General features: G+C 40.5%; 1 protein-coding gene across 2 annotated transcripts; it reads right to left on the reverse strand.

Moving 5' to 3' along the window:
• Positions 1–2,332: 2,332 nt before the first annotated feature.
• Positions 2,333–242,970, reverse strand: Cers6 (ceramide synthase 6). Of its 2 annotated transcripts, XM_051184540.1 has the most exons (11): positions 242,663–242,970; positions 178,433–178,538; positions 170,985–171,115; positions 104,931–104,988; positions 60,848–60,898; positions 56,396–56,488; positions 41,282–41,410; positions 38,839–38,945; positions 6,221–6,377; positions 5,638–5,661; positions 2,333–3,006 (listed from the first exon to the last, which is right to left on the reverse strand). In XM_051184540.1, the coding sequence occupies exons 1-11, from the start codon at positions 242,830–242,832 to the stop codon at positions 2,854–2,856; spliced, it is 1,179 nt and encodes a 392-aa protein (XP_051040497.1). In that variant the 5' UTR covers positions 242,833–242,970; the 3' UTR covers positions 2,333–2,853. The 2 variants fall into 2 exon arrangements, with proteins under 2 accessions (XP_051040497.1, XP_051040498.1); XM_051184541.1 differs by lacking the exon at positions 5,638–5,661 and having other exon boundaries at positions 242,663–242,969.
• Positions 242,971–264,847: the final 21,877 nt, after the last annotated feature.

Genomic DNA, 264,847 nt, shown 5'->3' on the forward strand with positions numbered 1-264,847 from the left:
GTTTATGTGTGACAGCAGGTGTTCCACGACCTGGGTTCTGTCTCAGGGACCTCTGTGGATAAGAGGCCCACAGGGTTTCTGCTACTCTCAGCAGGTGGGAAGCAAAATAGAGGAGGAGGGAAGTTTCTATAGTACATGTGAATATATTTTTTATGAGAAGAATATGGATGAAGATGAATCAGTAATGATTTGGTTTTACTTGTTTTTGGAGAACATACATATACACACATAAGCCACACATATTATTTATTGACTCAAGGCCAAATTCTACTTGATTTCCTACTTTCCCCTCACTAAATCTAGGTAAGCTATAACATTGGAGATCAAAAGTTACTTTTTCTAGAGTCCTTTCTACACACACCTTGGTACCCTAGGAAATTTGAATGCAACCAGGAAGGGGACATCACCACAGGCTAAGCTAATTAATGAGAACACCACTCAGAACTAACCTACAGCTGGATTTACAAGTCACACTTCTGAAAGCTATGGCCTAGCACAGGTGGACAAGATTCCTCACACAGTGCCTGTTCTTATAGCCTTATCTAGTAACTGTGGGAGAACAGTAGACAGAGATATTAATATTCTGTTCCAGAACAAGCCTACAAACTCATTTCAATTCGACAAACAGAATTATTTTCTCTAGACTGTGTAATGAAACAACAACAAAAAAAATCTATAGACATGTAAAAGACCCAGTCAAGCTAATGGTGTCAGTCAGAAAGCCTGTCCCTAGTCTAGAAGGTTTAGAATTGCCTTTGAGACAGACAGAATCAACTTACTTCATTTTACGTACTTCTTCTGAATTTACAAATTGATCTTAAAATTATTCTGTGCTAAAACGGGTCACCTGGTTCAAATTCCAACATACTGTGGGTCTCAAGTCTATTTCATCCCTGGGAGGATGTGCCCAGACACTAACACAAGCTGGACATGCTCCTTGGCTTAGCTGATGATAAGGGTTCATCTTCTCAACACTGTTATTGTTTTTCATCTGTTTGCATTTGAGCGAATGCTCTGATTACTAACAATACCATTGGTGTCATATAACTGGTCTCATAAAACTCAAACACTTGCAAGTTTCACTCTTAGACATAACTGTTTTGGTTAATAAACCAGCAAGGCTCAATACACAATCAGTTGCACTGTCTTCTACAGTAACAAGTAGGCAAGTTTCCAAGTTTTAACAATCTTTATCTGGACCATACCCCCCCCCCCCCAAAAAAAATACTGTTTTGCAATTGGGTGGAGAAAGATCTAACATTGCAGCAAGAGTTCTTTGGGAGTTTTCTCGTAACTTTTCACTCACAGGCTTCAAAGCATGGCTATGAAGATTTAATTAAAAAAAAATATCAAATGAAGTGTGGATGGCTCTGGGCAGAACAGACACTCATTGTAGCATTTTGCTATTGGCTACTTGGTACCCTGAATGTTTTGTATTCCTGTTTTAGGTGGTGTTGTATCACCATTTAATTCTCTTTTTGACTAAAGATGAGATTAAATCCTTGGCTTATCTGTGTGGTTTCTGCAGCCCATGCCAGTGACAATTTGGGTGGGCAGGGAGTGGGGGGCACTCATGAACTTACTCTTTGGTAATTTTTCTCATGGTTGCCACTGCCATTGTTCAGTAAGTTTTGCTGTTTTTCTGGAAATAGCTCCACTTGAATACAAGTTCTTAGGAGCCCCCATGAGTCTTCAAAGCAGTAAATAAAAGAGACTTGCAGTGCAGGCCTGATGCTTCTAGCAACGAGAAAGGCATTGTGGGACACACTTAAGGAGAAAGGCAAAGGGTAAATGGTCATTCTCCCATTGGATTTATTTTGCTCAGCAAAATAAAAACAAGTCTATTGCTAGGTAGGGCCTTCTCTTGAGAGCTGGTGGTAGTAGAATGCTTTGCATGGAAGGTAGTCTTTGCCAATCTTTAAAAGACTCACTCTGTTTTTCTGCTTCAAAACATTCTCAGCTTCTTTTTCCCATGGCAGGACAAAAGACTGGGCTAATACAATAAGAATTATGGCAATACTGGTTGAAATCAGCTGTTATCCTTATGTGATTCCCAGAACACAGAGCAAGTCCTCAGTATGTAGGTCCCTTTGTGTCTGTGAGCTTAAGCAAGTGACACTGTTTAAGAATCAGAACACTGGCCTCATTGGAGGGCAAAATAACTGTTACCAAAAAAGGTCAACTCCTAATTATCTACCACACGACAAGCAAACTATTCCAAAGCAATTTTCATATAAAATTCCAAAGTCCCCTAACAGCTATCCTCTTTCTCAACTGCTACTTGACCACAAAGAGGAGTGGCAACTAAAACACCTGGTTCATCCTGTTTAGACTCACATGGGGCAACAGTCACCGGCAATATGGGCAATTATAAAATGGGTGCAGAACAGAAAGAAAGCCAACCTATTGGGAACTGTATCAGGGTATTGCATGGGGTTTTACTTGCTCTAACATAAGCTGATGCTCACAGCACACTGGACTACAGCATGAGAGAGGGGTAGAAACAGATGGAGTATCTCCTTCGCAGTGAGTCGCGAGCCCAGAGGAAAAGGAGTGAGGGAATCCTCGCTTGTCCACAGATTTACAAACAAATAAAAAAATAAATAATATTCTAAGACAAATGCAAATACTGTTCCCTCGTGTCAGTTACACATAGCATGCCTACACATAGATAATGGGATTTCTTCTTCATTCACAAACAGGACACATGGTAGCACACTATTTAGAATGCTTTGAGAATCCTAATTTTTGTCTCTGGTGATGAAATATCATGAAAGGAACTGCATTTGCAACTTATTAAATACTTCCAGGAACAAACAGTTCACTTGGTTGTGAATTTGTAGTCTGGGGTAATCAATCCTCCACGGAACATGGACCAGTTAGGAGATATCCATTGGTACCGCTGGTTCCATTGGTGGTTGTTGAAGTGTGTGGTTTCTTCCCTGGAGGTTCTGAGTCCTCATCTTCTGAGCTAGATTCAATATCACTCCGGTCATCCTTGGATACCTGCAGAATACAACAATGGGAGTGTAACCAGCTCCTAGGAACAGCAGGGTTCAGCATGCCCAGCAGCACATGCAACCTCACATGAAGATGAACTTATGCAGATGTTACAAAAAACTAAGAGGAGAATGACCAAGGAGGTCATCCGTTCTCTTCACTGGGAGGATATAATGTGTGCAACGAAGTAGGCTATGGGCAATGTAAGTGAATTTAGAAAGCACAGAGCCTGAAGGCCATCCCTCACCATGGAGAATGTCTAGACCATGATTTCCATCCTTTTCCCATAGTAATGGTGGCATCTATGCTACTTGGCGTCACTTTAGGAACTGGGGGCAAATGAGTCAATTTATTCACTAATAACCACATTCTCCTTGATAATTACTTAAAGTTAACTCTCAATTACCATGGTAATAGAGATATTCACACACTAGCTCAAATCATTAAAGCAAATCATTGCTATTTGGCATTGTAATTCATTGTTTTATATTTAATTTCCCTTTCTTTCTTTCTTTCTTTCTTTCTTTCTTTCTTTCTTTCTTTCTTTTCTTTTCTTTTGCTAAAATTACTTTGAGATTTTATTTTAGAAGTGGCCTAATAACAAATAGCACCATATGGCATTCTAAAGATCCTCTAGATGAGACAGGGTTTCAGTTTTTGTCATGGAAGAAATCTAGTGGTCAGATCCTTAAAAATGCTTTATCATGTGCCAATTTCTTCAATCTTCCATTCAGTTTCATTTAAGTAATGATGAGAGCAAAGTAATATACTTCTATATGTTAACATGAAATGTGAAAGAAATACTACTGTCTAGCAAGGAAACTATATTGATTCACAGCAAAGTAAGGCACTAGGATACATGTCTAAATGCTAACATGAGATCCTACTATGTAGCAAGGAAACACTATGTTTTCACAATAAAAAACACAATCATTTGAATCCCCTTCTCTGTGAGTCTAAATTATGGCCAGCATTTTAACATGGAGGGCTTAGAAACTTCAAGTAAGTACATTCTTACTTAAACAATCAATTTTTATTCTGATACCATGCCTCACTGTGTAGCCCAGACTTGCTTTAGCCTCCTAAGTGCTACAATTCTAGGGATCCACCAACATGCTCAGTTTCATTCACATAACTATTAAGTTGTATGGCCAGAGGATCTTGTTGGCCTGACTTCATGGGGATCATCAGTCTGGTCTTCAGTGATTTCCTAGGGGTTGGACGGAGAGGCTGGTTGGGTTCTCTGGAAGGTGTTTCAGAACTACTGGGGGCCTTACATATCAGATCCTCTCCTCACCACCTTCACATCAACACAAGACTTGTAGAATCTATTACCCAGAAGCCATTAGGGAGTGAGGATGTCATTATTTGCAGGTGGGTGGAGATGGGAGAAAGTAAATGTGTTCCAGGCTAACCAGCAATGAGCTAAATATCATATACAGATGATCCTCAATTCAAAGCCCTCTGAGGTGAGACTGAGCTCACATAGACTATCTCACTCAAAAACAAAACCCAACAACAAACTTAGATACCAAGGCAACAAATGACTGATGGGATAAGAATATTTCAACTAAGAAGGTACGAGTCATAAAAATAGTATTACTGTAAAGCTTCACTATATCTATAAGTCTATTAGTCACAAATTAAGGTACTAATACAGTACTGGAGATGCAGAGAATAATTTGCACGCCTCATAAGATTTCTTTAAATTACATTTGGAAAAATCCATAGTTATGATACTATCAAGGAAAAATGGCAACTTAGAATGTCTAAAAATGACTCACAGGAAGAGCCTATGGACAAGAGTAATCTTACTGTGTTAGGTGGGAGCGGCAATGGCAGATGAGGAACCCTGTACTGAACCAAAGCTGTGGAATGTAATTAGTGTTCATTGTTTCACAGACATGAAGGAATATCAGTTAGAGGGAAGATGACAGGTCTGGTGGAAATAGCAATGCTATAAGGATACAAGTAATCTAATCTACCACAGCCTTCATCTTTAGATATTATCATATTCTCAGTACTACGCATGTTGATTTAATTTGTGTCCAAATGAAGACAAGAACAATTTCTAAAAAAAAATGAGTTCATTTTAAAGAATAATTAAGTCACAAGAAAAATTAACTTTATCTCCTATGAAAATTAGTTGATCAAAATATTTTGGATTTATATAGGTGGTGGAGCTGAGGACTGGCTTCATAGATGATGACAAACTTCCCAGATGTTTCCTGAGGAAGGGGCCGAGTCTGTGGGCCTCCTTCTGTCTGAGGACAGAGGGTCAAGTGTTGCACTCTGTTTTCTGAAGATCAGGACATCGGTAGCCCAGGTCTCCTTTCTGTACCACATGGACCAACTAGTTTTGTTTTCCTCACTTCACAATGACCTGTTTCAGCCTCTTAGATGACATGTTAGGTACCAATAGGAAGAATGTCTCCCTCCCTGTCAGACCAGCAAGATCTACATGCTCCTATAAAGGGGCAATGGCGGAACTTCTCCAGTTATGGAAACTACAATGCCACGAAGCTTCCAGCAGCACCAACAGGTTAGAGGAAAGAAAACACATGGAACAAAGCCCTTACGCGCCCCTCCAGCAGGCAAATGGACCCAGGACAGGAAGAGAGAAGACAAGAAACTTACATGTAAAGGGTTCCACTTCCCAGCCTTCCAGGATGGCAGAAGGAAGAGAACAAAAAATGAAATAAGAAAACATCATGGAGAAAGATCTGGAAATGTCACTGCTGTAGGGAAAGGGGACTGGGGCTCAGGAAGATTTATTTAAGTCAGGACTACGATCCCATGTTAAAACAGACAAGTCAATTTTGCTGGAGAAGTCATGAATGTACTTATTCTCCCATCTGAGAGAAAGGCCCGCTTAAACATGTGCACATGCCACCGAGCAATCCTTTTCATTAAGTTAAATTTCTGCTCACTATAAACAACTAGAGAAAGTCCAAGGGAGAGAGAGGGAAAGAATAATCCACAGCAAATAGCATGGCATCATTAAATCTAAAATTGTAAATGCTGGGTGTCAGCGTCCCCAAAGCAACAGAGAAAACTTTAAAAATGAACTGATGGGAAGAAAATAATTTGGTTATGTTTCAAAGTGGTTTTGGAAGGAATAACACTTGATTTTGATGGAATCAGAAATAATTGATTTCAAAGGATCCAAAAATACCTTGACATTTCTGGGACATATTGGAGAGAGTGAGTTTTAGCTTACCTTGCCTTTTGAAACAGCTTTGCAAGCTATTTTTACAATCAAGTACGACCAGAAGCAGTTCAACCCTTGTAGTAGCAACAGCAGCAGGTTAAAAACCCACCAGGAAGGGTAAGGTCCCACGATCTCCCAACTTTCAAACAATGTGGTATTTAACACCCTGAGGAGGAGAAGAAAGCCATTACTGAACACAGCATTTCATTCCATTAGTGATTTCCAGGGAGCACAGGTCAACAGTCTACCCCACTGGCCCACCCTTCCTGAGGAGACAGCTGGAAGTTAAGCAGGCTCTAAGGAGCCATGTCTTGCAATAGTGCCCTGATGGTGTGAGCTGCAGCCATTCTATCTTGAGCAGCGTACTTTAAACTATTCGCTCTTTGAAATACTGTGCACTTCACTGGCATTGTGAAAATCCACATTACCATGTAACAACCCCCATCACCCACCCTCAGAACTCTTGAAAAACGGAGACTCTGGGCCCACTAAACAGTATCCCTCTATGCTCTGTCCCAGGAAATGTCTACTCTAGTTTCTGCCTCTGTGAGTTGAGCCATTGCGTTTTTTTTTTGAAATCATGAAGAAGTGGTTATTGGCTCCTTCTCTCAACACAATACCCTCAGGGTTTATCCATTTTGCACCAAGTATCAGGATTTCTTTCCTTTTGAAGTATATGCACATACCACACGTTGTTTATATGTTTGTCCACCAGCAGACACCTGGCTTTGCTTCCATGCTTGGCTACTGTAAATATTGCTTTGAAGAGTTTGGGCATACAAGCATCTGTCCTAGCACACATCTTTTGGTGCTACACATAGAAGTGGAATTCCTGAATCTAATTTCTCCTTCATTCTCAACATTCACCGCTTCCTCTATGACTTTCATCTCTCTTTTGGATGTGATTACCTAGCAACTAATTTAAAAGGACTGTACTGTCTTCAAAGTTGAGTTTTGGCTTTCTGTAGTGTGAAGAACACTACCTAAGATTATACAGCAAGGAAAAAAAAAAAATAAGGTGCAGACCACATGCCGCACCCAGCAGCAATTAGAACACGCATGAGAGGCAGCCAGAATTGCATCTGCTTGGGGCTCCATTGGAGAAGGGCTGTCAATTTTCTAATTCTTCCCCTGGGAAAGAACTGACAATTGAAAGACACCACTTGGAAGTGATGCTTTGATATGAGCACGTGAAAGGCTTGTTTTTAACAACATTATCAAAGTATAATGAATGTATTTATTTTAAAAGTGTGTTGGAATCATACTTGAGTTAGGAAAAAAATAAAAGAGTAATTGAAGTTATAATATTCCACAAGACCCAGCAGAGGGCAGCCAAGAGGAACAGATTTGTGACGCCTGGTTATAAGGCTCTGCTGTGGTTGGCCCGTGCTACTCTCAAGGCCTTGGAGATTGACATGCCATCTGGATACCTGTCGCTGTCAGAGTCACCCTGTTTCCCCACATGACTTTGGGGTCACTCCTACTTCCCTTCTCTCAGTTGTCATTGGGTTGCATTTTCATCACTCATAACTGTAGCCCTTTGCCTGGGATCAACCCGACTGCACAGGTGGGGCTATGTGGGCAGGCATCAAATGGCTAAGGAAGCGGGCTGCACTTGGATTTAAAGTAGGAGCTGCTCACACAAGGCCAGAGGGAAAATATACAGGGAATTTAAATAGCATGATGATTGTTTTTAGAGAGGTAAAAAAGAAACAAAAACAAAACAAAAAAAAAAAAACACCTCTTTACAAAATGGAATTTACTGTCACGAGTGGCATAAGAGTTCAAGGGGAAAGAATGCAAAATAGACTCAAGGGTGTTCCCCACTTCCAGTTTCAACAACCCATTCTGGACTACAATTTGTCTAGCGTTCCATCTTTAATCTTGTCACACTGATTATCTCCAAAGAAAAATTCAGAACTTCCCCGACCCTGAGACATATTTCAAAAATTTCTAATGATGGAGGAAAAAGTCATGGGGGTGGGGGGTGGGAGGGAAGGAGGGAGGGCGGGACAGAGGGAGAGACAGACGGAAGGAAGACTATTAAAGCTTGTGATCACTCCCTTTGGTGGATCACAGAATTTTATTCTTCTATTTTTCCAAATTTATGACAAATAATTTTTAAAAATGCTGGCTATTTCTGAGAAAGAGTACATTGAGATAAATAATCGCTATATTGCTGCCTTGTTTGTACTAAGTGGCTCTGGTCTCTTGAAGTGTCACTATGCAGACCTGGGACCATCAGGTCTACACAAGGCTCAGTGCCACAGCGCGGGGGAGGGATCCACACAGCTTGCGTTTTTTATTTCCAGCTACATTCAGAACTCTTGGCAGTAACACATTTGCTGAACGACTCTTGAGTTGGTTTATAATCTGGCAATCAAGTAAACAAGCACAAGAAATGCCTGGGATAACAACAACACTTTGGCTACAAAGCTAGCTCTGCTTCTTGACACACAGAGCTCTACACCCCAACACTAAGTTTCATTGAGTTTCAACAAAAAGAGGGGTCTGCATAAACAGCCACATGAACTGCATCATTTTGTGCAGCGTGAAGCAACATCCAGCAAGATGGGAGCCTGTCTCACCAATTGTCACACATGGCTTAATTTGAGCAGTGGCTGGTGACATGACACTCATTAATTTTAGAAAAGCTACATTAGAATGCATCAGCTTTGCTGTGACAGCCATTGGTGTCTCAGAGATGCCACTCAAAAATAATGTGATTTCTTTGAAAATTGACTTGGCAGCTTGTAGAGACACTTGGGAAAATACAATCACTACATAGATCCATGGGAACTTGGTAAGGAAAGCCACCAGAGACAGCTAATGTGTGACACCTGTACAAAAAACAGCAAACCTAGACTGTTCTGAGCATACAGCCCCTTTTTTGGACAAGCTATTAAAATGGTGATGACAGGGTCTTATTCTTTCTGAAAGGTTAGGCCTATAAATATATACTGTGATGGCGCCATTATAAACCCATGGTGACAGATTCTAGAAGAGTAGCCATCTCTCCTGTCAGTGAGGACTGGACAGGGCAGGGGAAGACGGAGGTTGATGGGATCCTGGAAACTTTCATGTCCTCATTTGGGCAGCAACTGCATGGGTGATGAATACATACAATGTACAAATGTGTACACGCAACAAGCTGTATCCTGGAAGGCTGTGCACTATACTATAGATGTGAATCCTATGCCTACAAAATGGAATGGAGAGAGTTCTCTGTGTCAAACAAAACACATATGAACACCATCAACTTGCAATTTCTTGTCTGTGTAATTACTGAAGTGGTATCAGGGTGTGGGCCCCCCCTTCCCGCAGTCTCTGTTCAATGTATTAATTCTGGGAAAATTATATTTTTCTTACCCAAATAACAGCAAACCTCTACTGCTGTCTAACAGGATGAGAGTATGGGGAAACAAGGGTCAGGTGGGCACAGACCTTCCTATTTTATTTATTTAAATTTTCAATATGATTAGGTTCCCTTAACCACTAGGTGGCAGACACAACATGCTCCCATGAATTATTCCATTCAACCCAGCACTGACAACACTTGATCTCTAGGTGACACCCTTCCTTCTAAAAGTCTCATCAATCAATGGGATGAAGGAGTTCTTGTGTAAGTCTCTTCCTTGCTACATAGGTCTGCCTGAACAGGTGCCTGCGGGGAGCCCACGCAATTCCCTAGAGATAAGCAGATGCATTGTTGACCACATAGAGCTTGGCTGGGATTTGTTATTTTAATGAATCATAAGAATATAATTCCCTTTGCCCTACAGTGATTTCTACTCTAGTTTTACCTCTTATGGGCACTTTATCTTAAAATTGACTTTGAAATAAACATATAGAATGTGGTGGCAGAATGCATATATTCCTGGAGAAAAGTTTACAATGTTTTTGTTGTTGTTGAGCAAAGAATCCACAGAGCAATCTTATTTTAATAAAACATTTACTGCTGTTTTCATTAGCATCTAGAAAACCAATATTCTGTGTGGGCCTTGTGCTTTCTGGAATGATCTCTACTGAGAACCATAACAGTAATTAGGCCCTCATTGAAGTTCCAAAGACAGCCAAGATTTATTCTCTAGGAGACAGAGGCAGAGGGTCATCCCAAAGAATGCCACATGCCAGAGAAGACACTCTGAAAGGCGGAATGTCCCCATGGTCAACATTAGGTTTCTGTACTTCAGTTTTGTATGATCTTGACATCAGATTTCTAGAGTGAACTCAGTTTGTATTGTGCTATTTTATCTCTGACATGAATGTGCATTTGATCATAAAAAACAACTTAAATGAGAATTAGATCCTACCAAAAATTTGCCAATTACCTAACTAGCTACCAGATTTGCTGTGTAAAGTGGGTGCTAACAAGCATGCATTTAAAATTATATTGAACAAAAACTACAGGTGCTGAAAATCTGAAGGCCAGATACTTAAATGTCTCTGTCTCTCTGCCGTCTCTCAACCCCTTCCTCCATCACCCCCTCCCACCCATAATGACTCCAGGCCTCAACTATAACTTAGTTGAATGCTGAACATTCACAACTTCAACAGGACTGAAAGGTGTGATTACTTCCTTTTAACAGGACACCCCATTCATAGCTTGGACTTATCCATGTGACTGGTGCAGTCAGCAAGGGTTTTGTCTTGGGAGGGCAGCTTGGGGGTTGGATGCCGATCACCTTGACTGACTGTTCCCCTTGCTTGTCAGTCTGTGGTAAACATGGATATGACTTCTTTATCCCTGGCAGGAATCCAAACTTGAACCTCGGCCAGCCACTTCTCTTTCATTTAGAGATGGATGTGTTGATTATATCCCCACCTCTTTACAAATAAGACATTTCAATCAAATAGTCTTACTTTATTCAGACCCTGGCTGGACTGAAGAATTAGTAAGTTTGTGAGTGGTGACTTCCTGGCTAGAGCAGGGGGTTTTCTCAACTCCCTCTTCCTTCCTGTGTTCCTCATCTCCTAATGTGAGCCTCCCTAGTCATGCTGGGTCTTTCAGCATGACTGTAGCAGGCCTGATTTATCCCTGTGTAGTTTGTTGACGCTTTCCTGATAGTAAAGCAGACTTTCACTCCTTCTCTTATTAACAGTTCTTGATGGAGTAATTAATATTGCTAAGTAGTCAAATATGCTATGTACATACAATATTGGATTTTACCCTTTCAAAACCCCCAGAGAAGTCTATATAGTTTGAATCCTTATAGGTATAAGAGTCAACATTTATCAAAAATTGTACATTAGAAACCAGGCTCAGGCGTCACACAGGAACTCATTTAATTCTCATGAAAGGTTTTAGGGTAAATCCTCATGTTCCTCTCACAGTAGGTACTGCTATTTCTATTTTCCCAGACGTGACATTGAAGTCCAGAGGGTGTAACTAGCATGCCCAAGGTTGGGTTTGGGAGGTGAAGAGAGCCGAGATCTGAACTGCCATTGTACTACGCTACGTCCCCAGGCCCCTTTTGCTCACTCATGTCCCCAGCTCACCTCTGCTTCTAGTTCCTTACCCTTTGATCATGCTCAGAGCCAAGCCACCACCATCTCATATGGCAGAGGTGGCACACACAGGGAGCAGTTGCATGGCATGTGGGCAGAACATCTTTGCCTGTTATTGCTCTGGCTTTCAGAGACAGTCCTTGGTCTCATACTCTAGTTTCTAACAGTTATATTCTAGTTTGTTTCTGCCTAAATGACCAAAGTGGGCTTAATTTAATTGGCTCCCCCACCTTGACCCATCCATTTAACCTTTAAATCCCAATGTAATTACCTTTACTACTGAAAATCAAGTAATGCCTTTCACTACTACCTTGACATAGATGAAATATTAATGACATAAAAATCAAAGACCTCCTTCTAAGTTCAGCTCAGAAAACAGGCATGTCAGCCCTCTGTTGGTTACTTTGGTTTTCTCTTGGGAAAGGTGGAGGCCTATGTATACTGCCAATATCCTTGACTTCAGGGGGTGGTGGAGGGAAGCATATAAGGCTGACTCCTGTAGCCACAGGGAAAGCTAGGAGAGAGTAAATGTTGGGGACTCATTCTTTCGGAGACAGGGTCTTGCAACATAGTCCAAGAAGGTCTTAAATGTATGATCTTTTTGTGTCAGCATGCTGGAATTACAGGGATATACCCAAATCCCAAGTTCTCCTGCAGGGTCTTGTCTCTGTACTAATTGTTCAGGGATCAAATCCTACCTAGTTTTTTGTTTTATTTGGTTTTTATATGCCTGAAGAGAATTAGCATTCCTTTACGGACTGTGTGAGTGTTGCAGGTTATCATGTTGGCCCAAGCATAGGGCCTCACAGAGAGCTGGAGGTGAGATGTCTTGACCCTCTCAGGAGGGAAATCATATCCTAAAACAGTGTATTAGCTACATGCAGAGCACCCCGTTTTGAATTATCAGGAATCCAAAATGCCCAGAAATCAAAACTTTTTGACCGCTAACATTACATACAAAAAGTTTCAGGTTTTGAGCATTCTGATTTTTGAGATTAGAGAGGTTCACTATGAAGTTTATGTAAGTTTAGACATCGGAAACATCTGGTTACTAACATTTTGGATAAGGGCTACTACACCATTAGGAGACGAATGTGAAATCACTAAAAATTCCAAAAAAACCTGGATATATATCACTTAAGAAGTATATAATAAATGTAGCATGTATATCCTCTAGTGTACATGACATAGGACCCTCAAGAAGCCCAAGTTCACTCAGCTAGCATGCTAAAAGCTAGGATCATGTGCTGCTCCTAGCCTCTTCCTGTCTTGTGCCATGTCTTCTTGGCTCTGAGACTCTGATCCTTGGTACTTCCAGTTTCTGTCTCCATATCTCACACAGTATCTCCACACCAAAAAACTGACCTGTTTTATAAGCCCTTGCTCTAGGGCCATCCTGTTATGGCCTAACTCCCCAAACCACACCCAACCCACCTCCTTACATCTATGTGCAGGTAGTGTGGGCAGGAAAGAGGGAGCCTTTAATCTAGGCACCTAGGCTATAAAAAATCTTGTAGGCAGTGTTCTCCCCCCAATATGTATATCCCTGTCCCTCTCTGTGACATTCCCTCCATTTTTAAAGATTTCTAGGAAAGAAATGTATGTTTTATCTTAGAGAAACATCTCTAAAAATCTTGGACGTGCTGCTACAGTGAGCAGTTGTGTTATTGGCCTCTATCTTGAGGCATATTTTCTATACCTTATTTTCTATTGCTTGCTGCTTGGTAAGAGAGATATGATAAACTTTTTTGTTTTTTTTTTTAAACAAAGACTTAACTCCTCAATAAGTCAGAATTGTGAGATGCTACAAAACCAAGAGGAAAACAAACCAAACCCAAAACTCTAGAATAAACAAAGCGATTTTGATATGAAAATTGCCCTTATAGAGTTTACAACTTTGAAAGAAAAATAAGACAAGAAAAACTGCATTGAATAATAATGAGGCAACTGACAAGCAAAGACAGTATTCTGGAAAAAATAACTGAAGTGGCGTTAACTATTGGAATAATTGCTGTAGAGTACAATAGGCATGTTTGGGAGTGTGGGCAGATGTGGGCTTCCTCAGAAAAGAGCTGACAGTTTGCACATTACGTTTCGACTAGAAGTCAAAACACTGTGTTCTAGGCTCAGATCTTGCATTTGCCAATTGGTTGCCTTACTATTCTTTTACAAACCTGAGTTCTCTTATCTGCAAGGCAATGGCCTAAGACAATGTGATTACTAAAGATGTCTTAGGCAACAACATAAAAAGCTTCGTGACATCTGGTTCCAGGCATACTGATTGTTTTCTTCATGCAAAAATTCCCCAAATGGACAAATGCCTCATCCTTAGGTGACTCATTGGTACTTTGAATTCAGCCTAAGCAGGCCAAGAAGAAAGGACAGGCTTTGTTTTGTGTGAGTCAAGTAAGAAAGCAAACAAAGAAGGCAAGGATAAAGGCACACTTCTAGGAGGAACTCATGAAATACTCACGGACTTGAGCAAATGTTCTACTTACAAGAACAAAGCTTTTCATACCTCTGTCTCCAGCACTCTGGTGTGGGGCAGCTAGCTTTCAGCAGACCACAACAGCTTCAGGGATTCCTAGCAAACACTCTGCTTAACCATGGTGCAGTTGCCCCACCAAGTGCCTTGTCAAAGCTTCTGCAGCTTCCACATCGATAAGGTGACAAGGAACGCAAAGGGTGGCCAGGCATGACTTAGCCCCAGAACTTAGAACCCACAGTCCTCTGCCATTAGCCACAGATTTTTATTATGTTACTGTATCTAATTTTAAGTCGGTGTGCAAGACTGTTGCATGGAGTTTGTAACTTGATACCATGGGGCACACCCTGTCATAATTCAGTCCACCTACACACTCACTTCCAAGCCTATGAGTTCAAACTTCTCACAAGGAAAACTTTCCATAAAGTGATGCCAAGCATTCTGCTTTGAATACAGGCTTGGGGTCCCTGTTGATCAGAAATCCTTGTGGATACTCTTTGTTCTCCTAGCCAGCACATGCCCTTGCTTATACTTAAGTCATTCTACATCAATATCATTGTGCTTGTCTGGTTGTATTACATGCCTTTGTAAGCTCTTGAGTATAGCACTGTGTCTTAATCCATCCTAAAGTCCTTCTCAGTTGTGCAGCTGCACTGTGTGGGCAAGGGGTGAGGCAAGGGTTGCACTAATTTGAAGAAGATTGTTTAATATTTTGCATGATGGGAAATGTACAAGAGGATAGTGTCTTCTTTTCCTCTAGAGGATGTACTTGGTATCGAAAAGAAAAGATCTTACGAAACCATTTGATAGTATTTGACAGTCTGATTTATAGACAAGCATTGAGTCATACGGTACATGTTTCCATTGTGCTCTTGTCCCAGATCCTCCACTGTCCACACTAAGAACCTGCGCTTAGCCACACAACAATGCTCTATAGCTCTTTTCTTAAAACCAAAACCAAACTTCCTGATTAGTTGATAAATATACATGAGATTTTTGAAGTCTGTATAATATATCACAGCTTCCCAAATTGTGGGTCATCATGACACCATGTGAGGACTGGTAACTGACTGTGAAAAGACCCCCAAAACAAAACATAACAACAAACAAAATGTGTAATGAACACGAGCTGTTTCTGTCTGCATTTGGCTGTGTTTCATGACATGACTTTACTACAGCCACATGTCACCACACGCACAGTGTTACAGAACACTGTTGTATTCCGTCATCTCAGACTGGAGAATACCATACACTATCAGCTGCAGGGATTTTATTATACAACAAAAGCTCTCTGCTTATATAATGATTCAATTACAGAAAACAGGGTCTTTCAATATTTGACTACTATCATTCTTCAGTGTGCAAATATCAAGTTTACAATGGATTGTATTGCATTAGAATATTTCATTTTATAGTATTATTTAACATTTTGAAGATTTATTTGATGTACGTGAGTATTTTGCCTGTATGTGTGCCACAGTGTCCATGGAGGTTAGAAAAGGGTCCTGCGAATTGAACCTGAGTCCTTGCAAGAGTAATATGTGCTCTTAACTGCTGAACCAACCTTATAGCCCCCATATAGGTTTGATTTTAAAAGGTTCTGTCTCACTTGTTGACTTGAGCTTCATTGAAAACAAACAAAAAAATTAAATGAGTTTGACTTGGGATCAGAACAGAACTTTTAACAATTTCTAGAATGGCCCTAAACATACTTCTGCTGCTTTGTTCTACACATTGTTATGAAATTGACAATATAAAACCAAAGCATCCATAAACTCTGGGACACATGGAGGATGATCTAGCCTGCAATACTGTGTTCAGCCAAGACTTGATTCTGTACACAAAAACATACAAATATATGCATTCCATTAGTATGCAAATTTGTTCTGATCTTTCTTTAATAGATCACAAAATTACATATATTTCAAAGAACTGCTTTAAAATAAATTTCCTTATGCTTTATCATGAGTAAATATTGGAGATACACCTTTAGTCACATAAAAATTCCTGGGTTATAATGGGTTGCTAGTGGAAAAAGTTTAAGATGCCCAATAGTACACAACATGTCTACTGAGACCATAAAATCAGCTTTTAATTGTAACAGTGCTTTTCTCTGTAACATTTAACTTTCCTTTCTCTGAATAAGACAGAAATCTGGCAATGTGCCTTATTTTTCAAAATGCCTGCTATACAGGACGGACAGTCCCCCCTTTCTCCCCGTCATTTGAACCACCTAGCAGCATCGAACCCATGATGTCTGACCTGTTTCCAGAGAGTACATTTTCATAATCTGGAGGATAGCCTCGGCGTTGGAACTTTAAAACAATTCCCAGACAATATCAATACATAAACGAGTTTGGGAATCACTCTATTAAGCAACACCTTCTTCCCTTTGCTTTCTATTTCCCCTTCACACTTTAAAATCTAAAATCTTAGTGTATTTAGTACAGTATGTGTTTGTGTGTGGGTGCATGCACTGGCATGCACACATGCATGCAACAGAACACGTGTAGAAGTTAGAGGATAACCTTGTGAAGTTGGTTATATTTTTCTGCCATTAATTGTCATAGGCGATTGAACCCGGGTTGTCAGACAAGTGCTATTTACCGGCTGAGCCAGCTCTCTGGTCCTTAAAACCTGAAAGTTTGAATAATAGTTCCGAGTAACGTTCTATTCATCTACCCCTGCTCTCTCAGTAGAGATATGGGTCTTCTAATGTCTGTGTGTGTTGAAGACCATAGTGTCCCCACTGCCCCAGCCCTGCCCGTGCTCACAGATCGCTTGGAGCACTTGGACTCCCACTCTTTCCAGTTCCTCCCTGGAGGGACATTCCAGGCTCTTGTTGAAACTTCCCGGGTCTTAAAGCAAAGGTCAGAAACACGAGTCTCTAAGCTCAATCAGAGAAGTAAAGCCTGGAGAGAGACGCCAAAGCAGCAGGTCAAGAGACCCCCCAAGGAAGAGGGGACAGTGGGGTCTTCATCTCTGCCCGCAGGCAGCTATAGTAAGAGGGATTTTTAAGCAAGCACCTGGCAACCCCTACAAGGTTCTGTTTTTCATGCAACAAAGTCCATCTCCAGGCAGACACAAGGCATTGTAAAGGTATCCCTGGTATACTCTGGGTCCTGGAGTGCTCACTTAGCCTGTGTTAAATACCTAATGAGTAGGTGTTTATGATTCAAAATTCCTATTTTAAAGACTTGGGCTACTTACCGTTCATGCTGCTAAAGAGAGATCAACGTTCTGTGTACAGTACTTTCCTGTACCAGAAGGCAAATGCCGTGTGCCAGCCATATTCTAACCACACCCATCCCTTTGCTCTTTAAGGTGACCCATTTAACTCAACAGCCAGCTGTTGGCACTGTAACAAATAATTCATAAAAATATAGGTTTTCCAGTTATATAGATTACCTATTTAGGTCTCTTCAATACTATCAATTTTTCTAAACTATAGCATAGGGCATAGGCTCACTATTTCCAATTCATCAGAGAAGGTTATATAAGAATAGATTGCATTTTTTTTTATTCCTTTCTTTTGAAATACGGTTTCCAAGGTGGCCCAGGCTAGCCTTGAACTCAGGATCCTCTGGCCTCTGTCTCAATTGCTGAGAATACAGTTTTTGCCACCATTCCTTACTCATGATTTTTTATATTCAGAATTCCTAAAAGGTTCCTAACTCACAATTTATTGTTGCATCTTGCATTAAAAAATGAAAAATATAACAGTGTAAATTAAGGCCCCCGATGTTCCATATAAATTCCTCTCCTTCTCCTGGGAAAGTCAGAACAGGCTCTAGATAGTGTAAGACTCTGCACCAAACTATACCTTCATTATCTAAAACATTTTCATTCCAGAGAATGTCAACCAAGGTGTCAAAGGACAATCATGGTGGCTAGAACTAAATTTGCTAATGACTGACAACTGAAATTAAAATGAACCTCAAACACTTCACACAAGGTCCCTCGTCTGTTGTTCTGCATCTGGACACTGGCGCCTCTCTTCTTCCTGGGTATCCACCTTCTTTCTTTCTATAGCAAGGACAGGTGAGGCCATTCCCATTGGTGGGGCTAGGAACAACTTCACAACCCCAGGTATAGTCTGGGCACTGGGACTTTGGAACAATTCCCACACGGGTTCATTGCTCTTCTGCTTGCCCTCTTCCTGTGACCTGGCTCTTCATGAATGCCTATTTCACATTAGGTACTCATTGCTAGTGCCGTGAAGCATAAACTCTAAGACAGAAGTGACTGTATGCGCTGGGAAGTCTGCCAAGGCTCTTAAAATGCTAGGAGCCGATAATGGGGAGATTTGTGGTTAGTTTTCATTATAAGAAAATGGACAGAGGAGGTAGACCCTCACAGTGGCTCACAGAACATCCTTGCTGGACACTCAGAAGGTTAAATACAGAACTAAACAGGGCTACTCCTTACACTTCTATTCAGTGTTTCTACCTCAGGCATGATTTTCCAGTGCACTGTGCTGTGACAACTGCCATACGCCTATTTACCACAACAACTAGTTTTAGGGAGAACATTAGACATCCAACAGAAAAAAAAAAATAGGATGAGAAAATTTGGATCCTGGAAACAGTTATTAGAATGGTAGGTAGTAACGGTGGAATTTCATGTTGAGGCCAATACAAAGTGATGCTGCTGGAAGCTGCTTAAAGTGAACAGCGCAACAGGCAGCAAAGTACATTGCTACACCAACAAAATCCTAATGCAGTGCATTTTTATCATTACCCACCATGGTTGCTCTTCCTCTTCAGGGTAAGACAAATGACAGTCAAATCAAAGCTCACTTGCCCCTTTTCTGACCGAAGTTGAGCCCCTGAGAAGCACAGAGCAGCTGCTTCTTGGAAATGAAACCTATGTTGATAGTATTTACAGAGGCCAATGTCACACCCTAGGTGGGGGCTTCTGGATTATTTACATGCCCCTTGCAGCAAGGGCCAGTACTTACAATGCTACTGCTGTATTTCAAATGCAGCACAGATGGGCACGTGAGTGGCAGAGCCTTGAAGCATGCCTGCCTGTGGCGCAGAACAACATTCCCTTTATTTATAGTCTACTGCCTTGTTACCTCCACACTCAATCCCATAGTCAAGACTGTTGGATGATTCTCCACATTGGTTTCCATTTTCTTAAAGCTGCAAATTCACATATAAACTGCTAACTCTGTATTCCTCCTGGCATTTACGAGGCACCTCCATATTTAGCCTTGGTCCTTATATCCCCAGCTCCTCCACCACTGCTTCCGGCAGCTGTGTCATTAACCACGGGGACTTCAGAGATACGCTACTTTCACCCCCCAGTTCTGCAGATTAATAAGGCAAATCTAGAGTGAGACAGTGACCCTAGTGCAAAAGGGGACGACGGAGCCAGGACTCAAACACACACAGGGCTTACCCAAAGTCTACTTTCCCAATCACCGCCTCCTCTACATCCACTAATGGCTTCATTCCTCATAAATCACTTAAGTCATCATCACCCTTTATGTCTCAGTCTCTTTTCCACAGCCCCCTCTGTTACTGTATCTACATGCATTATCAACTTTCCAAAAGCCACCGGTCCATGTACTGTCTAGTACCACTCTGCCCTAATCCATCAACTCCACTCAAGACAGGCCCTGCATGTAATATACACCAAGTCTCCTATGAGACACTGTTCCTAATGATTGGAAATAAGAGGACAACATTAGCAGTGAAAGCTTGTGGCTGTCACGAGGCTGGTCAGATAATCCACACTGTGTTTAAAATTATGACTATGGCCATGAACAATCTCAGAGTTGTTGCTTAACTCCAAGAAGACCCCTAAGTACCCAGTAGGCAAACAGGCCCCTGACTTCAGACGGCAGCTTCAAGGACACTCCTCAGGCAAGCAGCAGCTGGGGCTTGGCACAAGCTAGATGGATGGCCCTCTACAGAACCCACTGCACTGTAGCAGAGAGACACATGCCCACATTCCAAAATAGTAAACTTATAAATATTCTTAGGATAAAGAAAAATTTTTTCCATAATTAGAATGGTGTTAATATTTTCTGATTCTGCAGACAATGCAGAATTTCAAGGGCTACAGAAAATAATAAAACAGCAAAAGCTTCTTCCTAGTTTTTCTTCAAATTGTGTTTGATGAAGGCTTCCTTTTTTTTTATCTGCTGAGAGCCAACGCTGGGTGAAGAGTTTTGAATAGCACGCACATTGTGAAAAACCTGAGGAATTTTCTCTCATTGTGTTCCCAATGCGTCTAACTTCTGGAAAAGGGCAGGACTCATTTCCCCTTGCTCCTCTTCTGACGATAGTCAACTTTTCAAACTCAGCCAACTTGGACCGGGAGCTGAATGAAGGCACAGCCCCCACAGTCACCTTCAACACCCTTTTCATACCACGCTGGACAGTGGCACATTTGCATCATGTAACATTTAATAGAGGATGTAATGATTTATGCTTAGCAAGAATAAAATTTAACAACAGTATAAAATGATAGCAAAAATAAGGTGGGGAGACCTATCTGCCCACTCTGCTAACTCCTTTAAGCTGGGGAACATGGAATTGTGCTTTCCTAGCCCTCACCTCACCTGTCTTTCAAAGTCAGAGCATCCTGTCACATGGATGGCGATGAAGGCCCTGGCACTATAGTGTTTAATCTATAAATAGCAGGCTCTTCTGGACTACCTCCCTTCACATGTGAAGACACTAACAATAGCTCACACTCACACAGTTGCCCCATTTTGGATGGTGCTGTCAAGATGGCACTTGCTCAACATCTCCTTGTAAACAGCTCAGAGACCACGCATGTAGTGTGTTCGTACTGACCTGCTATCAAAATAGCACTTTAAGGACAAAGAAAAAAGCCAGTTCTTTCAATGATGCCTGATACTGAATTGTTGGAGTATGGGGCTAAATATTACAGTCCCTCATTCACTACAAGATAAAGGGCAGAGTCTTTTGTACTATTACATCACACTTACCTGCCACTCATTTTGTCATTGGTCACAAGTGCAGATAATTTCATGCAGAATTTTAACTGTAGATCTGAAAAACTCATTGGTTTTACACATTGTAAGAACTTACTATAATCTCCTTAATTTATTAATGAATTTGAGAGAGGTGTATATTTTTATTGCAAAAAATATTGACATATTTTCCAAAAGGTTGCTGCAGAATATTTCCCTTTATACATGATGGGGGTGGGGGACAGGTACTTGGGAGATGTAGTGTCTTTCAGTAAGCCAATATTGAATCTTCCATGGTTGGCACTCAGCCACTCTCTCGGGAGGCACTTAATTGAATCGGTCTTGAAAGGTTTCCATTGTGTTTTTCCTCAGACCCTCTTAAGGATTGCAGACACATTCCCAGTACACATGGCTCTAGTGGAAGATGCTGGCATCCTACTCCTCAGTCTGGTCTCTGTCACAATTGTTCATGCCTCTGAAGAGGCTGCATGCTCTCAGGTCAAGAGGAGGTTAAGGCAGACAGGCATGAGAAGCAATGGCTGCTCACACAACAAAAGCGCTGGGGAGAAAGACGCCATGAAGTCTTCAAGCTGCAGCAAAGCTGCAGGCAAATTGCAGAGCCACACCTCTCCCTGACCAGGACCAGGGGCCAGGCTGTGAAACAGACTTCTCTGGAAGTTACTGAGGGCAAAGAAAAACTGGGATAATGGGGACTGATGGGAAAGGGCAGGCGGCAGGGGCACTGTTACCAGAGTGCTGACACCTTCCTGCTGGCTGGGCTCTGTTGTCTTTACATATGTATCATTTTGATATAAGACCACATGAGAAAATGCTAGCTATCGAGAAAATTCTCAACACAATGCCGTGTCTGAATTATTCTTAATGCTTCCCATTCTAATTCAAATACTCTTTGTAGCCCCATCCTCTATCCCACTCTACAGCTCTCATCTAAAGCCTATAGGTGTTGACAGGGTCTGCACTCAACCATTAGACACAGTGCTCAAGACTCTCTCGAGGTACTATCAATGTGTATTCTTAATACACACAAAATCCTTTGGAGAGAAGGACTTTATTTAATAACTTGCTTATAGTGGAAATCACAAAAGTAGGGAGAAAGACTTACAAGCTAAGTGCACTGAATAATTAGTAACAAAAGTAAAACTTGGATAGGACTTTTAATTCCTAGTCTAACATCATTTCCTTATTATTTCAACTAAGAGACTTAAAAAAAATTCAATCACCCATAAGTTATGGGGAAATAGTTATCAAATATCCTTAGCTAGTATGCTGCAACCTATAGCAAAGACACACACACACACACACACACACACACACACACACACACACACACACTGATTCATCACTATTTGATTCACTTGACAGTGGTAGTTTTAGTGACTGGACAATAATTAGGATAAATGTACATATATCTTCTTTAATTTTTTAAAAACCAGTTACATCTAATTCAGTTTAAGTAATGCATTTGCAAGCAAGCTGGGTTTCTGCTCTCCTTCCTGTCCTCTTTCCCTCCATCACCCTGCCCTACCCCCTTTCTTCAGCAGCTTCCTTCTGCTCTTCTTGGTACCTGCTGCTATTTATGACTTACTTCACTGTCTGGATGTGGGGCCCAAGGTTTCCCCTTTTGCCAGCCTTCCTTGCAATACACTCAACTGCAAGTTCTACAAATGTGACTGGGTTTCTCTGAGTGGAAAACAGGTAATTCTGAAGAAATCTAAGTGGAGAAGTTCCCATTTTTATGACTTTCCCTTGGGTCTTTGTGAATAATCTCACCTACATTTCATTCAACGTTAATGCTTTCTTGTTATTGTTTTTGAGACAGGACTTACTCTGTAGCTCAGGTTGGCTTAGAACTCACCACGTTGCTTAGGTTGGCCTTAAACTCACAACAATCCTCCTGCCTCTGGCTCCCTGGTGCTGGAATTATAGGTATGAGCCACCATAGCTCCTCAAGGATACGGTTGCAAGACACTTGATTGTTCTGTTTTCACAAACCTCTGAACATTGTGTTTATAAGTTACTTTCTTTTATCATTTTTTTCTTTCTTTCTGAGCTGTCGGCCTAGAAAAGTATTTCTCAAGTGGTGTGGTGATAAAATCTCACCAGCACTTGATGCGCTGCACCCAGAAATGGCTTTAGTCTGATGCTCACACTCTTGGAGCCTGAAGTGGTTTGATTATAAATATTTTTCACAAGCTAACTGGAAGAAAAAGAATTAGGGTGTCAGCCACCCCGTACCAAGAGAGAACTGTTCCGTACAGACTTTGACTAAGGTGGTTGCTACAGTGCATATATCTAAATCTACCACACCATTAACTGAATGAGTTTTACATGTGCACACGTGTGTAACACACACACACACACACACACACACACACACACACACACCCCTACAGACCTTTTGGGGATAAGGGTGTGGGAAAGAAGTCTATTAAATGCATTATTTTACATTAATTTGCACCAGTATTGATAGCGTCTACAAAGGCCCAGTAAAACCACAAAGTCCAGTGTTGAATGAATAACCAACAGGCTACACTGTTAAGGAAGACACATTGGTCTTGGCAAGCAACAGCACACATACACTGTAAGGAACTGGTTTATAGGAGAAGGCGTGTGCATAAGTGCTTTGATTTGGGGGTAACTGACTCTTCACTTTTATCTTCTAAGGCCTAAGTTTTGTTTTATTTTTAAAGGACTGCTTTGCCTTATGCTTAAGAAGCTGAAATTACAGTGTCATTTGCTAGGATAGTAATTACATGTAAGTGGGAGAACTTTTTAAAGTCAACAATAAATGTCTTATGCCGTGAAAGCCGCAGCTTGACACCCACACTCCCAATTTTGTAGCAGGAGGCACCAAATGAATCGACCCTTTTGAATTCATCCCCAAATGTGCTCCAGATGTATATAGATAGATCACTAAATATAAACTTAATTGCTTTTTTTCATTTCTGTCCTACTGCTAAGCAACTTTAATACCAAAGTGCTTGATATAGGATGAGTCCTTTACCATCAACTCTTTTCAGAATAAAATCAACTGGGTTTCTCAGAGCGAAAACTTAAGGGTATTTAGAAGAAACCTAAGCAAATATGTTCCCAAATATAGTCTGACTAACCCTGCTGACAATGACAGATGGGCTCTCACTGCCAAACTGATGTGTTTGTTTCATTCATGACCAAGTCACACACTTTAAAAGCGGCACAGGGTATACCAAGAGTATAAGCCACTGAGAACTCTCCTCATAACACAGCTCTCCATTTGGCAGGGAGGAATACGGGTGGCTGGCAGCCTCCAGCCACAGAACCTAGGACAAACCCAGTGTCTGAGTTGAAGCATGGTCTCCTTGACTGTTGGTTACCATCTTTCTTTGCTTCCACAGGCCACCAACTTTTAAAGCCAGTAGGGCCATGTTTACTACCTCTCCTTAACTACCAAGGACTCTTTGCTGCCCAAGCCCCTTGTAGCCATCACTTCATACATACTTCTTACTAGAAGTTCATGACCCCTTCTAATTGCCAAATTGTAGGATCCAGAAGCTTTGAACTACAAGGATTCTGATATCTCTTCTGATCCCCCCCTTTTATACACGAAGAAGAGCACACACATTGGTTCAACATCAGCAGGGACTGTGTCGATTTGCCTCGGTTTCCCCTAAAGTATTTAAGTTTTCAGTTTGACTGTATGAATGATATGTATTTGATCTCTCTATATATATATCAGGGATACATGTATTACATGCACCTATCTGTCCATATCCTATACAAACAATGCAAACAACAAATTACTTCATTTGAACTCGTTGTGGGGAAATGTAGGTCATAGACAAAATAAACAATGATCCCAGCTGTGAGGGGAATTACTTTTAGAATAAAGCAAACTTTCAGGACCTTGAACAAACCTTTGAAGTATGGGTAGGAAAAAAGTAAAACAAAACAAAGAGACACAGACACCTTAGTTGTCTGATATAGGCAACCCCAATTCCAGATCCCTACACACTACACCTGATACAGAGTTCAATACAACCCATCAGGGGACAACATGTGGGGAGGGCCAATCGATTAGGTAGAAGGCACAGCCTTAGGAGAGAAGGGAATTTCTGCTGTCTTCGCAATGTTTCTACCTATCATGTTGAAATGGGAAGACAACCTTTATTACAGTAACTCCTAAATCAAGGCACAGAATTAATATAAGAGCTCTCTGGCAAGATAAATCAGCACCAGCCACTACTCATGGTACTGGGCATATATGGAGAAAGAGACAGGGTTCCTGCCTTGCTGGAATTTATTCTTAAGTGTCAAAGGGTGAAAAAAAGAGCTAATGACTATTAAATACCACAAGAACAGTGCTTCAGGCAGATGCCATGTGGCTGCCACAGAGAGCATGGGACTTCTCTAAATTTAAATTAGGAGAAATGCAATTAATCACATAGCTAGCAGAGTAAAGGTGGTGAAGGTCCATGAGTAACTCACTACTTAGCTATCCAAGCTGTTTTCTCTGTTCCCTTTCTGCACAGCTTTAACCTATGTCTGGGATTGACTATAAGCTTAATGCAAAGAGAAGGGTGCTGACCCTTGTTTGCAAAGTGCTGACTTTGCAAATTGTGCTCTTAATGTAATGTACTTTCTGGGAACAATGGTAATTTCAAGGCATCCACACAGAGAACTGATGGAGTAGGATACATTCGGGTGCTACCTTCGTGTCAACTTAAAATGTCCTTTGCTTTTTTTTACAGGGTTTGACGATAGTAGCAGACAAGATACAAAACACCCTTCAGTTTCTACCCAAAACGAGGAAAATCTGGTGAGCCCAAATCTCAACTAGTTATGTTAATTAATTAATGTAGAAATTAACTGTATCTTTGTATTGTTTGGTTAAATGCTTAATAATAAAATTTAAAATATTTTATTATTTGATGTTTAACAACCTTAACATCAGTTGTGATTATTATTATTATTATTATTATTATTATTATTATTATTATTATTTGTGTGTGTGATGTTAGTGTGCCAAGGCATGTGTGTGAAGGCCAGAGAACAAATTTGTGGAGTCTAGTCTCTCCTTAAACCAGTGGTTCTGAACATTCCTAAAGCTGTGACCTCATGTTGTGGTGACTCCCAACTACAAAATTATTTTCATTGTTACTTCATAACTGTAATTTTGCTACTATTATAAATAATTACATAAATACCTGTGTTTTTTGGTGGTCTTAGGCAATCCATGTGAAAGGGTTGTTTGACCCCAAGGGATCACAGCCCACAGGTTGCAAACCATTGCCTTAAATATTTATGTGAGTTGTTCTAGGGCTCAAACAATGGTGACTCAGTTTACATAGTCCAGCCCTTTCCTGAGTCATCTTATCAGCCCCCTTAACACCAGTCTGACTGTGGATTTCAACAGGTGTGGTAGGTAGGAGACTGCACTGGAATAGAAGTGACTCAGCACTTCCTAGATGTTATACTGATAAACATTCCCACATATTTCTGATGTGATTAATACCCATTGGTATGCAGTAAAATAAAGTTAATAGAAATTCTATTTCATTAGTTATCTTCCACTGAATTTATACTTCAATTAAAAAGATAATCTAAAACTCTTAAATAAGACAGTACTCCTTAACTGCTCAGAATTTTAAAACATTTGGGACTATTTCATAAGATGATTACATGGACACTAACAAATACCAGTTCTCTGGACTTGTTTTCAGTATTTTTGGACAATTTTTTTTTAGTTTAGTTTATTTAATGTGCATTGATGTTTTGCCTGCATGTTTGTCTGTATGAGAGTGTCAGGTCCCCTGGAACTGGAGCTGTTGGAACTGGTCCCCTGGAACAGTTGTGAGCTGCCATGTGGGTTCTGGGAACTGAACACCTGGTTCTCTGGTAGAGCATTAACTGCTGAGCCCCTTGGACATGTTTTAATAAATATTTCAGTGAGTTCTACCAAAAATATTTCCTCATAACTATCAAATACATAACTCAAACACAGCACAATGTGTTGGCCACCAACAAATCATATTAAACATCCATTTACTTCACCACAATTCATTTTAAGGTATTAGTTAGGACTATACAGGACACAAAGCCCTGGAAGACACAAGGATGTGTGAGAATTAAGTGTGAGTTTATAGTCTGTAAACTTGAAAGAAGAATCAGGACAATTAAGCTGGATTGACATGAGTTTTGCTCATGAAGGTAGGTGACTGGGAAGGATGGAGGATGGAAATACTTACATCATTAATTCTGTGTTTGGAGTGTTGCAAAATATACTGCGTTTTCTTGTTGATGAAAAGACTGGGAAATATCCCTCCCTCCTGCCACAGAATTATTAACACCCACACATGTTTTTGCTGAAAGCAGATAAAACTCTCTAGAGAACTTCTCAAGGCTAAATGCATTTAGCGTGTCACTCCCCTCCCCTCCGCCCCCCGCCATTTTATCTTACTCGACTTCTGAATTGTTACTCTCATTCCAAGTCAAATTCTTAATGATTTAGTCAAAGATTTGGCAAAAATTCATCCTTAGTGGACCATATAATAAGTATATCATGCTGCGTTGCTGAACACTGACATAACTACTCAATAGTGACTCAGCAGAGAGCAGCCACAGACAACGCAGGACAGACGGGCAAGGCTGTGTGCCAACAAAACTTTATTTATAAAAATGGGCTATGTGCTGACTTGTCCTACAAGGTGTAGTTTGTGAATTCTTGGTGTAGCCTGTCAATTGTGGAATTCAGCTAAAATCACCATGTTTACAAGAAGAGAGACAGTCTTTCAGTACACAGGTTTTGCATACATCTGGCTCACCTCAGAGGTGCTATCATACATGAATGTTATAAAAAACATGCCAAGTTACCTATCTACTGAAGCATTTCTAGGTTTCACCCTCACCTTTCTGGTCCACTGAACACAGAAGAACACCAATACAAGTTTGAGAGTACAGTCACTGAGAGTTTTCAGGAGCAAGAGGGTAAGCTTTTCCAGACTTGTGAACTGAGACTAATCTCTTTCTTATCAGCTACTCAGAAAAGCATGTAAGCCTTGTTACTTTGAAAGATATATTTGCAGAAAGGAATCAAAGGCGGATATGCCACTATGCATTTGGATGAGTTTCAAAGCTTGTAAAAGGAAACAGTGGGTCCTCAACAGGAAGTAGCAGTTTGTGCAGGTAAACATTTCTGCTAACATTGATACTGAGGGAGCAGGATGATGGGGAATTTCTCAGAAGGATTTGATATTTGGGGTGTATATGGAGATATAAAATCCACTTGCAGAGTTCCTGGCAACATGTCCATCCTTGGCTGGATAATGAACATGAACCTGAGACTTAACAAGGAAAGAAGTAGCCTAACACACAGCTGCTGACTGTGAGCTTCTGTGATGGGGGTGTCCTTCTGTATATAGGATGAATAAAACACTGTTTGGCTTATGAGGCAGGAAGATAGGCAGGAGTAGGCGACAAGGAGAATTCTGGGAAAGGTAGGCAGAAGAGGCCGCTAGGGGGAGAAGACATGTAGCCACCGAAGTAGTAAGAGGTTCAGAACCTTCTCAGGTAAGATAAGACCACATGGAAAAACAAAGATTAATAGAAATAGGTTAATCATTAAGGCAGAGTTAGCCAATAAGAAGCCCTAGCCTTTGGCCCATAGTTTAATAATGAATATAACCTCTGTGTGTTCATTTGGTGCTGGAAGCGGCAGCGGCACTTGTCAGGACAAGAAAAAAATCACCAATACTTCTGTGAACTCTGGTCTCTTTCAGTTAGGTCTCCTGGGATCTGGGAGAAGGATGCAAAGGGTTGCATGCTCAATACCACAAGCCCACTGAGTACTGAGAGAAGATGTAACTGACACAGGACCAAAGAAAGTGTTTCAGATGTTTATTTCAAGGTCACTTATGCTTCATTAGATATAAATAAAATCAAATACTATTAAAAACACACCAGCTTGGCATATAGATAGCCAATAATGGGACTTTCTATTCTAATAGTAATAGTATTTGAAACAATATTTAGTTGGTACCCCTATAAAATACCACCACAAACAATATTTCATTTACTCTTTAGCTTCTCTGGTAAGATGGGCTCTTAATTATTTACTGGAGAATCTATATGCAGTAATCAAACACAAAATGGGGAGGAATACAATTCAAGGTGAATCATTTCTTTCTTAGTTGTACCATGGTACTTCTCTCTCAGAGTCTTTCTGGATTTCCTCCTTTTCTTTACTAGATTCTAATTCATGGGTGGGTGGTGAAAATTGTTTACAAAATGATTTGACTGGGGAGGCAGAATGATAGGAAATGATTTTTAAATGACAGCTTATTTAACAACTATTCAAAAGGTACGCCTTCTTGGGTGGCCTTAAAGAAGATAGTATTCTACTGTAGAAAGACAAAATGGAAATAGTAAGAGCTGGCTGAACTGACATTAGGAGATCAGAATCAGAGAGCTGTGAATGACAATACAATAATTCACGCTTCCCTGTATGAGAAGGGAGAAACTGTACTCAATGAACTCTGCAAAGATTTAAGGAGATCACTAAGGAAAAAGATTTGAAATCATTTGGAATTAAGGTGTCATTTTGAGCAAGGCATTATGAAAGGTGCTGTCATGAGACCGAGCACAGTCTACTCTAGGCCAAATTGAAATTACAGCTTCACAAAACATGGGGAAGTGCAGGAACTTGAGGACTTAAACATAAATGGAGTACAGGAAAAAAAAAAAAAAAGAAAGAAAAAGAGGGACCAATGACAAGGGTCATTGCTTTCAACAACGGGTGGGCTTAGTCTGAAAAGATCAAATCATTGAGTGTTCAACTGCACGGATTTTTGTATCAAGGGAAACCAAGCAGATATACTTTACTAAAGTTTAAATGAAAGAGGAGCTATTAAGTGAATATTTGTTTTGGATGATGGCCCTATCTATCATAATGAACATTTGTATCTGGGCCACCAGTAATTGCAGGTTTGATGGTAAAAGTGTAGCAAGGATTTGACATGTATTCTTCAGGTTTTGGAATACTGATTGCAATACCAAATCTTTTAAAGCAAATAATTACTACGCTTTGTTTAAATTTGGTCCTGATTATGCATAAAGTCATATGTATTTAGAAGAGGTATACATATGGAAGGAAGTCTTTCTAACTGTAGCAATCTTTGGGGTTCCTAAATTTGTAGATGCCATTTGATAAATAACTAATCAAATTATACATGGATGTATTAGAAAGTAAAACCTATATAGTAAGTCCTGAGCCATTCCATAAATGATTTGATAAAACCAGCGAAGCAATAAAATACTTAGTATAGCTCTCCTATCTTTATTCTTACACACAACCACAAATCCATTACAGAACAAAGTTATTGCTGAGAACAGAAAATGAAAGCCAATTCTTCTGGCTTCCTGAATGCTTGTATTATGAATTCCAGGGTTTTATGTTTGTAAAATTGCAAGATGGTGTATTAGTAGAGTACACAATCATATAATTGAAAGAATACAGGATAGAGTTAACAAGGCCATTTCAGTGTCATCCTATGCTGTCATCCCAAAGACTATTACTTTGAAATAACAATGTATCACTCATTTGATTAGTATGGGAATCTATGTTCTGAAGAGCTGACATAACATCCTTTGAGTTGACATAGTAAAGTTCAGAATCATACAAGACAAGCTTGAAAAAGGGGACTGAAAGAATTTATAATATTTATCTTGATTACACTAGGAAACAGGGGTGTAAGGTTTTTCCTTTTTTGGTTGTTATGAGATACTTGTTGATCTGTGGTGTGGAACAGGAGTCAGGGTTAGGACCAGGACTGAAGCACAGAAAATCTGGGCAGTAAACACTGCTATGTAAATATGGCAGACACTGCCTTTAGAGGGCCTTCTTTTATTGGAATTATCTATGCAGTGGCTAAATTACTGACAGCTATAGGCTCTTGTTAAATTAGATTTTTCTCATTTCTCCATCCTGCAGTAGAGTGGGACTGTGTACTCTGTGAAGACAGTTAAGAAGGACAGAGCCACTTTAATACCCTCCTTCCAAAATAGAATGGCAGGTAGGCAGGTCCAAGGGCTGCACAGTGGATATAAATGTTTTACTTTTGGGAGTGAGTCAATGTTCAGGGGACAACAAAAGAAGGGCCAGACAATGACGTCATCAGGAAGGTTATCATGTGGAGAGAACTCTTCTCCTGACCTGTGTGTGGTGGGGCTGGAATGTAGCCCAGATATCCCTTGAATAGAAATCATCACCAGTTCTTTGGCTAGTATCTCAGCTTTCAGAGAGGGGGATAGGGTGGTGTAAATGCATCCATAGTTCATGGCTCATTAGGCTAAAGAGGTCTCCCATAGGACAGATGAGTCAGTCTGGCTAAAATAGAATGATTCCAAGAGGCAGAAATGAAGTCAAGCCAGTAAGTATAAGGGCAAGAAATGAGGACAGTGACAAAAAATATTTTGTTCCAATGACATGACATGACATGACATTACATGATGGAGACAAGCATAGTAAAAGCAACAGTGTGGCTGGTGTAACATAACCAACTCCCATAATGATAGAAAGACAATCCAACTAAAAGTGAATAAAATATGTGGAATGAAATCAAAGCCATAATAAATAGTATAACACTTTATTACCTTCAGAGTTACTATAATAAAATGGACAACAAATATTGGTAAAGGTGGTGGAGAGGGTAGAAACTTCGTACATTGTAGAGTGAATGTAAAATGGTGCTGTATATCCAGTAAGAAATCACAAAATGTAGTGCTGGAGGCAGAACTAAAGAGCAAGCACAGTGAAGAGACTCTAAGGAAACAAAGTGACTCGTAATGACATATTGCTGTACCCAAAGTTCAGTGCATTGCTCAATCCTCAACAGAGGAGTTTCTTCTTGTAACACAGAGACCCACAAGTAGACAATGTTCATGACTTTGTGAGAGACTCTGGAACACTCATCCTAAATAGGATGTCTTTATCAAACCCCTCCCCTCAAGGCTTAAGGAGGTGAACATATTCTGAGTCAGAGGTGGTGGATGACTTCATCCAGACCCCATAGGATACACATATGAACTCACAAAGACCATGACAGCATGTATAGAACCTGTATAGGTTCAAATAAGACAAAATACCAGAACAGAGAAAGGGAGATAGATACCAAGTCCCATCCCTAACCAAAAATCAAAACTGTTTGCAACTGATACCTGCTGGGAAAGCGAAAATCAGTTGTCTTCAATGGAGTGTCACTAAGTATATCAACCACATCTGGGGAAGGTCATAATAAAAATAACTCAGTGATGTTTCCCCATATTTTATGTTGTTTTTCTTTGTTTTGATTTTTTTTCAGAGAGAGAGAGAGACAGAGAAAGAGAGAGAGAGAGAGAAAACTCATTAAGATGGGTGGGAGGGAAGTGGGGAGGGTATGGGAGGATTTGGGGGGAGAAGGAATATGAGAAAATATATTGTATGAAAACTTTTAAAAAATAAAATAAATTAAAAATAGAAACTCAGCTTTAAAGGTAGACACAATCTTAAAATGAAATGATGAAGACAACAACAAAACAACCCCCCAAACAAGTAGGATCAAGAAGCAAGCAGGCATTTCATAGTAACATCTGACATAATAGAATCTGAACTAATTAGAGGAGCAAAGAAGAGTACTTCATTCTAATCAAGGGATCAATTAATGATCAATTTATCAGGTATATGTCACGCAAAATTGTGCTGTACACAATTTCATAAATAGCATACTAATGGAAGTAAAGACAGAAATGAACATAAACCCAATAATGTAGATTTCAGCACCCCACATTCTTCAAAAGATAGGTCTGTGCACAAAAAGTAAGCAGAGGACCCTCAGAATTAAATGGTGTTTTACAATGGATCTAACAGGTATTTTCAGAATATACATTCTACTTGGCAGCACATAGAAGCTTCTCTAAAACAGACCACATGCTGGAGTGCTTGTGTGTGTGTGCACTTGTGTGTGCACACACAAAACAACCTTATAAAAACAGAAACACTGAAGTAATCTCATGTATTCTGACTACTGGGTAATAAAACTTTAAACTGACAGCAAACAAGTTTCTAGTAAAAAGTATAACTCATGAAGATGAAAGACCTCGTTACTGAATGATGAATGGGTCAAAGAAGGAATCAAAATGTTCTGGGAGCAAAATGTAAAATAAAAACATAAAACAATGAAACATGAGACACATTAAGAGAGTACTAAAAGGGAAGTGTACAGCCCTAAGTACAATACCAGAAATCACACAAATGAAGGATGGAATGATGCAACTCAAGGATGTAGAGGAAAAAAGGAACAGACCAAAACCAAATGCAGTAGATAGCAAGATAACAACAACAACAACAACAACAACAACAACAAAGCTGTTAATGGAACAGAAATAATTGAAATATAAAGAATCAATAATTCTAAGAGCTGGTTCTTTGAGACTATAAACAAGATCAAAAGACCCTCAGCCCAACTAACTAAAGGAAAGAGAAACAGGGAATCATAGTCAGAGATGAACAGGGTTTCATTACAATAGATGCCAAAGACACAAATATTATGAGAACACTTTAAAAATGTATACTCCATTAATAGGGAAGAGCTAAAGAATGGATGAACTTTTTGACTCATCCAAATTACCAAAGTTAAACCAAGATACCAACAGCCTAAACATATCCATAACAGAGAGGAGACTGAATCTGCAATGAAAAGCCCTCCAACAAAGAAAGCCCAGGCCTGGATGGATTCACACCAGAATCCTAGCAGACTTCCAGAGAAGAACCAGATGTCGTTTTATACTTTACTCATTTATAATTTCCTGAACTCTTTTCATTAGAGGCACCCCCAATATTGCCAGTGAGCAATGGAGCTTTTTTTTTTTACTTCTAAAAGGTTTCTCTTTTCATATCAAACAAATCATGTCACTCAAAAAAAATCTAAGACTTCAAAGCAATGGCTAGCAGTCTGACATTTGTCCTAACTCTGTAGGTAAATTAACTCATTTAGTGCAGCAATATGATGAAACAGGGATCTTCCTTTGTGTTAAGATGTGAGTGCTCAACACACTTAAGTAAATTAGGCAGTGGAATCAAGACTGGAGACCACACTCTGATTTCAATGTCCCTACTAACTGCAATATTAAGTGGCTCACATGAGTAGTAGCAACCAGCAGGCTTACAAACATAAACAGACACCAGACATCAGGAAACGTGTAGCACATGGTCCCCACCAAAAGCTGTGGTAGAAATCTTTTCTATAATGGTACTATCCAGTATTCTAGCTGAATGTTGAGAGTGAGTACTCTGAATGCAGCTAAACACAAAACAAATGGCAATGTAAATATAGCTGTCAAAGATGTAGTGTAAAAGAATTCAAATGGCTCAATATTTTCAGCATTGACCAGTTTAACATACTGGTGCATGAAATGATTTATTTTGAATATGCTCGTTAAACAAACGAGCTACCTGAATGGCTATCACTTATGAATGTGGCCACTAGGAAATAAAAGATTCCTATGAAGACCATACTGTGGTGTTCTGGAAGGGTGCTGGACAGATGAGTGAGGAGCAGAGGAATTCTAGCAATGTGACACACCCTGGCACACTATATTATTTAGCCGGCAGAATCCTTCGGTATATGCAACACTTGGTATATTAAATACCAAGTGGCAATCCGAAAGTCACAGATGTTACCAGCTAGCCATCTGATGCTTGTAACACAAATGCCTGCTGTAACCTACTTGCCAGATATCTCTACTCATGTAATTTATAATTTTCCTAGTTCTGTTACAATAAAAACTTTCATGAAAGGATTACCATGTTAGAATACAGTTTGCGGATAACCTGGGTCTGTTCCTGGCCCATGGCAACTTATATTTGGCTTCAGAATATACTGTCTCTTACTCTCTTTAAAAAGAAAACCTAGTATTTTTCCTGATATATCCTGTCTGATATATAATTTAGCCAACAGAGCTCTTCAGTATGTGCAGCAAGGCAATTTAACATTTATATTACGATGTACCCTAAATGCTTATGAAAACATCTCATAACTTGTATGCAGCTTTCTCTTTCAAACTATAAACCAGAGTCCTGACAGGACCTGAAGGAATTCAAACTGGGAAGTGCTCAGAGGACAACCCCATATCTGACTGAAAGTTCAGTACATTTGCTCATCCCGCTTGCCTAATAAATGCCCTTATAACTCCTCACCAAATACATGAAAATGGAAGGACTTCTGAGTTAAAAGTTTACGCCGATACAATAAAAAGAGGCAAATAACACACATATGAGATTGGTAAGGTCCTTAAAAAATCTATCTTTGGAGTTTCACTTTATCCCTCTTTTTTAAGTATTGGGTATTGAACTTTGGGCCTCACATATGTTCTGCAAGCACACTCTACCACTAAGCTATATTCCTAGCTTATTCTGATTTCTCCTCTGTTTCTCTTCTCTTTTTCTTTTGATATCAAGGTTTGGTGTTACTTAGGTTGGCTCTGAACATGGTAGTCAGTCCTATCTCAGTAGCTCTAGTGACTGGGATTAAAGGAGTTCATAACCACTCCCATTTTCCTGTCCTCAATAGTCTAGTCTCTACATGCACAAAAGGTGCCTAAAACAAGAGTCCTCCTGATTTACACAGGACTTTGAGCACAGTCTTTTGTATACAGTAGAGAAGTATGAGGAAGCAAGAGGCTGCAATAATGGAGCTCAGAAGTCTTCATAGTGAGTAGGGAAAAAAAATCACATAAGCTTGGTTGTTGGTTCTTAAAGAAATCCTTCCATAGTCAATATTTGTCTTTGGTGTCTCTTCCAACTCACCAATCTGGAAGGGTAGGCACTGTATGGTTTGTAGCATGGTATCTGAAAACAGCAGGGCAAACTCTGAGAGGAACAAATGTAGGCTGTGTAATGGAGTATGTAAATTCACCACATTGAAAAGAAAAATGTATAAAGTGATTTGACCTTAGGACAGGGAGTCGTAAAACAGCTCCCATGTGTACTGGTCACCACAGGGCAAAGTGGAAGCCACTCTTAAAGCTCATGCTATGGCATGAGGTGGGTGAGTGCCAAATCATATGTGCTGTTCTCTCTCATGATGAGGTTGGAAGATCATGTTGGGAGGAATTCAGGGAAACAAGTATAGGGAAACAACACCTAGGAATAGCTGAAGGACTTACAAACACTTTCTGCAGAAGATGTACTAGAAACCTGCACACCCTGGAGAGCTTTCTACTCTGGGTGAATGGACACTTATTCTGTTTTCCACAAGGCACTTCTCTGAGCAAAGAAGAAGTCACAGCTGTCAAACTGATGGAACCACTGGTCCTCCACCCTGGAAGTATGTGCAAGCAATGCTCACAATATTTCACACTGAGCTTAGAAGTCCGTGGCTTAGAAGTTATAAAGACCCAGATGTCACTTGATAGAAGAAAGTAAGTTTTCCCCCTGGATGTCAAAAGGAATATTCTTGTCCTGGAAAAGTGACTCTACTTATCACAAGCAGAGGGATCAGGGAGGAGTCTGCAGTCGATAAGGTCTTTTCCCAAAGTGTGATTTAATTCCAAAGAAGTTTCAAAGTAATTTCACAATATCAAGTATTTAAAACACACATTGCTATTGCTCTCTTTGTGAAAGGGTGAAATAGTAGTGATGCCCATGACACTGTGGGTAGTTATCAGTATCAAACGGATCACCAAGGTGCCAACCTGACTTCCTGGATGTATCTAAGAAGATTTCTTGTCACTAACTATACAACTGTTATGGTAGTGAATTTAAGATTATTTCTTACAAGAAACAGAAATTTTTCTATTCAAAAGCTTGGCTACAGCCTTGGTCCCAGGTGCAGCAGCTCCCCAATATTTGCAAGACATTTATATTAGGTTTCAGAGATTTTTCTAAGGAGCTAGCAGGCCTTTGTTATCTGCGAGTACCCTCACTGACATTGAGGTAGGATTCCTTTGTTCTGTGGGCCTATGTTGTAGGTCTCACCAGTGCTTAAACCCCAAGAGCATTAACATGTTTTCTGTAGGGAAAACATGTAAATCTTAGCTCTCTCTCTAAAAGGGAAGCAGTAAATCAAATCACGAGTGGTGCCTGCTTCAAGAGTGAGATTCTCACTCATCTGAAAATGTTTTCCATCATTTTGAGAAATCATCCCTTCAATGCTGTATTTCTACTTTGAGTTTTTATGACTAGTTATGGTAATAATTTTGAAAGTCACCCCCCCACAACCCTGAAATAATTATAGATGCATCATATTTAAAATTATTCCAGTGTTTCCAACCTACATTCATGTTCAACTATAGCAAGGTTAATAAATGTCTGTTGCCAAACAAGGCTGTCAATCTCAAGGAGAAGTCATATTGTCTGCCTTGTGGCTGAAAAGGTGTGGCTGTGCCAACAATTCATTATTACAGTCCTAATGAAAGACCTACCCAATAAAGGCCCCAGCTCTATGGCTGTTAGTCTTCTATAGACACTACTGCATCCTCAAGTATTATTACATCTTCATTTTCCTACTTTACTCACATCCCACAGTTCAAATTTCCCACTCAAACTGATCTTTCAAAATGGAAGGGGAAAAAAAAATCTACCATCAATGGTAGATTTAAAGTGGCTTAGAGGGTTCATTCTCCCCACTCCCAGATCAATACATCTCCAGAAACTTCTGTCAAATGCCAGCATTCTGTTACACCTTCTCCTTAGTTCTTAGCAAAACAAAAGCCACCTAGACATTAAGGAGCCACAAAGAATTTCAGGGTTATTTTAAAATACTTTCCATTTCTTGCTAGCTATAAGCATAAGCTGATGAAGAGACTTATTTGGAACAGTGTTTTTCAAACTCTAAAGTAGCACAATCATCCTGAAGAGTTAAGATGGCACAGATAGGTAGGCTTACCGGGCTGAGGCAAAGCCCAGGAATCTGTGCACCCGATGAGTTCTGCTGCTTCTGGCCTATGGCTGCAAGGCCTTTAACTCAGACCGTCCGTGGATGAGGTCCTTAAGTCATATTCTAGACTAGTGTCTGAAAGAATAGTGGGCTTCTGAAGCTTTAGAAGCCACATCCCGTTCTAACTATGCTGTACAGAGTATTAGTAAAGTTGTCCATGGTCATGCCACCTTAAACACACCTGATATCATCAAAGTATTAGTAAAGTATACAGCTCTCCTGAAACATGATATCAAGTGCTGTGTGTGTGTGTGTGTGTGTGTGTGTGTGTGTGTGTGTGTGTGTGTGTGTGGTGTGTTCATGTGTCTGTGGTGCACATATGTGTATGCATGTGTAAGCCATATGACAACTTTGAATGTCATTTCAAAAAATGCCATCTACAACCTCTGAGACAGGGTCTCTGTTGTGGAGCTCATCGATTAGGCTAGACAGGCTGGCTAGGGAACCCCAGGGATACTTCTGTTTCCACTTCCTCGGTGCTATAATTACAAGCGTGTTACCATGGGTGCTGAGGAATAAACTCTGGTTCTCATGCATGCAAAGCAAACACTGTCCCAGCAGGACTATTTCCCCAGCACCATCGAGCTGCTTCTTCAGTTGCCTCTCTATGGGCTGTGCATCTCTTAAGAAGGACTTGAGAGTATAATTCAGGAGAAGAATGTTTGAAAAGTTTCCGTGGAGGGGTTGCCTTTATCAGAAAGATTGACATACTCACCAGAGAGGAAATATGCCCAGCCGTGTGGTGATAAAAACCATGGCAAACATGACAAACAGAAGATCACACATTTTCTGAAATTTGGCATAATTTGCCATTTTGGCAGCCTATAAGAGGAAGGAATGCAACTTATCAATTAAAATGATAAAAGAAAAGTTTCCTTCACATGCATGGGCCCCCAATGAGGTTTATCAATGAGGTATAGCTTACCACACGCATAAGAATGTCTGCTGCTTAAAAATGGCACATGCCACACACCAGCATTTACAAATTACTCAAAAGTTGAGTGAAATGCACATTAACTATATGTAGAACTACGACTTTCACAAATTTAATAACATATTTAGTAACCTGAAAAATTCAATTATATGGCTAATTTCAGGAAAACAGAGAGGACAAATAACAAACTTTTGCATTATGTGATGTTAGCAAGCCAGAGATGTCAAGACAGAAATCACATTACAGGTCAATGTGGGAAGTCTTCACTGCACCCTAAATGCAAGGCCACAGACTACACAGAGTCCCCAGAGCTTTTCTGTGTTTGCCTTCCATCTGCTTTGAGGTTTGTGCTCACTTTAACAATCACAGAGGTGTTGTGGGGAAACGTGTTCCAAGCTTATTCTTACAAACACTGAGATGAGGAAAGTGTCATGATTATCATGTCAATGAATCTATTTCAGGAGAATTTCAAACCATATTACAGGCTCATTTTCTAGGTAAAATTTATTAATGTTTCAATGCCTGCAGGAAATACTTCTATGACTGATGCTGATGCCAGCAGTTTCAGTGACTATATATGTACATACATACATGCACGCACACATCATAAATTAGTCCAGGGAGGCAACCACACTCCTTTCTCCTCTCCACTACCACTTTGAAACGACTGGAAGACAGACCAAGACCAGGTGGGCCTGGAAATGGATTTTTTTTCCTTCCTCACTTCTTGCAGGTTTGCAGAGTCCACAACATCTAAGCACTCTTAGAAACTATAGATCTCTTCTGCACACACAATATTACTTTCTATGACTTGGAAGATTAATTACTGGAAAAGACTGTTGGTAGCATCCTTGGAGAGAGTCATTTAATGGTGCTAAGCAGTGCACAAAGTGATGAGAGAAATGTGTCTTAGGAGAAAATATCCATCACCTGAATGGAAGTTAAAATTATAAGATTTTAATTTCCCAAATACTTGAAGTATAACACCATGAATTACATTAAATGAAAAGTACTTTCAGCCTTCTTCTGTAGCGACAAATAAGCAACAGCACCAACTTGACAGAGATGTGTATGCTGTAAACACTATTTTTCAATTTCATTAATTGGACATTTCCGAGCGTTATCTATGATGTCAAAAAACAATCCAGGTTATAAAATCCCTTTGCTTTTAAGCCACATACTTGGATTCTTGGATTTATTATCTTTTTTGAATGAAAGTAGTGGATTCAACTAATATCTCCTGTACTACAGCTCTAACCAAGATGCATGCCAGAGATTTCTACAGGAATTAACATTGGCGACTGGTTCAGGATTGATTTCTACGTGTAGGCTGTGGCATAAATGTCCACTTCTAAGCGCACACAGGATAATTCAATCTATAATAGAATTTCAGAAGACTTCCTTTTTATTGCATCTATTTCACCTTTTAAAAACACCTTGAAGTTTAGTTTGAGTCACTTAATCATAGCCACAAGCTATCTTCTAACTTATGCAGTGCAGAGAAACTATCTTTGTTTTATAACCTTCAGGGGCCAGAATTCTTGATGAGGTTTTACACCCGGTTTAAAACCTTAACTCACTGCCTCTATGAAAGATTAAATGTATACATTTGTGGCTCCTATTGCAATAACAGATCATCAAGGAAACCTTTGTCTTTGCAGCAATAGAATGATGGTCCAGCAGGGGAAAAATGACTCCAAGAATCACTTCTACATGAACTCTGTAATCTTTTAAGTTAATTTTGACCAGCTATATAATTTCTTAGCATAAAGTGATAAGACTTACATAACATTATTGAGCACAATTCTTAAGTGATAAATTCTTACAAATCTTTGGCATAAAATTTAGGGTTCATATACCCTTTGCATTGTTAAAACCACTAGTATAATATGTATAATGGTAACAAAAAAAAATCAAACTGCTTAATTGTATTATGACTACTACACTAGGTTATATACAGTTTTCAAATAGATAAGTGTGACTTTTAGAAAAGAAAATCTATTAAAACAATGATTTTTCTGTTATAAAATCAACCATTCAAGGGCTTCTAGCTTCCCATTACCGGAGGATGCTGACAAAGCTTACTCTGTTTTCATGCCATTGTAACCCACTAAGAACATCCAGCAGTTTCAAAGCATCTTCCACCACACTATAGGATTGCTGGTATGGGGACTTTGGTGACTTCTGGATGTTGTCTTTGCCAGGATAAAGGAAAAATTTTTACCTCTAGCAGAGCATCAGCTGAGTCGTGAAGACAGAGGACCAGGGTCCCTACTCGGGCCATGTTGTTGACATATGAAAAGGTTATCAAAAAAATAGTTGCAAGGTGGTGCAGGAACATAACGCCAAAGTCCTCAAGGAAGGAAAAACAAAATAAAGTCAGTGTTCAGCAACATCATGGTATTTCCACCAATCCATTTAATCTCTAAGCAACACATGCAGAGAACCTCTACAGCTGTAGCACTGGGGTATTTAAGTGGTTAAGATGTAGCTCCTGTCCTTTTAAGATTTCCCAAGTGAGACACACAAGTGACCAGACCACAGAGATAGGATTTAGCTCTGTGATGAAAGTCAGATCACAATGGGAAGAATTGTCACAGGATTTCAAGCAAAGAAAAATATTACTTAGACTTGGTTTTCACTCTGTCATGTTTAAATGTCCAACAAAGGCCCATGCTTAAAGGCTTAGACCCAGTGCAAGGTGCAACCAGGAGATGAGCCTAGTGGGATGAAGTCAGGGTATTGAATGCTCTTGAGGATGCGGGAACCTGGGTCACGTCCAGTTTCTCTTATTTTCTGGCTGCCACAAGGTGAACAGCTTATACCACTATCCACTCCTTCCTCAATATAGTGCATTGCTACAGACCCCAAGACATGTCAATCATCCACTGACTAGAAAGAACCTCTGAAAATTGGACCTAAACCAACTGTTTTTTTTTTCTTGCAAATTGATTAGTCTTAGGTATTTTGTTACAGTAACAGAAAACTAGGTAACAAATATCTTTGGTATAATAGTACATGTGTATTTCTTTGATATTCAGTCATTGCAGTTTTGGAAGACACACAAACACTAACACAAAGAGACAGACAGACATAGACACACACACACACACACACACACACACACACACACACACACACACAGAGGGAAATGAATACAGAGCTTAGCACATGCTAGAGAAACACTCTTAACATTCTATATTTCCATATCTTCATTCCATTTCTTTTTTTAAATATAGTTCTTATTAGTTGTCCAATCTGGCTTTGAACTTGCAATTTTCCAGTGTTGGCTACTTCAGTAGTTGGGATTACATGTCTGTACCACCAGGCTCAGATATACACAATATTATTTTTAAGCATGTGGTATATTTGAAGAAATATCCAATTAAAGTAAGGAGACAAAGAGACCTGACTCCTAGGATGGATCTGATGGTTACATGAAACCCAATAAACAACATATTCAGGCTTATAGTAATGCAATGTTCTAAGTGCTTATGTCTTCTTTGCCCCCAAATTCATGTTAAAATCCTAATGACATAGATGAAGGTGTTAGGGGGTGGGAATTGATTAGGTCATGCCAAGTATTAGTGTCTCTAAAATTAGAGGCCCAAAACAGCAACATTGCCCATCCATTACATGAGGACATAGCTAGAGACTATGAACCAGGAAAGAAGCCCTCACAGGATGCCAAGCCTGTTTGTGTTTTGAGCTAAGACTTATAAGCCTCTAGAATTGGAAGGAATAAATTTTCCTTGTTTTATGAACTGCCTGGCATAGGTGCTGGGAACCAAACTTAGCAGTAAGGTAGCTCTTTTAATCACTGAGCCAATTCTCCAGCCCCCAACTACCACCACTTCAAAAAAAAAAAAAAAAATAACCATTCTATTGTTTAATCACTGGTATGAAACTATCCTAGGTGACCAATATCTGTGCTGATAAACCAATGACAATGATAAAATTCTTTCTGGGGCTTCAAAGGTGATTTTATTTATGGCACTAGAGTAGTTATCGAGTACCTGCAGGTACTCCTTTCCAATACTCCCAGTCTGCACTGTAAGTTCGCAAGGCTGTTTGCATTTTACCCATGCCTTCACCTCCCCCCTTGTACCCTCTATTGGGACTACTCTAGCTGAGAAGGAGTGTGGGCAAGAGTCCTCAGGCTGCCACTCCTCATTCAGCCAAATTACACTGACTTTTTCTGACACAGAGGAATGAACAACTAGCTTAGATACCACCCTCAATTCTCTGCTGATTTAAACTCATCATTTGCTCCAGTGGAACATAGCAGCCGTAGGTTCTTCCCGAGTCATCTTGTTCTTTCCGCTCTATAAATACTTTGCATACAGGGCCTCTGTTACTGGTCTCCTACTTAACTGTTCTGGTCCCACACTCACCCTTTCTATAACTCAGAAAAGTATCTATTCCTAAATTCTAGTCTCTAGTTTAACTCAATTAAACAATTTCTTTTTAGACATTTCCACCACTGTGGTTCAATCATGAACATTCAAGAGAATTATGATGGGGGGAATCTATGCCAGGGTGACTCCTAAAGACCTCAGGAATCTTACTCAGCTTAGTGGACACTTACGAAGCACACACTGTATGAGGGACAGCTTTGGATCTACCTAGGTTCCAAAGCACCAACTTTGTAATTTCTGGTAAAGGCACCAACTCCCTTACTTTACAATGAGGATGTTAGATCAGATTTTTTTAGCTGTCAATTCGATAACTCTCAGCTCAGAAGCTCCAGTGATTGACCCTTGAAGTCTTCAATCTACTAACTTCAGACCTGTCTAACTTATAAAGAGCCTGAGAAAGTATACCCACTCTCATGTGGGAAGAGCATGCACAAGCCCATTAAATACCCCGCCCTTCCTCTATCTTATATACAGTCAGTAGCTGTTGATATCACTACACTGCATTTTGAAGAGCCTCCCTCTACACCTTTAGTAGTTTTAGGTTTGCGTTCACTTTGGTGAAGATTGCTTAAGGTACTTTGGTTTCCAGGAAACTGCCTTGCGTGGGTAACCACACTTAGGACTTACCACTAAGATCTAAACCATGTGCCAGCTCCCTCAATGAGGTTAGATAATCAATAACTAAAACATGTGGATTTATTTTCAATTAACTCCGTCTCTAAATTAGTGTGGTATGGCATTGACAGTGGCCACCAGTGGCAGGAAAATAATCTGTTTTGCCTCTGTTAACACTCTGGCCCACAACAGAACAAATCCATGTCACCTGCTAACACACAGCCACTCTCCCTCCTTGGATACAGGGAGACTTTTTATTATTTCTTAGCTCAGAGACAGATGAGAAACAATGGGCACATTGAGTTGAATGAGTAACTGCACACAGGTGCAACTTAGCTGTTTCTGAAGCTACGGAAATTCCTCCATTCTTTGAAGTATCCAGAGCTTCCCTATGTTATTAAAGGCAGATGATGCCAAAGACCTTGGGAAGACATCACTAACTGCCCTGGTGATGTCTTTCAATGGAAGATGCAATCTGTTCCTCACCACTTAGAGAATGGTGTTTTACTAGACAAAACACTTGCGTTAGCTTAACTAAAGCAGAGTTAGCCCATCAACCGGTATGTTAAACTACTTGTTATACAGGAATAAATTAAAACACAACAGTGTTTGGTTCATGAGCCCAGTGAGTTTATATTTGCCTATGCTTAACAGACAGCGTTGGACATTCAAGGAGCCTCACAATAGTAATCTCACCTTCTCAGCTGTTCAGCCCCGAATGGCTGCTCTCAGTTTACGGAAAGAGAAAAAAAGGTTTTACTTCTTGTTAATTAAAAAAAAAATATGAATACATGTAAACTGATTAGAGCACTTATGGAAGATTAGGTCCACTTGCTAATTAAATTTCCTAATTAATATCTGATATAAATGTCAATAACAATGCAATGCCCGTCAATATAACAAGGCACCTTCAAAAATAAAAGCCCCGTTTTTCAGATAAAATTTCCTTTGTGAAGATGATTTCTGATATAAATCCCCTTGTTCTAAAAAATGAAAAAAAAAAAAAAAAAAAAAAGAAAAAGTTTGTTTTACTATCATACTTGCAGCCATAGCAGAGAACCAATTTCCATTATATTCATATCTACATAAATAGTAAAAAAGCAGGAATAATGGTCTTGTCTTACATTTCTGCTTCAGAAAGTCTTAGGCACAGCAAATTTCTCTAAGAAAAGCCACACATTCCCGACGCCATGTCTCTCACATCCTGTCATCCCAACACATTTCTTTGATCCAAAAAGCTGTCTTTAAACAAGCTGTCAATTTGGAGGAGAATTTCCATTCTCCTACTCATTACTGTTGGAAATGATAGTGTCTGTAGACACAAGCTTGGCTCCAAGAATATTAGGCTTTAGGTTGACAGTATTTTCCAAAGCATCTTCTCCAGGATGAATTCAGAGACTGAGATTCATTGTTGGCCTTCAGGTCCATGATTGATTCCTAAGAGATCAGTGCCACCCCTTTCCTCAACAAAGATCCAAACTACTTGTTTTGTTATCATTGTTGTTTGTTGTTTGTTGACATTGTTGTGTCCTCCTCAAGAGTTCCCTCTGTGCTCCCTGACATTTCCCAGAGTCTCAGCCATTCTGTCAGTAGCTCCTCACACATTAGTTATCAGAGACAAGAAGAAAGGAATAGGTTGCGGTTTTGATCCAAATTCCATTGGAAGGACTCTGATATAAAAGAATTCAAGAAAGTCATCCATCTTATGCCAAACTTTAGTAAGACAGGCCAAGTTCTCCCTGCCCCCACCATTATATTTCCAAACAGTAAATAAATACATAGGCAAAAAGACAGTGTCTCAGTGGGACTCTGTCAGAGACACCTGGACACACAGAATGCAGCCACCTGGGTTCAGTCTCCAACTGGTAAAAGAAGTGGCAGCATCTTCACTCCTCGAGGGAAATTATAGACCCCAAAAAAGCATTAGCACAACAAAGCCTAAGTGCCAGATTCTAGATGACACAGCTCCTTCCATGTTTGCCATGCTGCAGAGTCTTTGAAATAATATCCTATCTTATAAAAGGACCAACGAATTCATCTGAATGCACCCATCTTTATTAAGACAAGTTACATCATAAAAAGCTACATCATAGGTACTGTCTCTGTGTAAGAAATTTTTCCTTAAATTTTCATTTGGGCCTAATTAAATGAGAAAAAAATCATTATTGAGCTGTCTCATAAAAGGAGTGAGACCTCTGAGATTTTACCTGGGAGCTGCTTTAGACTTGTACAGACAGTGACGACTGTAAAATACTTCTAAAGAGCAAGACAAAGGAAAAGCCTTCCGCTCAGGTGCGAAGAAAATACTTAGTTTTCTTAAATTGAATAAAGTTAATACATACAATTAACAATTTGTAATTTTGTTCAGAGAATAGAAATTGGGTATTTAAGACCAGTTACCCACTCAACAGATTGCAAAGGCTCCAGAAGATAGGATGACAACAACATAGTTTGCAACTGACATCATTTTATGATTTGGCCCTGTCTCTGTATCGCTCTTCCTCCCTCTCCTCTCCCTCTTCTCCTTATTCAAGGCTCACAAGGTATTTCACTTCAGAGCAGAAACAGGAAAACTGCAGAACTGTGCTTATAAATAAAGTTTTACTAGAACACCCATAGACCCACTTGTTTCCTTTTTGTCTTAGGTGGCTTTCTTACTCCAGTAGCACAGTTAAACAACTGCAACAGAGACTACTCACATTTACTGTACTACCCCATCCTCATAAAAACATTTTTTTTGATTACTACTGTTTTAGATTCATATTAAAGGACATCATATGAGAAACTCAGGTATGTTATGCGTTGTAGCAACTGCATAGTCTCTGCCTCCCATTCTTCTGGAAAACAATTTGTAAGATATCCATTTTCATAGCTATTCTGAAGCAATCCAAACCCACTTAATATTACCCTTGAAATTCACATAGAACTATAAGGAGTTCTGGGAGGATCCTCATCAAAGTCTCATGATATTATAACTACAACTTCAAGACAATGCAAAAGGTCAGCAGTGGATTCACCAGCGTCTAAAAGCAGCAGCTGTGTGTCTAGATTCAGGAGCAGGTTCTTTGCTGCTAGAAGCACCATTATTTTATGGCTTCTGGAAACAGATACGAAAGAAACAGGGAATTGCTGTCTAAGTGCCATTCACTCCATCTTTCTCCTATACAACATTTATGGTGCCCTTTCAAGACTGAGAACTCCTAATTTTGTCCACTGTGAATTAGTTAATATTTAATCTTTAATTGATTTTATTATAACAGAAAGGATCACAATGTTATTTGCACAACAGAAACAATATGATAGTGCTACCAGTCACTTCTGGTGGGGTTAGCCAGAGCGCAGTGCTAGATTTGCAGTGCCCTGAGCTCTTCATGGTCTCCCACTGCTTTTCATCCAAGCAGACTCCTGAACCTATTCTGACTGCAAATGGCGTCAATGTGTTTGATCGAATACACATGCTATTTTTCTCATAAGCTGTCAATATGCAAGCACCTGGAATCAAAGGTCATTATAATGTATCCTCTGGATTTTGTTTAAACTACCCTTGACCAGGCCATATTAGCTTGGATGAATCTTAATGAGGAAAAGGTCATTCTGAGATATTAAAAACACAGTTTATGCAAGTCTGAAGAACTCCATTAGTTCACAGATGAGTCTCTCCATTTTCTGCATGGATCCCCAGGAACAAAGGAAACCTTACCATGGGAGCTCAATCAATAAAACCCGCCTGATTTGAAAGCGTCCAACACTATCAGTAGGGGGCAGCCTGTGCTCAACTGAAATCAGAGCTACTATAATGGGACTCCAGCCAAAATCGTCATGTGTACTGCCAAGGTCTTGAGGTCCAAACGACAATGAGCAATCAGCCACTGAATTTTGTGCTTTGTGTAGAGGGTGAAAAACATCTCCAGGCTAAGGTAGAGTTCAGGGGAGCTCTTTCTGTCAGCAACTCTATCTTCTCCTTCCTCTTCGTCTTTCAGCTGTGCCCACTCCCACATCCTGAATCCCAGCTGAGGGATTTTTCTCCAAGCTTCTTTTACCTCTACGTAGATCTCCTAGAGTAGAATGCTTGTGTTTCTCCTCTTTCCAAACCCCACTTTCCCACCAACTACCTAGTATAAATGTCTACATTCCTTCTAATTTGCCTACTAACTTTCATGCGTAGAGGTGATTTCCTTGTGATGGAAGTTCCATAAGGCAAGCATTACTGTGAGTATTATTTCAGAAGGGAACTGAGGCACAGAGGTGCCACCGTCTCCAGTCACATTGTGACAAAGTGCTAGGGCTGGATCTAAACCCAGTGTGCGCACTCTAGAGCTCAGGCAAATGAGCGCCATATCTGCAGCTGGGAACAAATGAGCATGGGAAGTTGGTGGTGAGAAGGAGGCAGCAGAATCCATCTAAGTGAGAGGCAAACACACAGAACAAGGATTGCTCCTGGGAGATGACAAGGATATCATGAGAACCAGGCTGCCAGGAATAGCCTTGGGTGGGAGGCACAATGCTTACAGGGAGGACAAAGTCTCCAAGATGTACTTCTTGGTACTTAATGAGACTGGGGGGGTTGAAAGGGGTCATGACTCCAGGAGGATAGTTAGAGTCACAATGAGCCAAAATGGAGGTGTTTCCAGACTTCTCCAGAATGACTTGAGAGGAACTGCCCCAGAGGAGGCTGAGTAACAATTTCCCTATTGAAAGGGGAATACCCCAAGAGAGGCAGAACTCTTGAGGCCCTGGACTTGAGACACACAACCCTGAATTAGCAAGCGGCACTGCATTGGATACTGAGGTGTGGGTCCTTGTGTAACACTAGCTGCCCTACAGACCATAAGTTCCTGTCACCCTCTATACCATATGCGTATGAGTCTGTGACAACCCCAGGGCTGTCCAGTGCCAGTCATCTGACCGAAAGACGCAAAGATAATTCATCTTTGCAAAGGCATGCAGACGCTGAGTCTGCTCCACATCCTACAAACGTAGCAAGAAAACAATCCCTTTGCAGCTTATAGGGCTGTGTCTAGAGCAGCAAGGCTCATGCGTCAGGGTTTCAGGACACTTTTTATATTCCTAAGAAGCTTTGGAGAGGTAATACTCAGCCTGGCAGAAATGAAGACATTTAGGAAAAGACACTTGTCCCTTCCTTTGCCTACTAACCATGGAAAACAATGGTTTCTAGAAACTGAAAATTTCCAGGAATCTCATGCTAGGAGAAAAAGGAGGCCGAAGCCCAGTACCAGTAAGGAAGGGACTAGTCTCCCGGGAAGAGATTTCATACAGTCGATGAGAGACTGGAGCTAAGACAATGGTGGATCAATCGTGTGTAGACTACACCTTGACCAGAATTGCTTAGCTGTGCATACTCTGGCTCTCTGTTTAAACCTTAAAGATACGTGTGTGTTATACACGTGCATTTGTGTGATATCACTAGGACCTCTCTGGCCACACTGAATGCCTATCTTTGCACTGTCACATCCAGCTTTCCCATGCGTGCTGGGAATCCAGACTCAGGTCCTCACGCTTATGCAGCAAAGTGTGTTATCAACTGAGCCATCTCCCTGACACTCTGCTTCTCTATCCATTTGTCTCTGTACGTGGCTCCCTGAAGATAGCTGGCCAAGTTTGGCTCATTAGTGCTGCCGTGGTGCAAGCTCTAACCCTACCACTTGTGGTAGCAAAGGGTTCCCAGGGGAGATTTGTTAATGTAGCTAGGATCAGTATTCACACCATTAGAGGTTAAAACTGAGAATCTTAGAAGTCAAATAATCCCTCCACCCCCCCACAACACACTATACATCAACAAATGTTTTTATGAAAGATAACTGCAGTTCCTAAAATAAAAGTGGAAACAACTGACAAGTGGCAACTGTTTCACATTATGACAGATCTCTTTAGTGTCTGGCTTAACTCAAGAGAGCTGGAGTCCCACAAATACATGCACTTTCCATCCCAAGTGAGATACTTTGGTTGAAGTAACTGAAAAAAATCTACTGTCATACGCTCTTAATAGTCTTTTTGGAAAGTTACAGATATATTTGATACAATACCACAATTTGGCAGGTCAGATATTCTTAGCGTGTCTGTGTGACACTTGATAGTCAGCTACACTAATTGGTCTGTCTTTTACTTTAAATGCTTGTTTCACTCACAGGTGATTTGTCAGACAGCATGCACAAGACATTTGGAAAACACTGGTTCACCTTGTTAATGAGATTTTGTCCCGTAACATTTTTAAGTCACATTTGTTTGATATTTTAAATGATTTTTATGTTAGCACACAAAGTGATAGCAGTGTTCTGGGATTTTCATACACCTACAAATGACGTCTCTAGGGACTGAGAGGGTATCAGGCTCTCACCGGTAGACACTTCTTTTAGACATGTAAGTTTTGCCCCAAACCTTAAGTTAAGTTTTTTTATCATTAATGAATGGTGCCAGTTGCTTTACATAACCAACTGGGCTAGCTTACTCTGTGCACTGTCAGAAAAATGCCTGCTGACCACACAAGGTGGAACCACATTGCTTCTTATAGTTTTTAAAATTAAAAATAGTATTCTATGGGAGGGGAACAGCCAGTTTCATTTACAGTGCAAAGAGCTAACTGCTTATCATTTTTCTTGATACACCTTTGTATACTGTGATATTCTCCATGTCTACTTCCTGCTTCATCACACATACACACACAAAGTTTTAATGCATATTTGAGAACACAGATTTAACAGAACATTTGTAGTGCCTTATCCATAGTTTTCTCAAGTTAAATATCATTTCCCTCTTACGCCGGTGTGTAGTACTGGAGAATACAGTGACCACAGGACCATCCTGGTGCTGCACCCAGCAGCTTTGCCCACTGCTACATTGGCAAATTTCTGTTCATGGAGAAAGGCAAATGGGATCTCAGTGGCCCATGAGAAAATGGCTTTGCTTTTGTGACCTCCAGAAAAGATCTTAGTGACTGCCAAGGTCCAAGATGTGCCAACCAGATCTTGAGAATTGCTGATTTGGATAACCATTCTCAAACACAGTTCTCAGAAATTGTAATTCACCATATTTTTAACAGCTGCTCCATCAGGATAAAGTAGGTTAGAGGGTAAAACCAAAGCCCCCCAAACCTCAGCCGTTTAGACAAAAGGTTTCTTACTAATGACAAGCTTCCAATGGAAGATGGAAGAAAGGAAGGAGAAGAAGGGTCTACTTGCCAGTCATTCAGGGGCTTCGGCTCATGGAACAGACCCATCTCAAACTGCACCAATCACCACTCAAGAAGGAAAGCAAACCCTCTTGAGGGTCTCAGCACAGCAATTAAATAGCATAGGAGCAATAGAAATTATGTTCACTCTCTACCAGTGGAGGCTGTGTGTGTGGTGGAGGTATGATTCTAGACATGCCCAAGGGGATGCAACTGGCAACACAGGTGGCTGCAGGAAGCTAATGTGAACTGAGCATTTGTGGTGTGCCAGAAACCAGCCCGGTTTTAGGTATTGCTTATTTACGCTTACGACATTCCCCTGGGGCAGGTTCTAGGACCTCCCTTCTTTGCTCAGAAAAGCAAGACACAGGCAAAGCAGTGTCAAGGTTACATTGGGAACAGTGCTGGTCAGGTAAGGGGCTCCAGAGTCCTTGCCTCTCGTTCTAAGTTATACTGCCCTTAATGTTTTCTTAGTCCAGACACATGAGAAAATTAAGACTTTCTCATGATGGTGAATTTGAAGGATCACCCTTTACTGTAAAATGGCCTTTTTTTTTTTTTTTTAAATTATGTTAGCATAGTCTCTCCCTATGAATTAATGGCAGCTGCTTTTCAAACTTTCTTATTTGGAAAAAGAAAGAACTGTTTATGATATGTTCCTCCATTTTTTATGATTCGCTGTGTTGATTTTGACCGACTGAACAATTAACTCTATGAACACTAGTTTGTTTGGGTTGTTTCAGTTTTTGCCTTAGAGTCAGCCAAATTCTGGTTATTATATTCCAGATACTGTTGTTACTTTTAATCGGTCAAACACAGTGTTAATTGAGTGTGTATTGCTTCAATTCCATCTATGGCACAGTGGGTCCCTGTAGGAAGATTAAATCATGCATTTCCTTTTAGTCTCAAGGAAAGATCTGGGATGTAGGTAACCTCTATAAGAGGGTTAAAGCGCCACAGCAGTGGACAAAAGTTTGTTTCTGTAAAAAGTTATAAGAGAACCAACTGAATAAGCCAGTCATTAATTTTTTTCTTTTGCTATATTTCATCAACAAATCTCTCTCCGTCAAGGTTGTTTGACAAGATGTAGTGTTCCCCCCCAGAATAAGAGAAAGTTGCAGGCTGATTATCGCCAGCCAGGATATGGAGATGTGTGCCTGAACACGACCAGGGCCCGCTGGCTAAAGGCCCAGGTCTCCAAGCCACAGAACAGCTCCATTAAAAGGGACACACGGTTTAGTCATTAGCAAGCTGTTCTGAAGTGAACAGAGTATTTATTAGCTCCCCTTGGAAAATGCTCACTGAGAACAGGTGCCGCAGCACAGAATTAGAACAGATAGCAAGCCTCGAGGAAAGTAAGGTCTTCTAGTGTTGTGAACCAAGAAAATGCTTGGAGTTTTTGATGGTATCTTAACAATTTTCTGACAAAAGAAAAATATGAGGAAAACAAACAAACAAAAAAAAAGCAAACAAAAAATAGGAAAAAAATTTCAAGGTTTACACTGTTTTTTTTTTGTTTGTTTTGTTTGTGTTTTTGTAGCACATATTTACATTCCAAGTCCATTATATGTTTGCCAGAGCCTTCCTTCTGGTAAGATTAATAGTTTTCCTGACTGACCAAGTAAGAACTAACTTTGGAAATGATCAAAATGTCATATTCTTTCTCAACACACAGAAGGGATGAAAGATTCTCCCTTCATTTTTAACCTCTAGATTCTTGTTGGAAAAAAAAATGGTGAAAAAGAATTTGACCATTTGAAAATCCAGATCATTTTAGAAAGATTCATAAAACGACTCAGTAAAAAATTGATTTCTACATCTGAACATGATGTTTCAAGCCTGTAATCTTGGCACTTTTGGGGGGGGGGGTTCAGGCAAGAAGTCTGAGTCCAATTTGGGCTACATAATAAAACTTTCCCTGTCTCAAAATAAACAAAAGGAGAGAGAGAGAGAGAGAGAGAGAGAGAGAGAGAGAGAGACTGAGAGATTATTTATAAACTGTGTTTAAGATACTGATTTAAAGAGCCTGAGTCACAACTCTTGTTTAGCATTTGTAAGCCCTGGTCTTTGAAATGACTGGCTTGTTATGACTTACCAGGAGGGTCAGAGTGTTGCTAATCACTTTTGAGGACCTCCCACACCACAGCTGGCTTCCCAAAGCTGCTTTCACCCTCCACTGTCTGCAGGGCTTCAACAGGTCCATTCTCAGATTAGGAAGACAGGGTGATTTCAGACAGCCAAGTTGATGCCTCCACATAGAAGGGGGAGGGTGTGTCTGGCAGCCAGTAGGAACCATAAATCACCAATGGTGGGAGTGTGATGATGGCAGAGCTGTTGACCCACAGGGGCAGTCAGGGAGGTGAAGGGGCAGATGGGACCTACACGTGTCCAATGGCAGACAACAGCAGAGGGAAACAGTTTCCATATTAGCACCTGTGCCAACTAATAAACAGGTCTGGCAGTGGCCAAATGCCCATTTTCTGTAGAACCAGAGTACGCCAGCTGTGCCAGGAATATACAAAACTACTCTGCCCAAACAAGGAGAGAGATGCCAAGCATTTTAATAGCTTAGGGGAAAAACCCAACATAAAATCAAGTTCTAAACAATGACAATTCTCAGGACTAGGTTCAATTCCTCAGACCTCATGATCAAATTATCGCTTTCTTAAGTGTTTCTCACCTAATGTTTTAAATAAACACACACACACACACACACACACACACACACACACACACACACACACACACACAAGAAAGAAAGGAAGAAAGAAAGAAAGCTATACACTTCAATGTTTGAAAGTAATTTGCCTATGAAAATGGTTGAGATAATGCCTATCTGGCTTACAACAGAGTTTGCCTGAATATACCTGTGCATTGAAAAGACAGGTCCCATAAACAATGAAATGCTCAAGCAAGTGGAAGGTGCTCAGTGACCTTCTGGAACAGGAATGTCTCCGGACTTGGAAACAAAAGACAGCTACCACTCTCCAATGAATATGAATGTAGCCAACTGTAGATGGCAGCCCTAAATCTCATTAGGCAAAGGGAGATTCAATAAAACATGGGAGCACTACAAGAGGCTGTAAGCAGCTTACACCAAGAGCACAGCAGGGCAAGGCGGGCACTGGGAATGTGTCTAATCTAAGAGTCAATCTCAAGACCTTGCTTGGCAAGCCCAGGCTCTAATTCACTCCCACATTGCATGTCCTTGGGAGATTTATGCTGATTCGCTCGGCATTAATGTTCTCACGTTGAAAAATAAATAACAGAAAGAATGTTCTGCATCTCCATGCTATGTAAGTGTGACTTATGTGACTTCCAGGACAAATGAGCTACTGGAAAGGCAAACACAAAGTAAGCTTAATCTGGAACCTGGCTCAGAGCAGATCATCCATCAGTCTGCATACTCTGACTACCAGAGGAAGCACTGCTCTTCACAGGGCCGAGGAGATCCAGGTGGCATGCAATCACTGGAGACTCTTTAAATGTTTCCAGAGTGCTTAGTAAAATGAATAAGGGAAGCACAGTGTGGGTGCTAATGAGTCATCCACTATGCCTACCTAAACTGAGTTTTGATGGGACCATACGTTTCTGATGATCAGAGGATATGTACTGATAAAAATCATGGGAGATGGGTTCTGTTTTCTTCTAGCCAAGCGTATGGCTGCTGCTGGAAAGAGAGAGTCCCACCCTTGAGGGCACCTGCACCTATGTTCGTACACACACAAACACACACACACACACACACACACACACACACACACACACACAAAGATAAATGTTTAAAGTGTAATAACCTGTCTTTCTCCTATCCATTTAAATGGATGCCAGCAAGACAACTTTAAGGAATTGATAGAAGTATGGGAATTTTGAGAAAATGACATCACAGAGGAAGTGAACAGTGTACAGCGTAAGTATCCAGGGACTGGAAGGATGGGACCAGAATGAATGGATGCAATGCTCAGAATTTCATGGGGACAGTCTATCAGTAAAAGCAACTCCAGTGGAGCAGAGGGGCAAAAGCAAGTTAGGAAGGGTGTTTCTGTGCTATAGATCACTGGTTAAAACAAGCTTTTTTTTTTTAATTTTACATACCAATTCCAGGATCCCCCTCCCTCCTCTTTTCCTGCCCCCACCCCATCCATTCCTCAGAGAGGGCAAGGTCTCCTCCCATGGGAGTCAACAAAGTCTGTCATATCACTTGAAGCAGGTAACCCTCCATAGGGAATGGGCTTCAAAAACCCAGTCCATGCACTAGGGATAAATCCTGGTCCCACTAACAGTGATCCCATAAACTGCCCAAGACACGTAACTGTCACCCACATGCAGAGGGCCTAGTTAGGTCCTACACAGGCTCTCCAGCTGTCAGTCTGGAGTCAGTGAGCTCTCACTAGCTCAGGTCATCTGTCTCTGTGGGTTTCCCTATCATGATCTTGACCCCTTTGCTTATATTATAGCTCCCTCATTTTTGACTGGTCTTTGGGAAGTTGAGCCACAACCCTTTGGTAAACTTCCTGCTTCAAGAATATTTATATTATGATTCACCACAGTAGCAAAGTTACAGTGATAAAGTTGCAACAAAAATAATTTTATGGTTGTGGTCATCACAACATGAGGAACAGTATTAATGGGTCGCAGTATTAGGAAGGTTGAGAACCACTGCACTTAATAATTCTTTAACTGGAGGTTTCATTCTGCATGTGGGAATACTGAGACTTCACACTCTCTCTGAAGCAATACATAAAAATTTTCTTTTTATTTAATTTGGAAAAGATAAGGGCTTTGTTGGTATTTCTACACATACATTGTAGTCACACATACATGTTTGTATGTCTAGGAACATATATGCATATGCATGTGTGTGTATTCAGGTGTTTGAGATAACACATTCTGTAGCCCAGGCTGGCCTCAGACTCTCACCCCCCCCCCCCCACTATACAGCCAAGGTTCACCTTACACTTGTAGTTTTCCTATACCCACCTTACAGATACGAAGTCCTGTAACGATGCAGGAACTCGTGCTAATCGAGAGCTCCTAGGACTCGGTGATGCCTTCAAGACTCTTCACCCACATGGTGAGGACCGTTAAGTCAAGCCCCATGTGACATCACAACTCTTACCTTCCTTTTGATATCAGTGAACTGGGAAACCATTAAAGACCAGTAAAATGACAGCTCCAGGATGTAGTAGTAGTGAAGGTCAGCAGTGAGCGGCTGAGGGGAGAAGAAGAAAAGGGGAATATGGACAGTTACTAGGAAACACACTTTGTATCCCTAATGCCACAAGCTCACCGCTGACTGGCAGCCCAGTCTCAGGCTGAACACATGCAATTCCCATCCTTTTCTTGGCAGACAATGGCACTCTCTTGGTTGCCCATAGAGCACAGCTTCATTGCCATTAATTTCAGTTCATCTCAAACCTAGGAAGCATTGGCCAGCATGACAGTTTGGGATCCTATTCATTATTGAGTGTAACAATAGCACCTATGGTCCTTTCACATTCAGCAGCTGCAAGATTCCTTAGGCAATGCAGCACATGTCCTAAAGCACACACACAGAGCTGTGAGCGTCCAAAGCACAGAGCAAGGAGTGCAGGTAGTAGGGGTGTGCTCCATAATGGTCAACGGAACATAGGCTCGAGGTCTGCACTAATCACAAAGTTATGTATTTCAGGAAATGGTCACTTTACTGCAATATTCAAAGCAAGTGATTCAAACATACTTAAATTATCAGAGGGACAAGAAGACTACAAAATATACATGACTAGGCAGACACTCAGCCAGGAAGTCTGAGACCTAGGTCCAGCTATATAACTTGGTAGTAAAATTACTTATAAAATGGTGGGGTTGGGGGCAGGGGATAATGCCTGTTCTGACTGCTTCAGAGAGATAGTAGGGCAGGCAAAGTGTATTTTACACACAACACACACACACTCCATAAAAATAAAAAGTTTTTTTTTCAACAACATGCTGATGAGCTAGCTATTTTTAGCTTTTGAATTTTTTTCTTTTTTATTGAGCTGTAATGAACTGTCTTGGTTTATTGGAAAGAAAAAAAAATAACCTCTGAAATTCTTCAAACATATTCACGCCAATGTTCAAAAGGCAATAACCTGTATTGCAAAGGAAATTAATGTTATATCTACCATATGCCAATCATGGCATAATGGATGGTTGTCACAAGATGGCCCTTATTCACTCAGTACAGGCATCAAGGAAAACTATGTCTCTCTCATATTTCTGATGAGGTACACTGTAAGATATTAGATCAGCAGTTCTGAACTCTTAAATAACAAAGAAAATCAGTATAGACTGAATGCTGGTGTCTCTACAATCCCACGTGTTGAAGCCTGATATTCAATGTAATGGAATTTGCAGGATGGACTGTTGGGCAGTACTTAGGTCGAGAGGGGAACTCTCATGAATGGAGCAGTTTCTCCTTGAGGGATGAAAGAAGCATCAGCGCTCAGGGGTACCTTGAAAGAAATCTATTGCCCACTGACATGCTTTTCAGATGCTGTCAGTAATGCAGTCTGGGAAAACAGGGCTCTGGCTGCAGCCTCTGGGTCAAGGTAAGATTCTGGTGTTGATGAGATTCCCTGCCTCCTGGCATCATTATCTGGAATAATACCTCAGAGGCATCACAGGACACGTTAGATCACATCTAGAAGTGCCAAGTCCACGTGAGAGCACCACAGTCATCGGCTCTCAGCAACCACTCTACAGCTGGTGAAACACACGCGTGACTCCCTCTGAGCATCCTGAAATCTATAAAATCACTCCTCTCATTCTGCATGCAGATTACAGAGCCAGCAGAAAACTGCTATCAATTAACTCAGAGGCCACATCCAGGTCTCATAGCCAGTGAGGCCCCTGACCTCTATACTGAGGCTTCTCCTGCCCAGTGTGTGCTCCTGGTAACGAGATGTACAAGGGCCAACTGCATATAAACCTCATCTTACGTTAAGCTTTAAAATACACACCCATATAAAAGTATTATATGTGTAGCAAATAAGCATGCTCATATAAAAGAGGAAATGTGTGTTCAAAATTGAAGCAGACTACTACCTTTCACCTAAAAATCTATTCAGCTACTTATGTAATATATGTGTTAAAGACATAATAAATAAATCATGAGCATGTTCAATCTTTTAAAGTGCACTAAAGACTTGAGATAGACTCTGAACTGTAATCTGCTATATATATTTATATACATATGACTGCGAAGCATTATACTTGCATACACACTATTTAATTTCCTATACCCCCTACACAAAGAAAGTCATTAATTTTATTAGCATAGGGCACTTGTCAAAGATAGCCATTGTTTCCATAAGAGATCATGAAAACATCTAAGATTTGGGGAGCACTCAGTATTAGCTTAACCAGTAGAAGACAACTCTTGACCCAAATCCTCACAGATGGGTTATCTTTCTTCTAATACTAATGATATTTTCTACTTTTAAATAGAACCTTCTCTCCTAGCCACTCAGCCTTTCATGCTAAATCTATGGTGCAGTCTGGGAGACAACCCACAGCTACAATCTGGGCCACAGTCCTACACATTCACCTCAAACCAAGCAATCTCAAAGCTACAGTTAGAATGTGAAAGTTATTTTGGGCTACATTAGTGAAAAACAAGGTTAAGTGTTACATTTTATATGACATTTGTCTCAATGCCTTTCATGTTGCAGAATTTACCTTTTAAGTGTAGGGCATTGTAGCAGCTGCCATGCCAACTCTCCAATTAAGATCTCCAGGAGCCTTTAATCCCAAGGATGTGTGTGGAGAGTAAAGTGCTGCTGGGTCTGAGACAACCATGCTAGGTAAAGGGACTCTTTCCCACCTTTGCCCAGTCTCTGTCAGTTATCTCAGGAACTCTAAGCTTTCTCTAACTACATCATGCTGCTTACATAAATTCTTTCCTAATCTAAATAAAGGAACTCAAATGCAAACTAGGATTCCATTTCAATGTGTCTTTAGCCTTGAAGGAGTGTGCAGTGTCAGCCTCTACCGGTGGTGGCTCTGTAGACAACACTGAGGAAGTGGACAGAGTTTCCCATTAACCCTATGCACACAGGAAGTCCTAGTCTCTAAAATGCAATCCCAAACTTAAAAACCAAAGGCGCTCATTACAGTTCCTAGTTCTAGTTGCTTCCCTTCTAGAACATACCTTGACAAAATAGAAAATTTCTAGTTCCATCTTTGATAGTTTTTATTTTTTATTTATTTTCCCTTTTTAATTTAAATTAGAAACAATCTTATTTCATGTATCAATCCCAGTTCCTTCTCCCTCTCCTTCTCCCATGCCCCTCACCTAACCCCTCTTCTGCTCCATAGAAAGGGTGAGGCCTTCCATGCAGGATCATCAAAGTTTGTCACGTCATTTGGAGCAGGGCCTAGGCCCTCCCCCATATGTCTAGGTTGAGAGAGTATCCCTCTATGTGGAATGGGCTCCCAATATTCATTTGTACACTAGGGATAAAAGCTGCTTCATTACCAGAGGCCCTGTAGACTGCCCACGCCTCCTAACTGACACCCACATGCAAGGGGCCTAGTAACATCCTATGCTGGTTTCCAAGTATGGGTCCATGAGCTCCCTCTTGTTCAGGTCAGCTGTTTCTGTGGGTTTCCCCAGCATGGTCTTGACCCCTTTGCTCATCACTCCTCCCTCTCTACAACTGGATGCCAAGAATTCGGCTCAGGGTCTCCTGAGCTGTGGGTCTCCAATTCTGCTTCCATCAGCTACTGGAAGGCTCTAGGATGGCATATAAGGTAGTCATCAATCTCATTATAAGGGAAAGACATTTAAGGTAATATCTCCACTATTGCTTAGATTGTCAGTTGGGGTTATCCTTGCCGATTTCTGGACCATTTCCCTAGTGCCAGATTTCTCTTTAAACCTATGCATGTTTTTGATTTAATCAAAATTAATTGATCTAGGGGTGAGAAGGGCTTGTGCTAATGTTACTGAATTCACGGGGAGATGCGAATGCACAGCAGTGGGCAGACATGGAAACACCCCCTTTCAGGGCTATGGTTTAATTTCAGTCGTCAAAGATGGTGTCTCGTTTTTAGTTACAGAAACAGTTCATCCAGGTGTAATGTCATTAGTGTGTTTTTCTGCATTTGGAGAAATGGTGCTTGGTTTGTGTATTTAGAGGCCATTTCTATCTAAGGTACAAAGTTCACAGAACTCGGCAGGCCTGCTCCAGTGCCACACTCAACCATTCATGTCTGCTGTGGAGGCAAGTCTGCACTGTCAGCAGGTCTCTAGACTTTCTTCTGTCCTGAGAAACAGGAACCCACCACCCACTGAAGAGACTACATCCCGTTCTCCAACAAAAGAGCCTGCCGTATTTACTCCACTTGCTAAAGCAAGCAGACTTGGATTCTGCACCTCATTGAGAACACACAAAGCCTTGTCTTTACTAGGCTGTGGCTGACATTAACGAGCAGGTGCAATTCGAAAGTGTGAGTAGCAACTCAACCTGTTGCAGCCTGCCTGATACCAGGAAGTTGACCTAAGTAAAATCCCTTACAGCTGTAAACTCCAGAAGTCAGATCTCCTTACCTGGTAGGGGTAGTTATACCAGCAGTGTCTTGTATTCCACAACCAAGGGGTCTGGAAAAAGAAAACCAAAGAAACACATTTGACATACTTTAGAATTGTTAAAACAATAGGCATCCCACTACACATGCTCTCTGGAAGGGAGCTCTCTTTTACACCCGGAGATTTATATATCCTGCTGGTCACTCGGCTATATCCTTGCAACCTCAACAGCTGTGCCTCCAGAGCCATATGCAAATTATCCATCCCACTTATGGAAAAACATTGCTAACAGCTCAACCTACTCTGGAATTCCTAGGCCTCAATATATACAAAGCCATTTTCCTTATTCCTTGACCATGGTTCACTGACACCCTTCACTTGAGCAGGATGGTTACCTTCTGCCTCCCAACTTGTTTAATTTCTAGGACAAATCATTCTTTTTTGATGGCAACTATTTGTCTTATAAAAACATATAATTTAAAAAATGAGTATACACACAAATCCCAAACCCACAGTAACCAATGATGGATTGATTTGAATAGAGACAGAGAGCTGAACCACCCAACAATATCAGAATCAATACCCTCACATTTTTCTATTGACTTTATCCCTGGTTTGCTGTCCTCTTCCATTGTCAGCCATCAATTCTGTAGAACACATCTCTATACCTTTGATACATCTGTACTGTTATTATTCATCTCCTTGATTGTCACTCCGGAGCCACAAGGATGAAAGTGGTTAGTTTCTGGCAGCTAATATTTATTAGGCCCATCTATATCTAACACTTTGTGGTGGTACTTATGCCTACTAACTCATTTAATCCTTAAAGCAGCTACTGCTATTTGTCCTTTTCTTTTCTTTTCTGTAGGTAAATGCAGGCCCCGAGTCAGGAAAAACTTCCTAGGTCATATAGCTCAGCAGTGCCTAAACTGCAATCAAATAGAGACTGCATGGTCCCCTGGGACACTATATCCCATCTGTGTCTGATAAAACTGAATGGAAGAAAAGGATCACCCCATGGAGTAAAATTTAAAAGTCTGGGAGTCTATGCACTTTCTCTTCATTTAAGCATTGTCCACCTTCTTTCTTTCTGTTTATTTATGTATTTATGTATTTATTTATTTATTTTCTTATTTTACATAGATCCCAGTTCCTTCTCCCTCCATCAGATTTTGTTGATCCCTCCTGGAAGGCATTACCACCTTCTTTCTTTTGAGACTTTTACTCTGTTTTGGGTTTTCATTTGTTATGGATCTAACACTATCCCTATTCTCCTTGATTTCTTGGGGGCTCTGAGCTGTCTCCATCTATTTCATTCATTTCTCTTATCAATACCATTGATGTTTACTATTATGGGGTGTGTGGTGCTTTGAATGAGAATGTCTTCTGTAAGCACACATATTTGAGTATTTGGTCCCTAGTTGGTGAAACTGTTTGGGAAAGGGTGAGGAGGTAGGTGTGGCTTGGTTGGAGAAGGTATGTCACTGGATATTTGAGGTTTCAGAAGCTCACACAGTACTTTTTCTAGACCTCACATTATGTCCCCAAACACTGTGTGACAGATAGATCAAATGTCTTTCCCTATGTATAGATAAAAGACAAAACAGAAATCCACAGCAAAAGGTGATTCTCTTGTGTTCAGAATTGGTTATAAAATTTAAATAAGAAATGCTCCAAAATCCAAAACCTTAAAAATTTAACAACTATGCAAACATTACAAAATTTAAAACAAAACAAAACAAAAACAAAAAAAAAAACAACTAAAATCTGAGTAATTCTGGATTCCATGTTTTGAGAATGAATATTCAGCCTATGGATACATACTGGCATATGAATCTACAATTTGTAATAAGATTACTTTACACATAACTTTTAAAAATGTTTTATTTTTATTTTAGGGTATATGTGCACCACATACATACAGTGCTCTTACAGACCAGAAAAAAGGGTGTTGGATCCTCTGAACTGTAGTCACAGACCACTGTTTGCTGCCAAATGGGTGGTATGGGACTTGATGGGGTCCTCTGCAAGAGCAGCAAGTGGTCTTAACCATTGAGCCACCTCTCCAACCCCACATATAAACTGTTTTTGTTAAATTTATCTTATGAAACTTTTAAAAATCTATTTCTGTAATCAATTTCTCCATTGATCAAAGTTTAATGCCACTCCCAGGAGCCACAAAAATCTGGACCCAGGCTTGTGGTATGTCCTTAATGAATTGTTAGAGTCTTCTGAAGCCCACAGAACAGTCCAGTGTCTGACCATCTATTGCTCTTGGTTGCCCACCAGAATTTGATGGTAAGATCCTGTAGCTGAAGATACCACTCATCTTGGTTACAAGGTAGAGAGAAACCAAGATGAAAGCTTTCTCTCTACAGGGGCCTTCTTCACCTTCAAAGGTGCTTTGCAGGCTTCTTGGAAGAAAGGGCATCAGTATTTTCACCCATCTATGCGCCTTATGAGCTACAAAAACCACCTATCAGACAAGATACGCCCACTGCTGCAATTTGGTTCAACTGTTGTGGTGACAACTCACAGCTCTCTGATTGGATCTGAAGCCTGTTCCATAGGAAGGAATTAATTTCAGGTTCTGTAAACCTCATCAAAAACTCCAAACCACAACATCACTAGAACAGCAATATATCCTGAAACATGTAACTGTGGTACTTAAATCCAGGGGGTAGCCAACAGCCATCATATTTGATGTTAAGGCCTACTCAGTAGGAGAGAACTCATGCCTAGTATTACAAACCTGGCTTACTACCCATGACTGATGAGGCCATGGACCCTAGAAAACCAATTAATGTGTATAATTTCTAAATGCACTATTATAGCCACAGATAAGTATGGCTCTTATCCCTCATCAAAAAAGCTTTATTTTGCATCAGATAGAGCATTACAGAAATCCACAACTGGTCAAATGCAAAGATCAATTAATCATGGGGTGCTCAGCCCCAAATGATACATCTACAACACAATCTCTACACCTAAGTTCAGGGAACGTCACAGAAGAAGGCCTAGAAAGGCTGTATGAGGTAAGGGGCCAGGACATCTCCTGAGAGTGTCTTTATATATGACAAGGAGGCTGCATCCTTGAAATCTCAACAATATGCTTGCCTAGACAAGACTTGTACAATGAGAATACCAGTCAACATCCCAGCATGGATGGGGAAAATTGCAAAAGACCCCCACACCTAGATAGAGAGCTACAAGCAATCAATGGCTGAAGAGAGAGGGAGAAATCTACCTTCTCCAGGGACAAGTGCCAACTGATCAGCTCTAAACACACATATATGGGAACCACATTAAGAGGACTCATCAGCTGTGTTTATAAACAAACAAACAGGTATATGTGTATAACAAGAATAAGGAGCAATGAGAATGGGGGGCACGGGATGAGTTAGATGAAGGGCAAGGAGGGAAAATGAATGAAGTACAATACTCATATAAGAAATTATCAATAAACACATTTTTAAAAAGACATGAAGTTAGAAGACTGGGTGGGAGAAAAGGGGACATTTGGGGGAGGTGATGATGAAAGGATATGATCAAAATAGACTATATTAATGTATGAAGTTTTAAAAGATTAAGAAATTTGAGAACTCTAATAATTCTCAATTTTTATTGTTTTCGTAGGTCAGAAGCAGCCTCTTCCTGCTTCTCACCTGTACATGTAAATAACATCATGAAGCACTGTACAGACTTAGGGTAACTTATACATATTATCTCACTTAATCCACATACAACCTGTCAGGTATCAAAGTAATACAGTCAGCAGGTGTCTGCCTTAAAAGATTTACAAAGAACATGGCAGCTCAGCGCTCAACACATTGCTAAAATAGTACAACAAAGCAAATTCAGTACATCTGGCTGAGGGCGTGAGATTCCACACTTCTGAGGCTCCCAAGTGATGCTGGAATTGTTAGATCACCGACCAGGCTTAGTAGTACAGGATGTTAAAAGGGCTGATTCTAAACAACTCATTGTTATTCTACAATTCAGGGCAGATGAACTGAATTAGTTCTAACAACTATTTGCACTAGGGAATCTCTGTTAGTAAATGATAGCTAGAGGAAGCAATTTTCACCCAACCTCCCTTACAATAGCCATGTATCTAACGTCCAGCAGAAGGGCTGTGAGCAGAACTTCTGAGATACTTCCTGGTGCTGCTCCTTACTGGGAATAAGTTTGTCACACTCCTTCATGGCCACTGGAGGGAGATAATGAAAACTGGGTTCTGAGATGGATGCTCTACTGAGATTGGTGTCAGGGACTCTCCACCAGTCATTGTTTTTTTTTTTTTTTTTTTTTTTTTTTTTAACTTTTGTACTATCTGTGTAAGATGCCTAGGCTTGCTATCTCCATATTTGCTTGCTATCTCCATATTTGAATTGGTCAACGGATATTGAATTAACTATTTTTATTTATTTATTTAAAATCTACCACAGACTGATTTGTGCTTTTACCCTGAATTGATGTGGGGACTTTTTTTTTTTTTAATGTCCTCCATATTTGAGGCATCTCCTTTACATATTTTTCTTTCTCTTCTCACACATGCTCGGAAGAGAGCATACAGCCAAAGGTGGCCATCTGCACACCGGGCAGTAGGCCCTAACCAGACAGAAGTGCCTGCCAGACATTCATTTGGAGTTTCCTGCTTCTGGAACTGTGAGGAATACATTTCAGCCAGCCAGTGTATTTTGTTACATCAGTCTAAGCTAACACAGCATTGTAAGACCATGCCTCCCAAATGATTCTCACCAGCTACTGAATTACAAACCAACTGATTTCATTTTAAGCTAATTTACAAAGTATCTTATTAAGACTAAGGTCACATTATAGTGTGTGAAAAATTACCTTTAACACCCTCAGTATAAACCACAATGTACGAAGGGATTTTTCATTATATTATGCACATCTGCTCACAGACACCAACTCAAAAGCATGCACACTCATCAATAATACAGAGCCCCAGGGGACACATATGTGGCTCCTTTTCACCCCTAACAAACCAAATCCCAGCAGCAGGAGGGAGGCCTAGTACTGCTGGGGCTAACCTTGGAGTCTTTATTTACACATATAAGTACATGAATGATATTTACTCTTTTACTCTTTATCTAAAGAACAAGTAAGTCTAAGTTACCTGGTTTCTTTTTATTTCCTGTGCTATAGAGATCCCATCATGAATCTAATATAAAAATAGATAGATAAGGTCTGTTCACTTTACCATCTGAAATAATTATGTCAGTTTAAGTTAAAGAGAAAAAAAGATAGTAAACAACCAGAGAAAAGAATATGCAGTTTACCAGGCAAGGGTTCAATGATTAAATAAAAAATATAAAACACACATACAGGTACATATAAACATACATGCATACAATCATTCATATATAGACACCTTTATGCATTTTAGAGAAGTAGTGATTGCTTGAAACTCAGAGCAATAGCAGTTTCATTCAAAGTAATTATTTTGATTGAAAAAGAGAACATGAATTATAAAATGTTTCTTTGAATATGCTGAATATGAATTATATGTGTTTCTTTATCAAAGATGTAAAAGATATGTGGTCTGTATTCAAGGTTAGCATCTTAGAGGCAAAATATCAGTTTCCTGTTTTCACCCAAACTCCCTTCTGGCTGGGTGCATGCAGTGGTGCATGCCTTTGATCCCAGCACTTCAGAGGCAGAGGCTTCTCTTTGAGTCTGAGGTTAGCCTGGTCTACATAACGAGTTCCAGGACAGCGAGAGCGACATAGTGAGACCCTGTGTCAAAAACACAAACAAAAAACCCAAACAAACAAAACTTCCTTTTCGTTTTCTCATGACCAAAGGAAGACAGCTAAAATACATTGCTCTGTGTAGCTTACGCAATAAATGTATAGATCTTTGGATTATACATGGAAATGCTAGACTCATACTCCCTGAATTAAGGAGATATGAATTAATAACGTATAAATACTACAAATCCTTTTACAAAACTGCTTTTTTTTTCTACCTTGAAAACATCCCAACCAAGCAATATTGCAATATTTCAACATTATACTTTCTGGTTTTATCCAGGCCTTACTTGTCAAAAACAGACATACGGAAAATGCTTCCGTGTTGGCAGTAAACTTATCATTCTTTGTTCATGCTGAGTTCAATCTAAAGTCCTGCATGATATCTTTCCTTTTAAAGTTAGTCCCAGTGAAGAATTTTCTTTTTAGTTCAAGGGAAAAATATTGTGTTTTTCTTTCCCTGAAAGCTTAGCATGTCTCTTTGACACATGAGAATAAGGTCACCTCTTGTGACATTGCATCTTGGCTTTGGGAAGTTGACATCTAAACCTGAAGCTCAGCTACACTCACTGTGCCATCTTTCAACATCTCTGCATCTCTCCTTTCAGTGTATTTTTAATAATGTTTAATATCTATACTATATAAACATTGACAGTCCGTGTATGCTCAACTGTATACTTTGTTATAAATCATATCAAATTAGTATATAATCTAGATATTATAATTTAAAATGGAATAAAAAGATACACTTCGCATTCTGTGATCTTAAAACGATGCCAAAGCAACTGTATTTAACTGTCTTTCATCCTAAAGACTATGCTGTAGGTACTGAGTAGCCTGGAATGCTCAGCAGTAAGTAACAGGCCTTTTCGCGACCAGGAAACATATGACTATAAATCTACAAAGCAAAGTGGTAACTTCTCCCTGGAGGCTCATGGCATCTGTGTTAGCTTTGAAATTCTTGAGACGTGAAGATGTGATTTGGAACTGACCCGGTGACAGCAGCCTTTTACACTGATCAGGCTTTAACAGGGATGCTGCTCTTGCAGAGCTGCTCTCGCATGGGTCTTCAGGACATTTTGCAATCAATTTTGAAAGTAATCTGCATATCTGCCTAGCACACATAATTAAAAGATCCCTAAATGGTCCTTGGCCCTGAGGCCACAGGGCTTCTATGAAGGTTTTACCAGAAAAACAAAGATGAGGGAATGTGAATGGTGTTCCTTCTAGTCAATAGACCTCAACTTTTCTGACCTTGTTCAACTGAAGGTTCCCAGCACACCTAAGAGTCACAAGGTATGCTGTCCGTGGTTCTCAAGAATCAACATATCAGGCTACCCCAGTCAGTGCTGATGTGGACACTTCTCCATGCAACCACCAGTAAAAAAACCAGATGAACTTGGTTAATTCCATGTTTAGAAGAAGCTGGGTTAAAAAGGCCAGACAAAGCAGAAAGAATATGAAAGATTTACATAGAGGAGAAAATGGTGACGATGTTAACACCAGGGATGGCAGATGTTCAGGCTAATAAAGAATTTGGGCACAAAGCCAATGAGTGGCTATTAAGAAGCACAAATTAGTCAAAGACATCTTCAGAACAATTTACAACATGTAACAAATGACTGATAGCCCTAATATGCAAAGGAATCAAATGCCAAATAAGAGACTTAAACATATAATGGAAAAATGGAGCAAAGATACAAATAGGCAACATTTAAATAAAACATGTTTATGCTTTAATATTAAAAAGTTATAGAACAAACTTGCACAGACTTTTTTATTTCATTGCAGGGCGTTACATGTATTTAATACTGATGATCATGGGATCATCAGTGCAAACAGAAACCAATGCTTTGCAAATTAACATATATCAAGAGCCTCTAAAACCTGCATGCCCTTGACCGAGCATTTACTCTGTGTGTGTGTGTGTGTGTGTGTGTGTGTGTGTGTGTGTGTGTGTGTGTGTGTGTAACCCACAAAACATCAGGCCTCTTTGTAAAGACCTCTGGTACATAAATTCTATTACAGGTTTTTTCCAACAACCTAAGATTGAAACAAATATAATTATCAATAATATGAGGTTGGAAATTTTCTGAGTCTGACCTCCTTTAAAAGCAGATCCCAGATACAGGCTGGTGAGGAGAAAGCAAGACAGATGAGGAGGAAATGTGATATGGTTTGTAGAAATGAGCTGGTTCCTGCTGCCAGTAGCACTATCTGACTGACTCCCATTGGAAAGCCCCTGTAGTTCTTCCTCCCTGGCGTCCAGTGACAGTCCCAACTCAGAGCAGGGACACTTGCGATGTGCCCACTCCTCCCTTCCCCTACTGGCTGAAAGCTACAGTGTTACTTTCTCCATTTTTCCAGCTTGTCCCTTCCTGAGCCTAACCGATCTCCACAGCTCTGGAAGAAGTAGAGTGTTGGAGGTGACAACAGCTGGAATGTCATGGGGGATGCTGTCAAAGATGCACAGAACTGTTTATCCAAGCTGTGCTAGCGTCATGTGGGCCAAGGAGGATTGGCATAACAGACATATTTTATGTGAAAACCAGATTACAAGGAGAGTCTACAACACACTTAAAGTACAGAGCAGACCCTGTGTTTGCTCAATATTCACAAAGGATTGATTCCATGACCTCTCAAAGACACTGACGTCTGTAGATGCTCAGACCTTTGTATAAACTGGGGTATCATTTGCTTATATATTGCTGTGTATATTCCTCACACAGTGTAAAGCCTCTCTAGACTAAGCCTAATATCTAATCCAGTGAAGTGTTTAGAAGACCATAGATGTTCAATACATGTGCCATTCTTCTGCATTATTTTTATTAATAATTGGTTGAATCTTTGACTATAGTTAACAATGGATATGGAAAAGGAACTATTATTTTACACACATACACAATCTCTGAGTAGTGATTTTCTCACGTGATTTCCTTTGTATGTCAATATTAAATTATACAAGTTGTCACATCTATCCATTTTCTGCAGTGACTAAGTTTTATTCAAATATGGTAAGTCCAGCCTATGAAGCTTCAATGATCCTATAAAAGACATTTGTTCTATATGTATATGTAGCATTAAGAGATTAGTAATACATTGCCACCCTCAAATTATCTAACAATCATAATTAGGTTTAAACGTGAAGCTAGCACAGGAAATAGCTGCCTTCAGGGTTCTTCTTATTTATAGGTTTATTCAAAGTATAAACATACTATTAATACTTTAATCCTAAATTCTCAATCTAAAGTAGAATGGGAGACTAATATGAGCAAATAATATAACACAAAGCATTTATTCTTGTGCCCAAAAGATTCCTCACCAACTGTACTTCCTCTTGAACCACCAACTGGAACCTGGCATCTCTGTGCTGTCGTCTGTATTTATGCAGTCTTTCATGTGTTTGTTGAGTGGCTTACATGAATTAGTCACCTTCAAGCTCTCTATCTTTGGGCAATCTTGCCATCTCCAAGGTAACCAAAACAAGTACATTATGAACTATAGCAGCTATAACTACAATATGGAAAAAAAATAGTACACATGAGGGCACTATACTCAGCCTTGGAGGCTGTAATGAGAGGGAGGACTCTACTGGAAAGTGTCATATGGTTGGAACAGAAAGCACATAGAAGACAGTCAGTAGATAGAAGGGTGAAAATAAAAATATATCCTTGTCTTTTGAAGGTGGAGTCATAGCTCCAACATTTATTCTATTTATCCATTCCTGTACTTTATTCTCCAGAGAGGAAAAAACTTAGCTCACTGTCCTCATTTTTGATTGAGCAGGTAGAACCCACCTCTTGCCATTCTAGACTCTTGATGGCTTGGTTGTCCACTGCAACCATACAAGAAAAGTCTATTCCTCACTTGTCTACTGGTCTCTCCAGGCCATGTTCCTTGCTGTGAGCAGCCTACCTAACACTTACCTCTGTGTCTTACCCACAGAGCTCCTTGCCTGGCGCCCTGTAGCTTTTGCCCAGTTTTCTGAGCTCCAGTGTATTGCCCCTCTGCCTCCAGAAATCATTTCCTGTGGCCCCTTGGAGCTCGTACTCTCTATTAAAGGTCAACCGTGAGGAGTTTAGTACACACACTATGCTTCAGTTTTGAAAAGTGCCTCTAATATAGGTTTAGCATGTCAGGTTCTCTGGGACTGTTTGCCTCATTGGCAGTTGTTGAGGAGACTTCTAAGCATATAAAAGCAGCAGGCTAGGAACCATTTCTCCTAAGAGAGAAATGGAACCATTCCAATGAGCAGAAAGAGGCAGGTGAAAAATAAACTTATATTGGGAGACCCCATCTAAGCTGTGCTGTGTGAGATGTTCATAGGAACCATCACAAAAGCTATAAAGAAAACAGGCCCAAGCAACAGGACCCAAATTCAAGCATCCCTCAACTGTGTCCTAGCTGTGGGAGTAAGACTCCCTGCATAATACTTTCAAATCAAATAAATACTTCATGGGAAGAGGAAAAATTCTATTTTGGATCCCCTGATAGGCACCATCAACACATTTCTGCTTGAGTAAATTATGCATCACGGGAGTCTAGATTTCATTTAAATTTCTTCTACTAAGACAATATATCACAACTGACTGTAAGAACAGGAATACAAATCTAGTTGATTGGAACTAAAGAAGAATACCGCAAAACCATCCATTTTTTTTTAATTTTAGAAAACAGTTGTTTTTCTTTAAATGTCATCTGTGTTAAATGTAAAGAATTTATTTACGTTAATTTAAAAGACTTTTAATTTAAAGATTTTTTTTCAAAAGAAAAGTCTAAAGTCCTTCAGTTTTAATTTCCAATAAATAAATATCAATAGACATTACAGTGTCTAAGGTCAATAATATAAACAGGGCTCTTTAAGAGTTTATGTAATCCTGATGTTGTTAAATACAAAGGATTCAAACCTGGAAGTTTGTGAACTACTTGCTCAGAAGCTGGCAAATCAACAAATAGAAAAGGACTCAAGTCTCTGACAACCACAGTGACCAGACATGTCCCAGGCTACTCCTAACAGTTTTTACACATGGTATAGATACATTTCTTAGTCTTTTATGCCACCGTGCTGTTGGCTTTCTTTGCTACCCTTACCTGAGCATGCAAAGCACATGCAAGAGCTCTTGTTTGCAACAAGAGACACTTGAGCTATTCAAATAAATGTCATTCATCATATATAAGATCACCGTCAATAAACATCATCTGGTACTCAGCTTGATGCATCTCTTCCCCCAAACTTCTCCAACAAAAGTCAGAGTCAAACCAATCAGAGTGGATAGAAGAGGACTCTTTGTGACCATCTTTAATTGTAAGAGAGAACGAGAATTGGCCTTTGAGGCTGTTCAGCCTAAATGATCCTCAGGATTTTCCACAGGTATCCTTGTTTTCCTTTACCTTTAGCTATGCCCTACATACATAAAAATCATCTTCCTAAGAACACTTCAAAGTGATTGCATCAAAAGGCAACGAAAAGCTCCCCTTTTCGACTTTCTTCAAAATACAGAGTATGCTAAGCTTGACTTTTTGTGCATATGACAATTAACTTGCTTCAAAAAATGTTAATTTATCATCATATCTGGAAACCTACAAATAACATGTCACATTAGATGAATCATAGATTCCAACCTATTAACAGTAAACAGGTCTATGTTCCTTATCCTAGAAGAAGCTATCAATGATTTTCTCCCTAGAAATGGTCACAATAGCTACAGAGGGAGAGTATTTTATATGAATGGACATTAATGTATCATGACATCATTATTTGAGAATGCTACAAGGAAATATAAAGTCCAATGACCAGCACTTACAGTGTTATATATGAGCAAGAATATGATGACGGTAGAAAACTGTAAAAGTAGAGGATGGAGGCTCCCTTCTCTGTAATCACAGAAAGAACACATAACAAAGAAGAGGGGCAGAAAGAGTATAAAAAGCCTTCTCTCAGGGTTCAACTGCCCTTAGCGAGCAGATGACACTGCCAATAAATTCACCCATCAGGCTGCTCATGTGTGAAACAAGGAGTTGGCCCTAGTCATTTCTAAGATCTTATCCAACCCCGTATTTCACTGCTCCCCCCACCCATTTACTGCTCTAGCTGGCGCCATGAACCTGGGGAGTGGGGCTTAAAAATGAAACGGGACTAAAGTCTCATGTAGTAGCCAACTTTATTCAGAGGTTCGGACAATATAATCTCAGGTTGAGTCACCCGAGTAAAGTGTACAATCACAACTGGCAAAAACATGTTTCTCCACAAATGCAGATATGAATAACAATAGCTGAAGTAAACTCGCTCTGATCCACTACACCTGGGAGAAGCACACAACCACATTCCAAGAACAATTTTGTGTTATGAAGAAACTGAGGTCACAAGACTCTTGTCACAAGCACTCGGAATTCTCTCAGGACTTCATTTCTTGGGCTGTGTCCTGAGACATCTCCATTTTTCTTCCAAAAGACAAACCTGTTTTGCCACACTATGGCCACAGCGCCAACTCTGTCCCCATACAAAGCAAATGTTACATATAGGAAGATCTCTGGGTTCTTATTTAGGGACCCTGTTCATGTACTGTAATGGAGAGGCCTGAAGTACAAAGCTGTCTCCTTTATTAAAGACAACAGAGAATTATTAGCAAACAAGATAATAAAAAGCCCATTCGGTCTTATTTTGTGATTTTGAAAAAAAAAAAAAAAAACTCATCAAGTTTGTAATTGTTTCTTAGTATGTCTTCTGTGAGGGTCCTATTCTGTATTATGCTTATTATTAAAGATTTAAAAATTTTAAATTAAATTGTGATTAAAATTTGCAATTTTAATTTAGGAAAGTAATTGCCTCCCTTTCCTTACAGGCACTTTCATATATTAAAATTCATCAAAGGATTGAAACTTTTTTTTTAAACCATTACTCAATACTAGTAAGACAACTGATCAAACCATGCCCATTAGGTGAATGGTAAGTCCTCATATTCTAATTATCTCCTAATTAGTATAGAGAAATTATCTCATGAGTTGCCAAGTTAATTACAAAGAATTGATCTCCAAGCAGTTAAATTTTGCTCATCACTTTTGGATTTTAATCACACATGTCTTCCTCTTTTCACAGCTTCTGATCTACCCCAAATGTGTAATCAGCTTTTAGAGGGAGGTGACGCAAGATACAAGTAGGACAGACTGATGCCACTGAGCCATATCAAGGGGGCTGAACTGGCAATACAGTAGAGTTTTTCTGAATGCAAGATAAGGCATCAATCAGTGGAGAGAGTTATTAAAGTCAATGAGACAGAAGGGATGGGTGATTAATGAAACTGGCATGATATTAAAATGTGATCTCTCAAATTATCACTCTATTTACTGGGAAACAAAACACGGGGGCGAACTAGTCACTCTGTCTCACTGACAAGTCTAGATCCATGTAGGCAGAATATTTTCCCTTGTGTTTTTTGAACGCTTCTTTGTTATGTTTACACCTAGGGTGTTTCTGAGCTATAATATGAACCTATCAATGTTTGCTTTCTTGTCATTTGGCTCACACACTCTCTTGGGGTTGCACTTACTGCTGTGTCAGATGTCTGATTCTCCAGGCATACACACTATCAATTACCAAACTTCCTTGTGCAAACAACTGAAAGGGAAGGCTATTATTGCAGTAAAAATTGGCAACGCTTAGAGAGTCCATTAAATTGAACCAAATTGGAGCCATTGGGCACCAGGCTAAAGTATACAGATGGCTTCATGGCTTCAGTCTACACTCAAAGGGCCATGCATGGCTCACTGCATGCATGGAGTAACCTTTAAAAGAGAAATGACTATGAGACAATGACATTTTACAGGCTCCAATGTAAACAGTTTTAGCAAATGACCTGAGAAGACACATTATTTTGTTATCATTGGGAACTATTATCTAGAAAATTCATATCAGGCTAACATGCAATTACTACTTTAGAAATGCATCACTGAGTCAAATGACAATGCTATCCTTGATTTTCAATTGGTTTCTAAAATTTCATAATTAGAGGTTTTTTAAATGACATGACAATATTTTTTATTTAATTTTTTCATTTTACACACCAACTCCAGTTTCCTCTCCCTCCTCTTCTCCCTCCCTAAAGATCCTCCCATCTACTCCTCGGAGGAGATAAGTCTGGCATACCAAGTTGAGGCAGGACAAGGCCCCTCCCTGTTGTATCAAGGCTGAGCAAAGTATCCCACCATAGGGAATGGGCTCCAAAAAGCCAGTTCATACACCGGGGATAAGTCCTGGTCACACTGCCAGGGAACTCCCAACAGATTGATCAAGACACATAACTGTCATTCACATTCAGAGGATCTAGTTTGGTCCTATGCAGGTTCCCCAGCTGGACATGATAATATTTTTTATCTCTATGAGGACAACTCAGTTTATAATATTTAATTATTTTATTTATTTTTTTTACTGAAAATAGATTTTTTTCATATAATTTATCCTGATTATGTTTTCCTTTCCTTCTACTCCTCCCAAGTCTTCCCGACTTCCCCTCCCATCCATCCACTTTTTGTCTCTCATTAAAAATCAAACAAGCTTCTAAGAAATTATAATTAATATACTATATTATCATATAGTATAACATGATTACAAAACACACACACACACACACACACACACACACACACACACACACACACACACCAGAATAAGACAAAACAAACAACCAGAGGGAAAAGAGCCCAAGAAAAGGCATAAGACAAATATAGATGTCAATACCCACTCATTCACACAATCAGGAATCTCATAAAACCAGGGGCAAGGAACCTGTAGTGAAGAGAGAGACAAGAGCGATGAGAAAGGAGAGAGGTAGGAATATAACATTTTTTTATAAGATTAAGTTAAAAAGACAAAGCTCTGGCACAGTGTTATGAGAAAACAAGCCCCCAAAGCTTCCAGTGAGTTAATTTTTTGTTGGCCATCTACTGGTGGGCATGTGGTATACCCTTAACAGTAACCTGTTCAGCGAGAGACTGTCTTGGTGAAAACTAAATTTTCACTTGCAAATGGTTATCAATTGGATATAACTTCTAGGTTAGAGATGAGGGCTTGTGTCTACTTCTCCTTTCAGCTTTAGGACCCCATCTGGTGCATGCATGCTGCCTCAGTCCCTGTGAGTCCGTATGCATATCAGTCCTGCTGCGTCTAGAAGGCCTTGTTTCACTGGTACCTACCATTCCCTGTGACTCTTACGCTCTTTTCATTTCTTCTTCTGCAGAGTTCTCTCAGCCCTGAAGGGAGGCATTTGATGGAGACATCCCTTTTAGGGATGAGTCTTCCAAGGTCCCTCACTCTGTGCATATTGTCTGGCTGTGAGCTCTATATTTGTTCCCATCTCTGAAGGAGGAGGTGTCTCTGGTGATGGTTGAGCAAAGCACTGATCTATAAATATAGCAGTCATTTTACTGCTATGTTCCTTTAGTAGAACAGTAGTATTTGGTTTTACTTTTGTCCTTGGTCTATCTATTCTCAGGTCCTTGAACAACCAAGCATCATCAGGTATGGGTTCCATCTGGTGGAGAGGGCCTTCAGTCAAATCAGATATCAGTTGGTTACTCCCACAAGCTTTTTGCCACCATTGCACTAGCATGCAAGCAGGCCACCGATGTAGACCAGTAGCTGGATTGGTGTTAACATTTCTCCTTTGGTAGCATGCAGAGTATTTTCTGGTACCAAGAATATTAGCCCATGGGGGGGGGGCTGAAGATTCTATGTAGGCAACAGCTCTACTTCTTTGTGTTCAATGAGTTGTGTAGATGTTGTCTTCAGCAACACAGCCTTACCACTAGTATGGAGAGCAACTTGTAGTTTTGGCAACTGTCTCGCCCCTTTGGTAAAATCGTCAATTATGTGTTACCCCTTTCTGGTACTGGAGATTTCATTTAGTGACAAGAGATGTCCAGTTGGGGCTCTGTCTCCCCCGTTATTTCATTTATATCACCTTCATATATGTATATATATATTTAAGGAAGTTTCTACTGTATTAAGTTTCTGTACTACCCCTCAAAATTCCTTAATTTTACCTATCTCCTACCCGTATCTCCCTTCCTTTTCCATCTTCCATGCTTGATACTTCTGTTCCTGTCCCCCCCACCCTTGTCCACCCATAACTATGTATTCTATTTCCCTTTCCTAGGAAGATCTATTGTCCCCAACCTAGTACCTTACTCTGTACCCAACCTCTGTGTTCTACAGACTGTAGCTTGCTTATCACTGACTTAGTGTCAGTAGTTAGAAATGTAGAAAAATACACATTTTTAAATATACACTGAGTGATAGGTCACCCAGTTTATCTTCATCCTGGAAGAATGACTCTCAGTTTTCAAATACTATTGGCTACAGACACAAAAAAACATCCAGCTTTTAACTAACAACAATAACAAGAACAAACATATGTAGGTCCTGTTCCAATGAACAGAACTTAATCCAAGACGGAAGTGAATATAATCATTGTGAATCAATTGGTTTTATAATGGGGCTCATTGTAATTTTGTCCTTGGAAAAACAAAGAAGACGCCCAAGGAGAGGAAAATTACAGTTAGTCTAAACAGGAAGAAATAAAACAAGCATCTAAATATAGGAAAATCTGGCAGCTGTGACAAGTGCCAACACTAACAAGATGGAGCTAGCAGGCCAGCTGTACCGTGGGTTTTCTTCAGTTTGCTCTCATCTGTTTAAGTGGTGGTACTTTAACAAACTGCACAAGAAATAATCAGTCTGAATCATGGGATGATTACATTTCCAAAGACTTCCCAGGTATTCACCCAATCAAATTCCCTCTTCCAGCATCTGTTCTGTGCTGTGCAGGGTTCCAGGTGCTGAGGATACAGGGATCAACACAATAGCAATGATGATGTTCCGGTGGGGAGAGTCAGCAGGCAAAACATGCACAGTTCCATAGGTTATCACATGGCATCCGAAGACAGCAAACAAGGAAAGGGGTGCATGGGAGGTGCTGCCATCTGAGTGGCCAGCAAGGCTTTGGGAATGACAGCTTCAGAGTCATGAAGGGACTCACTGACATGGAGATTTTACTTTTATGCATTTTTTTTTTAAAAAGTCTGTACCTTTATTTGTGTGATGGTTAATACTGATGGGATCTAGAATCACTTAGGAGATAACATTCTGGGCATACCTTTGAGGGTTACCTAGGTCAGTTTAGCTGAGTTGGGAAGATGCATCTCACTGTAGCCAGATCCATTTTACTGGCTGGAGTGCTGGACTGAACAAAAGGGAGAAAGCTAACTGACACTTGCATTCATCCCTCCCCTTTTTTCTTCCCCCAGGCAGTGTTTCTCTGTGTAGCTTTGTAGACCAAGCTGGCTTCAAACTCAGAGATTCACCTGCCTCTGCTGGGATTAAAGGCTTGTGCCACCACCACCCAGCAACGCCTCAAGTTTCTTTCTTTTTAGCAAGGTCTCTGAGGCCAGCAACCATGCCAGCTTGTCCATGTTTTCCTTTTTTTTTTTAATTTAAATTTGAAACAAGTTTGTTTTACATATCAATCCCAGTTCCCTCTCCCTCCTCTCCTTCCCTGCTCCCTCCCAATCCCCTATCTCATATCCTTTCTGCTCCCCAGAGAGGGTGAGGTCTTCCATGTGGGATCTTCAAAATGTGTCATATCATTTGGAGCAGGGCCCAGGCCCTCCCCAATGAGTCTAGGCTAAGAGAGTATCCCTCTACGTGGAACAGGCTCCCAAAGTCCATTTATACACTAGGGATAAATAGTGATCCACTACCAGAGGCTCCATGGACTTCCCAGCCCTCCTAACTAACACCCATATTCAGGGGATCTGGGAGTCCTATGCTGGTTTCCCAGCTATCGGTCCATGGGGTCCATGAGCTCCTTGTTCAGGTCAGTTGTTTTTTGTGAGTTTCCCCAGCATGGTCTTGACCACTTTGCTCATCCCTCCTTCCTCTCTGCAACTGGATTTCAGGAGTTCGGCTCAGCTGTTTAGCTGCCTTTGCTTCTATCAGCTACTAGATGAAGGCTCTAAGATGGTATATAAGGTAGTCATCAATCTCATTATCAGGGAAGGGCATTTAAGGTAGTCTCTCCACTATTGCTTAGATTGTTAGTTGGGGTTATCATCGTAGATCTCTGGACATTACCCTAGTGCCAGATTTTTCTTTAAACCTATAATGGCTCCCTCTATTATGGTATCTCTTTTCTTGCTCTCCTCTATTCTTCCCCTGACTCAATCTTCCTGCTTCCTCATGGCCTCCTCTCCCCTCCTCTTCTCCCCTTCTAATTCCCTCTCCCCTCCCACAATGCTCCCAATTTGCTCAGGATATCTTGTCCTTTTCCCCTTCTCTGGGGGACCATGTATGTCTCTCTTAGGGTCCTCCTTGTTTGCTAGCTTCTCTCTGTCTCAAGTGTCTAATGCCACACTTTCCCCGTCATGATGGACTACACTACAAAACTGTGAGAGAAAGCAGATCCTTTCTCCTTTAAGCTGCTTTTGTCAAAGCAGTTTATCACACCAACTAGACAAGAAAGAAGGACAATAGGCAAATAAAGTAAGCAGAGGAGGCAGCAGCAGGAAAAAGGATACCAAGACAAAATTTCTGTTTTCATTTTGTGTGTGTGTGTGTGTGCGTGTGTGTGTGTGTGTGTGTACATGTAGCAGTCAGAGCTTAAAATTGTTGCCTTCATCTGTTGTCCTACACCTTAGTGTTTGGAGATCAATTTCTCTGATGAACTTGGATAGGCTCACTGACCAGTGAGCCCAGGGATCTGCCTTTCTTTGTCCCCCAGTAATAGGATTGTAGGCATGAGCATCACGTCCAGCTTTTATATGGGGGTTGGGGATCTGAACTCAGGTTCTTATCCTGGTGCAAGAAATGCTTTATTGACTGAGCTATTTCTCCATGCTTAAATTCTAATTTTAATTAGCATAGACTTGAATTAACACAAACAACTTTGTGTGCATTTTGTGACCATGAAGTGTGATCATTTTGACTGTAGTTCCTGGAAAGAACATTTAGATGGGGGCAAGGAGACTTAAGAGGTAGTAGGAACTGGCATTCAGGCTTTTCTCAAGGGCTGACATTCTCTGGGAAAGTAGGAGAATAAAAGGGAAAAACAAAAATGACAAACTAAAACACTGTAGACCATTTGGCAACAAGTCAGCCTAAGAAGGCAGTGATCTTCTTATTTCAATTTCCTATTCTATAAAGTGGCCATGCTGATTATCCTGAAAGGGTTTCTGAGTATGTCAAGGGAGTTTTCAAAGCAAAAACAGTCTAGGAATACAAGTCATCCATCGACTGTGTTCCTTGTATGACTCTAGTCACAACACTCTGTGATAATAGAAGACAGTAATGAAGTGAGTGATGTGAAAATGAATTCAGTGGAGAAATTATGTTGACAGCATAGCCAGAAGCCATAGTCACAGCTTTACGTTCAAAGTACTATAAGAGGAATACCTGATTTCCCAATATATTCAGCTGTGTGTCTAGTCCTTCTCATGTCTGACTTTGAAAAAAGAAAAACAACAACAAAAAAACCTCTGCTCTTTCTATAATACTTTCTTCTGGTACAATCAGACATGCTGAGTTAGACTTGTTATGGCAAGCTCTCTAGTTATGTTTCATTGTAACCCAGGAGCACAGGAGTACAGAGGCTGTCATTCCTGAGAAACAGGTCACCAAATGCTGTTCATGAGAACCATGATTTCAACTAAGGCTGAGCATCATTTTAGCAACTGACAATGCTAGAGGGACTGTAGGTAGCCCTATTACAGGACCGTTGGGAACTAAAAACATGGAGAATAGAGGAATTAGATTCTCATTCACAGGAGGAGTTGGTGGATATGCTGTCTTGTTAGGAAACTGGGAGGATGTGAAGGTGACACCAAAAATCTTTGAATTTCCAATATGGTGGCACACAAATGTAACCTTAACACCAGCCAGGAGGACAACTTGGGACTTTGAGTTAGAGGCACAGAGGCAACCTTTTGTTTCATTTCTTTTTAAAATCTCTGACTTGGCCAAATGCTGCAGATAATGAGGACCAAAACTAAGACAGGGAAGGCAAATAAGGGGAAGAGTGATTTGTTTATGAACTTGATATACTCTTGTAACGCCTCATAGTTTCAGTGCAAATTCTAAATGAAAACTGGAAAACAGGCTGGGAATACAGGCTCACCTCCCATTTCTTTTCCTTCTTTCTTTTCTTCTCTCTCTCTCTCTTTTCAAAAAACACATTTCATGATTTCAACATGAATTACAATAAAGCTCAGATTTCTTATGTGTTCAAGGCAATTGCTAACCTGTTTTTAATCTCCTTCTGGATTCTCTCTGTGTATCCTTCTTGGCTAACATGCCACTGCTAAATACAAATATGCAGAACTGTTCCCAGTTCCCCAAAATAAGTTTCAAAGTCATGTGCCCTGTGTATATTTCATTCCCATTCTCACTGTGGTGCAAATACCTGATGGCTAGCCGCCTCCTATGCTACAGAGAACTCTCTAAAGCCTTATCTATCATTGTGGAGCTAATGCAGCAAAACTGATCTGTACTCTCATACTCGGTTCATTAGTGGAGGCTTACGCTCCCTGCCTCTGTGTTTGTTTCCTCTGTGCTCTCATCTCTTACCTGGAACACAGAAAAGAGTGAATAGCAATCCTGAGTTCTCAAGGTGGGTGGATAATATAGTGGTAGCTTTTACCTAGAGAAAGTAGATAACAAAATGACAGGAGAGAAAAAGAAAGAAGGAAGGAAGGAGGGAGGGAAGGAAGGAAGATAAACCATCTTACAAACAGCTAATTAACCAGAAGACTTTTATATAAGGAAAAAGGGAAACCGACTTGCTCCTGTCTCTGAAAACCTGTATGCAAAACACATGGAGAATGCAGAATCAACAGCCCAGCTCAGTATAGGCAAACAAGAGAGAGGCAGGGCTTAGCTCTTGGTGCTCAGGAGGCAGAGCTGGCCTGGATGAAAAGAAGCATCATGGGAGAACCCTCACATGGCCAGGTGCAAGCTGAATTTCTGAATATCTGTCAGGACAGGTGCTAAGTATACTACTCACTTACCCCGAGCTTTGTGCTATGACATGACCAAGACATCAACAGATGCGATCAGAGTCCTCCTTAAAAGGTTTTTCTAAATTCCATAAGGATATCAGGGACCACATACTTGCTAAATACAGCAAACCCCAAGCCAGAAACACCACTTAACTAAAACTCTTTCTAAAAGGACAAAATAAAGTAACAGCAAACCAGAGTTCAGTAAACATGCCTTCCTCATGACATGTGTGAACACACTTTTTTTTTTTGTAAAGTGTTTGTGACATGGTCTCTTATTGCTGAGAATTTGCAGAGATTATTGGTTTGTGTAAACTACCTTTTAATTAGTATGACATGTACAATATAAGCACATGCAATGTGTTATTAATACTGTCAAGTTCTGACAACATGAGAATTACTTCATGCCCCTTTGAAAAAATGCCCGCAAGCTCCATGCACATGCTCAGGCCACTATGTGTAGTTGCAGGAGACTCTAGGAGAACCGAACCCAAGAAAGGAAACTTTCAGCACCATTTCTGTCTTGCTCCAATGTCAAATGCTTCCCAGTGTTGCTCCCCAAAGAAGGCCATTGAAAAGACACAGTAAGAACTGCATTACATGGCCCAGCACCCATGCTCCTTGGTATTGGTCCAAATGGAGCAGAGTTATATTTACACAAGCACCGGTACACAAGTTTTTAGCAGCTTTGGGTATTATTGCAGCGGTGACAACATGCCATTAACTATTTGCAAAGGCCCATAGACAAGAGCAACATAAGCTATAAGCTTTAGTTAATGATAGATTTTCAACACTGGCTTGACAATTTTAACAAGACTACTACAGTAGTAAGACCAAAATGTGAGTAATGGGAAACTGGGCATGGGAGGGAGGGGCACATGAGAATCCTCTGTTCTTCCTGTTCAATTTTCCTCTGATGTACACACATACAATCTCAGAGAATAATATTTACTTCCACATCATTCGATAACTAATTTAACTCAATTCTTTGTCAGAAGAAATGAAAACCAATTTGAAAAATGGTATACTATAGGAATTCAGAGTGCATTACTTTTCTCAGTGCTGGGGTTGTGACACAGGACCTCCAGCATGCTAGGCAAGTGCTTTGCCACAGGACATACTTTCTGAGTTAGATTGTCTAGTCACAACTCACAGAACTTCAAGTTACTGGCTATACAACCTTGAGCAAGTGACATAATTTATAAGAATTTAAGTGACCCTATCAGTCACTATTGTAGGTATGTGGATGGCAGCCAACAAAGATACTTGCCTCACCAGAGCAATTAAAAATAGACATAAATAAAATAAACTCCCAAATAAAGTAAATTACATGATGTGAGAAAGCAATGAGTGCTCAGAGAATGAATGAGAGAGCACGTTAAGGGCCATCGGGGCTATTATGTGTAGCTAGGGAACAATTTCACCCGCTAGCAGAGGATATAATATTTCCCACCATCTAAGTGTACTGTGTATCCCATTCAATCTCTCATAGAAGGAACTTTGTGCCCAGCACAAAGGCAATGAATACCTTCTATGTCAGAGTGGCCTCTTCTAAGTAAATGACAGTGTTTGGATAACTTTTATGTTAACAATACCTGCCTTATTTTATTTCCTTATTTTTTTTTTCATGAAATGCTAGAGCATGAGGAAATCTAAAATTTCAATACCTTAAGTAAAAGACTCATATTTTAAGGATAACAAACACTTGTGGAATTTATGGTGGCTCAGTAACAAAAACCATCTTTTAATTTACCTTTCATTTCACTTCTGCCAAGGACTCTCACGTGTTGATGGATTCTAGAAAACATTAGTTTGGCAACTGTGTGGAGATTAAACATGAAGAACAGAAAAAGCTCAAAGAAATTGGCTTACAATGAAGGAGGTATGCCTCAGGCTACTCAAGGCTGCTGTGAGGGTCACAGCAACCATCAGGGGCCCATGTTTCTCTCTGCTCACAGCCTCAGCATTCCTAGGATGGACTTAGATTCTGAAGTCCAGCATTGCCCTTGGGGCCAGAGAAAGAGGAAGGAGACACCTTCATAGAGATTTTCCAATAGCCCCCTCTCTACACTTCTTCTCTTGAATATTACTACCATCAACACACTGTGTAGGCTCATGCCTGTAGACAAAACAGGGCTCGTTGAGCTGGGACTCTCTGTCCACTAAGAGCCAGGGAGAATGAGCCCTGAGAGGCAACAGTACACTATTCAGAGGATGAACAAAATGGCTGCCCTGCTCATCTGGTAGCCGAGTGGGATGTCAGGAAATCAGGTTGGAATGGAAAATTGCTCACTTGTTCTGGAAAGTAGCACTCTCCCACTTTAAAAGTGGGCCCAAAGTCTATCGGAGATAAATAAAACCAGCACATTTTAAGATACAGACTTTCTTTTGTTGAGTTTGCATTATATAATACTGAAAGAATACTGAAGTCAGTTATGATGAATCCACATAATATTAATGGAATTACTGAAATAATACTTTGAAATATTATTTAGAGTCAGGAGATATATTTACCATGTGAGTGAAAAAGATGCAGTGAATTGTGAACAAGGCAACATGGCAACACACGTATATTAATAGTAGTAATGAAAATAGACTAATTTGATACAGATTCCAAAATATATACATAGAAAATACAATGAATTTTAAATTAAACATACATTAAAATCCTGCTTTCTAGTAACTGTTGGACTATTCTTGTCTTTTCCTGTGATGTTTTGCATTACTTTAAAAATACTTCTAATCCTTAATCATACCCAATTGCAAGGGTATAAAAGCTGGGAATCACTCATTAATCATTTTAAAAGTACTACCACTTTTACCTGGGGGGGATTGTAAGTATGTCACTGAAGGGTTGTGTGGAAGCATTCGTAGAAACCTGCCTCTCCAAGCCATCAGTGTTCAAAGGAAGAAAACACGGTGCTAACCAGATGGAAACAGTATTAGTCTTCTATGGGTCAGAACTGAAGCAGGTACCAGGAAACCAAACCACTAACAGGTTCATCAGATGCTAAGCTCTCGCCATCACTGCAACAGATGAAACTCACACTCTTTCAGCACTACTGGGATATTGCTAGCTCAGCCTGACCACTCTCTACAGCACATATGAGTATTTCGGCAGCCTATGTTCCTACTCTATGGCCACAGAATGCTTGAGAGGCTGCTCCAAAGGCTTCACAATTCGGTCTGTCACCCCACCACGCAGGGATTGTTTGTAATCATTGCTTCTCTTGTAGAATTATGTCTTCTCACCAATCTTTCTCCTTTCTCAGTGCGCGCTCTCTCTCTCCTGAACACTTTCTTCTACTTTTTTTCATTTAAGTGTGTAACTCTATCAGTTAATAGAAACCATAATGTGAAATTTAGATATCCCTTTGTATCATTGGACCCAACAACACAGCAAAGTATGGAATTTGTATGGTCTCCCTGACAATGTTTAAAATTACCAAGAGAGAGTATAGCCAATTAGTAAAACCAAAATCCATGTTTATAGGAATGAAAAATGGCACATGATTTTTAGAAATGGAGACAGCCATAAATGATACATTGGGACCCCAGGATCACAGCTGCAAATAATTATAACCAGGAATTCAGGTATTGGAATAGTTTTGATATCTTGCCAACTGTTTTTGTTAGAGCATAGAATATTCTTATTTAAAGAAAACAGTTGCATCTGTAAGCCAATCCATTTTCATAAAGCCTTAGGTAGAAATGCTCTTTAGATTACCTCTGGTTCTTAGCAAGATAAAGCCCCAATGGGAATGGAGGTTGCCTGGACATCGCACTGTGCCAACACGCCAAGCTGCACCAGTACAGCTCTCACAGACTTTATATGTCACCCCTGTAGGTGGCTGGCAGGGTTAGAGCTGATGCTGTCTTTTGCTGCTCTGTGTGTCTGGCTCACTGAGAGACTATAGTTTTCAATGGTGCTGATGATTCGTAGCTTAGTACTCCTGACAACTTTATACTGCCTGCCTCGAATTCATGAAACAAAGACAAAACCCAATACTAACCCCAAGGAGTGAAAAATGCCATGATTAAATAAATGTGCTCCAGGAAAACAATAACCCTCTGTGCTACTGATGAATAATGGGAGGAAATACAAGCAGAAGATAAGAGATATGAAGTGTCTTTGGCAACCCTAAGAGGGGAGGAAGGTCTTGCCACTTAGAGCTGGAAAGTGTGAGCAGATGGGCGCTTTCCACGGCTGCCCGTGAGTGGTAACAGCTGGTCTACAAACAGGACACTTTCTACATGGGGAGACACTTATGATTGCCTCCTTACGTTTACCTCATCAATCTCTAGTTGCTAGGCTAGCAGACTGTGCTATCCTCTAATGGAAATGATTTCCTGATCTTCACTGCATTAAAAATGTAATGAAGGACATAAACAGCGGGGGTCTGAAAAAAAAAGGCTTTTTCCCAGCAGTTCTTTGTCAGGTTATAACTATACTGCATGTGGTTGTTTTGTGTCTATGCTTTATTTTCCCTGAGTCACCTAGTGGCCTTCTAGGACACAGGTGCTGCAGAACTATGGAGGATGGAAGTACCCCAGGTTGACCCTCACCACCATCCAGAGAGGAACCCCGCCGACTCAAGAAATGCAGCCTACCAGCTGTTCCCACGATCATGCCTCCTGGTCCCAACATCAAACCTCAAAGTCTCTAAAGCTCATATCCCGCCAGAGAGATGGACAATTGCGAAACTGCTTCCATCTCAAATTATTTTCTTTCCATAGTGTAACAAACTATTTTCCCCCCAAATGACACAGATAACATGTTCTTCTAAAAAGATCCAGGACCAAACAGAAGAAGAAAGGGAATAATGTAAAAATACAACATAGCAACAGACGGACCCCTCTGGAGGAGATGGACACCAGGCTAAGATTGCCAACATTATGATTGCCACACCTCCTGCCATGTGCTTCTCAAAGGTTTCCCTGTGAATCCCCATGAACATATTTGGTAAGTTACAATGGCCAATTACAACTAGGGAAGGTTATGACATTAGAAAATGGCCAATTTATTTAGGGAATGGACCCAATCAGACTGCTAGGAATTAGGAGAAGATTCCCCTAGGAGTTCTCATGGTCCAGATATGATATGAAATACCCTGATATTATTTTTGTGATATTTAGGGAAATGTTTCACAAGATTCATCTGCATAATGGTCCCTAGCAGAAACGGATGGCTCCATGCCTCAGGTAATTTGTAAAAGCATTTCTGATAGGGTCAGTTCTATGTAAAAATCTGGGGCACGCTGGTTAAAAGCAAGGTTCAGAGACCAGATGCCATGAATTCAAATGATGGTACGACCACAAATTTGCTGTAATAATTTGGATAAATTATCTGACTTTTTGAACTTTAAGTCTTTAATCTGCCACCTTGAATTTGTGGGAAAAAAGTAATTGAAAAAAATAAATAAATTTTGGCTTGGCCCTAGGCCATTTAGCCTGCAATCTTCAGTAGCTATTTACACAATGATCCTTGAATTGTCTCTCACCTGCGACTCCACTAGTGAACTGAGCATGCTCACAGAGTCTCTGCTGAGTAAGCAGTCTCCTGGCCCCCAGCAGAGGTTTCCTCTTCTATGGAGGAAACTTGCTCTGGCATAATCTAGAGAGGGCTGCCTATAATCTGAAATGAATAATGGAGCATTCAGAAACAAAGCCAAGATATTTCTTTAAAAATTGCTGTGAGTACAGTCCATCATGCCAACACAGGGGCAAAAGAGTCCTGAGAGTTCTACACAGCACCATTCCAGTCTACACCATTTATCCCCCAAGAACCCAGTAAGGAAAAACCAACTGTCCAGTTATATGTGAACTATTATACTGAGTCTTAACTATAGGCCATTTAGTTCTTGCAATGACTTTAAGTGGGCCTTATTACCATCTCATTTTATAGATAAGGAAACTGAGGCACTGGAATGTTAAACAACTTTTCATACATCATACTATCATATACTTAAGCATAGCTTAATTATAAATCCAGGAGACAAATGTGGCTGACTCTGTTATGCACAATACCACACACTACACCATCAGTTACAAGTTACACAACCTGCACCAAAAGAGATGTGTTGGGGTTTTTTATAAGGCAGAGCTGTTCTTTTTGGAAAGTCTTATGCTTCTTCTGATAACATAGCAATTCCTCAGGTAAAGCAGCGCTTGCTTCATGCCTTTAGACTTTGGAGTAAGAGGCTTTCTCTACCAGCACTGAATCCTTTGTAACCCCTGAAACCAACCAAGGGATAAATGTCCATCTTCCTCTATGACAGGGAAACTTGACAAGAAACTCAGAAGCAAAGATGGTACTCTCCTCCTGAAGATCTCAGTACACACTAGCTTAATGAATACACATACTCATTAAGCATGGCTGTCCTTAACTAAGTTGAGTAGGCTTCGCTTAAAGTCTTGTGTGTGTCTGAAGGGGCCTTGGGTAAATAAAATTTCCTAGCCTACAGACACTTGGTCTAACATAGGATTCCTGAGATAGTAAGAATGTTATTTGTGCTTTCTAAAGTAAAACATCCTATATAAATTTTAGTATTGGTTACTTATCTTTAAGTAACAGGACATGAGCCTTGTTGTAAAACAAACCAAAAAAAAAAAAAAAAAAAAAAACTTTTCCATGAGACTCTCTTAGTACCTGAGAGCTAAAGCTTGTGTTTTAAGTGAGTGATCCCCAACAACTGTCTAGATGCTTCGAGATTAGAGCAATGCACCCCTAAAATGGAATGTCAACTCATAGACTTTATGACAGACAGTATTTATAACCTTGAATTTGACCACACCTTAATCCATTAACTCAAAACAAACTCTAAATTATTTTACATAATATCCTATATCAGTAGTATAACCAGGACACTGATATCTCTGGGTACTTGAAATAAGGGTGTGTGTGTTAAGTTTCAAAGTAGGAGTGTTTTGAATTTTAAAAGCAAAAGTTTCAACTTTAAGATTCGTTAGTAAGATGACACAGTGAGCGATACTCTATAATCAGCATCAACTTATTCCAGGAACCTTTCTTTCAAACAGTAATATGGTGCCAGGAGCAATCTGACAGCCACTTACAAGCCAATGATTTCTAACTACTGAAGAGAAATATTTTCCATGTCCCAGGGCTAAGACCGGGATTTGTAAGTCCTAGCTCATTATTAACTTTGGCAGAAATCTAGTGTCACAGTTGTTAGCACTGCTGGCACAAGACACCGTGTTTTTGCAGCCACAGTGCACTGAAGAGATATCCAGCTATAATCCTGTGCTACAAGGAGAAAAAAGTTCTACCTGCACACCAATGTCCTTGTTTTACGAACAGTCCCCTGATCCCCTGTGGTAACACACTATTTGTGTCAGAGCTATCACCCATCAAGAAATTAGAGGCTGCCACTGGAAATAGTAAGCCCACCAGGGCCCATTCTGGGCTTACAGCTCTTCCTTTTAAGGTTTCATTTGAAAAAAAAAAAAAAAAGTCATTCACAAATATCACCAGGGTGTTTCTTTTCCTCAAAGGAACTTGAAATCTTCAAAAGATTATCTTTGTCCTAATGATAGTTCATTGTTTAAAACACAGAACAAATATTCACCACCAACCAACCCTTTCCTTCATACTCACTTATTTCCAACAGCCTGCTAACACTATACCAGCTACTTTCAGAGAGCTATACACCATCAAAACAGGCAGACTGAGGAGCAGAGGTATCTGTGGGGAGAAGGACTGTCAGCAGTCTGTCCCGAATGGAACAAGCTTCTAGGTTTTCTTCTCAGCATGGCCCTTCATCACCTTTATATGACAAAACTGCACATGTGCAAGAGTGTCTGCTGGTCTTCGAGACTCAGGCAGGAGCAGGAGGAAGAACACCATTCCTCTAAGATATGTAAAAGGCTCCACACAGACTGGCAGCAGAGGAGGAAAAGCCAGATTTCCCAGAATCAATAATAGACTTTGTTGTTCCCATTATTTTGCCTGTTTGCAAACGTTCAGATTTCATTAAACTTAATGTGCAACTAATGGAAAGAAAGCTTTAAAAAATTAGCAATTCACAAACCTTTCCCTTTCTAATGCCTCAATCAACCTGATTTATTTAGCAGGCAAGGTCTAGGAATTTAGAGACCATTAACTAAATATGTGGTTCATTAAATTTTTTTTTTTTTTTAGTATCTGGATTAAAAAGAAAACATCTAAGCTCACATAGTGACTACATGTTTTCATTCCCATGTTCAAACCGTAAGTAACCAAACTGGCATTGAGCTTGTGACGATAAATGTACCAGTCGGCCATAAATGTGCTCCCATTTTTAGCTTTGATCCCTAAGCCGAACAGAAGTAAAACTCTAAGAGGCCAGCTGGCAAAGAGAGCGAGAGTCACCAAGTCCACGAGGCTGCCAGCCACAGACGCACTGAAGACCCCAATGACTGGTTCCCTAGAACTGAGGTCCCTCATTAGATCACGCTCACCAGTTTCCTGTTAGCACATGTGCGTGCAATTCACAAAGTTAAAATCAAATCACTTCTTATAAAATCTGAATTATATGACAGTAGTTATGAATAAGGGAAAGGCAGAGAGGGAGGAACGAGGAAGGAAGGAAGGAAGGAAGGAAGGAAGGAAGGAAGGAAGGAAAGAAGGAGGAAGCCAGGTTGCCTATGTGGGAATGATACATGTGAGCAACAAGAGGCCATGACTGCAGCAGGGACTTATTCTACAGTGCACCTGATAACACGGGTATCAGTCACTATTTTGAAAGACGTATGCTTGGGAAAGGGGTTGGGTTACATATACGTACAAAGATTAAAGTCATAGGAGATTTCTTCTTGCCTCAAAGTCGTAAAATGAATATGTAATTTCCCCAAAGGTTGTAGAAGGGATAGTTAATGTAAATATAGTGACCACTTTGGATAAGAAACATACAGCTTACGTTGTTTAGAGTTTTGCTTGGTGATGAACAAGAGGAGGAGGAGAAAGCCACTCCCTGGAGAAGACACAAAGATTGGACTGCTATGCAAAAGTGCATGACTAAAACACACCGCACCGTAAGTTATCACAAGTCTAACTACATCTCTGTAGCCTTGGAATTGCTATATATGGATCCCTAGCAAATGTTACTGTTTAATAAAAGTCTCAACATATATTGAACACTTGCCCCCAAGAGGAAGTTCTCATTCAGCTCCAATAGAACTCCCTCCTCTACCTCTATACATCCATTCTTTTTATCTTCCCACCCACTTTCCGAGGCTCCCATACACTTTTATCCCCTAACACCACCCCACAAACGATGATTCCCACAATTCTGAAAGCAGAAGAAAAAATTACTTTTATATTAATTGTGGTTATCAACTCAAATGGTATTTGAGACAATGAATATATGTCATAATGAATACCATTTGCTTATACACACACACACACACACAGAGAGAGAGAGAGAGAGAGAGAGAGAGAGAGAGAGAGATCCATTTGGCAGTAAGAGAAAATGGAAATCATATTTTAAACTATAGGGCTCCTGTGAGGAGTTTTCAAGGAATAACTCAGGGCCTACATGTGTGTGTGTGATGTAAGTGCCATCAGCACAGACCCAAGAGACTTCTGGGAATCTCACTCCAAAGGCAATTCAGATGCTCCAGCCAGAGCAATGTGTTGAGAGTACAGTAGTGGGGGATCTCTTTAACCTGACCCAGGGAACTCTCTGAATTAGCCTGGGGACTATAAGTAGGCTTCAGTAGTGGCTACTGTGTTTGAAGAACTGATTTTTATTGGTCATGCAAAACAAACAAACAAACAAACAAAAACCCAAAATAGAAAGGTGAGGAGCCACGCGATATGTTGGGAGCAGGCAGGAGGGCTGGGGCAAAGAAATGAAAGCTCTGCCAATGATCTGGGTGTAGAGAAAGATGTAGAGATGAGTGGAAGGCACTTTACACTCTGGACCTCTACCAGGATGACACATGTCCCATAACATTTGTGTCTCCTGCTTTCCCTTCCCCTCCAGAGACACTGAAAAGAAATCAGGAAATCAGAATATACAGTCTCCCTCAAATGGTCTACCTACTTTTACTACCTGCTCTCCAATGTCAGCCTTGACACAGAAGCAAGGTATTATGTGGGGTATCAGCTTCATTTTGAAAAGGAATTCCAAAATGTTTCATTTCCCACTTCTTCCTTCTCTCCTCTATCTTTCAAATTGGCTCAGTTTGTAATATGTATTCCATGAGTCTAAGCAAGCTGCCATTCAGAGAAGGAGCAGATCTGGTATGCATCAGAGGAGCTGTGCTTGCAATACTGACAGTGTTTGCTACAGGTGCACAGGGAGGCAAGCAGCAAGCTCACAGGGATCTCTGTAGTGTCCTCTGTGTCACACAGAGCGGTGATGAGCGGAGGTCACAGCATGGAAGACATCCATCATCCAGGTTACCACAGGTCAAACAGGTTTGCTAAAGTGTGTGTCCAGGAGGGATGGGGCAGTTGCAGACCTTCCCCATTAAAAGTATTATGTTCCACATTCTAGTACAGTAAGAAAAGCTTTCCTTAGTTGAAAAGTATGAAAGAATTTCTGGAAACCGTATGCAATGCAATTTTGGTAGACACTTAGCATGTTTAAAGCTAAAAATGGTACCCCCCCCACTACAACCGAAGGCAAAGTATAATATCATAGAGTAGGCTGGCATGGCAGGATTTGACACAATGCTGAGCAGCAGTCTTCTTCCCCAGAGAGGCTGTATGACAACGGTGAAGGTGGATAAGGATCGGGAACACAGCCTGGGACTGAATGCCAGCCCTGACTCTTGAAGTTCCTTAACCTCTCTGTTAGAGGTGGGGTAACACAAACCCCTGCCCAAGGAGATCTCTGAACTATGACATTACAGGTCTCAGCAGGCATAGCTTAAGGCACGAGGAAGCTAGCACTCATCATGTTCCAGCACACACCATCTCACACTTTCTGCCTTCCCTGAACCAGCTGCCTGCTCTCCTACAAATAACACAGAGCCCATTGAAAAGTTATTTGTATTTTCTAAGCATAAGCTTTTTGAAAAAAGCAAGCCAGGGGGTTAGAGATACAGCCCACATGGATGAGGCTTGGGGTTCCACCTTCAGCGTTGAGCACAGGGAGCACACCTTCACTATGCTATCTGACATCTCAGATGAAATGTGCATGACCCTTAGATGAAAAATTGGCTCCTTACCCTAGTGGGTAAAGATCATTAAGTGAAACAGCAACGCATTTCTTTAAACTAAGCAACAAACAGTCATTCTCTGAAAAAAGGAAAGAAAGTCGGAAGGTGGGGAGGAAGGAAAGGGGAGGAAGGAAGACGGGAAGGAAAAGGGAAGGAAAAGGAGGCAGAGCTCTCGCTGGGATTTATTTCCTGACTTGTTCACTCAGATTTTGCTGAGTTGGCGAATGAGCTCACAGCCTTGCATGGGACAGGTAAGAGCTCTCCCACTGAACTGTAAGCCCAGGTGAGGAGTCCTACCTTCTAAACTCTCTCTCCCTTCCTCCCTCTCTTCCCTCCCTCCCTCCCCTCCCTTCCTTTGTTTTGGTTTTTTGAAACAGGGTTTCTCTTTGGCTTTGGAAGCAGTCCTGGAACTCACTCTGTAGACCAGGCTGGTCTTGAACTCACAGAGATCCACCTACCTCTGCCTCCTGAGTGCTAGGATTAAAGTCGTGCGCCACCGCCTCCTGGCATACTTTTCACTTTTTTCTCCTTTCAGAACTTAATAAACTACCAATAGTCTGCATGTCCCCTTTCCTCTCTTCTAGTGTTCAGCCTTTCCATGCCCAAGTGCTCAAAGTTGGCCCTGCTGTTGATCATCCTTGAGCGTCCCTAGGGAGACAAAACTGACTCTGAGGAAGCAGCTACTCTGGAGCTGAGCCGAAAGCCACAGACAGTACAGCGGCTGCAGGGCTCCTACACTTCCAGCATTTGTTGCTTCCCATTCCTTCCTCACAATGAAACCAGTGGCCCTTCCCCTGCTCTGGTACAAAGGTCTGTTACTTGTTTTTGTTCTCAATGGAAGTTGGAGTCCTGACCTGTCCATCACGGACATGGGTGCTGCCTGGCACCCTTCTTGCCTGAAACCTGTCTTCCCTTGACCCTAGATACAATCCTTTCCAAGTTCAGCCTTCTCTTTTGACTCTTCCCGAGCACCATTTTTTTTCCCGGTTGCTTGTTCATCTTCACAGTCGAAGTCTCCCTTTATCATTCCAACTTTCGCCCGCTCCTCAGCTCCCACTTGGCTGAGCTTCCTGAATATGCACCCCCTTCGCTGCTCGAATCCTAGAGGTCTGCCTGCAGCGCCACTGCTGTCCTTATCATGTGGTACCAGCAAATCTAACTGTTCGCGCATCACATGTTTTATTAGCTAGCGTGGAAGGAATGCGTGAAATTTTAATAAAAAAAATTTACAGCAGCTCTTAACTTTATTAAAATTGTTATAAATATGTTTTCCCATGGTGGTTCAAGGTAATAGAATAATATGATCCTTTATTGCAGATACTTGTATGTTGCCATCTGGAAATTCTTGTCAGTTTCAAATGAGAATGTTGTAATGTTCTAAATGACATTTCCTTCTTCACATTCCAGTGCATGACTGCTACAGGATCAGCAGAGACGAGTATGAAATTTTCCTATCATTGTATGTTCTACACCAGCTTGCAAAGACACAAGGGTTGGCTAATGTCCAGAAGGTGGGAATACCACTTTACCTGGCACAGAGAAGCTCACAGAAGTGACTCGGGTAAGGACCTTTACATAATGAAGTCACTTGGCTTGTAAGAGGCAGATTTGGCAAAAAGGAAACTGATATGCTGATAGGAGAGACCACAGTGATGCACTGTGAAGATGGCAGCAGGGCCCACCAGCCAAGGGACAGGCCACTGGGAGCCAGCAGTTACCTTGGGGTCTCCTAAAGGACAGAGCCCTAACAGACCCTTAGCTATTTACTCACAGCAATGGAAATCATACCACTGACTCCAGAACCTGAAGAAAACAAGTTCTGTTGTTTGAAGCCCCTACACGTGTTGTGTTTCAGCCACCATAGTAAAGAAATGCCTAAGGTAAGTACTAAATAAATACCAGGACAGAACATAGCAGCACTGGGTGTGAAGCTCCCAACCCACCATCCACCTGCCAGCTACCATCACAACACTGTGGCTGCTCTTTGAAATGTCTTCCTCCAGTCAGAATCAGAAACTGAAAAAAGGACACAGAAATCCATGGGCTCACAAGCACTCCAATGACTCCAGGCCTGTTCCAGCTTGAGAGCCAGTGAATCCACACTCTCCCTTTGAACTTGGTTACAAACAGCACGTCAGGCATTTTAAAGGATGAAATAAGCTAAACTAATGGAATACCACCCCTTTGAAACAAATGCTATGAGAACATGATGTGAAAAATAAGCCCACCCCAAATATATGAAGGCACAGATAGCAAAACACCTTCAAAATAACATGAAAGAGCCCTTACTAATTCAAAGTCTGTCTCATTTGTGGATAAATGTTTGAACTGAAAAAGTCAAATATGAATCAATTCATTCCGAGTCAGCTACTCAGAAAAGTAGGGTATTTTTCCCCTGGCTGCCAAAAATAGCTTTCATAAACTAAGCCATAAATTAGTGCCCCTTTTTCCCACAGCATCAAAAGGAAGAAGTGCACTCTACACTCCTATCAACTTCTTGGCCAAAAATTTCCATGATGAACATGTAAGGATAAAAGTTTCAATGGCTGCTTTGAGACACAGGGTTTCCCTATGTAGCCCAGGCTGGCCCTGAACTTGGGAGCTTTCTGGATCCACTTCTTGGTAGCATGAACTATGTACAGCTCTCAATGGTATACTAAAAATGTGCTCCTAGGCCCTCAATATGTGGGAAACAGCTGTGGAACTTAGACTACCTGAGGGGCCCCTGGTAGTAGGACCATGATACAAACTAGCTTATTGGAGCCCATTCCTTAGGGTGGGATGCCATGCTCAGTGGCAGTAGGACCATGATACAAACCTGGTACATGAGCTAGCTTATTGGAGCCCATTCCCTGTGTTGGGAAGCCACGGTCAGCCTTAATGCATGAGAGAGGGGCCCTGCCCCAACTATTGTGTCAGACTATGTTGACTCCTCATGGGAGCCCTTACCTGTGAGGAAGAGTAGGCTGTGGGTGGGCTGGGGGTGGGGGTGAGGGGAGGTAGGAGGAGGGGTGGGAAGAAGAACTGTGGTTGTAATATAAAACGAAACTTAAAAGAATTAAAAAAAACTTTGAAAATAAATGAAATATATGTCAAAAGGAAAACAAAAGGGGAAAGAATATCATTTCCAATATAATTCTGAAAAACATATTACCCAAAATGCAACTTTGTCAAAGTCAGGTTTCATGCCAAAATTATTGAATGAATTGATATCGTGAGAAGAAATGAGCCTAATGAACCAAGGTCAAGGCTTAAATTCTGTTTTCAATTTCAGAATTCTTATCTTAAAGGGCTATACTAAATCAAGGCAAGTAATCTGTAGTTCTGTAATGTTCTCTCTCCTCTGTGTGTGTGTGTGTGTGTGTGTGTGTGTGTGTGTGTGTGTGTGTGTGTGCATGTAGGCAAGGAGTCAACTTGTTGCATTCCATAAGAGCTGTGCATCTTATTTTTTAAGACAGTCTCACTTGACCTAGAACTCACTGAACTGCTAGCTAAGGGGATCTGCCTGTTTCTGCCTCCCCAACAGGAGAATTAAAAGCATGCAACATCACACTGGGCTTTCTCACATGGTTTCTGGGCAATGAACTTAGGTCCTCTTGCTTGCATTTTACTGACAGTTATCTCTCTACACCAAGTTGTTTTTCTGAATGCTTGTTTGTTGTGGTATGAGGCCAGATTTGGTCCCCAACCTGGGTATGAAGCTTCTACTGAAGGTTCTTCAAGGTATGGAGCTTTTCCACATGCTTGTAAGCCTAATCCACAGGCAGATCTGGCTTTTCCTGTGTCTGCTGCTGCTCTATGTGGCATTTCCCCCACCTGTGTGGCCATAAACACAGTCTAATCATCTTTATAGACAAACCTTAACCTTTCATTGGATCTAAGAACCCCAAAGGCCACACCTTTCCTCTCCTGCACCTTGCACTCTGCCTTCTGAATGAACACGGAATCATCAAGATGAATATAATCAACCTACCAGGACCACACCTCTAAAAATATCTGACTCTTCCTCTCCGAGCAGCCATCCACTGTTCATAGCTCCTCAGTTAGGGGTGGGGGCCCACAGGCTCCTCTCTTTCCATGGGAGCATATTAACTTGCTTGTTCTTGGGTGGGTCTTGCATAGGAAAACACAGCTGCTGTGAATTCCTGAGGGTAGTAATCCTGTTGTGTCATAAGACACTGTTTCATCTAAGTCCTCACAACCCTTGGCTCCTGCAATCTTTCTATCCTTTTCCCCAATGTTTCCTGAACCCTGTGGAAGCTGGGATGTGGTGTGCATTGGTGTAATTCTTAGGCATAAATAAGACAGCCATAAACACAACTTTTGACCATCAAATACCCGTGGCTACATTTCTATGTAGCAACTTTCAAGGTCTACTTTATATGGCGGCTAGGAAATTATCAGATGTTTAATTTTATTGAAGCATAACTTAGATAAGCAAAGTACATGGACCTAAGGGCTGAGAAATTGGATGCCCATCTACATATGTTTACAAATACATTATGCCACCACAGCCCTTAGTAAGAATGTTTCCAGGCTGGGGGTACAGGTCCTGAGCTTGATCTCCACTATCAAGAGCAACACAAAATCCACTGCCAAACTTACTCTAGCAAGTTCTCCAATGCCTCCCTCCCTCTTTACAGTGCGCCTGTATTGATTAACTTTGCTAACTTTTGTTCTCCACTTACTCATGGATATCTAAATTCCTTCAACATAAGGAATGTTGGACTTGGAATAGTCTTAAAATAGTCAACCTAATGAAGGTAACAACAGCAATGTGAGTCCCAGTCAGGCATGCATATTCCTTTTTGTGTTAATGAAGAGGGGGAGTTTAAAAAACAAAGCATAAGCAGCTATTTGTCCCACTCTTATGGGGACAGTAGTAGACCCAGGGCCTGATGATCTGGAACAATGCACAGGTCTTTTATGGCAGCACAGGTTGGTTGGCCAGGAATGTCAGATGCTCCAACCCACCCCTATGCTTTGTCCTAAGCACCTTTCACTCCCAGACAAGACCATGAAAACTAGCACGCTGTCACAAGCAGAAGGGCTCCATGTCCTTATTTCTCCCAGAAAGATGACTTTTAAGGGGAAAAAATCTGGTGGTTTCATTATCATTGTTGAATATGTTTCATGATGATTATTGTATGTGAAAGCCATTAGCTCTCAAATTTTAGTACAACATACTTGAATTTAAAAAAAGCTTTGTGTGGAACGCAGCGTGTGATTTGCCTGTGTGGCAGAGAGGTCCCTGATGATGACTCACTAATGCAGGTGCGGGCTCTGATTCACAGATCGATACTTCATCTCTAATTACCCGAACCCTCCTGCGCACTACTACTTTTCTAGTCCCCATGGAAACGGGACATGAATACTAATGCAATCCAGTCATCAAGTACTGCCTGTAGCCAGCTCAAGTCTGCAAAGACAACTCCGTCACAGCATACAAATGAGGAGTAATATTTTCACAATCAAGCTCTGCTCTAGACTCACAAGGAGTCTATGCCTTCAGGGGACTCATAATGAATAGATTTCAATGAGTGTTATTTTGGTAACTTCTGAAACACCCTTCAGTCCTGGAGTTTCTACAAGTTGGTAGGACATTGAGTGAACTAGGAAAAGACTTAGCAGAGTTAGAAGTGATTGGAACAATTACAGAAAAGTGTCCATCACATTGTAAGGTCAGAGTGACCATTTGTACTTGGGGATCAAGCAGTACATGGATGTCATTCTCTCCAGATGTGTGTGTGTATGTGTGTTTGTGTGAGTGTGTGTGTGTGTGTGTGTGTGTGTGGCGGGTGCTTTCCCAAGTTCTTTAGAGGACACTTCACTAAACCAAAGGGCAAGTATTACTGTAACTGAGTCACTATGAGCCATCACCTCAGGTGACACCTGTGCCATCTGAACAACTGAAGCAATGGGCAAACTCACCCCAAACAGATTCCCCAAATGTACAAAATACTTTTCTCTAACCAGCTGCAAACTGCAAATAGTATATTAATGATTTGCCAGCCATATCACAGAAAGCAAATATATGTATGCTACAGGAGAGAAAGTGTGCTTCATAATTGTTTCATAAGGAGAATTTCTATATACAGTCTATAGACATTTGAATGATACAAAAATATTAAGACTGCAGTAGCTGGATTCATTTTCAAAGAACTACCTGCTACTCTATTCACTTGATAATAATGTAGTGAAACAATTCTGTTGATATCAAATATTAAGAATGTTTTAAATGGTTTGTGGTTCTTATTACATACATATAGACACATAATATGATTAATAACTTTACATATTCGTACTTGAGACTTTTAAATTCTTGTAATTCTTCCTTCAGCATGAATTTATAGGAAGTAAGCTTCCAGGTCGTAAATTATGAGCATATTTTTAAGTATTCTGTATCACCCATGTTGCTTTTCAAGCAGATTGTATCAATTTCTCATAATTGTCCCAATTTCCGATTCTCCACGGAATTATCAGATACAAGCTGATGGTGCTGCTTTAGACCACATGACTGAGTTCAAAGTCAGAACAACGAAATGCCAGGGAGATTGGGTGACTTGCCTAAAGCCACGCAGCTGACTGGAGGGAGAAGTAGTTATGGGAGAGCAATGGTACTTTGGGGACAGTATGGCTTCAGCACCTTCTCTGTGCCACACTCCCCTGAGGTTCTCACTCCTCAGAAGGCTCTCCTTGTTAGGAATGCTAGCTGCAGCTGCTTAAGATGGAAAGCAGACTGAGACAAATAGAAGAAACAAGCTGAATAAAGGGGTCTATGAGAGAGTGATGGGGCACAAGGGGAGAGGGAACACTTTGGAAGCGGCTCTGAAGTGTGACCTGAACTTTTTGTTCCAGAAAGTATATCAGGTACAGTTACAGCAAGGTGTCACTGACTAACTAGGGGGCCCCAGCGGTACATACATCAATTCTCCTATGTAGAGGTTACAGTAGACTCAGAATTCATAATTCCCTGAAGAACCCAACTGTTAATCAGCAATAATTAGTGTATGCAGGTGTGTCCGGCCCACGGGCCCATGCAATCAAGGAGAGCTATGAACGAGACCTAACAAAATCACTGAGTTACTGAGCACACTGTGGGGGTTTTGAGTGTGTATATGTTGGGGGTTATTATTTTTTCTCATCACTTGATTCCATGGTTCTGGAGCAAGAAGTTTGCGCATGGCAATGTTGGGTTGTAATGTCAAAAGGCTGAATAGGTCCAGAAGAGCCTTCCAAAGCTTCATACATAACTTAAAACAGGGATCTCAGAGAAAGTATCATTTTCCCATTTTCCAGGAAGTTCCATGTATCCTACTGGCTCTGCTTCTGTAATGCTGGGATAGCAAGGGTATCCCATCATGCATGTTTGGATATTCATATGGGTGTAGAATATGCAAACTCAGGTCCTCATACTTATGTGGCAAGCATTTTATTAACTGAGACATCTCCCCAGCACCTACAACAGTGTATTTTAAAAAATACAGTGTATTACTGGAGCTCATCACAGAAAGTGGCAACATGGGGAGGTTAGACTAGTTACCCAGATACTGTTCTCAGCTCAGAGCTGGATTCTGCAATTCACACTCCTGCTGGCTCCACAGTACCAGTGTCTTGCCAGTGATATCTCAGAAACACTATGGGGCTGGGAAGCTGCAGGGGAAGGACAGAGTTTCGTCTATTCTGTTTTGTTTTCCAGTTTTTATCTTGCCGGTGACTTATCTTTACCCCATGGCAAAAACAGGGCCAGCTTTCCTCTCAGGGACACTGGCTGGCCAGCACATCCCTTCTTCAGAAAGTTTACTTGGCTCCTTGTGCTTTTCAGTTTCTTTCTGAAATCCCTTACCCTGAGTGTTAGTGTTTTCTTGCCATCACTACCTTTAAGGGAGGACTAAGGAAAGGACCAGTCCCTGAGATGTTTGCTACTGATTCACAATGGCAGTGTAAACACTGATTTATAAGCTAATTAACATCACTGCGTACACTGCTTGGTTCAAAGGCAGACTTTGTCTTAACCACTGAGCCATCTCTCCAGCCCCAGCAGACCATCTCAAAAAGGAGCAGTCAGCTGACAGGTATTCAGGGTGCAGGCCTCTCGTTGCAGGGTAGTGACGGGTAGCTAGCCGTTCGGTTGGTTTGACCTTGTCAACAGTCTCAGTGGTTCCCCATGACCAATCATTTTGTTGTTGTTGTCGTTTTGAATATTAAAGTAACTCCTAACATGCTTCTTGTGGGTTCTGCCTTTTATCAGGCTTTGATACAGAAATTAGAGAAAAGTTTTATGTTGAAGTTTTTCTTTTAGTTATAGGCATGCTTGATTACAAAGTGGATTACAAAATGGTCAACTACAAACATACTAGCCTAACATGTAGATTCTATGAGGAATTCAATTTTTTTATATTTTTATTTTATTTTTTATTCATTTTATGTACCAATCACCATTACTCCTTTCTCCCCTTCTACCCCCAACCCACCCTCATCCACTCCTCAGGAAATGTAAGGTCTCCCATGAGGAGTCAACAAAGCCTGGCATATTCAGATGAGGTAGAACCAAGCGCCCTCCCCCTGCCTGCCCCATCAAGGCAGAACAAGGCACCCCACCATAGGGAATTGGCTTTAAAAAGCTAGCTTATGCACAAGGGATACTGCCAGGGGTCCCACAAACAGGCCAGGCTACAAACTGTCACCCACATGCAGAGAACCTGGTTCAGCCCCATGCAGGCTCCCCAGCTGTTAGTATAGAGTTCATGAGTTCCCACATGTTTGGGTTAACTGTCTCTTCCCCTTCATGATCTTTTAATACTCTGCTAAACAGAAATTTCCATCTAAAAGTGACCAAATCCAAACTAACCAAACAAAAAACAATAGCCCAGACTGGCCCTTAGCTCTCCATCCTCTTGCTGCAGCCTCCTCAGTGATGGGATTACAAATGTATACTTGGGCTGGGAAGATGGCTCCCCTATTAAAGGCTAGGCTCACAACAAATGTATACCCATGCAGAACAATGGATTGGTTTATTTAAGGACCCAAGAAAGCTTGTCAATTTGTGTGAGTTGGCTGCAGAACTTCAGAACAACTCCTTCTACAAAAGCATTTATTTGTCCCTGTCAATCACATGTGTGGGCAGAGAGCTACCCATGGATAACACTGACAGAACAAGAAATATCGACCTGGGCTTACTTCAAATTTAATTTAAGCATTTCTCATCCTAGAAATAACCTAATAGTTTATTTAGCTGTCTGTACGATAAATGTCACATAGTCCTGTCTTGTCTTTTAGGACAGAGAGGACACTCAGTGGCCCTAGAAGATGAACTACAGCTGACTTGTCTTACTTAAGTAAGGGTGGAGGGAAACTGGACATCGTAGATTGCCAAGCATTTTCCCACAAGCCAGGAAATAACCCACACTTTTGACACTAGAATAAAAATGAGTTTATTACTTAGTAATTATGAGAATATTCCTACTACAGTACTTGCAAAAAATCTAAACACAAAGGTGAACTTGGACCATTTTGGTAAGATGTATTGACTCCATATTAAAATATTTATAATATTTTGAAATTTTCATTTTAATTTTGAGGCTGCATCCACATTTTCTTTTTCTCTTTTGGTTTGAGACAAGTAAATAACACTGTATTTTACAATACAAATATTTATATACAATACAATACAAATATTACAATACAAATATTTAAAATATTTAAGTTTTTAAGGTACTTAAACTGGAGTAAGGACTTAATTTGGTCACGTTCTTAACCAAAGAAGTCATGTGGGAACCGTACAGCCTGGGAAAGTGAGAAGGCTAAGAGTATGGCACAGTCGTGGGTACTTAAGTTGAGGTTCACCATTAGTGAACTTCAGTGTGACCTCCAGAATGGTAACTGAATTTCTACTCACTTAACCATGAAACAGGGTTGACAAGATGGTTGCAACATCGTGCACAGTTGTTTTGACACACCACTCTGTTTTAGGTGATTGAAGCTAAGCCGAGGAGTTATCCAAATAAATGCTGTTCAGTCAGCACTAGAGAAAGAAACCTCAGTACAAGTTTATTCAACCAGAACATGTGTAGGTCCTTTACTCTTTTAAAAGCAATTGTTATGTCCTAAAAGGAAACTAGTATAAAACTGGTGAAATTTAAGGGAGAAAAAATTTCCAAGCAAACACTCTATTGACAAGTTTCTTTACGGCCCTGCGCAGTCCACTAGCCTTCCACTCTTGATCCGTTCAGTCTGGACAAAAGGTATTTTCATGCCATTCAGTTTGTGTAGGGGCAGAATGAACTAGATCTATGTCAAAGTGATTCCTGTTCTGATGTCAGATGGCCACACTTAACATGCCAGGGACAATGGAACTATCCAACGAAAGGAAGGTACAGGACCAAAGAGTGGTCCCAGCTTCCACTGTCCTCCCCTTATTCCTCCCCCCAAAACCTCTTACAAGCAGAAGCCAGTGTAGACCCCCCAAACCATGGTACTGTTAGCAATTTCACATTCCATGAAGGGCAAATCTGTCACATCAGCTCAAATTCAATCTACAGGTATCTTCTCCAATAAGCACAAAATGCCTTATGCTCAATTTTTCTAAGTCTGAAAACACAAATGTAAGGGTTCAAATTAAGCATATTTTTGCCAAGTTTGTTTACTCCAGTTGCAAACATCTCCATTGAGAGAGTGAAGTTCATCCATTAAATTTACTCAAAGGGCCCTGGACCATACACTCTTACTAGTAGAAAACAAACAGACAGCTAGCACAGATACCCAAGGAAGTGGAAAGCAGTGAAAAGTTTTTCAAGGAGTTTTAACAGTGGAAAGTGACCACTTTTTACACAACCACTTCTACAGGCAGAGAGTAGCTAATGATTCAACTTTAAAAACAAAACCTATCTGAAAATTTCACATCAGTGTTTTTAAGATTTGCTAGTAGCTTATGCTATTTGACCTATATCCTATTTTAGAGATAGTTTGTTGTAATAATAAAAATAATAATAATAATAATAATAACAATAATAATAATAAAATAATAGCAAACCATTGATACTACTTTGGAGGGTAACAGTATAAGGTACTTTTTAAATACAACTTTCCATTTTACACCAAGCTACCATTGTTAATACAAGCAAGAATATGAGAAGATAAATCTCCATGAGTCTTGAATTTAAGCACTCAGATATAGCACGATAAATAAAAGACCCAGAGACTGATACTGGAGTTCAAGCTTTAAGCTGAAGATCAGAAAAGCAAAGCAGCTAGCCACAAACTCAGCTCAGACCAAAGGAGGGATCCTCAGACTGCTCCTGACTCCACTGCTCCTCAGCTTCACTCAGACTGCTCTGCTCTCCTCAGCGTGGCTAGAGACTAATACTCAGGCTGAATGCTTCTACCTTCTCTACCTCTCAAATCCTGAGATTAAAGGCGTGAGCTCCTATTCACTCTCCGGTAGCCCAGGGTGGTCTTGAACTCAAGAGATTGATCTACCTCTTAATCCTGAGTCCTGGGATTAAAGGTGTGCCTGGCTTCTATGGCTGCTGGAATTAAAAGTGTATATGGCCACTGCCTATAGCTTGAGGCTGGCTTTACTTTCTGAATCCTTGGCAATTTTAATAAATCATAAATGACATATCACAACACACTCTGATTTATCAGTAACACCAGTATGGATGGCAACCACCAGGTGGAAGGAGACTACACCTGATAAAGGAGGATCTTCATACATTAACGGGGCCTAGTTCAAGTAGCAGTCAGAGAGCCAGGAGCAAAGACAAAACAGGCATAGAAAACCATAGAAACCAGCTAACCTTATTCACAGTATCACAGTATCAACTAGACATGACAAAATAAATAAATAAATATATAAATAAACAAATAAAAGCAGTAACCACAGAGAACACAGTGAAGACTTCACATTCTCAAAACAGAAACAAACTGCTTGCTTTTTCTAAACATTTTAGAGATACACCTCAGTGAATTTTATGTGTATTTATAAATCAAATTTAAAATGTACTAGGAATTCTTAGGAAGGCTGTTACTTATTTAAAGTATTGTTACATATTGAAAATTAGACACTTAGGCCTATAGACACTAAGAATTTTATGAAGTAATTTGGCAGTGCCTACCTGTTTTAAGAACCGGACTCCGTAGCTAAATACATAGAGGTAAAAGGAAAATCGCCACCTGTAGAAGATTGAAGAAATTAAGACAGTCAGTTTTATATATTTCACAGTATCTCTGAAATATGTGAGGAAAAGGTTAATTACGTTTCTGTTCCTTTAACCAAGGGATGAACTTGGTAAACATAAGCATTCCTATGTATGACTTTAAGGAAAAAATATTAATCATTATTCACAACTTTTCTTTCTCTAAGTTAGCAAATGTGCCCATCTGACTTTCTTCTTTCCCAACTTGTCAATTATCTCTGATTGAACACATATGGAAGGGTGAGGCTCATCAAATGAAAATATTTAATTTTTATTTACAAAAAGCATCTTGTCCTAGTCCTCAAAACCAAATTTATTTCTTGTATGCCATGAAAACTTACTTAAAAGTGTGTGTGTGCAGGTGTAGGCACCTGCCCACACGGGCACAAGTGTGTACACGTTTGTATCTGTGGTCATGAGTTTCACTCTGTGTGTGTGTGTATGGTTCCAGTGATGAAACTCAGCCAACTAAGTTTGTGCAGTAAGCACCTTTACCCTGAACCGTCTCTCTGGCCTTCCACTTACTTTCTGAACATGAATATCATGCTTTTAAAAACTGGCCAGGATCCATTCAACTGTATTTAGAAGGTCACTAGGTTGGTGGAACCTTGGATTTATAGACTGAAGATGAACATCAGAGAATAGACTTCATACCATCAGAAGACAAACTGCTTGCAAAGAACCTAAAATTCTTAAGTAAAGTGACAGGCTTTAGATGATTAAAATGATACATAAAATTATCTGAAGGAAATGAGAATTGCATTCAGTAGAGAAAGTGTTGGTAGTAGGAAACCTCTAACCACTGGCTTTGACTCACCAGTATACACAAGCATCCCTCAGATGCACTCTTCAACATTCTAAACTCTAAGGCAGAACTAATTAAGAGAAGAGCTCTGAACTTCGTAGTTGAAAGTCTTCAACAAATAACTCATAAAAGTCTGAATTTAAGAAGGAACAACAAAACCTGACAGAAGTAGGAGTGATTCAATAAGACCCAACAAAACTGAAAAGCGCTGACTCCACCCTCACGTGAAAGCCCCTTCTGTAATGGCTGCTTACACAGAGTGAACAGCCACCATGGGCTTCACCCACACATCCACGACTGGCTTTCTGGAGGTGAATGTGTGTTTCCTTCCATCTTGTGTACAAATTCTAGGTCAGAACTAAAACCAGGGCTGACATGGGCCATGTTCAATTACACAGGGTTCAGGCCAATAGGATGCTTTCCGGTCACCATATTGAATTCCAAGTAAGTGTTAAACAGTCCCTGGTTTTATCTCCAATGGGCCCTGCAGATTATTTAGCTCTGATGAGTAACAAAAAAAATCTTTTAATTTTAGGCAAATCTGTTAATATCCCTTTATTTCAGTTTTATCTCAGGGAGAGTGAGTTTATTCCATAATGGTAATTCAAGGATTTGGTCATCTTTAGAGTAACCTTTATTTCAGTCCCTTTCTCTCCCTATTACACTGAAAGAGTGTACTTCAAGAATTTGCTTTGCTTTCCTGGCCTCTGGAGACAACTGAATTTGCAATAGCTCTAGTAAATGATTTATAACAGCTGTTTCAATTCTGACTATTGTTAGTAGGCAATGATCAAACATCTTTTATGTATAATAAAAATTTTATAGAAGTCATTGGAATTCTTACCATCATTTATATGTCTGCATTTTATTCTATCACTAACATGACCCAGTTTTCATAAGACACTGGTTCTAGTACAGGAACACTGATGCCTACCTTATTTGAATAACAAGTTGCAATGAATATTTACAAGGCAGACTTTTTATTTCCACAAAATATATGTAGGAAGCAAAATTTGCAAACATTCTGCAACATGAAAAAATACTTTATTTACAGAGTTTCATATCAGTTACAGTTTTAAATGATGGCTTCCAGCTTGTTTAGTGTCCCCCAGACTTTCACTAAAATTTCTCTAGGAAGAGATAAGGAAAGCTGCATATAATCACAAACAGGAATACATGGCATTTAGTCTTCTGCTAGGAGCAGGGAAGGCTTCTTGCTATAACAGTAAGAGAATAAAATTAGATTTTAAAAAACGTTGTAGAGGGCTTAAGGTTACACCTCAGTAAAGTACTAGCCTAAAATCACAAGGATCTGTGTTTAACCCCAGAACCCATGAAAAACTTTGGGTAAGGTGTCCCCTGTTTATAATTCCAGTGCTGGGAAAGCAAAAACAATCAAATAAACCTCAACAAGGTTGAAAATCTTGATAGTGTAGTCTGATTGGTCAGCTCCAAGCAAAGGAGAAACACTGTTTCAAAGACACTTCATTCCTGAGTTTGTCTTCTGCCCCCTAAATATGAGCTCACACATGCTTCTGCACACACACACACACACACACACACACACACACACACACTTACTCATGCATACACAATACACACATACATTTTTTAAAAAAGTGGATAGAGAAGCAGGAAAGCATAAATCAATTTTTAAAACTATCGGAGTAAAACTGAGATTATAGATGAAGAAAACTAAAGAATAGTTGTACAGACTCAGAAAAATGAAGCCTAGAATTACTACCCACATTAGGATGAGGATAGAGAGAAAGAACACGAAATCTTATAGGTGGGGAGGACCTGGGAGGAGTCGGGGGAAAGGAAAGAACATGATCAAAATAGAATGTATAAAAAAAGTTAAATTTAAAAATTAATTAATTAAAAAAAGATATCCGCAGAAGAAATTCAATCACTGAAACAGATGGTGAACAATCCCAAGAGATCAACAGAGAAAATAAAGGGCTATAGATCTTGGGGCCAGAAAAAATAACCTAATTATAATGATTTCTTAGAAACTACAGTAAAAACTGACAGAAATAATCACCAATGACACATTTGAAAATAAAGAACTTTAAAAAAAAGAATCAAATTATGTTCTAAATAAGACCAATTTAAAGCCACATTCAGAAAAAAAAAATTGAGTCTTAATGTAAAAATGAAATGAAGAATCCTTCTGTATTCAGGCAAGAAAACATAGCAACATACAAACAAATAAAAACAAGTCACTATCAGGGACACAAATGTCCTCATGGTCTTTAATTTCTCCTGTATACCAGCAAACGCTGAAAATGGGAATCGCTCATTGAAGAAAGCCACAGCCAGCCCAGGAGACTTTTGTTGTTGTTGGTTTGTTTTTTGGTTTTTGAAGACAGGATTTCAGAGTTTCTTTAGAGCTTTGGAGCCTGTCCTGGAACTCTCTATGTAGACAAAGCTGAACTTGAACTCACAAAGATCTGCCTGCCTCTGCCTCTGCCTCTGCCTCCCGAGTGTAGGATTAAAGGTATGCATCACCACTGCCCAGCCAAAGGAATTTAAGAAGTACTCTCTTAATCAAAGGTTGTGAAACTGTGCTATTCTGTAAACCTTCATTAAACGGTAAGTGTCCTGTTCTGTGTGTAAAATAAACACACATGCATTTGTATATTTACAAATGTAAGATTTTTATAAATCTGTAGCTAAATAAAATAATTATTGAAATTTAAAAAAAGTAACTCAGGTCAATTTCTACACACCAAAATATACAATATAAATTAAGAACTCAAAGAACATAATTTTAGAATAAAATAAGCTGTGTAAACTTAGAAATATACATAATTTCTAAATTTAAGCATCCAATTAAAGCTATTGTTCTTAAGGGACAACATAAAATATTTAACAATAACCAAGGGATGAATTCTGAGATTGTATTAGTAAAAACAAGGGATAAAGATGCGAAACATTAAATCATTGTTATACACAATACTGCTTTGATAAAAAGAGATATGCAACTAATAATATTTTTATAAAATTTTAACAGATGAGTCCTCATTAAAAATGGTTATGCCAAAAATTACCTGTGCCTTTACTTATATAGTGCTAAACTAGCAGAAGTTGGATTTCTTATTTATTGGTTTTAGGAAAGCAAGAACTCCCAGAGACAAGGAAGCAGGATTGAGGCCAGACATCTCATTGTGAAGCCGGAGAAGAGAAGGGCACTAGTGTAGCTGGCAGAACCACAACCCGAATCCTACACTTTGATGGGACACAGACACTTGGACAGACCCCATTATTAACTCTCTACTGGGACCCTCTGTTGGCAACAGAGCCTTTGGCACCAGCCACACAGTTGGTTAGTGACAAAAACGAGGACACAAACCCAGCATTGCCTCCGAAGGCTTCTCTCAAATTCTGCAGAATTAGCACACACTCCAGCACCCAGGGAAGGCACAAAGTGGTTTGACAAGGTCATGCAATCAGAAAGGAGGGAGTTAGGATTAGCACTACCCTGTGATTGCTCCTTTGGTGTGACCACACAAATTTCACTCTATTTACTGAACATGTTGATGCCTATTTTTCTCCCTTCTTTAAGCCACAACCATGTCTTCTCCTTTATCCAAGCTGACTATTCATAATCTTTCTGGACTTCCTTCTTATTTCTACCTATCAAGGCTCTTGTCCCCATATGATGCTGGCTTAACACTAATAGATCCTTTAAGTGTCTGATGACGAACTGGATCATTGGATCTTTCAGTCCCTAGTAAGAATCTTAAATCATAAATCTTCTGGCCAGGACTAGCTCTTGGGTAGCTGTGTTCAGACACATGGATGGGGCACAGTTTCCATAATTCTCACAGTCTGGAATCAGTGGCATTGCAAATGTACCTGCTGACCTGAAAATGAAGACAGTAACAACTACTTCTATGGGCTTGAATGAGGAGAAAATGAAGCAACCATCAGAAATAGATGGACATACAAGTGACACATGGCACACACTAAAGAATAACTTGTCATGCTCACTGTTTTTAGCAGATGGCATGTGGAATGCATCCAATAAATAATTTCTAACTCACTTTTATTACTAACTATGTCTCAGTGCCAATGGCGACATAACACTACCTCATCAGAATATGGTTCTCCGCCCAGGGATGTGGCACATCACCTGTGAAGAAGACATGGGTAACAGAGGAAGTTTGCATTCTTCTCACGTGGCTGACTGGTAGGTCATGTGAATGAGAGACTCCATTGCCTTTTTATTGACTTTATGTAGGTTTTAAAGGCACTTACTATTCAGTGTTAAAAATCCACTTGCAATTGTGACTACATTATATCCATACATTTTACAAATAGCTCCAGGATTACTCAGAATAGAATCCAGTGAGACAGTGAGTTTCCATGGCCAGTGGTGATCTACGCATGAATGTGCTTCTGAGATGAACAGATGAACATAAGTTGGTAATGCAAAGATTTTCTGTGGGAAACAACTCACTCTTGTCTTCTAATAAATACTACTCGGTTCTCAGAACAATGATCATGCAACACACTTGGGAAGATTAAATCAAAGAAATTTTACCTGTGATTGTACAATTGACCAGGTAGATATTCCTTAAATACCTACTAAATGGCAAGAATATCTCATGTGAGTATGAATATTTGCAGTCCCTCCTTTAGGGGACTGACAGTTTACAAAGGTCTTGACAGACTTTGGCTCTAAATCTAGGTTCATCTATTCACATCTTATGTCTTCACTTCTAGTTTATATCAAAAAGTGATTTTTATTTCAAGGTCATCCTGCCATAATGTCTCTGAGAACTAGAGCAGTCTTTCCATCTAGGAAATCTTATGAAGGTGGAGATAGCATCACACTGTGTCCCCTCTGTAGATGAGCTAGGCAAGGGACTAGGTAAGAAGGCAGAAGAGGGGCAGCTGGGTATGAAACTCAGAAGGCTCCAATGGGCTATGAGCTTCCAGGGTCTAGATCTTTTCAAGATGCTGGCAGTAACACAGAGCAGGACTACAGGCATAATATAACCCCTCCCAACACAGGGGAAAGGGCTGTTAGTAACAGCGTAAAGGTACCTGCTCCAAATAAATCATTCAGCAGTGAAGAAAGAATTAATGCAGATGGGAGCTGAGGGTGGCAGGGCCCTTCCTAGTATCATCTGAAACTTGATAAGAATGTAAGGCTACGGGAGTTGTTAAATAATCGTATATATGTATGACATATGATCTGTAAGTATATACACATACATGCCCATATTGTCATACATTTCCTTTCAAATATAAAGGACAAAGGGTGTATCAATGAATAATAAAAAGAGAGAATTATTGCAAAATACCTATCATATTGCCAAAGTTTTGATAATAAATTTCGTTTGCAGGCATGCTCAAGTTTAAACCTATATTAAAAACCTTTTTTATTGTTGCTTTTAAAAATTAGATAAAATATCATTACTTCATTTTCTCCCTCCCTCTGCCCCTTCCCCACGTCCCTCCCAAATTCACAGCTTCCTCTTCTGCAACCACTGTTGTTACACATACTTATAAATACAACCCAATGAGCCTGCTCAGTGTTGCCTGCATGTATGTTTCTAGGGCTGACCATTCGGTACTGGATGGGTCCTAGTTCTCCATTTCTTAGCAGTGGTCAATTGCTTGTAGCTCTTTATCTAGGGATGGGTTTCTCCTATCTACCTTAGGGTATCAATTGGTGGTAGAATTGTTCAAGTCTTGATTATGCATCTAGGCTGTTGAGATTTCATGGATGTAGCTTCCTGGCTGAAAATATATGTGTGTGTGTGTGTGTGTGTGTGTGTGTGTGTGTGTGTGTGTGTGTGTGTGTGCGTGCGTGCATGCGTGTGTGTGTATCTGTATCTGTATATGTGTTTTTTTTTAATCTGAAGATGTACAAAGGGAGCAATGATAAAGGAAATAGGTGTATGAGTACAGTCAGGAATTACAACTAGAATTCTAGCAGATCAGATACAGCAGAGCATTTCAAATGATGCTATATTAAAGTGAAAACAAATAACCAAAGCATTCACTATTTCCCTATAACATGCATGCTATGGACTTCAAACAAGCAGAATTCTATAGGAAATTGAATCTCACATGGTTCCTTGTTCACACATATTTGGAACATAGTGGGTAGCATAGTAACATGCACTCTTTCACCTATGATTGAACATAGAGCAGTTTCTTGCTGTTCTAAAAGCTTTCTGATGTGGAAGCTCGGGTTAGTCAGGGCAGAGTAGATGTTTCTAAAACCAACCCCAGAGAGGAGGACTTCTTTATAAAGGGGTAAATAATGAAAGCCTGCAGTGCTCTGGGAAGTGGCTTGTAACTCTAAAATCTGCCCTGCATATAGCCAGACAGAGTCCTGGAAAAGGACTAGGAAGACAACTAAAGGGTCATTTCTGGCCTTCAGGGCTTCCAAGAAGCAAATGGCACCTTTAAGCTCCTAAATTTGGTTTCTAAGAGCCCGCCCTGTACTCCTTTTGGGATAGCCCTGGGCTAATCGCTCCCTGGAGGGAGGGCCACTACAGGACTTTCCTGCTCTCCCAGGCCTATGCCTGACCTTCAACTCTGAGGAAGCTTTGCAGGATTTTATTTCCTTTGCTAAACATGCAACATATTTATTTTAATATCTTTTTATTTTTTAGATTAAAATGTAATTACATCTTCCTTTCCCTCCAAAACCTCCTAGACAACCCTCCTTACTCTCTCAAATTAATGGCTTCTTTTTCTTTAATTGCTGATATTCCTAAGTATGTAAAGTCAACCTGCTTGGTCTGTACAATATTATTTGTATGTATATGTTATACATATGTACATGATTTCAGAGCTGACCACCTGGTACTGAATAAACAATCAGGGGGCACATCTCTGAGGAAGACTATTTCTCCACATTTAGCCTTCCTTAGTTGACTGTAGTTTTGGTTTTGTTTTTGCTTGGAGTTGTGGCCCCATGAGATCCTTTCCATTTTAGTATGTCTGTTGGTGTTGTCTTGTTCAGGTCTTTAGACATGCATTCTTAACACCAAAAATCAAACAAGAACAGACAGAGCCACTTCTGAGTGTATTCTCATATATAATTCTACTTATCCATACAGAACAATCTAAGTTTGTTCCAACCACAGCAAGACTAAAGTAACATGGGAGCTGGAAGCCAAACTCAAGATGTGGTCTTCGAGGTCTGTGTGTGTGTGTGTGTGTGTGTGTGTGTGTGTGTGTGTGAGCGTGCACACACGCACAGTATTATTCAACCACCAAAATAAAAGCATCCAATGAAAAATGGATACACAAAGGAGGTGTGGCCTTGTAAACAAGTACTGATAGATGCTACAAGATACATGATGAATTCAAAAGCATCATGGTGAGTGAAAGGAGTCAGCACATAAAGCCACATACTGCATACTGGATAAATCTGCTTATATGCAATGCTCAGGAAAGAAAAATCTACAGAGAGAATAAGATAGGTTAGTGGTTCCCTGGAACTAGGAGTCAATGTTGACATGTAGTGACAGCAAATGAGGGCAATTTATATTTTCCGGGTAGTGTTCCAAAACTGGTATAACACTGACAATTTGCCAAAAATCACTAAATTGTACTTTCAAGACAGATGGATTTCATGCTATGTAAATTATGTCTTAACAAACAGGTTACAACAAACAAGCAAGCAGGCAATCCGAGCTGCCTCTGCTCCTGGCTCTGTGCCCATTCTGCTATTCTTTCTGGATGTAGGTCTCCTATTCTGGCTGCCTACAGCTGCTCTACTTGCTTCACTGGGGAGTCAGCTTATGACTCAGGCTCTCACTTGGATACCTTCCATATTATCCAGGGTTCTTTAGAGGAACAGAACTAATAGAATGAATCTATGTATATATCAAAAGCGTGATTTTTTTTTTCTTTTAAAGTGGCTGAAGTCCAGCTAGTCCAACAATGTCTGATGAGAAATCCAAGATTCTGAGTACTTTAGTTCAGGAGTCTGGATGCCTCAGCCAGTCTTCAATCTACATAGGAATCACAAGGAAATAGGTTCTAATACCACTGAAATAATCCCTCAGCTGTAGGACAGATGGATGAACTCGCCAAGGACGGTGAGGGCAAATAAACAAAACACAAAAGCTTCCTTCTGTCTTGCAGGTGGGCTGCCACCACAGGTGACTCTTCCGACTTCAAATGATCCAACCAAGAAAAACCACTCCAGGAAGATCACCATATTTGATGTTGAACATAGTAAGGCCACTGGATGGGCATAGCTCACTACAGCCCAGAACTCCTGGACTCAAGCCATTCTAAGATATGGTGAAAGGGGAACACTCCTCCATTGCTGGTGGGAATGCAAACTTGTGCAGCCACTTTAGAAATCAGGATGGTGGTTTCTCTAGAAAAAGGTAATCGATCTACCTCAAAACCCAGCAATTCCAATCTTAGACATACCCAAACGATGCACATTCATACAACAAGCCTATCTGTTCAACTATGTTCATAGCAGATTTATCTGTAATAGGCAGAACCTGGAAGCAATATAGATGCCCCTCAACTGAAGAATGGATAAAGAAAATGTGGTTCATTTACACAATGGCATATTACTCAGCAATTAAAACAATGACATCTTGAAATTCGCAGGCAAATGGATGGAACTAGAAGAAACCATCCTGAGTAAGGTGACCCAGACACAAAAAAACAAACATGAGCCTTCATCCAGTAGCTGATGGAAACAGAAGCAGAGATTCACAGCTAAGCACTGAGCCGAATTCCTGGAATCCAGTTGTAGACAGGGAGGAGTTATGAGCAAAGGGGTCAAGTCCATGCTGGAAAAACTCACAGAAAAAGCTGACCTGAACAAGGGGGAGCTCATGGACTCCAGTCTGCCAGCTGGAGAACCTGAGTAAGACCAAATCAGGGCCCCTGAATGTGAGTGTAGAATATATGCACTGCTAGCTATGGAACCAGTATTTATCCCTAGGGTATGAACAGGCTTTTGGAGCCCATTGCCTATGGAGAGATAATCTCTTAGCCTAGAAACAGGTCCTGCCCCAAATGAAGTGACAGACTTTGATGATTCCCCATGGGTGTCCTTACCCTCCCTAAGGAGTGGGTAGGGGTGAGATGAGGGGTTTGTGGGGAGAGTGGGGGGACAGGAGAGAGAGGGAACTGGATTTGGTATGAAAAGAGATATAATTTAAAACATGCAAAAGAAGAAGAAAAAAAGAAAAAAGAAAACCCCTCACAGGTACCCACATGCTTGAATTTTAGTTGCTTCTAGATGTAGTCAGTCTGACAACCAAGATGAACAATCATACATTCAAAATCCAAAGCAAACACCTAGAGCAAACTGGTGACCAATGTGTTTCATGATAGAAGCAAAGAATTAGGAAATGTTCTATTTGGCATAATCTCAGGATGGACTCCTTCAAGGTGGGAGCAGTTTGGTGCTTTCTTCTCCTTTACATCTAAAATATATTGCAAGGACAATTGTTTAACTTTTTAAAAAACATTTAGCATTAAATCCTTTATTTTACCTCCAAAAAATGACCTATGTTTGTACTGAAAAAAAAATACCAGCATTGTTATTATTATTATTACTAGAAAAAGAGTTGAACAAAAGAGTAAGACTAACTCTTAAAGTCAAGAGATTGCCTGGCAGACTTAGCTGGAAAGGTCAGTTAGTAAATATTTTAAGATCAGTGGATCAAGAAGGGAGGGAAAAGGTATTATGTAATATATACCCATAATCACTTAAAATGCAAGCATTAAAAAAAAAAACCCAATTGTATCTCATAGGCTACGTAACAGTTTGCAGTGAGCCAGGTTTGACTGATTGGCCAGTTTGTCAGCTAGTATCATAGGCCCTATTCAAGCATACAGCCAGAGCCGCAGCATGACCCATAACTTGCAAAAACAAACTTTGTTGCAGCAATGCAGAATTAGACCTTTGTAATGTTATTCCTGAAATATGCACCCTTTTTAAGTAACTACAACTTACAGCAGAAAGTGCTTCCAACTTTCCATTTGGAAGACAAAGTTAATAAAGAAGAATAAACTCAGAAGAACCGTATTAAGACCGGTTCCCATAATGTAAAAATACACAAACCACTGTTTTGCTTTCTTAGAGAGCGATGACTCCCTTACAGAATATTTGTTTCTAACAGCTTTTTCTTTTTTTATGTTATTTATTTCTTTTTGTTTGTTTTGAGACAGGGTGTCTAGGTTATTTCTAAAGGAGTTAAAACACTAAAACATTAGGCAGATATTTAAGGTTTACATATTTAGAGGCATTTGTTATTTGTAGCAAGGGGAAACAACTCAGTATGGGAGTAGAGCATGACATGTTTTATGAAGATAATTATAAAATAGAAAAATGTGTTGAGAGGAAGGCAGGAGGTACTGGTATTTTCCCTCTAAAGATGACTGTGATCCCAAATTAGGAGAGGCAAGACCAAGGATGAAGACAAAGTTTAGGGTAGTTGTGAATGGTTTAAGAATGTTATATAAGAATTTCAGAGAGGCTCATAATTCCTTCCTTCCTTCCTTCCTTCCTGCCTTCCTTCCTTCCTTCCTTCAGTGTGTGTGTGTGTGTGTGTGTGTGTGTGTGTGTGTAGCTCTGGCTGTCCTTGAACTCATTCTACAGACCAGGCTGGCTTTGAACACAGAGACCCTCCTGCTCTGTCACCCAGGTGCTGGGATTAAAGGCCTGTGCCACCACTAGCCAGCAGTACACAGAGGCCCTTGTGCTCATAGATAAGCACTAGGGGAACCTGGTATGTTAGCACACAAGGTTTTCCATCAAGAGAAGGAATGTATAACCTGTTATCTGCCAAGAAGGCTGAGAGTGGACATGCATCCTAGCCTGGTGACCTTTGCTATCTGTGTGGTTGGAGTCCACACCAGACCCTTCCCCAGGCCCTTATCATAAGCTTGTTTTTCTCAGTCAGTCTAAAGCACCCATCTTTATAGAAAGTGTCACATGTACTATACAGAGTTTTGATGCATCACATCTGACATTTATTTAGCTTGCTTTGTTTTTCAAGGTGCATGTTTTACTGTGTACCTGGGAATGAGTTAATTAGCAGCAGTAAAGTTTTCTCCAAATTGTGTTGTTCTTAAATATGCCTAAAATAAACTAGTCAGGGTCAGGCTCCAGAAGTTTGAACCAGTACTGGTAACTAATTGTGCTGCTTCCCACAGGTTGTTACAGTACTAGCCTTGGTGGTCAAAGAGACACACAATTTCTGGTACAGTTACACATGAAAACAAACAATTCAGGTTTATGTAGACAGTGAACAGATATCAGGGAACACTGGACCCTGAATAAAATTTGATTTTCCACATTCAAATTGGAAAGTTTTCCAATAAACAAAAAGGTTTAAGGGGTCTCAATTCCCAGAATTAGGAAAAAAGGTAAAACTTTGGTTCTCTTGTTCAAATTGGGAAATTTTTCAACACATATAAAGTCTTTGAATTCAGACCTTAGTACTAGGGAAATAAAAGTCAATAAATAAGTAGGCAAATAAATAAATATAGAGGTTTCCTGGGTCTGACCTTATGGAGAACTGTGATCTATCCGCCCACACATCTTTCTGTCCCAGGTGGATGATCTAGTGTATTTTGTGTCTTTAATTTCTTTGTGATTTCTTTTGTGTTATTTTGAGAAGATTCTAATTCTATTTTGCCAAGTGCTTTTACCTTTTATATGTTTTTCAAACTAAAAATGAAAATTCTTTTGATTTACTATAGCTTTGGGATTTCAAAGGGTCCTGGAAGTCAAAGAGGCACATATATTAGGCCTGTATTTTTGAGTATGAATTTGTTGTATATGTTCCAAGGTTACATTAAGATCTCTAGAAATCTGATGTATTTGAATATATGTTATCAGTTGGAACTCTACTAGAATATTACCATATCCTTAAAAAAATAAGCAAATTAAATTTTCTGATTCCCTTACAGAAAAAAATAGAATTACATAAAATGTATTTATTATTTTTTGTGTGTGTCAAAACTACTATGTGAAATGAAATCTTGCTTTGTTCTTACTAATTTGTACGTGTGTGTGTGTGTTTTACTTTTAAGATCTAACATTTTCTTTGTAATTTTGTTTCACATCTTTATATAGAAACAGCTCATCATGTTTCTACTATACTGATACATGAAAAGCCTTTAGTTTCACTTCTGATCTCAGACCCTCAATCAATAAAATTCTGATATTTATGACCTGTAGACTGATTTGGATATAGCCTATGGACCAAAGCAAACAAAACCAACCCAGTGACTTGCACATTTGTCTATTCTCTGTTTCTTAATCTTGCCTGGAATTCTGACACCAAGAGTCCTTGCTCTCAGCTCTAGCGGGTTCCAAGTCCTCATGACTATAACTTGGCTCAACAACCGCAGCCTAGCTTAGTTTTTAGAGATGTTTCTTTATAAAGCTAAAATTACAATCAGGTCTGTAATAAGCAGCTGTGATAGAATAGAAACATTCCAAAATGGCAATGTAGAGCTAGGGCCCATGTCATGGGTAGATGTTACAAAAGGCATGGAATGGCTGCTGAGAAGGTGGCTTTGCAGATAGGGCTAAAGAGCTATTCAAAGGAGCTGATTTTCTCCTCTTCCTTCCCTCCCTCCTTCCCTCCCTTCCTTTCTTTTTTCAGATCAAGAGACACAGAAAAGTTTAGTAATATTAAACAGAATTATTTGAAAATATACCTCCACCCCACAAAGAGCTCTCTCCATTCTCAGTACACCCTTTAAACACATTTCACTTCCTACTTTTCAGAATGAACCGTAATTAGCCAAAATATCCTGGTATTACAAATATCACCTAGACATTCATAGGTGAAGTCCAAGGAGCAACAGCTAAGAGAGAAGGAACCAGAGAACTCAGACTTTCTTTTTCCTTCAATAGAATGAAAGGTCACAGACATGGTTTACTACCAAGGACACTAAAGGGGGATATGATAATATCCAGTTCCTGTATATATTCAAGGAAAATGATGCATTCACAAAACAGCACTTTATAGACTGACATACATGCAATGTGTTGCGATATGATTTATAGACTTGATCATGTCAAAAAAATCGTAAAACATGGATGGGTATGCAAAAAAAAAAAAAAAAAAAAAAGTTAATGGAAACCTATTCAAACCAGAGAGGTTGGGACTGCAAGTGTTGTCTGTGTCCTAAACGGTAATCACAAAGGTCAAATCCCAAGCTCCATTGCTCTCTGCAAGCAGAACTAGCATCCCTCAGAACTGCACCACATCAGCTTCCATGTCCTTGATGTCAGCTGCAAGTGAATGATATCCATCAACCACAAGGCTGCAGATGCTTATTTTTCTCTCTTTCTCAGCAGCATAAAACATGTGTGAATTATTAGCTTAAGCCCTGAATAATAGCACTGAATAATACTGAATGCTTTACATCGACATTTGATGATCCTTATAAAAAGTCTATCCACTTGAGTAAGTTATTTACTAAAATTACAAACACTGAATACAAGTTATTCCTTCTAGCAACTGGGTAATACAACTTCCACACTTGGAAATCTTGTGATGGTACTGAAGTTCTTCTTCTGTTTTTATTTTTATTTTTTTAAATAATTTCTTAATTTAAATCTGATACAAGCTTGTTTTACATGTCAATCCCAGTTCCCTCACCTCTCCTCCTGCCCTGTCTCCCCACCAACTCCTATCCCATCCCCTCTCTGTTCCCCAAAAAGGGTGAGGCCTTCCATGGGGGATCTTCAAAGTCTGTCATATCATTTGGAGCAGGGCCTAGGCCTGTTGGATTTTGTCAAAGGCTTTTTCAGCATCTACTGAGATGATCATGTGGTTTTCCTTTTTCAGTTTGTTTATGGTGGATTACATTGATGGATTTTCAAATGTTGAACCATCCCTGCATCCCTGGCATGAAGCCTACTTGGGTCATGATGGATGATTTCTCTGATGTGTTCTTTGAATTGATTTGCCAGTATTTTATTGAGTAATTTTGCATCAATGTTCCTGGGGGAGATTGGTATGCAGTTCTCTTTATTAGCTATGTCTTTGTATGGCTTGGGTACCAAGGTAATTGCAATCTCATAAAAAAAGAGTTTTTTAATGACCCTTCTGCTTCTATTGAGTGGAACACTTTGAGGAGTATTGGTATTAGCTCTTCTTTTTTTTTTTTTTGGTTGAGAGACTTTTGATGATGGCTTCTATTTCATTAGGGGCTATAAGATCTATTTAAATTGCTTATCCGTTCTTGACTTAACTTTGGTGATATTTATCCAGAAAATTGTCCATTTCTGTATAATTTTGCAATTTTGTGGAGTACAGGTTTTTAAAGTATGACCTGCAGATTCTCTGGATTTCCTCAGTGCCCGTTGTTATATGCCCTTTTTCATTTCTGATTTTGTATATTTGCATGTTGTTTCTCTGCGGTTTAGTTAGTTTGGATAAAAGTTTGTCTATCTTGCTGATTTTCTCTCAGAACCAACTCTTTGTTACATTGATTCTTTGTATTGTTTTCTTTGATTCTGCTGTATTGATTTCAGCCCTCAATTTGATTATTTCCTAGGATCTACTCCTCCTGAGTGAATTTGCTTCTTTTTGTTCTAGCGCTTTCAGTTGTGCTGTTAATTTTCTAGTGTGTCTATTCTCCAGCTTCTCCATGTGGGCACTTAGTGCTATGAATTTTCCCCTTAGCACTGCTTTCAAGGTGTCTCATAAGTTTGGGTATGTTGTCTTCATTCTCATTGAATTCTAGGAAGTCTTTAATTTCTGTATTTCCTGTATGTAGCAGAAGGATAGATTTTGTCTTCATATGTATTCTGCTAGCCTGTGTATTTTTATAGGTGAGTTAAGACTATTAACATTAAGGGATATTAATGACCATTGATTGTTAATTCTTGTTTGTTTTGGATTTGTTTTTGTTGGTGTTATTATGTGTGGATTTCCTTTTGGCTGTTGGTAAAGTGGGATTATCTATTACCTATGTTTTTGTGGGTATAGCTAACTTCCTTGGGTTGGAGTTTTCCTTCAGAACTTTCTGTGGGGTTGGAATAGTTGATATTTATTATTTAAATCTGGTTTTGTCATGGAATATCTTGGTTTCTCCATCTATAGTGATTGAAAGCTTTGCTGAGTATTTTCCTCTGGGCTGGGATCCGAAGTCTCTTAATGTTGGTAGAATATCATCTATCCAGGACGTTCTGGCCTTCATAATTTCCATGGAGAAGTCAGGTGTAATTCTGATAGGTTTGCCTTTATATGTTACTTGGCCTTTTTTCCTTTGTTGCTCTTAATATTCTTCCTTTATTCTGTATGTTTTGTGTTTTGGTTATTATGTGGTGAGGGGACTTTTTCTGTAGTCCTCTCTATTTGGTGTTCTGTGAGCTTCTTGTACTTTAATTGGCATGTCTTTCTTTAGGTTGGGAAAGTCTTCTATGATTTTGTTGAATGTATTTTCTGCACCTTTGAGTTGGGTTTCTTCACCTTCTTCTATGCGTCTTATTATTAGGTTTGGCCTTTTCTCTGCCAGATTTTCTGGATATTTTGTGTTAGTGATTTGTTGGACTTGATTTTCTTTGTTCGATAAATCTATTTCTCCTAGTGTGTCTTCAATGCCTGAGATTCTCTCTTCCATCTCATGTATTCTGTTGGTTATGCTTGCATCTGTAGTTCCTGATCATTTGCCCAGTTTTTCTATTTCCAGCATTCCCTCAGACTGTTGTTTTTTATTGTATCTATTTCAGCTTTCAAGCCTTGCACTAATTGAATTGTTTTTACAATTTTTGGTTTGTCTTTCCCTCCATTTCTCGAATTTGTTTTTGTTTTTTCTTCCATTTCCTTAAGGCATTTTTTAATTACCTTTTTGAGTGTCTCTATCATTGTCATAAAGTTGTTTAATCTGTTTCATCTGTGTTGGGATTTTCAGTTCTTGCTGGTGTGGAGTGCCTAAACTCTGGTGGTGTCATAGTTCTTATACTGTCGTCTACCCATGCCTTATTCCAGTGTGTACTGGAGGGGGTCTCTCCCTCTCCTGGTGGGTACAGGAACAAGGTTCTCTTCTAGTGGGTACAAACAAGTCCAACCCTCCAATCCTTCTACTGTTCCAGTGGCTAGTGGCTGAACTAGTGTGCAGACAGACTCTGGATGGGCCAGTCGGCTGGGACAGGTTACCCTGTGTGTGTGCAGGCTCCAGGCCTTAGGAGGTTCCAAGCAGGGCCTGGGAAGGCAGACCAGAAACAGGCCCATGCTTAGCCCCTCCTGTGGGTGGAGGTGAGACTAGGATGCAGGCAGACTCCAGATGGGCTGTTCCACCGAGATGGGCTCTGTGTATGCAGTCCCCAGTCCCCAGGAGGTTCTGAGCAGTGCACTGGAAGTCAGGCTCCTGCAGTGGGTGGAGGAGGAACCAGGATGCTGTCTGGCTCTGGACTGGCCAGTCTGTCCGGACTGCCCCCCCCCCCCCCCCGTGCATGCACAGGCCCCAGGCCTCAGGAGGCCCTGAAAATACTGAAGTTCTAAGTTCAATAACTCATGTATGTTTTAGCTGCACTTAGAGACACATTCTTAAGTAATTCTGTTTAATATTACTCAACTTTTCTGTGTCACTTAATCTGAAAAAGAATGAAAATCAGTAGCCTTGAAAAGGAGAGGGAAAATGGTCTTTAGTGTACATGTTGTACAATATTTGGCAAATACCACCTTCTTTTTTTTTTTTTTTTTTTTTTTTTTGTATCATCGATATCAGTTTTAAAACCTATACACAGTGTACTCTACACCCCCAGAACCCTGTGTAAATTCTCTGACTTGGAATTTCTTTTAAACTGTTTGTCATTTTGTGGTTTAGAATGATAGTAAGTTTCACTTCATTTGTGTTTCCTTCTCTGGAAATCATTTGAAATGTTCTGTTTCTAAATTTTCAAGCTCAAATTTATATGCAAATATAAATCTGTGAACTAAATTTGGTTTTTAAATGTAGGAAGTTAAGGCCAAGAAATTGGTGACTACTTGAGAAGTGTCAATTTCTTACTCTATAAACATGAGAGAGTGGGCCTGTGGGGATGGCTTGTCTTACGAAACTAACCAGAATCCACCATGGGTGCCTGTCTTTAGAAAGAAGAGGTCCACAGGCGAGCAGCATATGAATATACAGACTATCAGTAAATATAAATGAAAGCATGATTTAGCATCACTGAAAGAAACAGGTCTTTGCACTGAGAGGCAAAATTACACTGTGCTGGTTCAAAATCATTTCCCACAGTAGGCTGTAAGTTTCTGTGGAAGATTCCGGAGGCTTGCTATTGTTTCCTCTTGCCATTCTGGCTGGTAAGAGAAAGCCAATGGTTCTGTCAGCTGATGTGGATATTTTTAGGCAACTTTGTGAAGGAAAGTGCATCTAGCCAATTTGCCTAGTTGAGTCACAGGATGTAGGCTGATGTGTAACTAGTGCTGGGTTGTGGATACTGTGAGGATCTGACAACAGATCATTCTGTGTTTTCTCTGGAAATTAGTAAGAATTAACCTGTGGAGTCTGTTTGGAGATGATGCTAACAGATACACTGAAGGTATTTTGTAGAGTATTGGCAGAGATGGGTGGTAGTTAACCCTTGCATAACAAGGATACCAGATCAAAATTTAATACAAAGAGTTAGTGAGAACAAAACATTCTGCTAGATACCAAAACAAAACAAAAACCTTGACAAAGGTTTAATAACTTCCAGTTAATAGGTCAGATGAAATAAATATACAGATAACCATAGCTCTAGATGACATGTGGCATAGATGCCATCAAGCTGCCTCTGGGCTCCAGAGAATGTGATGTCAGGTAGTAGAACAAAGTTCTCCCTAGTTCTTTAGAGGTACGCAAAGATTCCAGAGCAACTCTGAAGGTTTTCCTTTGCTCTAAGACAATTATAACAATTTCGTAATTCTAATTCAGAATGAGAAGTTGGGTGGGTTAAGCCAGGGCTAGGCAGGCACAGACTTTATGGTGTTTACAATGAGATGGCAAAGAGAGTGTCTTGATTAAGGTTTCTATTGGTGTGATAAAACACCATGACCAAAATCAACTTGGGGAGGAAAGGGTTTATTTCACCTCACAGCTTATAAATTCATTATCCAGAGAAGTAAAGGCAGGAACCTGGAGGCAGAAACTGATGCAAACGCCATGAAGGAGTACTGCTTATACGTCTGTTCTCTGTGGTTTTCCCAGCTCATTTTCTTACACATGACCCCGGGAAGAAACCACTCACAATGGGCTGGGACCTCCTACATCAATCACTGATTTGAAAAATGGACTACAGACTTGCCTACAGGCAAATGTTAGAGAGGCATTTTCTCTATTGTGAATCTCTCTTCCCAAATTACTCTAGCTTGTGTCAAACTGACATAAAACTAGTCAAGACAGAGAAGATACTCAAGTGTGCAGTCTCCTATGGGTACATTATATCAGATATAGTATCTCAAAGATATAAAGCATCTATACAATCAGGCAAGTGAATCTTGGGCTCTTCCAGGTACAACCTGGCTTTATCCCAGGTGAAGCTGAGTACAAGGCTTATTCTAGCCCCACATTTTTATAAGTATCTGAAAAATCTTATTAAAGCGACAAAAAAAAAAAAAAAAAACCTTTGGAAAGTAAATTATTAACTATAAAAATGCAAACATCTTGAGCCAGATCACATATTAAAACATTAGTAACAATTAAACTCTTGTTAAATTAATTTATAAGGAAGCTAAAAGTATGTCTTTGAAGATAATAGACAGCTGGAGGGGAAGAGGGAAAAAGGTGTGTCCCTTCTCAATGCCAGGTTCTCAATAGCAAAAGGGTTCTAAGGGGAACTGGCTTATCTCTATGTCAAATCAAATTTGACACTGTAGATTAGACACAGATTAGAGAGCTTCCTGTTGGGGCCCACAGAGATGGCTCCACTTCATCTTGGCTTAAGGTCAGAGAGTTCAAAACTACCCTTACTCTTCCAAGTTTAAAGTCATAAGGCCTAAAGATCTAAGGTGTGGCTACTGTAGGCTGTTTGGTCTTAGGCATGGATCTCTTTTCTTAATAACAAGAGACTTAGTCTGTGGTGTAGTTACTCTTAATCCTCAAGGCCAAATAACAAGAGATTTAGTCTAAGGTGTGACTACCAAATGCTTGGAAAATCAATGAAGAAAGTCTGTTTCTTCCTTGTATATTGACAAAAAAGTCTTTTGCCATTTCCCCTTTTTTGGTTGGCATATTTAAGAATGTTGAAGAATAATCTTGGGGCATTCAGTACTCACTGGATTGCCCTCCTGACTCTATTCTGTGCCTCCCTTTCCTTTAGTCTTTACCTGCTGTTTCTCAATCCACACTCCCCCACTCAGGTACAAACCGGGCAAGTCAGCTGGATCCTACTGAAGCCCTACAATGACCGGTTACTACAGATGGCTACTACAGTTTCCTTTTTTCAAAACTCCCTTAAAGGAAATAACCTTCTTTTTATTTCCCAAGAGAATAAAAGCTTATATCAAGTCCACAAATACAGTTGCTGTTCTTTGGAAAGTGCTAGGTTTAGGGCTGGTGTGATGTTTGCCTATGATGCCTGAGGTTCTAGGTTCAAATCCCCACACCCTCAAAAGTGCCACCAGTGTCTTAACCTGGAAAGTTAATATCTATATATCACCAGCTCTACTTCCTGATGTACAGGGGATCCAACAGCTATTATCGATGATGCTTAATTAATTCACCTAAGTCCTGTAAATCGGGTACCAGACATGAAAGTTGAGACAACTGCTAACAGAGTAGTAGTCTGTGTTCCGGAAAGCTACAGAGGGTTCTAAACACAAGTCTTCAAGCACACAGAACCCTTTCTATAGGTCTCAAACAAATGATGAACCACTATCAAATGAATGTCAAGAAGCTATCTCTTTCCAGAATTGTCTTCTGATGACAATGTTGTTTAATCTAAAAAAGATACTTTTTAGGGGAGGGACAGTCACTAACCTGAGTACTGTCAGAAATCTTTCAGGACAAGATAATAAACTCCAGAAGCTCACAGTTGGATTTACTCTGGCAATGATTATTTTTAAATATAGTGTTATTTTCTTCGTTCTTAACTGTTCCCAACTACATTCTCATTTTGGGGAAAATAGAGAAAGGTCAAGAATTTATTGCCCTTCTTTATAAAGCAATGACTCATAGGAAGCATCCCTAGGCTACCACTTCTAAATTACATTTGTAACTATCCTCCATGTTTGGGGGGGGGGATTGGGATGAAAGAAAAATGAGCGACAAGCTGTGTGAACAGGAAATGAGAACAGTGGGGGCAGACCCACTCGGACTTTTCTCTGCAAAGTGACTACTCAGTCAATTTGCTTACTTTCTCAGAGCCTGCGTTTCCCTAAGTGTTAAAAGGGGGAAGGGGAAACACAGAGGGACTAAGAGGGAAACCTCTCTACTACCCAATTCTGTACCAGAAAGGTGCTATGGTTTCAGATTTAGTAACACTTACAAAGAAGCCTTGGGAATTACAGAGCTTTGCAAATGTCAAGTGCTGCTATTACAAGCTGCTCACTTCACTTTCCATGGCTCTTTAGGCACATGTTTCTCTTGTTCTGGAGGCAGCAAAAGATATTAAGAGAGAGATTATCACAACCTGGTCCCAGGAAAATTCTTTTCCCCTACATACCTCCTTTCCCAAAATCTACCAGATCCTCCCCACAAAAAAAGTTCAAATTCTTATTAATTGTTCAGTTATGACACAATGATTAAAGGATATTGCTCTATTGGAGAACATCAGATTAATACAAATCTTGCAGAGAGGGTCCTGAGTTCTTCGTTCTCTAGAAATTAAGATCTGATTTTCATTAACCCTATAGCTGAATTCCCTATGGTTCCCAGTATGCCATGCATTATCTATAAATGGCATTATCTATAAAGGGTTTGCATGTATGAAGAGGCATCATTAGTCTACTAAAACTCCTCATTCTTTTAATGAGCCAGTTGATTATGCCAGGTATCCTCTACAAAAAGTATGAATGGCTTGTAAGAAAATAAACATTGTGCAGGACATGGAGAGAGAAAGAAAACCCTTTGTGAATTACTGCAGTATGAGTAATGGGGATTTTCTTTCTTCCTTTCCAAAAGGATGAGGTTGTCACACACTTAAGTTCTTACACAGTCTCTTATTTACAATGTTCTCTTTTGGGTACTTTATTTTGAACAAAGAAGCATTCTTTCAATGAAGCCACTCACTCTCCTCAATCAATGCTAGTTTGTGATGCTTAGGAAGGTCAGCTGACATAATCAGCTATTTTAAGAAAGCAAAGGCATTTTAACAACAACAACAAAAAAGAGCTTGGCTATTCTAGGGTCATGACCATGTAATTGTCCATACTGAACATGATTATAACAGCCTTTTAAGAAACCTTTTAATAAGAAATGCATTAAGGAAAAGAGTTACAGTTTAGAGATTGCTAGTATAGGTCTATAGGAAGAATAAGAAATAAAATGCGTAAGAGAAGTAAAGCAGTGCTGGGCATGACATAAAACTTGGAGGAACAACTTCAAAACTGGATACGAAACACAACTTCAATGGGAGTAAAAAGTACCAAGTCTGCCGCTTTCCTCCTGGATTCCAAAGTTTCTCCACTGATGTTAAAGACTGAATGTGATTGTAGAATTCATGACAGTAAAATGACTCAACATTCCCATATACGCATACGATTAGTGTAATTAACATACAATTGATGTTATTTCATCTTCCAAAGTGGACACATAAGGGCTGGGGATATAGCTCAGTTCACAGAATGCTTGCTTGGCATGAACAAGGCCCTCGGACCAACCCTAAGTACTGAACAAAGCAGCCACGGTGGTCTGAGGCCATGGTCCTAGCCCTTAGGTAGCAGATGAAGAAGGTTAAGATGTTCAAAATCATACTCAGCTACACAGCAAGTTTGAAGTCAGCCTGGACTCCATGCAACCTTGTCTCTAAAGGGGTGGGCCCCAGAATGTTTTTCCTTGGGAAGGAGAGGACTTGCTTTATATAGGAAAATACCCACCTTCACCTATCTTTGTATGAAGCAGTTGAGAAAGCTTTGCTAGCAATATGTGAGAGTGAGTCAGATAGGTCAGAATGCGGCCTCAAGGCTCAGTTCCTAGAGTTCTAGAATTAGGAAGGACACACGGAATAAACTTGCATTTCAAATCTATTTACAAGCGTTGCTGTGATTAGAGAGTTTTCACGTTGGCTTCAGAGCAAACAGACAGTTGTACTAACTTCAGAATCTATGCTCTTAACTTTAAATTGTGTGTGCTAACAAAGAGGTGGGTCCCCTAATACCTCAGTGCTTGCAGGCAAGGAATCAAGCCACTGGAGTGAATGAGGAGTCTCTCCTGCACCACTGTCCTTCCAAAGCTGTCCTGCCATGCCGTCCTTTCGAATTCACTTGAACAGAACATTCTGTAAATAGGCCAGGAAGTCAAATAAAAATGAAATGACCCATGACAAAAAACTGCTCCTACTTAACCTAGTTTCTACCATTTAAGGTACCACTACATACACTCCATATTCTCCTGTGATCACCAATGACCATAGTGCCCTCGATGAGGACCTAAGGCAGGCCCACATTTTACAGTCCACCTAACATTTTTCCTTTGTGGCTCAAAAGTAGAACCCAAGTCTCTGTCAGAGGCCTGAACAGGGGTCAATAGTGAGTGTTGACAGCAGCTCTTGTTAATAATTTAAGTCTTTACTTACATTAGAAAAGAAAATATGAAGTTCACTTAACTCTACTCATGCAATTAAGTCTGCTATACATACTAAGCTCATCAAATCTTCTTTTATACATTTACATACACATATATACATATATACAACAGAGTGTACACACACATACACACTATGTCAACACTAGAGCCTATTTGTTTGTTTAAGAAAATATGGAGATAGTATCCATTTAAACCGTTTAAGTTCTCTTGCTGCAATATATCTGAACATATAATGATGTCAAATGATAGGTGAAACTCATTTTAATTACTATCAGCCTCATATTAAATTAAAGTTAACATTATAATGTTGGGACTCAAACATGTCAATGAAAATTGATATTAGGCATAATCCAAAGAGCTGGAGGATAGGGAGGTGCGCTGCAAAAGGATGTCTTCTGGTTATGATATTGCACTCATAAATTCACTGCAGTTGACGGACATGGATGGGGGAGAGTTTCATGAGGACATCCCCCCCCCCTCCGTCTCCCTGAGTGACTACTGGAAGTTAATGGTTATTGGGGAAGGAAATGCCACTTTCGACAGTAGTGTGGCTTCTGATCAGTTGTTCATGCTTTGGGAAATTCTAATTAAACTCAGTGGATCACAGACCAAAAGCAACAAGAAATCAGAGGAGGGACTCCCTGGGACGAATAATGGTTTCAGCAGAAGGGGGAATGAGAGAGGTGAATAGGAGGGGACAAAATGACTAAATTCATTTTTTTATACACATGTATGAGACTGTCAACACATTTGGAAAAGTAAACTTTTTTTTTTTTTAAAGAAATACTTCAATGTAAAGTGACACAATCTCATAAAAGAGGGAAAGAAAAACGTTGGCATTTATATGTTCAGCGTCAATTTATTGACTTTTATGTTTCCCAAAGCACTCAGCCTAGTTCCCTAGCAGAAACAACATGAAAAGAAAGCACAGGCCAACATCTTAGATGATACAATAGCCCCTCCCTGTACATGGCACATACTCTCCCAAATATCTCAGCATCTGCCAGTCAGCAGCTGGGTATGGAAGTACCAAAGCACTGAATGAAAATAAACATCCACCCGTTGTCTCCTGTGAGGCTGTCGCTGGCATGAGCCTGAGCTCAGGTTTTGCAGACCTCCGGAAAAGCAGTGGTGGATTGGCTCAGTAGTAACAGCACTTCCAGCTCTAAAGGCAGCCCTTTAAGTTTCAGCAGAGGCAGCAGCAACCTTCACTAATCGGCCTCACTGAACCTGAGAATCAGCTGCAAGTTACACAAGCATCCCCACAGCCCCCAGACAGCACCAGGCAACTCTCTTGGTCTCACAGGAAGGGGGCGTATTCTTTAGGCCCACTGTTCATCAGTTGGCAAAATCTCATATAATGTACTGAGCACAGCAGTGTAGCTGGTGAAAAGACAAATATTTTAACGTGTAAAACAAAGTAAGAGAAAACTGTAAATAGTGGGCAGCAGCTAAAATAAACACTGCTAGTTGGGAGCCCTACAGGAGTTCACAGAGGAACTTTGGGAGAGATTTGTGTGAGAAAGGATAGCAGTGTAACCATGGTGATACCAGGACATGGGTTGGGCTTTGAAGCAGAGACACAGGACGGACATGAAGGAGGAAAAGAGAACAGCAGGTTCATGGGCTGAAGCAGAAACAGGCAGGGGTTATGCAGAGAAGGGCAAGCACCTGCCCACCTTGTACTGCGAGGGCGTAGACCACAGAGCACATGGAGCCAGACTGAGATGGTTGTGGGGAGCACAGGAGACACATCAGAGGAGGACACAGACTGGCATGGGTAGGAAAGGGTTAAGTAGGAAATTAAACAGAGGATATAAGGAAAGGGGATATGCTTTTTATAATGTCTCAACTTTCCACATGAAAACATTAGCACGGTTCCTCCATTGTATTTTCAGGATGTAGCATTTTGTCAAAGAATGATAAAAATAACCACAACCAGCACAGCTTACTCCATGCCACATTCTGTAGGGGCATGGCTTATATCTATGAGCTATTTAACTCTGAGTGTGTATTGTTCCCCCTGTTTACGGGGAAAAAAAAACCCACTGTGGATCAGATATGTGAAAAGCCTTGCTCAGCCTCACCTCACTGAGGAGCTGTGAATGGCATCTGGGTTCACACCCTTGTCTTTCTGCCTCAGTGTGAGGTCTGAGAACATAAAATCCAACAAGGTAGGACATGTGCTCAGTCCACTGCTGCATCCACAGAAACAAGATGATGCTTGGGGCAGCCCAGACTGTAGTCTTCTTTTAAATGAATGAATGAATGAACGAACCTTACCTATTATTCATCTTGTCTTGCTACCTAGTGAGTATCATTTGATGAGTGAGTCACTAAATACAGCAAGCAAGCATCAAATGATTTACATAAGATATTAACAATAAAAAAAAATCAGGAAACTTTTAGAAGCACTGACTTAAAATAACTCTTCTAAACACAAGGAGTGAATTTGCGCAAAGCGTACTTTTTTCTTTCTTAAGGGGAAATTATTGAGGATATTGTCTGTAGACAAAATGAAATAATCAAATGCATTAACACAAGCCCAAGGGCATGAAATCTAACATGATTTTAAAAGCCCTGAAACAAAATGAAAGTAACAGGTAGCTGGTAGAAGTCGTGTACAAGGAAAAGCAGTGTGTCACGGCACTCCACATACTTGCTGACATATGAAGCAGATTAACATGGATTGATGGTAATGATGAGTGCTAAGGAAGAGGTTACACGAGAATTCAACGAGCCAGTGGATAGTTTGAGCAAATTTTGTATACACACATACATACACACACACACACACACACACACACACACACACACACACACGCATATGCACACACTCTAAGATATGTATATATGGGAGGGTGGACAGACAGAGAGGGAGGGTGGGAGAGAGTATATCACTGTGGGAAAACCTTCATGAGGGTCTAAAAGAGAACTCTGAAAGAAATTACATTATTCTATAAAGTTTTAGAGAACAAAATACTTGCAGAATCCTTTGATCTGTGTAAGAGTACGGGTTTTTCCGCCTGCTGCCCGGTCTTGTCCTGCTACCACGCCACCAGCCCCAAATAACACACAGAGACTCTGTATTTGATACAATACTGTTGGCCCGGTTACTTGTTACTTATCGGCTAGCTCTGCCTTTAATTATTAACCCATTTCTATGTATCTTCACATGGCCTTCTCTTACCGGGGAGGCGGCTGGCGTCCAGCTCTCTCCAGACTCTCCATCTTGACTCCTCCTTCCTACTTCCAATTTCCTCCTTGTCTCCTAGTCCCTCCTATCTTCCTTTCCTATTGGCCAACAGTTCTTTATTATTAACTAGTATGAGAAACATATATACATAATGGCATCTCCCAACATCTCCTCTTTTCTGTTTAAATAAAAAGAAGTATTTTAACCTTAACATAGCAAAATATATAACACATCAGTTATCAAATAAGAATCACAGCTAACAATATTTATTCCATTAACATTTAGCAAGACTAAAAGAAACTATTCTATCATCTATCCTAAATTTGTGAATCTAAAGTCCTATATGTAACTTATCTTTAACCCTGACTAAGGAAAACTATAACCATAACTATCTGTCTTCAACTCCTTCAAAGACCACAGAAGGATAATATATAAGCTCTAGAAATGACAGAGACAACTCACTGCCTGGTCACCCAAGGTTCTTTTGTAATCTTCCATCTTCAGCCCATAGGCCATAGTGTGTCTAGCAGACTCTTCAGCAACACAGGAAACTTTAAACTGTCTTCTTGTATTGGCAGTTTATCAGTCACTTTTCTCTGTGTCCTGCATACTGTCTCGCAGACTCTTCCATGAAGCAGGAACTCTGTAGCAATGTCCATCTTGAATCAGCAGTCACTTTTCTGTGGGTCCTGCATGTCCAGTTTATATAGCATAAAGTCAAACAGTCCAGACAAGAGCAGTATCTTGTCCAAATGGCTAGTCTTGCCATATTGGAAGCAAACTTCATAATGCATTTCTTCGATGTCCATCTTCCTTTCTGGTGCAGGTAGTATTGCCAAGAGCAATTATGTCTCACTGTCACGAAAACCCTAAACCACTTTAAATGCCATATTCTGTAGGTCTTTGAAAGGTTTGAAGAATGCCTATTTATCTCAAATACATCTCTGTGTATCTTGAAAACCTAACTAACTTAACTCTAAGCTTTGACTATCATAGGTAATTATCTATAATCTGTACTACATTATACAATATGTTTCTGAATGAACTCTATAAACACAATACCTAAACAAAAGGAGAAATATATACATCACAAAATTGACCTTAAATTGTATCAATAAATGAAAATCCATTCCAAAACAAAGTATTCATATCTATACCATAATCCCCTTTTTACCTTTAAAAAGAACTGGCTGTGATCATTAACCATTTATAACCAAGTCCATTTAAATGAAAACAAACATTTATAAACAATATTTGGGAATTTGGGCGTCGTTCTTTCCAAACTACTTCCTGCTGATAGGGGGCGCTGTTATGGGGGATCCTGAGAAGATGGCAGTAGTCTGCAAGGCTGCCTTGTTCAAGCTGTTTTGAACATTGTATCACCAGCAACTCTGTTTCAGGGGGTCTGGCTTGATCAAACCACATTAGTCTGGAAGGAATCCACAGCTTTTCATTTTCTGTGGAAACAAAAATAGAAATCCTTTTCCCCAGTAACTTGTCCTTGAACTTAAATGTTGGAGTCAAAGCATTTTTAAAATATATAAATTGAATTAATGCAGCAGCATTTCCTTTATCAGTTGTTGTTATTTTCTCAGCAGTCAAACAATGTAGAGACAACACAATAGCATACAGTAACCAGATTCTCTCTGAGCTTTTCATCTTTACGTGGCTTTATTATTACTCCGTTTCTTTTATTTTTTATTTTTTGAGACAGGTTTCTCTGTGTAACTCTTATCTGTCCAGGAATTCACTCTGCATACCAGATTTACTTTGAAATCACAAGAGATCTGCTTGCCTCTGTCTCCTGAGCACTGGGATTAAAGGCGTGTGCTACAACACCCAGTTCCTCTTTGTCTCTTTGAAACCATTTTTCTTTTCATGTCTACGTATATTTTAAAACACACTGTAAACCTTTAGAGGTTTTTCTTAATATGAATCTGTCTTTACTGTAAATCTTTATCTTCGTCTGGCCACAAGTCTTTTATCTGGTAAACAACAACATTGCTAAAATGAAAGTCATAGCTGTGTCAGCCGCGGTTTACCAAAGATGGTGGCAGGTACTTTTACCGCCAGAACGGAAAGCTGTGCTCAACGCCTTGGTCTGCGCTGCCACCCAGAAAGCATGCTGCCGGCTTGGAGATGTGGTCACTGCCATTGCCATCTCTCATACACACCAATAAACTGTTAGCAGAGTTATTTAAAAGCTGTGCGGTTTTTTGCTGCTTATGGTGAGTCAGGAATCTTCCCTTAAAGGAGCCGCGCGAATATCTGCTTGTCTCTAGCAAAGCAGAGTTCAACTGAGAAAAATGTTGCTACCAAGAAACCTTGCTTGTCTCTGTTATTTTGTTTCTAAAACCCTTTTTTAAGCTTTTGTTAAATTTTAAGTGGAAGTTCTTAGTAGCCACGTGGGCGCCATCTGTAAGGAGTACAGTTTTTTCCGCCTGCCGCCACCTGGTCTTGTCCTGCCACTGCGCCAGCCCCAAATAACACACAGAGACTCTGTATTTGATATTATACTGTTGGCCAGGTACTTGTTTCTTATCGGCTAGCTCTGCCTAAATTATTAACCCATTTCCGCTGATCTACATATTTCTCTTACCGGGGAGCAGGCGGCATACTGCTTTCTTCAGACTCTCCATCTTGACTCCTCCTTCCTACTTCCAATTTCCTCCTTGTCTCCTAGTCCCTCCTATCTTCCTTTCCTATTGGCCAACAGTTCTTTATTATTAACTAGTATGAGAAACATATATACATAATGGCATCTCCCAACAGATCTGCTTGTAACTTTTATTTTCATCTAAAAAGCTTCTAATCAACTTCAAAGAGGTTAATATATCCATATGTGAAGAAACTTCGAGTACTATCCCAATGAACAGAATAAAAGTACTCCAAAAGATGAAGTACATGTATGAGTCAGGTAAGAATCCAGTTAATTTAGTAGCAATTGACCAAATAACAATCCCCTCTGCATGTCACATATATTTTTTTTAACTTTCAAAATACAAACTGTTGAGAAAAGGACAGAAAAAAGTAGTACTGACATGTCTTGCTTATTGGTAAAAATATACAGAAGAAACACATTTCCCCTAAATCCAAAAATGTTAGTCACCTCCAGCTGCCCTTTAAATATCCTGTGTCTTTTACTCTTATTATACCTTTAGCGTCAAATTTCTTCATCCTCATGTTGAATAGACATGTCTGAACCTAATCCAGTGAGTTTTGTCTGGATGCAATTAGATGATGATAGGACTCAATACACTGTGAGAAACAGTCAGTTTGTAAAGTGCTTGCCTTGTGCCAGGAGGCTGTGAGCTGGATCTCTAGAACTCACATAACAAAAGCTGGACATGGTGGCATGTACTTAAAATGCTAGAACTAGAGACACAGACAGATCCCTGAGGTTCACTGGCCAGCCCACCTAGCCTCCTTGGTGAGTACTATGTCAACTGGAGACCCTATTTTAAAAGGGAGGGTAGCTGATGGCACCGTAGGCATACCACCTTAAAGCTGTCCTCTGTTACACACACACATGCGCGCGCGCGCGCGCACACACACACACACACACACACACACACACACACACACGAACTGAGTGTAATTCCTGGAAATTTTGAACTAAGCGAAACTGACAAACTCATGTACTTCTGCACCTGCTCCTGGACAAAAGACCCTCATGCACACATGGATGCGGACAAACCATTGATTAAATAAATTCTACCAATAAGCACCATTCCCACAATAAAAACCTTCAAAACCTGGAGAGGCAAGCAGCATTCATGAGAAAAGGTGAACAAAAAAATCCATTTTTTTCCCTCCAAACTTATGCACTTCAACACTGCAATTTGGACAGTGGGGAGTTCCAAGGGAAAGTACTTCTGGTCTGGGCATTGTAATTCCCACAGGGACTCAGGGACTCAGACTCTCAGATACATTCATAGCTTGTTCTTCAGAACCTGTGACCCTTACATGATTGATAAGACTAAACACCTTTGGGTGGGCCCAATATAATTATAGGGATCCCTAAAAAAAAAAAAAAAGGCAGGAAAGAAAGATAATCAGAGTCAAGGGGGAAGATGAGAAGTAGACCCCAAATTTTGGAGATATATGAAGATGCCTTCTGTGGAGCAAGGAATGCAGGCAGCTTCCAACAGCTGGAAAGAGAATTGGAAAGACTTTTCCCTGTAGCCTACAGAAGCAATGCAACCTGCCTGATACCCTGTGTGTATGCCAATGAAACCAGACCTTTTGGCTTTCAAACTATAACATAATGAATGGGTATTGACTTCAGCTACTATCTTCATTTACTAAAGCCTCAATAGGAACTAAAGTTCACAATGACATTCCAAGTTGGTCAATTTCCTGAAACTGTTGATGAATAGGTACTTTTATCAAAATGCCCTATCTACTCTCAGTAGCACAAAGCTAAGGAAAATCTATCCCACTCTGCTAAAAAGAAAAAAAAAAAAAAAAAAAAAAAAAAAAGAAAAGAAAAGAAAAAGAAAAAATGGTCGGGGGAGGTACAGCCATTGAATTACTGGTCACAGACCATCTTGGGTTTGGCTGAAATGTCTTCTTCCCACTGTACCCAACCTTTCAGCCCCAACAGTTCTGCAGAAAACCAGCCTCAAACCCCACTTTTACACTGCATTCTGTGGTCAGGATGATAGCTAAGTACCACACCATCAAACCCTGCTCCAAAGCTCAGCACAAACACTGTGTCCTGATGAGGCTTCTGTTGCAGGATTCAGGGCTCCACCCAGCTTGGTCTGCTCTTCAACTCCCAACCCCTTCCCCAGGTCTAAGCTCTACCCAACAGGTTTTCCTTCACTGTCCTGGGGTGAGCCTCCCTACTCATGTTCCAACCTGGGCTGTGAGGTATTTTCTACCTATGCTCCATGTTCCGTTGGTTAGAATTCAATGCATTCGCTCCTGGTCTGTCTGAAATAACATTTTGTCCACTGTATCCTCCTCTTTAACAACATTGCTCTCTTGAGGGCAATGGCCTTTTAAATCTAGAACCCAACAAAGCATACACGGTTAACTTGGATCATCTATTTTATTATCATATCTTCCCCCTCCTAAATCAAAAGTTACCAGAACTCTCTTATATGTTGTGTGACACCCTGTTAAAAACTGGTGGCTTTTCTCATGTAAGTTTTAATATCTTAATCTTGATATTTTCTCATCTGATTGATTACCCCTATTTTGTTTTAATTAAATCCCAGCCTTAGGGCCTCTGTGTGGAAAACTTGTTTGTTCACAAAGTGCACTTATTTCTGGGCCCACATTACCTTCATCTAAAAGCTCTAGGTTGCCATTCCTTTGTTATAGCTATTAGTATTCAAGCAATCCAAACATAAAAAACTCCTCTAGAATCTGTTCTCATCCATGTTTGTGATGATGAAATTAAACCAAGGAACATGTTATAAGGAGGAACTTTTTTTTTTCTGCTAAGAGCACACTAAGAGCTTGTAGTTAAAATGATACAATCTAAATGTCAGTGGGAAAAGGTCTACTGGTTATAATACATTTTCCTCAATGAAGGTTTTGGTGAATTAACAATACTGCATGTGATATGTTAGAACTCCTGGCTGCACAGGCCTCATCAGAGCCTGCCAAAGGTAAGCTGCTTGGGTGCAAGATTGCATCACTAAAATACAAAACACTGTGTATAGGGCCAGCAGCATACTGTGGCCCTGTCCATGAAGCAACAAGAGGCATCGATTGGGGAGAATGAAGGCAAGTCATTTGATTCACTCTTGGTTGTCTTACACAGAAAAATGTTTTTACTACACTAGAATATTCTTTCCTTTTCTACTTTATATTCCAAAAGTCTACAGTTTTGTACTTTATTAAAATTTTACTTTAAAACATCACTACCAAGTGGCTTGCATTAAAAGGTACAATGTATTTCTAACATATACTGGAATTATATACATGGATAATATGTCTGTGTATTAATACATAGCTCTATTTTTATGTATATTATGTCTGCTAGTTTAAATAGAATACCTTCTTAGTAATTTTTCTTTAACAGTATTACGTATATAACAGTCTATTAAAATTATTTATTGAACCAAGTTAACAATACCAAAATAAAAAAAAAAAAAACAAATAAGCACAGCCTTCATGGGAAAAGGGCTACCCTCTTCTACTTCCATTGTTATGACTTCCTCTGATTGATCGGGGCGGGAATCTCCCAACAGTCATACTCTTGCCCATTTGGACAGATGTAGTGGGCCAAACATCTGGCTGGTAATTTACACTCCTGAAGCCAGCCACGGCCAGCTGAAACCTCTCTAGGGATGGGTTCTAATTCTCTGAACCCTGGAAGCTTCTCCAGAACCATGCTTGCTTCAGTCAGGGTTTCTCTTACCAAGGTATTTGGCAAGGTCTGCGTGTCAGTGTTCAATTCCAAGACCAAACATGAAATGTGTACTTTTTAACTAGAAATTCCATTAAAAAAATTATTCTGGAAAAAAATAGCGTAAAATGTACACATACAAAAATGTTCCTCGAATCTTTCTTTGTTTGTTAGAAAAGCTTTGTTAACAAATTAAATCTCCACAACATTCAGTCGTTAATCAGAGCGAGGTACATCTTCCTATATGTTGTGACCTAGAAAGATGGCTAATAAATTAAGTGGGGTGGAGGAAGTGTTAGAACAAACCAGAAGGCATGAGCCCTTTTAAAATTACATTCCAGTTTGCCTGTGGCCATAAGCATCTCTTTCACTGTTTGTTTGCTGCAGCGACTGTATAATGAGAAGCAGAAACAGCACAGTGGTTGGAGCCCAGGACCAGACCTGTGCTGCTGGATGCAAAGCTCAGCAGCTTCACTACCAACCAGCACTCCTGCCTCTGTTTCCTATGCTCTCCTCCTTCAGATGGAGATAACCCTGCCCCCTCTAATGCATTAACAAATTAAGTAAACTGGTCCATCTAGAATAAAGTCTTTGACCACATACTTATTAGGAAGAGAGGAACATGGAGAGGAAAGGGTATAACACACAGCAGGCACAAAATGCAACATTATACATAAACTGGAAAATTATCCAGGTTTGGACACACACCACACAGGTGACCCCTTGAGCGCATGATGCTACGTGAAAAGAGCCAGCCACGGAACAGGCAAATACTTTGTGCTTCTGCTTTTATAGGAGGCACCAAGAAGAGCCTAAAACCCACAGAGACAGAGGGCAGAGGGTGGCACTGAGGACAGGAAACCAAGAGTCAGTGCTCAGGGGTGCGGAGTTTGAGTTTTACAAGGTGAAGTGTTCTGGAGATGGATCATGTGGCTAATTACACAACCCTGTGAACACACTGTGCAGTCTGTGAAGATGGTTATCTTTGTGCTGTATGCTTTACTATGATTAAAACTAAAGCAAGTCCCTTAGAGCAGGGCTTTGCTCAAACTGAGGGCGGGTAACTTTTAGTAAGAACGACGACGAGTCCTAATGGTATCCTCTTATCGCCATGCTATGCTTCTTTAAATGGAAGTTTAAAATACGCTGGAACGGAAAGGTCTCAGTTCAAATTCCTTAAATTATGTTATATTGATCATTCTAAGACATACACCACATGTCTTCACTGAAGCTTAACCTTTTCCAAATTGCTTCCAGAAAAGCAAAAGTTGGTTTGGGTTTGTTTGGCTTTTTCCATAGTCACAGTTGATAACAGATAACTATCCCTGTCAAAAGGCAACATGAAAGCCATAGCTTTGAACGCAACAGCCATCCCTTAATGTGCAAGCAGTGGCCAGCAAAACCTTCCTCATGCAGATGGTCCTAGCAATTTTCCCTATGAGCTTACTGTGTGAGAGGGATGCCCAATAAGAGATATCTTCTACAACAAACCACTTCTGTTTCTCCCTCATGATGACCCAGCCCAGGCTCAACTGTGATAAATATGACTAAAGTCAACATAAATCACACTTTGCTTCTTTCCCTAAATGCCCCAAATATGAATCTTTAAAAATTAAATAGCACCTAGAAAAAGAACAGTTACCCAGAGAGCCCTGCAGCTCAGGATTTCAGAGGATGGGGCCTACTGATTTCCCTGTGGGCTGGCAGTGCACCTTTTATGAGCTGAATCAGCCCTCTGGCAGACCCAGGAGCCACATTCCTCCCATGTATTTCAAACACTTTCCCTCTTTCCTCACACCCTGAGGCCAGCCTATAATCATACCAATTACTGAAACTACAGCAGTGATAGTTAAAATCCACACAGACTTGCTAAGCCCCAGGCGCAGTGAATAGCTTGTTCCCTGAATGGCTGGCCTTCTACTGCCCAACATGTACTTGGAGTAATGCAGTTTTCCTGAGGCAAATTTGGCTTGGAAGTCAAGCCAATCTGGGAAGCACAGCCCTGTGGTCCAAGTCTACCAGGCCTCATTGTCTGAGTGCTTAAGCATTAGTTCATGATTTTAGGGGAAAGACAGTAAGCAGAGAAGAAGCCAGGACACCAGTCACATGGGGTGGACATAGTGCTTCCCGCCACTACCTTCTGTACTCATTGCTCAATATACAACGGTCACTGAACGAAGTCACACCACAACAAACAGAAGGGCCTCAACTTCACCTGGACTCCACTGAGTATGTTTAGCATCCTGCAAGCTCTTAACTCCGCTGCTATTGATAGATGTGTGATGGGGGATAAGAGTATCGGTGTGGTTACATTTTTAAAAACTACTTTGTCATTGAGTTAAAAACAAGTGCATATTAAAAATCCAGAATAACAGCAGGGCAGTGGTGGCACACGCCTTTAACCCCAGCACTCAGGAGGCAGAGGCAGGCGGATCTCTGTGAGTTTGAAGCCAGCCTGGTCTACAGAGTGAGTTCCAGGACAGCCTCCAAAGCAATATAGAGAAACAAAAAACAAACAAATAAACAAAATATCCAGAATAACTGGGGTTCATTGTGGCATTTTCACACACACACATTAACATACCCTGGACCTCTGTGTCTTCCTGTCCTTTGCTATCCCCCTTCTCCTTTCAGAGCCAGGCGTTTTCTGCCATGGGTCAAATAACGCATGCCACATGCACAGTCATTTGCACTTCAAGTGGGAGAACCAATGGCTTCTTAGTCTGGGATAGACAGCTGCGTCTAGGACAGGCAGTGCGTCCTGCTAGCTCTTGCTGCCAGTCTTTCTACCGAAAAAAAAAAAAATATCAAAATTGGCAGAGGGAAGAGCCACAAACCCACTGATAATACGTACTTACATATTTTCTATTTCTTTTGACCATTTCACAGAAAAACTGAATTACGACTTTTAACATTTATTTTATTTCATAAAACCAAATTCAAACAACCCCACCACCACAAAGAATGTCTAGTGGGCCTGTCTACTAACATCTAAGGTTAGCAGAAGAGAGAGAGAGAAATGGGTCTCAAATACTTCATGTCAAAGAAAGATAACAAGAGCATCCCACTTTCAACGACAGGGTGGCTCGCTCCTACTATATTAGCTAGCTTTGCTGTTGTTGCGAATGAAATACCATGATCACAAGCTACTTAAGGAAGAAAGGGGTGTTTTCACTCATGGTTCCAGAAGCACAGAGTGCATAAGGGCAGGGAAAGGCCTGGTGGCAGGAGAAGGCACGGGGATATTATATTACATCCACATAGAGGATGTAGACAGAGAGAAAAAGAGAGGGGGTGGAGGTGAGGGAGAGGGAGGGTGGAGAGGGAGGGAGGAGATCAGTAAGTGGGGCTACAAACTCTCAGAGCCAGCAGCCTAACATTCTTCCTTCTGTAAGGCTCCACCTCCCCAAATTGTACCACAAACCGGGAACCAGGTGCTCAAATGCACGAGCCTATATGGAACATTCCCCATTCAAACACTGCGGCAGGACTAAGGAAGTCCATGAACGCCTGTGTGTGTGTGTGTGTGTGTGTGTGTGTATTGTGTGTATATGTTGTGTGTGTGTGTATTGTGTGTATATATATGTATGTATGTGTGTGTGTGTATATATATATATTGTGTGTATGTATGTATGTATGTATGTATGTATTTATTTATTTGAGGAACATTCACACAAGGAGGGTAAAAAGCCAAGGTCTTCTTTCCTAGAGCCGCAGGGTGCTGCAATCAGGTCTCAGGCCACCACCCAAAGAGAGAGAGGGTGAGAGCCCCCTTGTCTTCCTTATAAGGGATCACATCTGCACAGTGAAGCCATGCCATAAAACTGGTACCAAACTATTGGCGGAGTGAATTTTCACTACACTTCCGCCTTTTGTCTAAATAAGAGGGTTCTTCTAAACCTCATACAAAAACTATGTACAGTAGTAACAGATACCGAGTATTGTCCAGGAGAAAGAAAGATAAAAGCATATACAAATTTAGCCCTACAATCAGCAAGAGCAACATCGGGCAAGAAACACATACTAAATGTCCAGGCCATGGGTAAATGGCATTAACAGAGATTTGTCTCATAGCTGTCCTATCCTAGAAAGTCTAAGTCTTGTACCTAATATGCCCTAAGATATTTGGGGATAATAGCTGTGACTATCTTGTCTTAACACAAGATTTCACAATAACGTCAGGGCAGCCAACACTGGCTAAAGCCTAGAATGTCTGTCTGACAGACCATCTTTATAACTGTGGTGATAAACTGGGTACACAATAAAAGCATCAAGAAATGATTATGTGATTATGATGAGATGGTACCATCAAGTAAACATTAAAACAATTACCACCACCCAAGAGAGAGTGAGCGAGACCCCTCCTCTTCCAACACCCTAAGACTGGCACTGCAAAACTACTGGCAGAAGAATTCCCACTACAAACCACCACATGCCACTGTTCTGATGAAGCCTTGGGGCAGAGTCGAGTGGAAAGACTAGGAGAGCGGTCTCTAGTGAAATGGGAAATTTGGAGACTGGGACTCGGTGAGACCACAAAATCATGTATACATGCACCTGCACCCACTCTTGGATATACTGCTTAGCAAAGAGCATCATCTCCCCTCCCACAGCAACATCCTCTCCTGGAAAATCTGACTACATAGACAGATAATCTGAAAACTACCAAAGGGCCTGTTGTTTTCTACATATAAACAACAAACATCAAAAATACAGGACTCAAAAAACCTAAGAAAATGTTTTCTTTAAAAGATCCAGTCTTGGGCTGTAAAGATGGATTGAAGACCTGCCATACAAGCATGAGTTCAAATCCGTAGAACCTAGGTAATACAAGTGAGGCATTGCAGTGTGCACCTATAACTCCAGTGTTAGGTATATAACCCCAGTGTGCTCGTGGTGAGGAGGAGAAACAGGTGGATCCCTGAAGCCCATTGGCGAGCAAGTCTAGCTGAATTTATTAGTGTCTGGTTCAGTAAGTAACAGATCCAGTCATTAAAAAAAAAAAAAAAAAAAGGTGGGGACTAGTAGAGGAAGACACCAAAATTCATAGCTGGTCTCCACATGCATGTGCATATACCCATCTACACACATTATACACACTGCACACACACAGACACATACACAGACAGACAGACACACACACACACACACACACACACACACACCTTCAGCTTCACTGCAGCTCAGTGGCTATATCCATCATACCTATGATTCAGACATACATACACACAGAGCCACACATACACACACCTCCTCACGCTAGCTCACTAGTTGTATCCGTTATACTTATGATTTAACAACAAAAGAATGACCAGCAACCTTGTTTCTGTAGAGAATGTCAGCTTAGAAGTCCCATGCAATTCCAATCTACTTTTAAAGTTGCACAATCTGTAGTTATGTATAGAAAGAGGCAAGGATAAAGAATCAATTACACACAGAGTCTGACTCTCATTTCAGAACTTACACAAAATGTGTAGCTTTTCTGAACTACGGTTTAACTGGTCACCCAGTGTGATGCAGTGAGATGTAAGCAACATCACTGTGGTGATGAACTGGGTACACAATACCCATCAAGAAATGTTTGTGATTAGGATGGCAGGGAACCATCAAGTAAACATTAAAACAATTACCAAACAGAATATTCCTAAGACCAGGGAAAGCATCCGTCACAGATCAGTACTCATTTTCCTGAAAGACAGTCAATTCTATACCATGGATGATAGCAACGACTCATTAGGATGGGGGAACAGATTAAAGGATACAGATAAAACAATGCTGATGCTTTTAACCAACTGCAGTGTCCTGGTCCTTCAGCTCTCCACAGGCCCTGTTTCACAAAGCCCATGCTTCTCCAAAGTTTAAAATGCTGGTAATATGAAGGCCTGGTATGTTGGAAGTCTTTCCAAGGTACATGGCTGAACTTCATAAAAGACCCTGGGAGGCCACCCACTTTGTGTCTCCTAAGAGTCTGGAAGGAGAAAAAGCAAGGGGCGGTGACAAGCGAGACCAGCTGCAGTCAAGCTCTGTCCCCTTCATGTTCAGGCTGTTCTGGAATATCAGCAAGGAATATTTTCCTCTTCCATGGCTTTCTTTACTAGTTCACTTCCTAGGCACTTTCCTGGTGGCTATGCTATGTGTCAGCCCTTATTGCCTATCTGGACACCCTCTGTGTATCGCCTGTTCTGTCACAGATGCATGCTCTTCTATTCAAAATCCTACTGAAGATTCCTGTCATTTTCAACAGATCTTATTCTCAGCATAAAGCTGCCAAAGACATCAATCTTGCATACACACAACCAGCATCCCCAGAGCTAGCCAAATCTGATTAAATTACATCTGTTGTTGTGTGGAGCAAGTCTTGCCAGCATTGTTTTCTGGTACATGTAAAGCAACAACCTCGCTGTCATTTACTTCCTAATATGCATCAGACAACAATGTAGAGAAATCTGCACGTTTGCTGCCTTAAAGAGACCACGGCCATCAAGGACTCTGTCTACTGTGACCACCCAATAAGTGCTGAGCAAAGATGGTTGCCTCACCATGAATCCAAGAACCTAAGGCTGTGGGGTGCAGTATTTTTAAATCACTGCTATTAAACGTAGTCGATCCAAGACCAAACTGACCTTGTTTAACTTTACAACAATATTTAAAGGACGTACAAAACTGGAGTTTATAAAAACCCTGGCTTTCCAAGTCTGTATCATTAAAGCGTTGGAAGCCTGTCTGCATACTCCACATGGTGTTTTTGTTTTTCCTCCAATAGACAATACTCAACTAGATTTCAACTCTTCTTTTACTACTTTATTTTTTGACAGAGCCAATGGGGATTATTTAGATCAAGTTTTGCTAACCTCAGATTTTTTAAAATTCTAAAAAGAGAAGTCCTGGTCTCTGAGGACAGATCAGTTGATAAAACAACTGCCTTGCAAGCTTGAAGACCTAAACTTGATCCCCAGAATCCAGTTTAAAAATGCCAAATGAGGTGGTGCATGCTTAAAAATCCTAGAGCTCTGGCGGCAGAGCGTTCCTGCTAGTGTAGCTTAATTGGAGAGCCACAAGCCAATGACAGACCGTTTTTCAAAGGAAGTGGGTGGCAAAAATCAGGATAACAACTGAGATTATGCTCTGGTCTACACACATACATGCACACACACATGTACACATGAAAACACACACTCACAACCCCTTAAAGAATCAGGGATAGTAAGACAGTAAGAAGTTCAGAGGTTATTAATCTAAGGAATACTGGCACCCAGACCCTAAGTGGAGGGCCATGTTTCTCCCTTAGCAGCCACTGGAGAGAAGGAGAAGAATCTGCAGAAGGTATTACAGGAGACAGTCTCCATCTCATGATGGAACCCTAAAGGATTACATCCGCAGGATGAATATAAATCATACATAAACACCTAGCTGAAGAATCTCTAAAGTCACTTGGGGTATAAGCAGAATGTAAGAAAAAAGGAAGGTACTGTATTCTGAATGTGAAGCGTCTCCAATAGGCTCATGTGCTCAAACAATTGGTGCCCGGCTCAGTAGGGCTGTGGAACCATGAGGACCAGCAGAAATGGTGGGCCTTATGCAGCTTGCGCCACACCCTAGCCTCTGCTTCCCGACTATAGCCATAGTGTGACTTGATGGCTTCCTGCTCCTGCTTCCCCTCCTGCTGCCATCCCTTCCCAGCCTTGACGGAAATGCTCCTGCTAACTGTAAGCCAGAATGAGCCCTTCCTCTCCTCAACTGTTTCTTGCCAGGTATTCTGTCTCACTCATGGGGAAGGCGACAATAGAGAGGATTGGCATGAAGAAGTTAGACCACTGCTGTGACAGACTTGACCGTGCAGTTCCTAAGCCTCTGGAACTGGTTTACAGAAGGAATACAGAAAAGTCTGGAATTTGGTCATGAAAAATCCTAGAATTCTGTAAGCAGAACTTGGCAAGCTATTCCGGTGGGAGTTGGGAAGGAAGACCATAATAGCAATAGGTGCAGTGGTAGTGAAGGCCATCTCCATGCATGAGGTACCAAGAGGGCAATGGTTCCTTCTGCAACTTGATCCTAGGCCATTTTTGCTATATCTTGGCAAGGAACATGTCCTGAGAACTTACATGAGGCTGAGTTTTAAAGCAATGGATTAATTCATTTGGCATAGGAAACACAAGACAATATGACATTCAGCCTGTGGCATGGCTGCCGCACACTGCTCTGACTGTGACATACAGGGAGGGAGAGCAAAAAGGAATGTGAAAAGAAAAGAACTATACACTGTAATTAGAGTCCCACTGCTGTGGTTGCAATTGAAGCTCCTTTACTTGGTCTGGAAGCAGAAGGCCATGGATTTGGTTTGAGATGGTCCTAGACTGGCAGTGTCATGATATGCTGAATAAAACATTTCATCAATCTACGACAATATCACCTTCCCCTTCAGCCTCAATGCCTCAGTGCATAAATATAAACTATATGCTATATTTATTATATATAATACATATTAAAAACAATGAGTACCACAACTTTAAACACTAAAGGGGAAAAGGGCCTATGAGCTACAATCAGAAAAACTCCCATAAACACATATTATATCAGATTATAAAACAACTATTCTTATTCTTGTTATGAAAGAAACAAAGGATAGAGAAAAAGGAATCCTCAGAGAATAGGGAGTGATTTTATTTTTAAAGCAGGATTTTTAAAAGAGCAAATAAGAAAACTGTAACAGCCAAGTTAAGAACCAGCAAAAGAAGAGATAAAAACAGAAACATTTAAAAGACAATTCATGATTCTAAAATATGCCAGAGGTCAGGTAACATGGAATCACAGAAACAGGCAGATCTGACAGTATGAAAAGGAAATTTAGATACACGAGGACAGAGAGCTGATATAAAATATACTTAACTGTGGTGATATATGTTCATAACCTAATAAAGCTTGCCTGAAGATCAGAGTGCAAAGCTAGCCACAGATAGCTTTGGTGAGGTGAGGCAGTGATGGCACACACATTTAATCCCCATAGTCACACTAGTTAGCCAGAGACATTTTGGCAGTGGTGGTGTATGCCTTTAATCCCAGCACTAGAGAGGAATATAAGACAGGAGCTCAGGGTCTCATGGGGCATTCAGTCTCCAGACACTCTGAGGACAGGATTCACCCCAGCTTTGGTAGAGGTAAGAACTCACTAGTGACTGGCTGCTTTGGTTTTCTGATCTTCAGCTTGAACGCCGATATCTGTCTCTAGGATTTTATTATTCATACTACACTTAACAGTGACTACAGAAGAAGCGAACGTGCAGGAAAAAGACAGGATTTCAAAGGGTAAGGGCTTACATTTTTCAAAAATTGATAAAAAAGTAGCAATCTACAGATTTCAGAATTCTAGAGACTCTTGGGAAGAATATATTCATAAAATATTTATATCCAAATGTAGCATACTGGAAATACAGAAAGCCAAAGACTGAATGAAGACTCATGCAACCCACAGAAGGTAAAATGGCATTATGCTCCAAGGACTGACAAGACTGGCCATCAACTTCTCCCTAGCAACCACATAAGCAAGGCAACAGTGGAATGGTGCCTATGTCTGCTAATAGCTAACACAGCCTGTATTTTTTCTGTACTCAGAAGAAAAAAAAAAAAACATCTGAGGGATAAGAAGGAAAATTCATTTTAGACAACAAAGGCTAGGATATTTCATCTCTAGTAAACCTCAAGTATCTTCAGACAAAAACCACGTGATTTTAGATGGAAAGTCTAGCCACTACAAAAGAGAGAGACAAACCAATCAGAGAATGTGCATACACACACACACACACACACACACACACACACACACACACACACACACGTGAATGATAATATTGGGTCCCTGTGCTTTTCAGGTTAATACCTTCAAGTTAAAAACAAAACAAAAAAACACACAGAATGAAAGGTAAAAATAGCATAAATCCCCAGCAGTAGTAGTGCATTCCTTTAACCTCAGCACTTGGGATGTAGAAACAGGTGGATCTCTGTGAGTTCGAGGCCAGCCTGGTCTACAAAGCTGTACAGAGAAACCCTGACTCAAAAGAAAAAAAAAAAAAAAACAAATAGCATAAATCAGTAGATCTGAAACATTTGAAATATTTCAGACTTTATAAACCAACTATGTAATATCAAAACTAAGAAAGAAAAGAAGTAGAAGCACAGATCACCAAACAAGACAGATATAGCAGAAGGGTTCTATGTCATTATGGGTGAAGATCTGGTAGAAAAACAGAAAACACATTTTCAGGCTGAAACAAAATCCCACTATGCTCTTATCAGATATATCTGGAATCAGACACACATCTGAAGCCAGCCCTGATGGTGCACAACTGTAAATTGTGGTTACCCAGAAGGCAGAGGCAGGGGAACCGCAGGCTCAAGACCCACCAGACTGAGGTAAGTTCAGTGCTAGTCTCAGCAACTTGGTGGACCCTACTTCAAAATAGAGAGTGAAAAGAGGGCTTGGGCTACAGCTCATCAGTGGAGCTTTTGCCTGGCATGCAGAAAGTTCTACTTTGCACGAGTATCACAAAAATAAAACATACCCAAAGCTATCCATACCGTGCTTCCACATAGTGAGAGCTACACTATTTAGAGTACATATGTAAGAGTTAAGAGCTTGAGGAACATTAAGAAGGTGGTTATCCAAAAATTGTTACGACTTTATGTCTGAGGACAAAGTGGTGTTGGATTTGAAAGGCATGCATAAGGGGCTTTGGCGGAAAATTAGACAGTCGATGATGTGGAACAGATTCTTGGAAGAGAGTGAGTTCAAACAAAAGCCATTATACAGGAACAAGTTCACCACACGGGCACCTTATGTCAGTAGAGCACAACGAATCGGAATGGATGACGTCAAGGAGCTTGATGGTCAAGATCTGGACCCTGCTGAGCCCCACAGGCAGGTGATGCCAGTTTATAAGTTACTCCAGGGCAGAGATACAAGAGGTAAGAGCTTGCATGGGAGCTCAAGGTGGCATACCTGTGCCAGGAGGGGGGAGGGGTTGGTGGAACTTCAAAACAAAAGCAACCTTTCAAATGCAAGAGTGCATAGAGAACTGTGACCAGCCATTCATTACCAGGAAGGGTGGATCCAGATAGGTGGTCAGAAGGACCAATGGGCAGGGCCACTGAAAATCCTCTAGAACAAGTCCTGTATTTCATTTCAAATACACAGCCCATAATCCCCTTTTGGGAATATGCGGGGAGGGTCTTCCGGATGTCAAGGCACAAGTGCGGAAGTCAGAAGATAACATCTTTCTGGAGTGAGTTGTCACCTTCCACAATGTGGCTTCCTGAGACTGAACTGAGTTTGCCTTTGCTAGCTGGGCTATCCTATCTCCCAGAACTATTTACCCAAGAAGAGAGCAGAATATTTCTCATTGCCACAGTTGTATGGCAACTTCAAAATGTATCAAACTATTCCCCACTCAAAGGAACACAAAATTTTCGTCATAGATAACGAAAAGTAATTATTAACTATTTCTCCTTATTATAAAAAACTAAAAATAACAGAACTGGTACTTTCATTCAAGATGAATATTTTATTACATATAAATCTATAGCTTGAGCTAAGACACCAAATAACTTACTGTTAAGTGTAGACAATTAACATTCAATAATCTCAGGCTAATTTTTATTTTCATTACTGATCAGAAAGGTAAAATTAATTTCCCAGTAACAAAAATGCCAATCTCGTAGGATTTTATATATATATATATATATATATATATATATATATATATATATATCCCTTACAGTTTCTCCATTTACCTTTTAATTTTTGTTTTATTTTTCATCTTAATGGAAATTGTATCTTCAAAGTGTGAGTTTTGGATCTAAAATAACTAATAAGGATACAATGTGTGAAGGATAAGCCAAAAGAATTTGCAAAGATTAAAAAAAAAATGGGCCCTTTGCTGTTTTTGACTTTTCTCCTCTCTTATTTATATGTCATCTGGAAGCCACCTGGTTTACAGGATGTGTCTTTTAGATTTAAAAGCATAAGTTAAATAAAAATGTCTAACACATCACATCAGCCAGAGCTCATGAGAAATCGTAAAGGCTTGAGAATTGTCAGCATATGTGAAAGGAACAGCCTCCAATTCAGCCATGATTTCCGACATCAGCAGCTTTTCAACAGTGAACAAAAAGACGCTTTGGTAAAATGACAATGTTTTCTTAAAGGAATCACGTGCAAAATTATTTTGGCCTTGGTATCTTTCAAAGGTACAGGATTACTGAAGCACCTCCCACCCAACTCCCACATAATGACTCTGGAAATGACAACGATGGCCTATGGATAGTGTCAGTTCCAAACTGATCTTATAAAATGTCTACCCCAAAGCTGTGTCTGTATCCATTTGGCCTATTACAGAATCCCATAGAAATTATAGTGCAAAGGTCCATATAAAACCCCTGTCTTTTCTGTTGTCATGATTTTTTTAATTAGTGTCTCATTGGCTTCTCTGGGCTAAAAGTTACTGAGCAGAAAAGTTTCAACTCTTGGTCCTTTTGGACTGAGAAAAGGTAACCCGGAAGTAACCATCTCCCTTATCCCACAGAAGGCAATTTACTATTGTTCCTTGCCTGCTTTACCCAGACATCTCCACAGGGACACATACACTCCATACAAAGAAACTGCAGAGAATTCCATTTTCCAAATCATCCTCAAAATTCTTGCTCCCTTTCAGTCTCCATTGATGAGCCTCTCGGTCATCTCCCTGGGACAAAAGAAGCAATCAGGAGAATCTGAAGTAACTGCCTACCTTCCTGACAACCCATCCTCCTGTTACCATGGATGCACTGCCTGGCTTGCCTAGCTAACAATTCAGACCTCTTACTTTTCTCTTCAGGTTTTTTTTTTTTTTCTCTTTGCTAGATTATTCTCATCAGCACACAAACATGTCATCATTTTCCCTTTGTTACACTATTCTGCTTAACTAGGCATGGTTACTTTCAACACTAGAGAGACAGCTGCAAGAGGACAAGCAGAATCCGGTCCAGTCTAGCATTGGCAAGGTAGGTTAGACTCTATCTCACAGAATGAATGCATGCTTAGCTCCACATCCCCCTATAATTGTCATCCACTTTTTCAGTATTTACCCTGTAATGAAGTTTTTGGGGACTCGCTGTTATAATTTTTTCCTCTCATAAACCCTGTAGGAGGAGTTTGTTTCTCCATTCCCTTGCCTTCTGAACTGCTCTCAACAGACACCATAGACATCTGGGTGTGACAAACCATCAGTACTGTTGCCCACAGCTGGTCTCTCACACCCTTTCTCCAATCACAGGTTCTCTTCTAGTCTCTGTGTTGGTTTTTTGACTATCCCAGACAAGGTCTCAGGGCTAGTCCTGGGGGTGTAAAAATGCTACACAGTCACTGAAGATTGCCAGATTTCTTTTTGTAGGCCAAACTTCCCCAATCTTCGATTCATTTATCCAGCTGCAGCTGGCACTCCTCCACATAAAATCTCCCAAATATTCCTCAAGCTTAGTATGAGGAAAATGAAAATCCAATCTTCTGTCCCTCTCTGACTCTCCCACAGCTCAGTACTTGACAATTCCCTTAATCTGTTACAACTAAACCCAACAGCCATCTTAAAGTCCTTCCTGCTCCTCACAGCAAACAAGCGAGGTGGTCAGGACTATCTCTGACAAACAATTTTGGGATCATATCTCTAGAAATGATGTAAATATAAAGGACATGGAGGGGACATAACAGATCTGAAAGGAGCAATACACGAGATTCCAATGATGCTGGCACTCTGCTCACACAGCATCATGTTCATGTTTCCTAAGGCCAACACTCTGCTCATGTAGCACTATATTCATGTTTTTTAAGAGTCATACTGAAGCATAGTCTAACAATGTATGTAAGTGGCTATGAAGGAACTCAACAAGCTAAAGGTAAAACAAACATGCAAAGGTGGCTCTGGGTGATAAAGACTTGATATTGACAATAGTCTTCCTTCCTTTTATTATACTTGAAAGTTTCAGAAACCAAAACATTAGAAAGTATTTTTTAATACAATCTCTTTGAATTACTTCCACTACTATGACCTTAGCTGGCCCCTTCACCTGACCTCTGTCATTGCCCTCTTACCTCCAGCTAAAGGTGAACACAGCCTGCATGAACCTGTTAGAATGTTCATCGCACCACACCTTTCCTTGGTTCAACAGTAGTACCTAAGCTATGGGCAAACATCGAAGTCTTCACAGCGGTGCACAAGGCTGTGTACAACCTGACCACCTTGCCTCAGCTCGGCTGAGTGCTTACCGACCTCAAGTTGGCTGGTACACTCCTCAATGAGCATTTGCAATGAATGGTTCTTCTACCCTGAAAGGAGTTCCCTAACCTCCCCTTCAGGGCCAGGCCCAATTTCACTTTCTCTGGAAATAATCCCCCACTGTCCCTGAATGCTCATATCCATCCCCGATCCACAAATGCCCCATCTTCAACTTTGTTTTTCTTCCAAAACAGTTTGAGCCTGTATGTTTTACTTATTTGTTAAAACCTCCTTTGCCACTGAAATGTGAACCATATCCCAAGCACTGTTTAGGGTTGCTCATCATGTGGTAGGCATTCAGAATAAATGAACAATGTGATACATATCTGGATGGCTAGCAACCCAAACACCCATGTTGACTCATATGTGCTCTGGAAACATTTGCTGTGCACCAGTTATGTGCAAGCATGGCCAGGTATTCAATGAGGGTGATGTGAGGTAATTCCCTGAAGGAATTTTCAAGATTGGAAGACAAAGAAGAAATGTTAAGGAAGAGCAGTGAGCTGATGTTATTGTTTCTAAGCTACACGAAGGGGAGAAGAAGAATGAGGGCATCCTGCCTCCTTCATGGGCTAGGTGAGGTCATATATGCCCCCATGATCTGCTTCCAGGTCCTCTCGGGACACCCACAACTACATGCAGCAGAAAGAAGCTGTGGTTTGTAAAATGAGGCTGGCCTGAGTCTTGATGTGGATGTTTGTTAAGCAGGGAAGGCAGGAGGAGGGGCACACTAGGCTGGGAAACAGCATGAGGACAAGGCCAAGGGGCAAGGATGAGCACACGGTCTTCCGTGGCAGCACAAGCCGCACGAAGGCAAGTGACAAGAGCGGGTCAGCGGACTCAATGCTTCTCTTCCCACCTAGAGCATTTTGGTTTTGTTTGTTTATATTGTATATACATTTTTAACTTTTAAATTAAAAATAATCTCGTTTCACATGTCAATCCCAGTTCCCTCTTCCTCCCTCCCCTTCTCTCCTGCCTTGTACCATTCCCCTATCTCATCCCCCTTATGCTCCCCAGGGAGGGTGAGACCGTCCATGGAAGATCTTCAAAGTCTGTCATATCATTTGGAGCAGGGTCTGGGCCCTCCACATTGTGTCTAGGATAAGAGAGTATCCCTCTATGTGGAATGGGCTCCCATAGTCCATTTGTACACTAGGGATAAATACTGATCCACTACCAGAGGCCCCATAGACTGCCCAGTTCTCCGAACTGACACCCACGTTCAGGGGGTTTGAGTTGATCCTATGCTGGTTTTCCAGCTGTCAGACTGGGGTTCATGAGCTCCCCCTTGTTCAGGTCAGCTGTTTCTGTGGGCTTCTTCAGCCCTTTGTTCATCACTCCTCCCTCTCTGCAACTGGATTCCAGGAGTTTGGCTCAGTGTTTAGCTGAGGGTATCTGCTTCTGCTTCCATCACTACTAGATGAAGGCTCTAGGATAGCATATATGATAGTCATCAATCCCATTATTGAGGAAAAGCATTTAAGGTAGCCTCTCCACTATTGCTCAGATTCTTAGTTAGGGTCATCCTTGCAGATCTCTGGACATTTCCCTAGTGTGACAGCTGTATTATTAGGGAGCCTCATAAAATCCTTAACAAAAGCTAAAACTTGTTCAAGAAAAGGGTCTACCTAGTGAGCCCCCACCCTTTTTGTTTCAGGTGATGATTCTAGTACTACTACCACTGACTCTTAATGGAATAAGAGCTGACATTTATTAATTACTGGCAAAACAAGTGCTCAGACTAACTGTACAGCTCCATTTTAATTCAAGGAACCATTTCAATCCATATTAAGTTTGAAGACGCTAATAATGAACAGGTACATAAATGGTAGAAACAGAGAAGGAGTGAAGACAACCTGTTCCTTCCACATACTGACCATATGTGCTCTGACATTTTGGCTGAAGACACAAACCTCCCACTGTGAGCACAAGGATCACACCTTGCTGTTTAGACAAATAAAGAATCATGGCTTCAAATAACATACTACTTAAGAAGTCAGTAAACTAGGAAAACCATGGTCTTAACCTCAACAATGAAGCTTTTTTTTTTTTTTTTTTTTTTTTTTTTTTTAAGAACGGGAAGAATAAGGGAAAATGGGGAGGAAGGGAGGGATAAGAAAGAAGGAGGAGAAAGACAAGAAGAGGAGGAGGAGGAAGAAGAAATAGAACTGTATGTTTCACCTCTTCTGACAGAAGTTATCACATCAAACCTACCAAACCTGGTGGGTTTTAAAAATAAAGAAAGGGTACATGAATTTGGGAAGGGTAGGGAGACATGGAATGAATCTATGAGGAGTTAGGGAGATGAATGGGGGCTGAATATGATCAAAATTAAAACACACTGTATGCTAGTATGGAATTCTCAAAGAGTAACTATAACTATATTTTAAAACTAAATGGGATTTGACAGAAATAAAGTCCAGATAAAACACATGGTACTACTATTTTTCTTGGCTTCTTGCAAGGGTTTTGGCTAGGTGCTATGAATTATTTTACCCAATCGTTACAGTACTTCTTTTCAGTGTCTGAGATTATTAGTCCCATGGTACAGATGAGGAACTTACATCCTGGGGTGAACTAAGGAGACAGCATCGTTGTCTATCAAGGGAACACATCCTGTTTTTCTGCCTAGCAACTGACACAGAACCCAACATGAAACAAGTTCTCAAAAGGTGCTCACTGACCCTGTAAGTACTGAAGAAAGAACACTTAAAACCAGCGTGCTTTCTGATTTGGTATATCAAGTATTTAGTCAGAATTCATGTACATGTTTCATAATTGTTGAGGGGACAGTGTTTTCACGTCGAGTCAATCAAATGGAAATAATGCATCTAACTTCATATCCTATTTTAGAACTGGGATAAAAAAGAACTGAAAATTGTTCAAGTTGGACATATTTCCATGATTAAAATTGTAACAAAAGAGAAAAGCACAGATAAGAACAGCCTCTTTGGGGGTTTATGTAGCCTAAGCTGGCCTTGAACTTGTTGTGTAGAGATGACTTTGATTTTCAATGGCTCTACTTCTGGAGCACTGGAGTTATAGACATGTATCCCTACATCCAGTTTACTAGGTACTTGGAGTAAACATCTAGGCTAGTACTATAACAGCTGAACTACATCCCCAGCCTGAAAAGCATTATCTCAATGAACAAAGGAAGAAAAGACTGTTGAATGAAAAGGACAAGTAGATAACAGCCTTAGAAAGATTCTGCATTTAGTCATTAACATATGCCACCTGCAGCTTTCAGCCCCTCATCTCTTAATCCATAAAATATAGCCCAGTCCCCCTTCTTCATACACTGAAGATTTCTCACGTGGTTTCCATTTTTTCTGCAGATGTGCACCAATCTCCAGGCCACTGTACTGAGCTTGATACAAACTGAAAAGTATTTCCACTACCCCTTCCCCACCGGCCATCCACCTAGTCCTAGCCTTACCTTTACCCAGTCACTGAGAACAGACAAGAAGGCAGCTCAGTGAGGGCTCCTGGGTGAATACAGTAGCCCAGACTCACTGGGTCTCCAAGTAGCTGGAACAATAATGAGTACAGACATCATAGGAAGATCTGGATGAATCCTACTACACAATGGTCACTTGTATGGCAACAAGCTCCCTGGATACAAACTGGTCCTTCTAATGACGAAAACTGGGTAAGTAAAACAGATGTATCTCAAGCTGTATGCTTCAAAACAGATTCTGCCCCCACAAAGCCATTAAAATAGACATATAGAGAAATCTATCCTCACTGACTTTTAGATATGGATACTTTTAAATATCATTTGCTAGTTCACTCAGTACATCAGGCCTCAGACATGAACAAGAGAAGCTGGATGCTTGTGTGACTCTGAACTAAACTGCCATGCTCCATGTCCCTCCTCAACTCTGTGCACTAGGAAATAGGGATTAATGTCAAGCATCAATCCCCATTCTGTGTAACTAGTCCTCCATAACCAACAGGAAAATGAAGTGGAGAGATTCTGAGGGTAGATGATTTGTTCTGGAATTCCTGGAACATCCCTAGCCTCAAGTCTTCAGTAGGCCACCGATGCTTGCAAACTCAATCATGCTTTCCTGCAAATCTTCTTGGGTTCGTTGCTGTTGACTTGAATATTTTAAACTAATTTTGTTTGACTTTATTGCACAGGACAGAGTTAACAGTGCAATACCCATCATCATTGGTCCCGTATCTGGTAATTTTTTGTTTTTTTGCTTTTTTTTTCTGTAAAACATGACACAATTAACTTGCCTATCTCGTCTAATGGATAGAGCACTAGACTTCTAGATAAGCAAGACAAAATAGGCATAGGTAAGAGAAAGATGATAATTTAATTTAGGGTTTTTCCAATGTTCAATTTTCAGTGTCTATAGCATAAATTCCAGGGTGTGGCAGAATATCATGTCAAATCTATGTATTGTAAATAGCTCTGTCTTACGTCAGAAGAGGCTGGAAGACACAAAACCACCTCTGCCCTGAGGTGAGCTCCTCAGCAACCATGACCTTTCTGTGAAAGCAGGCCCAAATGCCATACTGGAGCAGAAGGGCAGGCAAGCCTCAGTATTGAGAGGACACAGTGTGAGGTTGTCAAGCAGGCCTTATCTGCTTTTTGTCTGCCCTTGCTCATCCTTCTCCATGCTTATTAGAGTTGCACAAATAAACACACCAAGATTTCCACCCTCTGCAACAGCCTTTGCACCTTCCAGGGCATTCTCTACCCTCTACCTACCACTCTCATCATCCTCAAATTTACTGCTCAGCCCTCCCCACTTGCTGTCCCCTCCCTATCAGCCTTCCCTTCTCCAGTTAAAGTCAATTTGTTAGTCCCCAAAGTGTCAAATAACTGTTTCATGCTACAGATATTTACTAGAATCTTCCTAAGTGCCAGGCATAATGCTGAGCCATGGGGATGAAAAGGCAAGTAAGGCACAGCCTCAGGACCCAGGTCTCCAGCAGTTAAATAGCAGGGACAGATGTAAAGAATGAGGAGGACATCAGCCATCACTCCTGTAGAGAAAACATCCAATGGGTATGGTAAGGGGAAAGCTTAATATTCTCTCTATAGCCTGTATTACTGGATTTATGTTCAGGAAGCGGTCTCCTATACCAATTTGTTCAATGGTACCTCCTACTTTCTCTTCTAAGAGGGTCAGTGTGGCTGGATTTATGTTCAGGTCTTTAATCCATTTGGACTTGAATTTTGTGCATGGTGATAGACATGGGTCTATCTGCAGTCTTCTATACACCTTCATTCAATTATGTCAGTACCATTTGTTGAGGATACTGTCCTTGCCCCACTGTAGAATTTTAGCTGTTTTGAACATAACTCCAGGGGCACAGACACTGAGAGAAACAATTAATAAATGGGACCTCCTCAAACTTAGAAGCTCAAATAAGGCAAAGGACACAGTTGACAAGACCAATCTACAGCCCACAGACTGTGAAAAGATGTTCACCAATCCTACATCTGACAAAGGGCTGATCTCCAAAATAAACAAAGAACTCAAGAAACTAGTCAACAAAACACCAAATAACCCAATTGAAAAATGGGGTACAGAACTGAAGAGAGAATTCTCAATACAGAAAATCAAAAAGGCTGAAAGACACTTAAGAAAGTGTTCAACATCCTTACCTATCAGGGAACTCCTGTCAGAATGACTAAAATTAGAAACACCAATGACAACTTATGCTGGAGAGGATGTGGAGAAAGGGGAACACTCCTTCACTGCTGGTGGGAGTGCAAACTTGTACAGCCATTTTGGAGATCAGTATGGCAGTTCCTCAGGAAAATGGGAATCAGTTTACCACAGGACCGGGCAAACCCCCCCTTTTAGGTATACATCCAAATGATCCACATCCATGCAACAAAGACATGTGCTCAACTATGTTCATAGCTGCAGTATTTGTAATAGCAAGAACCTGGAAGCAACCTAAATGCCCCTCAACTGAAGAATAGATAAAGAAGATGTGTTACATCTACACAATGGAATACTACTCTGCAGGGGAGGGGGGACGACAATGGAATCTTGAAATTCGCAGGCAAGTGAATGGAACTTGAAGAAACCACGCTGAATGAGGTAACCCAGTCACAAAAAGAGGAACATGGTATGTACGTGCTCATATATGGATTTTAGACCTAGAGCAAAGGATCATCATCCGCCTATAATTCACACCGCCAGAGGAACTAGGATACAATGAGTATTCTGAGAGGTTCATATAAGGTTCCTCACAGAAGGGGGAAGGGACAAGTTCTCCAGAGCACATGGGGAGGGGAGAGGGAACTAGGAGAAAGAGAAGAGGAGGAGAGGAAAGCACATGGGACTAGGAAGATTGAGTCAGGGGAGGAATAAAAGACAGGAGAGAGGGAGAGAGAGAGAGAGAGAGAGAATAAAAGAGGGAGTCATTATAGATGATTTGAAGAGAAAACTGAACGTAAAGAAATGTCTAGAGACCTACAAAACTGCTGCCAACTAACAATTTGAGCAACAGTTGAAAGGCTACCATAAATGCCCTTCCCTGATAACGAGATCAACGACTAACTTATCCACTATCATGGAGCCCTCATCTAGTACCTGTTGGAAACAGAAGCAAACACCCACAACTAAACACTGAGTCGAACTAGAATCCAGATGCAGAGAGAGAGAGAGAGAGAGAGAGAGAGAGAGAGAGAGAGAGAGAGAGAGGACAAGACCAGGTTGCAGAAATACATAGAGACAGCTGACCTGAACAAGGAGGAGCTAACGGGCCCCCAAACTGATAGCTGCGAATCCGGCATGGGACTGACTCAGACCCCCTGAACATGGGTCTCAGCTAGAAGGCCTGAACAGTCTAAGGGACCTCAGAGAGTGGAACCAGAATGTATTCCTGGTGCACAAAAGGACCTTGGGGGCCCATCTCCCATGGAGGGATACTCCCTTAATCTAGAGAGAGGAGAGGAGTCGTAGTCCCTACTCCAAACAACTTGACAGACTTAAATGACCCCGCCTGGATGGCATCACCATACATGTGGAGTGGGGGGGGGAATGGGAGGGGATGGTGGTTGGGGTGCATGTGAAGGGGGAGAGAGGGAAAGAGGCTAAGAGAGAGGGGGGAGGGAGGGACAGGGAGGGAGGGGAAGGGAACTGGGATAGATATGTAAAAAAAAAAAAAAAGATTCTCTCCATAGGGTTGCATCACCTTGATCATGGGAGGAAGGAATCTTCTGTGGGCTAATAAGCCTTGTCCCACCCCCTCCTCTGTATCTGTTCTAATCACAATTCCATATAGTACTATGGAGCCATCCCTGACCCTCCACAGTAGAAATAATTCAGGAAGAGCTGGATACAATAAGCTATGGCACTTGGGGGTTAGTTGTCATTATACCACTTCCTTCCCAGATTCTCCATGGGGAAGAGGGGCTTTGGACACCTAACACCTTACACTGAGGTGCTGTTTAGATTTAGAAACCTCATCACATCTTCACTTAGCTTCAGTAAGTACCCCTTTCTCTCCTATTTCCAAGATGTAAAACTCAGACAACCATTAAGTGCCCACTATATCTATAAGAAATTGCCAGATGACAGTAAAGCCAAAGGCATGTTATTTCATTATCCCTGACTGAATAGAGGAGTTGATTATCAGAACCTTCATGAATTAGGCAGCATGGCTGAGATATGGGCCTTTAATGTCAATTCTGTTAACCCTAACCAGATTACAGGATGTAAGGGAGCATGCATGCACCTCCACCAATAGCCTCAGGCACAGTAGATCTGTGCAGAACAGTCCCCCTAATCTTCCATCAAACACTTGCTAAGATACCATATACAGACAAGCAACAGTAGACCACTTTAAAATAATTCTTCTAACATATTTACTGCTTTCAAATCCCAATTGCTGTGTAGATGCTTCCAATAGTTCATTTTGAATTTAAAATGAAGGTGGTTCACCTGATTCTCTTTTAGTTAAATTTCTTACCACATAGAAGGCTTGTTATGAACTTAAATTTGGAGCGGTCCATGAATAATCTAACCCTGACCCTATAATCATCTGGAATCTGCCCAAATCCTCCCACTTGAGAACTAGCCCTGTGTCCTGCTTCTTAGTCAAAACGCCCATGCCCCACCTCCCATCTTACACAGCCCTACATTTGCTCCTTACTCAGTCACAAGAGTATGCACTCAAACCTCAGGAGTAAAGTTCTACTGCCAACTTTGAAGACTATCAGTCACATCAGCAATGGCTGGGGAGTCTTTCAGGACTCTAGGCTGGTCCTCTGAGATGGGAATATGAATACCATGAGTGAATCACAGAGGGCAATGAACAGCCAGAAAGAAACCAAAGGCAAACACAAATTTGCCCCTGGGGAAAGCTGAGAAGGAGCCACAAGGACCCTCTTTCCCACAACACAAAATGCAACTCTCCCTCTCTCTTTCTTGTTTTGATATTTGGTTTGTTGTTTTTGTTGAGATGGGGTCTTGCCTTGTATCCCAGGCTTTTTTCAAATTCACTGTGTAGGCAGGCTGACCTTAAAGTCACTGACTTTTTCAAATTCACTGTATAGCCAGTGACCTTAAAGTCACTGTCCTCCTGACTCAGTCTCCTAAACATGGGGATTAAAATTAAGTGCTACAGGACTGGAGAAGTGGCTCTGAACTTAAGAGTGCTGGCTGATCTTTCAGTGAACAGAGGTTCGATTCCCAACCCCCACACTGCAGCTGGCAGCCCTCTGTAACTCCAGTTCCAGGGGGATTCAGTACCTTCCTCTGGCCTTCCTGGGCACAGGTACACACAGGTGTACAGATATACATGTAGGCAAAACACCCATACAAGCAAAATAAATATTTGAAAAGTAGCGTAGTCTACATTTTTAAAGAGAAACGCCATCAAGTCTGGCTTAAAACAGTTTTCTTGATGGCAAATTAGGATACAAAATTCAGAATAATTAAGAAGGCAGCAACAATGAGGTACTGGAGGAGAAGGGCACTACTCACCCCAGGAAATGGTAGCCTAGCTCAGATGTTGGACAGCTTTGCTATAAGTAGAATTGATTGTCCCTGTGAGTCCCAGAAATGTTTGCTTACTCGGCTTTGTGAGCTCAGTGGAAAGGGAAGCAGACACAGCAATGTGCACATTACACATACACTATCTCATTTGCTCCCAGGATCATTCTCTAATTAGGAGTTTATTATTTCCCTTTTGTAGCAGCAGCATCTGGCGGGGTGAATTTATTCACCAAGGTAACACAACTTGAGCAAGAACGTGAACCAGTTGCACGAGACGCCTACCCTCAAATTTGTTCAAGAGCATTGCTACCTCAGTCTGCAGAACTAATAGTGATCAGGTTAAACAGCGGGCACATGTCTCCAGGAGCCAGGCTGACCTACTAAGACTAAGGCTGATCACACTGTCCTGCCATAGCAGATGAGGCTTTACTGAGGCCAGAGGCATTGGGCACCAGGCTTTGACCCCCCCCTTCCCCAAGGGAGAGTCAAACTGTGTCCTCTTGGGATCACTTGGGCAGATTTTAAACCTCTGTGGTTCAAAGATATTCACTGCATGTTCTGACATTTCTCATGTGGTGCTTCAAAAGCCTTGGCTTCTGCACACACAGCAGGCATTGCTCCCTGCTGAAGTAGGACACCTTTTCTCATCCATTTCTGTCAAATTCTTGCACAGCAGCAAGCCAATGGTGCCTAGGCTCTGGTCTCATGTTGGTTTGTATCTTTTTTTCTCATGTGGGTGTAATGCTCCAATCAATAGCTCTGCAGATTCATGCAGATTCTGCCTCCTTGGGTTCCAAAGAATATAAGAACTTCTTTGTAAATTGAAAGCCTCTTCACAAAAACAGTAACACCAAAGCTACTCCTTTTAAGCGGGGTAGCTATGGCTCTGAAGGAGCTCTGGCAAGAGTAGGCTGTGGAAGCATAATAGCTATTTGCTACTTCACACATTTCCTCAACTTCACTAATGACAGAAAACATGTAACATTAAAAGTAATTCACACTCACTACAATCTTACTAGGTACAATACACCTCTGTATATGAAGTCAACATCCATATGGGGTAACCACGATTAATATGCATTTTATAAATAAATAGGTTCAGGGTTGCCAAACTATTTTTCCAAGATCTTATGGGGTTTTATTTAAAAGAAGGTATGGATTCAGACTGCCTGGGCTCCATAACTCACCTCATTACCACTATACTTACTGTTCTATCAGTTTCTCTGGGATGACTGTGAGAATATAATGTCTGCCCATGTGAGCACTAACATGAACTTCATATTTGCTTATGTATGACTTCCTCTGCCAAAACCACTAGCAGAGTGAAGCAATTTGCACTGTGCAGAACAGAGTGGCTTAGGAATGCACACACATGCATACACCCATGAACAGAGCTACACAGGCACATCATACCCACTGAATGTGTTAATTTGCCCCTTGAGTTCAGATAACCTCCTTCAATCATCTCCCAGTAACTCAGAGTCTGAGATGCTTTCCTATACTCTTCCTGTCTGACCAGTGCACCTCCTAAATTTGTTTACTGAAGCTCGAGCTCTTAGAGTGAATACCTTTGTAGATAGCATTTTAGATAGCTAAGGCTAAATGGAGCCATGCAGACAGGACACTGCTTGGTATGATTGTTGATATGATTGGTCTTTATGAAAAGAGAGGGAAATTCCTCAAAGTAATGGCCCAGGAAAATTTGGGGAGACACCAAATTCAATGAAATCTTGACCTCAGACTTCCTGCCTCCATAACTATGACAAAATAATTTCTGTTCAATCCATCCAATTATGGTATTTCCTTATGGCACCCTGGGCAGACCAAAATGCCAACATCAACAAGCAAATTGAAATTTTCCAAGAAAAATTATTATTGTTATTACAGTAGTTGAGTATTTCTTAATCAGTTAACATGTGAGAAACTAGGCTGCTATTTTTATTAGGTGTCTACATTTTTCAGCATACATTGATGAAATTTAGTATGCCTTATGTTATTTTGCTGTCATGCAACCTTACATTATGGAGCCATTTGTAAGGATGGGTATGCCACATCAACACACAAATGACTGTGCCATCACTCGCAGATCCTGAAGATAAAAAATAGGAATGTAGGGTAGACGGCCATCCAAAGAAATAATCCTGACCCTGAAACCAGAGCCAGCCTTGACCCTGAAACAAGAGTCAGTCAAAGGAATATATCCTGGCCTTGAAACTAGAGCCAAAATGTTAAAAAGGGCCAGTAAAAGAAACACACTGTGGTCCTGAAACCAGAGCCAACAAAACGCACTCTGCCCCTAACCAACTGAGCACAAAATCAACCAATCCCTGAGCAGAAAATCCTGCCAATCTTAGAGCTTATCCAAGCGTGGGGATTGAAATCTGACCAATTCCAAGCCTGGAAACCTCCCTGGAAAAAAACTCTGCCCTAAGAAGCCCTATATAATAAGCCTTGTGCATGTTCAGTTGGCAGGTGCCTTTTACATGCCTGCAGAGGCAGCCATTCTCCTGGATTCCTCCCTCCAGAATGAATCTCTTGAATGAGTTTTGGGTGAAAAACTTCTTTTGTAAGAGTAGCAGTGTCTGCTGGGAAACTCTCCAGTGAAGCAGAGCAGAGAAGCAATGGGCACCTCTGCAGGGAAAATCTTTTAGCTGAATGGAGCAGAACTCAGCTGTAAGGCTCTCTCTCAGGATTGCCATATCCTGTGGGGAGACCATCCCCCACAGAAACACTGATATAGCCTGACTTCCTGACAGTCAGGATACTTTCTCCTCAAAGCTGTATGTATCCAGGATACTTTCCTTTCAGGGCTGTAGGTATAGCCTGACTTCTAACAGTCAGGGTACCTTTCCCTCCAGAGCAGTAACACTTGCAAGGATATAATGCTTCCACAGCCTTCTTTGGGTAGTCTGACAGGGTAGGTTCTATAAAAAACTAAGTCACGCACAGTTCTTGAAACACAATTACAGCATGGACATGCCCAGGTAGAGCTGAAGATCAATGAACTGGCCTATGAACAGCCCTCTTTCCTTCCCAGATCTACCAATCTACTAAACACACATTCACAGCGCTGCTAATCTGTGTATATTTGTGTGGACACATGAATGAACTATGATACTATGGAAATATTAAATGATAAATACTTATTTCTGGGCAATAGGCTTTTGAGTGATTTCCCCTAATTTTTAATGAACATTATACTTTTATAACCCGTCATAACCAAAACTGGCTATACCAAGTTCAGGAATATTCTACATCAGAAATAAATATGTTTTATATATTTTAAAATAGATAAAATAGAAGGAGAAATGGTTTATAGGTTTAAAAACTGGCAGGCAAACATTCATTATGAATATTAGCCTTAGTAAATCTGAATAATCCTCTTTCTTGTCTTCATCCAGCTCCATGTTGGATAAGATTATTTGAATATTAGCATCAAAAAAAACCATTATAAATACAGAATCTAAAGTGAAACTAATGGACCAAATGTAACCAGAGCACAAATGTACTAAATACACAGCCAACTGACCAAGATAAGTCTTGTCTGGCATTTTTAGCAGAAGTCTGTTTTTTGTAATTAGCCAGTACACATGAGTGAGATGCCTAGCCATATGGTATGGGGAATGTGAGGGACTGGATCCAAACGGAAAACCTGAGCTGGCTTTGCTACAGACTGAAGGTCTAGACTAGAAAGAAGGAGTAAGACTTGAAACCCAAGTCTAAGTAGAATGGTATACTACCTAGAAGCCACTTCATCAGTCTTCAGATCTTCCACCCTGGGAGTGACATCACAGTGAGACGAGACACTAACTGCTTCAGCGAGTGCCAGGTGGGATAAATACAGCTATGTTCTCTCAAGACACCATGTTCCAGGAATATTGGTAACGACATCCAATTCCAGATGTGTCCTAATGTTCCTACGGTATGGGTTCTCTGGGAAGTGACTATGCCAGACATTGGGGGATCACACTGTCTGTCTTGGAATGCAAAAAGAAACACCAGTATAGCTTTATGATCCCCAAGGCAGAGTGTAGCAAAAAAATAAGCCACTGGGCTGAATCTGTTTCAGTATGGCCCATGGCCTTATAAGAGTTTTATATATTCTAATGGTTGAAAGGGTTTTTATAACCTAATACTTCATAATATGAAAATGATATGTTCAAATTTCAATCTCAACTAAAGTAAGTTCTCTTGGAAGCCAGCTATTCCCATTTGTATTGTTTCCAGCTACTTTTGAACCATAATGGCAGAGTTGTAATTACAACAATGTCCACCCTGGTTTACTTTCCAATGATTTACATGAAAGTTCGCTGACTTCTAGTCCCAACCTTGTCTTATAGGCTCTGGCTGGTTCATTCCACACTACTGTTATCCTTGGCAATCATCTCACCATCCCAGAGTCTCCAAAACACTAGAGTCTCCGCTGAAGCTGAGGCTACACCTCCTTCAGTGGTTTCCAAGCTCCTTAGGGTACCAATCCTCAGCCTTTCTCTATTACCCTTTCAATCCCTGGGGCTTCCCTGCATCTGCAGCTGTACATTCACCAATGGCCACCTGGCCTCTCCACAGAGATTCCAACTCTGCATGATGCCAAGTCTCAGCTACTCTCTCTGACTTCTTTACTCCTTCAAAAGCAGTGCCATGTGGGCAACTGTTACACATTACCAAGTTCTAATACCAGCTTGAGATAAAGCCTCAGCTCCCCACTGGATCACAGCTTGTGTGTGCTGCTTCTGAGGAAATACTTCCCAAATTTCTCCTCAGTGGTGTTGGTGCCTTATTCACCATGGATGATTTCTCAATCCCAGCTAACCAATATTGAATGTTTCACTAAAGCCAAAGTTTCACTTTCACTGATGCTGGTCTCCTGTTAATCAAAGTTGATTTTTTAATATTAGCTGACCAGAAACCAGATTCTTAATTTAAACATATCCCACAAACAGCATGATGAGTCTTTTCAGGGACTGACTCTCAAACTCCCCTCTGAAACAAGCCATATCTTCATCTTCGGAATTTCTCTTGGCATTATCTTCCAAGCTCCCACAAAATAGCCCACTAAGCTTCCTCCCAACAAAATGGGCAAGTCTATTATAGCAATACCCCATGTTCACAATACCAATCTGTTGTAGTTTGCTTTCTGTTGCTGAGATAAAATACTGGCCAAAAGCAACTTGTACAGGAAATGGATTATTTTGACTTACCCTTCCCAATCACAATTCATCATTGAGGAAAGTCAAGGCAGAAACCTGAAAGCAGAGACTGTCTTAGAGTTACTATTGTTGTGATGAAACACCATGACCAAAGCAACTTGGAGAGGAAAAGGTTTATTTGGCTTACACTTCCACATAACAGTACATCATCAATGGAAATCAAGACAGGAACTCCAGCAGGGCAGGAACCTAGAGGTAGGAGCTGATACAGGGGCCACAGAAGAGTGCTCCCTGCTGGCTTGCTTCTCATGGTTTACTTAGTCAACTTTCTTATAGAATCCAGGACCACCAGGCTAGGGATGGCACCACCCACAGTGGGCTGGACCCTCCCCCATCAGTCACTAATATAGGCTTGCCTACAGCCAGATATTATGGAGACATTTTCTCAGTTTAGGTTCCCTCATCTCAGATGACTTTAGCTTGTGCCAGCACAGAGACCATGAAGGAATTCTGCTTACTTGTTTGCTCACTCTCTAGTGACAGTACTACCCACAGTGGGATGAACCTTCCCACATCAACCATTAACCAAATGAAATGTCCCACAGACATGCCCACGGGTCAGTCTGATTGAAGCAATTCCTTGACATTTCCACTTCCCAGGTGATGGTAGGTTGTGTTGTGTTGACATAAATCAACCAGCACAGCTTCTCTGGTTGACAACTATTCTTCTATATCAATGTTTACAGGTTAAAAGAAAGGGGAAAAAAAAACATCACACACAAGATCAATGTAATTCTACATTATCCTGTTAAGAATAGGTTTTCCCCGCCAGCCTGACCCAGAGCTGCGCCAGGCACAAATAACACACAGAAACGCTCTATTTGATATAAAGCTGTTAGCCTGTTACTAGCATTTCTTATTGGCTAGCTCTGTCTTAAATATTAACCCATTTCTATTAATCTACATATTTCCATGTGGTCTTATCTTACCAGAGGGAGGGCTCAGCATCCTTCTTTCTAGGTCCTACATCCTGAATCTCCTCCCTACTTCTTCCTCTCTCTTCCTACTCTCCTAGTCCCACCTATCTTGCTTTCCTATTGGCCAACAGTGCTTTATTCATTAACCAATAAGAGAAACATATTTACAGAATGACATCTAAGATCATTATTCCTCATAGTATTATCTCCACATTCTCCTTCACCATTTTTGGTTTGTTCTGTTTGAGATAAAAATCTCACTGTGTTTCACAGAACCCTCTCACACCAAGTTCCTGACTAATTGGATCTATAAGCTTGTACCATGCATCCAGATATTAGAATTTCTGACTTTGAAATTTCCATCCAGTTTTCCAGTATTGGAAAATTCACCTACAAATATTTATATTAGGCTAGTATGTAGCAAGAACTCTTCTGCTGTGGGGCCACATGGAAACTGAGCTCAGTGACTCCTTCCAGAATAATGCCATTTTAAACCATCATCAGTTAATATTTGGTAGAGTCTTTGTGTTATAAGAAAGGCTAAGAAGAACGTGTGTGGTCCTTGTGCTTTTTAACTGTCAGTTATGATACAACAGATGAAGAACAGTTAAGTCATCCCACAAAGCAGGAGGAGAATTCCAGTTTTAAACATCAATAATTGCAGTAAGTGCTCAAGAATTTAAAAAAGACACTGTGCTCAGTCCAGACTCATGAGTCAGACCATACTTTGGTTTCTGCCTAGGATTTAAGGAATTGGTAGGAGACAGAAGGGCAACCAGAAGTAGCAGGTATCTGAGGCTAGGAGTATTGCATTAGGGATGTTGAGTAAGGCATGGGCAATGAAAGCTCATCCGTATGGAAGAAATAGGTCATTTGGACTGACCTCCAACAGGTTAAGGCCTGAATCTGGTTATCAGAATAAGAAGCCTAGTACTGAACCTTCAGCTGTTAAAAAAAAAAAAAAATCAAAGTTTAAATTGACTGTGCAGAGGGATATTTTAGAATAATGTTTTGGGAATTATCATAGTAGCAAACAAGATGCTGTGGAGAACAGGTTGATACCTTGGTAGAAATATCTGCACTGGGCACACATGGCTTAGGAAGCAGATGTTGAGAGGAAATAACTTCTGGAGAGAATAAGGTACAATAAGAAAAGAAAAAAGTTGGAGATTAGGTCTGGAAAGGAAATGCATTTAGAATCCACAGGAAGAATGCGAACAATAGTTCTTGGCAAGACAGAACTACCGCCAATCTAGAAGTCAGTAAGTCAGTAACAGTGTCCAGCAAAGTTCATCATCACCAGGTTAAGCACATGGACCAAGAAGCATTGACCCATCTGGGCTCATCCCAGAAAGGCCCACATGACTCCAACAGCTAACCTTTCTGTTTGGATCTTAGTCCCTGACTATTCATATAAATCAGTAAACACACATATCTCACTATTGCTCAATGTGCATACTCAGGTCTTATCTGTCTGACACGGGTTTGATAAGATACTTGTGGGTAGAGATAATAACATGTGTATTACATGTTGCCTTCCCTCCCCATTGTGCCTGTACACTGCCACACCTCTGGAGCTCATTTAGAAGGATTTTTAACTAAAGGTAACATGAAAATTCACTCAGTGAATCTAAGGAAAGACACAGACATGAATCCAGTGGTGATTGCTAGAGTGTGGTTGCACAAGCCAGTGGCATCAACAGCAGCTACAGACCTGTTAGAGATCAGAATCTCAGCTCTCCATCCACATGCAAGGAAACAGACTCTGTACCTTAACAAGACTCCTGGCTTATTGTCTATATGCACTGTGTTTAAAAAGAAAACTATAATAAGATTAGTTATAGAAGAGGCCACACTGCTACCAAAGAAGTTAGTTGGATCAGGGACAGTGAGCCTGAGCACATGCTGCAGTTCAACCTGGCTTGTGCTCAAACTCACAGTCAATGATGGAGCCCAGGCCCTTTGGAGATGGGGCATAATAACAATTCAGGGGGCAAATCCAGCTGCTGATCACAGCCTAGATGCACAATCCTGCTAAGAACAGCCACTAAATTTATGTATGAGAAGCAGTTCATAGATTATATCTACTTAGCTGTTTTTTTTTTTCCTGAGATTTTATAAATATTCTACCCTCCTGATGATCCCATTTAGTTTCTTTGTATCTATCCAGCTGCAGGGGCTTATGGTACAAATCTGTATCTCTCTCTTTCTCCCTCCCTCCCTCTCTCTCTCATTCATTCATTCAATGGCAGGAGATTATGATAAGAATCTGCATCTGTTTCATGTTCTCAGTCTCCACTGTGCAACATCAAAATACTTTTTGGCCAATTGAAAGACAAACCTGAAAAATGCAAATGCAACTTAGAAAGGGTTGTGACTAAGTGCTGATCCAATAGCACCACTGTTGAAATAACATCATCAGGCCAAAGTTCCCCAGAGAAAGGACTGGACATACAGCAATGGCTACTAAGACGAAGTCCACACAGGACCTGTTCTCTTGGGCGAGTCTCATCTTGGCTGGGAATATGCTCAATATTTAGATCTTCCTTTGATTTTAAGTGTACCCAGTATCACCATCTGAAGATATCATGGTGTGTGTGTGTGTGTGTGTGTGTGTGCACGTGAGTGCATGGACGTGCGCTGGTATTCGTGTGTTGAAGTATGTGTATGGGTTATGTACTTGTGCAAGCATGTGAAGGCAAGAAATAGATGTCGGCAGGTGACCTCCTCAATCACTTTTCACCTTATATTTTTGTAACAAGGTCATTCATTCAGTTTGGAACTCATCCACCCACTCATCTAGGTTGGCTTGCCTAGAGGCTCCAGGATCTGCCTCCCCTGAGCTAGGATTGCACATGCATGCTGCCATATCCATCTTTTCCATTAATTCTGAGTATTACCCACTGAGTCTTCTGCCAAGCCCTTCTTTATTATTTTTAACAGCTTTATTATCACGTGGTATACATGCCATGAAATTTGTATTTTACAAACAGAAGAGACTTCCATTATATTTCCTGCCATCAAGCAATGCCTCATTAAAATGTATACATTAATAGAATACAGTTATTCCTTACATCTCTAGGAATGTAGGACTTTGTTATTTTCCCTTGAATAACATATCTGAAAAATCTCATTTTTTTTATTAGTGGAAAACATATATTGATAAAATTGTCTATTCAATTAAAAATGTAGGAGTAATACCTTTCAGTTTCAGAGATGACTAGCTGAAAACATCATGGCAGGCCTTCAAATCTATTTCCTTGAAGGAATTGCATCAGGAAGAAAAGTTCATTTATTGATCCACACTGGAAATCCCAAATCCTTACAAACTATTCTTCCCTCAGATTTTCCTGATCCATTTTTCCACCAGGTATTAATTCTTTATGAAGGCTGCTGGAGCCTGCCAACATCTGTTGTTTTTCATATCTGAGTTGACACGAAGACTGAGACAGGTTTTTCTCTTTTAAAACTTAGGAAGAAAGGAACTTACATGCTCTCGCAGAACCTGGTCAGGGTGCTGGGTTTTTCCTGGTTGCGTCTCTGTCGAAACCAGCGTTGAATGCTCCTAACATCCCAGTCCAGCTGCTTGGAGAGCCCTTCCAATCGCTTCTCATCAGGATGCTATGAAACAGGGCACCAGGACAACCATTCTCATCCATTTTTTACTTATACCGTTTACAAATTTTATGTCACACATGCCTGGATTTTCCCTCTATTTTCTACTGTCTGCATTTCAGTATTTATGACTGATGTTCCAGCCCACCCATTCGAGGTATGAACTAAGATAATACCTAGATTACTCATTATGAAACAGGACAGAAAAATAAGAATCTTGCATATTTCCTTATCAATGAATACTTCTTATGAAACAACCAAGAGAGGATGAACCAGCCAGCTGGCTGAGTTAGTTCCATCAGCCTTCAAGGGAAGAATTTACAGACATCAACAAATAGTTCACCTTCTCAGAGGGGAAAAAAAGTACATTAACATATCTTACAAACAGATAATGTAGAAAGAACAAAAAAGCACAGGAAATCCTAAAATGTATCACATTCATTACTTTCCTCTCTCGTCTTCTTTCCCTATTCTTCAAGTTTCTCACCTTTTCTTCCTGTCACCCCACACACCTAGTCTCACTAACACTACATATTACCTAAGGGATTTGTGTGGTGACAGGCATAGACTCTATTCCTCACGCCACTGGCCTTTCCAAGCATTGCTCTCTCTATCAATACAAACATGGGTGGTTTATCAACTCACAGGTAACTGTGACAAGGACTCTGAAAATATATACTAAACTGAGTACCGGTCAGCTGTCTTCTTTCTCTCCTCTCCTCAACATGTTGAAGGGCTTCTTGCCGACAGTCACAAGAGGGGACCTACTGTAAATGAAACTGGCCAAGAGAGCTCCATTCCATTATTTATTGTTTACTTTAGTCCTGATGGTCAGAGGAAATAACCAAAGGAAGGAGGGAGATGACACACCAGCCAGGCCATAACGGAATGTACACACAGGATCTAAAAGCATTTCAGCAACTCAAGGGGTCTGTGTCCCCGACAATTCACATTAAAAACTCTCATTTGAGTGAGGAGGTGAGGCCCCTGGGGAGAGGCTAGGTCACAAGGCTGGAGCTCTCACAGTGAGATTTAGTAGCTGCTACTGCAGCCACCACTGCCTCCTTCCACCCCCCCCCCCCACATCTCTCTCCCCCATTCTTCACTCCTTTTCTCTGCTCCCAAACCCTAAGAAATGGACACGATAGACACCTAGATCTCATACTTCCAGACTGTACAGGACTTTACAAATGTGAAAGCTAAATATCTATTGCTTAAGTCCCTGACCTACAGCATTCTATCATGGTGGCCTGAATCAACTAAGACAGACACATACCCCAAGAGCACAGCAAATGCCATCTAGTTACAAAGTGTTCTGGTCTTGCCCCTGTAAATGCAACTTGCCAACTTTCAGCTGGGCATGTGCCTGAGTTCCTTTCAGTGGGAATAAGAGAATCCACAATCTCCTTTTATGTCTTTCTTAATTGAAATATGAGAGGCAGGGGGGAGTCACTGCTTATAATGGCTTGATTACTATCTTATAAAAATGAATATTTGGCAGTTTTATTATATATACTATGTTGTGACTATATTCACTGCCACTACCCTCTATTGTCTTCCTTACTCTGCCTCTGAATTTCTTGTTCCTAACTAGTTCCCCAATAGCCACATCATTGAAGAAAATGACACCGTCTCCAGCAGAGACCACAAACAGGCAAGAACCACTCAGGAAGAAGGTGTGACCTTAGAGACAACAACAAAAATCATTTTTTATTTCTGAGTTTACTAGTAGTGGGAGAAAAAAAAATCTAGGATTCACAAATCACAAATTAAATGCCATCTAATTCCAACTGTCCCTGTTGTCTCAGTCCCCTTTCTTCCTTTGATAGAAAACCACAGCCAGTCATTTTTTTTTGGGGGGGCAGGGTTATTTTGCATAAACAAAACCGAATACATATTTATATAACCCACCAAATCACACAAATTATTGCAGACTGTGGACTTAGTCTGGACTTAGTGTCTTTCTCTTTATAATGTATCTTGGATGGATTCCAAATCAGTTGAGAGAACAATGAAATGTAAGACTAAACTCCAACTTCCTAATCTGTTCTGCTAAGGGACACTTTGGTAGCACCCTAGCATCTAAAAGTGCCGCAACAATAAGCTTGATGTGTCGCAGCAAATGGTGCATTTCATTCCTGGAACTAAAAAGTGTAGGTCCAAAGGTTCTGTGTTCTTATAGCCTTTTTATTTTGAAGATTTACTAACTTATTCATTTAAATGCTCAAAAGAAAGAACAGTTGTGTCCCAAAGCCTCCTCACATCTTCATCTTTTCCAGTCTGATACATGAAAACCAGATTCTCTTACCTTTGTATTGAGACAAGTATCTTGTTCCTATGTTGAGAACCATACAGACTTTACTTTCAGATGAAGAATAAGCTCTAGTACTGCCTAGTATCCTCTTTAACTTATTAACATTTTCTACATTTATTCATAGGACTTCTCCATTTGTTATAGTGATTAAATATTTTCCTCTATTGTAAAGGGTTTTTTGACACTATAGAATTTGTTTTAGAAGTATTCTTTGCTTTAAAAAAAAAAAAAAAAAAAAACTCTGCAACTATTTACTAAAACTACATTTGAATTCAACAATCTCTTCTGTAATCACTACTAGAAATTATTATTCGAACTACCTTTTAATAGTTTCAGGGTGCATTTTGAATACAGATTGGAATTCTGTGGGTACAGGGCTGTAACCTTCCACATGGCTACCCAGTGTCCTGAGAGCACTCTTCCCCTTTCCACACTGTAACCTCACCCAGCTTTTCCCCTGGTCTATTATCCATGTCTCAATAACATGTGCTAAACTTTACTCAGGTATTTATATTTCTATGTGACAAGAACTTATATGGCAAGCATCAGGTTCTTTATATCTAAAATTGAGAAAAGGCCAAATAAACTTTTTTGGTATTTGTAATAAGATCACACGAATTTCACCATGTGGTGGTGGCACACGCCTTTATTCCCAGCAGAGGCAGGCAGATCTCTGTGAGTTCGAGGCCAGCCTGGTCTACAGAGTGAGTTCCTGAAAGGCTCCAAAGCTACATGAAAATCCCTATCTCACAAAACAAAAGATCACACCAATTTCTTAATGTAAAAGTTAATTAACATCTTTGTTTGACTTGTCTTTAATGCCTTCCAAGAATACTAAATGTTTCCTTCAAGTACTACTTACTCAAGGTTGTAATGTCCTGGGATACTATTCTTCTTGGGTTTTATTATAAATAATGACATCTTTTCTTACAACCTTTTAACTGTTTAATCATTTGCATATAAAAAGCCACTCATTTCTGGTAATTTTGCTCTGTAATTCTTTGTTTTTGTGTGGTCTTAATTGTCTCAATTTAAAGGTATACAATAATAGTCTATTACTAGATTACAAACTCCATAAACATATAAAACTTTTAATATCTTTTTCACTGACACCTATCTTGTAAAGACTTATAAACACTTTTTAAATGAATGAATAATTAAATGGAAAATTTTGCTTTCTCCTTTTCTAATTTTAATGACTTTTTCTCTTATCTAATTGCTAATTTAAATCCACATGAACAATAAGTAAAATTACCATTATTTCCCCCCTCTCCTTTCCTTGTCCTCCCCGCCCAACACTTGTCAACAATATTATTTTTCTTAGAGTTTACTTCTGTACTGTTAAATATCCCTCTACTGCTATTGAATTTGCCAGCATTGCTGATCAGCTGCCTCCCAACTATTAAGTGATTCTGCAATAAGTAAAGTTCCCACCATCTTCTCCTGCTCAATTCAAGTTAGTTGTATCCTTTTTATACTGTAGGAACATACACTCTTAACATTATGTTCTGACACCATCCCTCACATTTCTTCTTCTCTTGGTTTTACAGTTTAAATATATTCAAAACTCACAAAGTTTCCCAGTAATCTTGTATAATCTTCTGGTTAGCTAAAATTAATGACAACAATCTCCTTAACAAAGAAGAAAATAGGACAAATTATAGACAACATGTCTACAATTTTATATAAGAATTACTTATTATGTATGTGATGTGAGAGAGCACTCACACATGCATGTTTTCATGTACACGGGCAAGTGCCTGCAGATGCCCACAGAGAACAGAGGATGCTGGAATCCCCTAGAACTGGAGTTCCAGATGTTTATGAGCCACTTGACATGAGTCTGGGAACTGAACTCTGGTCCTCAGGAAGAGCAGCAAGCACTCTAAACCCCTGAGCTACATCCACAGGCCATGCCTCCCCTTTGTAACTAGACAGAGGAAATGAAAATGAGTATATCTTCACTTGAGATTACAGCCAGCATTCCCTTCCATTTGCAAGGGATCTTGCAAGGTACTAGAGTATATAGGAAGTAAAAGGTTAACTGAAACTGGGACTCCATTATGCAGTTTCCATGCAGCTGTCATATGGATCTGGTGGGACCATGTGGTGAGTGCAGCTGTTGGTCTGTCACACACACTCATGAAGAGTGCCTCTCCTGTGCTCTCTGTAGATGTCCCATAAGACCACTGGTCTCACCAAACTGAACTTCCATGAAATTGTACTTTCGTTGGATAGTGGTGCTCGTCTGAGGTCCACAGTTGTTTTCATGTCTTCCAAGGAAAAAGCAATTCAACACTATGACACACTGCTTCATAAGTGCTCTATACTTTTACCCTTATAGCTTGAGAACCGACTTGATTAGGAAGGTGAGGTAGCTGGTTTCTTAGCTATGACAAGAAAGTCTCCCCAAGTTAAACATGTATTCAAATAACAGAATTAAACCAGTCAAAAGACAGGCACTCCAAAATATTCATCTGTGAGAAACAATCATTCTGTGTATTTGGTGTATTTAAAAGTGCTCAGCAATCAAGAACTGGTTCTTTGGCCCACCCCAAACTCAGGAGTCGGAAGCTCTCAAAACTTGGCACAGCAGCAGCAGCACTTTACCCCTCACATGAGCGAGGCAATGAAAATGTGGAAACACTGTCTGAAACAGATTCTGTGCAATTTACTAAGCAATGTGCTGTGCGCATGTGTGCATGCATGTGTGTGTTGTTTTAGCCTACCCTCATGAAAGCCTGGGAGTATGTTATGTGGAGATTTCTAAGGTCCCCCCAAAAGTTAAGAAACTTGCTGAAGGCCAAACTCTAGTAAGAAAACAGGCAAATACCAAGGGTCCTAATTATTTCCTGATGGTGATAGGCTCTTAACAGTGTTTAGAATGAGATAGTTTTCCCCATAGGGCAGGGGAAGGAGGGCCAGAAAAACAGACAGACATTACCCCAAGAGAAGAAACTGATGAAGGATGTAATGACTTTTACCATCTACATCCACCTGGTGATGTCAGAGGATAGAGTCCTAGGAGATGACCAGAGCAGTCCCAATGAGCAGGACCCACATTCAGAAGGGAGTTTAGTATTATACTCTTTAATGTAATGTAATGTGTTCTCGCAAGTAAAATCTAATGGGGCAAAGGAGCATGTTCCAGACACATAAGAGTCTGACCTCATAGAGAGGCTTACTCTCAAATAGGCACTCATTGCCCCTTTCCCATCTCCTGTCTCCCTACTTCCTCTCCTCTGTTCCCTGTCTACCTATAGCTACTGTCTTCGGTCCCCCCAGAAGGGTTTCAAACAAGCCAGGGCAACAAGGAGATGTGAGATAGGGTTTGTTTCTCTCTGGGTTTTCTTGCTATGGGGTAGAGCAGCCACCTCTGTGCTTCATGGGTGACTCAGCTAAGGTGAACCTCTTGCCTACTTGCAATCTTGTAGCATGGGTTGTGATGCCCTTGGAGGTCACCTATCCATCATGGGTTGGGGCAATGGGCCTGTAGATAGGAGGACTGTCTGAATTTGCTCCAGTGCAATGCCCAGTGTAGCTGGAGGAAAGGTGAATATGGCAGTCGGCATGTTTGTATGTACTTAGTGATACAGTATCCCCAGGCATTTCTGAGGTTCTGTACTTGTTCTATCAATATTCCCCAACCTACAGACATTACAGAACAAACCAAACACAGCTTGACAGGGCTGGGAATGGGGCTCTTGCCTAGCATTTATAATGGCCTGGATTTGATCTTCAGTGTCATAAGAAAAAAATAAAGAGACTAATGAGAGAGATATTTCACTTTAGTAAGGTAAACTACATGGGAATGTGAGGTTCTTTTCTAAATATTTACTTCCTCTAACACAGAGTATGTGTCCCACGAGGTTGAACTTTGCAGTCCAATGTCACTCCTCTAAACTACAAAAAGAGCTTTCCCTAAAATTCCCTTCATTCTTTTCCTACTCTTTACAGAGATGTTTAAAAGAATACCTAATCTTTCCTCGTATTTTTCTAGCAAAAAAAAAAAATGTCATTTTTCAGAGGACATAGAAAATTCCTGTAGATTTTGGCAGTCATGAAGGCGGCAAGACAAACCAAAGTGTTTGGATATCTGAATTAACAGCGGCAAGACATGAGACTGAGTACTAATGGCTACCACCACAGACCATAAAAGGACAGCATTTGCTTAAAACTGTCAAATCTCACCTTACACGCCTGTCTCACTCTTCCAGAAAACTGAAAAGGGTCAAAGGAACCATTTGATGCACACACCCACAGAAAGCTACATACCTGCTGTCTTACACTTTCTTGTCCAGACAAGGGTGAGGATAAGGAGGGATCTTAGGGGCTGAGAGCAAGATGTGTGGGCTCCATGTTAGTTTGTTTCTTTTTGAGAAGCCTTCAGATTGAGTGTCCCTCTGCTTTCTCTTCCTCTTTGTGCTTAAATATGTACCAGTCACTCACCTTTCCCCTCCCTCTGGTTCTCCCTTGATACTGAATGTTTTAATCTCTTCATTTCTTCTGCCCTGTCAGCCTGTCTCTCCCGTTCCACCTCTGCCAACCAAGTTTCCCCATCCCTTCCCACAGCAAGTCTTCTTCACTGTTGCTCATGTTTGTCTCTCACAAGCCCTGAATGTATGAGTGGTACTTGCTATAAGCCAAGTGGTTCCATTTCTCACACAGGTACACACCACACTAAGCTTTGCCTGGTCACTCCCTTCCAGCTCTTATCTGTATGCTTCATGTCACCTGAGACTGAAAAAGACACTGGATTGGACTAACCTCTATCTTATCAAGACCTTTGCACACAAAGCTTGTAAAATCAGCTGGAGTCAACCAAGAGGCCACAATGTCCTTTATCTACTGTTTACAGTTTGGATCCAATCGTAATACCTTCCTTCTCTCTTAGCACCCACTGTCTGATAGGAGGAAAAGTTAATTGTCAGAACCTAAGAGAGAAGGGTTGGAATAACCGAAGGTTGTGTGGTAGTAGAGAAAATCAACTCCCTAGAGGACACTCCTACCTTTGTTATAGCAGTGAAGACCTTTTCCAGAATGGCGTTTGGCTGGGCAATTTGTGGTCCATTGGCCTGGATGTTGAGGGCTATGGCACATGGTTTGGCTATGAACCTAAAGGTTTAAAAAAAAAAAAGAATTCAGAAATTATACTTTTTAAAGCAGCTCTTAGTAGCATCATTTATATGTGACTAGGTTTTCCTAATAAGATGCTTGTAGAGTTTTATGGCAACATTTCCATGGGAAAACTATAAGGCAGACCTCAGTTGAGGCCCCCAGCAATCACACTGAAAAGAGAAATTCTTTAAAAACGTTTAAATGTCTTGACTGAGTATGGTGGCACATGCCTTTAATCGCAATATTCAAGAGGCAGGAAGATCTCTTCAGGCATGAGGCCAACCTAGTCTATGCAGTGAGTTTCAGGACACCAACAGCTATGTGGAGAGACCCTATCTCAAAACAAAGTAAACCAAAAACAACAATAACAACAAAACAAAAGAATATTTAAACTCTAATGAGACTGCACATATCAATATATGATTCTTTACACCATAAGAAAGAAAAGGAAGACAGAAGCATTGGATGGAATCGCAAGTGAGATATATACATACATGGCAACAGGTGCCGTCATGTTAGTATGTTCACATGGAGGGTGTGTGTTTTTCATCGCTCTGGTGATAAATACAGCCGTTTTCTCCCATAATCAATGTATGTAGTACTGAACCCCAATCTCATTCAGTTTTGTAATTTCTGCTTTGTGGGCCACCACCCCACCCCACTTTTTTCTCCCAGGACGCATTGAAGAATGTTAAATGGCATAGCATCACAGACAAGTTAAAGGCTGAAGTGTTTAAAAGCACGAGCCTGACTGTGGCCTATGCCAACGTGAACAGGAAGGATGAACCTCTTTTCCCACATCTGACGTCTGAGAGGAATGTGTAGTGCACAGGGCTCAGGCAGGATGGTGACATGTCTAGAAAAACTGCATAAAACAAAAGATTTTTACACTTTCAAGATGTTTTAACTAACTATTCAAGAAATAAGTTTCTATAATACGTCAGTGGTGATGCTGAGAGTCTAGCCCTAGTTTAATATAATACAAGACTATTACTAAGATAATTCAAAAGTTGCCAAGGACAACAACCACTAAATGCATAAAACTGGTCAGTAGTGAACCTTAGATGAGGTTTATTTAGCAAAACTTCACAAGACGAAAGAACAGTAAACACAGAAGGAACAGTAGTATGTATGACAAAATGGTGACCTGGGACCTATTTTATGAAGAAATTCAAACTGGAAAACAAGAGCCCTGCATGTTGCCAGCCTGAGCCAGGAGAGACACACACAAAAGGTGCACCATCATGCTCGCCACACTAGGGTCTCTCGGAACAAAGTGGAAGCAGGGATTACTATCTTTTCTTAATCTGTAAGCCCTTGAGAAACAGCCCTGCACTCTTGGTTCCTTCCAGTGTGCACCTTTCTGAGACACCTCAGTAATGCCTTTCCCTTTTCCTAATAATTCAGGGTCTTCTCGGTAACCACACAGTAGCATCTGAAGCTCCAATTGGAAAAGACACATACATCACTTAGTGAGCAGTGGCCACAGCCGAGTCCACAACTTATTTCCCCAACCACAAGTTTCCCACTTGTTGGCCACTCTCACAATGCTTAGCAGAAGATATAAAAAGACATTCATGCTGCAGGGGAAAAATTGGGCTAAAAGGGCCGACCTAACATGTCAGGCTAAAGGGGCTGAACTTCACTCTTCTGTGGTTGGCTTCCACTCTTCCTCAATGGATTTCTTCTCTGTCCTCATTTCCCCGATTTCCACACTGTTTAAAGTCCCTTGGGATTCTGCCCCTACCATCTCTGTAACAAACTGGCAGGTAAATAACAAGGCACTATCACTTGTTCTTTGTATATCTCAAGCATGGGATGATTCCTTCCAAGGCCAATATAATAACTAGCTGGCCACACTGACCCTAGCCAAAGTAAACTCCAAATTCTAAGTAAGGATTCAGGGAAAGTACATTAGAGGAATGGAACATTAGTTAAGAGAATTTAACACACTGGAAAGTGTGAAGCCATTTAAAATATAAACGGCCCATGGAGAGTATGCATACACAATAAATCAAACTGCATGAATTTTTTTTCAAGATGCTACTGTGTCATAGGATGTTCTTATTTATATGAGCGCTTAGTGAATATTTGATGTATAAATGGATGTGTGACCAAGCCCAAAGGGCTGCATATTTTAATTTCCTTGAATATCACATCATTTCAGGGTTATCCCATACTCCAATACTGGAAGCCATTTCTCAATTCTCAATGTTTTTATGAAATCAACATTTCTCTCAAAAAGCATTTGTTTGTCTTGTTTTTTGGTTTTTATGTTTGTTTTGTTTTTTTCTTACCAACAACTTGACCAGTACAGAAAATCAAATACTTAAATTTCAAGATAGATCACTGCAAGAAGAGTTAATCCCAAATCCTCAACACAAGGAAGAAGTGCAGTTAACTTTATTCCTCATAGGTATCCCTGGCGACAGGATGATATAGAAATTTCATTTGTGTTTATTCGCTGAAGAATTTGTGAATCATCTCTAGTACTTTTTTTCAGAGAACATATTAAATTTCAAATAAAGCCCACGTCACAGCTACTACAATTTTATTACTTTCTGCCACAGTCCATTAGAAACAAAACGCTGTTTCTAATGACAGACCACAGAAAAGTAAGTGCACGAACACTTTCACAGCGGTGGCTGGGATGGAAGGTGAAGGAAATGGAGAGGGAAGAAAGAGGAAAAGGAGGGAGAAAGGGAGGGGGGAGGGACGGAAGAGAAACACATGTGATAGCAATGGGCTAGCACAGCTGCAATTATAGCAGCAGAAGCAGCATGTGCTCTCCAGGCCTGACAAGTCCTCCACCAGTAAGTGCTCACCCAACTCTTTTATCGACAGCTGAAACACCACCTTCAAAAGATCAAACATCTATAAAACATTTCCATGTACCAAAGATGAAAGTAAATATAATAAGGATGTAAGCTTTGGAAAATACTGGTCTTGGCCAAAAAGCTGGGAAAATATTTTTCAATGCATTTAAACAACATGTACTTGTATTTTAAGCATGAATTAATCATGCCAGCACACTAGTGAAGGAAGCACAAGCAGGACCTTGGTGAAACATAAACTACGAAAGTGAGTGCTGCATACAAAGATATTTATGATTACATACAGTATATGTGACACTGTTCTAATTACTTAAAATACTTAATCATTCTCAGTTGGTTGCATAGCCAGAAACTACAAACTGTTAGTCCTTTACAACAGAAGCATTCCCTACCCTTTTAAAGGTACTTGGGAACCTGTGATGGTAAATATGTATCTACATGTTGATAAAAACATATGGAAATCTCTCTCTCTCTCTCTTTCTCTCTCTCTCTCTCTCTCTCTCTCACACACACACACACACCCCACTGGAGAATTCTCAATGAGACCATTCAATTGTCCTGGTTATTTGCTATCCTGGTTGTGACACTGTATACTGTGACACTGTTTTATCACATGTTATCAGTATGTCAAAGTGTGTGTTTGTGAGACCTGGCTATACTAATGGTCTTAGTTATGATTTCTATGATGAAGCTTGGGGAGGAAAGGGTCTTCAGCTTACAAATCTCAGGTCCTACTCCAGCTGAGGGAAGTCAACTCAGGAACCTGGAGACAGGAACTGCTGCAGAGGCTGTGGAAGAACAGTGCTCAGTGGCTTGCTCCTCAAGGCCTGATTAGCCTACTTTCCTATATACCCCATGAGCGACACTGGGCCCCCTCTCCCATCAACCATTAATCAAGTAAATCACTAAAGGCTTGTCTACAGGCCAACCATATTGAAGAATTTTCTCAATTAATTAATTTCCTGTTCCCCAGCTATGTCGTGGTTTACGTTAAGTTGATGAAAACCAATCCGCACACTAATATTGCAAGTAGATATGAATATATGACCTTCTGGATGAAGATTTTAATATAGAAAGAAAAGCATTGGAAGGGGCATTTCTGTCTTTAACTGTGAGGAACAAGAGCCTGACAGACCTTCTGTCTTTTGTCTCTGTATAACACAACAACCCTTTCCAGTCCTCTCCCCCCAAAGTCCAAACAGAAGCCAAACCAATACCCAAAGGCTCTAGAGAGAGAGGACGAAAGCAAATAGGCTTGGGACATGAGTCAAGTGATGAAACAAGCCACGTGACATGGGAATAAAGGGGATTTGTGATATCCAAACCCCACTTCAAGTTCTTCAGGTTGTTGAACAGAGAGAAACAGATTTTCAGAATTAATGCTGAATCCAAAATAGCAAATATATTTGAAAGTAGGGAAGTACCTGGAAGGCCTTTGAAATAAATCACAATCCCTTAGTAATAAACAAAATAAGCAAACCAAAGTATGAAAAAGAACATATATCACCCCAGACTATGTTAGACCGAAATCCAACTATGAACAAGTAAAGGCCACTCACCCAAAAATGTGCATACAGCCTGGATAACATCCCAGTAATTATTCAGATTTTAAAGCATAACTAGAACAGCACTTTGCAAAGCAATCTGGAGGTGCATGTTTAGACAACTGTGTGTAGGTGACTGAGTCAGTAGGGGTGTGTGTGTGTGTGTGTGTGTGTGTGTGTGTGTGTGTGTGTGTGTGTGTGTGCTTCATCTCGAATGAGTGCATGTGCTACAATCTTACGAATACAATACTGCTTCAAGAAGGAAAATAATTACTGGAAAGTCATATGGAAAAGGAGAACCAATCATTATAGACAGTTACCATGGGCTAATAAATACTTTTAAAAAACTGTGTTATACAGTTACCGTGGGTTAATTAGCACTGTGTGGCATTTTATTCTTTTAAAAAACAAACCCAGCAATTCTTTGAAGTAAATAACAGTTCTGTTTTACAGAAGTACAACATATAGCTCAATGAGGCTAAAATGTGTATCTGAGGTTTTTCAGCTACAGAGCTGAGGTAAAAGTTAGACACCCTTGCTATAATCTGATGTAAATGGCTACACTCTGGGCTTGGCATGTTGAGAAGCTGTTTAATATTTATAAATCCTGGTTACTATGTTCATAAAGTGGGAAGAAAAAATATACATGGCAAATTCTGGTAAACACCTAGATAATACACGCAGACTTCACATCAGAACCATAATGTTTGGCAACTAATCCATACATTCACACTGTTGACATATTCTTTTTTATGAAAGAAAGCACATGGTCACATGTCAGCAGGCATTTCTGTAACAAAAAAACACAGGGCTGGCACAGGCTTATGAGTGAGCAGAGATCTAATGAGCTCATAATATCATTTAACACAACCTCTTTCTTCCAAAGCAGATTTTCCTTTGAGAAATCATTCAGAAACTTCCTATGAAGGGTCAGGCAACCTCTCTGTTGTTTTTTTCAATTTTCTGTGAATCTGAAATTATTTAAAAACTAAAGGGGTTTAGGTGTTGATTTCTTTTTAAGACTTTTCCTTGGTGAGAAAGCAAGTAATGGTGTCTACTGCCAGGGCTGACAACCCAAGTTCAGTCCCGAAGACCCACATGATGGAAGGAGAGAACCAGCAAGGTGTCCTCTGACCTCCACATGCAAATTGTGGCACCTGTGTCAATACACACACACACACACACACACACACACACACACACACACACACACCCCTTTTCCCCTTGGGATCCTATTTTAATTCTTCATCATGCCTTAATCCTACATCTTCCTACATTATCCTTTCTTACTGAAGTGTAAATTCTCTCCACTTTTGTTGGCTTCTACAGACACACACAGCCAATACGCTCCTCAAATATTGAACAACACATTCTTCTCCTTATTAGAAATAGAAGGTCTGATAACTAGACGTTTTCATGCATCTTTTTATTTTCTAACTTTTTAAAAAACACTCTAATGGTTTTATTTTTGAAACACAGCCTTGTTCTGTTCTTTAAGGAAATGGAAGAAGCCCCTGGGCGATGGCTAGTCCTTGCAGCACGTAACCACTGACATGGACTGTTTGTGTTAACAGTGGGTGCTTTTTAAAGTTCCCCAGAAGATTAATGAAGATTGTCTAAACAGCAATAATAAAAGGATCTGTCAACCATTCCACCATCCCCTCCCTCACTGAAAGGCCATATCAGAGATAGAAAGGCCACCAAATTCATCAGCTAGGAACAGCAATCTTTGGAAATCCCATTGACCTAAGAAATGTCAACTACGTCCCTTGTAACTACACACTGACAGCATCTAAATATTTTACATTACTTCATCATGAGTTCCACTATTAAAGACAGAATCTATAAAGTTTGTGAAATTCAAAAACTGTGTCTTTATCTGAATAAGACCTATACTCTTACATTTTATACACACACAAAACAAGAAATGTGTTAATATTAATTTGTAGCAGATACACGAGACCTGCATTGGATATGGAACTCAAGCAAAATCAGATCTTAGCTGCGCAGGTCAATGACAGGAAACCAAAGGTAACTGCATTGGGTGATGGGTGTTCATTTGTTTCACTTTTGGAACCTTTTAACTCTCCATATGGACCCTATACAATCATGTTTCAAGAAGAAGAAAAAAATGTCTGATATATATTTATGTCCACAAATACCTTCGTAATCAGGAAAATGCAAGATTCTACTGCTGTGAGCCAGGTGATATTTGCCAAGCATGACAGTGCTTGTGAATTCATTGTAACTGTCAATGAACCATTGGAGACTAGCATACCTGTATGAGTAAGGATTCATTTTCAAACTGTTCATCCTTGTGTATGAGGATGAGACTACAGAGACCACTTATGAAATGACACAGGTACATCTGTGCAGCATTTGTCAGTGTCAGCCTTGCCTTTTTACCTCACGGACTAAATCTGACAAATCTATCTCTAACTCCACAGTCTTGGATTGCTGCCAGAGTTTCAGAATTCTCTGTAACTGAGCGCCTCTGCACTTTTAGAGACACCTTTCACTGGATGGTGCCTCTGCCAGAACTCAGTCTGTAATGGGGTCTAGACATCTCCAGTCACTCGAATTCCCCAATTAGCTAACAAAAGCGGAGCTGTGGAAAGCAGGCCTTTGACCTCCACCCTGTGGACAGGTTGTCTTACCAAGCCTGCAACTGGTAGACTTACCTTAAATTTCCAAAATTGGCCCTTAATAAAAAGTGAGGTACCTGGAGCCCATGGCCTCTCCACAATGTGCTAATCCTTTAATTCTACCACAGTCACCAAGTGCTTTGATGCTTTATCTCAGTCGACCCTCCAAAGGCCCCCAAATTGTGTCAGTTCTTTTATAAGTGGAGAAAATGTCCCAAAGCATCAGTAAGCTGAACTAGAAATAACAGATCCACCACTCTTTCCAAGCACTGAGCTTGTCAACACTTTTGGCTTGGGAGTTGGTGACACATGCTCACAGTCTGTGCACATTTGTTTTTTCTGGTGCCCCACAGTCACAAATAGGTCCATCAATGAATCATGCTTGTTTTCCTTTTGGGCTATCACTGAAGAGGTATGGTTGTGTACATTTTAGCTAATAACAACCTTATTTGTATGGTGGCTTACAGAAAACACAAAGCAGCCAGGTGATGGTGGTGCACGCCTTTAACCCCAGCACTCAGGAGGCAGAGACAGGTGGATCTCTGTGAGTTCGAGGCCAGCCTGGTCTATAGAGTGAGTTCCAGGACAGGCTCCAAAGCTATACAGAGAAACCCTGTCTCAAAAATCCAAGCCCCACACAACCAAAAACAAACAAACAAACAAATAAACAAAACGCAATGCTTCCACAGAACATTGCAAAACAATGTCAGCAATTCTTTGACTAGGTTATTGCAAAGTTGTATATTAAAATTCATCAACCACATGAGCTGAAATACCCCAGAATCATCCGCCACATAATAGGCTAAGCACACCATGTACCTGTTTTACAATACAGGATGACTAGCAACAATAACCAGTAAGAAACACAATGATGGAATAGGGAATGGGAAACCAGATATGCGGCATCAGCAAAATCACTGTCTACTAGAAAGCTGCACTACTATGAGTCAGCACACTTGTTGCACAATACCAAGACAGAGAGGGCTCTCTGACCCTCAGGGTATTAACATTCCCATAGTCCTTCCCATACCAGCATTTGGGACAGGGCCAGCACAGAAGAAAAAACAATTGTAGAGTCTCAGCTCTAACACCTCAATATGATCTGAAGTGTATGTCTGAAACTCAGAAATTATGGCTTATGAACCAGGATGGTGTCCTTTGCAAGTCTACAATATAAGTCTGGGATGCTATCACCAACTGGGCTCTCCTCTTGACTACATTTATATGACACAGGCTCACAGAGTTCTTGCCAGCTGCTGGACCAGGAACTAAAGAGATGTGCGTGACCATGGAATTTCTTTCTTCCTTTTCCCACTTAAAGCCTCCTCTAGTTGGGTCTGGTGTCCATGGTTTAAGTACGCTATTCCAAAGAAGATGCTATGTGAATCAGGACAATTCTAAGCATAAAAGGAAGCTGAGAGCTTTGGAGACAAGCTTCCCTACATGTGTTCAAATACCAATTTGACCATTTGGGACCCGTGGAACAGTGAGTTACTTATTTCCCTCCTGGAGACAGTTTCTCTGCAGTGCAACTGTACCACCTGGCTGAATGACATGTACAGTGACAGGCATATAGGCAGGCATGTGCAGGCTTTCTTCCATGTACATGAAAAACACATACAAACACACACTCTAGATAAAAAGCACTATTAATACTCTGATTTTCTGGTTTGAGATCTTCATCTCCTAGTACAGGAACTACTTTTGATCCTATGTGGCCATTTCTTTTATGGAAGAAAACCTGAACCAGTGAAGCAATGGAATCTGGGAAGATGAAAATTTAACAGAGAGCAAACTGGAAGCCAATCCTAGCAAAAACAGTTCTGAGTCAACGGGAAAAAACAATAAAATATTTACTTCACTGTTAATGAGGAAAACAGAATTTTCTCATAAAAGGCAATTCATTTTCTTAATGCAATCCTGAATTGCTGCAGGCAAAGGATATAAATCTGTTACTTTTTAAAAATATTAATATTGCCCTATTTATTATATAATTCCTAGGGTACAACTCCAGTGACATAACCAGTATTATACCCTCAAACTCTTTGTTGGGACCATTTATGAGAAATAGCCCGATTTGGAAGAAAGCATTCAAGCTTAACCAAATAAAAGAATGGGAAGGTTTTCTCATTGAAAGCACAGTAGTAGACTGAACCAAGCAGGCATTTTCTGAAGGGGAAAAATCTTACTGAGTGAGCAAAAGTGCTCTATCTCCAGAAATGCTGAGGAGAGTCATAGAATGTTCTGAATGATGGTGAGATACATATGAAAAATGAAATTTTACTCTAAAAAAAATCCTCTTTGAAAAGCCAAAGTCAATTTTTAAATTTTCCCTTGTATGCTTTACCAAAATAAAACTGCTTTCAGGACATCTGAACTCAAATATCTGCATGTTTCAATTTCTCAGGCCTCATCATTCCTAATAAGGGGTTGGCCAATGGACCCAAGGGCACTGATATCACCTGGAAGACATTTTTAAAAATGCAAATTCTCACGCTCAGAACCAGACTGAGTCAGAGTCAGATTTAAGCAAGTCCTCAAAGGGCCCCTAAGCACAGCACTGTTTGAGCCAAGAGCTTCATTCAGTCTAATGCTTCTCAGAGTGCAAGCTTCCTACAAGCTGCATCAACTTCACCAGAAAATTTGTTACAGTGCAAATCCTCCAGTCAACAGCTCTGGGGTGGGGCCCACTAACACGGCTTCTCACAACACCTCCAACAATGCTGGTGCATGCTGGAGCTTGAAAATACAGCACCAGCCTAGGCATGGGCAAACTGGTCTAGTGGAGCGAGAGGAATCCCTAAGGCACTTGATCTTACCTGTATGTAAAGTGCCAACAAAGTTCTTCCTGCTTAGAACTGAGCCAAAACCCCCAGCACAACTGTCAACCAAGCAAGAAATCTCAAACATTTCCTCACAGTTCATACACAGCTACGGTTATCTCAATCTTTTTGAGTCCAGATAAAATTTCTACAGAGATGGAGACATAGTCAGAAATACAGCTATACAGTTTGGATATGTGAGAATAAATAACACAGTAAGATAACTCTATTACATTTTATTACCTCACTATATATTAATATACATACTACAAATATAATTAACTATATGGGATATAATCATGGAATAACAAATTTAAAATAAATCATATTTATGGAACTATATGCATATACACATATGCTATCATAAAATCCTACACTAACCCAAAGGAGAAATGAACTATCATCTTTTTCATCCTGCAGGCCAAATGTCAACAATCAGAAGCAAAACAAAAACTACACTTTCGGTGAACCCATCATTCACTGAGGTCATTGGTCTAGCCCTTGAAATGCTGTATCAAATATATGTATGTATACTTACTGTATGGACATAGAAGTATAACCACAGACACACTTTACATCTCTCAATTCTTTTTTCCATACGAAGCCTTGAATTTAACTTCCTTGTGTTTACAGCACAGAGCAACATGAAACAACTCAAACAGAATCTTAGTGAAGACTAAAACCTAGCTCCATAATTCCCATTTCTTTTCATTAAATGCTTTTCATCCTGAAAATATGAGCTCCCTGACTGTTCTAACTGTGCCAAAAATAACTCGGTGCAGTTTAGTAAATAGCATTCACAACAAAGCAAATATAAATCATCAGCTTTCTCTGCCAATCACTGCTCATTAAACAGCATGATATCAGCACATCGCATCAAGGAACTAAAGGTGAGACTCTGGGTCCTTGGAGACTCTCTTTCACTTAAAAAAACAAAACAAAACAAAACAAAAAAACTACCTGAGTCTATGAAAAGAAACAACAAACTTCAAAAACATGCATGAACTCAAAGTTCAACTTAAAATGCAGTTCAGAGTGGCCTTCAAAGGGGCAGAACATGAAGAGAAAAGCACCAGCTCATCCACAGAGGGAGGCAAGTCCTCTTGCAGGCACTCGGCCCTTGTTCTAGCACAGATGGCTGGCCTTCTGAAGATACTAAATCACACTCATGGCCTGGCTGCTGTCCAATGACACATCAGGCTTGCATTTCAGATACTTCCCTGTATTCTCACTGAGCACTCTCCCAGGACACCCTACAGATCCCCCAGGCCTTTCATGCTGCAGATATCTGAAGGCCACCCACCTGATGATCCCTGGCTGATGTCAAGCTCATCTCAAGAGCTATCATCCCCAAGATTCTCCTGACCCTCTGAACCTCTTTCCAGAACCTCTTTCCAAACCTTCCGATAACTCCCTGCTGCATTTGTACCTATGGACACAGCTCTTATTCTACAGGACACAATAACCATTTGGTTACTTGTCTTCTGCACACCCTCATGTTGCATTTTTTTCCCCTCTTGGCTTCATGCCTCCTCCTGACCTTGTATTAAAGAAAACAGTGTTGTTTGGAGCAGCAGCATGACTGATACATAATGAGATCAAGGAAAAGCAAGTTCAGCAGCAAAACCCAACATCCTGCAGTCAGCAGAGCAGAAGTATAGAAACAGCCTTCACAGATGCACTGCATCCGAGCAGAGAACACTGACCTGAATGCTTCTTATTTGGCTAATGATCACTTTGTATCCAACCAGTGTCAAGTGGACTCAGTCACTTTCATCCCACAGGACGTAGGGCTTTGACGTAACCATCATTCCTGACATACATCTGAACTCCTGTTAAATTCATTGAGTGTGGTCTATTTGGTTAGATGGGAAACACACCTAAGCACTTGGTATGCCCCTGCAACATTTCTCCTTCTTTATTCAAAATGTTACAGAGAGAACCACTTCCTAGTCACCAGGGAAGGCTAACATCAATTAGTTTACTACAAAAAAAAAATCAATTTTAAAAATGATAACAAGAAAGTTTTCAGAGGGCCTTAGACTCACCATAAGAGAGAAGAAACAACGTGGTAATGAATCCTTAGAAGTTTAAAACAGGGAGCAGTTTACATTAAGCAAAGTCGCTGGGCTGTATTGGGAACCCCACAAAAACTTGCTGATTCATCTTGATCTCTGCTATTGGAAAGACTACAACTAAGTCAGCCAGCTTAATTGCCAGATGTGTGCCTTCCTCTTTGGTGTCCCAAACCAGTACTTTGCTGGCATTGTGTCAAGAATGGAGAGTGGCAAAATTCTGCAAGGATCAAAACCAGAAACAGTACCAAAGAAATCTCATTCTCACAATAAACCTTCTGACTGTACTCTCAAATAAATCGCCTCCCAGCAGAGGGACTGGAGAGAACACATTTATCATCACATGCTTTTGCTGAAGGAGCTAGAACAGCAGTAAAGCCCTATCCATGCTTGTTTGCCTCTTTGGAAATACAGCTTCTAAGAAATCATAAACTTGTAGTTCTATTTGACAAAAATCATGCCCAAGCCTGCCTGAAGGTTATTCCCGGTTTTAATTTGGATCTTCCTATAGGGTTGTCAGAAATAAGGGATCACAGGGCTCCTGGGCCTCGGGAAGTTTGAAGGGGGCCTCCCAAACATCAGGCTGAAATGTTTTCAATGTCTAGCCTTGGGATGTCGCTTCATAGTTTAACACAACAGCATGCATGCTGTCATTCATCTCTGACATTTGTCCAGGAACGCCTCATCCCAAATGCACCAGACAAGTTCTATTAACTTTCTGGAACCTTCTGATGCTCTGAGCATCTTCCCTTCCCCTCCCTTTTCCCCTCCCTTTTCCCCTCCACTCGCTTAGCTTACACCTTCTCTACTTCCTGGACTACCAGGTACTTGCTGGTTTTTCAGTCATATCATGTTTATCTCCTGGCACTTTACAAACTTTCAAGCCTACAGAGTAAGCATTCTCTTATGGGAGAGAAAACTGCAGTGCAAATATAAACAGCCTAATGAACAGAAAATAAAACAAGAGATTTGGTTCATCACTGCCTAACACTGTCCAATACACTTGGATGTCTCCTTCCTATAGATGACAACTTGGGAAGCCACCCAGAGTCTCCTAACTTACCTCAGTGTCACCATGGCTCAGCATCCTCAGTTTCAAATTCTGTCACCACATCACATATAGTCCCTAAAGACCTGAGCCTAAGCCAATTCTGTCACATTTGATTTAGTAATTATAAAAACAAAAATTGACCAATCTGCGCGCAATAGAAAACTATGCCTTTTGATCTTCACAAACACAGGTGCACAGGTGAACAAAGCCTGTGAATACATCAGGGAGAAAGAGTCTAGAAGCCCTTCTGAATGTACTTAGAATACTAATAAAATATATATTATAAATGCCTGATACTTAATGATAGTCTCCTGTGGCAAACTATATTCCCCAGCTTCCCTTGTGCACAACGGGAGGAGTCATTTTCACCCCTATAAGGGGCCGCATCCCATCTTCTTCTGTAGCATTTTGGTCATCCACACACCTAGATGACCAAAGTGCCCCCTCACTGTGAATAAACATGGTCCCACCTAAGGTCAGACTAAGCCTCCCTTTCTCTGGGCCTTCTGTCTCTCTACAGCTGCTCCTTGATAATCTAACCCCTTTAAAATGCTAAAGCCATGTCCCTTTACAAAGAGAGCTCTTCCCTACTCCCCAAAACATTATCCCTGCATAGAGTACTGTCCCAGTCTAAGATGTATTATACAAAGCAAAGATTATTTGAAAAACACTACTACCAAAGCCAACTGTAACCAAAAGGTTCACTCATACTTGGAGTGTGCACAGAGTTCTTGCCTCATCAGTACAGTGTCATCACACGCTGACTGGTGGCCATCAATGTTACCTCACTAAACAGTCTCCTAGGACAATGCCAGACATGAGATGGTGGAGTGGAACTAGGGCACAGATACAGGCAAAGGCTCCTCATAGCACTCCAATTGCCAGCCAGTTGGGAAATACTGAGTGTGTGCAAGATAATAAAGAGTAAGAATGGTGAAGGTCTTCAGGGAGAGAAATGACACATCTCAAACATGATGGTGGGTGACAACAGCAACCACGGAGCTTTCAAGGACACTAAGTGGCTAGAAGCCTTGCATATGAATAGGACAAAGGATTACTGGCTAAAACCAAAGGATGACATTGTACAGCTATGTATGGAGACCAGTACTGAATCCCAGGAACACATCAAAGTGGGGATCGGATCAGAGAAGGGAGGCAGGAAGACATGTCTATGTACACACACATACATACAGATATCCATCCACATACACAAATTTCCAGCAAAGCGTTTGATAAGTCATTTGTATGTGAGCTAATGAAGTGTTGAGAAATTCCACAGGCCTCAAAACTCATTTCTCACATATAAGCAAAGCTACTTTCTTTGCTGGAGTCTTGAGGGAAGTGTTTCAATAATGATTTTACTGTATAACCGGTCCAAAGATAATTTCAAAAGTAAGCATGAGTTCTATGGTGCTGTTGAGATCGTTCTGCAAAGCAAGGATGCATCCCTCCCATCCAGTGTCCTGCAGGTCCAAATGGACAAAGGTGTGACAATTTACAGTCAAGCTTGTTTTCTTTCTATTCAAAAGTAATTTTATTCAGATCATACAACAATTTATAGTCTAAGGATTTAGCAGGGTCGTATGAGCACAGTTCATATAGGTTCAAACTGTATACAGTCACAAGGACAACCCATGCTTGTATACATTTTTTTTTTTCCTGTACAATCAAGCTTTAAGTGCAATGGTAAAAAAAAACTACACTGCTTTGCAGCACTAGGAAGGAAAAACGAAGATCAATTTTCAGACTCAGGTTCCCAACCAGATTCTTGTGGAGAGTCCAGGAAAGATAACAACATGAACAACGACTAAGTTAGGACACATCCTACAAGGTTTTATAAAGTTACCATGTGACTTGAGAGCTCAGATGTCATTCACTGAGAAAGTATTCATAAGAACAACCTCCCCACTGTGCTGCCATCGAACACTCTGGTGACACTTCAAGGCATCAAAGCATGCATCTTCATTTTGTTTTCCTTCAGATTAACAGGAATTTGTGGCTAACTTTGGGTGCAATAACTAACTGATATGTATCTGCTGAATAAATACTAGAAGGAACACTTTCCTAAATTTTAGGGTCTGACTTCCAACCAAGTGTCAATACAGGAATATGCTATTTACTTCAACAGTGCTACCACAAATTAGTATGGATTTTAAACAAAATACGAGATCCAGGAGCATATTTTTTCAAGATGTTTAACTTTTTTTTAAAAAATTAAGTTTTGTGGGGATATTTTTAAGATGGAGTCTCACTGTGTAGACTGGGCTGTCCTCAAAATCACAGAGATCTGTTTGCCTCTGCCTCAAGACTACTGGGAGTTGAGAGAATTTGCTTCTTTGTTGTTTTTAAAGCTTGTGCTTCTTGCTTTCCAAGGATGGTGAGACAACTTTTACCCCAGTATCCCTAAACAAGAGGGATTGCTGATCTCAATGTTGCCTTTAACACACAGTTGAAACTTGACTTTGTAAACACTTAGTCCTAACCACTGTGTTTATAATCCTGACCCCAGCAGTCATTCCTCCCAGGACATGACCTGCACTGGGAGAGTTCTTAAAAGAAATCTTTTGATCTGGTTCATCTGGACTCATATGAGAGCCTTTCCAACAGCTACTCCTTTCTTTCTCCAAATTGCCATATTTCCAGAGTATAAATAGCTCCTCTCAAACACTCCTCATGTGAGGAGGGTAGAGGAAATCTCAGTACATACTAGCTCTCTTCATTTTTTTTTCAGGAAATGTACTATATTTTGATACACCTGAAGCCAAGAATATAATACTACCAGGAATTGTTGGTAGGTAAGGTTCCATAAACCCCTAAACACTATAAGTTGATACCACTGCTCTGGGTTACCCTTCAGAACTTGATTGCATGAAGCTGCTGCCAAAAACACCATATATTTGAGTCACAGAACATGAGAGACATCAAGTAGGCACCAATCTGGAATCTACATCACTACTACTGTGGGTTTCAGCCCAGAACAATATGCCCAATGCTATATAGCAATGGCACAAAGGTTACAGAAGTCACCATCCACTCTGTGATTAGATTTAAGACCTGGTCCTTAAGGTAAAATCTTGTCTAATACTATCAATGGGGTCAAGAACCTGTTGTAGTAGGTCATAGGCCATAGAGGAAACCTATAACTATTATTTTGATAAATAAATGGACATCATCTTAAATTAACTCCTAGAATCTCTCAGCCCTTATCAGAGAAACTTCTTTTTGCAGGACATGGTGACTGACACAGAGACCCACAGCTGGTCAATGCACAGAGGGTAGAGAGTAGGAGATTGCAGAATGCTCAGCTACTGAATAAAACATCTAGACCACACCCTCTTCTCCCAGCCATCCAAGTCCATCAGGAGAAAGGGAACAGAAATACTGTAAAAGCCAGGGGTAGTAGATGACATCAGAAAAAAAAATGTTTTCCAGACACAACAGGGAGATTGTGCCTATGAACTGTGACTAATATGCATAAAGCCAAGCAGTCAAAATCCCATGTGGAGTGTGGAGGTAATCAGTAAGCCCCGCCCTTAGAAGCTATGGCAACTGATGGCTGCTGGAGGAGGAAGAGTCAGTTTTGTTTAGGGATACAGCTCCTGAGACACTCACTACTCGGTTTCCAGTATACAGTACTACACCCATGCACATACTGGCAGCACTAAGTGGACCCAATGGGTTTAAGAGAGAAAGAGAGAGAGAGAGACAGAGAGAGAGAGAGAGAGAGACAGAGAGACAGAGAGAGAGAGAGAGAGAGAGAGAGAGAATGAAATTGGGAGGGAATAGTGAGGGGTGGGATAGGAAGGAACTGGAGGAAAGAAAACTATATGAACTTGACGAAACATACACACAAATGAGATTCTCCCACAATAAACAAAAGATGGAGGGGGGGATTAAATACTTGGCTGTCAACAGAAACCCTTGTGGAATTTGGATGCTCCCATTGCATTTGGCAAATTGACAGCAAAAGGGTCTAAGTCACTTTCTCAGTTCTGAGAGACCGAGAGAGGCAGAGAGACACCTCCACGGGCTGGTGCTTCTCTGAAAAGGTCATACAAAAAGTCAGCAGAGAAGTGCGGCCACAGTGCTGACTATTTCTCCAACAAAAGTGTCTCATTCCAGAAGCTTTTCTGGGCACAACTCGTACTTTTAAAAATAGTAGCCCAATTTCACAAGCAAGTTGGAACCCACTGATCCCAACTTCTAAAATACTGTATTCCTTCTGTTCCTGGTAGTGTTCAAAGCATATCTCTTAGAGTCACTTGTCAGACTACTTTCTCAGAGCCCATTGCTTTCTCCTGAGACAAAAAACTGGGAGCCAGAGGCCCTGGAAAGGGAGAGAATTGTCCACTGTTTTACTGACATGTCTTTTCCTTCTTGACAATCAGAATTCTAATTCTGATTTTTTTTTTTTTTTTTTAAGACAGGGTTTCTCTGTGTAGTCCTAGCTGTCCTGGAACTCACTGTGTAGACCAGGCTGGCCTCGAACTCACAGAGATCCTCCCACCTCTGCCTCCCAAATGTTAGTATTAAAGGCATAGGCTATTACCACCCTCCAGGAATATCTTTAAATTTAAAATAATTTTCACAGTATAAAGTTTTCTTGCACACTGACCAATGGTTAAGTTGTAAGAAGTTATATCTAAAGAGATAATTCCCATTATTTTTAAGTAATAATTATGTTTCTTGTATGTCAAATGTAACCAGGAAAAAGAAAAAGGTTGTTTCTGTTACAAAACTGTAGAATTATGCCCTCTGAAAATGTTTAAATATAGACAATTGAACTTTTTGGTAGAATAAGCAAACTAATTTGCATTAGAGGCAGTAGTAATTTTGAAGATTATTCAAAAACAAAGTGTAAAGTGCTACAGTTAATTTTATTTCTTCTCTGCCAAATTCAGTCTTGACATTTTGGTCAAGCCATTTGCCTCACTATGACTCAAAAGTGAAATTAAGGTACAGAATGATCTCATCGACCCATTTTTATTTTATAACCACTCCCAATAAATTAATTTTATACTAGACCCTGACTCATCTTCACTCTCTACTGTCTATTGTCTCTCTATATTTGAGGAATTACTTCCTGAAAGAAAATCACAGCCCAAAGTAAAACTATGACTAATTAATTCTTCTCTATGTTCTGATAGTTTTGGTGAGATTATCTGGCAAATAATCTGGTACAATAAATAAATCACCTATCCACAGGACTGGGGTGTAATTTAGGGGCTGTGTGCTTTCCTAACACATGAAAACAGTGGTTTTAATCCCCCAAACCACAAAGTAACTAAATAATCAAAAATACAAAATAAATAACTAAACCTTCTCCATAGCATTTGCATTTATAACTGTATCACATATCCAATGTGCTAAAACAAACCAACAAACCTTCAGTGGGTCTGGGAAGATGGTTCCGTGGTTAAGACCCCTGCTTCAGTAAGTTCTCAAAAGGCTGCAACTCTTAACTGCTAGGATTCAAACAAGCTCTTCTTGCCTTTGTGGACGCCTCCATACACATGAACTTCATGAACTACTTGTAGTGAAAATGGAGAGATCTTTATTGTAAATGAGCTATTCTGAATGTGTCTAAGAAGGAGCTGAGCAGAGGAGACGCTTGACAGCAAAAGAGTGACACCGCAGTAAGGAGGCGGGCCAACACAAGGATGGTCTACTTCCAGTAACAATTAATAACATTTCTTTAGAGAAGACTTAAAGCTTGAGGCAGATAGAATATAACTTCCAGGAGCTAAAATGGCAAAAAAAAAAAAAAAAAAAGTTAGAAAAATATTTTCATATTTTCCAAACTCCTCAAAGGATGCAATCAAAACTGAAAATTACAAATATTGATACTCTCAAGTTGTTACCCTTTCCTTGTTTATTCCCAGCAGGCACTGTGCATAGTAACAATGTAGTACCGTGTAGGCTTTTCCTGCAAGGTTGTGTGACAAGCACAGGGGATCCTGGGTGAGAATGGAGGAAAGGAGACGCTTCCCAGCTGCTGCAGCACGAATCTCTTCCCTTCCCATCCCCAGCATTTTTCTAGTTCTACCTCAAACCTTATCTCCAAAAACACCAGGAATAGTGTTAATAGGGGACTGGGGGGGGGGGCAACATAAAGACAAAACCGAGACTGTGCTTACTCATGCAGACCTCCTCCCAAAGAAAACACAGTAGAGGGAAAATCCTGGCAAAGGTTACTTCAGCCAGGAGAGGGAGTTCAGGGGCAATAGGCTTGTCCTTGACATGACAGGATGATCATAGACAGTGCCTTCCCTCTATGGTCTTTCTTCCCACAGCCGTGGTTCCAGCCCACCCAGAAGAAAAGCATCCACAGGATGCTAACTCAGGCGTGTTCTATGAAATGCCTGGCCACTTCTCTTTAGAACTTTTAAGATCATGAAAAAGAAGTTATGGAACTGTCACAACCCCCAGATGCCTAAAAAATTAGCAGTTGCATAGAGGTTTCTCCTGAAATGAAACACTTTCTGCAGGTGTGTGTGTGTGTCCTAAGAATGACCAGTCTAGGTGCCTACAGAAGATTCTGGGACCTGTTCAGCTGCCCGGCAGCTGTGCTGAAGCCCAAGGGCTGCAGCTATTTTGAGTTGTCACCATGTTGAGGTAGGCTTTTCAGTGATGCAGCTGCTTCTGAATAGTCGTTGCCCCTTTAAGTAGTCCCTCCACTATACTCCTATGCAGCAACCTCAACTGGAACTCATTCACAGAAGCTGGGCTTTCAAGCAATCATTAGATTCCCATGGCTTCCCTTTCCAGAGTGAGCAAGCATTTGTAGGGCGCAACACCCCAGCAGAAACTTCTCACACAACACCATAAAAAAAGCAAATATTAACTGATTTCTAAAATATGAGAAAGAAGAATCAGAGGGAAGGGTGATCTATAATTGGACTTGCACCTTTCTGAAATAGAGGTAAAATGCATTGAGCAAAAATACTGTCATTTTAATCATTTCTCATCTTATAGTTAAGTGATGTTGAAGGACACTCACACTTTCAAGCTGCCATCACCACCAACCATCTCCAGAATGCTAGATCTTACAAAACTGCAATTTCCCCACCCATTAACGCAGAGCATCTGATCACACCCCTATGCCCCTGAGCACTGCCCATGTCTATGAAACTGATCATGTGAGTACCTTACAGAAGTAAAACCACAGAACAGTTGTCTTTCTGTGACTGGTTCATTTCACAATGACCTCAAATTTCAGTCATGTTGAAGCATGTGTCAACATCATTCCCTTTCAAAATGTACACGCGTGCACACCTGTGTGTGTGTATGTGTGTGTGTGTGTGTGTGACAGAGAGAGAGAGAGAGACAGAAAGAGAGAGACTTTGTTTATCCATTCATCCCATGATGGACAGCTGAGTTTCTTCTACTTTTTAATTTTTTTTAAATATTTATTTTACACCCCAAGTTTCCCCTCACTCCTCTTCTCCTAGTCCCCCCCACTCCCAACCTAACCCCTGAGCTCTCAATCCACTCCTGTTTCTGTTCAGGAAAGGGCAGGTAAATATCAACAAACCATGTCATATCAAGTTGCAGTAATGAGTCCCTTTATATCTGATAGTTACGTTAACAAATCATATTTGGCAAAACTTGGTGAAGCCATAAATTAAAGTGTGCAGTCCAATTTTTGAAAGAAGATATTTTAAAAAATTAAACTAAAGATCAAGAAGCTGCATCAAACTACCAAGGGCTCTATTTTCAGACATAAGAAAAGAGATGCTATTGAAGGAGGCACTGTCTAAGAAATTAACAGCAGAACCTTGCCCACACTGAAGCTTCCAAGACCTTATACCAAAAAAAGCCAACAGATACCCAGCACAGTGGAAACGCAAGCATTGCTGGGAAAGAGTTCCTGCCTGGAATAACAGAGGATGTAATCTTCATCACTCTTCCCCAACACCATGGAGGTTCAGACACCAAAAAGAGACGTACACAGGTAGGTGAGTAATTTCCCACGAGGCTTATGTTGGTGAAGAGGGAAACAAAAAGCTAACAAAGGGTGCAAAGTGGAAATGATTGTTGGCCCAGAACCTTCCAAGTAACAAAACGACCAGTTAATGGGAAATGATGGGAAAAAATGGTAGAAATAGCAGGATCTACAATGTTTACTTTTGAAACATTCATTTGTAGGAAATGACTTGCAGATGTGCTTAGATGACATGTATAAAAAATGAAAGACGGTACCTGGCTTTGTATGAGAGTGGCCACAGGCCCATGTATTTGAAGGTTTGGTTCCCAGTTGGGGAACTGTTTGGCAAGGATTAGGAGGTGTGGCCTTGTTGGAGAAGTTGTGGCCCTTGGGGTGGCTTTGAGGTTTCAAAAGCTTACTCCAACCCAGTCTTAGGTAGTCTCTTTCCACCTCCTGTCTGCAGATCAAGGTGTAAGCGCTCAGCTACTGCTCCGTCACTATACCTGCCTTGCTGCCATGCTTCATCGCCACGATAAACAGGGACTAACCTACTGAAACAGTATGCAAGCCCCCAGTTAAATGCTTTCTTTTATAAGCTGCCTTATCATCCAGTCTCATCATGGCAATAAAATGGTAACTAAGAAAGAAGATGGATGCAGAATGGAAGAAACAGTAGACCCAAACAAGAGAAATAAATATGAAAAGGAACTTGAGCAACACAAGAAACAGAAAGCGAAACTTGAGTCCTAGAGAACCACATTTATATCATGATGATAACCTAAAGACTTGGCTTGATTTACAAACAGTGAAAAGTAAAAAAAATCTTAAGAAGTCAGAAGGATGCTGCAGCATCCATGAATTCCATTACAGTATGGTTGTGTAGCATTCCTGCATGATGACACTGTACTGACATGCCAGTACAAACCGGGACTTTTACAAGGTCCCACCTCTACATGAAGAGCTACGTAGGCAATCAAATGAGACAGTTGAGAGAGGGAGAGCCCTGAAACACATGAACCTATGATCAACACCAAATGTACCCATCAGTGGGGTGTGTGTGCGTGCTTGCGTGCGTGCGTGTGTGTGTGTGAAAAACGTAAGAATTATAGAAGCCATCATAAATATGGGAGGCATGGGAGAGTAGGAAGGGAAGAGATGGAAGGGGTGGAAATTAAGTAAATGTTATTTGAAAATCTCAAAAAAATTAAAAATTCAAATAAAAAAAAAAAGAGGAAGTGAAGGGAGTCAGTGTACCTAAGAAATAATTAGTGTAGACTAGGAAAAAAAAAATAACTGTAACATGGCAGGAAGTGTCACAGAGATTTAAGAGATTATTCAGTATTCTCCTTCAAACTATGAAGCTATTACAACAACAGGAAAAAGAGCATTCCTGAAACGAAAGGACTCAGGTTCAAATCCCAGCTGCATCACATCTTCAGTAGTGGTTCTCTATCTTTAAATAGGGTAATAATTCCATCTTTATGTTTAACTGTGAGAATTAATTAATGCATGTAAAACACTGGGGCGTTACCCAGCACATCAGGCTTTGAATAAAGCCTGGCATGATAAGGGTAATGATGGGAGTGGTGTGTTTCCCACACATCAGTGGATGCTCCACACCCATGGGTAGGACTAATTAGATTTAGAGGGCCTAACGCTGGGAGGAGAACACAGGGCAGGGGGGATTCAGTGGGTGTTGGAGGATGGAAATGAGGGGTGAATGTGATCACATTTCATTTTTCAAGTATGAAGTTCAATACTAAATAAAATCAGGTTACAAAATTTAAAAAGAAAAAGGCTCTTAGCATACACTTTTTATCCCAGAACTCATGCAGAGTTAAGCAGATCTCTGTAAGGTCTGCCTGGTCTACAAAGTGAGTTCCAGGCCAGCCATAGCTACATATTGAGATCTTGTTGCAAAACAAACAACAAATAAAAACTCATTAAGTATGGGGCTGGGAAGGTGACTCAGTTGGAAAATGTTGTCACACCAGCATGAGGACCTGAGTTCAAATCTTCAGGACTCAGATAAAAACACTGACATGGTACATGTTTGTAATCCATGCATTGGGGAAGTGGGGGCAGAGAAACCCAGCCAGCTTAGCCTGCAGGCAAGCTCCAGGTTCAGAAAGAGACCCTACCTTAAAAACCAAGGTGGAATCTTCTGATTCATAATCAGATCAGTTATCCAAATGACGTGACAGACTTTGATGATACCCCATGGGAGGTCTCACCTCCCTGAGGAGTGGATGGGGGATGGGATGGGGGGCTTTTTAGGAGGAATGGGAGGACTGGAGGAAGGGGGAATTGGGTTTGGTATGTCAAATAAGATTTTTTTTTAATTTAAATAAAATTAATTAAAACACACACACACACACACACACACACACACCACCAGACAGACAGACAGACAGACAGACAGACAGAAACACACACAAAAACACATTAAGTCCAGGACAAATGAATATAGGACTTGAACAACAAAAGAAATGGAAAGAATAAATTTAGCTTTATGAACATTGCTATCTTGGTGATTTTACAGACAACCAATTTTTGATTTGATTTACAAATAAAGATGAAAGCATGCAGGTAAGATAGAGAAAAAGAATGGTGGAGAGCTACAAAAGGTTGAAGTTGCCATACTAACAGAATACCAGCATTTTGGGTATTACAGTATTAATTTAAGAAGTGCCTGTAGAAACACATTATTTTGTGACTGGAGGTTGCTCTCAGAAGAAATACTGGAAGAATTTAAAGAGTCTGCCTCTATAACCAAGAGTGTTGTAGAAAATCTGATGAAATTCATGTTAGGCTTTTTAAGTCAAATAGGAAAGCTATAGTGTGCACAGGCTGCTAAGTATAGAATTATCCAGTTTGTATTCGTAAAATGGCATCATTGAGAATCCCTGGAAAGAAGTGTGTCTGCGGAGACTGATTAAAACTAGTGATGTCAGGAGGTTGGAATGTTGCAGATCCAAGGGCTATTTTCTTATCCCAAGCTAGCTTCAACTCCCTGAGCAGCCATCCTTGCCCACCTCTACATCAGAACTAACATCCTGTGGCTAACAAATAGAGACCTTTTAATCTATTAACTTAACAGACCACTCAGCTTCCATCAACTCAAAAGCTAAGAATATCATCAGGTAACGTCTGAAGTCTATAGGAAAGCTTCACCCATCTTACTGTAACACTTCTCAGATATACCCACTAATGTAGTTTATACTTCTCTTAATTTATGATTTTGTTTTGCTAAATCTATAAAACTTCATGAAACTTCCATAACACAACATGAAATTAGGGGTAAACTAAGCCTGTGTTCCCAGGCCAAGATCACTCAAATTTGGCTCTAAAATACCTATATCTTACTTCCTTTTAAGGTGAGAAGTGGTTTCCTTGGCTTTTTGTTTTTGCACAGGCAGTGCTTATAAAGGAAAGCAACATTCACCTCAGGATAAAATAGAGTATCTGCAACAAATGAGAATAAATCATACCTAAGCTGTCACACACAGAGACAATCCAAATTTTATATCTAGGAATATCTATGCAGAGAAAGAAAGTAAATATAAAATGTTAATTGCATGCTAGATAATGAATATTTGTAAAAGTAATGTGTTGGTTATATGATGCCTTCAGTTTTCTATGTATAAAACTTTAATGAGTCAGTGGAAATGTTGTTTTTTGTTATAAATAAGTTCTTCTATGGTGCATTTTAAAATGCAGATACATAAATCCTTTGAAAAGAATTTAACAACGAAAAAAGATCGTTTTCCTCTAATTCTCAAGTGAGCTAAAATCAAGGTACAGTTTATAATTATTATTTTAAAACAAAACCTCAAAAACCTTAAGTTTCTATTTTCACAGTTTATCCACTGTATGAAATTAGCCAAATATCTATTAACAGTCTATGGGTTCTGTTAACCAAGATTTATGGAATTAAAACTATGCTTTAAACCACTTAAGGATCCTTCCGATTAAAGTAAATGTCTTTTAATATACATCAGAGTCTGGCTGCTGTCTTCCATAAGAATTCTGAACATTTTAATATAGAGAAACTCCCTGCATTTGAAAAACATTAGAGGAGATGGTTACACAAACTACCTCAATTTGTCTGATTGGCCTGAGAATGAGTACCCTAATTAAAACACATGTGGGTTTTTTGTTTTGTTTTGTTTTTTGTTTTTGAGACAGGGTTTCTCTGTGTAGCCCTAGCTGTTCTGGAACTGATTCTGTAGACCAGGCTGGCCTTGAACTCACTGAGATCGGACTGCCTCTGCCTCCCCTGTCCTGGGATTAAAGTTGTGTGCCATCACCACCCGGTTCTTTTTTTAATGCATCAATATGCACACAACAGAAATCATATTAGAAGCTTTATTCTTAGAGATAATTACTGTTTTTAAGCAACCATTACAAGATATGAAGCACTCCATTTGTATTAGCATATTAAATATCATTTATCTTTTCTCTTAATTTTTCTCATGGTTACATTTTAGGGCATGTTGTTATAATTACCCTCTTTTAATACATAAGGTAATAAAAAGATCAGCAACCTGGAGACTGAAACAATACAAATTAAATGCAGCTGTTTTCTGACAGAAATCCTCCAGTCTGGTCCCCACGAAGTCTTTACATTAAGTGGATCAGGAAGCTAAGTACAAACATTGAGGTGTATCCTCCCTCATCATCTCAGCCACCATCTGGGAATACATTTAGGTCACAAAGCGAAGCTTAAGGCTTACTCCAGCCAACGTCACCAACACTGCCATCAGGGATAAGATACTGACACTCAGCACAGAAAGCCAGAGTCACTGAGTGACAGGCACCAGGCCCAGGACTGTGCCATTGCTCTCCCAAAAGGTTATCTAGTTCACAGACCCAAGGTTTCTCTCCCCTTTGTGGGTTGGATAAAATAGTGTGGTTAATGTTTGTAATGAATTCATAAATTTAGATTGGTTAAATGAATTGGAGTAAGAAATAAATTTCACCTCAGGTAATTTTGCTGCAAAAATCCCTACCCAGGGAAGAACACGCCAAATGGTTATCCACTGTCAAATGGTCAGCCCTGAAAACATACACACAAGTAACATTATAATACTGAGTATGCTGCACTTATGTACTTAGGAGTACATATGTGTGTGTATATGTATATATCTCATATACATACCTATATGTATGTGATTTAAAAAAAAAAAGAGGCCATGAATTTGAATGACACCCAAGAAGCACATGTATAAGAGGAGTTTGTAGGGAGGGGAAGGAAGGAGGAAGTTATATTATAATCTCAAAATATAAAACTAAAAAGTAGAGAGATTATTGTTGCTCCTTTGTCCTGAATACTTTGGTACCATGACCAAAAGCGACTTGGGGAGGTACAGTTCACTTGGATCAAAGGATTCAACCCATTACTGAGGGAAGCCGATGTAGTCACCAGGCAGGAGCCTAGAAGCAGGAACTGAAGCGAAGCCAATGGAGGGATGAACGCTGGCAAGCTCAGCTACATGTCTCAGAATGCCCAGGTGCACTTGCTCATGGACAGCATTAGCCACAGTAAGCTGGGACCTCCCACATCAACCAACAACCAAGAAAATGTCCCACAGTCCTGCCCACAGGCTAATCTGATAGAAGCAACCCTTCAGATGAGATTCCTTCTGCCCAGGTATGTCCAGCTTTGTCTACATTGACAAAAACTAACTGCAACACTTTTTATGGGGTATGTTTTATGGTGAAACTGTTTAAGAATATCAAATCCTGGGATGGGAGAGCTTGCTTGCTTGCTTACTGCTCTTGTAGACTATCTCTGGGTTCAATTCCCAGCACCCACATCAGGTGCCTCATAACCACTTATTCTAGGCATTTCAACACCTGCTGGCCTCTTCTGGCATCTGAATGCATGTGATACACGTAAACTCACACAGGCATACATGCATATACAGAAAGTGTTTTTAGTTAAAAAAAATTTTTTTGAAAAGATTATCTGAATTGTATTCCATAAAGGGAGTGTTTGGTGAAGGCAGCATGGGTATTTAAGACACCAAATGAGAGTATAGATTCCATGCTTCCAAAAAGAAATAAAAAGAGAGAGAAACTTTTGACAAAGGGTGAGTTAGTCTGAACTCTATTATACCTAATAGCAGCAACTGCAATAAAAAAAAAAAAATGGGATTTGATGTTTGAATGGCCATCCGGAAAGGAAAACCCCAAAATCAATCCAAAATAGATTCAACATACAGAAAGTCACCAAAAGGAGCAAAATGGCCTCTGGTCACAAAACACTTGACAGAACTTTAAATGGAGACACTGTGGCATCTTAAGAAAACAGGCGTTGGAGGTGCTCCTGAGAAATGAAGCTTAAAGTGGGCAATTAAGAGGCAGAATCATGAGCATCCACTCAAGCCTTATCTGGACAGAAAGGAACTTGACTGGAGAAATGTGCTTGGCTGGTGATACAGGAAACCCAACCTTTATCTTTCCCTTGTCAGTTTTAACTTGTCCCATGCCAAGTGTTTTAAGACAGGAAGCATTGCTATTTTATCTGGATTTTGCCAACTCTCCTACAAACAAAACATTATATGCCTGAAGTTAAGAATTCACTACAACTCTGAAGTAGAAAGTAAAGTAACGTTTTCCAAACTAATCCCCTTACTTTTGAAAAAAGGTTTTACTTCTTGCTTGTTCCAGTACAAAGTTGTCTACTTTTCCCATGATATAACTGGAATACACCAGATCAGGGTCAACCACAGAAGGACAGATGTGAATAGGATCCACAAGAAATAAGCACCACCATGCTTAGAGAACAGCTTTACTGTCAACTGTCTAAGCACAGACATCACAATGACTAACTAGTGTGTCCCAGTCAGACCTGCCTTACAGTTAGATGGACCTGTTTCCCAGAGTGCTTAGGTCCAGAATCAGGAACATCACATTGGAAATTTCCAATAGTTACAGATGTGAAAGACCTTCCCAAGGAAGGGAAGAAGTTAAAAGGAAGCATCTGTCCTCTAACAGAATGCTGACTAATTTAGGAAGAACTGATACCACTTAGTAGCAGTTCAGGTGGAAGTTATCACTGAGGCTGGTGGATTGAGTTTTGATAAGAACCTGGATGCTGGCAAAGTCTTCAAAACTCTCCATGCAAAAACACTAATTAGTTCTGAAAGGAAAACAGTAAAACGGATGTGATTAAAGTTGTCATATACCAGCACACCAGGTGATCAAGGTTAACATCACTGTTAGTTGACAGGTCAGCAGCTGGAGGTTCAGATATGATCACTGAGATGAGCACAGAATTCTTTCTGTGGTCTGAAAATGCGTTAATTAAGATTACTCATGGACAAACGTCAGAAAGACCTTCAATCTGCATAATTAAAGCCCTGTGCTCTTTAAAACCATTGAGGATTCCAAAGACAGGGAAAGACAGATTTTTTTTTTTTAATCAAAAGAGTTTAAAGAGGTATGAAAATTAGATGCAATGTATACTCCTGGACACGATCCTGGAGCAGAAAGAAAAAGACCTATTGTTTCAGTTTACAATGCCAATATTAGGAGCTGAATGGCAGTTTGTTTCCTAAATTTGAGTGCTGCACATTGGTTATATAGGAGAATACTGTTGGGGAAAGTGCAGAGTAACTAACAGGATAACCGAGCTTCAGCTTGCTCTCACAAGGCAAAGAGAGAGTCAAGAGCTCCCCCCTCTCTCTCTCACACACACACATATGACCGAGCAAGTACACACAATAATATAAATAAATAAAATATTCACAATGGGAAAACCTAGAGTACAAAAGTTTTATGTCCCATTTAGTAATCTACTGTAAATTTGAAATTACCTCAAAATTAATTAATGAAAATAATTAATCCATTGAAAAATATATAGTTGTAACTATGGCAGTACATATAAATGAAAAGATGATATTTATTATGATTTGCATGGACGAGCTCCCAACAGGTCATGCCTTGGTACCCAGCTGTTCCATTATGGAACCACCTTTGGACTATAAAACCTCCCCGGAGTGAGCCAATAGGAGGCCTTAAGGGCTATAATACAGCCCATGTTTCTCTCCTTCTGTCTGCTACAGCTCCCCAACATCAAGCATCAAACTACTCCAGCAACGCCTTCCCATTGAGATAGACTGTACCCCATACATTGTGAGCCAAAATAAGTCTCTTGTCTTCAGCTGCCTCTGCCAGGCATCTGACCAGAGTGACATAAAGTAACTACAGAATGTTAACATGAAATGATCCTACCATGCTAGACACTAAAGCTTTACTGCATGGGACATTAGCCATTTAATTTGTTTGAATCTGTTTTAGGTGAAACAATGTTTCATTCATTGTGAAGGCTTCTGTACTTTGAGAAAGGGATTTCAGGCACACCTGAAATCCAAGCAGTTGGGAGGGAGAGACAAGAGGATCACAAGTTTAGGATAGCCTGGGTTACACAGCAAGATTCTTTCTTACTAAAAGAGAAGGAAAAAAGTTGCTCAATTGAGATAGAGATAAAAGAATTTGGTTAGTGGTAACAGGAGCATAAGAGTGGACAAAGGCTATGAGGATTGGGGCCCTGTAAAGCCTTTCTCATGAAGCCTGCAGTGATGTTTGAAAGAGACTGATCCCTGCAGGTGCATCCATTTGAATACTTGGGCCCCAGTTGGTGGAACTGTTTGAGAAGGATTGGAGGTGTGGTCTTGTTGGAGGAGGTGTGTCACTAGGAAGGGCACTGAGGTTTCAAATATCTCATGCCTTCCCAATACTCAGTCTCTCAGCCTAGTGGCTGTGGACCAAGACCACCGTGGTTGACTTCCTTTATGAAGCAGAACAGGTGGCAGTAGGAAGTGTTGACAACTTCTCTGCTGGATGATGTGAAGGAAGTGCATGGAGGAGCTTCTCACAGCAACCTACAGATCACCCAGAGGACATATAACTCCACACACAAGACAACGGCACATGACTGGGGGTATAAAGAGAGACCTGGCTGTATCATTAGAAACCATGTGTCGCATGAGCTAGTACAATCGTCTCACAGGGCAGATGCAGTTTCTGCAATATCCCATGGAAGATTTTTAAAGGAAATGCTTTAAAATTTTGATGGCTTAGAGCACTGGCTACTCTTCCAGAGGTCCTTGGTTCGATTCCCAGAAACCACATGTTGGCTCACAACCATCTATACTGACATCTGGTGCCTCTTCTGGCCTGCAGTGCAGGCATACATGCAGACAGAACACTGTATAGATAATAAATAAATACATTGTTTAAAAAAAAAAAAGAGTTACTCTAATTTTTTTAAACTATTGTTAATTTTTACAAATTAACTAAAAAAATTAAGATCCCCTAAACCGCTTTGACAGCTTGATAACTGTATAAGCATTTAATTGGCAGTTATAGTTTCTGCAATGGTAAGTCTACTTTTAAACACTATGTAACAAATACAAAGACAGCACTTGTTTCACCTTTAAAATACTAATTTAAGACACACAGGTAAGCATATTTAGCATCTTCAATATAAATTTCCATAATATGTTCACCAACAAGTATGTAATCAATATCTTTACAAGGCATTTATTGTACAAATGTCATGTGGCCACCCCAGCCTACGATTTATTGGGAGGGTGATGGTGACATAAACATAAAAAACAATTGCCCACAACTGAACAAAGAAAACACTGTAAGACATGTCCTTTAAAGTGGGTTATCAGCTAACAGGAGAGATAAAAACACGTTACAAAGAGAGGCTTGTGCTAAGTAACAAGAGTGACTGTAGAAGCAACTAGTAATTAAAGGAGAGAAAAGTCAGTGGAAGCAGAAATGTGACTGATCAAGAATCAGTGGGGAAGTTCCAGACAGAGGAAATCTCATGGGCCGTCTATGCATAAGCTGAGATAAATAATGCTGGGAGTAGAGAATGGCTGTTAGTGGGAAAGAAAAGATATCATCCAGTTGTACAAGGGAAATCACCGCATTTGAACTCAACACTAAGCACTCTGGAAGCTTTCTGAATTTTTAACGTGAGATTTGACCTGAAGACAGTGTTTACCCTCACAATGAATGGTATTAGCCAAGAAAGAAGAGTATGGTACTCTGTAACAATGGGAGTCTCTCCTGGATCTCCAAGGTCCTCTGTGGTTTGAACAGCCACTCTGTTTCTAAATTTGTTTTTGCTTTTTACCTTTCTCTCCTCAGTTGTTACACCTCCTTCTATGTCCCACCCCACCCCTCCCCACCCCCATGCCATGGCAGTCTCACCAAAATTGGTCTTAACTGCATATAGAAGGCACTTTGTGAATGCTCACTGAGTATTAAATACAAGTTGATGCCTACTACGCTGACTAGCCAAAACTTTTTCCAATACACAAGTTAGCTGTGCTCTTTGCCTTTAAAATGTCCGTCCATGGCTACCATACTTCTTTTCTCTCTAAAAAAGAATTCCATCTGCCTCCTTGAAGAGTTTTCTTCCCCTAGCTCCCTCTGCCCACTGTAGGATGATTCACCACATGTCATCTACACTTGAGACACAATTATGAAAGAACCAGGCCATCTTTTTCCCCCTACACTGGATTAGAAATGCAGAGAGGACTGAGGGATTTTGGAGACAGGTGTGTTGAAAGCATGAATTAACAGCTCACAGCTTGTCAGACAGCAAGAGAGCCATAAATAGCAGCAACAGGGACAAAAGAGAACACAGACACCATTTGCCAATACAGAGTGTAAGGAAAGGCCTAACCGCTGAAAATCCTATAATAATGGTTGTAAGTTGTCAGGGAACAACGATTAGACCAGGTCTGTGAAAGCTGACTTAGCTGTAAAGCTGAAGGTATAGTATGCTTTACGGAACTTAAGTGGAAGCTACCAATCTAGAAAATTCTTATGTGAAACACGCTTGCTGATCATGCAAGACTCATGTAAAAATCTAGGCCTGCAGCTATAAATAAAAATGGAAGCTGTGACACAACAGTCTTATACCAAATAATGAGGATCTCTTACATGGGGTTCTGCTGGGTTTATAATCCCACTCCCATCCCCAGCAACTCTGTGAGTAGACATGAGACTCAGAAACAGTGATGTGCTTACTATCAACTCAACATTTGCTGGGGAGAAGAGCTCTGTGAGGTGGCCTCTCAGGTGCTGGGGACAGTGTGGAGAACCAACAGGCCACAATCCCTTTTCTTGGAGGACCCTGGCTTAAACTAAGAGCACCATCAACCACTTCATCATATCTAGTATCAGACCATCTGTAGCTGAGAAAACATCTCTCACCACTTTGCGTGGTCTTCCTCATGGAACTGATCTGTGAGGAGCATGTGCCTTTCAACTCCTCTGCCTGCCAATCAGGGGATATTTTAAAACGTGATGCTAACATGGATACATGTGTCAACTGATACAAAGACACGATTACTTGCTGTTCTATCTCTACACAGTCAAAAAAAGAGGGAGAAAACCACCTACGTGTCCTTTCAGGGAAGACTTGTTACATGAATAGAACACTCCTAATGTGCCTGCTAAGTACAGTTACAGTTCAGGGCATTGCATGTGACCTTAACACTCACAGGAGTAGTAGGAACCAGACACAGAACTTACATCTATACTTACATGCATACACGAAGGAAGGAGCACATAACTCCAGAAAGGCAAGCTAGACGATGCAAAGGTTCAAGTTCTGTGAAGGACTCTTTTGTACTCATTAAAGTTTGAGTGAATATTAATTAATACCACTTCTCCAGATGTGTACAAAGGCAAAAACAAAACAGAAACAATCCTGCTCTCCTGAATGGGTCATGGGCAGATGAAGATGCTGCATGAGAAAACGATGGATATGACCAGTGTGTACAAATGATTACTGGGGGGGGGAGGGGGGGAAGAGCAGCTCTTTAATCTATCAACATCAAAGTTCCGTGCACCATACATCATGCTTCGAGGAAAATAAAAATATGAAGTGCCATCTAGGACTAACCTTTTTTACCCGCATCTAGCATTTACTAGATAAGCCCTTGCTTCTGTAAGTAAATCTAGAGGCAGAACCTGCTAGAAGAACTAGACTTAGAATTTACAACTATGACTAGCTTTTCTACTCTCCATCATGCATTTGAAAATGGAAACCACAAAAAAGATGATTTTTTTTTTGTTTTTCTTTCAATAAAGTTTACTTTTGACTAAATGTTGAGCATCTCCAGAAGAGAGGAAAAAGATAGGAGTTCCAGTCCAAGCCAGCAGACAATAAGCTATAACCCAAGGATGTTATCTTTGCAGAACAGTCAGCTATGCAATGTCCAGTAGATTTTTAAAAAATTAAATAAAAGAGGGAGGTTTAGGAGAATGTCCCAAAGGCCAGGCCCCCAAACTCCAGCCCTCCTATAAACAAAGGTTCCCCTATTTTCAAATAGAAAACTCTTTTATGTATGTACAGTAGAGTAAAAGAGAGCACCTTAAGGCAGAGAGACAAGGTATGGATTGCTGTTACAGACCATGATTCCACAGCAATAAGTATAACATTAGTGGTTTTTTTCATTATATGTAGACATGACACACAAAACTGTTAAATATGAGTGGGAGAAAATCAAGCAATCTACCTTTTTTGTTTGGTTGGTTTTAGATTTCTACATTTTACTTGGAGTGGTGTAAAATTAACTCTAAGTAAACTGAAAATGCATGTTATAATTCCTAGAACATCCACCAAAAGTTATTTTCAAAGGGGACCAAAAATCCATAGATAAAGGAGAATACTAAAGCAATTCAAATGATATAAAAGAAGAAAGAAAAAGAGGAACAAAAAAAGAACAGAAAACAGTAAGACAAGGGTATATCCATAGTCATCATAACTACATTAAATATAAATGATCTAAACATATCCCACAGACTGTTGGGATTTTTAATTATTTAAAAAGAAACAAATGTACAGTGAAAATCAACAGAGCGGTTAGGAAGGCAGTCCACTGGATAAAGTACTTGTTACATTAGTTAAGGACCTGAGTTAAAATCCCTACAGCTCATGTAAAGCCCAGAATCATAGCACCTGCTTCGTAATCCCAGCATACCTGCAGGGAGCACAGACAAGAGAATCACAGCAAGCTTATGCACCAGCTAGCCTGGTGAACATGTCAGCGGAAAACAAAGTCACTGTATGGTGGCTTAAGAAATGCACTTCAAATATAAAGGTCCAGACACATTAAACATTTACCAAACCATATCATATGTGCAATGATCAAAACAGAGCTATCATGGCTATATTAACTTAAGCCAATTCTGTGTTTGTCTCTCTCAATTTATAATTCCACATTAACATATTTATTCACAATGGCACAATGGTTATAAAACCCACCACTTATAAAGCCATTTAACAAACTATTGAGCTATGTTCATTAATGACTTATGAATTATGTCAACTCTTCCCCTTCATGGATTTATCCTAAGACAAAATTACTGCAAGTACTTAAAAAGTACTGCAATTCTTTAAAAAAAAAAAAAAAAGAAAGAAAGAAAGGAAGAAAAGAAAAGAAACCTACAGTAAAGCCAGGCAGGAGGCAGAGGCAGGTGGATCTCTCTGAGTTAGAGGCCAGCCTGGTCTATGAAGTTACACAGAGAAACCCTGTCTTGGAAAAACAAAACAAAACCAATGTTTGGGAAAGGTATTAAGCTCCAGATACACTTGAAGGACCACAGAAGAGTTTGGAGTAGTGTGGAATTCTCACTACAAGTTACAGCCACGGTAGGTTAGAAAATGACAGTGAGGGGAACAGAATTTAAATAAACAGCTAGAGTTGAAAAGGGCTGTCAGAGGTAACTGAACAAACGTGCCTAGAATAAACGTAAAGCTATGTGGGGTACAGAGAGGGAAGCATCTCACAATTATATTTGACTTTTGTGTAACTTTTTAAATTTTTTTAATTAAAATATAATTACAGGAGCTGAAGAGATGGCTTGGCAGTTAACTGTACTAGCTGCTTTTCCCAAGGACCAGATATGAATACCAGTATCCATATGGCAACTCACAAGCATTTGTAACTCTAGTTCCAGGAGGTCTGACATGCTTTTCTGGCCTCCAAGAGTACCAGGCATTCATGTGATGAACAGATATAAACACAAGCAAACACCCATACACATAAAATAATAACAGTTTTTAAAAATTAAAAATATATAATTACGTCACTTCCACTTTCTCCCTCCAACCCCCTTCCATTCGCCCTACTCCCTCTCAAATTTCTTCATTATTGTTACATATATAGGCAAATACACAAATAGTCTAGATATATATATACATACACATACATACACACACACACTTCAGGGTGACCACTTTATATTGAATAATTAGAGGGCTCCTCCTTGAAAGAGATTTAATTCTTCTTCTCTTGGCAATCATTAGTTGCTTATAGTTCTTTGTTCAGGGGTGGGATCCATGTGCAATTTCCCCCTTCTGTGTTAGCACATCTATTGATACTGTCATTGTTCGTGACATTTCATAAACATATTAACGAATTGTGTCTATCATAGCATCTTATAGTGATGGAGTTGTACAAGATGGATATACCGATCTAGATATTCTCTCTCTCTTTTTTTAATGTTTTCTTATTTTATATATCGATCCCAGTTCCCTCTCCCACCCATCCTCCTGTGCCTCCCTCAGACCCCCCCCCATCCCATTCCCCATTCACTCCCCAGGGAAGGTGAGGCCTTCCATGAGGGCTCATCAAAGGCTGTCAAGTCATTTGGGGTAGGGCCTAGGCCCTCCCTCCTGCCTATGTTAAGGGAGTGTCCCTCCATGGGGAATGGGCTCCTGGAGTCCAGGCACAGGAATACATCCTGGTTCCACTGCCAGACTGTAGCTTGCAGGCACTCTACATCTTCAGTGCTTGCCTGCTTGGCTGGTTTTTAAAAAAGGATATTAAATAAGGAGACAGAAACTTCAACTGAAATTCATCAATTGCCTAAAACAAATGGATCAATATCTTCCACAATCCCATGCAAGGTGATCAATGAGAATTAATTGCTTTAGAGAAAGTATAAAATGAGGAGGCAAAAAAAATCTGAATCCTGAGATGAATGTAGACTCATAGCTCTTTCTCACCTCATGTGTTTTAACGTATGTGCACATGTGTGCGTGTACGTGTACGTGTGCGTATGTGTGTGTGTGTGTGTGTAGTTTGGTTTGTTTAAGGTAAAAAAAGAACTCCGCTGTAGTAATAAGAATAATATTCCTAATTTTATAAACTAGGGAACAGACCAAAATTTCTTCATCAATTTAGGCATACTCACTCTTTTAAGACAATCCTTTCCTGGAAGCCAAGAAAAGAAAAAAGAAAAAAGAAAAAAAGAAAAGAAAGGAAGGAAGGAAGGGAGGGAGGGAGGGAGGGAGGATGAAAGGAAAACTGAACTTCAGAGTTTACTGAGCTCATTGACCAGAACAGATTTGACTTCATCAATGAATAGTAGTGATGAGTAAGTGAAGAGGACAGGAAATGACATATTATGCCACAAGAATATTTGAAAGAATGGAATGGTAACCACAGACCAACTGCCAAGGGTATAAATCTGGCCTGTAAGGAGATGCATAACAACTGCCACAAATGTACAGTGAAAATCAACAGAGCGGTTAGAAAGACAGTCCACCGGATAAAGTACTTGTTACATTAGTTAAGGACCTGAGTTAAAATCCCTACAGCTCATGTAAAGCCCAGAATCATAGCACCTGCTTTGTAATCCCAGCATACCTGCAGTGAGATGGGAGCACAGACAAGAGAATCCCAGCAAGCTTATGCACCAGCTAGCCTGGTGAACATGTCAGCGGAAAACAAAGACCCTGAACAAACAGGGTGGAGGAAGAAGGCCTACACCTGAGGTTGTCTTACACAGGCATGCACGCACACATGCACGCACGCACACACACTCACACACACACACTCACACACACAGGGCGGGGCCAGGGGAAGAGAACAGAGGTTCATGACCCTTGAATACAGTTCCTCATGTTGTGACGACCATCAACCATAAAATTATTTTTGTTGCTACTTCATAACTGTAATTTTGCTACTGTTATGAATCATAATGTAAAAGGGTCATCTATCCACCCCAAACGGGTCATGACCCTCGTGTTGGGAACCACCGTTCCAGTTATTCAAATGAGCACAGCCGATTGATCTTTGACAGTGCATCAAAAGGAACTTAAACAAGGATACTTTACCAATAAATGTGTCTGTAATAACCAGATATGCAAAACTAAGACAGCAAATCAAGACACCTTTGTCCATGAACCCAACTTAAAAAAAAAAAAAAAACCCTAGAAAAAAAGTAGGAAATTCCTATACACGCTAGAAACAAGTTCAGACAAACTTGTGACCAGTTTCTTTCATTCAAGGAAAGTACAACCAAGCACAGAAATAGTCTTCATCCAGATTAAAAACTTTTCCTCTAGAAAAGATACATTTGGGAGAGAGAATGAACAAGTCACAGAGTAAAACCCCTCTGCAAAACAGGTCTGAGAGAGTAGTTAATGTTATACAAAGAACATCTAAAACTTAACAATAAGAGAACTGCCCATATGAAAAATGGACAAAAGACAAAACGGGAATCTGGGCCCCAAAGACATGCAAATGGAAAGTAAGCATATAAAAAGACCCAATGTCATATATGCCATTTAACGTCATATATATCATTTAAAATGTCATTTAAATATGCTGACTCTAACCCATTATCATGGCCAAAACTCAAAGATTGACCAAAAAAAGAAAAAAAGAAAAGAAAAAGAAAGAAAAAAGAAAGAAAAATAAAAAGACAAAGAAAAAAAAAACCCACTGGTAAAGATATGAAGCAACAGAAACTATCATCCACAACAAGGCAGTGTGTTGTGGAATAACCTTTTTGTACATTGTGAAGATGTGTCACTCAGATTGGTTTAATAAAAGCTGAATGGCCAATAGCTAGTCAGGAGTTTTGGAGCAGAGAAGATACTGGGAAGAAGGACTAAGACAGAGAGGAATCAGCATGGGCAGTATAAAGGTAATAAAAACACAAGGCAAAGAGTAGATTGGTAAAAATGGGTTGATATAACTTGTAAGAGCTAGTTAGTAACAAGCCTAAGCTATCAGCCCAGCTTTCATAACTAATAAGAGGTCTCCATGTGGTTTATCTGGGAGTTGGATGGTGGGACAGAAAAATCTACCTACTGCGTGCAAACATTTTAGTAAAATGGTCCTGCAGTTTCATCATTGATTCAGCAACTATATTCCCAGGTAAGGCTGAAATTCTAACAAAATTAGTTGAGTTTTTATGTCCACAGAAATACAGAACATATGACATTTCAGAAAAGACAGCGGTGGCTGAGAGAGAAGGGAGAGCAAGCAGAGCACAGAAGCTCTGCAGAGTGACAAACTATTCTGTAGGGAACATGATGGATGGATGCTGCACACCAAGGCACATTCATCAAAATCTACAGAAAGTACAGCCTCAAAAGGGAGCGCCAGTACCAACTATGGCCTTTAGTTTACAATGTCTTGGTGTGGTCCCATCGGTTGCAGTAAAATCATTGTGTTAATTAAAGATATTAGTAATACAGAAAAATGGGGTTCCTGTGGGAAGTCTATGCTTTTATTCACTTTCCTACAAACTACAATACCAGACCATTTGCTTTCTAAAAGGCAAGGCAGTGTGCTACCTTTGACAGCCTTTGCATATCTTGCTTAGGGTCAAATTTTTTAAATAACAAGGGAAGATACTTTAATTTCCTCAACTTGCACAAGCCTAACCTGTGTTGTGAAGAAAAACAGCTGACATCCACCACCACCCAACGGCAGCCTGCTCACTGTGCTCATAGCTAATCTTCCCATTAACCTGAAGTGGGCTCAATTACGTACTTGTTTATTTCCAGAATTACAGTGCATTCTGGCTGGGTATGCTGGAGCAGCAGCAACCCCAATACTAAGGCAGAGGCAGAAGGATCACATGAAAGGCCAGCCCTTTGAGACAGAGAAACTCAAAATAAATAATAATAAAGAAAAATCAGGAGCCTGTGTAGTGGTACTTGCCTATAATCCCAACTCTCAACCCTGAGTCTGAAGCAGGAGCATTGTCACAAATTCAAGAGCCACCTAAGTAAGCTACACAGCAGTTCCAGAAAATAAATGGATAAATAACCCCAATAAACAAAATAAACAAAAAGTCTCCAAATAAAAACCAAAAGTCTACTCTAGTGCCCTGTGAGAACAAGAAATGTGGTTCAGCCCCCAAAGGTTTATCTCTAGAAATAGTCCTCTTCCCACATCCTTCAAACTGGAAGACCCTTTATGTGGTTAGAAGTACCAATAGATCAAGAAGTAAATGCCTCTAATGAGAGAAATTTGGTTAAGTGGATGCGTAAGCACCTGTTCTTATCTAAAAAAAAAAAAAAAAAAAACCACACACACATACACATAATTATCTTGAAAAGCAGGTATGAGTTTATAAGTTTTTTTTTTTTTTAAGTTACCACTGTATGTATAAGCACCTGTGTGTTTATGGGTACACTGGCCATGGCACACATGCCACGGCTCTGTGAAGTGGGTTCTCTTTCCATCTGCTTGTGTGGTAAACACTTTTACCTGCTCAGCCATCTTGTAGACTTGAATATGAATTAATAAATCCCCCCTTCCAATACCATTATTCTAGGGTGTTTTCTAATGCTATGGTAAAACAAACCATGAACAAAAGCACCTTGGGATGTAAAAGTTTACTTCAGTTTACAGTTTATAGTTCATCATGAAGGAAAACAAGGCAAGAACTCAAGCAATACAAGAGCCTGGAGGCAAGAGAAGCAGAGAACTCAGCAAAATGCTGCTTACTGGCTTGCTGCTCATGGCTTATTCACCCTGTTTTCTTATACAACCCAGGACCATCTGCTCAGGGATGACATCATCCAGAGTAAGCAGCCCCCCCCCATCACTCATTAGTGAAGGAAACACCCTCACAGACTTGCCAACAAGCCAATCTGATAGAGGCATTTTCTCAATTCAGGTTCCCTCTTCCCAGATGACTGTAGCTTGTGTTAAGTTGACAAAAATCTAACCAGCACAACTATCAAGAAGTACTCAGACAGGGTTTGGAGAGATGGCTCAGAGGTTAAGAACACCTCTTGCAAAGGTCCTGGGTTCAGTTCCCAGCACCCACATGATCTGATGCCTCTTCCTGTCTGCAGGCAAATGCAGACAAAACACCTGTACACATATAAAAAAAAAAATTTAAAGGTGGTTAAACATATCCCACTGTTGTAGACGAGTTCCTTAGTTCCAGAAGATGTGAGAATCTTTGTCGCTGTGACAGCGTCTCCCTCCTCTTCAGTTACAGTGAATAGTACTTTTTTTTTTCCCTAGGAGTACAACATCCCTCTTGATGTTAATAGGTGGCACTTTAGCATATTCTTCTCATAAGCTATAAGGCAGGCCTCCCTTTTAACTCCAAATGCATTGTCCAGCATTTTGAATATAGGGATATTCTGGATGAACAGTCTCAAACTTGATCCCTGGGACAGAAGCATCAGTATAACCATGAACTTGTTAGGAATGCAGCCCTGATCCAAACCTGCTGATTCAGGAATTCCTGAGGTGGGTGTAGCCCATTCTGATGTACCTTCCGGGCAACTCTTGATAGCCGTATATCTGGAAAGTCACTGTGCTAGATGGTCATTAATAAGAAAATAAGTCTCACCTTCCACTCTCGAAGCTAAAGAACCCCAGGGTTGTCATGCTCATATGAAGATGGACACAGAATTGCTTTTGATTCTGCCTCCCCACTTTGGAAGGATCAGACCTTCAAGTGCTCCTCTGAGCTAGGAAAGACTCAAATCCAATGCCAATACCAAACCCAGCCTGGTTTGCCAGTTAAAAAAAAAAAAAAGGAGGCCCTCCCTCCCTCTTGGAAGTGTTTATTCCTCATGTCTTATTTAGCACACGAAGAACAGGGAATTCTACAAATGTGGTACCTGCACCCAGTCCTAGAGGAGCCAGCCAGCAAGTAGGCAGGCATAGGCAGGATTCCATTCTCTACCACAAACTTGTGTCCTATGTGGCCTTCATTAAAAAGAACTGAGCTGGACCACAGTACTTCTGTAAGCTCAGTATCCACATCTATCAATTAGAAGCAAAGGCAAAATGCACGTCGCAGAGCTTTCCAGGTAGTCTACAGGATTTCTAAAGAATGCCAAAATTGCCATAAATGCTGGCCATACTCACTGACACTGCCGCCCCCCACTGCTGCTATTAAGAGTGTTCTAGGCATACCGGGCACATTTTAACCTATTACTGCTTCCCTTTGCTCCTGCCTTCTGATGTTTCATACTGTACAGACTGTTCATGCAGCAGACACAATCCCATTCTCTACTCGGCTAGGACAAAACTCACCATAGATTAAACCATCAAAAGATTTGGCAAGCGATAGATATTTTATTAGCAGTTATTTCAGTCATCACACACATTCTTTTTTTTTTTTCAAGATGAGCTTACAAAGATAAACCAGATAATTATGTCAAATGTTCTCAGCCTTCATCTTCTTTAAATTAAAAAAACAAAACAAAACAAAAAGCAGAAGTCTTTATAAGGCTGCAAATTGAAAAGCTGCCTTCAGCTCCTTGCTACTGCCACGATCAAAGATAGAGTCTCCAGTTGTAAAATGAAAGACAGAACTGGTCTCTGAGCAAATCCTTCCAGACACATGCCTGGCTGCCTCCCTTTGAAGTTGACACAGCTGAGATCATATTTTTGCATGAATTATGTACAACATGAGAACAGAAGGAAGACCACTCACCGTATGACTCACCGTATGATGAGCTAAAGGCACGGCTTGTACTGTGTGTTTCCAGGAAGGCTGGTATCCTGAGGTAGGTGAGACCCAGAGTAGGGGTCTGAGCTTGTGTGCAGACATCAGTGAACCCCATAGGAGTTCACGAGTCCATTAAATACTCTGGTTTACTCACTCATCTTTGTAGGTGGCCCCTAAGCCACTGATGCCAAAGTCCATCCATTTAATCCATCATAACTGACTGTTTAGGTCCAGTGAAGGAATGTGAAATTAGCATTTGTCTTAATTCATCTCAAGTCAAGATAAATTCAACAAAAGCTGTTTGAGTTTCCCAATGAACTCTAACAGCAATCATCACTCAATAGTCTCCTCATCTAAACTTAAAACGTCATTTAAGTTTTTGCTTATAATACTATAATTCAAGTTTGAAAGCTGTAATTTACTTCTACCCTCGTACTCAGATCATGAATCCTACCAATAAAATTATTCACATTTACTGGATTTCTGAGATTTCTGCCCTGAACTATTTTCTATTACTGTGGTGAAAAGCTTAGAGCTGGGTAACTTATAAACAAAACAGGTTTAATTTGGTTCATAGCTCTGGTCCAAAGTCAAGGGCCCATAAAACTGCTGGAAGAGTCCCAAAGCAGTGCCTGGCACCACAAGGCAGAGATAGAGTAGATACATGGTGTGTCTCTTTTAGTTTCTCTCTCTTTTATAAAACCGCCAAGATTCAATTATCACAGTTCAACTCTGATGATCTTATACAACTGTAATTACCTCATACATCCCTGCCAATAAACACCGTAGTCAAATTCTGTCTCCACAACTTTTACTACTACCTTACACTGAATACTAAATTTCAATACGTGAACTCTTGGGAGACAGACTTAAAATTACACCAATTAAAATAATTTGGGGTCTCTACACAGTGTTTGTGAAAATTTCTCTAGAATTACTTAAAACTTCAGCCTAAGCATGAGTTATATCATTTTTCTAATGTGAAATCATTTTTGAGTCAAAACTGGCTTGGGTACTGTCTTACTTAGAGTTTCTATTACTGTGATGAAACATCATGACCAAAGCAAGTTGTGGGGGAAAGGATTTATTTGGCTTATACTTCCATATTACAAATCATTGAAGGAGGTCAGGACAGGAACTCAAGCAGGGCAGGAACCTGAAGGCAGGAGCTGATGTAAGGGCCATGGAGAGTTGCTGCTTACTGGGTTGCTGCTGCGCATGAATTACTCAGCCTGCTCTGTTTTAGAAGTCAGAACCACTAGTCCAGGGCTAGTTTCACTCATAATGGGCTGAGCTCCACCCCGTCCCCAATCACAAATTTTTAAAATGCCTACAGCCCTATATTAAAGAGGCATTTTCTCAATCAAGGCTCCCTCCTCTCTGATAACTGAAGCTTGTGCCAAGTTGACTTAAAAAAATCCAGGAAAGGTATATTTTCACATTCATCAAGACCCAAGAAGATAACATTTGTATTGATACTGAAATAACATAGTATTACTGGGTCAGTAAATACACCCATACTTGAAGGAAACACATGGGTTAACTTGGCCGTGGCTTCAATGTACCTCCTATTTAAATCACATAACAGATTTAAAGCTTCCTTTCTTTACTAAACCCAAAACCAAAATGATTTGTAGAATCAGAATGTAAAACTATGTGAATTAGAGAGAAATGGGGTTTGCTAAAGGCCATGTTCAGATGTGGAGTCAATGAGAATGGGCCAGGATTTACCTGGAATTATTTTATTCAACTCACAAATTGTTCTCATCTCAACCAACCATCAACAGCAGCTAACCAGATCTGACCAGGAAATGAAAAATCCCTGCCAAAAAAAATAAAAAAAAAAGTCAGGGGCAAAGTCAACTGGCTGCCATGGGTTATAACCATCACTATTTAATTGCTGGAATGTGTGCATGCCCCTCCCCACCCCCACCCCCACCCCATGCATATACCAGAAGAAGACACCTCCACCCATCTTTCTGTACCTGAGCTACTCAGGTCCTAATGCGTGTGCAGTCCTCAACCGCAACTGTCCCTCTTTCGAATCACAAGATCTTCAGAGATGCTTAAAGCAAGTATTATATATTGTGGAAGTTCAGGCCAGATCAGTGCTCAGCATCTGCTTAAGTGACATGTGCTTCTGATATGACATGTCCCCCTGAGAAGGCACGTGTTAGCCATTATTCCTGTAAGTGTGATACCAGCACTCTCTTGCCTAAGACTTCTAGCTACAATTTACAGCTCCTTCGGCTTGCCCTAGGTCTCTGCATTTCATTTGACTCTGACTTGGCTGTATATTTACTCTGTTTGGCATGACTTCCCCCAATCCTCCTCTCTTCTCAGCATGAATTTAGTGGTTCACACCCCAATGTCACACAGTTGAAGTTGTGTTGGTGTGTCAAGAGGAGACTATCTGTCTCTGGGAGTGGGGGGGTAATGGGGGACACAGAAAACAAAAGATTAAAAGCATTTATGTTCCTCAAGCTCATATATCCCTTCTCCTTTGCAGACATTAGTCTGCAGGTACTATGGTGACTCTGGGTAGCCTGCCTTAACAAATACAATCTGAAAAGGTAAAGGAGATGCACTGGAGACAAATAGCTGTTTCTGATCCCAACACTTCCACTAATACCAGACAACTGTGTGGTCTTGGCTGATCTGTTTCCTCAAGATCTGTTTCTCTGTCTATAAAGTCGAGTAATTTTGTAATTGCAAAGTTCTCTTCCAGCATTGAAATTCTATTACTATAATCTGCAGAACTGTCAGATGAATTCCCAGGAACATTTAAAGGCTGAAAATATCACCTACTGTTACTCACACCATTTTTCCTTTCCGTTAGAATCAACAATTGAAATTACATACCCCATGTTAAAACCACAGTAGAGGAGAGCCTATAAACTTACACTCCAACATACACAAAAAAATAATTTAGAGTCCCTGGTGATGGCTGCTGACAGCATTATGGAGAGTCATGCATCAACTTCTCAAGTTTGGGGAAGCAGAACCCTTCAGCTGAGAACCTACTTTTGGTCAGAGACTGCTTTAATTCTAGCCTCTCTCTGCAGTTCAGTGTGTCTTTATCTAACAGGGTCTATGGGGTTCTTTTATCTGCTCAGCAGCACAGCTCTAGTAAGTGGCAGTGCCGGAATCTGAACACAGGAACTCAACTCTGCTATGACATATCCTAGAGGAATCTCAAGGTACCTCCTATGCCCCAACAGGCCCCAGAATGTCCTAGAATGTTTTATTATAAGGAGCCATGTTTACACCCTACTCTTCCAGAGACTAGTAAGAAGAGATCCCAGTAGGCATAGAGCTTCAATTTCATGTTTTATTTTTCTTGAAGATTTGGGAAGGGATGATTTTATCCCTGTGGGAACGGGTCCTGTTGTTAGTACCAACTATATAGAACTGATACAACCCCCAGTGGGGCAATGAACCCTCTGTACACACAACCATGGCCAATGCTGAGCAGGTTCAAAACCCAACCGCTGTCAGTTCTTGGCATATGCTCGAAGCATGAAAAGCCCAGATGATGCCAGCTAGAGCTTTCCCTCGGTCAGATGAAGTGTGACAACATTCAAAGGTCCTGATGCAATGGAAATAGACCAAGTAAAATGACGAGTATGCATAAATGCAAGCACATGTGTTTAGTATACCTAAAAATGTAATTAGAAATAAAACTTTGTGAGTACCGTTTGAAATGGGAAATACAAAAATGAGTTAAAATGAACAGTGATTAATTTGGGGCTACAATACTGCTTAAAATTTTCCTTCAAGGAGTTAAGAGAAATTATCGTTACCAGACAGAAAGATATGCTCTGGAATATTTTAAATACTTTAAAAAAGTAAATAAATAAATAAGCAGTGGAGATTTCAGAGTGTGACAGAAGTAGGGCTTCAAACCACATGGGAAAATATGATTTAATAAATCGTTAAGACAACTGTCTAGCTAATTAGGAGAAGAAAACTAAATGCAGAGTGCTCATTTCTGACATTAAAATGAATGTTCTCCTTTCTTGCACTAAAATTAATTCAACATGAACCAAGGGTTTTGAAATATATATAGCCATGTGATACCAGGAGAATTTTTATTACATATAATAAATAAAATCACTATAAAGAACAAAACAAGAGACCACGCTAAAAAGAGAAAACATGGAAGCAAGCACGTGACATCCAACATTTTGGAAGCTGGAAAGCTGAAAGGTGAGGAGAACTAACTAAGCTACATGGAATTGAAGCCTGGCCAGCCAGTGAGGGACACACAGATGACAAGCAGGCACCAAGGCAGCCGGCGTAATTTTCATTGTGATGATATTAGGAGTGGGGACACTGGTGGTAATTAAGAGATGACAGAGGAGTTCTGTTAATTGGGACTAGTGAAAATGCTCTTTAAAACAAGATGTAAGAGACTATCTCGCTCTCCTCTCTTTCTCTTCCCCTCCCCCCTCTCTTCCCTTTCCTTCTCCTTCTGTTTCCCTATCAGCAAGAATATGGTCATGCACAAACTAGAGTTTTTGCTGCACACCAGATTTTCTAGATCTTTCAGTATTTTGATCCCACAGTTCCCAGCCTCAGAACTATGAAAATTGTTTAAATCACCCAATCTATTATGGTTTCTTCTTACACCTTAAGATGATAAATATGCTTGAGTCTGTATGGAAAAGAATTCTAAGGCTGTCTCTGAGGAGGGTGCTTCATGTCAGTCATTTGCCTACCCTCCTATTTTATAGATGGGCAGTGGTTTGTTAATGAGATACATGCTGTGATGGGTAATACTGAACTTGACAGGATCTAGAATAACCTTGGACATAAACTTCTGGGCAAGCATCTGAGGGAATTTCCAGACTGGATTAACTGAAGTAGGCAGATACACCATCAATGTAGGTAACACATTATCTGTGGGGGGGGAGGGGTGGAAATTCCAGTATTGAACAAAAAAGAGAAAGAGGGCTGAGCATGATCACTTTCCTCTCTTTGTTTCTGGCTGTGGATAGCATGTGGCCAGCTATCTCTAGCTCCTGCAGCTATTCCTTCCCTACTAGGATGAACCATTCATACCCTCAACTATGAGCCAAAATAAACCCAACCTTCTGAGGTCACTTTTATCGGGTATTTTATCACAAGAAAAGAAAGAAATCCATATACATTGTTCCCTTCTTTTCCAGCTACCTTCTGAGGAGGTGCATGGGGCTAGGTGGTGAAGTAGGATAGGAAAAAAGGCTCCAGGCAGATGGCAGTTCATATTACAGAAGCTGTGCCTCTTAGTATTTTGGTAGCCATGATAAAACACCACAGACAAGGTTAAATTGGCTTAAGGTTTTCAGATGGTTATAGGACATGGTGGTGGAGCAAAAGAACAGCCAAGAGCTCACATCTTAATCCACAACCACCAGTCAGAGAGAAAGAGATCTAACCAGCCATGAGTCCCTTGAAACCTCAAAGCCTACCACAGTGACTCATCTCCTAGTCCTTCCTAAACATCTCCACCAACTGAGGACCAAGTATTCAAATATATGAATGTATGGGAGCCATTCTTGTTCAAAATTAACACACTGTGTTATACTTGTCTGTCGAATAATTGGTTTAAACAAGATAAAACTAACATCTTATACTACACATTCGTTCCATACCTAGGAAATAAATGATAACACAACCTGATTTTTGTGTGTAATCTGAACCCTGAAGCCTTACCTACAACCACTTACTTAACAAACAATATACCATGTATTTAAAGTTTCTCTAACCTCTTGTCTTGGGTCTACTTAGCTAACAGGAATAGGGAGTACAAACAATCATGTAGCTACTACTTATAAACGGTGGTTTCCCATTCCAAGCCCTTAGCCATAATCTCCATAAAACACCTACAAAAACACCACAGATTATCAACCATTTGTCATTAAACTTTCACTTCTAGCCCTATGTTTTATACAGTCATGAAATTTAATCATTGAGTTTAAATGCACATTCTTCCTTTCTCTAATAATTGTACCAAATTCATAAGCAGTAAATAAGGTTTCTAGAATTTTAAAGCTACCCATCCATCCCCAATGGAAGAAAAATAAGGATATTCTATAATATAAAACTCATCTTCAAACATTTACTTTTAATAAGATACCCTGGGATATCTTTATTTTTGGAGATAAATGTATGTTCAGGGATGCAAGGGCAATGTTTCATGATAGCTACAATTTACTTTGCATACTATATGGGGAAAATGATAAAATATTAAAAATCATTGAATGTAAGAAGTATAAAAATGAATGTTTCTGACATTAGATTTTAGCTTTTTTTCCATATCTGAACAATTTCATATAGGTCTAAAAACATCAATACATAGCATAAAAACCAAAATGTTTACCTAAGCAGAAAGGCATGATGACGCAATAAGACTAGGAGGTAATTTTCCTTACAGATTACAGCAGTTCGTCAAAGTTACATCAAATACAGCAAGGTAGAAGGCATATGAGGAATGGGTCTTCCTCATATATAGTGCTGAGAGGGAGCATAAATTGGTACACTGTTTCTTGAAAGGCTCTGGCAACATTAGCAATTTTAGCTGAGCATGTTCTCTGACCCAGCAATTTTACCTCTGTGCTAGTTTGAAGATGGCACCTCAATACAAGCAATAATAATGAAGTTCTAACACTGTTCCTGAAAGCATTTACAGATTATCTGAATGAACCATGAAGCTGACACACAATGAAATACTCTTATCAGACTAAAAAGAATGCCACTGTTCTACACTCGCCAGGATTGGAAAATGCTCAACACACAACACTAAACTGGGGAGATGGGCTAAGTTTTATGGCAGAATTCAAAGTATAATTCATGTTTTAAATTAATTTTCTGTCTCTTACCTAAGTAAATGAAAGGATTCTGGAAGGATACAGTCATATTAACTGCTAATACTGGTCACATCTAGGGCAAGAACTGAGGAAACAGAACGAAAATCAGAACTTGGTTTTGTTTTCTTTCTGCATTGAGTTTTTCAATGAGATCAGAGATATATAAATACTTTTTATAATTTTAAACATTCCAAGTATTTTAAATGTTAATATATGTAAACATTATTAATCATTATACATATTTGCTATCTTTTGAATGGATAATTACTTTTGCTTGTTTTTTTTCTTTCAAGACAGAGTTTCTTTGTGTAATACTGGCTGTCCTGGAACTAACACTGTAGACAAGGCTGACCTCAGACTCACAGAGATCCTCCTGGCCTCTGCCTCCTAAGTGCTGGGATTAAAGGCATGTGCAACAACTGTCCAGCAACTTTTCTTAAATATGAAAAACTGGAAGAAATTAATGCTCTTAAGAGGAGAATAATTCTTAAATGCAAACCAGTATAGTATTAAACATCTTATTATCAAAGTGTTACAATGAAAATATCCAGAATAGCAGTCCTAGGCTTATGATTGATTAGAGAAACTTACTGTCCATGAGGAATTGTGTGATGCCAAAGCATGTCAACACACACATCCTCTGCTACCATTCTTAATTTCTTTTTTGTTGTTTTTGTTGTTGTGTTTTAAGAAATTCTGTGAAGACACAGTACTTTTATCTTAAAAAGCACCTTGTAAAACGTTCTCACTATAGTAACTAAACAAGGAGAAAATTAGATATGGAGATCATTACAGAAATGCACAACCAGTCAAAATACAGAGAACAACAACAACAACAACCACACTCACACACACACACATACACACACACACCTATAGAAAAGAAAAGAAGACTCAGTTTTGACTGGTAGAAGGGACCAGAGCCTACCTTGTCCTTCACTAGACTCCAATCGCTTTGAGTAGAATCATTGGTTGTGTTGTATTATGCTTTATTTCTTCACCTGGGATTTATCTTTCCTTAATTTATAAAAGCAGATCTATACTAGCAAGAGGAAGCTTACAAGAAAGGATACTAACAATGTGTGTCTCTTGATCTGTCTTAAGAAATTAAACACAAAGTAGATTCACCCTGCTGTGGTGATTCAGTGATCTCTTCAGTCAGGCACACTCTTGAGCATATTTCTCTACATGTAGACAAAAGGATATCATAAGACTATTTGTTGAGTAAGTGGTAACTACACATCTGAGAGCTGGGGTTTCCAATTAATGCTAATACTCACCTGGGTATACTATGATTGGTAGAACCAGGGTTCCACCAACTTTTGGCCCAAGTCAGAGTTCTTTGCCTTCTTGGCTTTAGGATACACTGAAAGAAAATCAATGTCCTCTTTCTCACTTCCTTCCTTGCCCTGAGTCTCACTTTCTCCCAATCTGAGCACTGGCCTCAGGATAAGAACTAATGTACTTAATTCCATTTGCAAAGATTAAGCACATCTCCTGTTCCCACTGGAAGTCCATCCCCTTACTCTCTACCCTTGCAGTTCCCATACAGAGCAGCACTCTCACTCTTAGATGGCCTTTACAATGAGCCAAATTAAAAGCTCCCTCAACCTAGTGCATCCAATTTGGAAACACTTCTGTAGCTTATCCGACTGGTGAGTAAAGGTTGGCTAAAATCGTGGAATGGAGACTGCTGGAACGAAGGGCTGCCGTGTTCACTTCTGCTTTCAATGCGGCATTTCTCTGTCTCATATTTAACTCGGAAAAGGGAGAAAACTGTTTGCTAAGCAAAAATCTGTCATTTCAAAATTGTGGAAAACATTAACCAACCACATTTCCTTTTTTTTAATCAAAAAAAAGTCCCAAATCATGAAATTATATCTGAAAATACTGATCACATTTATTCCACGTTATTTATTACGTTTTCTAAACATAAAAAAAAAATGTTGAAATAAAGTTGTGCTGAAAGCTCCTCTTAACTCACCTTCTAAGTACACTGACCCCATTCCGAATTGCTCTGGCAAATATGAGTAATAGCAGAACAGCTAGTAAACAGGGCTGAGGGCCAGAAGGTGTGAACTCCCCCACAATTGGTTCTGTGCACCCTATAGACTGCAGATTTAATGACAGGGTAGATTTTAAGCAAGAGGAGAATTAAGATTTAGAATAGCAAGAAAGTGAGGCCCAGCAGTCAAAAGGAAGGGACAAATCCCAGCTGTTGGCCACTAACTGCCTTCCAGTCAATCTTACATGGCTTGACCCTGTGCCAGTTGAGGACAGCTGAGATGGGGCACAAGCGCGGACAGAACGGCAGTGAGCCCAGCTCCTACTTAAAGAACTCCAGCTACAGTCTATCTCTGAGGGAGGGAGGCAAACTCAGCATGGCTGGAATCTCCTGGTACTTCCCTCCTTAAACTCTAAGCCATGGCCAATTGACATATCTGTTTGGGGAGTCTGGCTTTTCAAATGAACACAGGTCCCTCACTCTGAAGTCATGCATTATAAAGCCCAACAGAATCGGACTCACAAAACAAAACATACGGGCAACAAAGTGCTTGGTGGCCTGGCCCTGCCTCCGCAGTAACAGCTGGTGGACAACCACCACCTGTGTGTCTATTTTTGCATGCTCTCTCATTCCCTTTACAAGTCACAAGCAGCCAATTGAATGTGGCTGCTGAACAAACTGCTTAACAAAAAAGATGGAAGAGACAAGGGTGAAAGCAGGAGAAAACAGCCAAATACATGGTTTTGGTGACACAGGGCCAACATGTTGGAAGAAGTCAGTATGCAGAGAACTGGCCCTAGGCATCTGAAGTATACATTCTGTTCCCCAGAGCCCCAAACCACACTTATCCCAAATCACAGCATCTGGGCAATGGGGTGGGCAGGCCTTCAGGCCATACAACTCAGTCTCATTTCTACTGCCATTCTGGGTCTCCATAGGATGCGGCAGTACAACTGTTTTCACAGTATAAATGCCCCACCCAGGGCTGTGACTGGCTTGGCTGAATGGGGTGAGAAATAAGGTAGGACATGAGTTTACTTCTTCTTGCACTAAAGGTCACTCCACAAGGGCACTGCCTGCAGATCCACAGGCTCTGCTGGGACCCGAGGGCCAGAGTCCCTCTGTGGCTCTAGGCTTCACCATCTTGATATATATGTACATCCTCTCTGCCACTCTTTCCCAAAGCTCGGCCTTCAGATAATGGGTGCCCCATGCAGTATCTGACAGTGCTGTTACGCGGCACTGAGCTCTTGAAGGGTATATTATCACTTTATTGGTGTTTAGAATTGGCTTCACTGGATGCATAATAACTCTGAGTCCCTTTTATTGTTTTGCTCTTTTCTTTTCTTTTTTAAAATCATCTACAAATATCACACTGCTTTACTGCAGGCAAGCTGTCGCCATCCCACCCTTGCCTCATCCTCCACTTCTGCCTGACCCACAGTAGACTGAACGCGACCTGAATGAGTAAGTTTCCACTTCCTTTACAGCAGAAAGGGCGTGATTCTGCTGAACTACGGCCAAGGCAATTTTTGGATCCGCCATTGTAAAACCTGTGGTTTCATCTTTCCCCCACTTCCTCATTAAAAGGCAACCACTGCAAATATTGTATTTAATCACCCTGCACCTTTTTTATAGAAAGTGGCAGATTTAAAGAATTATTTACACGGCCAGACCTTTACAAATTATATTTAAATTATGGCAAGATGGAAGAATACCCATGGCTAGGAGCAGGTGCAAATCCTTCCTGCATCTCTGGAGAGGAGTTAGATGAGGTTAGACATACACACACGTAAACATGGGGGTAAACATCAGTTTCTCTAAAGAAGCAAATGTATTCTTTCCAACCCATAATTGAATGCCTCTATGTTTTATAAGTATGATCTCAATGATACTAAAATGACTCTTAATTTCTTATTTGCATGCAGGTGAGAGTTTGTGCCCAGAGCATAGTGCCTGAGAGGCCAGAGGGGGGCATCAGGTACCCTGGAGCTGGAGTTCTGGGTATCTGTGAGCACCAGGTTTGGGTGCTGAGAACAGAATTTCCTTTCTCGCCACGAGCAGTACATACTCTTAACTGCTGAGCCATCTCCCCTGCCCTATTTCTTTTCTTCTTAAACATCAAAAAGAAGTAGTCTGCAAGACCTCAAATTCTGAGCAAAATCAAAGTGTCAGTCTCGCTGCTTTCCTGTTTCTGGGAGGCATTAGTAGGAGGGAAGTGTCTCTGAGCTTTCTGATTACTGATGCCCAAGCTTATCAAACTGTATTGCATGAGTATGAAGTAGACAAAGCCCCACTCTTCATGAAGCTGCTAGGGTTGTTTTCTGACAGCTACCACTGGCACAAACAGAATCTCCCCAGAAGACTAAACTACAGAAGAAGAGGAAAGAGAATACTGAAAGTACAACTCAAAGGAGAGAACAGACAGCTCTCCACTCCCCCCACTCTCTCTCTCTCTCTCTCTCTCTCTCTCTCTCTCTCTCTCTCTCTCTCTCTCTGTGTGTGTGTGTGTGTGTGTGTGTGTGTGTGTGTGTGTGTGTGTTTGCTCGTGCTCATCCCATGAGTTTTAAGCAGAAACTGTTTGGAGGGCTAGTAAGTGGCAGAGCCAGAATAAAGTTCTTATCCTTAATCAACATGAATGCTAATATTTACCAATAGCTGCAAACCCAACCCATTTCCCCTGAGACTGTGGCAACAAAGTAGAATCTTAAGGATGCCACTACCGGTGGAGGTGAACCAAGATCTCTGCACTGAGCTTCCCTCTACAGACAGCAATGGAGTTTCCTTAGAAAACTCTGGAAAGACTGCTCCCAGGAGCTCCAACCAAAAGTACAGGATCCAGGGATCAGGGATCCAGGTTGGATGTGGCTTGTAGCTGCCTATCACGTCTTTGAAAAGTATTTGGTCAGCAAACAGTCCTTGGTGTACAATAGTGGGAGGAGGGAGTGCATGCATCCTCCTCCCTAACCAGGCACAGGGCTTCAAGTCTAAATATTTACTCAACAAAACAAGTAAATCCTTTAGATCTAGGGTCAAATACATAACTGGGTTTTACACCCCACACTGTAGTACCCTCTTCTTCATGTCCCGACCACAAACGATATCACAGTAGACACAATGTGTGCTTTTAGAACTAGTTTTTAATTGGGTCTCCGTTCAATGTATTTCCCCATGAAATCCTCCAGTACCACAAAGCAGGCACACACACTTTTTTTTTTTTTTTTTTTTTTTTAAAGTTGAGGACAGTGAATTCCAGGGAATGCAGCCCACTGATATATCATGGGCAAAGGAATGTCCAGACTTGAAACCAAGTTGTATAACCATTTTTCTGCTATCTGTGCTCCTTTTAATTCTAGTTATGGCTACATATTTCTAGTTCAGTTCAGTAAACACGCAAAACTAACAATTCCAATGCACCCTCCCCATCAAGCCTGCTGATACTCCTGAAGATAACGCCTGCTGACACTCAACACCTTACTCTCACAACCTCCACAATGCCAAAGTGACTTGACTGTTTCTTTCTCCATTTTCCTACTCTCAAGCTATTCTGTCAAAACCGCCACTCTGCTCCAGTGGTCAAGCCACTTCATTCTGCTTTGAAATGGTGATCTAGTAAAATGAGATCTGAAGAGCCACTCAGACTAGTTGGCAACTTTCTCTGGTATCTCCAACCGCTCCATATAGGATTTTGGATGGTTTGCACATTCCCCACCCTACTTTAAATGATCCCTCTCTCCCTCCTCTTGAAATTTCCTTGTGCCCCTTGTGCCCCTAAAGCATCTTCACTAATGAGAATGGAAAGAGGGAGGGGGAGGGAGGGGAAGGGGGAGGAGGGGAGGGAAAGGCATAGAAGGAAATAAAGAAACCATGCTTTCAGGCAGCTTCAGGAAGCAGGAATGGCTTGTAACCTGAACACCTCACAGATAAGATGTGACATTTAGGCAGACAATGGCAAGTCCCAGCAAATGCTAGTCCTAGGTCACTGTGCAAAATAGATCACCTGGTAAAGGAATGTCTCCCTCCAGCAATTAAAAAACACTTGGTTATTTCCACCACAACCCACAATCCAATTCCACGACACAACAACACTCTGAATGAGGTCCATTCTGAAAGACATTAGAAGAAGAAAAAAATCCCTTTTTAATATGTCCCAAATATTCTCACAGATGACTTAAAGGAGAGTTTTGAACAATGACTAAATACTATAATACATTTTCAAAACAACTGCTCTGTAATATGTGTCTTTTGACAAGTCCAAGCCTATACAATATGCCACTTTCACAAAAATTACATCCCTGTATTCAAATGTCCTACCCATTTGCTTATAAGTTGTGACACTGAACAGAAAGAGGCAGGAGAATCAAATCTGACCTCATCCCTCCCAAATCTCCCTCAGAGCCATCAGTGGCCCAGGTCACATGCCTCAGAAGAATGCTACCCTATTATCCTGATCTGCTGTAAATGGATCCTGAACAGACCAGGATACATTTACTATAATCCTGGGATACTGGAAAACCACATGCTGAATTCTCATAGAAGCCTGAGGTCCCCCTTCTGGGGAACCACACACTGTGCTTTTCCAGAACCTAGCACTTCAATCTCTACCATGCTGATTAACAAACTGACTTGCCAGGCTTGGTGGTACATGCCTTAAGTCCTGGCACATGGGAGGTAGAGGCAGGCAGCTCTCTGTGAGTTTGAGGCTAGCCTGACTGACCTACATTGTGAGTTTTGGAACACCCAGAGCTACATAGAGAAACCTTGTCTCAAAGTGAATGAATGAGTAAATAAATGAATAAATAAATAGACTTGAGGCAAGCTCTTTAGTGCAAGTGTCTTCCACAAACCTAGTAAGCACCAGTGTCCACCGAATCTCAACACCTCCCCCCCTCAACTACTCTTACCAGACAATTCCAGAGAGGAGAGGACTAATCATGGGCCTGAAGGTAATTATGCATTTGAAACAACTTAGACTTACTTGAGGGAACTAACACCAAGAGGTGTTTGCTTCACCCACAAAGATGCAAGGCCTAGAGCACTAAAGATTGTTATTTCTAGTGAGTGGCTTTTTTTTTTAAGTCACTGAATTTTCTATTTTTTTTTTTTTCTTTAAATGTAGCAAAATGCAGCCAACCCAAAAGGTCCGATCTTAATCTTTTTTTTTTTTTTAAGGCATAAAATTCCTTACTACTGCTATGGTTCCCTTCCCCAAATTCACATGCTGAAACCAAATTAACAACATGATGGCAATAGGTGGAACTAAAAACATCTTACTGAATATGATATCTTGTGGTTTGGGTATGTACTTTTGTGTATGTTGATTTATTATCTTTTTAAAGACTGATTTTTATTACTTTTAATTATGTATGTAGATGTGAGTGCAGGTGCCTATGGAGGCCACAGGCAATGTAGCTCCTGGAACAGAAGTTACAGGCTGCTCTGAGCCCCTGGCATAAATGAGTGCTGGCAACCAGTCTAGGGTCCTCAGCCATAGCAGTACATGCTCTCAACAGCAGAGCCAACTCACCAGCCCTCAGTACTTTTATAAATATAAATTATAAATATAAATTATAAATTAATTTGGACACTATGTCCAAATGTCCCTTCACAAAACAAAAAGCTATGCATTCTCCTGACTCTGCCCTCATCTCAACCCTGACTCTCCATCTCATAGTCCATCAAAGAGTCAACTACTTTATCCTGACAGCACCCATGAGTGTAGACTCTGAAGACTTCCTAACGAAATGCTTGTGGGAAAAGGCAGGAGGCAGAAAGAATTTTTACAGCATAAATATAACCAGATAAACAGGCCAAGGCAAGGGCATTCAGAGGAGGAGGAGGCACAGCGGGGAGGAGGAAGACAGCAAGAGGAGGATCAGGAGGAAGAGGATCACTATTTCTCTGCCAAAATTAAATAAATATAAAACCTTGTCTCTTTGTCCCAGAAAGAAAATATGTGTGGCTTCAGAAAGTGCACACTGCAGGCAAACTCTAAAATGAGTAAATTATGAGTAGGCATGCACAATTCATATTTCAACAGAAAAATACCTTCAAGTACCCTATAGAATTTGCACTCTGCCAAGGACTTGAAGGATTATTGTCCTTCTAGACAACTTTGTGACAGTTTGCATCTCTCAAGAACACTAGAGTCGATATTCCTTGGGACTTAGAGATGCTACTTCTAGAAAACATGTCTTTACAAAATCAATAGGAACTGAAAGATAAATCTATTAAGACCTAGAAAATGGCTTCCATACTAAGACTCTAAGTAGTTTTAATTACAAAGGAAATGTTCAAATAGGCATTGACAAAAAAAAGCTGCATATAGAAACCATGTGTGTGCTTGTGTGTTCATGTGTGCAACCTCAAACTACTGCTTTTCAATATTGCTGGTGAATTTATTAAATCAAGAAACCCATACTAGTTTTGTTTTGTTTTCTCAAGATAGGGTTTCTCTGTGTAGCTTTGTATATCGGCTGGCCTCAAACTCACAGAGATCCAACTGCTTCTGCCTCCTTACTGCCGGAGTTAAAGGCGTGCACCTGCCCAACTGACCACCTTTTTTTTTTTTTTTTGAAGTTGCTGTATTTCCCTAATTCTTAATCCTTACTTTCAACAGTCAAATTGGGTAAAAAATCAAATCCAGTTCGCATGGGTTTGGAAGATGGTTAAATGAAGTAAACTCGTATGCTAATAAGGTCATTAGGGATTATTGCTTGGTATTATTATCTTCAAAATGCAGAAAGGGACTCATTAACAATGGCCATCACTGTCGTAGTCAAATATCAAATAGAATAAACAGTGAGCAAAGTCGAAGCCTGCACTTGCAATCTAGATCCCAATTACCTACACCATTACAAAGGAAACACACCTAACACACTGTGAAAATCGCCCCAGATCAGTCATGCTATAAAGTGGCTGAAGCAGTTAATAAAGATTTCACCTCAGGAAAGGGTGACTTAAGGTAAAGTTAATGAAATCACTGTTGGGTTTTAGGTTTTGAGACATGCTATGTAGCCCAGGCTGGCCTCAAGCTCCCAATCCCCTAACACAGCTTCTGGAATGCTGAGATTATGGGTGTATACCACCATCCCTAGCATGAAGTCATTTTAAAGGAGAAAGAAGCTGTAGAATAAAATCTTAAGAATAAAAAGCTTTTAAGTATCACTAACTGGTGTGCTGTAAGAGGCTAGTGTGATTAACTTCTGAACAAAGGGAAAAGGACAGAAGGTGACATAAAAGCACTATCAAACCAAATCTATAACCCCAATGTCCTAACTCAAAAGTATTTAAGAAGTGACCAACAGATGAAGAAGGGGGGGGGGATATAAATTCTGAGAGGTTTTACTTTGCAAGTAATTAAGGAGTAATTGCTTTAGAAAATCTGGTTCTGGCTGGTGATAGGGACAGAAATGTCAACTCAAAGCTTTCCCCAGGCAGTGAGCATTCTGGTTCTAGCACTTGCCAACAATGCTTCATCAGGTGGCTCAGGGAAGACATACAAAATTTCAAGTGAAACCCATGTCCCTTTACCTGCCCTTCTCCAGCACAAACAGCTACTTCTGACATACTCTACAACCTAGCAACCCCAGAAAAAACTACCCAGCCCTCCTGCCTCATGGGGAGCAGAATGCCTCAGTGGAGTCAGGGTACTAGTGTTACAACATGCAATGTCACATGTGACAGTGTTAAATTTTCTCACGGACTTCCCCTACCCTACAGCAGTGTTCATTAAGAATGAAACCTTAACTTTCACCCCCCTAGTCAACTTGTTAAAGTAGCTAAATTATTACATGCTATAATACTAATCTTTCATTTTGCTGAATGAAAAAGATGTACCAAACATCTTCAAATAACACTGTCCAGTTTGCTTGCTTACCCACAAAATCCCCATGGTAATACATTTCTCCCAACCCAGGTGAAAAACCATAAACAAGAACCTATTTGTGTGAGAACCCAACTCTTGCCTCTCATCTCTCTTTCTATGGCACAGCAGGGGCCTGCAGTTTTCATCTCAGTAACACCTTCATCTAATCAGCTACGAAAGGCAATTCTTTTAGAGTTTCATATATAACACCAAGTTAACACAGAGAAAACACTCTTGTGAAAGTTATTCCATTCTTCTGAACTGTATCTGAGGACACCTGCCTTTACACACCCTTCAGTGCTGGATTTTTTCGTGGTAGCCTTCACTCACTCCCCGGACTCCAACACACATCACTCCATGTCCTTCTTTCCTTCTTCCCTATTCCTCACTGCTCAGATGCTGAAAGGCACAGACAGAAGATCAACTGTTAGCAGAGGTGGGCTAGCCAGATATTGCCTTTGACAGAGCAGAGGCAACTGTCCCTGGCGTTGGAAGGGGAGGCATTCTGGGCCTGAGCACTGCCCGCTGCACTGATGCCAGCACTCCTCAGGTGTTGTGGCCACCCTGTCAGGACGGCTTTCCCACGCAGTCAGATGTCAGCTCAACTCTGGATTCTAACAAAAAAGATGAGGTCTGAAGAGATCAAACACGTGTTTCCTCTGGAGAAGCTTCCTTTTTGGTTAACCAAGAATACTGTAACATTTTGGAGCACAAGTGATAAAACCCCAAATGAGTCTTTTGTCTCCAAACACAACTGAAAAGAAAAAAAAAAAAAAACTTTAAAGAGGCAAAGTGACTGACTGGAGTATTTCTCCAGCAACAACAACAAAAAACCTTCTTTATTCTGAGGCTTATTTCTGCTTGCCAAAACATGATGGTTAGTCTCCCTCAGAATCTCATGAGATAAAAATGAACAATCTTCAAATACAGGAGACCCACAAGAATCTGAGATTTGGAAGGAAAAGCAACCTTGAACTCCATGCTTGCTAGGTAATGTAAGGGCCCTACCACACAGCTACTGCCTACTCCATTCTTTTTATCTCCAGAAGATTCAGTAAAGGGCTAGCAGCATCACCACAGCCATTGCTTTGTCATTGGTAACAGACAAATTCATCCAGCTAATTCATCAATAGGCAAGTAGAAAAACTGAGTATGTATGTGTGTGTATGTATATACACACACATACACACACACAAAATGGAACACTCTTTGACCTTTAAGAACATTTGCAACATAGATGAAGTGAAATGAGCCAGGTTTTTAGATAATAAATATCATATGCTTACACACACACACACACACACACACACACACACACCTTCCAACCTAACACAATCACTCTCATATAAGTAGAGTGTAGAGAGTAGAATAGTAGTTACCAAAGGCTATAAGGTACAAGAGAATAGAGATAGAGGTCAAGGTGGATAAAGTTTGGAGAAATGTCTTTTTAAGATCTATTACAAAGGAAGGCAATTGTGTCAAATAATATAGTGTACACCGCTTTAAAATCCCCAAGAGTTAGCCAGGTAGTGGTGGCACATGCATTTAATCCCAGCACTCCGGAGCCAGAGGCAGGTGTATCTCTGTGAGTTCAAGGCCAGCCTGGTCTACAATGCTACACAGAGAAACCTGAGCTCATGCACCCCAGTCTGATAGGTAAGAAACCAGCATAGGACTGACCCAGACTCCCTGAATGTGGTGTTAGTTAGGAGGACTGGGTAGTCTATGGGGCTTCTGGTAGTGGATCAGTATTTATCCCTAGTATACAAATGGACTTTGGAAGCCCATTCTACATAGAGGGATACTTTCTCAGCCTAGACAGATGGGGAGGGCCTAGACCTTGCCCCAAATGATATGACAGACTCTGAAGACTCCCTATGGAAGGCCCCAACCTCCCTGGGTAGCAGAAAGGGGATGGGATGGGGTTTGGTGAGAGGATGGGAAGTTGAGGGACCTGGGATTGAAACCTTGTTTCAAATTTAAATAAGGGTTTCAAATTTAAATAAGGGAAAAAGAAAAAAATAAAGAAACAGAAAAAAATCCCAAGAGTAAATACATAAGAAAACAATAAGAATTTCTCAGGTTATAGATACATTTGTGTGATATAATTATCACTGCACGCTGCACTACGCCTTACCCCACAAGTACACCTTTTGTCAGTTCTCGTGAAGAAAATAAAAATAAAAGATTTTCATGCCATTAAATAACAAGAAGCATGGTTTTTTTTTAAAAAAAAAAAAAAAAAAGAAGAAGAACACATCCTTGACTTACAAGGCCATTTGCTTTTGAGGGTAAACATACAGAAGCCATGATCTGGGCCCAGCTTGATGCACAGACTGACTAGAATTTGACTGTTCTGACTCCTGTCAACAGTATCTGTATCTCTCTTAAATCCACCAAGAAGAAATTACAGTAAAATTGCCTTTCTTGAGAATAATTCCAAGGAGTTTTATTTCCAAACAGGGGTTCAACTGAACTTTAATTCCATATTTATGACTGTCATAGCAAAACACTTATTGTTGTTTCGAGACAGGGTTTCTCTGGGTAGCCTTGGCTGCCCTGGAATTCGATTTGTAGGCCAGGCTAGCCTCAAACTCAGAGAGATCCTCCTGCCTCTGCCTCCTAAGTGCTGAGAGTAAAAGCATGTGCCACTACTGCCTGGCTTCATTTTTAAAAAGTGAAGTTGGGAGAAGCATTTATTATAATTTTCAGAGACAGTTTGGAGAGCCTAAACAAGTATTAAATCAAGAAATGGGATCAATGATAATTCTACATTACTAAATATTTTGTCTGTCATCGAGTCATCAACATAATGGGAGATAGTACAACTTTCATCCTAAGAGATGCTATTTATTTTTTTTAAAGAGTTTTACTCTGCTAATTGGGTAGTATGTACACTGGCTCATTCCATTTCTCCCAAGGGCAAAGGGGAGTACAAGGCCAATACTAAAAGCCAGGGAGATTTGGGCATTTCTCAGACTCAAGTCAGTGACCTTAGACTGTTCTATTTTTAAACAGCCATGCTGGGCTACCATATTGTTTTCCATATGCTTTTGCAAAATGACACACCCTGGCCACTAGTCCCTGCTCTGTTATACCCTAAGAGTGGCAGGGAAAACAAAAGATGGAGTTAGCCAATTGACAACACCCAACTTAGTCAATTCATTAGTGCTTTTCTGTTTGGAGAGAAATGTGTTAAGAAGTGTGTTAAAGAGTACACACTCAAATTTTGTCAATTTTGTTTCTGCAAAAGCATTACTGCCTTTAATAGAAGATACAGACCTTGGATAACCACAGATCCCCTGATATGTCCTCAAATTTGAAATAAATGACAGTAAAAGCATCGATGCTTGGAGGAACTGCCTGTAATACAATGGGATTCATTGATGTTGGCCATTCCAGAACCACTACAAAGAAAAAGCTTCATGTGCATCGTGTCAAAAGGGTACCTAGCATGAGGTAGGGCTGACTTAGCTATACTAACTCGGGCCCTTGGTGGACACTAAGGAGATGAGTACCAGAGTGTATACACTGGGTTTGATAAAAACCTAAAAGTGCAGAGCCTCTAACTCCAGTTACAATTACTCTCTGACTTTTAGAGCTGATTCTGAATAGTTAAAGGCACAGCTGTCACCACTACAGAAAAGTAGCTGCCCTCCACAAAGTCAGCAGCATCCCACCATACAAGTGTGACCCCGTGTTATTATTCTGAGCATTGATCATAAACATTAATCGTAAATCCATTAAATGTCTTCTCATAGCAATGGACTTGAGAAAACTCTCTCACACACATACACACAAACTCACACACACACACTACATACACATACAATTGTCACAACTGGTAGTTGAAGGCTGCTGACCTTTTTGTGTAAACTTTTAAATCAAGTTATGAGATTGTGTTAGGAAGAAAAAATATTTCTGAAAAAAGAAAACCAAACCTTCATTCTTCAGACATTACATCACTGGTGTGTGTGTGTGTGTGTGTGTGTGTGTGTGTGTGTGTGTGTGTTTTAAGACAAAGAAAATCAAGTACACACCAAGCTATCTTCATCTTTAATATTTTTCCAGCCTACTAAAGAGTCAGGAATAAGAGCGAAAAGGAATGCTGGGAAAATTTAACATTCACATATGGTTCATCAGCTGCCATGCGTTTTGTTCTCCAAGATATACAACTTAAGACTTCCTTTAGTAGCTACCCAAATGCAGACAGATTTCATGGGGTGTCATCCAGCAACTGTGTGTGGAACCCTTACAGTGTGCCTGCACAGGCAGCAGCCTGCTATTATTCTCGAAAGTCGGCTTGTTTTTGCAGAGATGGCAAGGTTAGACTTGAGTTCCTATTTTCTGTAAGTAAACATTTGCAATCTTCAAACGCACCCGCTTTTCACAGTGAGTTTCAGCGCCGGATAGGATCAATGACATATTTGCACTGGATTCCAATCGTTTTAAAATAGGACTGCCCTTTGTGCAAGACAATTTCAGCTCGGCAACAGCTGATTCAGTTCACAAGCAACAATACTGCCCATTGAAAAATGCACCTTCCTTAAAACAAATCATACTTTTTTGTTCCCAGGAAGCTTTGTTGCTATTTCCAGAAACAAAAGATACATTCTGACAACCTCAATAATGGTTTTAGGTAAACCAAGAGTAAACAAGATAACAACAGCAGCCCGAGAAGCAGCCAAGGTGAGCTGGAGGCGGGGAAAGGGAAGGTTGAGTGGAAATGGATATTTGTGATCTAAGAAATTCAGTATTCACTGACGAATGGGAGTGGGAGGAGGAAAGAGGAAGGCGATTTTGTTTTCAGTTATAAGAAAGAAGTGTGTGGTGCCGGTTTTCTTTCACCAGTGCGTGTTAAATACCCAGCATGCAAAATCTAGTTTTGTGACTTAAGACTGACTCAATGAGAGTAAGTTTGTGTGCAGATACAAAGGCGAGATCTAACCAAATTGAGGACTCATACCAAAAAATTCGTGACAATTATTCCAACGTTTCAAGAGTCTTCCTGTACCAGCAAGAAGCTTATGATTAGTCATGGGGTCCTACTATCGATTTCAAATGACCATTTTGTATGATGGCACCAGTCCTGTTCTGCCCTCTTTTAAAGAAACCACTAACGATCCCAGAGTGCTTTCGTCACCCATTTCCTAGAACTGAGGGCCTAAAACGGTGGCACGGAAGGAAGGCAGAGAGCAAGCAGAAGCCAAAGGTCCGGGCAAATTCTTCTGCAGCGCGGCCCCATCTCCCGCGTGCGTGCGGGAGTGGAAGAGCTGGAAGTGTGTGCGCTCCTCCTCCCTCCGGGCCGCGCGTCCCCATCGTTCCAGGATGTCAAGTGGGTGGCGGCTAGCCTCGGAGGAGAAGCCCAGCCTGGAAGCCCTAGTACCTCTCTGATGGGGACAACCGAGCCCCAGCTTGGCGGTTCCCCCAGCCAGCCGCCGCTCACCTTTGTTCGCCGGCCCTCTCTGAGAAGAGGAAGCCGGGAAAGAAGGAGCGCGGGCGGCGACCCAGCTCCCCGCGGCCCCTTCGCGGCGCCCCGTAGAAAATCCGCGGACTAGTCGGACCCTCTCTAGCTCCCCAGAGGCCAGCCCGGCCAAGGGATCGGGGTCCCCAGGGTGAACACAAAGGTTGGGAGGTGTGAGCCCGAGCGCGGGGGCGTGCGCCACGGAGCAGGCGAGTGTGCACGCGTGTGCCTGTGTGCAGGAAAGCCAGGAGCTCCGGCCCTTCTTACCTCTCGAAGATGAGCCGCACCATGAAGATACAGAAGGCCACGGGGAAGGCGAGGTAAAGGTCCTCCGCCTGAGGGAAGGTGGCTTCCTCCGTGTTCTTCAGGTCTGCCCAGGTGACATTGTGCGGAAGCCAAAACCGCTCGTTCCAGAACCAAGCTAAGATCCCTGCCATCTTGCTTTGTCCACTCCTGTGTCGCGGCTCCCGCGCTCTTCCAAGCTCTCCGCAGCGCAGAGCACCAGGGATGCGCGCTGGGCTGGCCCGGAGCCTGTGCCGCCGCCGCTCCCGCCTGCCGCCGCCTCCTCCGCGGCCGCTGCGCTCCCGAGCTCTCGGCTGGCTCCTCTCCTCTCCTCCCTCTGGCCGCGCTGGGAAAGGGGCCGCCTCGCCTGTCACGTGGCAGCCTGGCCGCACGCCCTGATTGGCTGGTGCTCGCGTCAAACAGCAAGGCACACGCGGCCGGCTCGCCCACGCCCTGAGGGCTGCGGGCCACGCTCGGGCTCTGGACCAGTACCTGGAGCGCGTCCTGCACCTCTGTCTGAGCCGCGAGTTGGATCGCACACGGTCAGAACGCCAGCTCCTACCCCTATTGGAGTTTCTGCGCTCTCGTCTTCTTCCCGAGCGCAGAGAGACAAGAGGAGGCTGGCAGGGGCCGAGCTTCCATGGAAAGCCCTGCACCGAGAAAGAACCGCTGAAGAAGTAGGGGGTGCAAAGGAGGAAGGAGTGGGAGGGAGAAAAATCATCCTCTTCAGTGCGAAAGAAAATCAGGAACTGGGGCGGGATAGTTTGGCAAGAGACTTCTGCCTCCAACCCAAGCCTGCCCTCCCCCTTGACCTTCCTGCCATGGTTTACAATGCTGCTTTTCATTGAGCCGACTCCCCAGGGCAAAAGGCACCTTATTTTGATTATGAAATTTGTGATTAATTAATTGATTAATGATGAGGGTGATAATAGTAGCTGGTAACAGGAGCATTATGTGAAACTACTCCACCGACCTAGGCAAATACTGCAGGAACCACATTTTGATGTGGTAGGTAACTGGGGTGGGGGGTGATATTTATTCCTTCTCCTCCTCCCTTTAAACCAAACCCTCAAGGCCTATAGTGTGCCTCCAGATTCTCACCTCCTATTCTTGGTTGAGCTTCCATTCATGCCTTCTCCTCCCGTTGAAATCACTCAAGGTCAGCTATGATTGCAAAGGTCAGCTCTTGCCTTAGTCCAGGCTGCTTGACAACATAGCTCAAACAATGAAAATGTATTGCTCATAACTCCCAGAGACAAAGTCCAAAGCCGAGGTACTAGTGACTCTGGGATGCAGCAAAAGCACACTTCCTGAAGTCTTCCTGACAGGTGGTTGTCTTCTCAAAGAATCTCTTGTTGCAGAGGCAGGAAGAATGCACACTTGGATCTATCTTCTTGCTAGGGCACTAACCCTATTCCCAAGCCTTCCCTAGTATGCCTATACACCCCTTTAACCCAGCAAGCACTCAGTAGCCAGAGGCAGGCAGATCCTTGAGTTCAAGGCCAGCCTGACCTATAGATAGATGAGTTCGAGGACAGCCGGGACCACACTGTCCGAAAAACAATCAAATATCTATATCTATATAGATAGGTATCTAAATATAAGTAGACGTATAGATATTTTATTAAATGTTGTTTCAAATTTTAAAGAAAGTATCTAGTACATAGAGGACTCACTAAACTATTGACTTAATGAATCAGCATTACTCTAACAATCTGCCTCCCCCAAAAGGAGACGTGTCTAAGTGAAGATAATATTTGAATAATTAAGTTCAATATTCATAGATCCTTGTCAGTTTCATGAGAAGCACCAAGTGGGCACAAAGAAGAGCTTGTCCGTTTCTGGGTGGAAGAAGGGAGATGTCATTGAAGCAAGTCTTCTTTGGAGAGGACACGCCACCATCTGCATTCCAGAACATGTGTAAGCAGCTTTGTAGCTAAACCCCTCGTGTTCCCTCGCTCTGCCTGACTCTCCTGTGTCCTGTTTCCTGCTTCTCTCAGACAAACTAATCAGAGAACAAAAGGTGATGCTTCTGTCTCACCCATCACCCTTGAGACTAGGGTGGGATTTGAAGTGTATTGAAAAGATGGATTTCGTCAGGCAGTCCTGCAAGGGGGGTTTAGTCCTTGTCAGAATCTTAGATGAATTGGTTAGTTTGTACAAGCATGCACATGTCCTCCTATGTGATCTGCATAAGTATGGCATCTGTCTTACTTCTAGACACTGTTATGAAGCTAGCATGTGTCAATTCTTCACCTCGGTACTCATATACAGTGAAGTAAACACCTCGTTTGCTTGTCTGGCATCTCCCTGAAGTAATAGCTCCATCATACCACCCATCACTCAAATAATTACTCTGAAAACACAATAGGGTGAGCTATCATTTCTTATCCGGCCATACTTTGGTTAATTTGGGGATGGGCTCATGATAGCAGTGAAGGTTCTTCTTCAGATAATGGAGGTTTGGTCAGCAGCCTATTTTGTAAATGCTTGGATTCAAACTCAGAGACTATTGTCCACCATACTTCACTGTAGAGCTGTAAAAAGTAAAAGCTAGTTGGCTACAGAGAGCAAAGTCAGACTCAGAGAGTTGAGTAAAAATCTAAGACAGAGAGTTCTGTCAGCATCTAGCTTCAGGTTCCACACAGTACAAGAGTGCTGATTGCCTTCTCATCTTTAAACTCTAAGAAACAGTTTAACTTCATGGAAGATTTCCCTTTCTGGTTCTTTAATTACTGTAATTTTAATCCAGGAGTCCCATTATCCAAGACAATGCTCAGGGAGCACATGCCATACTCTTAGACTCAAGGAAAAGTTAGTCATAGAAGAGGCAGCACCTTCCAAGAATGCTACTTTAGACCTGGACAATAAGAACTTCTAATTGTTGCCCCAGGAAACCAAAATGCAATGGATGCCTCACACAAATGTATGGCTCAATGAGAAAATGAATAGTTAGTTGCTAAGCAGAAGAGGCAAGAAAAAAGAAAATGTAGAAAGATAACTTTGGTTGAGGGAACTACAACTGGGAAACAGCTCTATAATCTGAATGTGAAGTAGGATATTAGTTGTACACCTGCTTTCCCATGCAACTTGGAACTATCAACAAAGCTAAGTTAGTTTTCTCATCCTTGGGTGCACACCCATGTCTTAGTTCTTCAATATACATTCAAGTTCACATGTAAAAACTCCACTTCTTGGGAGCAGGAGAACAGCCATAAGTTTCCATGATTGTCCACTATGAGTTTGCATAACACGATATTATAGTACTTATTCTACAAAAAGAACAAACAGATCTACTTGGGTAGCAGGGTATACTCACATGAAAAGCCAGATAGCAATACACACCAGCACCATTCAAGGTGCACTAGACATTAGAGGGTAAATTCCCGGCGAGTGCTGATAACAAGGACTCAGGAAGAAGGGGACATTCTGTTTTGAAATGGTAAAGCAAACTCCAATCAAGAGGTAGAAATGAATTAGATTATGAGGAATGAGTAAGATTTTTAAAGAGCATGAGTAGTGGGATAAATCTGATAAGAGCAATAAATAAAACATTGCTGATACACCAGATAACAGATAGCCTTTAGTATGGATCAAAGGGATACACCTTTGAAAGTCAATGGGCTTACGTTTTATCTATGACTAGAGCATAGGAGTTGTTTTATAGTACCCTGTTATATAATACACACTTAGATTACACACACCTGCATATGTATTCAGTGCTTAAAACAAAGACAGTACTAAAAGTAAGCATTCAGTTTAAACACTCACTGATTGTAAATACTTACTTTTTAAATGTTGAATATTTGTGGGTATGTACACGTGAGCTATATAGTTAATGTGTTTTGTGCAGCCTGATATGAGAGCTGGGGACAAGAGAGAGAGAGAGAGAGAGAGAGAGAGAGAGAGAGAGAGAACTGGTTAATAATAGGGAATATTGCAGAATTGTAGAATTGTGTTTCTGTAGTTTTCCTATTACCACAAAAACCTTCTTGTTGTGGTTGGTAAAGTCAGTTACCATGTGTCTACACTAGTTTTAGGTTTTGGTTGTTGTTGTTGTTTGCTTCTTTGTTTGACTGGTTGCCCACCTATAGGGATTTCACTCATACTGTATATAGTGGTGCCCTTGTAAGTGATATCAGCAAGAGATAGGCAGAATCCATCTCTACAGTGTGCAGATCAGCAGTAACAATGCAAGAAACTCAGCATCTTCCTCCAACTGAAAAGAAGAAATGAGTATTATTTAACTAACAGCACTGGACTGATGGTAAGATGTCAAGCCTGAACAGGAATATCTAGAACACAAAACTCATTCCATAGCATGTGTTCTTTTTTGTTGTTGTTTTGTTTTGTTTGCTTTTCAATAGTTGTAATTTATTGTTTGAGAATTTCATACAATAGATTCAGATCATATTCATCCTCCTCCTCCATTTTCTCCCAGATCCTTCCCCACTTCCCTACCTACCTAATCCCACCCCATTAAAAAAATAAATAAATAAAGCATGGGTCTGGATCATAAGTTAAGAATACTTGCCGTTCTTGCAGAGGATCCAAGTTCTAGTCCCAGCAAACACATGTTTGTTCACAATTCTCTGTAACTCCAGTTACAGGCAATCTGATACACTCTTTTGACCTCTGTGAGCACAAAGCACAAATATGGTGCCCATCTATTCATCCATCCATCCATCCATCCATCCAAATATACATACATACAAGTGAAACATTCATTAAAATAAGAAGAACAAATCTGACAAAAACAAAATAAAACACAAATCCAGTGTCCAGCTTGCACTGGCCAACTACTTTGTGTGTAAGACCTGGCCTTGAGTGTGGTTGATATACCAAGTATTACTTCATTGAAGAAAATTAACTTTCCCTTCAAAAAGTAAAACTCAAATGCTAATAACTCATTGTCTAGGGGTGGGATTTCACGCCCATCTTCCCAGTTCTGTGTGCTAGATTTAGTCTGGTCCTGATGTATGCTGTCACAATATCTGTGAGTTCATATGTGCATCTTCCCTGTTGTGTCCAGAAAACTATATTTCCTTGAAGTCATTCACCAGCTCTGACTCTTACAATCTTTCTGTTCTCTTCTAAGTAGAAGCCTGGGCCTTGAGGGGAAGACATATGATGTAGACAACCCATATTGGACTGAGTGCTCCAAAGACTTGATGTATATCAAACAGTCATAGGTTAATTACCATCTACTGTGCTGATATCTCGCTTGTACAAATAAAGCCTGTCTGAGGGTGAGAGAATGGAGCTTGCCACTAGCTAACCATAAAGGTCTGGAGGTCTTTACAGACAAACAGGAAGTGAGGTAACTGGGTAGAAATAGGGTATAAGCAGAGAGAAACAGGAAATCGCTCTCTTGTCTGCTGAGACACTAAGGAGGTAAGGTGTGGCATGGTTTGCTCCTTCTCTCTGATCTCTCAGCATCTCCCTCTCTGACTCCGGCTTTTTATTAATTAGACCAATTAAGAACTCCATTTACAATCTACTGGAAGAAGAAGCTTTTTCGATGGGGGTTAAATAATGAGTATAGCAATATGGTATTTAGGGTCACTTTACTTCTTTGTAATAGTACTAGAATAATAGTACTAGGTTTGGACTATTTAGCTTCAGACTGTTTGCCTCACAGATAGTGTCAGATATGAGTCCCATATCATGGAGGTGGCCTTACATCTGGTTCTTCAGAAGTGGTTAGTTACTCCTACAGCATCTGTGCCACTATTATACCAGAAAATGCTATGTACCCATCAACTGATACATGGTTGATGAGAATGTTGCACATTTACACAATAGAATTTCAATCAGCTGTTAAAATAATTAAAAATGTATAAGTAAATGTATGGAACAAAAACAATCATCCTGAATTAAGTAGCCCAAACCCAGAAAAACAAACATTGCATTTTTTCTCTTATATGTGGTATTAACTTTTAACCTTTAGATATATGTGTTTTGTTCAAAATAACTACACAAATGAGATAGCTAGTAAATGACTGTGAAGGAATAGGTGATCCTTCAAAGAAAGGGAAATAAAATATAGCTTTATTAAGGACAGAGGTAAAATTTAGAATAGGAAGAGTAAGTAAGATGGGGTATGTGAGGACAGAGTAGAGGAGGGAACACACCAAGGGATAACTAACCTCATGAAAAAGCCATATGGAAACCTACTATTCTGAAAGCTTTGTGAAGCATAAATAGGGATTTGTATAGGGTACCATGTAATGGGAGGGCAATACTCCAACTAGACATAATAAAAGTAAAGCACCCATTATCAGATCAGGAATGGGTTAGCTCTTCTTGAGTTGTTGGTCAATGAAATCAATAGATACCCTTCCCAAAACATTTCAGGCTATTGACAGTGCTATTGCTTACTCTCCAGAATCTGCTAAGAAGACCCTATTGCTGAAAACACCACATACTTACGTTATAGAGCATGAAGAAGTTGAGCTGGTACTCAGCTGGAGGCTTCATCCATCCTGGATAGCATCATAGTGCTGAAAGGTTTTCTTCTGGAAGAAGAGAAAAGCCATAATCAATCTCACCCAGCTATGAATCCTGTGAGCTGCAGTAAGAACCTGCCTGGCTTATTCTTTCTTAAAACCATGTCAAGTATTGTTGGAGATGGTTTTCCTCTTTCTCTTCCCTTACAGTTTCTACCTCTGAAAACATGTTAGGATAGCTGTCAATGACACTGGTATTCCAAGATAAAACAAACCAACAGCTGGATTGTTTTGTATCTGTTTTTAATAAAAGTCTACATAAATGTTCCGTTTTCCTCCTGAAATTTAAACCTATTACTGTGGCTTGAGAATCCATTAGAATTTAAGTTCATCATGATGTTGCAGAACAACTAAAGAAATGTGAGAAGCAGCCAGATTATTTGGCTATGATCTGTTCAGTTAGGGATTAAGTTCACATTAGATACATGTGTAAAAATTCACACATACATTTCATCCTAGCTAACAAATATATGGTTATTTTTTTATATGTTGTATGTTATATATGAATAACATTTAGAAGACAGGCTGATTTATTAACCTGATTCTGCCTCTCACTATTCAAACCAAAGAGAAAAAGAATGCTCAACTTTCCATCTGGATCATCTGTAGGAGGAGTAAATGTCCTAAAAAATGCTTTAAAATTGACTTTATATAGAAATATAGTATTTCATGGCTGGAAGAAATTTAATTTGCCATTACGTTCATCAACAAGATTTAACAACTCTAACAATAAGAAACTCACTGCCTAACAAAGTAATCATTCAGTTTTGACATGCTATGACTACCAGAAAATATTCAATAAATATATGACCATGAGAAAGAAGCCTGGCGAACTCTTCTCAGTTTTCACATATGTAAGAGGGGGCTGTGTATTAATATTGTGTAAATAGGCCTCAATGAAGGATTCAACCACATCATCTTAAACAATTACAGTGTTTTAGGGTAATAGGAATAGCTGGGTGTCACCCATGTCACCCAGGGTTACTACGTCTATGACAACTGTAACAAAGAAGAACTTGCTTAGGGAATGATCAGTCATTTAACTAGCAATTTATGGAGAATTCAGTACTTCTTTTGAATTAAACATAGAAGAGTGGCCCAAAATTATCTGAAAAAAAATTAACCTCTGGACATCATAGGAATCACAAATCAGTCACCTATATTGATAACAGAATAAACAGGTGAAACTATATTCCATGCATTATATGGTTTGTGTGTGTGTGTGTGTGTGTGTGTGTGTGTGTGTATCAAGTGTAAAGAAAAGAACCAAATAGCCACAATCAAGGTGGAAATTGCTTTACTGTCTTTATTGTATTCACTAGCTAAATTACTTCATGCCAAATAACAGCTTTAGCGAGTTCAACATTCTCATTCATTCCATAGCAAAGCTATAAGTTGCTGTGAGCCATAGACTTAAGAAGAATTACAGCTCCAACCATCAAATCTGTAGATGCCAAGAAAGTGTCATGTTCCGACATACAACAAAATTGCCAACTCAAATAACTTTAGGGGCCAGTCAGGGAATGAAGTGAATGGCACTGAAAACAGAGATGAGTCAAAGGTCATGCAAGCATTCAACTTCTTTTCCTTTTTGTCCCTTATTTCTACACTGAAAGCATTATGACTACAGGCAAGCCAATCATATCAGCTGCCCGGGTTTACCTCTTTGTCTTCACACTTTAAAGACTATATTTATGTAGAAGATCACATTTTAAAAGCAATGCTTTTTTTTTTGTAAAGCAAGGAATCCATCTGGAAAATAATAGTCAATTTACTGATGAATATGGAAATCTCAAGAAGTCATTTAGTGTATATGAAAATCACCAAATTTAAAGAGAGTGGTGTGTGTGTGTGTGTGTGTGTGTGTGTGTGTGTGTGTGTGTAGCTGACTTTATCAACAATAACCTATATATCCTTGGAAAACTTTCTTACTGAAGACTCAACCTCTTGAGATTTCAAAATTTTACCTGTGCCATGGGGATAACCCTACATACCACAGGGAATAAAAGCAGGATGTCAGTAAGATTATGTAGCATTTACTATCAATATGGAGGCATTCATTATCATTACTGTTACTAATTTTATAGTGTCTCAAAGATCTCCTTCTTCTAAGGGAAGGAACACTCAGGTCTTGTGGAGAGAGCACACTCTCACAACAGGATGGGCCTTTACTTCTGAGATAGCTGGAAGAATTAGTTTTCATTTAACACACAAAAGGCAAAATGAGGAAGGGACAGAGGAGGGGACAGGTGGCTCTAGGAGCTTCTACACCCTGCTTGTGGCTCCCCACGACAGTACACCTTAGTGATGGGGTCAATCCTTCTGTATATGTTTCTCTTATGGAATAAAACTCTGTTTGTCTAGTGGTCAATGAGGCAGGAAGATAGGCAGGTCTAGGAGACAAGGAGGCATCTGGGCAGTGTAGGCGGGGAGGAGTCACCATGTAGACCACAAAGGAGTAGCTGGTCTCTACCCTTCTCCGGTAAGATAAGACCATGTGGAAATATATAGATTAATAGAGATGGGTTAATACTAAAGACAGAGCTAGCCAGTAAGAAGACCTAGCCATGGGCCAACAGTTTTATAATCAATATAGCACCGATATATTCATTTGGGGCAAGGCAGTTGCAGAGCTGGGCGGGAAATTTATCAATAAAACCTTAGAGATGCCATCCCATCTTAAACACCAGTGATGTTTTTGCAGAAACACAGGAAAGGGTTGTTAGTTTATAGAAATGACTCAGGAAAATACAAGTAGAAGAAAATTGGAGAAATTGCAGTTTCAAAATCCTATATTTTAAACTCAGAAGATCCAGGAGCAGGAACAGTTACTGGAGGACAGTTGTTTTCTAGGCACTTGAAAGTAGGTAAAGAACTGGAGATGAAAACCTGGTTGAGACCTGACATGTGGGCTCCAATGTAGGAGAACATCAAGGAGGTACAATTTGTGTATATCCATAGACTTCAACCAAGGGCAATTGACTAATACCTCTAGAAGTCTAATTTTATCTTCATAGAAGAGAAGTTTGGAGCAGACATGTTCATATCAGTAACGCTGTTCTTCCTAATGGGAAACGGGAGATTTTAATGTGAAAAATTATGAGGGTCTGGAGAGATGGTGCAATACTTAGGAGCACTTGTTCTCATAGAGGACCAAGGTTCTAGTAGAGAATACTAGGTTAATAGTTGAATAAATCAAATGTCTAAATGAAAAATAAAAGCTACAATTTATCAGTTACATGGCTATCATAAATAACTTCTGTGCTTCAATGTCCAGTTACAGGAGTACAAAGAAAACACTTAAAAGGGTAGTTGTGACTGCAGTAGCATTATGGATATAAATAAAGCATGTAGGTTAGCTCACCTGGTAAAGAGCATTCAATAAAAAGTACAGTGCAATGTTTGAATACCAGACAATACACTAATTGTTTTTAAATTTATTTTGTTTAAATTAAAAACAATCTTATTTTATATACCAATCCCAGTTCCCTCTCCCTCCCATCCTCCCATTTCCCTCCATTCCCCCTTCCCACCTCCCATCTACTCCTCAGAAATGGTGAAGCCTCCCATGGGGGATAATCAAAGTCTGTCACATCATTTGGGGTGTAACCTAGGCCCTCCCCTGTATATCTAGGCTGAGAGAGTATCCCTCCATAGGGAATGGGCTCCCAAAGTCCATTTGTACACTATGGATAAATACTAGTTCCACTGCCAGAGACCCCATAGACTGCCCAAGCCTCCCCAACTGACACCCAAGTTCAGAGGGCCTGGTTCAGTCTTATGCTGGTTCCACAGCTGTCAGACAGATTCAGGAGCTTCCACTTGCTCAGGGCAACTAATTCTTGAAGAACTCTTTTGCTCTAAATTTCTCCTTGCTTAGAGGTAGAGGGCAAGGGAATGAAGACCAAACAATATGGAGGAATGGGAGTGTCTTAGTTATGGTTTTATTGCTGTGAAAGACACCATGGAGAACATTCAATTGGAGCTGGCTTACATTTCAGGAGTTTAATCCACGTCATCCTGGAAGGAAGCATGGTGACACAGGCAAACATGGTGCTAGAGACACAGCTGAGAGTTCTACATCTGGGTCAGCAGGCAGCAGGAAGAGAGAGAGACACTAGGCCTGGCTTGAGCATCTGAAACTTCAAAGCCCACCCCCACAGTGACACACTTCCTCCAACAAAGCCACACCTTCTCCAACAAAGTCAAATCTAATAATGCCACTCCCTATGAACCTACAGGGGCCATTTTCACTCAAACCAGCAAGGGGATAGTAGGGGGTAGCTGCCATCAGAAAGAATACTCAAGAAAGGAAAACACAAAAAATCTAAATCTCTTCCTTTACCAAGTACTAACATCTTCAGAGGGCCATATCAGAGTTCGATTCTAGTTTCTAGTTGGCCTGCAGGGTCCCAAAGGGGAAGAACTTCTAAAGATCTTGGACAACATGGGTGGTGGATTTTCCTAGAACATAGACCATTATTCATCGAGTTACCAGTTTCCTTCCCTATCATTTTGAATATAGCTCTGCTATTTTGAGCAATGGAAAATTTCACATCAGAAATCACTCCATGCTGTCTGAGAACTGACATTCGATCAAAGGACTGTGTTACTTTTTCTTTCATTGGCTGTTCCATCACCAGTTCTCACTAGTTCATGTTCATTTTGATATGTGGATCCCAGAAAGAAAGAATAAACTCCAAGGGAACTTCCCCTTCACTCATTGTTAATCATCAAGTTTGCCTTCAGAAGTATCTCTAAGTCAAATGTTCATGTCCAATTCTACAATAGTCATTACCTGACAATTATTAATGTATATTTGTCTTCCTGTACCCCATTTGGAAAGTACAAATAATTTAAAGTCATTTTCCTAAAATTAAAAATGTTCATACAAATTTGCATAATGATCGAATAAGAAAACTCTCTTTGGTTATTCACCAAAGTACAGATGCTTCCATAGGAAAACTGTATTTTAAACTTTTCAAAGAATGAATTGATCACATTGAATTGAATGGCCAATCCCATCTGCTGCCATGACTGCATGTGACAGTCTAAAACTGTGTAAAAATTTGTGTAACAGATGTGTCAATCTGAGATGATTTTATCTGTCTTGAATGTTTGTGATGGCTAAAGTCACTCAAATTTTGCAATGCAATGAGAATACAGAGTGATGGGATTTAGAAATCAGTAAGAATTTTTTAATGTGCTCAGACATAGAAGACTTAGGCATTCTGAATCCACCAACTATATGTTTTGTGAGAAGACAATGGAACCCATAAGACCTGGATTTTCTTGAGTATTTAAAGTATTTGCTTAAGAGACTTCTTCAGACTGGGCTGTGGTGGCATACATCTTTAATCCCAGCATTTGAGAGGCAGAGGCAGGCAGATCTCTGTGAGTTCCAGGCCAGTCTCCTCTAAAAAGCTACACAGAGAAACCCTGTCTTGATAAATAAATAAATAAATAAATAAATAAATAAATAAATAAATAAGAGAAAAAAAAGAGACTTCTTGAGCATTCATTTGTAATATGAAGCATAGGTCAGATCTAAGTCTGAGAGAAAGTTTAGAAGTTTTGGTCTGGCAAATTGCCATAAAAATATTCTTCCTCTTGAAAAACAAAATTACAAAATACTAATTAAGGGTGCTTAACAGCGTCAAATTTAATTATTTGTTACCTGTTGTGGTTTCATCATCATCTTATAGAAAGTGTGGGAATACCATTTCATCACAAAATAGCAATTGCCACTCTACACTGAGTATTTGGGAAGTATTTCAGTTACTCATTGGCTGTTGAATGGTAGCCAAAGAGGGAAAGACTTTAGATGTCACAGTAAGACAAACTTTCAACTGTTTGCAAAATCAGTTTCCTTGGTATCATCATACCTCAAATAAAAGGACCGTCAAGAAAAATAGGCCTGGAGAGATGACTCTCAAAGAGGATCTGGTTTCAAACCTACACCCATATTAGGTGATCCCTTTCAAAGGGATCTGATGCCCTCTTTCAGCCTCACAGAAATCTGCATACAGATAGTACACATAAGCTCATGCAGGCACGAAAACACACACACAGAGAGAGAGAGAGAGAGAAAGAGAGAGAGAGAGAGAGAGAGAGAGAGAGAGAGAGAGAGAGAGAGAGAGAGAGCCCTTACCTCTTTCTTCCACTTCTTAGCCATTAGGAAAGCAGTTTCATTCCAATACACTCTCTGGCCCAAGGCAGAGGCCAACTCATCTCATGAAGAAAAAGCTCATCAGAACCTTCTTCTCTTTGAAAAGTTAAGTGTCTCGGATATTTGTTATGGTAATGGAAACATAACTAACTTAATTATATTTTAAAATGTAGGAAATGGGTTAGATACACAGCTTAGTGGAACAGGGCTTGCTTTGCAGCCATGGGCCTCTGGGTTTGATCTGCCAAGTCTGCAAAACAAGAACGGTGAAGGAAAGGAAAAGTCTCTGATTAGCACCAGGCCATTATAACTATGTTCCAACTACCATGAGTGACCAAACAACCCTGGCACCTCTACTACCAGTTAGAACAGACACAAGAGCTGAAGAGGTTCTGCAATTTTGAACAGTGCTGTTTATCTTAAACAAGGATCATCTGGGCAATTCTTATTTTTTCTTGATTTTTTTTTCTTATTTATTTATTTATTTTATAACCAAGTCCATTTAAATGAAAACAAACATTTATAGACAATATTTGGGAATTTGGGCATTGTTCTTTCCAAACTACTTCCTGCTGGTAGGGGGGGGCTGTCATGGGGGATTCTAAGAAGATGCAGAAATCCTGGCTGTAGTCTGCAAGGCTGCTTTGTCCAGCTGTTTTGAATGTAGGATCACCTGGTACTCTGTTTCAGGCGGCCTGGCTTGATCAAACTGCAGTGCCACCCACTCTCCTGCATTTCAGGGTCCACAGCTCCATGCTTGACACTGTCTCTCCATGGAACCTGCAGATTCTCATGCTTGATATGTTTACCAAGGGCTAGACAACCACCCTTTCAACAACCTTGAATTGGAAAGTGTTGTGACTGTATTCAACCTGTGTGAACCATGAACCAGGTGTGCCTCACAATAGCAACGTGGCCCAACACAAAATTGAAAATTTACTTCACAACATGGGATTTTGTGTGTGTGTGTGTGTGTGTGTGTGTGTGTGTGTGTGTGTGCATGTGATTCTTTTTTTTTTTTTTATCACTTGAGTGTGCTGTTCTTAAGTATGGACTTTCTAGATGAAAAAGCTCTGTTGCAGTCTCCAAAGGTTAGTCCTGCCAATGGGAGTGTACTTCAGGAAGAGCTCAGGCAGTGCTGACTGTGGCACTTGCAAGGACAAAGCTTGTCCTCAAGAGCTTTCAAACCTGCAAGTGTTCTTTCTCTTCGATGTCTAGGGCTGAGGAATCCTCTCACATTGTCCACACTGAGGTCATTGGAAGATCCACTCCAACTCTTGAGACTTCCAGTATGGTAAAATTGCTAAGGACAATGAAATGACTCTAAAGTATTACAAATTGGCCATGTCAAAAACTTTTCAAAATAGCCTCACTGACATACACAGATACAATGCAATGTAAATATTGCCATCACACCAGATCTAGCAAGAGAGCATGAAGCATATATCACAGTGGCTGTCATATGTAATCAATATATAAGCTTAAGGATAGTGTGGAAAGGCTAGTTTTCTCCCTCTATAGGTATATATGGACCTTTAGGATGGATAACATTTTGGCCTACATTCAGAGGACCCAAAGTCTACGTGTCTGGCTAGTGGTAAACCTAGGAAGCCTTGACCCCATAACTTAGACTCTTACCTTGCTCTGGAACTCCTGTGTTCTGAGCTACAAAAGCCAAATCTACAATATACACTCCTATTAGTTTTTCTTGGGCCACAGAGTGGCTTGGTGAATAATTTGCCTAAGAATATCCTTGCTAATTTTAACTTTCTTTTTTAAAATTTTTATTTATATGTTTATTTATTTTTATTTTTAAAACAATCTTATTTTAAATACCAACCCAATTCTCCCTCCTGACCTCCCACTCCCCCACCATTTCCCGATCAACCCCCCTATCCACTCTTCAGAGAGGGTGAGGCCTCCCATGGGGGATCATCAAAGTCTGTCACATCATTTGGGGCAGGACCTAGGACCTCCCCTGTATATCTAGGCTGAGAGGGTATCCCTCCATAGGGAATGGGATCTAAACAGCCAGTCCATGCACCAGGGATAAATATTGGTTCCATTGCCAGCAGTCCCATAGTCCCCCAATTGACACCCACGTTCAGGGGGCCTCGTTCAGTCCTATGCAGTTCCCTGGGCTGTCAGTGTGGAGTCTGTCAGTGTGGAGTCAGTGAGCTCCCACTTGCCCAGGTCAGCTACTTCTGTGAATTTCCTCAGCATGGGCTTGACCCCTTTGCTCATCACTTCTCCCTCTCTACAAATGGACTCCAGGATTTTGACCCAGTGCTTAGCTGTGGGTGTCAACTTCTGCTTCTATCAGTTACTGTGTGAAGGCTCTAGTGGCATTTAAGGTAGTCACCAATATCATTATAGGGAAGAGCATTTAAGGTAACATTTCCACTATTGCTTAGATTCTTAGTTGGAGTCATCTTTGTGGATTCCTGGGAATTTCCCTAGTACCAGGTTTCTCATTAACCCCATAATGGCTCCCTCTATCAGGGTATCTCTTTCCTTACTCTCCCTCTCTGTCCTTCCCCAACTCAACATTCTTGATCCCTCATGGTCTCCTCAACCCCCTCCATCCCCTTCTCCCTTTGTATCTCTCCTCCCTCTCTACCCAGGTTGATCTCCAAAATATACAAAGAACTCAAGAAACTAGACACTAAAATACAATATAATCCAATTTGAAAATGTGGTACAGATCTAAGTAGAGAATTCTCAACAGAGGAATCTCAAATGGCTGAAAGACACTTAAGGAATTACTCAACATCCTTAGCCACTAGGGAAATGCAAATCATAACAACTCTGAGATAACATCTTACACCTGTCAGAATGGCTAAGATAAAAAAAACACCAATGACAGTATGAGCTAGAGCTTCAATTGCTGGTGGGAGTGCAAGCTTATACAGCCACTTTGGACATCAGTATAGTGGTTTCTCAGAAAATTAGGACTTGATCTACCTCAAGACCCAGCAATACCACTATTAGGCATATACCCGAAAGATGCACACTCATACTATAGAGATATCTGTTCAACTATATTCATAGCAGCATTATTTGTAATAGCCAGAACCTGGAAGTAACCTAGATGTCCCTCAACCAAAGAATGGATAAAGAAAATGTGGTACATTTACACAATAGAGTATTACTCAGTGGAAAAAAAAAAACAATGAAGTCTTGAAATTTGCAGGCAAATGAATGGAACTAGAAGAAACAATCCTGAGCCAGACACAGAAAGACAAACACTGTATGTACTCACTTCAAAGGATAACCAGCCTACAGACCACACAACCACAGAGAAACGAGGAAACAAGGAGGACCCGAAGAGAGTCATACATGGACCATCCACCCCCCACCACCACTACCCCCGAGAAGGAGAAATGTACAAGGTCTCCTGAGTAATTTAAACAAAGAAACTCAGCATCTATGCCTTTTATACCAGTACAATGAACTTTCTAGCTGCTCTTCAGGGCTACTCAATACTCAGGGAAAGCCATGGCTGTTCTAGAAAGAATTCATTTGTAAAATAGACATTTTATAGGAGAAATTTTCTTTTGGACAAAAATCCTGCTTTGTCTTCTTGCAAGATCTGCATTCCCTTCCCCCCTATCAAGCAGCAGATAGCATCATCTGCTTGGACTTTCTAGGCCAGACACTCAATGCCATTCTCCCAGCTTCTAGATCTTTTTGAGAAATGTCTAGCAGATTCTCATTGTGTGTTCGTAAATGTCAACCATAAAGACCACTTCTCTTCATTAGCAAAAATGAGCAACAAATACTTTGAAAAATTTCATGTCTCCCGTAATAGAAACTCCAGTCAACTTTTCAAGGTTAACAATTTAAAACTAAGGGGAACAGAGTCTGACTCTGGGAAACAGCAAAGCCCAGTATGCTTTAGGCCCTGAGTTCAACCCCAAACACTACAAAAACAAACAACAGATGACTACTTTTTTAAAAATGATGAACCACTGAATCACAGTATGGAGAAGGAATATAACCATAAAGTTCCCTTGTGCACATCCCTTCATCAGTCTACCTTGAAGCCAGAGGTGGACTCATCTTCATCCCACATATAGTTTTCACCCCTAAGAACCTTTGCTCTCCCTAGAAATGACTGCCAAGAGTCATTTGACATCTTCTCTCCTCCCTTTCTGCCTCCTATTCTCTTCCATTCACCCCCCTCCTCTTCTTTTCTCTTCTCTCCTTTCTGTCTTCCCCCTGCACTACGGGAAAATAAGCATCAAACCACCCAAAACCAAAACAAAATCTAATTCAAATAACACTAATAGACCCCCAGGCATGATAGGTGAGGATTCTGTAGAGTTTTGCTCAGTGTTCATGGCCTTTCCCAGGGAAGCCACAGACAAACGTGAAGAGTGCAAGGTAGACTTGGAAGGCTGTCCATTGGAGGAGTACACATAGTAACTGCTTGGTATATGAAATATCTGTAGTGTAATTTGGCAACACTGTATACAAAAGTCTCTGCCAATCTCTTCCTTTCGACAGACAACCTCCCCCATCTCCTAATTAATTTCCTGAAGTTGCCTCCCAAACCATGTACTACTCAACATCCTCATAACTCATTCTTCCTCTCCTCATCCATGCATTTAAACATGCTTTGCTTTCTTTCATACTACCTCCTCCTATGTAGATTGTCTAGGAGAGGCAATCTTTGTATTTTCCACTGATCATAAACATAACTGTAAATTAATTTAAATCTCAAAACTTGCTGGGATTTTTCCTGGGTCATAGCTGAATAAGAAACAATTCCTTCCTATCTGGTGTTACCACAGGATATGAAGAGCCTTCCTATGTGGGCATATTGTCTTGTCTGTTAAGCTTGACTACCTCCAAGCAGGAAGTGGTTCTTATTTAGTTCTGTCATCCAAGAGCCTCACTAAGATGTATGTACATAGTGAGTGGCCAATATGTTTAGTCTTACTGGCTTTCTTTGGAAAATAACAACTAACAGAAGGAGACAGGCACAGGAACTGTGGAAGAGTTCAGATATCATTGTTACAAAATACCTGAAATAATCAACTTATAAGGAAAATTTTATTCATTTTGCTTCATGATTTGAGAGTTTTCAGCCCATGGTCAGCTGACAAGACAAAGTGTCATGGTTTCTTGACTGGTGGTAGCCAGCAAGAAAAAGGAGAGGTATGATGTTTAGTCTTTATAGTAAATTTGATAGAATTAGAATCATCTTAGAAACCGTCTGAGCATGATCCAGGAAGGACTAACTGATCAGGAAAGACCCGCTATCCGTGGGCCTGGGATCAAAGCCTGAGTAAAAGAAAGAATGTATTAGCATTCATCTCTCTCTGTTTTGTTATTGAAGACATAATACAATACTCATGCTGTCACGGCTTCCCTGTGATGATGTGTCGTCTCAAAGTGTGACCAAAACAAACCCATCACCACTGAAGTTGTTTCTTGTCATGTAATTTGTTACCATGATGAGAAAAACAATGAATGCAGAAAAATTGGTGTTGAGAAATGGAGCTGTGGTTGTGATAAACTGGACTATATGGTTTGAAGGTCTTTAGAGTTCGTATATGAGAGGAAAATGGACAAGTTTGGAGCTGTGATCTCAATAAGCCTTGGAATGGGGTAAGCAAAGCTTAATGGGCCATTTCGGTAGGATTTTAGAAGACCAGGATGCTGAGAAAAGTGTGAACAATAGAGGCTTGACTTGTGAGGTTTCAGAGGTGAACATGGGCTTTAATGGGATCTGGGCTGGAGGCCATTCATGCTGCATTCTGGCAAAGAATCAGGTGCATTCTGCTCTTGTCCTGAGAACTTGGGTGAGGCTTGATTCCAAAACAATAGACTAATTGGCTTGGTGGATGAAGTTTTAAGACTGGATAATATTAACAGTGTGTCATTGTTATTGCTTATTGTTCTCAGGCAAGTCTACATAAAAAGAGCAATAATTGAACAGAATGAAGACTATGTAGTCTGACAGGACCATAAACACGTTTAAATTTACAGACAAGGCTGGTGCAGAGAAAGCTATAATATTAAAGATACCAGCATCTAAAAGACAAACCACAGGCTCTGTGCTGGAATAATGGCAAGATCCCGCTCTTCAAAGACTCCAACTTGTAAAAAATGCTAAGTCACTTGGAAGGAGAGGAACTAAACTAAGAAAACTTGTCTCTGCTTGAAAACAATTTCCTGCATGTGTGTTTTCTAAGATTCAACCACAAAGGCACAAAGTTTTGACCAAAAGGGAGCCAGACCACATGCAAAATGCAGTGTCGTGGTCACACATATATCTATGCTAAGATTGCAGAAACCTATAGAGACCAGGTATTGTGTGGCACATTTAGCTCCAAGAAGCCATTACATGAAGTTAAGAATGGGAAATCTAAGTTTCAAAGGGGATTCCAAGATACTGAAGATGCCAGGCTCTCCAGACATCCTCTGAGCTAAGCCACAAGTGTGAAGTGGAGCCAGCCCAAGGCAAAGCTCATGTGTGCTGTTGGCAACTGAGTTGAGGGGGTGGGCAGGACTACTTTAGTCCCTTTTAACACCATCATTCCATCACCAGCCCCAGATTCCATACAAAAAGTTATAGGGTTTTGCATTTTTTCCTGCTGGGTTTTGCCCTTCTTTAGCCCTGTCTTTTCTTATTACCTTTATGTCCTTCATTTTTAATGGTTCTAATTACTCTCTGTCACTGCACATTTGAAGTATGTAACCTGTTTTCTGATTTTATAGAGGATCGCCATCAAGAAATTATTTTAAATCTCAAAAGAGACTTTGACATTTTGAACAGTGTAAGGGCTATTAAAGACAATTAGGGATGGACCACATGTATCATGAGATGAAAGTGAGACTTTAGTTAGTCTGGTGTGGAATACTGTTGGATGTCAAGTTGACTAAGGTTGGAGTTGTGATGGTTCATCTTCATTCTCAACATGTCTGGATTTAGGACCATCATATCTCTGGGTCATAAGAGCTTTTCTAGAAAGCTTTTAGTAAGAAGAGAACACTCATCTTGAATGTATGTGTACCATCTAATGGATGGGGAGACAGACTGAATGAAAAGGGACAAGCTGAGACCCAGAATTTAGACCTTCTACCCTTTTTTCCTGCCTCCATCCCCCATCTCTGCCTCTGTCTCTCTCTGCGTTTTCTGATTTTGGATTCAGTCACATGACTCAGTCATCTCACACGCTTGCCACCATGTTTTTCCCACCGCGATGGACTACATCCACTCAAACTAGAAGCCAAAATAAATCGTTTCACATTTGTTTCTTTTTGTAAGTCATTTTGTCACTGTCAGGTTCAAAGGAAACTCAATTCCCAAAACTCCAAAAGGCAGTCCCGCTATACAGAAATGGGCTCAATCTGAACTGTCTTAGTTAGGATGCTGGAATGGAACACTGTAACCAAAAAGCAAGTTGTGGAGGAACGGGTTTATTTGGCATGCACTTCCATATTGCTGTTCATTATCAAAGTAAGTCAAGACAGGAACTCAAACAGGGACAGGAACCTGAAGGCAGGAGCTGATGCTGAGGCAGTAGAGAAGTGCTGCTTACTGGCTTGCTTCCCATGGCCTGCTTTCTTATAGAACCAGGACCACCAGCCAAGGGGTGGCACCCTCCCTCATCAATCACTAATTAAGAAGATGCCTTTTAGCTAGATCTTCAGGAATCATTTTCTCATTGAGGTTCCCTCCTTTCAGATAATTTGGATCACATTGACACACACTGAACTATAGCAGGATTTCTGGAGGTTAAATAAAAGCCATCATTCTTCAAGAAATTGTGAAACTTGTTTCCTTTTACCAAAAGGAGTAATTCATTCCCTTATCTCTGGAACAAGAGAACTATGTGGGGCCAGGCTCCCTCACTATCACAACTACCTATTATACATTTCAAAGTCCATGCTAGCATCCTAGCCTTGGTCACATTCTCCCCTACCTTAAACCCCCTCCAGCTCACCACTCCTCCCCCCGCACACCCCAGTTACTCATTCTTCTCATAACCCTGATATATCCACTGTTTTTTTTCCTTTCTCTCCTCCTGCTTCTCCCACAATGTCTTCTCTGTTCTTTACCTCCTGCCATTCTTTCCTCTCTCAGATAATTCTGACCACTTCCAGTCAGTCAGCTGACCATGTTCAATCTACTTCTTTCTCTCTCCACTCTGGGCTCTTCCAGATGTCTCTTGGTTATTCTTTCTCTCACGGATACAATTTGAAAACCTTCCCTTTAACCAAGCATGGAGTAGTCATGTTGTCAGTTTATACATTCACACTCAAGAGAAAATATAAGAAGTGAAGAGACCCGTGTCACAATATCCTTTTATTAGCCTCACCTCTCAAAAACTCTATCGCCTCCCCGCACAAGAGTTTTTTTGTGAAACACTCAACACCCACGTCATAACAAGGTGTAAGAAAGCTTGGACAGAAAGCCCAGCTTCACCTGTTAGAAGTTTTGTGTCTTAGGACAACTTACATGTTCTAACTTGAATTTCCTTCTCGGAGCATTTTTGCATACATGCATGATCATATCTACCTCACTCAGCTCTTGGAAGAACTTGATGAAACCATTTAGCATAGCGCCCAGCCTTTCTGAATAGTTAACACACTACTTCTCACTTACTGTATTTTTCCTTCTACACTCTCCCTTCCCCTCCTTCACATTAACACCACTTGTCCCCCTACTATCTCTGTTACCGTGCCAATATCCTACAGGCATGACCAGTTGTGGGATGTGAAGTCATCTTTAACTTCTTGTCTAGCAGGCTGTCATATCTGGGTTAATGTTAGAAATTGGTGTGGTGTCTCAGGAAAATAATCACATAATTGGCAGCATTTTGGCAGAGCAAAAATACTTACTTTTGCAGAAAGCTATGGAGCCAGGTATCAAACAGACAAGACACACTGTTCTCCACTGGTCCTGTTCTCCACTCTGAGTGGTCAGAACTTGGCCTCACACTTTGATGGGGCGAGCTAACTTAAACACTGAGCAGTTGACAAGCAATGCATGACTTCTGAGGACTCGATGCAACCTGGAACACTTCCTTTGATCTTTTGTCAGATGACATCTTTACAAGTATCTTAATGCTGGATTTTGAGCCTGTCCCTTTAAACCTGGAGCTTGAAGCATGAAGCACCAGGGCAAACTCTCAGATCTGGGAAGAGTAAACCCTCAGGCAGTCTTGGCATGGGGGATGCAAACCCAAATCTAAAAAAAAGGAGATACATAATGCAGCTTATCCCTAATCTCTATTCAACTCCCTTTGTTTCGTTTAACTGTAAAGTACATTTTCCACCATAGGAAGTTTTTCTGCTTGCAAATAGTTCTGAAACTAGGACCAAATGTGGCTTTGATACATGGTTAGAGGAACCTGGGAAATTTTTCTTTACAGCATAGTGCTGTGGCAAAAAAGAAAATTTCCTCTCTGGGTTAATCCTTTTGTTCTGGGGAAACTGACTCTCTCTTCTTGGAGCTAGATTATTGAACTTCTTTCT

Source organism: Phodopus roborovskii, unplaced genomic scaffold (genome assembly GCF_943737965.1).
Source record: "Phodopus roborovskii unplaced genomic scaffold, PHOROB, whole genome shotgun sequence".
NCBI classification, from domain to species: domain Eukaryota; kingdom Metazoa; phylum Chordata; class Mammalia; order Rodentia; family Cricetidae; genus Phodopus; species Phodopus roborovskii.

Excerpts from the sequence above, each read along its gene's own strand:
- Cers6 (XM_051184540.1), bottom strand. The coding sequence starts at position 242,832 with ATGGCAGGGATCTTAGCTTGGTTCTGGAACGAGCGGTTTTGGCTTCCG. Across the intron at positions 6,378-38,838 it reads CTGGGCATATTTCCTCTCTG|GGTGTTAAATACCACATTGT; the intron begins GTGAGTATGTCA and ends TCTCCTCCTCAG. Across the intron at positions 5,662-6,220 it reads AAGCTGTTTCAAAAGGCAAG|GCTGGGAAGTGGAACCCTTT; the intron begins GTAAGCTAAAAC and ends CCATCCTGGAAG.